Below are 242,115 nucleotides of genomic sequence, written 5' to 3' on the forward strand. Positions count from 1 at the left end.
TTTCCCTTCTAAGTAGGAGGTTGCCCTGGAGGACCCAGAAGCCTGCCCTGCCGGCCTGGGAGGGCGTCCACCTCTTGGGGAAGCCACGCACAGCCATTCGTGGTTAAACATTACCCATTCTGGGGCGCCTGGGTGGCTCAGTCGGTTAAGCGTCTGCCTTCGGCTCAGGTCATGATCCCAGGGTCCTGGGATCGAGCCCCGCATCGGGCTCCCTGCTCCGTGGGAAGCCTGCTTCTCCCTCTCCCACTCCCCCTATTTGTGTTCCCTCTCTCGCTGTGTCTCTCTCTGTCAAATAAATAAATAAAATCTTAAAAAAAAAACAAAAACATTACCCATTCTGTGTCCCTCATCCCTGACATGGCTCAGGGAGAGCCAGCCATAAGCGCTGCCTTCTTCAGACTTCCTCCAGGGCTGTGGCCTCCTGAGAGAGGCCACAGGCACACTTGCTGACTGTCTCCTTTCCACCCCAAGCTAGGGTCTGCAGAGGGAAAGACTGGGGGTCCAGGTCTGGGGCCTAGCCACTGCCCCCCTACCCCACAGATTTTTTTTTTTCTTGGTTACATCAAGAAACCAAGATTGGTTTGGATAGAGATCCTTCCCTGTGGAGCTCATGGACTGGCTTAATGAGCCCCTTAGGGGCCCGCCTCAGGCAAGATGACCTGGTCCTCTTGGTTTTTGAGGAACAAAAATCATCCAGAGACATTGAGGCAGCCTCCCTGCATGGGATGCCCCACTTCAGCCTCTGCTCCCCGACCCCTTTCAAGCAAGGAGGGCCAGACCCAGCTGTCATGCCCATCCCCCCCTCGCCTGGGCATTTACAATTAGGAGGCTTCATTAATCCCGGGTTCCCACAAATCTCACCAAGGGGAACGGATTCTAGCGGGATAGCACTTGACCATATGCAGAGAGCTTTCTTCTCAGCTCATTCTTTTCCATCTTCAAAGCAACTTTGTAAAATAGGTACGATCTCATTGTCATCTACAGCGTACGTATGACAATGTTGAGGCCGCATCGACCTTTGAGTGCCAAGTATCAGAGTCGCGTCTGACTCTAAAGCCCAGACTGGTTTCATGCCCAATTCTAGGCAGAGCAGGGGTGGCCACTCCCCCAGCCCCGCTCAAGGCAGACATCACTAATCAATCACAGCACGGCAGATGCTGCGACTCATCTGCCCTGCTCTTTTCTAAGAAGCTCCGAGGCAGCTGTGAACCCCTCAACACCGCCCTGCAGGACACCATTACCTATCAGAAGATCCCATCTACACTATTTGCCATTCCTGTGATCCCACACCATCAGCCTTGAGCCCTCAGGACTCAGATACAATCCGAGGTGCTCTAGTCACCAGACCACGGGACCCTGGGCACCGCACATCAGTTGCTATGCTGTTCTCGGACCGGGGTTCCTGGCTCCTCTGTCCCCAGACAGATGTCCCTTCCCTGCACGGTCTCCTTTAGAGATACAACAACCGTGCAGGTTCGCCTGAGGCTTCTGGGTTTGCTAAGTCTTTAATAGAAGTATTTATTAGGAAACACTTCAGGAACGCCTGGGTGGCTCAGTCGGTTAAGCGTCTGCCTTCGGCTCGGGTCATGATGCCAAGGTTCGGGGGTCGAATCCTGCATCGGGATCCTTGCTCAGTGGGACACCTGCTACTCCCTCTGTCTGCCTCTCTCTCTCTCTCTGACAAAAAAAAAAAAAAAAAAATCTTAAAAAAAAAAGGAAACAGGTATACGCCAACGTGTAGGTAATAATATTATCAGAGTGTTTAAGCCACAGGATACCACAGACACTGAAATCCCTGTATATCGGTGCACCCCCGTCACCACATTCTGAATTTCGTGTTTCTCATTCCCATGCACATTTTTATAGTTTGATTACATATTTGCGTACCCATATGATTCAACCTTACAGAAATGGTGTTGTTTGGATCTTGTTGCAGCTTGTGATGTTCAAACAACTGGACGTGACGGACTCTCAAGCATGATGCTCAGTGCAGCTCTGAATCGCCCAGCAGATCAGAGTTGCAAGTATTTGTCGAACTCTTCCTCTGTACCAGGCATGGTTGCGGGTGCCTGGCCCGCCTCACCGCATTTCACGTTCCTGACAGAATTATTTTTATCCCCCCTTTATAGATTTGAAAACAAAGGCACAGAAAGGTGAAATTAATTTTTTTTAAGATTGTATTTTTTTATTTGAGAGAGCGAGTGAGAGAGCACAAGCAGGGGGAGCAGCAGGCAGAGGGAGAGGGAGAAGCAGGCTCCCCGCTGAGCAAGGAGCCCGACGTGGGGCTCGATCCCAGGACCCCGAGATCATGACCTGAGGCAGACGCTTAATCAGCTGAGCCCCCCAGGCTCCCCAGAAAGGTGAAATTATGTCCCCAAGTCACATAGCTTGGAGGCTGTTCTCCTAACCGCTAGACACCGCTCCCTCTACTTCTGCGTGGTCTGTTGAATGAAAACACAGTAATTTATCCATCTGTTCTCCTATTTAAGGGCCATTGCTTATTTTTGCACACTTGCCTCAACACTGGTCTCCGAGGGTTTGGGGGTGGTTGTATTATCTTGCTTGGTTCCTCCGTGAAGCTCTGAGTAGCTACTTGTCCCATCCCCCTACACCCATTAGAGATGAGGAAACTAAGACTCAGAGAGGATGAATCACATTCTCAAAGCTGCGCGGCTCCCACGGGCCAGAGGTGGGCGGCAAACCTGGACGCCAGCAGTTCCAGCTCCCAGAGGCTCTCCCGTGTCCCACATGAGCCCTTGGCTCCCCATTGGCTTCGCCTCTTGTCTCTGTGCCTGGCTGCCTGCCCTCCCTCCCCCAGAACCCTCCCCCAATAACAGACTTTTGGTGTCCCCTCCGTTGTCATCGCTCTCCTTCCAGAAAAGGGACCCAACCGGAAGGCCAGTTCGTGTTAGGAAATTCCAGCCACGTGAGCCAACCCGAGCCAGGGATTCTGAGCAGCCAGTGGCTTTAGAAGAAACTGAAACTTGGTTTGCTGGGGGCGGAGTGGTCACCGGGGATTTAAAGAGCTGCCACTTCCTTGAGCCCCCAGAGGGCACTGGGAGGTCACAGTGGCAGAGGGACACCCGAACTGAGCCTCTGCCCGCCCCTTGCCTAAGCCATGCACCTCTGTGGGGGCAGTGGGCTGCTGACCAGGACGGTGAGTACAGGGAACCAGGGACAGGGGATGAGAAGGGGAATAGGGCCAAGCGTCCCCAGTTCCCAGGCAGGGAGGGGCATGGTCAGAGCTTCTAGTCCCAGCTCTGTACTCACAAGCGGTGTGACCATGGGATCCACATACCCCTCTCTGGGCTTCAGTTTCCCCAGGTGATTGAAGTGAGGGCTTTCCTGCTCTCATAGTGCAGAGCCAGGCTCCCGTTTCAGAATGTGGCTTCTGAATAGTGCTGTCTCCTCACCCACCTTCCCCTCATTGCCCTTATGGGAGCATTCTCTTCCCTCCCCAGATTCTCTGGTGTGGCTCCCCTTGGAGTTCCTGCTCCTGTCCCAGGACCCAAGTACCAGAAGCCTACCTCCTTCTGTCAAGTGCAGGTCTTTCCCCCAGGCTCCAGTCTCTTCGCCCTCCCAGAACCTGCGATGGACCTCTTAATGACCATCAACTGAGCAACATGGAGTTCTCAGCCAGGAAGGGCAGGGTCTTGGGTCCCGTCTGAGCTCCCTACAGTCAGAACACACTCCCAGAGTGACCTAGGGGAAGGGGGATTTGGGCTGTGGGGTCTCCAACATTCTCTCTTGCCCAACCTTCCAAAACGTGGGGCATTGGGGTTAAATATTTTGTCTAAGTTTCACGGACCCCCTAATGTGGGGTCCCGGGGAGGAGGAGGGGCACTGCTGGGAAGCTTTGGGTCCACTCATGCATTCCTTCCAGGTTGCTGCCACACAGAATGTCAGCAACTTGAGGGCTGGGATTTTTGCCTGCTTGATTTGCTCTTTTGTCCCCCTCACTCGGTGCCTGGCACACAGTAGGTGCTCAATAAAAATCTGTTGTGTCACTGAATATCAGCTTCGGGCCTGGGCTGGGCCTGGGCTCACGGAGCCGAATCGGACCCTGGCCCTGCCCTTGCTGATGAAGCTCATGCCTGCTTTGTGGCCCTTGTGCGGATGAGGCAGCTGGGCTCCAGAAGGGAGCGATTTGCCCGGAGCCGGATGGCTGCTAAGCAGAGTGTAGGCGTGAAGTCCGTTCTGTCTGCATTCGAACTGAGGCTTGGGGCTTCTCCGTTCGTCCTCCCCCACTGTTAGCTGTAAGCAGGCCGTGTGGGTGAGGCAGGTGTTCCAACAAGGTGTACCTGCGAGCGATGCCGTGTGTGGGGCCTCTAGGAGACAGGAGACCCTTGGGGAATTGGATCGGGGAGAGTGTGGCTTTACAGATGGCCTGGACAGAGGGTGCAAGCCCCTGCCGGGACCCCTGAGCCCTCTGCCTCACACCCTGCAGGACCCCGAGGAGCATCAGAGGCTGAAGAAGAAGCAGAAGAACCGCGCAGCCGCCCAGCGCAGCCGGCAGAAGCACACGGACAAGGCGGACGCCCTGCACCAGGTGGGGGATGCCTTCTCTTCCCTACCCTGACTCCACTTTCCTGGCCTGGCCACCTCTCCTCCATCCCTATCTCCACGCCTGTGAGCGGCTCTCCCTCCACTGCTGTATGTTTCCAGGTCTCCTGAGCTTGAGAGAGGTGCTGAGTACAAACTGTGCCAGACCTGCGCTGGGCTCTGGGGACACAAAGGTGTGTCCGCGGCCCAGCCCTGCCCTTGAGGCACTCGGGATCTAGGGAGAGGAGACAAGCACTCACCCTATGAGAAACTCGTTCAGGGTTAAGATGCGCTGCTTTAGAGTCCCAGCCATGGCACTCATAGCTACAAGTCACTTCCTTCGCTGAGCTTCACTGTCCTCATCCAAAAACGGGGACCATAATCCCTGCCCACTGGCAGGACCCTTGTGGCGACTAAAGGAGGCAAAGGAGCCCAGTGGGGTTGGGGAGGGCTCCACTGTACTTGCCTCTTAACCTTGGATGGTAACTTGACCTTGGATGGTAAGCTGACCCTTGGAGCTTTTCTTCTTCCTCTGTGGCAGAGAGAAAGGACATCACCGGTTCCATCCCAGGGAAAGGATTCAGAGCTGGGCTCAGGACCTGGCCCTTGGGAAAAATGCTTACACCTTAGTTCTTACAGTGCAGAGTGAAATTCTGCAGCCCTGCCTGCCGAAGGCCCTATGCTGTCTCCTCCCCTAACACCCCACACCCTGTTCTCCCTGTTCCTTCAATGGCCCCGCACATCCAGCCCAGGGGCTCTGCAGAGACTGTTCCCTCTAGCCTCAGGCCACAGTCCCGCTAGATCCTCACTTCTTTCCAGTTGTTTGGTTTAAATGTCACCTCCTCCGAAGGGCCTTTCTAAACCACATGATCTAAAGAGCCGGCTACCTGTACTCTGCTCTATTCTTCTTGTTAGCCCTGAACTTACATATTTGAGGTCTATTGCTCGTCTCCCTCACCGGACTAGAAGGAGCATGAAGGCAGGGAACTATTTTGTCCTCTGCTGTTTCCCCATCACCTGGAGCAGTGCCCGACAAATAGAAGGAACTCAGTCGTGCCCTGTGGAGCGGATGATGGAATCGGAATAAAGTGCTCTAGGAGCACAAAGTGGGGGCAACACACAGTGGCATCAGGGTGATAATGGAGATGGAGTCTGAGCTGGTGTTGAAGGATGCATAGGAGTTTTCCAAACGGATGAAGGTAGGAAAAGGCCTGCTGGCAGATGAAATAGTGCTGGCGCGGGCGTGTGTGAGTGAGGACCAGGATGGTGCCCGCCTGGCAGGGTGGAGACTTCGTGCATTCATGTGTTCACGCCTCCTAAAAAGGCCTATTGAGTGTCTCCCATGTGACAGGTACAGTTCTCAGCATCGGCAATACAGCTTCGAACACAGCAGACAAAAACCTGCCCCGCACTCTCCAGGGCTCATATTTTCATGGGGGAGCCAGACAGACAAATAAATTATCCGTGGGGGATTGGGGATGTCAGCTGGTGATAAGCGCTGTGGGGCCAAATACAGCAGGGCAGAGGCAAGGGAGCGGGGAGGGTGGGGTGACGGAAACCTAACTGGGGAAGCCTCCCCTGAGGAGGTAACACGTGAGCGGCCTAGAGATAGCGAGGGAAGGAAGGACTGAACCAACAAATGACTCAGTTTCTGGAGGAGAATTGAAGCCTGCGGAGAATTTAGGTGAGAGGTGACCTAATGCCATGTTTTAAAAATATCATTCCACATGCAGAGACCAGCCTGGAAGTAGGGCTGCTAGGGGTTTTGAGGCCTGTTAGCATTTTGAGTTCATGCTCTCAGCAACATTTTTATGTAAAACATCCTTATGGCTTCCCCTTTGAAAAACTGTCCACAAAAGGGGCCTGGGTGGCTCAGTGGGTTAAGCGTCCGGTTCTTGGTTTCAGCTCAGGTCATGATCTCATGGGTCATGAGATGGAGCCCCAAGTGGAGCCCGTGTGGGGCCAGTAGGGCCCTGTGCTCAGCAAGGAGTCAGCTTGAGCTTCTGTCTCTGCCCCTCCCCTGCTCACGCAGTCTCTCTCTCTCTTTCAAATCAATGAAAAAAAGAAAATAAAGAAAAGATAAATAAAAATTGTCCACAAAAGGGGTATGGTAGGGGAGGGAACAAGAGGAAGTCACTCAGCCTTAGGAGCTGTGGAAAGAAAGGTCTTTCATTGCTGTCACTATAAAGGGTCGTTTAAAACTGCACACTATCAGTGGGTTCTCAGAACCCAGAGTCCAGCAGAACAGAACTTACCCAGATGCTGATTCGGGGGTGCCGAATAGAACATTCCGGTGCTGCCACCCTCTGAAACACTACCCGGGGCTCCTCCCACAGTGCCTCCGTGAGTCAGTTCTGGGCACTAGGGAGATCTGACAGGGGCATGGAGCAGCCTAGAAGTGTGCGAGACAGAATGACCTCCAAGCTGTCATGAGAAGGCCACGTCAGGATTAGCCCAGGGGAGGAGGGACTGGAAGAGCGTGCAGGCAGAGGAGACAGGAAATGTGGTGAGGAAGCAGAGTCCACTGGAGGGACAGGAAATTAAGGGGAGCAGGAGAAGATAGATATCCCAGAGAGATAAAGCTGGAGGTGTGAGCTGGGGCCACGGTGTACAGGGAGGTGTGGGAGCCTTTAAAGGACTTGAACTTGAATGTACAGTTGATCCCGTAATTGCCAAACTGTCCCTCTGGGCCAAGAGAACAGGGTGGTTTCAGGGGCGCCCCAGTCAGGACGCTGGTGGAGTTCTCAAGTGAGTGGAGGTGGCCGGCTGGTGGAGACCAGCTGGCCCAGGGGACCGGTGGTGAGGATGGAGAGCAGGCCAATCTGAGCCCCAGGAGGAGTGGAATGGGCAAGAGGGGCTGGGTGGTTGTGGAGAGCCGGCCAGAGAGGAGCCAAGGGGCCCTCGCTGAGACATTTGGATGGCAATATACCTTTCCCTCTAAGTTAAGGACGCTAGGGACGGGGTACAGGACTCATGCTGGCTGACATCCCCTCCCCCACCCATCTGCTTCTGCCCCCAGCAGCACGAGACCCTGGAGAAACACAACCACGTGCTGCGGAAGGAGATCCAGGCCCTGCAGGCCGAGCTGGTGTGGTGGAGCCGGACCCTGCATGCGCATGAGCGCCTGTGCCTCATGGACTCTGCCACCTGGTTGGCTCCAGCGACCCCTGGCTGCTGGGGCCAGACCGAGCGGCCCCCGGACCCCATGCTCCATGGACAACATGGCTGCCGGGAGCAGCGGGGCCTGTTTCAGACCTCAGTCTCTTCTCCGTCGGCTCACCGGCTCTCTCCAGATCCACAGCCTCATAGTTCGCCTGGCCTCCCCCTGTCCCCTCTGCCTTCTCTGTCCCTTGACTCCACCCAGGTCACTGCACCTCCTGCCCAACTGTCCCCCAGCCCTGTCCAGTCAGCCTCGCCCACTGGCTCCAGCCTGCCAAGGCCTTCCTCCAAGCTCGACACCCTCCTGCCCGGTCCCCCGGCCCAACCCACCCCTCTACAGCCCCTTGTGATGGAGCACCCCACCAGAGGGAAGCTGGGGTCCTCACCTGACAGCCTCTCAACTGCTCTGGGGCTGGCCTGCCTGCAGGGTGGGGAGCACAAGCCTGCGGCGTTATCCGCAGCAGATCAGCAAGGGCTGGGTGTGGATTCCAGCCCTCTCCCACTCTTGGCTTTCCCCCTGCTCTCCTCTGCTCAAGTCCACTTCTAACCCATCCCTGGGAGCCGAGCTAGCCCCTTCCTTGGGCTGAAGTAGCAGCCTCAGCACATAGGCATCTCCTCCTTTACCACTGGAGTTGCCTTTCTTGGCTGACCAGCTGGCCCAGCATTTCACCAGGAAGAGAACGTTATCACTGCTGCCCAGCACTTCCAGGCCCTGTCACCGCCATTATCTTATTTCCACTTCATGGTCATTCTGCAAAATCCAGATGATCACACCACTTTTTTAGATAAGGAGACGGAGGCCAGAGAAGCCATGTGACATGCCCAAGGTCACACAGCCTTTTGGGGGACCTGAAACACCACCATCTATTCCTCCTTCTCCTGGTGGGATCCTGGCCCGGGCACCCTAGGAGTTGAAGTCCTAGAAACTGGGGGCTGGTGTGAGGTTTATGTGCTGGGAACGGGAAGGAGCTCTTTCTTCTGGTTTGTGACAGAGCCCTGCAGTTCCTGAAACCTCACCCTAGCTGGGGCTAGTCCAGAGTCCAAGCCTGGATAGGGAGAGGCCAAGCAGGAGCCCGGAAGTGGACTCTTTCTTCCCTAGCAGTGTTTTCAGTGCCAAGGAGCTGAACCTGTGGGTTGGAGTTGGGGAGAAGCCTGGAACCGTCCCCCCAGGGATTTCTGCAGGAGGGGCACCCATAGCCATACCAAGACCTCTGGGAGATTCTCCAGGGTCAGCTCCCCAGGCTATTCCCAAATGGCTCCCTGCCTCTCCCAGGCAGGAGCTCAGCTGCAGTATCTACTGGGGTAGGGGTTGGTGGGGGGCTGTGTGTGGGTTCTCACTCAGACTCAGGACAAGCTCTGTAAGGGGCCCGAGATGAGAAACCCCAATTCTTCACCCAGATTTTCACACACATGTAAACAGACACTATGCTAGTATTTAACACACTCCAGGATGCTGAGCACAAGTCTCAGCACACATGTTATGGTAAATAAATTAAAATGTTTTCCAATTCTTTTTGCATTGGCCCGTTCTTTAAAGCTCTGATTGTGCTCGGCATGGTTGAAACTGAAGGGCCTTTGAAAAAAGAGGTAATAGTCTAGAGTTTAGAGGTGGGCAATCCATCATGGACCTCCCAATCTAACCCCCTCCTCAAATCACAAATGAGGAAGCTGAGACCCAGAGACAGGCTGAACTTGCCCAGGACCACACAGCTAGACCTGGTGTGATGGTTGCAGGATTGTGGGTGGTGCCAGAGGTGGGGTCACCACAGACTCATGGAGAGCAGACAAGGTGCTTTTGATTGGAGGCCAGCTGGAGTCTGGAACAAGAGGTGATACAATGCACCATGGACCAGGACTCAACGAGGAGCAGGGTGTGTGTTTGTGAGGATATTGTGGTCTGACTTGTGTCCATATACCCTAAATATAGTCAGATACTGTGCTGTGTTTTACTTGGGTTAACTCCAGGTTATGCCTCTAATATCCCTCAATAACTCTGTGAGGTAGGTATGGATATTATTCCCACTGTCCAGAAGGGGAAACTGAGGCCTGGGAGTGTTAAGTAACCAGCCCAAGGACACATAACCAGGAAGTGGCACAGACTTAATGCAACATTAGGAGCACTTAAACACAGACGATCCTGCCTTCCCCCTACCCCATACTCGTCCCATAAGCCCTGCTTGAAGGGGCCGGCATGTACTCATAGATGTGACCCAAGGAGTTAAAACCCTACCTTGAGCTCAAAACATAAGAGAGGGGAGTGATTAAATTAACATTGGCGCACTCCTATAATGGGCTGCTGAAGAGGTGCGAGGAATAAAGAATGCTTTGAAGAATAGTTAATGAGATGGGGAAATGCTCACAACACATGGGGCAGAAAAAAATAGAATGTGTAACTGTCACTATAGTTTGATATGTTTATTTAAAAATAGAAAAAGAAAAGGAGTAGGAGGAGATGTTGTAGGATTCTTGAGAAGGGATATGAGCTAATATCTGTGAATCCTCAAATTTGTAAACACAGCTACTGTTATAGCATGAGGCTTCCACATAGTTGAATATATCCTAGGAATTTAGATCTGAGTGTATCTATCACTGCACAACTAATTACTCCAAAACGTAGTGGCTTAATTGACAAATGTTTTATCATCTCACAGTTTTTGTGGGGCAAGAATCTGGGCACAGCTTAGTGGGGAGGCATCTGGCTCAGGGTCTTCCACAGGCTCCAATCAAAGTGTTGGCCAGGGCTGCATCATAAGAGAGGTCATCTGGGGCGGGGAGATCAGCTTCCAAGCTCACACATAGGCTGTCTGCGGGCCTCGGAAGGTCCACTTCCGAGCTTACTCACAAGGCTGTTGGCAGGCTTCAGTTCCTTGAGGGCCCCTGGACCAAGGACCTCAGGTTCTTGTAGGCTGTTGGCTGGAGAGATTAGTTCCTTGCCACACGGGCCTCCCCACAGGGCTGCTTGACATGGGAGCTGGCTTCCTGCAGAGCAAGAAAGCTAGAGAGTGAGAAAAGGTGAGCAATACAGAAGCCATGGAAATTTTAGAAATAACATCCTGACAATTTTACTATATTGTATCCCCAGCCCATGCTTGAGGGGAGGGGATTACATAAGGGCGTAAAAACTGGGGGGGGGGGGGCGCCTGGGTGGCTCAGTCGTTAAGCGTCTGCCTTTGGCTCAGGTCATGATCCCAGGGTCCTGGGATCGAGCCCCACATCAGGCTCCCTGCTTGGCGGGAGGCCTGCTCATCCCTCTCCCACTCCCCCACTTGTGTTCCCTCTCTCACTGTGTATCTGTCAAATAAATAAATAAAATCTTAAAAAAAAAAAACAAAACTAGGTGGGGAGGGCGCCTGGGTGGCTCAGTTGGTTAAGTGACTGCCTTCGGCTCAGGTCATGATCCTGGAGTCCCTAGATCGAGTCCCGCATCAGGCTCCCTCTGACTCTCCCCCCTCTCATGTGCTCTCTCTCTCTCATTCTCTCTGTCTCAAATAAATAAATAAATAAAATCTTAAAAAAACAAAAAACAAAACTAGGTGGGGAGATTATTGGGGATCATCCATCAGAGAGGCAGCCTACCATCCTTGATCAGAACCAGAACTTTCTTGGATCCCTTCTTTTTCCTTTTGTCACCAGCATAGCAGGTAGCTAGCTCTCTTTGGGGAGGTCATTTTTCAGAAGGAAACTATTTTGGCCCCTTAGTAGCAATGACAATACCCCCAGCAATGATCTGGTGGGTTTGGGGTTGCAGCAAGGTCCCTGGCTAGACTCATAGCCCCAAGTTAGCCTTGCAGCAAACACAATGCAGACACTCCCTCCTCAGAATGACCTTTGAAGTGATGCATGGACAGTCAGTGCTGAGATCGCAAGTATGTGCAGGCCAAGAGTCTTCTATGCTTTGAAAAATAATCACTCACTGGAGGACTAAAGTTTAAACTCAATTTAAACTCTTTTAGCTTCTGAGATTCACCTCTGTACTCAGTTGAATGATGGCTCCTTAAAAGATATGTCCACCCAGAACCTATGAATGTGACCTTATTTGGAAAAAGGATCTTTGCAGATGTAATTAAGTTAAGGATCTTAAGATGAGATTGAGATCATTGCGGATTATCCAAGTGGACCCAAAACTTAATGACCCATAAGAGGAGATCACCAACAATAGGAAGATAAGGTGCAGAGGAGAAGGCCATGTGGAGACAGAGGTAGAGATTGAAGTTAGGAAGCCCCAAGCCAAGGAACATCTGGAACCACCAGAAGCTGGAAGAGGCAAAGAAGGCTTCTCCCTGTGGCCTTCCAAAGGAGCATGGAAGCAGGGAAAACAGGGAGGAGGCTGTTATAGTCATGCAGGTGAGTGATGATGGTAATCATAACCAGGGTGGTAGTGGGGAGGTCGTAAGGAGAGATCACATTCAGAGTAGGCTTTGTAGATATAGCTGATGGGACATGCTCATGGATTGGATGTAGGGAAAGGGAGGAAGGAAGGATGATGCTGTGTTTGGGCGCCTGAGTAGTTGGTTGCTGGTAGTTCCAAAGAACAAGAAAGATTGGAAGAGGAGCAGTTTGGATTGTGTGGGGACAAGATCGGGAGCCCTATCTTGGCAATGTTAATCTGAGATGCCTATTTGTCATCCAACTAAATAAAAAAGAGTTTAGAGATCAGGGTAATGTTCAAGACTGGGTATATAAACTTGGAAGCCAGCAATGTAAAAATGGATGAGTAGACAATGGGGACTGGACAAGGTGACCTCTGAGGGCCCTTGTAGCCATGACTCTATGAGGACTTCCTTTTCTTCTGCCCCCACTCTCTCAGCCTGGCACTCCTTTCCTCATCACCCTGGCATGCCCAGAATCTGCCCCTGTCTTTTCTCTTTAGATGTTTTGTTTTTTTCCTCTAGGAAGTCTCCTATGATCTTCCAAGATAAAAATGACCCCCTTTTCCTCAGACTCCGTATCCACCAATCTATCATTTTCTTCCTTGCGTGACTGTGCGTTCCTATCTTTTTGTCTCCCTCAATGGCAGCAACCAGGCCGGCACGTCATGAGTACTTTTTTCTTTTTTAAAGATTTTTTTTTAAAGATTTTATTTTTATTTATTTGACAGAGAGAGACACAGCGAGAGAGGGAACACAAACGGGGAGTGGGAGAGGGAGAAGCAGACTCCCTGCCGAGCAGGGAGCCCGATGCAGGACTCGATCCCGGGACTCCAGGATCATGACCTGAGCCGAAGGCAGTCGCTTAACCAACTGAGCCACCCAGGCGCCCTAAAGATTTTATTTTTAAGTAATCTCTACACCTTATGTGGGGCTCAAACCCACAGCCCCAAGGTCAAGGGTCACATGTTCTACAGTCAGGTGCCCCAACGTCATGAATACTGTTAAATGGCCCATGCATTGGGAGGCAGTAAAGCATGATGGTTAGAGAACTTGAGCTCCAATGCCAGACAGGATAGGATTCATGTCCCAGCTCCACTACTTCCTGGCTCAACATCTTCAAGCCTCCATTTGTCATCTGAAAAATGGGAATTGAAAAATGTATCACCTTTACCACCCACTGTATATGTGTGTATGTGTATACATATTCATATATATATGTATATATAATATCTTATATATTATGGAAAAGCATATGTTCACCTAAAGATAGGAGCAAGAATGTTTCCATCAGCGATATTCCAGAAAACTGGAAACAATTCAAATGCCCCATCAGCAGTAGAATGAATAAATTGCGGAATGTTTTACACAAGGTAAGGCTACATGGCAACAAGGGTGAATAAACTACAACTGTCTAGAACAATACGAATAAACTTCACAAACATAATGTTGGGCTATAGAAGCCAGACCCCAAAGAGAAGACAATCTGTATGATCCATTTATATAAAGTTCAAAAGTAGGAAAAAAGTAATCTATGCTGTTAAGAGTCAAGGCAGTGGTTACATTTGGAGGATAGCACCTGGAAGGGGAGATGAAAGGCCTTCTTGGGTGCTGATAATGTTCTATGTCTTGATCTTTGTTTTGGTTCACTGTATGAAATGAATTCACTGTATGAAACTTGACTAAGCTGTATGTGTATGATCTGTGCTCTTCTTCATTATTCTGGTAGACTTCAATAAAAAGAGGCTAAATGTAAGGAGCATATCACAGTCTCTGGCACATAGTAAGTACTCAATAAATGTTAGTTATCATGAAGGAACCAATGAAAGAACCCTCACCTTGCCTTCCAGTGAAATACACTAGCAATCAGAACCATGGACAGGTCAGAGTCTGCTCTCAAGGAAAGCTGAAGGAAAAGCAAGTGATCTTAGTTAGGTCAGCTACCAAGGATTGGAAGCAGGTGAGAATCTGAGACCTTTGCTCTTGGACTAGTGGTTCAGTGCCTTTTGGGGGCATCCTACAATGCAGGAAGGAGACTATTCCTAGGGGACTGTGGGTATCTGTGTGTGTGCTCATGCAGAATTTCATTCTATTTTAAAAGGTCTGTAGCCTCTTGTTTTTCTAAGTGAGTGAATACTGAAATCTCCCTGGAGAGTCCATTCCTGGATCTAGCATATCCAATGGCTTGCTCAGGCTCTGCAGGCTTTGCTCACTGTCTTGGGCTTATGTTTACCTGGTTAGGGGAGACAGGGCAGAGACCTAGGTAGGGCAAAGATAACCTGTGACAGAGATCTCTCAGTCATGCCCAGGCTCTAGGAAGAAAGGCATATTTTGTTATCGATTTAATGCTTTATTTGATAGTTCCCTGTTACTAGGAATATCCACATAGAGGCTGTACAACTACCTCTCAGGATACTGCAAGGAGGGCTCCTGCAAAATAAAAAACTTACCTAGGTGACTGCCAAGGGCATCCCAAGCCTAAAATTCTCTTATTTAATTCAACACAACATTTCCTTGAAGTCATGAACTGCTTCTCTATGCATTGCCCCCTCCCATCAGTACTTTTCTTTTTACCTAAAAATTAAAACATTTCATGCTCAGTAGGAACTTTGAAAAGTGGGGGGGTGGGGGGGAGGGGCATTATCCATACCATTGAATATTACTCAGCAATAAAAAGGAATGAACTACAGATAACACTTAACAACTTTGATGGGTCTCAAGGGCATTATGCTGAATGAAAAAAGCCAATCTCACAAGGCCACATACTGCATGATTCCACTTATGGAACATTCTCAAAATAATGAAATTATAGAGATGGAGCACAGATTAGTCGTTGCAAAGGGTTAGGGATGGTCGGGGAGGAGATGGGTGTGGCTATAAAGGGTTGCATCTTAAGAGGTGATGGAACAATTCTGTATCTTGCATGTGGTGATTACATAAATTTACACACCTCATAAAATGATTCTGAACTATACACACACTTTATAGCAATGACATTTTTCTGGTTTTAATATTGTACTAGGTCATGTAAGATGTAACCATTGAGGACAATGGATGAAGTGTATAGGACTTCTTTGTACTGCCTTTGCAACTTCTTGTGAATCTATAATTATTTATAAAAATAAGTAAAATAAAATTAGTTAATAAAAAAGTTTTTAGAGCATAGCAAAGCTCACTGTTAACATTTTAGCATATTTCCTATGAATTATTTTCTTCACACAGTTAGGGTCATATTGTATATAAATTTCGTATCCTGAAATTTTTTTCTTAATAGGACAGCATAGGCATTAAAAAAAAAGAATAGCATAGGCATTTCCTATGTCATTAACTACTCTACAACACAATCGCTGTAGTAGTTATGCTCATCAATTGGAAAAATGGATAAATAAACTGCAGTACATTCACACAATAGAATATTATTCAGTGATCACAAGGAACAAACTGCACCAATATGGATAAATCTCAAAAACATTACACTGAGTTGAAGAAGCTTTACACAAAATAGTATACACTATATGCTTTCATTTATATAAAGTTTTAAAACAAGCAAATAATCTATGATGGATAAAAATTAAGATAGTGGTAACCTCTGGGGGTGGTGGTGGTGGTGGTGGGAGCGAGGGCAGGGATTGACTGGGAAGGGGTTTGAGGGAAGTTTCTGGTGTGTTGGCAATGTTCCGTATCTTGATAGGGATTTGAGTTACACAGGTATACATATTTGTTAAAACGTAGCAAATGTACACTTGAGATTTAGGCATTTCATTTCATGTAAATTTTATCTCAAAGGAAAAAGTTCATAAATCAGTATGATTCCTATTTAATGAAGTACATGCTGCAGTATTTACAGGAAGCATACTGATGTCTGCAACTTCTTTGAAATTCTCAAAAAATAATGGATTGATGGATGGCAAGAAGGATGGGTAGATGAATGGGTATGTGATGAAGCAAGTAGAGTTGAATCAGAATGATAGTCTAGGGAGGTAGGTGTATAACTTTTATATATATTTGAAGATTTTCATGATATATATTTTTGAATTTAGACAAAAACCACTTGGAATCCTTGGTACAAACGCAGAGTGCCCCTGGCCTCCTGGCAATGTGACTCCCGGGGCTAGGCCTGGGACCTAGTGTCTAGATCATGTTCTTTGGAGGATCCTTGACACACTTGAGCCTCTAAAGGCTCCCAGTTATGTCCAAACACAAAACCTTTCCAAGGATCAGTCTTCTAAAGGGGTCTCTCCAGAGTTTCTCTCACCTCCTTGCTGGGGTTCTCTGCTTCTGTCCTATGGCAGACACCACCAGCAGAAATCAACTCTCTTTACTAAATTCACAAAGGCCTCCAAGGTCTAAGCTGAGCTCAGAAGGATTCTTTTTTTGGGGGGGGGGGCAGTGGGAGGAATGAAACATTTTAATCTGATGGTAGCACATAATACTGAACAGAGAGCGCTCCCAGTTACCCTCCAGATTATAAGGAAGTCCTCAAAAATAACTGAATTTGCTAGAGCCTCGCCCCCTGCCCACGAGAGGGAGGGAATGGAGTGGGCAAAGCACTGAGGTCTGCTCTCTTGTCGCTCATAGATCCAGTTCTGAGCACAGCTCTTCTTCTTCTTCTTTTTTTTTTTTTTTAAAGATTTTATTTATTCATGAGAGATAGAGAGAGAGAGAGAGAGAGGCAGAGGCAGAGGGAGAAGCAGGCTCCCCGCGGAGCAGGGAGCCCGATGCGGGACTCGATCCCAGGACCCTGGGATCATGACCTGAGCTGAAGGCAGACGCTTAACCGACTGAGCCACCCAGGCGTCCCGAGCACAGCTCTTCTAATCCACCAGCTCTTCAGGCCAAAATCACAAGCCAATCTCTTTCTCTGCACTCTATATGGAATCGCTGCCATGGGTAATATTCCTGACAACTTGGATGCAAAAGTCCCCATGGATGGTCCCAGGCTTGGAGTACGAAGGGTTGGTCTCCCAGAGCATCACTTGGCCTGTCTTCACCGCATTCAGCCCCTCCCAGGCCATGGCAACCACAGGCCCTGATTGCAAGTACTTCACCACGCCAGCAAAGAAAGGTCGGTCCTTCAGGTCAATGTAGTGTTCCTTGAGAAGGTCTTCTGAAGCCTGGATTAATTTCATAGCAATGAGGAGGAATCCCTTTTGCTCAAAACGCTTGATGATCTCTCCCAAGAGGCTGCACTGGATCCCATCAGGCTTGAGGCAATGAAGGTGTGTTCACTGTTGGCCATGGACCTGGGGATAGACAGCCCACCAGCGGCTCGGTTGCAACTCCATCTGGGGCGGCCGGCAGTGCTGCCTGGCACTGGAGGAGCCCAGAAGGATTCTAAGGCCTCTTTGAGCAGACCTAGCCCAACACATTGCATCCCTGAGCTCTACAAGGCTCCCGCTTGGGTAGTCACAGGGTTTCACAGCCTTGCAGAGAACCCAGACACCCAACACTCAAAGAAGGAGAGAAAACCGGCCAATCAAATGATAGTTTCCCTTGGGAAATCCCCCTGCTCCTACCCCCAGGGCTGCCCCTCTGTACCAGTCAGTTTTCCCTGTGGCCCCACTAGGCCAGTCTCTGGCCTTCAGCCTCCCCCAGCTGAGGGCTGAGGACTATCACCTGGCTCTGGTAATTGACCTGGGAAGCCCAAAGGGAGGTGGTAGGGGCTCAGGGGAGGAGGAGCCCCAGGTGCTGCAGGAAGTGGAGCTGTTAATTAAGCAGTTCCTTCCCACCCTGGGAGAGGGAGATGGGGAGCTGCAGAGGCCCAGGAAGCAGCGGCCCTTAAAGGGGACAAGACACCTTTCTGAACTTATTAGGAAGAGCTGTGCTATATCCCAGGCTTCTTCACAGGTCACACCCAGGATTTGTCCTGTCCTCTGGGGCTCACTGGTGAAACTATTCAGTGGGAGAGAAGCCTGTTAAGGAACCCATGTGACCAGGGTTCCTCTGAGAAGCCTTGGGGAGTCCCTGGGAAAAAAGAACCAGGAGAGGGCACTCTAATGCCCAGCTCCAGCTCCAAGGGGTGGGACAGAGGCAAGACTACGGAAATCCCAGGAAGAGATCCTCTGAAGGGTCAGGTGGTCAGATGGTTGTGATAAGCAGCAGCAATGAGGGCCCCTTGATAATGCCTGGCCCACTGCTTGGCTGTGAGGAGCACCTGAATTGTAACCACAGCCACATCAAAGGTTCCCTGAGTGTGGTCCTCACCAGCAGCATCACGATCGCCTGGGAACTTACTTTGCATGTTCAACATGCGCATTTTCAGGCCCCCTCTCCTTCCCAGACGAACGAATCAGAAACTTGGAGGCTAAGCCCAGAATCCACAAACCCTCTAGGTCATTCTGACACATGCTTAGATTTGAGAACTAGTATAATCAGATTCGAGAGCTGGGCTGCTCAAAAAACTTTCTCCATTCACAAATTCATTCATATTCGTCAAACATTTATTAGCACCTTCTGTGTGTTGACCCCGCATCAAGTGTCATGAAGAGCCCAAAGTGGGACAAATTATAGTTCCCATCCTCCAGGCAGACTGATCAGTAAGTACAACACAGGGCAAAGAGTCCCAGGACGGAGCCAATCTTTCTGGTTAGGGGGATTGGAGAGGACTTCCAAGAAGAGGTGGACTTTGAAGGATGAGTTAGAATCAACACAGCAGAAAAGGAAGGCACTTCTAAAACCAACACCTAACTTTTATTTTAATTATTTATTTTTTTAAGAGAGAGAGAGAGCGGGGCGCCTGGGTGGCTCAGTCGTTAAGCGTCTGCCTTCGGCTCAGGTCATGATCCCAGGGTCCTGGGATCGAGCCCCACATCGGGCTCCCTGCTCCGCGGGAAGCCTGTTTCTCCCTCTCCCCCTCCCCGTGCTTGTGTTCCTGCTCTCTCTGTGTCTCTCTCTGTCAAATAAATAAATAAAATCTTTAAAAAAAAAAAAAGAGAGAGCACATAAGCGGGTGGGGTGGGGCCAGAGGGAGAGGGAGAAAGAGAATCTCAAACAGGCTCCACACGTAGAGCCCCATACGGGCTTCATCTCAAGACACTGAGATTATGACCTGAGCGGAAATCAAGAGTTGGACGCATAACCACCTGAGCCACCCAGGTGCCCCACCAAAACCTAGCTTTTATTTATTGATTTATTTTAAAGATTTTATTTATTCATTTGAGAGAGAGAGAGAGAGAGAGCAGGAGCGGAGGGGACAGGAGGGGAGGAGAGGGGCAGAGGAAGAGGGAAAAGCAGGCTCCCCACTGAGCAGGACCCTGAGACTATGACCTGAGCCTAAGGCAGATGCTTAACCATCTGAGCCACCCAGGTGCCCCCAAAACCTAGCTTTTAAAAGCACCTTATAGCTTTGGGGATGAATTCAAGTGCCTCAGCGCAAGCTTCTCCATGATCCACCTCCTATCTCCTTCATTAACTCCATCTCCTGCCACTCCACACCTCCATCCCTAGATCTGAGTAAAACTGAGCTTCTCACAGAAGTGCACACACAGCATGCTATCTCTTATTGCCAGGCCTTTGTTCAGGCTGTCCCTTCTGCCTGGAATGCCCTCTTTGTGTCTCTTAGCCCAGTAGCCACCCATCCTTCAGGACTCCTTTTAGGTGTTTCCTTTTCCAGGAAGCCCTCCTGACTCCTGGCTGGTTAAGAGTCACCCTTTAGGGGGATGCCTGGGTGGCTCAGTCAGTTAAGTGTCTGTCTGCCTTTGGCTCAGGTCATGATCCCAGGGTCCTCAGATCAAGGCCCACATAGGGCTCCTTGCTCAGCAGGGAGCCTGCTTCTTACCCTGCTTGTGTGCGCTCTCTCTCACAAATAAATAAATAAAATCTTAAAAAAAAATTAAAAGCTGCTTTATGCTAATCCCCCCGTTAGAATGAGAACCTACTGTGAGTAGGCATCTTCTTCAACTTTATGACGCTAGAGCCTAGCGCAGTGTCTGGCATGCAGTGTGCTTTCAATAAACAGTTATTTAGCAACGGAAAGAAGAAAGGGAGAATGTTAAAAAGGAGGTCCGGGGGGAAAACCATGGCAGGAACGATGTAGAGTCTGACAAGGAGGACGTCCAAAGGCAAAGGCAGAAAATGTTTTTCTCTCCCTAAAGCCTGGAACAGAGGAGACAGTGCTCAGTAGCCAGGAGCCTCTTGCCTCCTGCTTGCTGGCTTGACAGATCTAGCATATGTGCTTTGAATCCAATTGTCATCTGCTGAGCATTGCCGCTAAAATGTTCCAGTCTGTCAGGCCAAACGTGAATCCACAGAAGTCTCTTCAGCACTGTGGGTTGGTTTCTGAGTTGGGGTACAGGTTTATTAATTCTCAAGAATCTCAAGAGCACATGAAAGGACGCTCAACATCATTAGTCATGAGGGAAAGGCTAATTAGATCTACAACTAGATATCGTTAACATCTATTGGAATGCCCCCCCCCCAATTAAAACTGAAAATACCAATTGCCGACAAGGATGTACAGCAACCCAAACTCTCATACTCTATGGCTAAGAACGCAAACCGATACAGCCACTCTGGAAAACAGTTGATAGTTTCTTATAAAGTCAAACAGACACTTGCCATACAAACCAGCGATCCCCATTCTAGGTATCTGCTTGAGAAATATGAAGACTTAAGTTCATACAACAACTGGGATGTCGATCCTTATAGAAGCTCTATTCAAAATTGTCAAAAATGGGGGCACCTGCGTGGCTCAGTCGGTTGGGCATCTGCCTTCGGCTCAGGTCACGATCCCAGGGTCCTGGGATGGAGTCCTGCATCAGGCTCCCTGCTCAGCGGGGAGCCTGCTTCTCCCTCTGCCTGCTGCTCCCGCTGCTTGTGCTCTCTTTCTCTCTCTGACAAATAAAGAAATAAAATCTTTTTTTTTTTTAAGATTTTATTTATTTGACACAGAGAGAGACAGCGAGAGAGGGAACACAAGCAGGAGGAGTGGGAGAGGGAGAAGCAGGCCTCCCACCGAGCAGGGAGTCCAATGCGGGGCTCGATCCCAGGGCCCCGGGATCATGACCTGAGCCGAAGGCAGACGCTTAACGACTGAGCCACCCAGGCGCCCCAAGAAATAAAATATAAAAAAAAAAAAAAAAATCACCAAAAATGGAAAACAACGCAAATGTCCATCCATAGGCAAATAATAAAAAAGTGGTGGAATATCCATACAATAGGATAGTTCTCGGCAATAAAAAGGAATGAGCTATGGATATATACAACAACATGGATAAATCTAAATGTATCACTCAGAGAAATAATCCAATTCCAAAAGGGTACATACTGTGTGAATCCACTGACACGACACACTGGAAAAGGCCAAACTAGGAGTGGAGAACAGGTTGCCAGTGCTTGAGGTGGGGAGGAGGGTTTGACTACAAAAGGGTAACCTGAAGTAATTTTTTGGAGTGACAAAACTGTTCTCTATTCTGATCTATCCTTGAATCTATGCATATGTTAAAAAATCATAGACTTATACACCAAAAACAGTGAATTGTACTACATGTAATTAAAAAAAATGTAATACCAGTTTTGGGGTGCCTGGGTGGCTCAGATGGTTGTATCTGCCTTCGGCTCAGGTCATGATCTCCGGGTCTTGGGATTGAGCCCTGGGGCTCCCCGGCTCAGCAGGGAGTCTGCTTCTCCCTCTACCTCTGTCTCTCCCCCCTGCTCATGCTCACTGTCTCTTTCTCTCTGTCGCAAATGAATGAATAAAATCTTTTTTAAAAATTAAATAATAATAAAAAAATGTAATACCAGTTTCAAGTAAAAAAGAATCCCAAGGGACAAGGTAGTCCTCAGGCCCACAAGTGGTGCCCCTCCCACTGTCTTGTCTGCAGTGGCCAGGGTCTCTGTCACCTCTATCTCTTTAGACAAGGTCAGTGGGTCATACAGACTCCCTGGTTGGCTCATAGATAGCAAGCTACAGCCCTCCCATCTAGTTTGATCAGGGTCATCTCCATAATGACAGTTAATTTTGTCTTCTTCACCTAAGCATCACCAAAGGGCTAGAATAGTGCTTATAGTTATGCAAATAAGTATCTGTTGATTGAGTAAATATTTGTTATCCCTTTATCTGACTGGGTCCAAATTCCTGAATCCACCCTCTTCCTTGAAATGTTCACCTCAGCCTCCCTCCTCCAATAATGTCACTTGCTCTAAGTTCCTTCCTGGAATTTTGGCACTTAACATTCCTGCTCAGGTGTTGGCTCTGCCCCTTTTCTGGCCCAAGGGTCTCCTGTTATCTCAGGTAAGAATTCCTCCCTTTAGCTGCATCCCATTATGGACCCTCAGTCAGAGTCCCAGTGGAAGCAGCCTGGCCTCATCACAAAAGATAGCGCCCAACATGCGTTTGGTGCCCTCCTCAAACAGGAAGGAAATAACAGTGGACCATGTGGGCTGGGAAGCCACATCCGGTTCGCCAGGTGCTGCTCTCATGCCTCATCAGCAGTGTGTGTGTTTGTGTCTGCTAGGATGCTTCAGTTCCATCTTACTCAAAGTGTTTGTGTGTTCCTTTTATTTCACTTGACACCCCGTAATTGTAGATGACAGGAAGTGGGATGTTTGGTCATTTGGGGTTGTAATAAGACTTTGGGTTAGAATCCCCTGGGTTTCTGCCTGTTTCCCTGCGGGCTGGTTGAAACTAAAGAGTATTTGTGTCCAGTGATCATTTCCCCTGCTCTTCACACCCGACCAGCGGCCATCCTCCACAGGAAATCATGTACATCACACAGGTGGCCATTTAAGACTCATGACCTTGTCTATTACTACCTACAACGCACAGGTACTGTTTCTGCAGCCTCACCAGAATCTTGATTCCTTTACCTTGCATGGACCCCATCCCTGCCCCTGCCCAAAGAAGGGTCTTTCTTTCGGTTCCCAAGCATGGATTGTGCAAAGGATATGCCCATAACAGCTGCCAGAAGGCCGCCCTACGCTGGGATTCAAGTCTGACTAGCTTGGTCAACTTTTACTCTGTGCCAAGCAAGGTCAGAGTCACAAATGGGTGGCTAGAGAGCTGTGCCCACACAAATGTGTTAGTTTCAGTCCACAGTATATTCAAGTTTTTCAATCGGTTGCCCAAACATTTTTAAATTGGGAGATTTCCCATGAAAATCGGACCTGGCATTACCAGGTCACACTTCCCACAGGCCTTCCTTTAGTGGGACACTGGATAGCAGATGCCTTCTTTAGATGGGGCAGGTGACCTCCTGAGATCTGTTTTCCTCTTTCAGCCACCCTCTGTCCACCTCTTTCTTTCTTTTCCGGCCTCGCTTTTCCAGGTCTTTGTGTGTGCTACCCAAGAGTAAGCGCTTAGTTTCCTGTGTATAAAAAGATATACAAGACAGCCTTCGAAGAGCTTACTATCCGGGCATGTGGAGTAGAGTTTTTAGGTGGGGTGGAGGAGGCATTCCAAGCAGAGGGAACAGCAAGAGCTGTGAAGAGGAAGGCAGGAGAATGCAGGAGGACTATAGGGATACGCATTGGGACGCGAGGTATCTCGGCGGGTCCATGATTAGGAACGCAGCACACCCTGTCCCCCTACCTCTCCAGTGATGTGGGGCCAAATCGCTTAATAATTCACAACATGGTCAGCATTTGATCAACAGGAAGTGGAAGGGAAGGTGCTGGACTTTTAAATCAGAGACCCCTGTTCGCGTCCTTGCACCTCCACAAGTCGCTCCCATTCCCAGGCCTCTTTAAAATTAGGATATTTATAAGCGCTTTACAACACGGCGGTCAGGATCAAAGGAGAGCGAGTACGGGAAGTGCCTGCATGATGTTCAACACGTAGTAGGATTTCCGCAGTAGACAGCTACCGACCGGACCACGGCAGGGACGGAATGTTCGCTAAATGAACAATCGGTGGACAGGCCGCGTAGTGACAAAAAGTCGCCGGGATCCTGTGTTCCGACGGGTGGGGCCATCGGCCACTCCCAGCCTCGGCTTCGCCCAACCGGTGGGCGGTGTAGCCGCGCCGCGCACGCGCACATCGTGGCCAAGCCTCGGAGCGCGCGCCAACTGGGCGAGGCCAGGAAGCGCGTTTGCGCATATGCAGAACGCCCGGCAGGCCGTGGGGGAGTGGGGTGGGGTGCGAGGAGGGCAGCTGCGCGCGCGCAGAACGCCTGGCGGGCGCGAGGCGGAGTGAGTTCGCGGGCCGCGCTTCGTGCGCCGTCGACGCCAGCCCCTTTCGGGGCGCACTCTAGTGGCAGCTTCGGCCGAGGCCACTTTTGTGAGGCGCGAAGAGCCCTGTGTAAGAGCCCGGCCGGCCCCCGCGAAGTTCTTGGGCCTGAGGTAACGGCCCACTGCGGCCTGGTGTTCCCCTGAGGTCGGCGCTTCGTTGCCTTGGTTTTCCGAGGGAGAGTTAAGCCCCGGCGCCACCGCTCCGCAGCTGCCCCCGACGGCCAGGCTGTGGCCGCTTGCGGGCCGCGAGGGTGCGAGGAGGGCCGGGATGGGCGGCGAGCGGTGCCAGATGCAGACCCGCCTCCCCGGCTGAGCGGCGCGGAGCCAGGAGCCGCTTCTCTGGCCGCCCCGCCCCCCCCTTGGGGACCCCCCCCCCCCGGAAGGAAAGCGTGCGCTCTGGTCTGCAGCCTCCCTCTGACCCCGGCTTCGCGGTTGCCATAAAAGCAAGACTTGTCCCATTGAGACATTTCTTGTCACATCATGTCTTAGTGATCTCAGTGAGTTTCTGCCTTCGAATGCCTGAGTGAACCTCGGAGGTAGAGATTTGAGTCATGGCCCTCAGTGAGACTTCTGTGTTCAGCGCCTCCGGGTTTTGAATCTTGGCATCTGAGAAGTGGAAAGATTCAAGCGGGCACACCTTGCTGTACATCCTTGGCTTTTCTGAACTTTAGTTCCTTCGTTTGCACATCCGCAGGTCGCAAACCTATCACAGTACCCCAGCAGGCTACCTAAAATCTCTCTCTCCCTGGCTATCTCCCGGGCACCTGGAAATTGAGCATGTCCCAGGAAGGACTTCGCCTCCTCCCCTCAAAAATTTACTTTCTAAGGCTGCCTTTTCCAGGAAGTGGCACTTTTTTTCTCTTCAGTAAGTTGCTCAAGCAACTGGGAATCATCTTTGTTCTCTCTGCCTCCCCCCACCAATTCACCCAGTCATAACTAGACTACTTCCTAGGCATCGTCCAAACCAGTGACTGTAGACCAGGCTACTTACCAGCTTCTACCTTGAACCACAGGCTGGTCCTGGTCCTTTTTTATCTGCTCTTGTCCGGGGCTATTTCCCACATTACAGCCAGATACATAAATATGTCTACTTTAACTCACATCTATGTGGTCATTTCTTTATTATACCCTTCAGTGCCTTCCTATTGCTCTTAGGGTAGACTCCATAAGTCATAACCTGGACTATAAGTAAGGCCTTCACCCCTTCTCTAGCTATACCTTCTTAGATGATCTTGTCTGTTCAGTAGCTTTAAATACCATCTAAACGCTGATGTGTTAAATTTATATTTCCATCCTGATTTCCATCCTTTGCACACTCTTGGCATATCCACCGAGATGTCTGATAGGCCTCTCAGACTTAACCAAAACAGAACAATGGAGTTTTCTCCCCAAATCTCTTTCCCTAGAATCCTTCCTCATCTCAGTAAAGGGTATATACCATTATCCACCTAATAAAATAGCAAAGGCTAAAAACATAGAGCCATCTTTGATTCCCACACCTAGGCCATCAGTCTAAAATATACCCCAAATTCGGGGCGCCTGAGTGGTTCAGTCGGTTAAGCGTCTGCCTTCGGCTCAGGTCATGATCCCAGGGTCCTGGGATCGAGCCCCGCATCGGGCTCCCTGCTCTGTGGGAAGCCTGCTTCTCCCTCTCCCGCTTCCCCACTTGTGTTCCCTCTCTCGCTGTGTCTCTCTGTCGAATGAATAAATAAAAAATCTTAAAAAATATATATATACCCCAAATTCAACTAGTCACTAACCACTGAGACTCCCCAGTCAAAATCAGCAGCATCTTTTCCCAGGATTACTACAAAATCTTCCTGAATGGTTCCCTGTTTCTACTCTTATCCTTGTACAGTTCATCTTTCTTTTCTCTTTTCTTTTTTTTTTTTTTAAGATTTATTTATTTATTTTAGAGTGCATGGGCGGGGGGTGGGGGAGGGCAGAGGGAGAGGAAGAGAGAGTCTCCAGCAGACTCCCCACTGAGCTTGGAGCCCAACGCAGGGCTCTATCTCATGACCCTGAGATCATGACCTGAGCCAAAATCAAGAGTTGGACGCTTAACCAACTGATCCACCAAAGCGCCCCATGTATAGTTCATCTTTTTTTTTTTTTTAAAGATTTTATTTATTATTTGACAGAGAGAATGAGAGAGAGAGAGCACATGAGAGGGGGGAGGGTCAGACGGAGAAGCAGACTCCCCGCCGAGCAGGGAGCCCGATGCGGGACTCGATCCCGGGACTCCGGGATCATGACCTGAGCCGAAGGCAGTCGCTCAACTGACTGAGCCACCCAGGCACCCTAGTTCATCTTTTTAAAGCATAAATCATTTCACTTTTCGTTATAAAACCCTTAGCATAAAATTTGAACTCTTTACAATGCCCTACAGGCCTTAAATGATCTGGATTCTGCCTATCTCTGACTTCATCTCCCTCTAATCTGTCTTCATTCTCTGTGCTCCAGTCACACTGAACTTTTTGTCCATTAAACCACCCATTACAGGGCATTTGTGCTTGCTTGGTTTTTTTTCCTGCTTGGAATGCTTTTCTCCTTGATTTTGCATGGTTGTTCCACTTTCCATTAAAGCCTCAACTCAATTTTGATCTTGTCCGAAAGGCCTTCCCTGGCCACAGTAGTTAAACCAGCCTCCCGGTCACTCTTTACTATAAAGCCCTATTTTATTTTTTTTATAGTACTTGGAGTACTTCAAATTACATTTATGTATTTATATGTTTATTGTTGCTCTCCACACTTCCTAAAATGTAAGCCCTTAAAGACAAGTTATCATGTCTCTCTTGTTACCTACTCTAAACAGGCTCAGAACAGTGCCTAGTGCATAGTAGACTCTCAAATATATGTTGACTAACTCACTGCTTATCTGTATAGAATAATCTCATAGCACTGTCCTTTTTGCCCGTTATGTTCTGGGTTACTATACTTCTCTCTTTTGAAAGTGCCATGCTCTTTCCCAGTTGAGGACTCTTACATCTGCTGTTTCCTGTACCCACCCCAGACCCATTCTCTATTTGTGCCTCCCTAACTCATACTCATCCCTCAGATGTGAGTCTGTTACTTAGAGTGGGCTTCCATGATTTCCATCCTAGGGTTAGATTCTCTATCATGTTGGCACATCACCCCGTTCTTTTTTGTAGCAGTCATCACACTTTAAAATTATTTGTAAGCTCTTTGCAGGTGAGGACCAAGTTCTTATTCTTCTCCACTGTATCTCCAACACTTCATTTCTGAAACATAGTAGGTATTCGAATATTTGTGAGCTGAATGAATGTTGAATGAACATGAGATTGAGAGAACCAAATCAGGTAAAAATGAGGAGAACAGTTAGAGTATAAGGTAGCCGAATCTGCCCTTCCTAGTTAAATAGAAGTTTTAAGATCTTGTCAGATAAGGATAGGAAAGCATTATATACACTGAAAGTGCTTTATAAATATGAGGTTGTTCGTTAAGATCTGTTCACCATCAGATCCATATGGTTTGATGGTTTTTCAAACTACAAAGCTTTATGTTTCTTAGCAGTAATAACTGATTTTGTTATTTTGGAGCTAGGCTTAGGTGGTGAAATATAAAGAATTGAGGCTAATACAGAGTCTAGGCCAGTTCATAATTAGCTACACTGTCTTGCTTTGGCAATACGTCTGTTTTAGTCTTGCTCTTGTTGTCTGATCTTGGCCAAATTAGATGATGATTTTAAGTCAGATATATCTTTTTGTAAATAAAATTCTTATCTCCCCAGTATCTCACCAGTATTGGATTAAAGTTAGTAAAATATTTCAAATTTCCTGTGTGAAATTTGCTCTCTCTAAATAAAAAGTAATTTAATTTTCTTATGAACTTAATTTCTTCAGAATATGCCATTGTTTCGTGGCAAGAACAAAGCTGTATATTTTAGAAGCTTTCTTTTTACACTTTCCTATATCATTCTTCTGTCACTAAGACCCTTGAGATATGTACATCAAAGACTCAAAGAGTTTTTAGCTCAAAATTATAAAAGATGTTCCTTTCTCTCTACCTATTCTCTCTACCATTTGCCCTTCAGAAACTACTGATGCTTTTTCCCCCCATTTAAAAATTTCATCCCTACACGTACTGCTTCAGGGCAACTCACCCAATGGTGTAACCAAAAAATAAAATGTCTTTCATTGCCTGCAGTTTTACATCTAAATGCTTTTTGGGTTCCTGGGGCTGGTAAGATGTTTAGAGTGCTGCAGTATGATGTGAATGTAATGGGTTGTCATTAACAAGCCACAACTACTAGGCAGGATGGTGAGATGAGATACCATTCTATTGCTTTTCCAGAATAAGGAGCACAGTTCTGGACCTACTGACCAAAGGTAGTTTTTCCAGTAGCTTTTAGGATGGTTAAGATGTAAGTGGAAGTGGCACTTAGGTGCAAAAGGTAGCGTGAGAGATTAACTTAGACTCCTTTCTGGTCTATTGAGTTGTCCCAGTAAGCCTTTTGGTTTCATTTTGGGGCATCTTCCTACCTCTCTGTTAGAAGGTTTAGTTAGTCGTCCCCTCTCAAACAAAACAAAACAAAATCTGGTAGTTCCAAGAGCAAATCTATTCCTGAACAAATGCCAAGAGCATTTTAAAGATTGTGTCTAAAGAGTAGAAAGAAACCTAATGAGAAAGAGTGACATCGATAAGCATGAAAGTATCCTGGGTAGTCTTATTTAGTCTCTTCTTGTCCCATATCTTAACACATTGTTTGTTTTTAAATAAAGAGTAATCTATGTGTAGAGCATTACAGTAAGCAATTATACCTGCGTTATTTCATCAGCTGTCCTAGTCACCCTGCAAGGTGAAGAAACTGAGCATAGTTCCTTTTGAAAATAGAGCTTGAAGACAAACAAATGTGAATGTGACCCTTTAACACCTCCAAGAAATAATTCTAAAACATTTAATCAGAAAAGCTAACATTTTGGTTTGATGCCTTTGTACCCAGATTGAGTTTGTCTTGAGTCATCCACAATTATGAGAGTGACCAGGGTTTACAGTTTAATAAAGTGACTGACAGAGTGATGTGTTGTAATGGAAAATGTGTGGGCCAAAGGAATCAGCAGTCTTGGGGAGTGCTAATCTTGGTTCCATACTGAGTTATGTGACCTTGTGGAATTTATTTCCTTCTTTGGTGAAATCAGTTCCTTCCCTAAAATGAAGGGCACTTCAGGCTATAGGCAACCATGAGTCTGGAAATATTCTCTACTATAGAATCTCTAGTCTGAATACACTTCAGCAGAGCCAGGCAGACCTCTGAGACCAGCCACGGATTTGTGAAGGCGGAAGGAGAAGCTGGTCATCTGTCTTCAATCTCAGTTCTAAAACTTCAGTAGTAAATTCATAGTCTCAGTGGGATTTCCCTATGTTGTTGCCCACACTCCCTGGTCACAGAGCCTGTCATATTAGATCTGCCCAGTAAATGTATTTTGAATAAATGCTTATGAAAGCTCTTTATTCTTTAACCCTGTGGAGGATTTCTCCATCAAATGTCACCAGATATATTTAGTGACAGTACTTCCTTATCATCTCCTTCTACCTCAATAGTCAATATCATTATCCTCATATAGCATTCAGCCCTGCTTTAGATTCTATGCATTGACCTAGATGTTTCTTTATGTGAAACAAATTACTAAAACCCCTTAAAAATCTAACATCATTGCCAATGTGTCATTTAAATCTAATTATTGGGGATTTTCAAAGAAAGGTTCTTGATTGGGATGTGTCACATTTTTGCACTGAGATTAAAGATGGTTTTCCTCTCTTAAATTTGCTTTGCTAGTGAAGCATTAAGAGAGAAACTTCAAATACATCAAAACAGCTAATGTTTATATAATACTCTACAGTTTCTGAAGTGCTGTTTACAATATAATCTTATTTAATCCTTCAACAATTCCAGGGGTAGATAGGATTCCCATTTGCAGGTGTAGAAACTGAGAAATGATGAGGCTAAGTGACTTGCTCAGGGTCTAATGACTAATAAGAGGCAGAGCTAGGACTCAAGCTTTGATCCTCCAATTCCAAATCTTATGTCTTTCCAACTAATGCATATTAACTCTAAACTTTTTTTTTCTTTTAAACCCATCATGTTTTTTGATCACCTAAAAATGGGTTGAGAGTCTGACTCTTCATCTGTTAAGATCCCACAGTGTCATCATGACTGCAATACTCATGTTGGAAAATAACCTTGTGAAATCTTTGAACCACTACTACTATGTGGTTCTTTTGGATTATGCTGTCTAATCTTTATTTTCAAATGAGGTAATTAGTGTGTGGTGTTTGTTTCTGAAGCAGGCAGCCAGCAATTAACAGACAGGCCCCAGCCAGAGAGGGCTGTTTTTACCTCTTTCAGACAGTCAGCTGTGGTGCAGTACATGAAGTTTCCTCTCTGGATTGTCATTTCCAGCAAATGTCCTTCATTTCCTTTGCTCTGATCCCCCCAGCCCTCAGTCTGTGGTGAGAGGTGACTGCATTGTAGGAGAACCCTCTGAATAACTAAAAGCTAAATTTTTGTGGCCGCAGCCTAAGTCTCACCAGGTGCACTCCTTTCCTACTTAGAAAAGTCACCTTAGCACCAAAAACACAATCAAATCTAGCTGGGTTCCTGCCATGCCTTGGACATGAGTATCAGCAAGCTTTTTTTTTTTTTTTTCAGGATATGAACAATATTTCCCCTCTGGTAACTTTGCAGTTGGCACCAACTATTTCTTTTCACTTTTGACTGCAATTCTAGTCTAAATAGTCTCATGGGCTCTGGCTCCAGCCTCCTGTCATTCTAATCCGAAGCAGCCGAGATCAGACACTGGGATATCTCTTTACTGGCAGTCCGAGACTTGAACTTTGGAAATTGTGGGAAATTCCATGCTTTGGGCACATAGATCTCCTGACTCCACCATACAAGAGTTTTCTTTGCTGAGTAGAAATGGTATTGGGGTAATATGGAGGAAAGAATAATGAAAATAGTCCTTTACGTGTACATAATATTTTAGTACTTACAAAATGATTTTATATTATCTTTTTTTGGGGGGGGTACTAAAACCCTCAGAAAGCAGAGTGGAAAAGTGGATAAGAGTATCAAGTCTGGCCTTATATTACCTCACTTTGAATCCTGATTCCAACATTCATACAGCTATGGGGAGGTTACTTCATCTCTCAGTGCCTCGGTTTCCTTATCTATCAAATTTAGACTATTGATTTCAGGCTTTTTGTGAGGATTAAGTGAGATATGTAAGGCACTTACAATAGGGCATAACAAAAAGCTGTTGTTAGTTGTTGTTATTATTGTATAAGTAAGAAAACTAAGGCCTAGAGAAACTAAGGAGGGATGTTGGAGCTGAGGTTCAAACCTAAATTATTCTTTCTTTGTGCCTGTCTGTCTACCCCATCTTAGCTGCCTCTGAAATCAATACTTTGTGTTGTGTGTAGGTAGCTTTTATCCTGGGGATAAAAGCTTCCCTATGAAGACACAGAAAAGGCAGGGTTTATTATCTCTACAAGTAATAAGAGACACAGAAAAGTCCTGATGACTTAGAAAATCACTAATTACTGTGCTTGATTCTTACTTCTGAGTGTGTACCAAATGCCCTCTTGGAGGAGAAGAGACATGCCATTCTTCTTTTTCCATCTTCCCCCTTTCCCTAGTTTCCCTCAGGGAGGACCTTAAGTGGGCAGAGATTCTGGAATAGGAAAAGTGAAACTAGTAAGTGCTAGGAGGATAGTAGGCACTCTTGTGGCACAGGCAATCTCACAAGCGGTGAAGAGGAAGGGCGGTTGAGAGCTAGGAAAGATAAGGCGTTTCTCGGCAGCACTGGAAAACATTAGTGTACATCCTTATTTGCTGTATTAGCTGTGGCTGGAACGTGTGCTCATCCCTTAACTTCATCTAAAATTAACAGCAGATTATGTCACCTATTGGTGCATTTGGATTGCTTAATTATTTGACTTGAGCCCTCTTCACACTGCCATAGGTTCCAGGGAAAGTGGGGACAAGGGAGGAGAATAGATTCAAGAGATATTTGGGAGATGGATTTAATCGTAACAAAAACCTTGTGAGTCATCAGATGTTGCTATTATTAGTCTCATGGAGAGAAGTGATCTGCCTGAGGTGTAAGGTAAACTACAAACCTTGAACTCACGTCTTTTGATTTCAAGTATAGAGATTATCCCCAATCACCATATCTTCCCCATGCAGGTAGGAGAATGGTCCAGTGATTAATATAGAAAATTAGTATAAAAACTGAGCCTGGGACAGTGGTGCTGAGTGTCGGATGTTTTACTCATGAAGAGATGCTATATATTGGGCAGGCTGTCTTTCCTATACCATAATGTTGATAAGAAACCATCTTTAGCTTTTTAATAATTCTCTAATATTTCTGTTTTATTAGGCTATCATTTGGAAGCAATGAGTTTAAAACCCTTCACCTACCCGTTTCCAGAAACGAGGTTTCTTCATGCAGGACCCAATGTGTATAAATTCAAAATTAGATATGGCAACAGCATCAGGTAATTTTAAAGCTAGGAGAGTAGCTTTTGCAAATACAGGTTAGTACATTCCGACAGGTCATCCCTTCTCTGCCTTCACTCAGTCCAGGGGACTGACTGAAGTAGCATCTTGTAGGACTCTCCCAGATATTTTATATTCCACATATTATTATTCAGGTAAGTTTCTAAGTTATTGATGGCATACCTTTGGAGCAGTGGTTCTCATGATTTTTTATCTCAGGATCTCTTTGCACTCTTAAGATTATTGAGGATCCCAAAGAGGTTTTGATTATGTGGGTTATACCTGTCAATATGTATCATATAAAGATTAAAACAGAAAAATTAAAATAACATACTTATTAATTTAAAAATAATGTATCATTAAATGTTAACAGATAATATATTTTATTAAAAGTATATTTCTAGCACCTGGGTGGCTCAGTCACTTAAGCATCTGACTCTTGATTTTGGCTCAGGTCATGATCTCAGGGTCATGAGATCGAACCCCACATCAGGCACCACACTCAGCAGGAAGTCTGCTGGAGATTCTCTCTTTTCCTCTTCCTCTCCCTCTCCCTCTTCCCCTCCCCCTGCTCTTGCTCTCCCTCTCTCTAAAATAAATAGTAAATCTTAAAAAAAAAAAAAACTATATTTCTAAAAAATTAATGAGGAGATTGGCATCGTTCACATACCTGGGATTTACCCCAGGAATTCAAGGATGGTTCAGCATACAGACATCGACCAATATAGGGGCACTTGGGTGGCTCAGTCAGTTAAGCCTTTGGCTCAGGTCATGATCCCAGGGTCCTGGGATCAAGTCCTGCATTGAGTTCCCTGCTCAGTGGGGAGTCTGCTTCTCCCTCTGCCCCTCCCCCTGCTTGTGTACTCTCTCTCAAATAAATAAATACAATCTTTAAAAAAAAAAAGAAATCAACCAATATAGTACACTGCATTAATAGAATGAAGGGGGAAAAAACACATAATCATCCCAATTGATAAAAAAAAGCATTTGAGGCAGACAGCCTTTCCTCTGCTGTCCTGCCTGCTGCCCCTTTGAGGTGTATTCAATAAACTTTCACCTCCTTTAAGAAAAAAGAAAAAGCATTTGACCAAATCCAGCACCCTTTCATGATAAAAACACTCAATAAACTAGGAATAGAGGGGAACTTCCTCAGTATGATAAGGCCATATATGGAAATGCCACAGCTAACATCATACTCATTTTTAAAAAAAGCTTTTTCCTTAAGATCAAAAACAATGGGGCGCCTGGGTGGCTCAGTTGTTAAGCTACTGCCTTCAGCTCGGGTCATGGTCTCAGGATCTTGGGATCGAGCCCCACACTGGCCTCCCTGCTCTGCGGGAGGCCTGCTTCTCCCTCTCCCACTCCCCCTGCTTATGTTCCCTCTCTTGCTATGTCTCTCTCTGTCAAATAAATAAAATTTTAAGAAAGAGACAAGGATGCCCACTTTCATCACTTCTATTCATCATAGTACTGGTTTCTAGCCAGAGCAATTAGGAAAAGGAAATTAAATGCATACAAATTGGAAAGGAAGAAGTGAAACTATATCTGTGGAAGACATGATCTTACATGTTGAAAATCCTAAAGAATCCACACGTACACAGAAAAACTATTAGACCTGATCAATGAATTAAGAAAAGTTTCAGGATACAAAATCAACATACAAAATCGGTTGTATTTGTGTGCACTGGCAAAAACCAATCTGAACACAAAATGAAGAAAACAATTCCATTTACAATAACATCAATATGAAAAAAATACTTAGCAATAAATTTAACCAAAGAAATGGAAGACTTACACACTGAAAACTACAAAAAGTTGCTGAAAGAAATCAAAGCCTTAAATTAATAGATATCTGTGTTTGTAGATTGGAGGACTTAATATTATTAAGATGACAAAGCAATCTACAGATTCAGTGAAATCCCTGTCAAAATCCCAATGGCATATTTTTCAAAAATGGACAAGCCCATCTTAAAATTCATATGGAATTTCAAGGGACCCTGAATAGCTGAAATAATCTTAAAAAAGAGTAAGTTGGAAGACTCATACTTCCCAATTTAAAAACTTACTACAAAGCTACAGGTAATCAAAAAGTATGGTATGGCCTTAGGAAAACTTTATAGACCATAGGATAGAATTGAGAGCCCAGAAATAAACCCTCACATCTATGGTCAACTGGTTTTTAAAAAAAAAAAATTTTTTTTTTAATTTTTTTTTAAAGATTTTATTTATTTATTTGAGAGAGAGAAAATGAGAGAGAGGGAGCAGGAGGAGGGGAGGGTCAGAGGGAGAAGCAGACTCCCCGCCGAGCAGGGAGCCCAATGTGGGACTCGATCCCGGGACTCCAGGATCATGACCTGAGCCGAAGGCAGTCGCTTAACCAACTGAGCCACCCAGGCGCCCCCCCAAAAAATTTTTAAGATTTTATTTATTGATTAGAGAGAGAGTGAGAGAACAGGAGAGGGGGAGGAGCAGAGGGAGAAGCAGACTCCCCACTGAGCAGGGAGTCTGATGCGGGACTCGATCTTGGGACTCCAGGATCATGACCTGAGCCAAAGGCAGTCGCTTAACCCACTGAGCCACCCAGGTGCCCTGGCCAATTGGTTTTTGACTAGAATGCCAAGACCATTCAATAGGGGAGGAATAGTCTCTTCTCTTTAATAAATGGTTCTGAGAAGAGTAGATATCCACATGCAGAAGAATGAAGTTAGACCCTTACCTTATACCATATACAAAACTTAACTCAAAATAGATCAAAGATCTAGGGGCACCTAGGTGGCACAGTCGGTTGAGCTACCAACTCTTGGTTTTGACTCAGGTCATGATCTTGGGGTCATGAGACTGAGACCCATGTTGGGCTCCACACTCAGTGTGGAATCTGCTTAAGACTCTTTCTCCCTCTCCCTCTGCCCCTCCCCCACTAAAAATAAATAAATCTTTTTAAAAATCAATGATCTAAATTTAAGAGCTAAAACTGTAAAGCTCTTAGAAGAAAATATAGGGACAAATTTTCATGACTTTGAATTTGGCAGTGGTTTTTTAAATACAATACCAAAGGCATAGGCAACAAAAGAAATTAGGATAAATTTGGACTTGACTAAATTAAAAAAAAATTTTTTTAATGATTTTATGTATTTATTTGAGAGAGAGAGCATGGGGGGGAGGGGCAGAGGGAGAGGCAGACTCCCTGCTGAGCAGGGAGCCCAATCCAGGACTCATCCCAGGACTCTGAGCTCATGACCTGAGCCGAAGGCAGACGCTTAACCAACTGAGCCATCCAGGTGCCCCAACTAAATTTATTTTATTTTTTTATTTTTTTAAAGATTTTATTTATTTATTTGACAGAGACAGAGACAGCGAGAGCAGGAACACAAGCAGGGGGAGTGGGAGAGGGAGAAGCAGGCTTCCCGCTGAGCAGGGAGCCCGATGCGGGGCTCGATCCCAGGACCCTGGGATCATGACCTGAGCCGAAGGCAGTCGCTTAAGGACTGAGCCACCCAGGCGCCCTAAATTTTTTTTAAACTGTGCATCAAAGGACACTATCAACAGAGTTAAAGGGCAACCCACAGATGGGAGAAAAATATTTGTAAATCATATATCTGGTAAGAGTTTAATGTCTAGAATATAGAAAAAAGTACAATTCAACAGCAAAATAATAAACCAGTTTTAAAATGGACAAAAGACTTGAATAGACATTCTTCAAAGGAGATATATGAATGGCCAATAAGCACATGAAAAGATGTTCAATATCATTAGTCACTAGGGAAATGCAAATCCAAACCACAATGAGATACCACTTTACACCTACCCGGATAGCTATATAAAAAAACAAAAAACAACAAAAAAGACCACCCAGAAAATTAACAGTTAGCAAGGATGTAGAGAAATTGGAAACCTTGTATAGTGCTTATGGGAATATAAAGTAGTGCACCTGCCGTGGAAAACAATTTGGCAGTTCCTCAAAAAGTTAAACATAGAATTACGATATGACCCAGCAATTTCATTTGTAGGTATATGCCCCAAAGAATTGAAAACAGGGATTCAAGCAGGTGGTTGTACAACACTGTTCATAGCTGTATTATTCACAATAGCCAGAAGACGGAAACAACCCAAGTGTCCATCAAATTAGTGAATGGATAAACAAAATGCAGTTATATGTGTGGTATATACATATATACAATGGAATATTATTCAGCCATAAAAAGAAATTGCAAAAGAAATGAAGTTCTGATACAGGTACAACATGGATAAACCTTGAAAACATTATGCTAAGTGAAATAATCCACTAACAAAAGGAAAAATATTGTATGATTCCACTTCCATGAAATATTAAATAGAAAAATTTATAGAGATAGAGAGTAGACTGGGGGGCGCCTGGGTGGCTCAGTCGTTAAGCATCTGCCTTCGGCTCAGGTCATGGTCCCAGGGTCCTGGGATCGAGCCCCACATTGGGCTCCCTGCTCGGCGTGAAGCCTGCTTCTCCTTCTCCCACTCTCCCTGCTTCTGTTCCCTCTCTTGCTGTGTCTCTCTCTGTCAAATAAATAAAATCTTAAAAAAAAAATAAGTAAGTAGACTAGGGGTCACCAGGGTGGGTGGAGGGCAGAATGGGGAATTATTGCTTAATGAGTACACTGTTTCTGTTTGGGAAGATAAACTTTGGAAATAGTGGTGATGGTTGCACACCATGGTTATGAGTGTAATTAATACCACTGAATTGTATACTTAAAAATGTTTAAAATGGTGGGGCGCCTGGGTGCTCAGTTGTTAAGCGTCTGCCTTCGGCTCAGGTCATGATCCCACCGTCCTGGGATCGAGCCCCGCATCGGGCTCCTTGCTCCGCGGGAAGCCTGCTTCTCCCTCTCCCACTCGCCCTGCTTGTGTTCCCTCTCTGGCTGTCTTTCTCTCTGTCAAATAAATAAAACCTTTAAAAAAAAATGTTTAAAATGGCAAATTTTAGGTTGTATATATTTTACCACAATTTTAAAGTGTATTAATTTAAAATAATAATATATCCATTAAATGTTAACACATTTTTATTAAAAATAACCATATTTTCCAAGACAAAACATTAATGAGAAGATTGGCATTGTTTTAAATTTTTGCAAATCTCATTAGTGTCTGGTTTAATAGAAGCCTGCTAGATTATATCTGCTTCTGCATTCAATCTGTTGTGATAGGGTAGGAATTTGATAATAGCCTTCACAGATCATTGTGGATATTCTTCTTTGACCCTGCATTAAAAATGAACAAGTGGTAGTTGTTTTGTTTTGTTTTGTTTTAATGTAGTTTTTAAAAAAGATTTGTTTATTTATTTGAGAGCAGGTGGAGAGGCAGAGGGAGTGTCTTTTTCTTTTTAAAGATTTTATTTATTTGAGAGAGAGAGAATGTGTGCCCGTGCGTGAGCAGGGGGAGGGGCAGAAGGAGAGAGAGAGACAAAGAATCCCAAGCAGACACAGCACAGAGCCAGGCTCGGGGCTCTATCTCACGTCCCATGAGATCATGACCTGAGCCGAAACCAAGAGTTGGACACTTAACTGCCTGAGCCACCCAGGCTTCCCTAATGTGGTAGTTTTTTTTGTTCTGTTCTTTTTTTTTTTTTTTTTTTTAAAGACTTTATTTGTCTAGATAGAGAGAGAGTGGGTAGGCAGGTTTGGGAAGCAGAGGGAGAGAGAGAGAGAGAATCTCAAGCCGACTCTGCACTGAACACAGAGCAGAGAGCCCAGAGGCCTACACAGAGATCGATCCCAAGACCTGAGATCAGTCATGACCCGAGATTGATCATGACCTGAGCTGAAATCAAGAGTTGGTTGCTAAGCCAACTGAGCCACCCAGGCTCTCCGTTAATATGGTAGTTTTTTAAAGGTTAGTTGCAGTATGGAATCTGAATTGTATCAGTGAACTTTCTGACCTCTGCTACATTAAAAGCTATTGGTCTGTTTTGTTCTGTAAGTGAATCTTTTACCTAGAATGATTTTGTAACATGATGCGTTTCATTGGTCATTTGGAAAATACTGGTTCACTGACTTATATAGATCATCCAAATGTCGACTCATTTCATTATACAATATCATAAAATCATATTTGCTAATATCCCTATCAATCTTAGAAAAGTATTTAAATATTTGAAAGTTGTCAACCTCAGTGTGGTGGATAGAAGTTTTCCAAAGTTCAAATTTTTACTTGAAATCCCAAAATTTATCATTGACACAAACTGTCCGTTGCTTTCCTTGAATTGATAAGCTCATTTTTGAGAAAATGTCACATTCCTAAATCTGAAAACAACTATAGTTTGTCTGTTAACTGATCACTGAAGTAAAACAACATCCCATGAAAAGACCAGCTAGTTCAGTTTGCAATTTAAACAATTGTACAAGTGCTTTTCCTCAAGACAACTGTTGTATTTCGGTGTGCAGCAGAAGTGCTGTATGAGTACTTTCCATTTTATCACATAATGTATTAAAAAGACGTGTATTTAAGGGTTGAGATTTTATAAAATTATTAATTTTTTCCTTCTTCCTCAAATATATTAAATGAAGCTGGATTTTTTTTTTCCTGTGTGGCAGTTAAAATGACCACAATTTAAACTTACAGTTTAGTGCAACTGGCTAGATTTGTGTAAAGGCACCAGCAATTTTGCCCTCCACTGCTTTTGCACTAATGATTAAAATATTAACACAGCAAAAAAGGGCAAATAACATCTTATTATTACTATAAAAATAGTTTTGCCCTTCGAGATCCCTTGAAAGGGTCTTGAGGACACCTGGTGGTCCACAGACTACACTTGAGTACACCTCGTCTAACAAATTATTAACTTTCACAGTGGAAATGTCGGGTCTTGGCAGGTTAATGAAGAAGATATTTTAGTACAGCCTTCTACCGATTCTCAGATCACACCACCTAAGTGATCACTTTTTCCCATGAGCCCTGGGTCAACACACACAACTGTTACTTAGTTATGTTTCTGTAGCTCATTGGAAGTGTCATTTTTGCTCTACTGTCTTCTCTCTACTGACCGTAGAGTCTACTGTCTTCAGAGTTTTCCTTCTTGGTGTACTTATGTCTTATCTGTTTACCTTCTAGAGGGGAAGAGATAGAGAATAAGGAAGTCATCGTCCAGGAGCTGGAGGTAGGGAAAGAAGCAGACAACTTCTGGGAAAGTTATTCTTTAAGACAAGGATGTGTCCATATCCAGATCTTAATTATTTCCTGTGAACTGAGTCATAGCCTCCACTTGATCACTTGGCTTCTCCCTGCCATATTTCCTCTGCAAAGAAACTTCACTGTTTTTCCAGGGAAATTAAAACCTGTATCCTTTTTCAGTTCTCCTAGTTGGTGTCAGCACCTTTGAGGCTGAGTTCTATTGTTTCCACCAGAGTTCCCAGCCCTCTGCAGCTCTCTTTTATGGCAGCCAGCATAGAGAAAGCTTCTGGAGGACTGCCGCCTTCCAGGGCTCTGGGAAACCTCACCCTCCCAACCACTGCCTGGTACTTGACGTTCAGGAAACTCAACTGTAAATACACAGACAACACTGCTGTGTCTTCACTTTAATTGGAAACATTTGCAATTTGCTTTATTCCTACTTCATTTTCATTCCTTTTCTACCCAGCATTAGGTTCTCCCACAGGAAGAAGATTGAGCAAGTGAAAAGCTTTGTAAATTGGTGAAAGCATTGTCCAAGGAGTTAGAAGAGCTCTGGGTGCTGGCCCTGGATTCCAGCCCTGGCTGAGCTACTGATTAGCTGCGCAGCCCCCCAGTAAATCATTCTCTTGGTCTTAATTGCCTCATACATAAAATGAGAGTGCTAAACTAGGTTATTTCTCTTCTAACTTCACAACTCAGTGATTTATGGCTGTTCTAATTTATGAAGACATCTGCTGCCAGATTTCAAAGAATTTGAATACAATGAAATATACAAACAAAACTCTTTCAACCAAAAATTTAAGTCATAGCCTTAAAGGTATCTATCTATAGCTCTTTGGCTAAGTGTTGAAAGATACGTTAGGATCTTGCAGGAGCTCATAGACATCATTATAAATAACAATTATTTTAATATAGGACCATGACAGTTTTCTGCTTATTTTAATTGTGAGTAGAGCAAAGTTTATTTCACTTTGCTTCAGTTAATTCTGGCAGAGAACAGCTCAAGGCAGCATAGTAAAGTGGAGAGAGCATAGACCTTAGAGCCAGTCACATCTGGATAGGAGTTAAGTTCTGCCTTCACACTGGGGTTTGGGGGAAGTTACCTATTTTCTCTGAACCTGTTTTCCTATCTGTCAATGAAGTTAATAAATAATACCTGTTTCCAAGATTGTGGTGAAGATTAGAAATAGATGTGTGCAATGCTTGCCACATCATAGCTAGAAAGCATCTATCTACATTTATAATCCTACCAAATTTTTCAAAGTGCTTTTTATATGTTCTTACTCTCAGTTTTGAGTCAGATGTTACCATCCTCTTTTATTTATTCAGAAAATGTTTATTGATAGGCAGTGAGCCTAATGGTTAGGAGGGTAAACTCTGGAACCCCACTGCCTGGGTTCATATCTTGGCTCCACCATTACTATCTATGTAAACCGGAATAAGTTATTTCACCTCTCTTTGTCTCAGTTTCCTTGTCTATAAAATGGGGATAATAGAAGTGCCTATCTCATAAGGTCTCTATGACTGTTAATATGTATAAAAATAATAACACTTGACATCATGATTATTCAATAAATATTAGTTATTAAAATTATAAGCCAGAGGCTCCTGGCTGGCTCAGTTGGTGGAGCGTACGACTCTTGATCTCGGGATCATGAATTCAAGTCCCGTGTTGGGCGTAGAGATTATAAATAAACTTTAAAATTGTAAACCAGGTACTATGGTAGTACAGAGAATACAAAGATAAATAAGGCACCATTTCTACCTACTGTGAGCCCTAATACGAGGAAATCGAGGCTTAGAGAGATGAAATGACAAAGCTAAGACTGAAGTTAAGATGTTTCCCCCATAGAAATCCAGTAGTCTTTTTATGATACCAAATTGTTTAATTGGTGTATACTAATAAGCATAGGTTAATTAGAGACTAATCAATTAAGATTTTAAAAGAGTAGAAGAAAAGGTTGAACTTAAGCTAACGTAAAATAACTACATATCAATAAATACCAGTATTATTCATTCAGTCAGTCAGTATACATTTACTGAGGTAGACACCAAAGAAGGGATGCTAAAATAAATCAGGTATATATTCTAGCTCAAGGAGATTTCTCAGTAAGAAAAATAAAACGTGGTTGGAATGTAGTAAAGACCCAAGGCTAACTACTGTGAAGTTTGAGACTAATAGTTAATTTACAACTTGGGAAATCAGGGAAAAGTTTCTGGAGGAGATAGCTTTTGAACTGGACCTTAAAGGATAGGTGGGATTTGGACATAGGCTGATGGGTAGAAAGGGCATTTCAGGCAGAGGGAACAGACTATGCAAGAACACAGAAATGGAGAAGCAGAAGGCATGTTCAGGGAACAGCAAATAGTTCAGCTTTAATAGAATATAGAGTATGGAAAAAACAGTGACAGGTATAAATGGAAAGATTGGCTGGGATCAGACGGTATTAAAGTCATTTCAACTTTTTTTTTTTCCTCAGGATTCTATTCGTGTAGTCTTGGGAAACTTGGACAATCTGCAGCCATTTGCTACAGACCACTTCATTATATTTCCCTGTATCCTTTCATTTCTGGATAGAAATGAGCTGCAGGTCGCATTGTAGATTCAAATGGAAGCAGCAAACCCACCGGGCAAACCAGGGAAAGGAGAGGGTCTTATCCCTAAAATAGTACTCAAGGACTCATACTGACTGACTTCTTTCCTCACTCCTTAGCACCATTTCCCAGATAAAAGCAAATGGGAGAGAGTGTCCCACCTGAAATTCAAACATGGGGAAATTGTCTTGGTCCCTTATCCATTTGTTTTCACTCTATATGTGGAGATGAAATGGTTTCATGAAACCCCGTCACCTGGTAAGTAGAATGATGGAAGTGAGTGGTAGAGAAGAAATAGGGAAGGTTGAATGTCCATGGTTAGCGGTGCAAGCTCAATGTGGCAAAATGGTCAGCCAGACTGGGCCCCAACACTGCACAGTGCAGAGGTTAGGAACAAAGTGCTCCAAGCCAGACTGCCTGGTTCAAATCCTGGTGGATTAGCCACTTAATAGTTGTATGACCTTAGGTGAATTAGTTATCTTTCTGTGCCCCCTTTGTGAAATGGTGAAGAATAATAATAGCACCTATCTCGTTGGGTTGTTAAAAGGATTACATATATATAAATACTGGTAGATGGAAAGGAGTACAAAGTCTGACTGACAGTAATCACTCAGTGAAAGCGATCTATTATATAAAAATACTTCCTTCCATTTTAGAGTATGCAGTGACTTTCACCTTAGGGGTATCTTAAAGGCATCTCCCAGTTTTGTTTTGTTTTTTTAAGACTTTATTTATTTATTTGACAGACAGAGACACAGCGAGAGAGGGAACACAAGCAGGGGGAGTGGGAGAGGGAGAAGCAGGCTTCCCGCCAAGCAGGGAGCCTGATGCGGGGCTCGATCCCAGGACCCTGGGATCATGACCTGAGCCAAAGGCAGACGCTTAACAACTGAGCCACCCAGGCGCCCCGACATCTCCCAGTTTTTAATCTCTGAAGGCCATTACTATTTTTACTCATAGAGGGACAAATAGATACCTGCCAGTTTGATTTGGGAAAGAGTGTAAAGACCTTGCCTCAAAATATCTACCCAATTCATTTATCACTGATGTCTGAAGTTCCACCTTGTTTCTTTTAGTAAGGATCATTCCCTTTTAAGTGGCATATCATTAGAATACAGTATGAATGTAATACTTTTGAGCTTGTAGATGACAAAGAGTTCTAAAACAGGAGGAGGAGAATTTGAAGACACTGTATTTCTTTTTTTTTTTAAGATTTTATTTATTTATTTGACAGAGAGAGACACAGCGAGAGAGGGAACACAGCAGGGGGAGTGGGAGAGGGAGAAGCAGGCTCCCCGCCGAGCAGGGAGCCCGATGCAGGGCTCCATCCCAGGACCCTGGGATCATGACCTGAGCCGAAGGCAGACGCTTAACGACTGAGCCACCCAGGTGCCCCGAAGACACTGTATTTCTAGCAAAAGTGGTACCAGGCAGAAAGGAGAAGGGCAGACACAGAGGTTTTTGTCTAGGACCAGTTCTGAGAAATAAATGATAGATAGAAATCCAAGTGAACAGCATCTTGATCCATTATGACATTCAAATTTCCTATTGTAGGGGAGTCAATAAACGACAGTCCTCTTGGATTGGTAAGTTTGTCTTTTCTGTACAAGATGACAATTGCCTTTATTGCCTTCTGTTGTCCAAAAGTTCTGCTCTTATCTCTTCCTCTGCCCCTTGGTTGCTGCTCAGATGCAGTCAGAATTGTATACATGAGACCATCTTTTTCCTCGTGGCTAGATTTCTGAGACGGTCTCTAATAGAATGTCTGTCCTTACTTGAAAAGCTGGTGTTAAAAGTCACTTTTGGCAGTTTAAAGATGGGGAGTTCTCTTCACTGTGCCCTGATGAACTGTGAACAGCTCTGGAAAAGGAGTCACAGGAGTCGGGTTCCTCTCTCAAGGTCCTAGCAGAGAGGAAAACAGCAGGAGCCATGATGAGGAAACGAAAACGAGCGGAAGTGCCCAGCTCCCCCAGCAGGCCAGCGCTGGACAGGTCAGTGGTGTTGAGAGAGAGTCTAAATCCTGTATCCTGGTTAGGCTTTGCCAGCTACTGCTGCCAGGCATCTTGTCCTTCAATGAGTCACTTTTTGTCTTGGGTTCTTTGGTACTTGCCTATTTCCATGGGTGGACTAAGGGAAGGAGGCAAGTTGATATTTGCAATGCAATTTGAACACAATTCCTTCCTCAGCAAAGTAGGATTCTTCTGTTCCTCAGACAATGGCTGGGAGGAAATGCAATCAGATCTATACAATTGAATCCAAGTCCTATTCAGTGAGCTTTTAGTATGGTCATACTACCAGAAGGCATAAGACTGGGCGCCTGGGTGGCTCAATCGGTTAAGCGTCTGCCTTCAGCTCAGGTCATGATCCCAGGGTCCTGGGATCGAGCCCCGCATCAGGCTCCCTGCTCCGCGGGAAGCCTGCTTCTCCCTCTCCCACTCCCCCTACTTCTGTTCCCTCTCTCGCTGTGTCTCTCTCTGTCAAATAAATAAATAAAATCTTTAAAAAAAAAAAAGAAGGCATAAGACTTAAGAAGTCCCAAAATATTATACAAGAATGTAGAGAAACCCTCAAGAGTGTGAGAAAAAAATAAAATATAATTCTATTTTACCTAGTAAGCAGTAAACTTTTGGAACTCTACCTTAAGAGATGGAGTAGGCTAAAATGGAAATGTCTGCAAGAGGTTATGTATCAATTACTGCGTGAGATGCTGCAACATTAGGGGCAATGTTGAACACATCCCTAACATGTCAAAGTTGGTATTGTAGAGGGTACTTATTTTCTTCTCCCGAATCTCTGTCAGGGACAGAGTGAGTCAGTAAGGTAATACAGTCATTCTTATTTGCACCCAGAGAGGGCAGCTAGAATAATCCAAGATGTGGTTTGCTCCCCAGCTCAATGTGCTTTCAGCCCATGTTCACAGAGAGCAGCTGCTCCCTTCTTGGGATCATGGGGGCACACAGGAGCAGTGAGGGTGGACCATGAGGGAGCTGAGCCCTTTACCCTCCAAATGCACATGTCAGGGAAGAGTTAGGAAATTTCTTTCCCAGCCAGGTGGAATGTGAAGGTACTTAGGGGTGTGAAGCTTTGCTCGGTTCTATTTGACTGAATTTTCCATGGGGATGAGGGCTCACATCTTGCCTTTCTCTGGGTTTTGATGCAGACAAGTATTTCAAAATCTGATTACCTGCTGTCAACCGCATTTTTCCTTTCTCAATCCCTAGATCACTAAATGTCTCAAATTGGGATTCTGCTGTGAATTAAAGCAGCACCCAAAGAGAATTTGGCCACACAATTTACTCTGCAGGCCAGGAGTGGTATAAAAATAGCCAACCTGCTGAAATATTCATTTGGGCCACATTTGCTTAAATGTGGTGATGTTGCTGCTGCCAGTAACATTTCCTGGGCTTTTCCCTCACCTCAGGGCCAAGATGGGGATTTCCAGCCAAGGCCCCAGCAAAAAGAAGCCCCTTATGGAAACCAGGAGGGTAAGCACCAAAATGGAGGCTTTAAGGCTTCTGGCTGTTCCTGCTCTGTTACAGGTCAGGATTCCTGTTACCAGCACTTCCTGGTCCTAAGTACAGACTGAGCTGACTGAACTCATTCTCAGGTTTCACCATCCGCAGAGCAGCATCCAACCATTCCACCCTTGCCACAACCTGTCCCCAAAGTGGCCACGTAATACAAACATCGATGAATCCTTTTGTTAAAAGGTCTTTTCTTCTCAGCTTAAAAAGCTGCTGCTTGTACTCTGCAGTGAGATAAGAAAACAAGTCTGCTGAATTGTGTGGTGGGATCCAGTAGAGAATTTTTTTCATTTTAGAAACCTTTTTGCCATCATCTACACTGGGATCTGAGCCTGGGAACATCTAGTTTTTATAGAGGAGCTAGGCATGTATCGCATGGGATACTGGTAAGAGAAAACTTCATTTAGGGCAGTGATGGGCTGGCCCCAATAGTATTCGATTTCATTTGTGAGGTTTATTCCCCATTTAGATATTTCTATATCTGCTGCTACTCCATTTCAGAGCTGTTTTCCATAGTAGTCTCTAAAAGAGCACTCTTTCTTTTCTTCCCCTCTTGAAATAGCTGTTATTTGTGCTCTTTTCTTACTTTTCACTTATCGCTCTAAAGTAGCTCTGACCTTCAGTGTTTAAACACTACCAGTTCACCTCCCTCACCTTCCTAAGTTCCATAGCATGATCAGTATATCTATATATGCATTTATTCAACAGACTTACTGTGTGTCTACTGTGTGCCAAGTATTAGAGATACCATGCTCTCCTCTAAAAATGTCAATGGTATAAAGCTAGGCAGACAATTATTATTTTTTTTTTAAAGATTGTATTTATTTATCTGAGAGAGAGAATGAGAGACAGAGAGCATGAGAGGGAGGAGGGTCAGAGGGAGAAGCAGACCCCCTGCCGAGCAGGGAGCCCGATGCGGGACTCGATCCCGGGACTCCAGGATCATGACCTGAGCCGAAGGCAGTCGCTTAACCAACTGAGCCACCCAGGCGCCCCTAGGCAGACAATTATTGATAGATGTGCTACATACAGGAATAAAGGAAATACAGGGAACAAAGGAACCACAAAGGAGAACCTCACCCAAATTAGGTGGATGTGAGGGAGGGTTCCCAGAGTAGCTCAAAGAACTAAGGCCAAGAGGAGAGAGTACAGTGCATTTGGTGACTGCAAGCCAGTGTACCTGGAGCTTAGTTAAAGTACAGTGCTAAGAAACGTTACTGAAGAGGTCAGCACAGGCTAGATCATGAAGGGCTTAATGCCACTTTCAAGATCATAGGATTTCCCTAAAACATTTTTAAAGTAGAAAAGTAAAGTGATTTACATTTCTAAATGATTATTTTGCCTCCTGTTTGCAAGGTATTGTGTTAGTTGCTGGGGTGCATGCAAACATGTAAAACCTGGTTTCTTTCCAGTAACTTATTGTTTAGTTGGGGGAAGAAGGAACCCTTAGGGACTGGGACCTCTGCCTCTGTGGGTAGGGGCAGGGCACAGGACCCGTTGTGCAAAGCCATCTGGCCCACTGAGTGATTATAGGCAGATGATTGCCCTCTTCTATACTCCCATCCTTTCAAGAAGGAAGAAAAAGAAATGAGAAAGTACAGGAGGAGTACATGAAGATCTGAAGAACAAAGACGCTTTATACAACCAAGATAATTACTATTAAAAGAACATTTCTCTCACTCTCTATCCTTCATACCTTCCTATTCTTAGTTTGACACATCATCTCCCTCAAGAACAGTACCCACAGTTTCTTACTCAACATAATTACCTTTTCAGCCTGATACTGGGTTTAGAAAAAAATGAGAAGGAAAAAAAACCAAAAGGAACATGTTTATTGATTTTGACTCAAAGCCCAATGACGGTCTCCACTGTAGACCCTGTTCCCAGAGAGAGGATTTCTCCTAAATTAGACTGATCACAGTGACTCTCAGTGTAGGTCACTTGAGCTGGAAAAATTGAATTTGCTCCTATGGTCCAATGCTTAATATTTTCTCTCCCCTTTGGGGAACTCAGCGTGTTGGGTCACATCAGTGTGGACTGTCATGTCTGAACATGACACCACTGGGATCTGGTACGGGGAAAGCTTAGAAGAACATGACACATATCTGAATAAGGTCTCTGTTTCATAAGAGGTGTTTTGGGGAGAATGGGAAGGAAAGGCCGACCCATTCCCTTTATTACTTCAGGTCCCAGACTAGAGATCCAAACTTTGTAAGGATAAAAAGTGGGGGAGAGCCAATGAATGGTTCAGAAGTAAAACAGATTATCATGTAGGTAGTTTTTTTGTTTTTGTTTTTTTGCCACCTCTGCTTGAACTGTACTTCTAAGCAGATCTGGCCCTGAACATACAGAGAACAACCTTGTGTTGGGTTGTAAGTGCATTATGTCTTGTTGGATGTCCCAGATGGTACTCTCAGTCTTATTTCAGGCTGTGTTTTTCCTTTCTTATGACATTTGCCTAAAAAGACATCTGTCAAGTTTTCAGGAGAGCACAAATGCTAGACTGTCTCATCAGGGGAATCTCCCCTGGTTGGGAGATCTTTACCTTTGCCCCAGGGCCTCTGCCCTTCTGTTCCCCACTGCCAACCTATGTAGGTGCTTTCATTAGGGCCAATGCAGCAGAATTTAAGCTCCAAACCATAGTTTCATTACATTTGTAAGAATCATTTCCTCAAGCTACAAATCAGAGCTGTACCCCTGTAAGCTAATGTACTTGGAGACTTAGAAGAGGTAAGAGATGGTTTCCTTCCTCCCCAGAGTTCCCTTTCATGTTTACAGGAATATTACTTAGGTAGCAGCCTATGTGTTCTAGAATTTGCAGTTTTGTGGAAAAGTTTCTCTTAAAAATACAGCTTAGGGTGCCTGGGTGGCCCAGTCAGTTAAGTGTCTGCCTTTGGCTCAGGTCATGATCTCAGGGTCTGGAGATCAAGCCCCACATTGGGCTCCCTGCTCAGCGGGGAGTCTGCTTCTCCCTCTGCCTCTCCTCCTGGCTTGTGCTCTCTCTCACTCACTCACTATCTCTCTCAAAAAAAATAAATAAAATCTTAAAAAAAAAAGAAATAGAGCTTATGCTTCGGATGGGGGCTACATCCTAACTTTCCCAGAGGCTTATCATGTCTCTGCCTCCTGACCCACCTTGACAGTCTGTAGTCCCTTGCTGTAGAATTCTTCACCAGCACAACGGCTCAAGGAACTTCTCAGCACCGCTAGGTAGTCAGGCCCCCAGGTTCTTTCCAGGTGAGGGGAGTGGCCAGTTGGCAGAGAATTCCAAAGAAAACATATGAACCATGATTCTGAATATCAGGGTGTCAACTGGAAATGTTGTGGGCTTGGAACCAGGTTATAGGATGTCCCCTTCAAAGTATGAAAGAATATAAAGGAGTAGCCCAGGGAGAAAATCGATTGAGTTGTAGTGTGCTGGTTGCTTAGGCCATAGTTATGTTTACACTGCCCCAGCTCTAGCCACGCTCATTACATTTACTTGTTAATGTACTGTGCCTTTGTACATCATGTCCCTATCTAAATGCCCTACTCTCTCTGACCATCTCCTCACCCTCATTATGACAAAATCCCACTCGTCCATCAAGTTCCCATTCAAATAGCACTTCCCCTATGAAGTCTTCATTGACTGACCACCAATCCACAAATAGCATTCAGACCACCAAGCTCTATAGGAGTAAAGTTTAAAACTTTTCTTGGTCCTCTTTTTATCAGAACAGAGAAAGAAAAACCCACCAGGAATGGCAGGAGACCCCAACATTTAATATCACTGATACCCAGGAACAGGGTAGGTTCTGGGAAATTTATTCTCTTTTAATAATAATCCTGTCCTCTTTAGTTCTCTGATGAGCAGAGCAGCATAGAGTTCTGAGTGTGGGCACACTGGCTGGGTGATGTGTCTTGCTCCCATGGAGATGCCTGTTGGCCATCCTTCGGTCTGGGGACCTGCCCTTGAATAATAAAAGCTCCCCAACCCGCAAGAGAAGTGAAGGGAAACAATGCATGTACTTCCTGTGCTTCTGATGGTGAAAATGATGCTCCCACTATTTGAAAACATTTCCATGTGGGGTGATAAGTTTTGCAGAAAAGTTGGGAGGGATGTGTTTCACTTTTTTGTCTTGTTGGAGAATAATCTTTAGGAAGCTGTCTTTCCTCCTCTTCCCTTCGGGGCATTAGTATTAATATTGAAGGTGCAGTGGATGCTCAGCAAGGGCTGGGAATGCATGTGAAGGTGTTGTCTAGCAGAAGGATTCTGTAAGGACTGTAGTTGTCGCAGATGCTAGGATGTAAGCATATGAGTTCTTCAACAAGTCATCATTCCGTGAGAAGACAACAATCTGTGGTGGGTGGCTAGGACTTGAGCAGTGTAAAAATCTCAGGGACCCAACGAAAAATACTCCAAGGTCAGAATAACATCTCCTAAGATGAAATTAGGAGGGTCAGAACAAACAAGTCACCTGGCTTCAAACGAATCTTTGTGTGAGGCTGCCCTTGGTCCACACTGGATGTCACATGAAAGTAGCCCACGGACTAACATTTTTTCCCTGACTGTTTTCCTTGCAGATTCTAAGTGGGAGGACAGCCTAGCAGGGCAGATTATCCCCCCACTGCAGCAAAACAACCCATCTCCACCTAAAGGACCCCCAGAGCTGGGAACCAGTGGCTTCTTTGGGTTTCTAAGGTAGGACAGGTGTCTCTCTTACCATCACACTGAGACTCAGGGCAGTCTAGCACCAGAGTCTGCCTCAGTGAGTCTCTCAGGGAAATTAGAAAAGAAATCAGATTACCTGCATAATCTCTATTTTCCCCAGGATACATGATGGAAATGAGACTCAGCACAAGGGCCCTAACTGGATTTAATAAAGACTGTGTCTTGTTCATTTTTACACAACCCACCCCAATGTGCCTAGCATTGGACCTCATTCCATAAATGCTCCTTGGACAGAGACTATTCTTATTGTTGGGCCATTCAGATTCTTCGGTTACCAAAATATTTCCATTCTCCCCTCTGAATCTTGAGTCCTTTTTGCAGAAGACTGTTAGCAAATCCCTTTCTCTCTCTAGAGCTCAGCTGCCCCATTCTCCTTCTTCATGCCCCACTCCTGAGTATAAAGCCAAATTAGCTTTTGGGTACCTTTTCAAATGCTGCTCCAGAGTTGAATCCATACAGTGGTTCCCCAAAGCAAAAATGCCCTCGTTAATGCCCCTAATGGGACTGGGAGAAGGGAGGGACCTCTAGAATCTCAACCCATTCTGCTCTCTTTCCCACAGCTCTCTCTTCCCCTTTCGCTATTTCTTCAGAAAGAGCAGCCAGTGAGCTTCCAGATGCAGCAGTGGGAAGAGTGTCTTCTCGCAGTGACTCTTCGCATTCCGTCCTCTGTGTATGACATTTCAGTCATGGGGAATGCGGGCCCTAAACTCCCTGAGTCCTCTTGTGGGTTTGTCCTATCCTTTGCCCCTTTACAATGGATTTTTTTTTTTTTTTTTTCAATTTAAAACACTAAGAAAAGAACTTCCTAAAATGTTCTAGTCTAAGAACTGTGCTGCTCTGAGGGCCAGTTTAGGTCTTTCATCTCCAGCACTTAGGATCCTAATGAAAATAAATTATTTATGAAGAGTTATTGACTGAATTTCATGAAATAGAGAGACAGCAAACTCTTCCCTGAAGATACAGGGAAGCGATGGCTGAAACCTCTCCCCTGGGTCTACCTAGTTATTGTTGGTGGGATGCTTTGGGTGGGTGGGGTCTGTAGCTGACTGCAAACCTTAGCCTTAGCCTCCCTGGCAGGGCTTAGAGAATGGGGTCTTATAAGACTCACTTTCCTGAGCCCAGCTGACCCTCAAGATATCATCTATCCCAAATTCACCCAGTTTGGCCCCAAAGTGCACCCTCAGTAGATAAATGCTTTCCACTCACCTATCCCTCTGGCTTTTGACAGCAATGCAATTTAGCTTCTCAGATTAACTGCAAGTCAGCCCAGGTTAGGGCCCCTGGAGAAGGCCAGGGCACCCAAGCTCTGACTTCATGTAACCCAAGGGCTGATCTGGGACAGACAGGTTAGACTTGCGTTGTGTGGCCACAGATCAAATAGATGGGAATATAGGGAAACTCAGTTTAGCTCAGAACAAAGGAATCTAACTGTTATATTAGAATGGGCCACCTTGTGAGATGAGTCCTTGTCACTTCTAGTCTTTAAACAGAGCTGATGGTCTGTCAGATGCTGGAAGGTTTCTGTGATGAATGGCAGAAATGGGGTTGGAATGCTGAGGTCCCTTGGGGTCCCCTTGTTTGGCTGACTTACCCTGGATGGGGAGAAGACATGGCTGCTGTAGACAGGCCCAGGTCCTGAGGGGAGAAGGGCTGAAGGGGAACTGGAAGATTAAGGACAAGTTGTGTTTATAGCCTTTGTCCTACTGTCCCAAATATGGCCTGTTTTACAAAGCTGCTGAAAGGCACAACTCCAGAATTTAGAGATCTGAGTGCCATTCTGACTCTGACTAGCTTACAGTGAGGCCTTGGCAAAGTCACTTTCCTCTCTGGTTCGGATTTTCTCATCTGAACAATGAAGGGTGGGTGGTGTGTGTGGCTGGCTCTGCCTTTCTGAACAAATCAGTGAGGCAGTGGCCCTGGGATGTGGGGGGCCAAATCACCATAGGCTTCTTTCTGATCTCTGGCCTGCCCTAGCCCATGCAGCTACTGCTAACTAGGGATCTTCCCCAATTTGCCACATTCTTGCCCCAAGTGTAATTTAGCACCACGTATGGAGAGCAGATTTGGCCTGACGTTAACTGTGTGACCTTTAGTAGCTTTCCTTTTCTAAGCCTTAGCTGCTTTACCTGTAAAACCTGAGCCAGAGCTGGACTAAAAGATGGGTTTTGCTGGTGTTGACAGCTTCAGACTGTTCCAGGAGGCAGGTCCCTGTTATTCCAGGGACTAAGGGGAGCCGCACTCTGTGGCTGACCCCCAGGATGATGAGTGAAAATGAAGCTCTGAAATGGACTTAGAACCCCCCATTCTCCCCAACTCTGCCACCCAGCGTATCTCAGGAGGCCCTTACTGGTGTCAGTTCCTTTGTCCATAAAAATATCCTCCCAACCCTTTTCCTGTGCAGTGGATAGGGACAAGCAAGAATGAGTTTAGTAGCTTTAGGGTTGGGGTGGCAAGGCCCTGAACAGGGGAGTGTCTTGCCCAAGGTCACACAGCAGAGAAGAGAACCCTGGCGGCCACAACTCAGCCCAGCCTTGATCCCTCTCTCCCCAACTGCACACAAGCCGCCCACTCCAGCAGCTCCTGGGCTTTTTTCCATATCTCACTGCCCCCAGCCCGGGACCTCAGGCAGCCGAAAGCAGCAGAAGCCACTCTCTGAGGACTACACCTCAGAGAAGAGTTGGATCTCCCAGGTGGGATTGCTCTGAGGCCTCTGCCCGGGAGGCAGGCCTGTAAGCTGATCCCCAAGAGGGCGTGGCTCCAGAACGTTGGCAAATAAAAATCCGGAGAGCCGGCACTGTCTGGAGACGAGCGGGAGACCTGAGGAACCCATTCCGCAAGCCACTCAGTTCCTGGGCCTTGGAAGTGGTAAGCGCTTGAGGCAGGAGGAGCCTGGGGAGGGCCTGGGGCCTGTAGATGGGGCAGATGGAGGGGGGCAGATGTTTGTGCTCCAGGTGGCAGGAGATTCCAGGGGAGAATCACTGCCGTGGGCTGACAGCTACTCACACTCACACCCATCATGAGACACACAAGCAGACACACCATGCACCCAAAGGCAGCTCCGGGGAAAAGACAGCACGGCTCACAGGCTTGCCTCACCCCAGTCAGAAAGAGCAGCCTCACCCTGGCTCCTCACCAGGAGGCACACAGTAAAGAACTGCCCCTCCCACCTGCACACTTATCTAGAGACAGCGAGCTACCCACTGTGTTTCAGATCCCCATGGCATCCCCCCAAATGCTGCTCCTCTGCCTGCTGGTCCTGGCGGTCACGGAAGGCTGGGGTCGCCAGGCGGCCATCCCAGGCTGCCACTTGCACCGTGAGTAACCCTGGGAGCAGACAGCTGGGTGGGAGCCGAGCGCTAATGGACGGGACCGAAGGGCAGGCAGCACCCTCAATGGACCCACACTGAGGTTCTGGCGACAGGAGCTAGGTGAGGCTTTGCAGAGGCGCTGTCTCCCACTCGCCTGTCTCCTTCTAGCCTTCAATGTGACAGTGCGAAGTGACCGCCAAGGCACCTGCCAGGGCTCCCATGTGGCACAGGCCTGTGTGGGCCACTGTGAGTCTAGCGCCTTCCCTTCCCGGTACTCCGTGCTGGTGGCCAGTGGCTATCGACATAATGTGACCTCCGTCTCTCAGTGCTGTACCATCAGTGGCCTGAAGAAGGTGAGACCGCCCAGCCCAGCAGTGGCTCTTTGGGGGTGGGGAGAGACAGGGGAGATGGAGATCTAAGATGGCCCAAGGAAGGTGAATGGAACACGGGTCCCCCTCTCCTGCAGGTGAAGGTGCCGCTGCAGTGTGGGGGGGACCGGAGGGAGGAGCTGGAGATCTTCACGGCCAGGGCCTGCCAGTGTGACATGTGTCGCCTGTCGCGCTACTAGCCCGTCCTCTCCCCTCCTCCTCCACCTTGGTCAGAGGGTTTGAGGCAGAGTATAGCCCATGTATCCGGCTCTCTTAAGATTCTGTGATTGTCACTCCTGAGAAGAGGCCAGTTTCTGCCTCTCCCCTGCCTCAGCCTGGCCTCCCAACCAGTCTGTCATCATTTCACTCCCTCTTTGTCCCTACCCCTAAATAAAGCAAGCAGTTCTCAAGTTTCTCTCTTTATTTAAAGTCTACCCCCAGCCAGGGGAAGGGGGACAGACCATGGTAACTGTGACACCCCCCCACCCTAGGACACGGGGAATCTCTTCTGCCTGTGCCCTCACCCCTCCCCCTGCCCAATAAATAAAAAGGGGACAAGGAAGTACAGGGTGAGGGAGGGGAGGGAAAGAAGATGCCCCAGGGGCATGTGTTGGGGTGAGCTGGGGAGAATAAATAGACCATGGATCCCATGGTAGGGTGAGGAAGGACCCCGTGCTGGCACGAGGCGGGGCAGGCGAGGGGCGGAGTCCCCTTGCTCTAGGCGGGAGCAGGGGGGGAACCGGCCTGCAGTCTGGAGCCCAGCTTTGCGGGGCAGGTGCAGTCCCCAGTGGCAGCTTCCTGGTCAAGCCTGCCCTGGTCAAGTCCTGCCACAAAGGCCTGAGAGTTCTGTTGCCAGGACCACCATCTCCTCTCCTCCTCTCCCCACAGTGAAAGCTGCCCATGCTGGGCCAGGCAGGGAGCCCTCCAAGCCTGCTCTGGCAAGGCCAGGTGTAGGTGTGTCTCTCTGGGCCCCTGGGTAGGAGAGGGGATGGAGGGACTGATAGCTCTGGATTTAGCTCCTCCCCTTCTAGGGGATCTCTAGCTCTGACCCCCACTAGTGGCCACCTGGGGTGTAAGCCGTTGGAGGGGTGCCTCTTTGGCCCCTTGGGTCCCCTGTAACCGACGTAGCCGCAGCTCCTCCAGGCCTTGCCATAGCTCCTGACGCTCCTGGGCTTTCTGCTGCTCCCTGGGGAGAGAGGGTGAGGCAGCTCCCCTATCCGGGCCCACCTACCGTTCAGCTTCGCTCACCACCACCCAACTGTAAAGGGACTTTATGGGACCTTCCACTTAAGGAAAAGAGCACTGGGAAACCAGCCCTGGCCTGTGGTCATGGAGCTGAAGGGGAGGAAGCTCCATACCTGGAAGAAGACTTGGGAACATGACTGGAGGATGCAGTGGGGAGCTGGGCATGGATGGTCCAGCAGGAACACAAGGAGAGACTAAACATCTGATCACATAGGATGTGGGGCTGTCCTCCTAGGCTCCTTCCAACCCCAAGGAGCCAGCTCCATCCTGCTTTTTCCCCTCTCCCCCTATGCCCAGGCCAACACTCACTGCTGCTTTTCTAGCTTGTAGGAGGCTGTGAGCTCATCAAACAGCTTTCCATTCATCTCCATGAACGTCTTGAGCACGTTGTAGATCAGAGATACAATGGTTCTTGACAGGGTCCGGGGAGGGGTGAGGAAATGGGAACAGCTTTGTTTGGTGCCATCTCCCTCCCTAGCACTCTGCCTACCCCTGTTCCCCAAACACACATGTAGCTCTGAACACCACAAGCACTGCTCTCAACCTGCCCCTTTTCCCATCCCTGACCCTCTCAAGTCTGGACTGGCCGGCCCTGGACCCAGCCTCTGTGGGTTAGGTCAAGGCCTAGGCACTCACTGATTCCAGTGTTCCTTAGAGACTTGGTAGAGGGTCCCAAACACAGCAGGCAGCACAGTGTGGCAGTTGTCCTCGATGAGGCTCAGGATATACTCATTGTTCCAGAAATACAGAGCCCGCTCTGCAACCTGGGGCAGCAAGGTGGCAGAGTGAGTGCCTGGTGGTGGCTTCCCTTGCAGGTGCAAGGCCTGGTATCCACCCCCACCCCCAAAACCCAGGGAGCCCTGTCCTCCACATGTGTACCCAATCCTCAGGGCTCATCTGACCCACAGAGGAGGCAATGTAGTGAAGAGAAAAAGAGCACTGATTTGGAGTCCAACGCTCAGGGTTGAATCCTAGTTCCACTACACACTAGACAGATGTCCTAGGGTGAGGCATTTAACCTCTCAGCCTCAGTCTTCTCAACTGTAAAATGGAGCTAATAACAGCTATCTCCCCAGGGCTGCTGTAAGAATCAAATGAGGTATTTAATAAACTTAAATGCCAGAGTCCCCGTGAGGAAGACTTGACTTCCACCAGGTTAAGGCACATATGAATGGGTGAAAGTCTGCGCACATGTGCAGGAAAATAGCAACTACAGCCAGCCTGAGGAAGTGGAAACGCCTGGCTGGGCACTGGAGTGGGACTAATGGAATCAAAAGCCACAAAGAAGAGGGGAGCGGGGATAAGAACCCATTCTGAGCATACTCCAGTTTACCCAACAGATTGGCACTACATTCTCTTTAGTCCTCATCACCACCTTGTGAAGAGATCACTGTGGTCCACTTCACAGATGCGGAAGGTGCATCAGATTCGAGTGGCAAAGTGATTGCGCAGGGCCCTTTAGTCCGTGGGGAGCATATCTGAGGCCTGACCCTAGGTCTCCTGACCTTAAGTCCAGCATCTCCCCATTATCGGACCCTGGTGGGTCCAGAGGTGAAACTGAGGGTGGAGGGAGCTGTGTTAGGTCAACTGGTCAGCCCTCCTAGTCCATACCCTGGCTCCCACCCCTACCTGTTCCCACCCCATACCTGGAAATGGGGGCTGGACACACAGCGGGCCACCTGCTTGAAGAGCGGCTCCTGGATCTTCACAAACTGGGAGGGCTCAATGACATCAAGAATCTCTTCCATCTCCCCCAGAAACATCACCTGGGGGTAGGGACACGGGAGACAGCAGTTCCCATCTCCCTCCCCCCCCAACACATTTGGCTGCCCTCCGGAACCAGAGCCCTCCTGACCCCCCTCTGGGGGACACCAGAGCCCTTCCTCATACCTCCTTCTGTGTACAGGTCTTTGGCCAGTATTTCAGCAGCCCCCGGATCACCTGTGGGAGTTGAGGCAGAAAGGAGTCAGACCTGCAGGGGTGAGGCCTGCCTTTCCCCCACCAAGGTACTCACGTGCTCTGTCAAGGTGGCGTCCTTCTCCAGGAACTGCACCACACAGTATGCCAGCTGAGGGGGGTGGGGATTGGGCGAGAGAAAGAAGACTGGGGTCAGGAGGGGACCATGACAGGACACCAGATGTTTGCTCCCTCACTGTGTCTCCTCTCTCATTCACCAAACATTTACTGACTGACTACCTAGGATGTGCCAGGCACCATGCTCTGTGTGCAGGGACACAACCACATTCCCCCAGGGGGAACATGCAGCAAACTAGCCCTTATAAATTTCACAAAAGTTTCCATAATTGAAATCTACATCACAATGTATGGGAATATGGAAAGAGAAGAGTTTAATCCTGCCTAGGGCAGGTAGGGAGGGAAAAGGCTGGGAAGGCTTCACAAAGCTGATGTCTGAGATCAGCCTTAAAGTATCGCGGAAATTCTCTAAGGTGGATGGAACAGAATTAGCAAAGAAAAAGAAGGTGAGGGAGGATCCCATGAGTTCATGACTTAGTGTGGCTGTAGCAGAGTGTCGGGCTGACCCCACGGCTGCCCTGACTCTGTCGGCATCTCTCTGCTGCGGCAGGGCCAGGCCTGGGCCTTACCTGGGCATGAAAAACAGACAGTGACTTGACAGAGTGTAGGGGAATCAGGACCCGGACCAGGAACTGCTTGTGCTCGGTCTTCAGGGGCAGTGCAAAGCCATTGATGATGCTGAGGAGGGGGCAGAAGAGAGGAGGAGGGCTCAGATGACCGGGCCTCAGTCTTTGCTCCCAGAATCCTGATGCTCCAGCCAAGGCCCAGAGAGTCACCTTCCTAAGATCTCCAGCAGCTCAGCCACACCATTGAAGTGCTCAAGTTCGTAGATGAACCTGCGAGAAGAAGAGCAGGATGCAGAAGGGCTTAGAGCAATTACAGCAGGCCCAGTCCCCCTCAGCCATCCTACCTGCCACCCCACCCTGCACACTAATCCAACTCTCTCCCAACCCAGAGGCTGAGCTCCCTTCCCAAACCAGGCCCCACTGAGATCCACGCCCACTTCTGAATCACCCTCCTCAGCCCAGGCACTGGTGCTCAAACCTCTCTTCTATGAGGCATTCTAACTTGTCTCTTCTCCCCAGACCCTAACTCTCATTTTCTGGCCCCCATCCAGTCAGCAGGCACCTAGCCTTCATCCTTCGCTCTTCATGCCTTTCAACCAAAAGAATGACAAACACTTAGAGCGTCTACTCTGTGCTATGTACTTCTCAAAATTACAATGAGAGACAGGGCTTATTAGATCCATTATACAGATGAAGAAATCGAGGTTCAGCAGTCCAATGACACCTCTGAGGCTGGCACACCTCTGCACACCAATGACACCCAAAGTTAATAAGCAGGGGATCTAAGGGACTTGGAGCTCCTGGAGGACAGGGATCTCTCTCAGCTATTTTGTAAACCAATACCATAAGAGCTAATGTTTCAGGGGCGCCTGGGTGGCTCAGTCGTTGAGCGTCTGCCTTTGGCTCAGGTCATGATCCCAGGATCCTGGGATCGAGCCCCACGTCGGGCTCCCTGCTCAGCGGGAAGACTGCTTCTCCCTCTCCCACTCCCCCTGCTTGTGTTCCCTCTCTCTGTCAAATAAATAAATAAAATATTAAAAAAAAACAAAAAAAAGAGCTAATGTTTCAGAGTCCCAGCCTTGGTCAAAGAGCTACATACTGTGTGCTTTGGAGACATTGTCTCATTTCACCCTGATGACTGTCCCTGGGTGAGTAGAGCTATCATTCCCATTTTAGAGATGAGAGAACTGAAATAATTTGCTCACGTTCACCGAAACATTTGAACCAAACTCAAAAAGGCCACGGAGCTCCAAAGCCAATCTCAACTACAAGGCCATGTGGGCCCCTATGCCCAGTGGGCACTGTTGCTCAATACACATTTGCAGAAAGAATCTTATTTGGATCTTTATGGCTCAGCACAATAAGGGTCAGAAGATTTGATCCTAGGCCCCCAGGACTGGTCTAGTCCCTGCACACCAGTCCATCTCTCTCAGTCTGTATTTCCTCATCTGTAAAATGGAAATAAATACCCTTTCCCTGCTGACCTCACGGGAGCCTTTGCCTCCATCTTCTCCCTTACAGCTCTCCCTTCCCTCCCCAGGTCTCAGCTGGGCAGGCAGGAGGCACCCACCGGAGGAAGATGTGGCTGCACTGTTTGCGGATGTAGGCCCGGAGCCCCAGGAACTTGCCATAGACCCGGTGCAGGATGGTCTTGAGGTACTCACGCTCCCGGGGGTCCTCACTATCAAATAGCTCCAGGAGCTAGGGGACCCAGGGTCAGGGGTCAGGGGGGAGGCCAAGCCCAGGTCATTTCCATCCTATCCCCACACCCTTCAGAGAGCCTGCCCCTGTCCCATGGCACCACCCGGCCTGGGCTCCCCACTTCACCATCAGCACAAACTTTTGATCCACATATCTCTTGGCCACGGAGGGTTGAAAATCTGGGCTCTCCAAGAAACGCAGGAAAAACTCATATACCAGCTGGGAGAGGGGACAGACAAAAACGGTGAGTTCAGGAACAGCCTCCCTCTTCCCCCTGCCGTATGGCCCCCTTCCGCCAGTCTACTTGACCCTCTCCCCTCTACTGAAACTCAGCGTCCTGCCTTCCCCAGCCCCCATACCTGCAGATGTGGCCAGGAAGGCTCCAGGTTGGGTTCATCCTCTTCAGGATCAAATTCAGGGTTCTCACTGGGTGGTAGGGTCCTGAAGATATTCACTGAGATCTGAAGGGCAGGATCAGGGTTCTTTTAGGAAGAGCCCTCAAAGGCAGAAGTCAGGAGGTCTCTTATCCAAAGTTCTAATGAGCCTCAGCACCTGCCTCAGCAAGCAATTCACTCCTCATCAATCATTACCTGAACACACGGAAGCCCTGGGCCGGGGGCTGGGGACCCAGAAATAAACAAGACACATCCCCGCCCTCTACTGGGCACAGTCCAGTGGGGAAGACAAGATGTTAAGTGGTAAGGTCTACAGACATGCTAGTCAGCACAAAGGAGATTTCTAGCTTGAACACTGAGAAGCCTCATGGAAGAAGCAGCACCTGAGCCAGGCCATGGCAATAAGGGACATGGTGGGAGTGCACACCAGGCTACAGGAGAGCATAAGCCAAAGTGCAGGGTGGGTCAGGCCCAGGAGGCACTGAGGGACCTACTCAGGCCAGATGCAGTGGGGCTGGGGGCTGGGGGGGGGGGGGGAGAAAGATGGGGGCCTTGAGGCTAAGCCAAAGAGAGGCAGGTATTCTTTGCAGAAGGAGGGGACCACAAGCAGGTCAGTAGGGTTCCATATCCCCCAAGGCCTCCCCCAGAGGTCAGGGGCCAGGTGCTTACCATGCGGATGATGTCTGGGTAGACAGGCTCAATGAGGACCCCCCGGGTGCTCCCCACACACTCCACCAGCTCATTGAGTGCTGCCCGCTTCACCTCCTTCCCCTTCAGGTCAGCCACACAGTCCAAAAAGTCAAACATCACCCCACACTGGGCCAGCTTCCGGCTCAAGAGCTCGTGCAGTTCCGAGGCTGGCACATCTGGGGAGAAGGGAGGGGGCTGAGCCTGTGCCCCACTTACCACAGCTCTGGGCATCGGCGTGCCCTCCGAATCCACAGAGCAGCTTCCCCTGCCCCCAGACCCCCTGCTCTTGTGACATCCCCCACTCTTTGCAAGGAGCAAACGACTCCTGTCCCATCCTCCATTCCTGCAGGTTAAAGGAGCTGCATCTCTTCCTCCCAACCCAGGCTCAGACAGCATGATGGCCTGACTTAAAGCAAGGTAAGAAACCCTGGATGCCCGGCTTTCCACAGGTGCCCAAAACCACCATGCCTCCCTCTCATAGCTGGCACTCTGTTCTAAGAGCCAGAAATGAGAAGGAGGGTGGGGGCTGAGGATTTCTTGGGTGCTCTCTGGCTCAGCCAGTCGAGGGCCCTGTGACCCAGAGGTGGGGAGACTACATGGTGATCACGGGGAGCCATGCTGAGCACTTGCTCAGGACCCTAGCAGTGGCCTCCGGGAACCCAGGCTATGGGCCCCACCCTTGGCCCTGGTCTGCCCCCCACGGTGGCGCCACTTCCAGATGCCCCACCTCCAAGGATGACAGGCCAGTCAGGCCATGCGTCAGCAGAGAGGGCTGGAGGCCTGGGGGGTGGGGGTCATCTCCAGTGGTGGAGTCCCTTGCCTGGAATGGGCCATCTAACCCTCTAATCACAGCTGCCAGTGCTTGTCGCTACCTGCTGCAGCCCTGCTTGCCCGCTGTGGGACTCAGGTACCCTGGCAGCCAGCAGCAGGGCTCACCTTTGAGCAGGGGCAGTGGAGTGAGCTCTTGCTGGTTGCTCTGATAGCGGAACTGGGAGGAGCTATGGGAGCGCCGGGGCCGGGCCCTGCGGAGGGAACGGCGGGAGAAGCCATCCACCTTGTCGGGTGGGGGCACAGGCGATAGCCCTGGGGAAGAAGGGCTGGTGGGGGTACTTGCAGGGGGCAGCTTTGTCTCCATGGTGGCCAGGTGGTGGGTCAAGCCTTCAGAGCCCCTGGGGTTCCCTCTGGGCCTGGAGGATGCCGAATGGGGTGAGGCTGACTAACTTGGGCCCATGCTGGGGGGGGGGGGGCACACAACCACAGTCTGGGCCCCCCCCCAGGGCCTTCGGCAACTGCCCAGTCCTGGGGGGCAGGCAGAGTAGAGAGGAGGATGGCTCAGGCCTCAGGTCCTTCCTGGGGGTCCCGAAGAGTCCAGTCAGGGTTCTCACCCTGGCTCTTTTGAAAATGTAGTCAGGGCAGAGAGACCAGCAAAAGAAACAGAGAGAGCCTGTCAGTTCTTCCAGGAAAGACAGTGTGTGGGGCTGCCCAAGTCCGAGTGCTCAAGTCTTCTTTTCCCTCCCAGATCCTAAATACAGGTGCAGTCCCTTCTCACAGGAGCATGTCCCACCCTTCTCCCAGACCTTAAGATCCCAGGCTCCAAAACAACCCCTCTTGGGATAGGGCCTATCCCCGAACCAGCCCCTACCTAGAATGGGGAACCCCATCCCAAGCCCTGGCCCCTAAAAGAATGGGGCCCCCTTCTGCTCCACTAATCCAGGCCACCAGCGACTTCCCCAAGAATGGGGGCCCTATCCCCACACCACCCCTCCCTCCTAAAATCTGGCAACCTTCTCCACCTCAGCTCCTCCTTCCTCGCCCCCCAAATCTCATCTGCCTCGTGGCGGGGGGGAACACTCACTTCTCAGAAGCCCAGACTTCCGTCCCCAACCACCCGGGGCTGCGGGTGGGGAAGGGGCCGCTGTTCAGGTCTCCTTCGCAGCGGTTCCGCTCCGGGCGCTGGCTCTGGGTGGCGGCGCTCCTGGGTTCTCTCTCGGGCTCCGGGAGAGCCGGAGCATGCCCCCAGCTCAGCCCCAGGTCGGGTGCGGGCGTCCGGTGCGCTCTGGGCTACCCCGGCAGCGTGCAGACCTCTCCTCAAGTCTTGGGACCCGACCCAGCGCGGCGTTGCGCTGCGGGAGCCCCGGCTCTGTGCGCACCGGCACCCGCCGCCCAGCTGCTCAGGATGACATCAAGTCACCTCCCCCCGCCCGGCCCGCACCTCCCCGAGGGCTGGGGGGGTGGAGGGGGGTGCTGCGTCAGAAAGTTCCCAGGGCCACTGGGAGATGTAGTCCCCGCACTGCTTAAAGGGGGATGCCAGACCGAAGGGGTAACCCCTGCAGGGGCCTGGGGTCAAAGCTTAAGCAGAGTGGGATGGGGTCCACCTGGGGCTAGGCTCCCACGTTCTAGAAAGGAGACTGCATCGGAAGAGAGGACTCGGGAGTCTGCACCAGGAAGCTGGGGGTGAGGCCAGGACCGTGACAGGAAAGAGGCCCAATCCTATACTAGGCCCAAAGATTTGGCCTGCTTCATCCGTGCCCCAGGCATTCCACCCGCGGGGGAATCCCACCCTCACCCCAGAATGGCCGCACACTTCAAACCCACTTGGAAACGGGCACTGAACTGGTTAATAGTCTGCAGTGAACCAGTGCCTGCTGGGAGAGGTGTGGTGCACCCAAGACTGCTGGGAAATGCAGTCCGCCCTCAGGCCTGCAGTCCCCCTCCCATCCCTTGCTGTCTATGGTGACATCATGGTGTAGGGCTTAAAGGGCCAGCTTGGAATGGCAAAGCATCCGAGCAGTGGGTGTTCCCTGGGGTGCCATCCCGCCCCAGGCAAGCTGGCCTCCCTGGACAGACCTCCCTTAGCCCCTCTAGGCCCTAAGATGTGATAGTGGGGTCTCTTGTTCAAAATTCTACTGCAGGGCATCCAAGGTACAGGTGGGATTCCAGGAGTTTGGCATTCTGGACAAAAGTTCCTGGCCTACAGTCTTGGGCCTCCTTCTTAGGACCCTGGACCCCAACACCCTTTATATCTCTTAACTCCATCCCCTACACTTCACTGTGAAATCTCCACCCAGAAGTTTTGCCTGGATGAACAACTAACTGGTTCATGTAAGCAGCGGGAACGGGCAATGAGACTTGGACACTGAGGTCAGGAAGGGGACTGGGGCCATTTTCAGAGTCTTCTTAACCCTGCCTTAAGCCTTGGTGACCACCCAGCCATCTTCCCTGAGAGGTGCCCACCTGCTGGAGCAACAGAAAGCAAAGGCCATAGTTTAGCCAGGTGGGCGTAAGGGCTCTACGACTGAGGAGCTGGCCAGAAGCCCCCCTGCTTGGTAATCTTCAGCCGGCCTTGTCCACCTTGCCCTTGGTGTCCTTATCTGTCAAATGAAAACCCACAATTTTCTCCTTGCCTACCTCCCAGGCTCAGAAAGTGAAGCCCGTCCCATATCCCTGCAGAAAAAGCTGGGAGACAGCAGGCCCACAGAGCCTTCTCCAGCCAGGTGAGAACCCCCAGGCCCAGAGAAGAGAAGTGCTTTGCCCAAGGTCGCAAAGCTAGGACCACAGATCTCCCAGCCTGAGTCAGGAGGGCACCAGCTCCAGCCTCCCACGCTAGGCTCCCTGGAGGCTAGTGCCCTGAACTCTGAGGGTCTCCAGGCCAGAATGAGGGTGTGAAGGGTTCATGTTTTATAGAAAGGGTGTGCTCCATTTGAGGATTTGGGGGCCTGAATGGTGGAAGACGTAAGACTTCCTATAAGCAGTGGCATTTGAACTGGGTCTCAAAATAGATACAGTGTCACCTGGGGGCTATTGGGTAAAAATTCTTTTTAAAAATCATCATTATTGAGATACCATTCATATACTATACAGTTCACCCATTTTGGCATTGTCATTTAATGAGTACAGAGTTTCGGTTTTCCAAGATGAAAAAGTTCTGGATATTGGTTGCACAAAAATGTGAGTATCTCTAACACTACTGAATTGTACATGTAGAAATGGTTAAGATGGTAAAATTTGTTATGTGTAATTTACCACAATTTAGACAAAATGCAAAATCCAGGCCCTCCACCATGGATCAAGTCAAAAGCCACAGCCCCTAGGCTACCTTCCATGATCCCTTCCACACCTATCCAAAGGCCACTGAGGGAATTCCCTGAGGGGCTTCTTCTGGGTGGACCATCCCCGGGAAAGGGAGAGCCTCCCCCCAAGGCCCTTGAGGCCTACAGCGCCTGGGTTGCCTATTGAGTTTCTACCTAATCTAATATGGAGAGGCCCCCCAAGGGGCCCCACAAAGCCTGACCCTCCCCCCTTTTATCTCTATAGAGAGGAACCATGGCCTGGGTCTTCATCCCAGAAATATATGAGGGGCCCCCACACCACCTTCCCTCCCGAGAACATACCATTCTCTTTACTCCGTATTTTTTATTCTCCCATTCAGCTCCTGCTCCAAGGCCCGGGCCAGGTTGTGGAAGGACTAGGTCTTTGGAGTTGGTCTTCTGTGGATCTCATGGTACACTGGGGGAGGCAGCAGGAAAGACTTTTGTGCCCCTCTGAGTCCTGTTTATTCCTGTTGTGGTGCAGACACTGCTCTATGTCACAGATGTGAGTACAGCCTCACTGGAGGGAAGCTGGCCCAAGAAGCAGCCACCCAGATTGGGGGCCTGGACACTGGGAATGGCTCTGTGTTCCCAAGCTTTGTACATGATGCACCCCATTCTCACAGCAGGGGAATGACCCCCTCTCTTAGTCTGGACATCAGGACAACTTTCCCTAGACTCCAGAATACACCCTTCCAGTCCCCACTGCCTTTGGGAGAAGTGATGTTTGTTCATTCACTTGCTCCATAGGCTCTTAGACACAGAGCCTCAGTTTTCCTCTCCTGTAAAATGGGGATATTAATAGTACCTCCCTCCAAGGGTGTGGTGAAGAGCAGATGAAGTAATGCCTATAAAGTGACAAGCCCATGGCCCAGGACATCACAAGGCTCAATTCATGGTGTCTATCACTTTAATTATTATTAATTTAATAAACATGTGATGAACACAACACTGCCCCTAGCCTGTCATGGGGAAAGACTGATCTTTTGATTCGTTCCACAAGCATTTCCCAGTTAGCCTGCCTCCTTGAATGGAAACTTCCCAGGGCTTCCCCAAATTCTCTTTGAGGCTGTTCCTTAGTCCCTTCCAAGTAAATGAGCTATACCACCTACTAACCCAACCCCAGGTTACAGGGGATAGAACAGGCTCCTGGAGGACAGTGACTTGCCTTAGGCCACACAGGACTGGACTCCAGGTCCCTGCCCCTCAGGCCAGGGTGTTTGCCCTTGCTTCAGGCTTACTTTTAGCATTAGATTGCAGTAGAGTCCCCCTCCCTTGTAAGGCTAAAATAGGATTATAATTACCTTTGAGTATCCTTTAAGTCACCCATGATGTAAGAGGGCTTGGGTGACCAACCCTGTTGAGCAGGAGTTGGCAAACTTTCTGTAAATGGCCAGAAAACAATTATTTGAGGCTTTGCAGTTACCCCCCCACCTTGCGCCAAGTGCTCAACTCTACTGCTGTAGCAAGAAAGCAGCCCCAGACAGTACTTAATCAAGTGAGTGTGCCTGTGTTCCACTAAAACTTTATGGATACTCACATGTGAATTTTATGACATTTTCATGTGTCATGAAATCTTATTTTTTGGATTTTTTCCAACTACTTAAAAATGTAAAAAAAAAAAAAAAAACAAATAAAAATTGTACCAAAACAATAGACCCCTGCTCAAGGGATTTAAAATCCTTTCGTTATTAATTTTAGGTTAGAGATAAGAAAAACCATCGTTTTTTTCAGAGGAGCTGGAGGCCTGACCAAATGCAGAGAGAAGGGAGGGTGGGTAAATCTCCTGATCAGCATTCCAGGTGAGGAGTGGTGAAAAAAGATTTCCTTGGTGATGGACTTACAGCAACCTTTACAAATTTGCTTTCTTATTTGTAAGATGGTTTTCTTATCTGTAAAATCGACACCTTGGAGGATTATAAGAGTTGAATGAGATAAAAGACGGTAAAGCGTTTTGTAAAATGCAAATGCTTACTCACTTAATTGTTTCTACGACGCGTGCTGGAGCTCTCACACAGACTCTTACGCCTCTGGGAAGCTTCCTATTAAGTTTGATGGGACTTTGTCCCTTTAAATTCTCCCCAACTACCTCAAGGAGGTGGACCAGTCGGCGCATGCGCATTCCTCCGCGGGGCTGGCACCTCAAGCCCCAGCCTTCCCAGAGCCCGTAGAAGGAAGGCTAAAGGTCCTCCCACACAGAATTTTTACGCAGGCGTAAATCGAGATTGGGAGCACTATATCATGCAGAGAGCCCCGTCCCTTTTTCGTGCTCGAAGACTCCGCCCCCCGCGGCCAATCAGTAGGCCTCGCCCTTTACAATGGCGAATGGCAGTGAGCGTGGGGGGCGTGGCTGAGGGCCCGGGGGCGCGGCCTGGCGCTGAGAGAAGCGGCGGGGACAGCCGGGGGCTCTAGTGAACGGCGAAGCCGGACAGGGATCGCCGGCGGGCGGCGAGCGGCGGCGGCCTGGGCCCGGCGGTCTCCGAGATGTCACGATGGCTGTGGCCATGGTCGAACTGTGTGAAAGAGCGGGTATGCCGCTACTTGCTGCACCACTACTTGGGTCACTTCTTCCAGGAGCACCTCAGCCTGGATCAGCTCAGCCTCGACTTGTACAAGGGCAGTGTTGCCCTGCGGGATATCCACCTGGAGATCTGGGTGAGGAACGAGGCCCGAGATCGGGAAGCGGGGGAGCGGTGCGCAGAGACCCGAGGATCCTGGCTGGGGGACCGGGCAGAGGGCGTGAAGAGGCTGTGGAGTGAGGCCCTTTCCAGGCGACTGATCGGCTTCGGAGCCAGAAGCTGGGTGGGAAGGGGGTTCCTGCCTCCACTTCCCAGGAGGAGAAACTGAGGCTGAGGAAGGGGGTGTCACTTGTCTGGAGAATGCCAGAGTAAGCACATCGAGTTTGGGGCCCGAGTTGAGAAGCGTGGTCCTGAGGAGCTGAGGAGAAGGTGACGAGGGAGCGAAGGAACTAGGGGCCTCTGACAGAACCCGTCCGGGGCAGTGACAGAGTTGGAGCCTTGCAGCTAGCTGGTGAGGCAAGGCTGGTGTAGGGGTCCCGAGTCCTGCTGAGAGCACCTGTGGGAAAGGTGCTCTGACCTCCTGACCCTCGGATCCGGGGCCAAGTGGGTGGGGTTCGCCTCAGGACCGGGATGTCAACAACCGCGTCAGCACCCGTGTTGATCAACACCTCGTGTGACTGCCTCGGCTGCCTACTTCCTGCTTTGGGGAGAGTGGGATGGACCCAGTGGTGTTTGGGGAGGGGCTTGGGAATGGGCCTCCCTACCTGCCGGCAAGCCCCTGAGGAAAGGTGGAGAGGTTTGGCTTCAGACAGGGAGGAGGCCAGGGGAGATGCTGGGGAGGCAGGAAGGAATAGGTCTGGGTCAGAAGCCTGAGGCTGGGGGTGGTGAGGGGCAGTGACTCAACTCATCTGAACTGGGAAGCTGCAAAGGAGCCATCAGTTAGAGGCATCAGGCCAGGACTGGCACGGGGGTCAACCCCCCACTTCAGAGCAGCAGGGGTGGGCATGGGGTCAGGGGCTTCTCAATTTTCTGGCTGAGCAGACGAAATCTGGGGCAGGAAGAGCTGAGCTTTAGGGGTAGGCCAGGACGTCCTGAGCAAATGTAGAGGCAGAGGGAGACATCCAAGCCCAGAGGTGGGGACACCTCCCGATAACCTCTTGTTTATGAATCCTAGTGGAGGCCTTTTGTGACCTCTGACTTTTAGACTGGCCTGAAAGAAATGGCCAAGACCTCTAGGCTGCTGCTTTCTATTTCCAGTCCCAGAAAACACTCCCACCCTGCCCTGCCTTGCCCTGCCTTGCCCTGCCCTGCCCTGCCCTGCCCTGCCCTCTTGGTGGGGATTGAAATGGCTCCTAGCTATGCTGCTTTCTGGGCTGGCCTCCAGGGAGAAGTTATCCCCTGGTGAAAAGCAGGTGCTTTCATAGCCAGCCCCTCCTCCCACCCACTCAGCCTGCAGCCCCCGCCTTGAAGACCCCAGAAGAAGCTGAGTGCCTGGGATGGGGTGAGGAGAGAGGCCTGTCTCCCAGTTGTAGTCCTCACACTACACTGAGTGATTAAACTAGTTCCTTCTCTCTAGGCCTCAGTTTCCTATCTGTGGATGTCTGGGTAAGGAGTTTCAACTTGACCTCCATAAGCCTTCTAGTTTTGCCATGTGTTTGTTTATTCTTGGATCCAACAAGTGTTTACTGGGAACTTCTCTGGGTGGTACCACACAGCACCTGGGATCACACGGAGCAGGCAGGTGGGTTCCTGCCTAGCTCCCAGATGGTGGTGGTGCTCTTTCCCCAGTCGTAACCAGGGGCTCTCAGCCTTGTACCTCAAAGAGGTACAGCTACACCAAATGTTTGGAGTTGGGGGGGTCCCCCTCTGGCTCAGTTCGGTCCTCTGATAGCCTCTCCAGCATACTCCCCTTGAACTCCATACTTGCCCAGAGAGAACCATGGGTGCACTCTGCTGGGCCTTTCCACATGCTGTTCCCATGCCTTGATCATGCCACCTTCCGTCCTCTCTGCCTGGCTTCCTCCTTTTTTTTTTTTTTTTTAAGATTTTATTTATTTGACAGAGAGGGAGACAGTGAGAGGGAACACAAGCAGGGGGAGTGGGAGAGGGAGAAGCAGGCTTCCCACTGAGCAGGGAGCCCGATGCGGGGCTCCATCCCAGGACCCTGGGATCATGACCTGAGCCGAAGGCAGACGCTTAACAACTGAGCCACCCTGGTGCCCCTTTTTTTTTTTTTTTAAAGATTTTATTTATTTGACAGAGAGATAGAGACCACAAGTAGACAGAGCGGCAGGCAGAGGGAGAGAGGGAAGCAGGCTCTCCGCTGAGCAGGGAGCCCAATGTGGGGCTCGATCCCAGGACCCCCAGATAATGACCTGAGCCGAAGGCAGACGCTTAACGACTGAGCCACCCAGGCGCCCCTGGCTTCCTCCTTTTCATGCTTCAGCACCCCCTCCTCTGGCTTAAAGGATGAAAGATGTTTGGATGGGCCAAGAGTAGAAATCAGCTAAAGCAAGGGTAGAACTCTGTAGTAGCACACGGTTGGGGGCGGGGAGAACAAGGGAGCTCTCCAAGGTCAGAGCAGACTAACAAGGAGTGTGGCAGCCAAGGAGACAGCCACATTTGGGGTTTCCTTGAGCCAGCTTTGTCCCTTCCCTGCTCCCAGTCTGTGAACGAAGTGCTGGAGTCCATAGAATCACCCTTAGAGCTGGTGGAAGGCTTCGTGGGCTCTATCAAGGTGGCCGTGCCCTGGGCTGCGCTGCTCACTGACCACTGCACCGTGCACGTGTCAGGCCTCCAGCTCACCCTGCAGCCTCGTCGGGGCCCAGGTGAGGGCAGGGCAAGACTGGGGTTGGGGGGTGGTGGGGAGCAAGTGGTAAGGAATAGGCCTGGGCACCCAGGAGCTGACTAGGCCTGCCTCTCCTGAGACCCTCTTCCTACTCACAGGGCCAGGGGCTGCCGACTCTCAGAGTTGGGCCTCATGCATGACCACGAGCCTGCAGCTGGCTCAGGAGTGCCTTCGGGACGGGCTGCCCGAGCCCTCGGAGGCACCACAGCCCCTGGAGGGACTGGAAATGTTTGCCCAGACCATTGAGACTGGTAAGTAGGCCTCTCATTGCTACCCTGCTGCCCGCCCCTCCATAGCCCACAAGACAGGGGCCCCAGACAGCAGGATGGCCACACTGCTGCCCCAGCAGGGAAATTCTGCCTGCCCCTTTGCTGTTCCACCTGGCCTGAGACCCCTTTCCACCCCTCAGTGCTGCGAAGGATCAAGGTGACCTTCCTGGACACTGTCGTGAGGGTGGAGCACTCGCCAGGTGATGGGGAGCATGGCGTGGCAGTGGAAGTCCATGTACAGAGGTAGGGGTATGCCTAGCGGGGTGGGCTGAGGTGCAGATGAGGGGGAGTGAGGGGCCGCTGAATGGTGTTGGCCCTGCCCCTAACCCCAGCTTGGGCTCCAGGAAAGTAGCAGGGCAAGTCTTGGGTGGGCCTGGGTGGTGGCTGTGGTGGGAGGGAGACCATATTGTGAGCCTGGAGTGGTGTCCAGGGGCCAAGCGGTACAGGCCCAAGGTGGCTGGGACCCCAAGGATCAAGTTACACACTGAGGGTTTGAAGGGCAAGGGCTGGCCATGGAGGTCCAGGATGGCCTGGCTATGAGGGGGCAGCTCTGCTGGCCAAACTCTCTGGCCCCAGGCCCCTAGAACAGAGTACTGTGTGGGGAGAAGGGCTCCAGCCTGGGGTGGCTGGGGCGAGGGCTGATCCTGCACTCGGCAGACTGGAGTACTGTGATGAGGCAGTGCGGGACCCAAGCCAGGCGCCTCCAGTGGACGTGCACCAGCCTCCTGCCTTTCTGCACAAGCTGCTGCAGCTAGCAGGAGTCCGCCTGCACTTCGAGGAGCTCCCCCCACAGGTGGGCTGGCTCTGATCCCCACAGTTTCTTCCCTTCTAATCCCCGTCTTCTATCTGCCCCGCTGCGCCCCATCCCTTCTGACCATCTCTGACCTCATCTTCTCGACCCCTTCCCTCCTATCGCCTTTTGCCTCCAGGAAGATCCCCCACAACCCCCCTTGCAGATCGGCAGCTGCTCAGGGTATATGGAATTGACAGTGAAATTGAAGCAGAATGAGGCCTTCCCAGGCCCCAAGGTGGGTCCCCAGCCCCTGTGGAGGAGGGAGTGTGGCCCATTTCAGAATACTCCTCAGCAGTGCTGATCTTGCCCTGTACAAAGCAGGGTCATTGAGTGGGAGAAATTACTGCCTTCTTGGATAGAGAAGCAGGCTTGGTGGTCAAGTTGTGGCCAGCGTCACACGGCTCCCTAGTGGTGACGGAGCTTAGCCTGGCAACTGGCATCCTCCCTCCTCTGGGTGAGGGCAGGTGGGCGGTGGCTCTCAGAGGGCCGAGGTGGCAAGTGTAGGCTCCATGGTTGGCCCCTCTGGCCCCTTCTGTCCCCAGCTGGAGGTGGCTGGACAGCTGGGCTCCTTGCACCTGCTCCTGACGCCTCAGCAGCTCCAGCAGCTTCAAGAACTGCTCAGTGCCATGAGCCTCGCAGGTGAGGCCCCTGGGCCCTCCAGGGGATGGGATGGCTGGGGAGGGGCCAGCTAGGCTGGACCAACACAAAGAAGTGTCCTCCTCCATAGACCCTGACGGCCTGGTTGACAAGCTGAATAAGAGCCGCCCGCTCGGTGCTGAAGACCTGTGGCTGATTGAGCAGGACCTGAACCAGCAGCTGCAGGCAGGGGCTGTGGCCGAGCCCCTCAGCCCAGAACCCCTTACCAACCCTCTTGTCAACCTGGACAACACTGGTGGGTGTGGGGCCAGACCTGGCAGTTGTCCAGGCAGCTAGCCAGGGTGTAGGAGTCACGGGCGCCAAGTGTGGCTTTCCCTGACCTCTCCTGCCCTGGCCCACAGACCTCTTCTTCTCCATGGCGGGCCTCACGAGCAGTGTGGCCTCAGCCCTCTCTGAGCTCTCCCTCTCGGATGTAGACCTGGGATCCTCTGTGCACAGCGACATGGCCCCCCGCCGGCTGTCTGCCCATGCCCACCCAACTGGTGAGTGCTCCTGGGGCAAGAGGAGCTGGAAAGGGCCTCAGTGCCCATGTGATGTCATGTACGTGTAGGAGGCCCCCATCCACGCTTAGCGGTCCACTGTGGGTTACTTGGTTCCCTGGGGATGCTCAGGGGAGGCTGGTAACACAATGGATAGAGGCCAGGTTTCAAAGTCCGTGATCTTGGGCCAAGCACTTAAGTTCTTGGAGACTTAGTTTCCCCTTCCGTAAAAAGAGTGTACTAAGATCTGACCTTGGCAGGCTATATGTTTTGGCCGATGTTTATTGAGAGATTACGTATGTCAGGTGCTGGCCTGAGTGCTTTATCACCCACTTCTTCCAGCTCCTTGAGAGGCTTGGATTGAGCCTAGACTCAGTATCTGGCATAACGAGGCTCTGGGTTAGCCCTGCCCGGCCAAGCCCCATGCCAGAGTCACAGTCCATTTGGGTCAGGGCTTCTCCCAGCCCGCAGCCCAGTGTCTGACCATCCCTCTACCTGGGGTACCCATGAGCTCTGGGAAGTCCCTGGTGAAACCTCTATCCTCTCAGGCAAGACGGCCCCCACGCCCCTCCCGGACACCCTGCGCCCTGACTCACTGGTGAAGATGACCTTGGGGGGCATGACCCTGACCTTGCTGCAGACGTCTGCCCCATCTTCTGGACCACCTGACCTCACCACCCACTTTTTTGCGGAGTTTGATGCCACCAAGGATGGGCCCTTCGGCTCCCGTGACTTCCACCATCTCCGACCGCGCTTCCAGAGGGCCTGTCCCTGTAGCCATGTCCGGTACAAGCCCAAGGCAGGGGCCCAAGGAGAGACTCCCTCCGCCCCCCAAGCCCAACCTCTGATGCCCAGCTTCTTCCCCGCAGGCTAACGGGGACAGCTGTGCAGCTGTCCTGGGAGCTGCGGACAGGCAGGGGCCGAAGGACTACGAGCACACACGTGCACTTCGGGCAGCTCGAGGTGCTGGAGTGCCTGTGGCCCAGGGACACGTCAGAGCCCGAGTACACAGAGGTGAGGGCCGAGAGCGAGTATGTGGCAAGGCCTGCAGCTTCCAGTGGGTGTGGAGGCTCTGCCTGACTTGCCGCCTGTGTCCCATCCCAGATCCTGAGCTTCCCCAGCACCCTAGGTTCCCAGGCCTCAGCTCGGCCCTGTGCCCACCTGCGTCACACACAGACTCTCCGCCGGATGTCCAAGGTAACCCACTTCACCCCATGCCTAAGGGCCCTTGGCTGTTCCTCACCTGTCAGCCTCCGCAGTGACTTCCCTGCTCCCACCCTCCACCCCCTTTGCCCGTGCTCAATTAGAGCACACCTCCCCATCTGGGAGCCCTTGAAGACAGCTGGGCCCTACATAAGGCATCCTCTTGGCCTGGTTGCCCCTTCCCTGGCCCATCTTGGCAAACCCCTGCGGGTCTCCAGATACCGGTGGCTTTTATTAAACAAACATGGTCATCTTTCTCAGGCAATGTGGTGAGGATCTCCAGGTCCCCTGCTCAAGCTTTCCTTCCCACCACCCAGGAGGGCTCTGTGTTTTGTTTTTGCTCAAGGGGGTCCCTTCCCATCCTGCCCTCACCTACCCCACAGTCCTCGCTGACCTGAACACCCTTGCCCTCAGAGCCGACCCCGGCGCCCCGCTGCCTGCCATTGCCACTCAGAACTGGCCCTGGACCTGGCTGACTTCCAGGCAGATGTGGAGCTGGGGGCCCTGGACCGGCTTGCTGCCCTGCTGCGCCTGGCTACCATACCCCCTCCTGAGCCACCTGCCAGCCTCCTGGTGAGATACCCAGCTGAGGCAGGGAGCTGGCACGGACCCTCTGGCTCAGAGCCACAGTGGCGGGGCCCCTGGCAGCAGCTCTGATGCCCCCCATCCTCCTGCAGACAGAACCCGCACCAGCTGCCGAGCAGCAGACGGTGGTGCGGCTCTCAGCACCCCGGGCCACGCTGCAGCTGCGCTTCCCCATTGCCGACCTGAGGCCCGAGCGGGACCCCTGGGCAGGCCGGGCTGTGCGGGCCGAGCAGCTGCGGCTGGAGCTGAGTGAGCCCCAGTTCCGGTCAGAGTTGAACAGCGGTCCTGGTCCCCCAGTGCCCACCCGCCTGGAACTTACCTGCTCCGATCTGCATGGTGAGATCCCCCCAGGGGACAGTACCCAGGGCAGGGCCTCAGACCTCTGGGAGAGGTGGGCCCGGGGCTATGGAAGGGACTGAGTCACAGTCCGGGCAGACTCTGGCTCGAGCCTCACCAGCTCCATGACGCACCAGCATGGCCTGTCTCCAGGCTTGTCTGAGAGTGGGCAGAGTCGACCCTTTATCCCTGGCCTGCTGCAGATTGTGGGTGTGAGGGAGGGCGCAGGCCTGTAAACAGTAAAGGACAGTCACCATGATGGAGGTTCCAGGCCCCCACTAACCCCACCTCCCACTGGGGAAGAAATGGGGAAGGGCAGCAATGACAGCCCCCCACTCCTCCTCATCCTTCCAGGCACTTACGAAGATGGAGAGAAGCCACCCATCCCCTGCCTGCGGGTCTCCAAAGCCCTGGATCCCAAGAGCCCTGGGCGCAAATACTTCCTGCCCCAGTAAGTGGGGGCTCCGGAAGGGATGGACAGGAGAGTGCTTGGCTGCTGAGGGTGGCTCCCGAGGTGGGGTCCGGGGCTGAGGGGGCCTTGCAGGTCAGTGACAGGCCTGTGCCCTGGCAGGGTAGTGGTGACACTGCGCCCCCAGCTCAGCAGCGCACAGTGGGAAGTGGCCCCTGAGAAGGGAGAGCTGCTGGAGCTGTCAGCTGAGAGTCCGTGTGAGCTGCGGGAGCCTGAGCCCTCGCCCTTCTCCTCTAAAAGGACCATGTACGAGACGGAGGAGGTGAGGCCCCTGGGACCCAGGGGAGCCACTTGGTGGCTGTGGGATAGGAGGACAAGACCACCTGGGGCACCAGTTGACGTGACCTGGCACCAGCTAGAGTTTCATCTCTTCCATCATCTTAGACCAGTGGGGAGTCAAAAGCACCCCAGCTCATGGGGCCTGGGCATGAGGACACTGGGGAGGGCAGGCCCTGGAAGGCACAGGTCCCTGATGGGGAAGATCACAACCCCGTCTGTTGACAGTGTGTGTTTGGACCTCAGGATCCTCTTCTCTGAAGGTGCTGAGATTTGAGTGAGAGAGAGTTAAGGGCCTGGCCTCTGGGCCAAAAGATCTGGGTTTGAATCCAGACTCTTCCATTCAGTGGCTTCGTCCTCTTGGAACTCGTCTAATCTCAGAGCTCTACGCAGATGAGTTTCCTCATCTTGAAAGTGGATACAATGACCTGTGTTACAGGCTTATCACGAGGAGAAAGGAGTTGACACACCTGAGGTCCTCCCTCATAATAGGGTTGGCACGTGGTCAGCGCTTCGCACGAGCTGGCTGTCACACATCCCAGCAGAGGGGCTCCTATGAATGAATGAGAATGAATGAATGAATGATAGGAAGTCAGGGTGCAGACTAGGGTCTGATTGCCGAGCCAGAAGCAGTCCCTGACGTCTCAGATGCCTTTCCCGCTCGCCTGTCTAGATGGTGATTCCTGGAGACCCTGAGGAGATGAGGACCTTCCAGAGCCGGGCCCTGGTGCTGTCGCGCTGCAGCCTGGAAGTGCTCCTGCCCAGCGCCCACATCTTCCTGCCCAGCAAGGAGGTCTATGAGAGCCTCTATAACAGGTGGTGACTCAAGTGGGTAGGGGGCGCGTGGGGAGGGGCTGGGCTGGGCCACCCTCACTGCTGCTCTCATCCACCTGCCCCAGGATCAACAACGACCTGCTCATGTGGGAGCCTGCGGACCTGCTTCCCACCCCTGACCCCGCCGCTCACCCCGCTGGTTTCCCAGGCCCCTCAGGCTTTTGGCACGACAACTTCAAGATGTGCAAGTCAGCCTTCAAGCTGGGTAGGAGGGATGCCCCAGCAGGGGTCCTGAGGCCCCCAGAGCTGGGCAGGGCTGGGGCAGCCCTCCCAGGTCTCCTTCCCACTTGGCTCCTTGATCTCACCCCAGACTCAGACTCGGATGATGAGGATGCCCACTTCTCAGTAGGGGCATCAGGCGCTCCCCAGCCCCCTGCCCCTGAGTCCCCAAGTCCTCGCTCCCAGAGTACCTTCTCTACGCTGGTGACAGTGCTGAAGGGTCGGATCACAGCCCTCTGTGAGACTAAGGTGAGGGCAGCCCTGGGGAGGTGAGCCCCGCTGACTCCAACGCCCCCCCAACCCACCGTTGGCAGGAGAGCAAGACCAGTGTGAGCAGCTCCAAATTGGGAATCTAGGAAAAGAAACCCCAGTGTGGCTGAGAGTGGTCTGTCTGGCCAGCAGCACCCACCCACCACCCACTGACCACCCATGCCTCCCCAACCATCCATCACACCCCGTTAGCACCTGTTGTACGTAAGGCACCAGGCTAGGGGTCCACATGGGCACTAGCTCATGCTGGATGGCAGATAGGGCAGGGATGACTCGCCTTCTGGCAAAAGAGACAAGTGATGGAGTGCCTGCGTGGCTCAGTCTGTTAAGGGTCCAACTCTTGATTTTGGCTCAGGTCATCTCGGGGTCCTGAGATGGAGCCCCGTATCGGGCTCCACACTGGGCATGGAGCCTGCTTAAGATTCTCTCTCTCTCCCCCTCCCCCCCCAAAAAAGATCTCTCTCTACCTCTCCCTCCGCCCCTTCCCCACTCCCTCTCTAAAAAGAAAAAAAAAAAAAAGATAAGTGCTGCTCTAGGTCTTCAGCGGAGTCTGGGTAGAGCGAGAGCTGGTCCTACGCAGGCCAGGGCTCCTGGAGGCCACCCCCCTGAGGGCACGAGGGCTGCCGAGGGCCCTGTTGAGGCCACGCCACATGCTCTGCTTGCAGGATGAGGTTGGGAGGCGGCTAGAGACCTCACACGGGGAACTGGTGTTGGATGTGGAGCAAGGCACCATCTTCAGCGTCTCCCAGTACCGAGGCCAGCCGGGACTCGGCTATTTCTGCCTAGAAGCCGAGAAGGCCAAGCTCTACCACCGAGGTGTGAAAGGAGGGGACTTGCTGGAGGGACGTGGGCTCTGGGTGGAGGGGACGGACAGCCAGCTTGGCAAGGGGCTCACCAGCTGCCTCCCCAGCGGTTGTGGAAGACCACCTGCTGCCCAGTCGCCTGGAGCTGCCCAGCTTTGTTCCTCCGGCCCAGCTGGCCCCAACCATCTACCCATCGGAGGAAGGGGTGACCGAACGGGGAGCCTCGGGCCCCAAGGGCCAGGGCCGGGGTCCCCACATGCTGTCCACGGCTGTGCGCATCCATCTGGACCCCCACAAAAATGTCAAGGTACAACAGTGCCTGAGTCTGGTCTACCCACTTGGCTGGGGCAACTGCCTCCCTGGTGCCTGGTGGGCTAGTCCCCCTCCCCCCGTGCTGACTGTGCCCCACCTCCAGGAGTTCCTGGTGACACTGAGGCTCCACAAGGCCACCCTGCGCCACTTCATGGCTTTACCAGAACAGAGTTGGCACTCCCAGGTGAGCGAAAGTGGTGTGGGCAGGCAGGTCTCTGCGCTTGGGGGGAGGCCAGTGTGAGGGGCCTGGGCTGGGCCAGAGCTGACTTCCAAGCAAAGCCCCTGGGCAAGGGGTATGGTAGCAGCTGATGGGCAGCAGGTGGGGAGCCATGCTGGGGCGCGGGGAGGGGATTAGAGGAAGGAAGAGGCCCCTGATCCTCGGTACCCCTCCTGTCCCGGCCCCCAAAGCTGTTGGAGTTCTTAGATGTGCTTGATGACCCAGTGCTGGGCTACCTGCCCCCAACCGTCATTACTGTCCTACACACTCACCTGTTCTCCTGCGCTGTGGACTACAGGTACCCAGCCTGGGTGGGCCAAGAGCCAGGGGCCGGGGGCAGGCTCTCTGTGTGTAAGGAGCCCGCCCTAGTGCATGTGTGACACCCCCCCCCCAGGCCCCTCTACCTCCCTGTGCGTGTCCTTATCACCGCTGAGACCTTCACCCTCTCCAGCAACATCATCATGGACACCTCCACCTTCCTGCTCAGGTATGCGCCACCCCCACCCAGCTCACTTTCCATCCCCCCGCCGCCCCCAAACTAGGCTGCAACTGCCACTCCCCAGGGTCCTGCCTATCTGATTTGTGTCCTCAGTCTCTGAGCCTTTCTGTACATTTGGGCGATGATCCCTCCCTCAGGAATGAGAATTGGTTCCACCTCCCCGGACAGCAGTTGGCACCTCCTCAGCAGAGCCTTAAAAACATTTGTGCTCTCTAACCTGATAGGCTCACTGACGTGCTTGTTCTAAGGATGTAAGGATAACAGAGGTGGAATGTGATGCCTTTGTAGAATTTAAAACTTACAAACAATCTAAATGCCCCCAGATGACAACTTGAGTCAGTAAACATGGCTGACCCGACCATTAAGGTCAAGTTGAAGAATAACATTGAAAAACACGAGAGATGCCGTAATGCAATATGTGCTGAAAACCCAAGATAGAAAGCTCTACATGGTGGTGGTGTTTTTTAAGATTTATGAAGGTTTTTTGTATACATGTCTGTGGCTTCACAGAAAAGATGAAGAGAATACATAGGGCGCTTTTCTCAGAATTTGGGATTAAGGGAATATGGTTAGAGATTATTTCTTATTCCTGTGTTTTAAAATATCTTAAAGGAGCTTGTGTTATGTTGCCATTAAAATAAGGACTGACTTTGAAAGAACAGTGAATGCTGTGGGTGGGTGGGGGGAACAGGACACTTCCCTCCTGCGGCCGCTGCGAGGCCTGGATGAGGAGGAGCAGGAAATACTTGGGAGAGCGCTACCTGCCCTGTGACCTAAGCAGGCATGCGCTATTTTGGGCCTGCGGCGCAGGAGACCGGCCCAGTCTCCCCAGTGTACAGACAAGAACACCGAGGCCAGCGAGGACCCAGCGCTAGTTTCTTGTGGGTTTGGGACCCCCTGCGGCTGCCCCTCTGCCTGTCTCTAGGGGCCCCACCCCCGTGGCTCCCATGGAGCTGCAGCCTGCAGAGGCTCCTGGGCCCTTCTCAGCCCTGTTCCCCACCAGGTTCATCCTGGACGACTCAGCCTTATACCTGTCCGACAAGTGTGAGGTGGAGACGCCGGATCTGCAGCGAGGTGGGCAGGGCCTGGACTGGGCTCCCTCCCCTCTGAGAGCCCACAACCCCCGGCCACACCCAGAGCAGCCAGAAGTCCTCACCCAGCTGCTGGCTGGGCTCTTAGCACCCACACACGCATGCACGCGCACAAGGGCTGCACTTAGAGAAACGCCAGGTTCTCTGCTCTGGTGATGGGCCAGGGGCTGGGCGTGAAGAAGCAACTGGAACTTCTCTTGTTCTCTGCTTCAGATTATGTCTGTGTCTTGGATGTTGACCTTCTAGAGCTTGTGATTAAAACCTGGAAGGGGAGCACCGAGGGCAAACTGGTGAGTGTTGTGCAGAGTCCCCCGGAGCCAGAGCAGGTGCAAGGGCCGAGGGAGCCTTCGGGGGATCACCCTTTGCCGTTGCGCTCTCTCCTCCCTCTGCTCCCTGGGTCTGGGCTCAGGTTCCGGTCACTGCCTGCCCTTCCATGCCGGGCTCTGGTTCGTGGCCCCCCTGGCAAGGGCCAGGCCTAGCCTGGGCATCCCATAATATGAACCCCACCACCAGGGGGCAGCTGCAGCCAGGGCAAAAGCAGGGCCTTGGGAGTCAGCCGGCCTTTGTGGGGCCTGCTTCCTCCTCAGTAAAATGGAGGTAACAGGCCCCACGTGGCCAGGCTGAGGTGAGCGATAAAGGACTGGGCACTGGAACACTTTCATGCGAGGAATGCACTCTTCCTTCCTTGGGTGATTCCACTCCCGGGGCTCCGTTTGCTCCTTCATTCAGTGGGGCTGTTGGGCAGCAGACTGACCCGCCCCGCCCCGGAAGACCTGGCCGGGTCCTATCCGTGTGTGGCGGGGATGAAGCCTGGGCTGATGGTGCCCCATTCCCCATCCCTCGCGGCCCCCCCAGAGCCAGCCGCTGTTCGAACTGCGTTGCTCCAACAACGTGGTGCACGTGCACAGCTGTGCAGACTCCTGCGCCCTGCTGGTCAACCTGCTCCAGTACGTAATGAGTGCGGGCGACCTCCACCCCCCTCCCCGGGCCCCCAGCCCCACGGAGATCGCCGGCCAGAAGGTACAGGTGAGGCCTGGCCCTACAGGCCACTGGGACCCCTGCCGCAGCCCCCGGGGGCCTGGCTTCGGAGGAGGGGCGCCCCTCCTTCCCGTCACTCATTCATGACTCCTCCCCTGCCCGGCCCAGCTGTCTGAGAGCCCTGCCTCCCTGCCCTCCTGCCCTCCGGTGGAGACGGCCCTCATCAACCAGCGGGACCTGGCCGACGCCCTCTTGGACACTGAGCGCAGCTTGCGGGAGCTGACCCAGCCTTCAGGTGGGGGGCAGAGGTGCTTGGGGGCCAGGGGACACAATCAGGCACCCAAATCAGGCATCGCCCCCAAAACTGGTGTCTGTCTCCACAGGTGGCCCCCTCCCTCAGACCTCGCCTGTGTCAGTCTACCTATTCCCAGGTGAACGGAGTGGGGGCCAGCCCCACTCGCCCCCTGTTGTGGCCCCCGCTGGCAGCCTAGGGTCCTGCTCAGAGGCCCAGGAAGATGAAAAGGAAGAGGGAGATGGAGACACTCTGGACAGTGACGAGTTCTGCATCCTTGATGCTCCTGGCCTGGGCATCCCGGTGTGTGGGGGGCAGGCTGGGCAGGGCCAGAAAGTGGTAGGAGAGGCTGGCTCCCTTCTGCACCTTTCTAGAGCTCCTGCTGGTAGAGGGGTAGGAGGTGGTCTCTGTCACTGAGGAGGTGGGTCTGGGTCCACGGCAGTCTCCCTGACTCTGGGCCTTGAAGGAGCAAGTGGATTTCCAGAGGAAGAAAGAATGGCATCCAGGACAGAGGGACAGGACATCAAGGGGAGGGAAAGAGAGGAGCAGGGTGGTTAGCAGGAGAGGGAGGAGAACCATTTGATTGCCGGGGTGCTGACCGGCTGGCCCCCAGGAGCCAATGGGAATGTCACATGCAAGTGAGACCCAGGCCCAGGGAGACAGGGTTGGCAAGAGCACGGGGCACTTAGATCCCCCCTGGACAGAGCACCCTGACACAGCTTCTGGGGATGGTGGCCCAGGACGGTCCTCCTTTGTCCAAAATGGGGGGGAGGTATGAGGATGGGGAGGAAGTTGGGAGAGGGTGGCCTGGACTGGGGAAGGTATCGGCACCTGTGTTCACTCGGGCCCCTCCTTGCAGCCCCGAGATGGGGAGCCCGTGGTGACACAGCTGCATCCAGGCCCCATCGTCGTGCAGGACGGGTACTTCTCACGGCCCTTGGGCAGCACGGACCTGCTGCGGGCGCCTGCCCACTTCCCCGTGCCTAGCAGCCGTGTGGTGCTCCGTGAAGTCTCGCTCGTCTGGCACCTCTATGGGGGCCGGGACTTTGGCCCCCAGCCTGGCCACAGGTGAGAAGGACAAGTGCAGGTGGCAGCAATGGCGTGGGGCCCGCCCAGCTGGGGAGATGGGGCCCGAGCTGGGGGCCAGCTCTGACCTTCAGCCGCCGATAACCTTGAGCAGTGTCCTTGCCTCAGTGGCCTCCGTTCTTCCTCCTTCCTTACCCACCCCTCCCCAGGGCTGAGGCTGCCCCAGGCTGAAGGGCCTGCTCTGACGGGAAGGGGGTTCCCCCAAGTCAGCTTGTCCCCTGTCCCTCTTTCCAGGGCAAGAGGCAGCTTCATGGGCCCCAGGGGCTCTCCTTCCCGCTGCTCCGGCCCCAACCGGCCCCAGAACTCTTGGCGTACACAGGGGGGCACTGGGAGGCAGCACCACGTCCTCATGGAGATCCAGCTCAGCAAGGTGAGCTGGGGGCTCAGAGTCCGGAAAGCCACCTGGGAGGGGGACAGGGCAGGCCCTCCCATCGCTGGCACCCAGCCAGCATGCCACCGCGGCCACTTGGCTCCGGGTCCCTGGTCAGGCACCAGGTCCCTGAGCGCTTGCAGAGCGGCGGCCACACCGCACCCCCGGTGCTGTTCTAGACGATGGAGGGAGCAGCGAGCACAGCAGACAGAGCCCTGCTTGCCCGGAACGTGTGTGGTAGGGGAGGGAGCCCCAGATCTGTGTGGTGTGGACTGGGGTCAGTGTTTGGGGAAGGTGAACCAGGGAGGGGGCACAGGGAGCACCGGGGAGGATCAGCACAGTCTTCTTGAGAGCCGTGGAAGGGGGCGGGAAGAGGGTTCGGGCAGAGGGCACAGCACGAAGGCCGGGCCGGGAGCATCCCTGCCGTGCTGGAGCCACGTGGCCAGCAGGACCGCAGCCGGGCGGGGAGGGGCGCCGTGGGGGCCGTGGGGGCCGTGGGTCTGACTGGGAACCAGGTTGCCGACCGCCCCGCAGACCACAGGACGGTTCTGGCTTTTAATAGAGTGAGATGCGGTCAGTGGGAGACGGTGGCCGCACAGGGTGGTGGCAGCCGCAGAGCCGGTGACAGCGGTCCGATCCTGGAGAAATTTGGATGGGGAGGAACCCCAGGTTGGGAGGCCGGGCAACACGAGGCGGTGCGGGCAGAGGTGCTGCTTCCTGAGGGCAAGGCCGTGCGGGCCCTCTGCCCCGGTGCACGGGGCTGTCGTGCCCAGCAAACTCGGGCTCTCTGCAGCCAGTGGGGCTGGGGAGCCAGCCCTGGGGCAGGGAGAGGGAAGACCAGGGCAAAGTTCCGAAGAAGAGAAGGGCCTCGAGCTGTTCGAGGGGCAGGAGAGAGGCCATTGGGGCTGGCGGTCAGGAGCAAGGTGGAGGGAGAGGCCGGGCCCCTCCAGGCCCCGAGGGGGTGTTTGCAGGGCGCAAGGTGGGTGGGCGTGTGCTCTGTGAAGGTCCCTCTGGGTGTGTGGAGAAGGGCGGTGCTGGCGCTGGGTGACAGGCACACGGGGGCCTCTAAGGTGACAGGAAGGGAACGGAGCAAGGAGATTCAGGGCAGACATTCAGGTTAAGAGTTCAGCATGCCAAGTGGAGTTTGAACTGACTATGGGACAACTGTGGGGAGGCAGCCAGGTGGGGGCCTGGGGAGGGGCTGGGGCAGAAGGGGGGCTGGGAGAGGCGGGGTCCTGCCTCCCCGGCTCAGGCGTCTGTCCGCCCCGCAGGTAAGCTTCCAGCACGAGGTGTACCCGGTGGAGCCAGCCACAGGCCCTGCGGCCCCCGGCCAGGAGCTCGAGGAGCGGCCCCTGTCCCGCCAGGTGTTCATTGTGCAGGAGCTGGAGGTCCGGGACCGGCTGGCCTCCTCCCAGATCAACAAGTTCCTGTACCTGCACACGAGCGAGCGGATGCCACGTCGAGCCCACTCCAACATGGTACGGGCCGCCCCCGCTTGCCGCCGCGGGCAGGGCCTTGTGTGCCCACACAGCAGGGGGTTGGGAGCCTGGGAGAATGCTGGGGCTCAGGCAGGCCCAGCTGAGGGACCAGCATGTGCAGATGTGGCACCGGGGGGGGCGGGGTACGGGGTGGGGGCAGGGGCCTGAGGCCCGGCGGGTTCCCAGAGCTTGCCCTCTGCCCCCAGCTCACCATCAAAGCACTGCACGTGGCCCCCACAACCAACCTGGGGGGGCCCGAGTGCTGTCTCCGGGTCTCGCTGATGCCCCTGCGGCTCAACGTGGACCAGGTGAGTAGGCCAGACGGGGGCAGAGCGCGCGGTGAGCCCCACTGCCCCTGGGCCTCTCTGACCTGCACCTTCCCCGGCAGGACGCCCTGCTCTTCCTCAAGGACTTCTTCACCAGCTTGGTGGCTAGCATCAATCCTATGGTCTCGGCAGAGACGTCCGCTGAGGGTGAGAGGCTGAGCTGGGAGGGGAGGGCCCGGGCCTCCCGCCTCCCGCCTCCCAGCCATCCCTGGGCCCATCCCCCATCGGTGTCCCCCACCCTAGCTCGCCCTGAGACCCGAGTCCAGCCCAGCAGCCTCCAGGAGGGCCGGCCTGAGGACGCAGAGATGACCGGCTCCCAGGAGGCCACGGGCGGTGGACACAGCTCCTCTGCTGAGCAGCAGCCTATCTACTTCAGGTAGGGCTGAAGGCTGGGAGTCCTCGCCCAGGCTGCAGGGGGCGGGGTCAGGCACCAAAGGCCCCCTCTCCCTGTTTCCCATCCAGGGAGTTCCGCTTCACGTCCGAGGTGCCTATCTGGTTGGATTACCACGGCAAGCACGTCACCATGGACCAGGTGGTGAGTGGGGCTGTCCCGCGGAGTGGCTGCGTGGGCCATCCTTCTCGGGGCTCCCCATTCTGCCCGGGCGTGGCTTCGTCTTCTGGGGGCCGGGGCTTGATCCAGCAGCAGTGGCTGCTGAGCCGGCCTCCAGGGGCTCCGAGGAGCTGAATCGTGTGAACCCAAATCCCTCCTTCCACAGGGTACTTTCGCTGGCCTCCTCATCGGCCTAGCCCAGCTCAACTGCTCCGAGCTGAAGCTGAAGCGGCTTTGTTGCCGACATGGGTGAGCTCCCCATCCCCTCCAGCACCCCCAGTCTCCTGTCTTCCCTTGGCTATATCCTGACTGGTTGTGTGGCCTTGGCCAAGTCCTCCTCTGGTGCCTCAGTTTCCACTCTGTGAAGTGGGCACAGTCATCCTTTGCACTGGGCTGGAGAGCATAGGGGTACCTCACTCGGGTCCTGGCCCCAGGACCCCTCAGTGTGTGGCTCTGCCCCTGTACCCTCCTCTCCTCTCCCCTTCCCAGACTCCTGGGTGTGGACAAGGTGCTGGGCTACGCTCTCAACGAGTGGCTACAGGATATCCGCAAGAACCAGCTGCCTGGCCTGCTGGGGGGTGTAGGCCCCATGCACTCTGTTGTCCAGCTCTGTGAGTGGCTGGCTGTGGGGGCTCTAGAAACGGCTCTGACTCTTGGGCAGCCTAGAAGCTGCCCCCAGGAGTAGGGGGAGGAGGTCCTAAGTCAGGGTCGGTGCGGGCCGCACAGCCTCGGGCATCTCTGACAGCCCGGTCCCTGCAGTTCAAGGGTTCCGGGACCTGCTTTGGCTGCCCATCGAGCAGTACAGAAAGGACGGGCGCCTCATGCGGGGGCTGCAGCGGGGGGCCGCCTCCTTTGGCTCATCCACGGCCTCGGCCGCCCTGGAACTCAGCAACCGGCTGGTGCAGGCTATCCAGGTGAGTGGGCACCTGCTTCCAGGCCAAGTAGGGCAGGGAGAGTCTGCTCCATGGTGCCTGATCTGTCCCCAAAGCGCTACTAAGGATGGACAGTCTGGATGAGCGGTCTCATTTTATGAGACACAATCATGGACAGGAGAGGCTCACTGACCGGCCTGGGGCCCACAGCAACTCCTCGGGGGGTGGGTGCCCTGCATGCTTTTAGCCCACTGGGTGTCTGCTCCTGGCCAGCTCTTGACGAGGAGGGAAGGGGGTGTGGCTCTGTTTACAGACAGGAAAACCGCGGCGCAGACTGGCCCTCACTCATTCAGGCCCCGCACTCGGCTAGGCCCAGACAGATCCCCAGGGAGGCCCGGGAGTTGTCCTGCGAGCAGCTCTAGTTCAGTGCCGTGAATGCTAGTGGAAGGGCGAGGATGGGCAGGCCTCTGTGGGGCGGTGAGCATGCAGATGCAAGGGGGAGCTCAGGGCTTTCTGGGATCTACACGCCCAGCCCCTTGCAGGCCGCAGGCAAGATCTCTAGCAAGGAGGCTGGAAGGATAAGCAGGCCCCAGAGAGCCCCCCAAAGGCACAGCTAGGTGAGGAGGCAGGGTGAGAAGTGAGGGGCAAAAGGAACAGAGCAGCCAGCGTAAGAAGGCAGATGAGAGTTGGTGGGGTGAGCTAAGGGACCCCAGCACTCCGCCCGGGCTTCCCCCAGAGCTGGCAGGGCCAGACGAGGGGCAGGGGAGGGGAGACGGTGCACTCGGTCTCGAAAGCTGCACGGGCGGCACCTCACAAATGGGGCAAGGGTCCACATGTGGTGGTCCACCCGAGGAGGGTTTGGGGTCCAGTGGACATGAGGAGAATGCCCTCCACCTGAAGCCCCCCGACCTGGGCGCTGGAAGCATCGGCAGGATGCAGGAGCAGCCCCGTAAAGCACGGCTGTGGGGGAGGCAGAGGCGTGATGCCCCCCCAGCCCCCGGGCTGGCCAGGGCTTCCAGCACGGTCCTCTGGGGCTGGCTTGGGGTCCTAGGGGCTGGGTGTGTGTGCCCGCGCTGGCTCTCCTCATCTGGTGCCCTCCATGTCCCCTCAGGCCACAGCTGAGACCGTGTACGACATCCTGTCCCCAGCAGCGCCCATCCCCCGCTCCCTGCAGGACAAGCGCTCCATGCGAAGGCTGCGAAAGGGCCACCAGCCCGCTGACCTCCGGGAAGGTGTGGCGAAGGCCTATGACACAGTTCGAGAGGTGATGAGACCCTGCCCTCTTCCCAGTCCCACGCCCACGTCCCCCCCGCCCCCAAACCCCTGCGCTGACCTCCGACTTCCACAGGGCATCCTGGACACGGCTCAGACCATCTGTGATGTGGCATCTCGGGGCCACGAGCAGAAGGGGCTGACGGGTGCCGTGGGGGGCGTGATCCGCCAGCTGCCCCCAACCGTGGTGAAGCCCCTCATTCTAGCCACCGAGGCCACGTCCAGTCTGCTCGGGGGGATGCGAAACCAGATCCTCCCCGACGCACACAAGGACCACGCTCTCAAGTGGCGTTCAGACGAAGGCCAGGACTGAGCACCGGGCGCCGGGACCCATGGGCGCTGCTCCCCACCTCGCCCGGCCAGCCCCGGTGGCGTCTTGGCTCCTGCGCCTCCCCAGAGCTTTCAGCCCACAGCCGGGCGGGCCCTTGGGAAGGACCCTGAAGGACCCTGCCTGGCACCCCCTGCCAGTCGCTGTGAGAACGAGGCCTCCCTGCCTGGGGCCTCAGCCCCGTCTCTGCACTTTTCCTCTGGGGAGAAAGGACACCGCCTCCACCACCACCTGGGCCCACACTGCCGCCTCATCCCAGGACGGAGGCTCTTGGACCCTCAGACCCCGACCCCACTCAGCCAAGTGTCTCTCTGTGTCTGGGGGGAGGTGGGGGACAGACACTGTGGGGGTCAATGTATTTTTAAGCTCCTTGGAGCGTGTGGGTCAGTATCTGCATGAAGTGCAATAAACTGTGCCCACCGCCGGCCCCCTCATCCTGTGTACCTGCGCTGCCCCAGCCTCAGCCTTGACCTTGGCTCTCACCCAGATCCCCACCTCCCTACCCAGCATCCCCCATGTTCCTACCAGGGGTCACCACACCTGCCCAGCAGGTTAAAACTGGCCCCCAGCTAGCTGTCCGGCCCTGCAGCTCCCCCAGCTGCCCTACGTCCGCACTCTGCCCCTCGCCGCTGCCAGCCCCACTTCTGTGCGGCAGGGGCTGAGCGAAGAGGCCCAAGGGGCCTGGAGCCCACCTCACCCCGACCATGTTTCTCGGCTCTAGCCCTGCAAGAGCCCAGGATCCAGCCTTACCTAGGGCCAGGGGTGAGGGGACAGCTAGGAGGACACGGAGACGGAGCAAAGGGTCAGGCTGCGGGGTGCCCCAAGAAGGTTCAGACCCTGACCGTGTGGTCTGAGGCTGCACCCTTGGTCTCTGAGCTTCGGGCCCCTCCTGGTGATCCCTACCCAGGGACCATTCCTGGAGGGCTGCGCCCCCTGGAGGCTGCTCCTGCCATCCCTGGCAGAAGGCTTGTCGGGTGATCGGAGCCTCTGCTCTGGGGTCCCAGCTCCAGGGCACTAGACGGGGAGGGGTGCTGGGGGCAGCACTGGCTAGCAGGGCTCCTGACATGGGGTAGGGAAAATGCCCATTACAACCCCCCCAACACACACACCTTGTTTCTTCAGAGCGAGAGGGGCTAATCTGATCATGCCCCACCCGCCTTGCTCTCCAGTAGCATTGCGCTGAGGCAGGTGGGCAGTGGGCCTCTGGGGAAACTGAGGCTCAGGTTAAGAGGCACAGACTTAGAGAACCCTCACTTGCTAGGGTCATCTACAGACCTTTCGGGTGAGCAAAGATCCCCCCCAGTCCCTTCTGTGTCCTTGCTGTTCCCTTTGTGTCTGGGCACCAAATGAACAGAGCAGTTTTGTCCAGGTGGATCCCAGGGGTCCTGGCTGCCCATGGTCACCTGGGGCAGTCAGCCAAGCGGAGGGGGAGGGGAAGAAGACAGGGTGTGGGTGGCTGGGGTCTGATGCCACCGGAGGGGACGGACAGGGGCCCAGCCTGATGCTTCCTAGAAGTGCCCCACCCTGCCTGGGCACAGTCCAGGGTTCCATGCCCTTCGAACCACACTTGTGATCCCTATTGACAGGCAGCAGGATAATCATTAACCACCGCCAGGGGCTGGGCCAACGGCTCAAAAGGCACTGGGCCCAGGGCGCCCCTACTTCCTCCTTGTGCCCCGAGGGCCAGCCAGGCACCCAGGTAAGAGCCTGCCCGGGCAGTCAGACCCCCACAGCCCTTGGGCCCCAGGGCTGTCCTGAGCCCAGCCACCTGCTGCAGGGGCCCCAGCCCTTCTGAGGAAGAAAGGAAAGGGCCTAGGCAGCCGCTGGGTGAGCCACGCAAGTCCCTTCCAATCTTGGGCCCCCATTTCCACCTGTGAGATGAGAGGGCCGGGACTCCTGCTTGGGCGGCCACCACCACTGCCTCCGCCAAGCCTTGCGCTCGGCCTTGCCTGGGCATCTTCGGGAGGGCCTTCTGGGCTTTGGTGGGTGGGAGGTGTCACCTGCTATGGTGTCTTCATTCACAGGCCTGTCCTCCCAGGGAAAGGACTCCTGCCCAGGGACCTCCCATACCACCTTGACTGCATCCCAAGAGGAAGGAGGCCACTTCAGAGAAGTTGCCAGACAGGACAGACCTCAAGGCCCTGCTTTGTGACCTTGGGCAGCCTCCTTTGCCTCTCCGGGCATTTCCACTGCCCAAGTCCACTCTCAAGGCTCAGAGTCCCAGGTCCCCTCTCCCCTCCAGAAGTTTTGGGTTCTCCAAAATGTCCCCTAGGTGGGTAGGATTGGTATTGGAACCTGTCACTGAAACCTCTTGGTCCAGATCCTGTCTGGAGAATGGGAGGGTGGGTGCAAACACACTTTGCAGGAGAAAAGTCTGCTACTCTGGGGGTCCTGGGCCCCCTCAGGGACCACAGCCAGCAGCCCCTTCCACTCCCCACAGCGGGGATGGAACCAAAGCTTGAAGGGAGGGTGGCTTCCCACCAGTCAAGGCCAGAGGGCAGGACAGGCCTCACAGGCCCTGATTTGCACGTGAGGAACCAGTCACCGCTCAGAGGGGTTAAGCCACATGCTCAAGGTCACCCAGCTCCCAGACCCCTGCTGGCTCTCAGGCCACTGAGGTGCTAAGTGTTCTTCCAGATGGTGGTTGCTGACAGCCCTGTTCTTAGCATGAGGCCAGCAGGTTTGTGTATCAGCATCTTCTCAAGTTCCCTGTTCTCCCCCCTGCCTCCCCCCTTGCCTTTCTCTGTCCGTATTTGCTCTGTTCCTTTCCAGTTCCCTCCTGTTCCACATCTGTTTCTCTCTTGGCCTCTCTGCCTCACTCTCCTACTTTCTGTCTCCCCCCTGCACCCCCGCCCCTCTCAGTCTTGCCTCCTGCTTCTCATCTGGGGCCATCCCCAGGAATCTGGGCCCTGGAGACTGACAGATGCCCAGCTGTCCCTCACTGTCCCTCTGCCCTGTGGCTGTGGCAGGAAGGGTGGGCAAAGGGCAGAGGGTGGAGGCCACCATGGCCCAACCTGGAACTGAGGCCCAGTTCTGGTTGGGAAAGAAAGGAGGAAACAAGGAACTTGGGGACAGAGGGCATGGGGATGGCAGAGTGGGCAAAGGCTGCCCAGGAGCTGTAAATCGGAGCCACTCCCGGCTTTATGAGCAGAGCTGGGGCTGAGCCTGGACTTCGCCCAGAGAAGGGGGGCTGCCACGGGGACTCTAGGTGTGGGCCCCGGATGATAAGGAGCCTCGATAAAAAGACCATGGACCCGATGGGTGGGCATGAGGTCCTCCCCAGACTTCTGCCCAAGGGCAGCTACCAGGCAGGCAGGGCCCAGGCCTCCAGCCGGTTTTCACCCCCTGTAACAGCAACTCCATGTGGAAGTGTCCACTGGTTCCAGTGGGGCTGCTGTTATCGGGGATGGGGGCCAGTACCCACGGAGGAGCAGACCAGCAGGGACCTCCATGGCCACGCTCCCAGGCCCAGCATGGCCAAGGCCGGTGGGCCGTCAGCAGGCTGCTGAGACCGAGTGCACAGGGCTCTGACCTATGAATTGACAGCCAGTGCTCTCTTCTCCCCTCTGGCTGCCAATTCCATAGGTCACAGGTATGTTCGCCTCAATGCCGGCCGCCAGGACCTGCGGGGGAAGGGATGGGGCTTCAGGGACCCAGAGGGCGATGAAGACTTGCTACCCCAGTGCAGCACTCAGGCCCAACTCCCTCCTGTCTCATTCCTACCTTTCCATTTCCCCTCCTGTGAGCCCACGCTGCTTTTAGGGCCCCACCTACATATGGACTGTTTGTGGCAAGCCTCTGTGCCTTATCCATGCTGTTCCCTCTGCCTGGAACACACTTCCAGCTTTTGTTTTTTTTTTGACCAGGTTCACCCTCATTAACTGTTCCCAGCTCTGCCCAAGCATTTGCTGCCTCCAGGAAGCCTTCCTGAAGCCCACTTGATCCCAACTGCCCACCTGGGCGCCCCCAGCACCCTGTGCTTCCCCAGAGGACTGAACTCCCTCAGTGTTTCCATCTTCCCCACCACCTGGGAGCTCAGCTTCCAGCCCAGGCCAGGCCCAGGTGCGTGCTCGATAAATGTCTGAACAGATCCTAAGCCTTTGTCTTGCACCCCAAGGAAGCACCACCAATGTCCCATGTGGTCAAGAGGGGCCAAGGGCCCTGGGCCCCAGTCTGTGTCAGAACTCTCCCCAGGACAAGGACCCAGAGCGGCCTCCCTCCACTCGCCCCCTCCCTCCTCTCTCTCTCTCTCTCTCTCTCTCTCTCTCTGGGGTTCCCCACCCCCAGGCTCCCCCGGCCCCGCCACCAGCTGGGCACCCTAGTGGGCAGGACTGCAGACCCAGCCCCTGAGCCAGCTTTCCACACGGCCTCACTCCTGCCCGGCTTTGGCTTCGATACGATGCAGTTCTGGAGACATTCTCATTTGAATAAAAAGGCTTCTGCTGCTAAAAGATAAACTTTCCAAAACGAGAAACATAGACCTAAGAATAAAGTTCAAATTGCATAATAATAGGAGCTGGTTCTTGTGCCCTCTCTGTGTGCTGAGCACTTGCTCGCGTCAGTCCCCTGGGGTCAGCTCGACGACCTTGCAAAGCCACCGTCATGAGCCTGTTCCGGAGATGAAGACACGGACTCATAGAGGGTGCACATCTTGCTAAAGTCACAGAGTAGGGGCGCCTGGGTGGCTCAGTTGGTTAAGTATCCGCCTTGGGCTCGTGTCATGGTCCCAGGGTCCTGGGATGGAGCCCCACATCGGGCTCCCCGCTCAGCGGGAAGCCTGCTTCTCCCTCTCCCGCTCCCCCTGCTTGTGTTCCTTCTCTCGCTGTCTCTCTCTCTGTGAAACAAATAGAATCTTTAAAATAATAGTAATAACAATAAAGTCAGAGTAGTCAAACCTTCTCTCTCCACGGACTATGCCGCTGACAAGCATCCAGCCACCCTCTCTGGCCCTTATGACACTTTCACTTTTCCCAGTGTGGCTTTGCTCACACTGCCCTATCTGCTCCAGCTCGCTGGGCCCCCATCTCTACTGAGGCCCTGCTCAGAGGTCCCTCCCATGACTGCAGGAGCTGCCCCCCCCCACCGCACCTTGGGCTCTGTGGGCCTCTCCCACCACCCCCTCATCTTATTCCTGCAGGGTTGACAGCTCTGTGTACTTTTTTTTCAAGATTTTATTTATTTATTTGAGAGAGAGAGAGAAACAGCATGAGAGGGGAGAGGGTCAGAGGGAGAAGCAGGCTCCCCGTGGAGCAGGGAGCCCGATGCGGGACTCGATCCCAGGACTCCGGGATCATGACCAGAGCCGAAGGCAGATGCTTAACCAACTGAGCCACCCAGGCGCCCATCTTTTTTTTTTTTTTTTAAGATTTTATTTATTTGAGAGAGATTGAGAGAATGAGTGGGGGGAGGGGCAGAGGGAGAAGCAGACTCACAGAGCAGGGAGCCCAACGTGGGACTCGATTCCAGGACCCCGGGATCATGACCTGAGCCGAAGGCAGACGCTTAACTGACTGAGCTACCCAGGCGCCCCTCCGTGCACTTATCTTATCCTGGTGCTGGTCTGAGACTCCTTGAGGGCAAAGTCCATGATTCAGTCCTCCTGCCTGCCCCGTCTCCCCCAACCACCCCAGCATAGTAGGTGTTCAAGATACACTGGCCTGGGCGCCTGGGTGGCTCAGTTGGTTAAGTGACTGCCTTCGGCTCAGGTCATGATCCTGGAGTCCCTGGATCGAGTCCCGCATCGGGCTCCCTGCTCGGCGGGGAGTCTGCTTCTCCCTCTGACCCTCCCCCCTCTCATGTGCTCTCTCTCTCATTCTCTGTCAAATAAATAAATAAAATCTTAAAAAAAGTAAATTATAATCTGTTCCATTTAAAAAAAAAAAAAAAAAAAAGATACACTGGCCAAATGGCAAGGAGCTGAATTCTGACCCTCTTGGGGCTGTCAGGCCGCAGGCCCAGAGTACTGACTTAGGGTGGAAGGTGGTGGCAGGCAGCCGCCCCTGCCTTGGGTGTCCACCTCCATCAGCCTCCACGGAGCCTCCGCGAGCTCCAGCAGGTCCTGTCCCAACTCCTGAGCAAGGCAGATCCGGCTGCCTCGGACTGGCTCCTCTCTCTTCACTGACCTGTGGCCGTTTCCCGACAGGCCCTGTGCCCATTTCCCGACAGGCCCTGTGCCCATCTTGCCTCACCTGGATCCTGCTCCCACTTCCTCCTGAGCCCTCCAGGACGCCTGCTGCTCGCTGTCCCATTCGCTGGCTCCCAGGATGTTCTGTGAGCTCTCTTAGAGTCCCCATGACAGCCACCACCAATGCCTAGCTATTTCCCGCCCAGCTTGTGAACCCCGGGCAGCACCAGCCACTGACTTTTGGTTTCCTGTAGCCTCAGACTGGCACAGAGTAGCATCTTCATAACTGCAAGCTGCAGGACTGCCCGATGCGTGGATGCAGGTGCCTGGGGGGAGGCGGGCGTCCGAAGCTGGACGGTCAGCCAGCGCTGGCAGGTGGGAGGCCCTCAGTGAATGGCGGCCATCAGCTTCACCGCACATTTGTGAAACGACAGGATGCTGACCAGGTGTCCAGAGAGGATATGCAAAGTCACTGTTCCGACCGCAAAGAAAGGCCGATGGGGGAAGGAAAGGTCAGAGTACAGCGGCTTTGGCTGGGGAAGTCTCCCTGAGAGGTGAGTCCGAGTCCAGCTTTTGCTGAGGTGACTCCCAGGAATAGGTGGTGAGCACTGGAGGAGGAGGGAATAACAGGGGAAAAGGCGCTGAAAGAAGGAGGCATGGGGTTGGGGGCGGTGGGGAACTTGCTGTTCTACGAGCCTCACTCCCTGAAGCCACCACCAGGGGGTGCACTGGGCCGCGTCCCTCCCAAGCTGGGTGGGGCTCGTCCTCCCCGCCCTCCTCGCCAGCCCTTTCCAGGGGTGAGGCGGGCGCCAGGCCCCCGCCAGGCCCTCACAAGGGTCGGTCAGTGTCCTTAACACAGTGGTGGGTCCCAGGCAGTCAGGGCGCACCTGGCACAAAGTGGGGGGTTCCTTGCTGGGACTTTTACAGCTGCTATTTGTGTATAAAACATAAATGTATAGTGTACGTTTGTATAATTATAAAGTAAGTCCCTGTATAAATACCACTCAAAAAAGAAAATCTCTGGGGGCGCCTGGGTGGCGCAGTCGGTTAAGCTTCAGACTCTTGATTTCGGCTCAGGTCAGAATCTCAGGGTCGGGGCGCCTGGGTGGCTCAGTTGGTTAAGCGACTGCCTTCGGCTCAGGTCGTGATCCTGGAGTCCCGGGATCGAGTCCTGCATCGGGCTCCCTGCTCGGCGGGGAGTCTGCTTCTCCCTCTGACCCTCCCCCCTCTCATGCTCTATCTCATTCTCTCTCTCAAATAAATAAATAAATAAAATCTTTAAAAAAAAAAAAAAAAGAATCTCAGGGTCCAGGGATCAAGGCGTGGGGGCGGGGGGATCCTCGCTCACCAGGGAGTCTGCTTAAAATTCTCTCTGCCTCTCCCCCCACGCTCGCTCTCTCTCTCTCAAATAAATAAATAAATCTTAAAAGAAAAAGAAAAGAAAATCTGTGCTTCAGACCCCTCCCCCCCAAGTGTCCTTCTAGGTGACCCCCTCCCCAGGTAAGCACAATGCTGCCCTTTATGATCATCACTTCATTGCCCTTCCCTGCGGTTCCCCACCCGAGTACACAGCCTAAAACAATATATGTTCATTTTGCCTGTCTGTTGGTGGTGGTGTGTATGTGTTATCCAAGTGGAACCCTGCCGCTGGGTCCGGCTGTCCCCAGGAGGTCGCTGGGGCCATAGTTTGCTCACTTCATTCACGGCTGTGCGGCATTCCACTGTATGAATAGAAAACAGTTGGTTTCTCCATTTTACTATAAATGGACTTTGGCACTGCTGGGTCGGGCATGGGGCAGCAAATGTAACACTGGCCCAGGGCCCATAGGGCCACCTAGTTACAGGCCTGTTTTTGTTTTTGACAAAACAAAAAAGTTGCAAGAAAAGTATAATGAACACCCATCTACCCTTCACCTGGATTCACCAATAGTAGTAACATTTTGCAACATTTGCTTTCTCTTTCTCTCTCACACTTCCCAAATTTCCTCTGAACCATTTGAGAGAAGGTTACATGGGTTATGACTCCTCACCCTTAAATATTTCAACATGTATCCCCCCCCCAAAAAAATATGACATCTCTTACACAACCACGATACAGTTACCAAATTTAGGTCTGACCACAGTGAAGCAATACTGTGATGTGATCGAACATGCCATCCACTTTCTTTTTTTTGTTTTTTAAAGATTTTATTTATTTATTTGAGAGAGAGAGAATGAGAGAGAGAGCACATGAGAGGGGGAAGGGTCAGAGGGAGAAGCAGACTCCCTGCCGAGCAGGGAGCCCGATGCGGGACTCGATCCAGGGACTCCAGGATCATGACCTGAGCCGAAGGCAGTTGCTTAACCAACTGAGCCACCCAGGCACCCTGTTTTGTTTTGTTCTTAAAGATTTTATTTACTTGAGAGAGAGAATGAGAGAGAGAGAGCATGAGAGGGAGGAGGGTCAGAGGGAGAAGCCGACTCCCCGCTGAGCAGGGAGCCTGATGCGGGACTCGATCCCGGGACTCCAGGATCATGACCTGAGCCGAAGGCAGTTGCTTAACCAACTGAGCCACCCAGGTGCCCTTTTTGTTGTTTTTTTTTAAGATTTTATTTTTTTATTTGAGAGAGAGCAAAGCAGGGGGAGGGGCAGAGAGAGAGGGAGAGAGAGAATCCTAAGCCGACTCTGTGGCGAGTGTAGAGCCCGACCTGGGGCTCCATCCCATGACCCTGAGATCATGACCTGAGCTGAAGAAATCAAGAGTTGGACGCTTAACCCACTGGGCTACCCAGGTGCCCCTGCCATCCCCTTTCAAATGTCACCACCTGTCCCAATAAACGGAGATCAGACCTCACATGTGGTCGCCAGGTCTCTTCAGCCTTTTTTAGTCTGGAACTGTCCTCAGTTTTGCTTTGTTTTTCAAGATCTCAACATTTTTTTTTTTTAAGATTTTTATTTATTTATTTGACAGAGACACAGCGAGAGAGGAAACACAAGCAGGGGGAGTAGGAGAGGGAGAAGCAGGCTTCCCGCCGAGCAGGGAGCCCGATGCGGGGCTCGATCCCAGGACCCTGGGATCACGACCTGAGCCGAAGGCAGACGCTTAACGACTGAGCCACCCAGGCGCCCCAAGATCTCAACATTTTTGAAGAGTACAGGCCAGTTGTTTCGTCCCTCAGCTTCCTCCCTCCCCCTCAGTTAAGGAAGTCAAATATGTCCATGATATCAAATTTGGGCAATATAGAAAAGTCAACAAGAATTGCCCCAGCTCCTATGAAGCAAGCATAGCCCTGTAGACATTTCCTGTAATCACTCAAGTTAGCTGACGTTGTTCTATACACTCTGTACATTAACTCATTTACCCCTAGAGGTAGGTGCTTTCCTTCCAGCTGGTCCCAGAGACCTCAGCTTCCTTGCTGGTTGTCAGCTCTGGGCTCCTAGAGGCCACTACATTCCTTCCACGTGGCCACCCTCCATCTTCAAGCCAACACTGGTACATTGAATCCTTCTTGAGCTTTGAATCTCTGACTTCCTTCCTCTGCCACCAGCTGGAGAAAACTCTGCTTTCCAAGAGCTCCTGTGATTAGGTCAGGCCACTGGGAGTATCTTGTATCTAAAGTCAACTGTGGGGGCACCTGGGTGGCTCAGTCAGTTGAGCGTCTGCCTTCCGCTTGGGTCATGATCTCAGGGTCCTGGGATGGAGCTGGCGTTGGGCTCCCACTCAGTGGGGAGCCTACTTCTCCCTCTCCCCCTCCCCCCTTCTTGTGCACACACGCATGCTCTCTCTCTCTCGAATAAATAAAATCTTTTAAGTGAATAAATAAATAAACAAAGTAAAGTCAACTGTGCCACTGAACATGACCTATCACAGAGTAAACCCATCCTAGTCACAATCCCAGGTCCTACACCAGCTGTGTAGACCAGAGTGGGAAACCCCGGGTACAGCTTGGAATTCTGCCTACCATGATTAGCAAAGGGTGATGGGGTGTTTCAGGGCGAGGTCTTGGAACCAAGGGGCCAGAGGCCAGGCTAGCTGAGCAGGAAATGGAGGTTCGACGCCAGCTCTGGGAAGGGTCTTGCTGCATCCCTGCCCTTGGACAAGTCCCAACACGTTATTTCTGAGAGCAAGCATGGAGCTTGGGCAGGACTGGGTCCTCTCATCTCCCCAGCTCCCAGTCCCTTTTCAGATGACCCATTTTCATTGCCTGTACTTAGGGCAGGATGAAGAAGACGCAGGTCAGAGAAATGTTCCAGCTGGGCCAAAAAGGAAGTGAGAGACTGACTCTTGGCAGAGCAGGGTCACCTGGGGCAGCTTCATGGACCACCCAGCTCAGTGGGACTTTCATGGAGACCGATGTGGGGGAAGGAGGAGGGAGATCTAGGTCAGCAGATGTGCCTGAAGGGTGGCCTTGGGCACAATTTTTGACCCCCACGAAGGTGTGGGTGTGAGGGGCTGGGCCAGAGGCCAAGGGAGCTGGGCTTGTGCCCTGGTAGACACGTGTGACACCCTGTTGGGCACAGAATTGCTCCCCGGCCCCCAGCCTGTGAGGTCCATGCAGAGGCTCAGGGTAGCCCCCCCCTCCACCCCCGCCATGGGGAAACAGGGGCTCGAGGCTATGGTGAGGAAGGGTGAGCTGGAGCAGAAAAGCATGCGTGAAGGGGACGCAAGGAGGGCAGTGGCCTGCACTCACACAGGTAGGGCTACACCTGTGGTCGCTCAGGCAGCAACATCTGAGCCCCTCAGGTGCACCTTCAGACTGCTGAGACCAAACCTCCCAAATCTCGTCTTGTCTCTGACTTTGCCATGAGCCCTGGCAGCCTCTTAACCGGCCCACGGCCTCCTCGCATCCTCCGTGGCCCCTGCTGACCTCAGCATCTTCCTGCCATTTCTCCTCCGGTACCCTCCATTTCTATCAGCATAGAGTAAGGAGACCCCAAGACCCTGCCAAAGGACCCCTGATAGTATCACTGTAGAAGGCAGAATTCTCATGTGCCAAATAATAAACAACCTCCCATGGAGTCCCCCAACCGGATGTGTCCACAGCAAAGACCTGGAGGGCAGCCCGGGGTGGTGCCTGAGCTCTCCTGGGGAGTTTAGCATAAACACTGCATCCTGTGCTCAGCTGCAGTTCCTGCCTCGGCGGCCCCTGCAAGGTGGGGTGCTGGGAAGCCCAGCAGTGGGTGGAGTGTCTACCACAGGTGCTCAGAGGCTTCTGTGGCTCAGCTCTGCAAAGCACTACCGGGTTCTGTATACACAGAGCCCTGTCCATATGCAGGCTGGGCCCCCAGGCTGCAGAGCTTACCGGCAGAGTTCACCCCAGCCTGCACCTGGAAAGGAGGTTCTGGAAACCCTCTCCCTCTGCGTGGCCACCGGCTTGACCTTGACCTTGCCAATTCAAGACTTGAGCGTGGAGAGGGCAATGTTAAGATTCCAAAGGCCCAGCTTCTTCTTCAGCCTGAGTGACTCCAGGCAAGGCACTCACCATCCCTGGGCCTTGGGCTCTTCTCATTTGTGATTTGAAAGCAGAGATCCCGAGCAGCCCTGACACCCTGTCACCTCCAAGCTGGGCCTATCCCTGCCGCGGGACACCTTCAGAGGCCCCTAGAACGCAGCAACTGTCACCAGGACCCTAGCCCCATGGCCACATGCACTGCCGTACCCCTTAGGGAGAGAGGCTTCACGGGGTGCGGAGGATGCCCTTGCAGCCGGCGCTGGAGACCCCAGACTGCACAGGAACAGACCTCCCCCTTTCTTTACCTTGGTTTGACAAAACTCGCCTGTTGGCCAAATCTATTCCTTCTGACTGGAAGAAAAGCTGGGTCTACAGACTTTCTCAGTAGGAAGAATGAACCACTCCTCATCCCAGGGACAAACCCATGTGGTTTTGGTTTTTTCCAGCCTGACTCTTCTGCCATATTTGGACAAGAGTCTGTTTTTCTTTTCTCTCTCTCTTTTTGTTTTTAGGGGCCTTGTACATAGACCTTTTTGTAGGCCAGGCCATTATGGGACTGAGCAGATCCCCTCGAGGAAAAGCAGGTAGGTCTTTTCTGCTGAGAGCAGTCTCCGTGGAGACCTAGAGAACAAGGCCCGGTTGCGCAGGTGTGTTTCTGAATTTGAAAGAAGGAAACCCTGGGAGTGGGGGAGGGGCCTCATTTCCACAAGAAAGGAAAATATTTGAACTCTTCTTAGTCTTTTGTCAGGGCCCTGGGCAAAGACAGACAGAAAGTGAAATAGAGAAACCAAAAGTGAAATGCTTCACTCATGGTTTACAAAACTCCCATTGAATAGAATCTCGCCAGCTCCAACAACAAAAAGAGAATTAGGACATTTTCACAGTCTGGGAATTACTAGCTCAGGAAGCTTCCCAAGACCCGAGTGTCAACTCTGTGAAATGGGGAAACTAATTTCTGCCCTCTTGAGCCTCATTGAGGGGGAGAGATGCCTTCTTTCAGTCCTTTGCGCTCCTTGGAGAAAGTCAAGCGGCCATATAGAACAAACAGGGGCTGGAGTTTCATGTATAAATAACCCAGAACATTTTGTTGTTTTCAGTTTTATTGGGCTAGCTATTCCCAGCACAGAGGACTCTGGGGAGATGTGAAGACCACGGCGGGTCAATGTGAACTCTGCCGAGAGGGGGCTTCCTGAAGCCTCATTCAGGCCATTGAACAACCACCTCTTTCAGGAGCCTCAGCCCCAAGCCCTTCCCTGGAACAGCCCAGAAACTGCATCTCCGGGGTGGACCCCTCAAAGCACCACGGAGGAGGCAAGTCCTTTGGCTTCTAAGGCTGGCCCAGGAAGTCTGGACTGGGCCCACCCAAGGCTCCCGTCACCAGCCTCTGGCGACAGCCCTGCCCAGGAGTTCTCAATATGGCCTTTTGAGGAGTCCACCAAGAAAAGAGGCTTGTGGCTTCTGGTTTACTGGTATTGATGAAAAGAATGCTAATGAAATCCCAAATAAAAGCAGTAAGCCAGAGGCTTAAGAGTGCAGACAGGGCTCTCCAATGGTTAGGGAGGCAAAGGGGGGAGGGGAAGGCAATTGATTGAACATTTTCTTTCTTCAGAAGGCCCTGAGGCCTGATCCTACAAGGGGCGGGCAAGCAAAACCTCCCCTTTTGCCCTCTCTGGCTCCCACTTGACCCAGCTCCCCTAAGAACTTGGCTCATTCTCAGGTTTGAGAGTTCCTGCCTCCATCCCACATCTCCCAGAAGCCAGAAAGTTGGACATGGTGCATTTTAGATCTACCTAGGAGTCTCCCCCCACCCCACCACTGCGCCACCACACCCCCACCCCCTCCTCCTACACTTTGGTGTCCTGACACTGGTTACCTAACAATCACAGTCCCCCAAAGCTCTGACATCACCCACTGAAGATTCTCACCAACCTGGACAGCCAAGGGGGCCGATGTGTGGCCAGGAATGATGGCGGGGGAATGAGTGTAATGGAACAGCCAGGAACTGGTAAGGGGGGGCCCATAGGTCAGAGTAAAAGAGGGTAACTTGTGGTGACCCTGAGAGGAAAGCAGAAGTATTTGGGTATTTTAATTTCCCCTAAGTTCCCACAAGATTTCATTGTTGCCCCACATTTCCCCTCCCCCAGACATAGGGAATTTCCGATTTCACTTCCTCAAAACTCAAGCGTCCAGGCCTTCCTGTGTACCCCTACCCCCTCCCACCCACAGATGCAGCCTTCTTCAGAGGCCCTCTCTTCTCCCCCACATGTCCTATGTCCTATGTGTCCTCCACTGCTGTGTCCCCCTTCCAATCCCCAGCCCCACCGGCCTGCGGGGAGCTCAGGCCTCTTGCTGCTGGTCAGATTTTCCCCAAGGACCTCTCACTCCCTCCCCATTCTTCTTTCCCCAGTCACCAGCCGGCCTCGGATGTTCTACTCCCTCAGCCTCCTCTACTCTGTCTCGCCCTCTCCCAAAGCAGATAACGAAGAGGGGTAGGAAGTAGTATCAGGAAAGCAGGGGCGAGGAGGCGGCAAGGAAGGGCAGCTCGGACGGGAGGCGCGAGGCCCCCCCCCGCCGCCCCGGGGGTCCGCCGATACTTCCGGGGAATCCCGAGCCAGCGGGGGAGGGAGGACCGTTCGTGGGGGAGCTGCGGGTGGGGCGCGCGGCCGGGGAGCCGGGTGTCTAACTGGGCGTCTCGCGGATGTTGGAAGGCACGTAGGCTCCGGGACCTCTCCGCGCCCGACCCTCGCTTTTCGCCTTCCCAACCGCAGCACTTGCGCTAGCTGCCGCGCCAAGGGAGGGGCGAAAACAGGTGCGGTTGCCACGGCACCCGGGCCGGGGGCGGGGAGCAGGGCGAGCGGCGCTCGCGATATTTGGAATCGGCCAATGGGAGGCAGGGGAGGGGAGGACGTGGCGCGGAGTTCGCGGGTGGGGCTCCTTCCTCCCCTGCCCTTCTCCCCGCGGCCCGGCGCGGCGGCGGCGGCGGCACGCGCACGCGCGCGACCGAACGCGGGGCCCGGCCCTATAAAGGCCGCACGGCTAGGCGCGCGCTCCACTCCGCGGAGGGCGCCCCGCGGGCCGTGCCGTGCGCCTGCGCAGTGCGGGCCGCTCCCCGCCCCCTTGCCCCGCTGCCCCTCCGCCGGCCGGCCGGGCCCCGCCTCGGCTCCGCGCCCTCGCCCTGCTCTTAGCCGCCGCTCTGCCCCGCAGCAGCCAGCCCCGTCCGCGGCAGCATGTTCAGCTGGGTCAGCAAAGATGCCCGCCGCAAGAAGGAGCCGGAGCTCTTCCAGACGGTGGCCGAGGGGCTGCGGCAGCTGTACGCGCAGAAGCTGCTGCCCCTGGAGGAGCACTACCGCTTCCACGAGTTCCACTCGCCCGCGCTGGAGGACGCTGACTTCGACAACAAGCCCATGGTGCTCCTCGTGGGCCAGTACAGCACGGGCAAGACCACCTTCATCCGGCACCTGATCGAGCAGGACTTCCCAGGAATGCGCATCGGGCCCGAGCCCACCACCGACTCTTTCATCGCGGTCATGCACGGCCCCACCGAGGGCGTGGTGCCGGGCAACGCGCTTGTAGTCGACCCGCGGCGCCCCTTCCGCAAGCTCAACGCCTTCGGCAACGCCTTCCTCAACAGGTACCCGCCCCTTGCCCGGAGGAGGGGGGCGGAGGGGGACCCCCGGGGCCGCACTCGGGTCCCGACCCTACCGTGGCGGCGGCCCGGCCCCGCCTCCCTCATCGTCCTTTGTCTCCGAGGCCCCAGCGAGCCCCTCGGCGACCGCTCCCTGGGACAAGGGCCCCTGCCGCTTCGGCCCACCCGGAGGTCTGGGGGGTGGGTATCGCCGCCCCCTCCCCCGCCCCGTCACCCCCAGAATTTTCCAGGTTATCAGTTTAACTCCCAAACCTTCCAGCAGATCCCAGCCCCACTTCCCTCAGAACCGGGGTCAGCGTTGGGAAGGTGAGAGATTCCTGTCTCCACCTCATCCCAGTGTAGTCCCAGACTGGATGCACCGAATTCATTCAAACCAGCCCCTTCCCCCCTCCCTTCAAGTGGCTGCTGCCTAAGTGTCATGGAAAAATATGTGAAACTTTTCGTCATTCCCTTTGCTGCTGTGCTGTGCTTCCCCCGGGACCGCTGGGTTTGTGTGGGAGGGACAAGGAGGATCTGCTGTGGCCTGCTGAGTTTGGGGGCAGCCGTCGGGGTAGCAGACGGAGTGTGAACATTTCTCCCCGGGGGTCAGCTCGAAAGGGTCTGTACTCCTTAGGGATTTCGGGAAATAGCCTCAGTCTGTAGCACTGGGAGGCCTGGAAGATCTGGGCCCTGACTCCCTCACGAAGAGGTTCCTTAACCTGCTTGGGCCTCAGTTTCCCCAGTTACATGGGTGAAATCTGCCTCCTCGTGATCGGGGTCATGCTCCAAGACTCTAACCCTCATGATGCTGGGAATGAAAAACATTGGTCTTTCTATGGCGTCAAGTTCACTCTTCTCTAAAGGAGCTCAAAGGTGCTTTTCAGTGGTTCTAAAATCCCTGTCCCCACCCCTACCCCCAGGGACATACCAAAGGACTTCACAGATCTGCCTTTCCAGCCAGCCCCCATGCAAGGAGTGACTCCACATGCCTTTTTTTTTTTTTTTTAAGATTTTTTATTTATTTATTTGACAGAGAGAGACACAGCGAGAGAGGGAACACAAGCAGGGGGAGTGGGAGAGGGAGGAGCAGGCTTCTCGCTGAGCAGGGAGTATGATGCGGGGCTGGGGCTCGATGCGGGGCTGGGGCTCGATCCCAGGACCCTGGGATCATGACCTGAGCCAAAGACAGACGCTTAATGCCTGAGCCGCCCAGGCGCCCCTTCACATGCCTTTCAAAGTCTGTGTCAAGGATGACCTAGGAAAGAATCCTTGACTCTTGCCTTCCAGGTCTCCGCCCTGTATGATCACATTCCTTTCCCGACACTGTCCAGCCACACAGGGTGAACCAGCTTGCTCCTGATCCAGGCCAGTGGCCAGCCTACCTCTGTGCACAGAGCTGACTTTTAACAGAGAAGACAGGCAGACTCCTGTTATGGTTTTTTGCCCCTTTTGGGCATTTAAGCCCGGCCTCCTGTTTTACGGTTGATGGCGTTGGTGTGTCATGGCTGGAGCTGAATAAAGCCCTTCGTGTGCGAGGCATGACCCTCTTCGCCTTGAGCCCTCCTCCAGAGAATACCTGTGTCTCGGAATTATCGTGCCCATACACGGGCGATTGGCCCAGACTCTTAGCTGGTGGGCCCCAGAGGATCCTGTGTGCAGTTTGGCTGCTGTGCTGGGAATTCCAACCATTATTAGGTCTTGCCTTTCACACAGAACTTTGGGAAGCTAGAAGGAGGGATAGGTACACCTTCTGTCCTCGGGCCTCTGCTTCTAACTGTGAGAGCAGACTGCTTTTGAAAGGAGAAACAGGGTACTCAACGTGTTTCTGAATTTGGAGACCTAAAGTTTCAGAGTCGGAGGGGATCATAGACGTCATCTTGGTGGTTCAGGAAGCCCGAGCTTGGAGGGCTGTGCTCTTTGTTGAGCTCACCAGGGCAGCTTAATGCAGTGCTCGCTGGCTGACTGCCTTGATGCCTCCATTTACCACCTACTGTGGGTTCTGCCCGGAAAAAAGCGCAGGTCAGGGATGCTGGGTCCAAGACAGACACTCTGATGATGTTGGTGCCACAGGATTCAAGACCCACACTTCTATTTATTATTTTTTCTTTTTTTTTAAGTAGGCTCCACACCCAACATGGGGCTTGAACCCATGACCCTGAGATCAAGAGTCTCACGCTCTACTGACTGAGCCAGCCAGGCAGCCCTTATTTCCCTCTTGCCACTTCATCTCCAGAGGGTTCTCGATCACTAATAGCCAAAAAGGGTCTTATCAGCCGAGGGTCAGGGAGGGCACGGCTTTGCCCTGGAGCAGGGCCCCGAGCTGTGTCAGCCTGTGGAGTGCGCAGAGTGCCGGCCGGCTAGCCAGGGCGTACAAAGGGGGCTCTTCTCTGGCTGACACAGCCTCTCCGGGCAGCTTAAAGAGACCCATTGAGCCATGAACTTGACTTTCTGCCCTTTTTACTCTTAAGTGGCTGCTCTAAGACTAAAATCCAATGGAGCAGACCAAGACAGACTACAGTCAGGTTGTCCTAAGAGCAGCCTGTGAAAACTGCTTGCGGGGCGAGAGGCAGTCAGTGCGCCCTTGGTGGTGGGAAATGAAGCGGCTTGCCCCCTTCCTTGTCTCCCCCGCCAAGCTCCCAGGACTCCGCGGGGCATCTCATTTCTGGGTCTTACCGATGTTGTCTTACTCGCAGGTCTCCTTTACAGGGCGGTTTTATGTACTGTTATTTTTCAGAGCCAGCTGTACTTCAGGTTCTTTTGAGTTGGTCTTCCCTCTGTGACCCTTCCCTAGCAGGAGCCCCAGGTCTGGCGCACGACGGTCAGGGCAACAGTGAGGACCGGGTCCAAGGTCTGCGGGTCAGCCGGTTTTGCCCCGTTGTGCTTGCAGGCAACACCCCTCACCCGGGCCAGCTGCCCCGGGCCTGGCCACTGGTCACTTGGGGGGAAGCTGCGGGGGTGGGTAGGGCCAAAAGGAGAACCTTACAGCTCAGATCCCTCCCCACAGTTGGAAAGGCAGCTTTAAGCCTGCATCCTACAGACAGAGGGTCAGTATTTTCTTTGCTCACAGTGTCTTTTTCAGAGAAGTTTTTAAAGGAGCCTTTTCTGTGTCCAGTAAAGAATTTCTGCTATCAGTTGGGACAGCCCCTTGCTGTTCTGGGCTGTTCCACGCTCAGTGGGAACTCAGGCACACATGGCTAAGCCCTCGCTCGGGAGTTGCCGGCCCCTCTGTGGCTTCATTTGTTCTTCCTCGGCCTGCTCCGGCTTTCGGAGAATGATGTCTGTACTCCCAGCCCCGCCAACCAACCCACGTGTCCCCCAGCTTGTACTGGCCGCCCCCTGCTGTCCCTTCATCCAGGCAGCTGGGTGGGAGGGATGGGCTGGTCCCAGCAGCAGCAGGAAAGCCTCTCCCCACCTTCAGTGTGTGGAAATTTAGCTAAGTCCCAGTGTCATCTTTCTGTTTCCCTTCTGGAGTTGATCGGTGGCCTATCTCGTGCAGTTTTCACTAGCATATCAGCAACTTGAAAGTTGAACTCTTGAACTCTGGGGGAAAAGCTAATGTGAGGGAAATGCTGATGCAAGCCAGTTTGAGCCCATGGTTGGATTCCCAGTTAAGACAGTACGGAGTTCAGGGGGGCGCCTGGGTGGCTCAGTCAGTTAAGCGTCTGCCTTTGGCTCAGGTCATGATCCCAGGGTCCTGGGATCAGGCCCTGCCTCGGGCTCCCAGCTCAGCAGGGAGTCTGCTTCTCCCTCTTCCTCTGCTCCTCCCCCCTGCTCGTGCTCCTCTCTCTCTCAAATAAATAAAATAAAATAATATTAAAAAAAAAAAGACACTACAGAGTTCAGGGGCCACCCCTGGAAACACTAGAAAACCTCCTGTAAATGCCTTGCTTTGGGAAAGGAAGGCAGAGGTGGAGAGGAGAGTACACAGAAAGCCCCCTGTCGCTTCTAGAGCTGCGAGGGCTGAGTCTTGACGTCTCCCCTCCGGCTTTTGCTCCTGTGCAGGTTCATGTGTGCCCAGCTGCCCAACCCGGTCCTGGACAGCATAAGCATCATCGACACTCCTGGGATCCTGTCTGGAGAGAAACAGCGCATCAGCAGAGGTAAACAGGCTCTGACACAGCCCAGGGCGCCTTCCCTCTGCGGTCTGTGACGCGGACCACATGCTGTCCCTGAGGTCCCTCCCAGCCCAAGTGAGAACCCATCTTACATTGGCCCGTGTCTGCCCAGCGCGCTGAGCCCCAGGGGGGCAGGAGTTGCTCTCTCCCTTGGCTCCCTGTGCCGAGGGTACTAAGAGCTGTCCGGGGGGGAGCACAGCCTATTTTGCGTGGCTCTCGTGCTTTCCACCCCCCGGGGCAAGCGGGCGAGATGGCACCTGGGGCTGGCTGTGAGGTCACGGGAAGTCACTCCGTGTCTGGGCTCCGGGTACCTCGGCCAGCATTGCTGTTCCCCTGGGGCGCCCTCACCCTACTTGGTGTGTAAAAGCTTTGCCTCCCGACGCCATCTAAATTCCTGGCAAGCCCAGCAGGTCTGTGAGGGAACACTGGACCCGAACAAGCCAGCTGGAAGGAGAAGCTGCAGAAATTTGTTAAGTGTTTAGGGGCTCCTGGAAAGGTGTTTCAGCTTGCTTCGGGTTGGTAATCGGCAGCCTTCCCGGGGCCTGGAAGGTTTTCGCGCCAAGTGTTGGTGCACCAGGCCCCCGGTTGTGTCAACTGCTGTCTGGACTCCGAAGATCTCGTTCAGGACGAGCCTGAACTGGGTTATATTTCTGCTGCTGTTCCATTTTGTGGAGGGGCGGGGAGCCTTGGGGCCTGAATGCTTCCTGGCAGGAGCGGGAGGGCAGGCCAGGAGGGGAGCCTGCAGCTGCAGATGTGAAAATGAAGTAGGACCACACTCAGACAGGGGTTGAGAAGGGGCCGGGTTTGTGTATCATTAACTTGCAAGTCTTTCCCGTGCCCCTTTCCCTCTGGGCTGCCCAGCATTGGCCAGCTTTGCATTTGAAGCTAACGACCTGGTATTTGGGAGATGTTTATGTCTGCTGTGGCTTAAAGGGGTGGGAACCCCGTTCTTGGTGCCGAGAAACCTTGCTTCTCTTTTTTCTCAGGCTCTGGGCCCCTGCCAGGAAGGGCTTGCATCAGAGCACCCTGAAACTGCTCTCTCTCTGTCTCGTTTAAGCTCTTAGGCTCCGCACCCCAGTGATAAAGACAGTCCTAGGAGTTCAAGGGAGCAGCTTTGGGACCCCTTCTAAAAAGGCAAGGGCTAGGGGCGCCTGGCTGGCTCAGTTGGAGGGGCATGCAACTCTTGCTCTCAGGGTTGTGGGTTCGAGTCCCACGTTGGGTACAGAGATTACTTAAATAAATAAAAAAAGAGGGGCACCTGCGGTTAAGCGTCTACCTTTAGCTCAGGTCATGATCCCGGGGTCCCAGGATTGAGTCCCGCCTTGGGTTCCCTGCTCAGCGGGGAGTCTGCTTCTCCCTCCGTTACCCACCGCCCCCCGCTCGTGCTCTCGCTCTCTCTCTCTCGCTCACTCTCTCAAATAAATAAATAAAATCTTTAAAAAAAAAACAACTTTAAAAATAAAAAGGCGAGGTTGTTTTTCCTTACTGCTCTTGTTGTTCCAAGCTGGTTTTAAGAAAATGTCTGGTTAGCATTTAAAAGACCCACAAGGGGGGATTTATTCTCTGTTTACTTCCAGGCCTGAGTTATCCTAGAGGGACTTTCTTCGAGGCTCTGCGGTGTTATCTTCGTAATGATCTGGAAGAGTAGGCAGGGGGGCTGCTTCTGACTGGGGCCGTGGGCTAGAGAACTAAGCCATCTCTGGGGTGTGCACAATGCTCCCAGCCTTGGGGTCAGTTGATGTGTACACATCTTCGAATAGGGACAAGAGCTCACCAGGAGAGGCTTACCATCTCAGCAGGCTGTGCTCACTGTGGCCTTCAGAGCTGGGAGTTAAGGCATTTGAGGGAAAGGGCGTAGGGCCCTTGTGACCCCCGTAACCACTGTTTTCTACCAGTGCTGTGGGGTCCCCTGCTGGGAGGCATGTCTTTGACACGTCAGCCTGGGTCTGGAGAGCCTAGTGGGCTGACGGGTTGGGAGTATAGGTCTTGCTGCTTTGGGTAGCCTGGCCCTGTCTGCTGGGATGTCCCCCGCTCCACCCCGCCGCCGCCTCCTTTCCTGGTTGGCAAAAAGGTGGGCAGTGATGTCCAGACCTGCTCTCTCTGGGACGGGCACCCCCGCGGCACCTCCCTGGGCTGTCCAGGCGGTGGATTGGCACCCGGGGTGCACTTCGGCTGTGCCAGTGGGGGATGTGGTCTGCGAGGCAGTCCTGGCCTTCAGGTTGTCCACGCAGGTGGCAGATACTCAGAGGAGGAGGCCCGCAAGAGACACCAGGCTCACCCCTGGTTGCCTCTGCCCCCCTCCAGGTGTGAGACTGGCCCCTCTCTGTCCTGGGGCGACACAAGGCCTCCCCCACCCTATCGTGGGCAGGAAGGAGGAGTGGGGCTTAAAGATAAGGGCATTGCTCTGATTGGGGGAGGGCTTCCTTCTGTGAAATAGCGAGATCAAACTGATTTTAGTAGACAGTTTCTTTCCCCCTGGGACCCTAGGTCTCTCAGTTTAAAGTATTTTACTAAAAGTTACCAAGTTGGGATTTGCTCTGCAGTATGTTTGGTGTCAGCGTTTATCAGGAGAGAGACCATCGCGCAGTACCTCTCCGCTCTGTTGGCTGTGGTCTTCAAGGGAGGTGGGGAAGGAGTGGCCGTCTGCTTGGAGGCCCCGCCCACCAGTCCTCGCAAAGGTCCCGTGTTGCCCTGTCCAGCAGAGGAAGTCAGAGGAGGGCCGTGCGTTCCAGCCTCCCCGGCCAGCTCTCCCGTCTGCTCCCTTTGCTGACAGCATGGAGAGCAGGTGTTTCCCTCTCAGCGAGATAGGGCCAGCAGAAAACACGGGTCCTGGGCACGCAGCGTGCGCTTCTGCGGCCTGCCGATCTCGTTCCCTGGGAACAGAGGGTTCTTCTGGAGGTTGCCTGTGCATTAGAGTTGTTAATTAGGTTTACATCCATTTCCCAGCCTATCTGCCAGGCCCCTCCTGGCTTCTTCCCCTTTTCCCCATGGTCCCTTACGTGTGCAGGAAATATTGTCTGGAAAGATAACGTAGGGGCCGTGCAGGCCCAGAGCAGTCAGGATATAGGGCAGGCTCTGCGAGAGACCCCTGAGAATTACTCCGGGAAAGAGAAGGGGCCTCCGTGGGGGTCTCAGGGTGCACTTCCCCGTTGTGCTAATCTGAGTGACTTTAAAGATAAACGTTCTCCTGTATCAGCAGAGAAGGGTGATCTGTGGGGACAGCATTCGTTCTTGAGTGCCATGTGACTGATAAAGAGCGTTCCAAAGGGCATCCGGGGCCTGGTGGGGCGGGCGCCTTTGGCTCCCAGGCTGCCGCCTGCGCAGTCACGAGCCGGAGCAGAGATTTCCCACAGCGGGTCCCCGGGGGGCAGGCACGCTCAGGTGGAGGTCCCAGCGTGGGGCTCAGGGCCCTGGCCGGGGCTCTCCCTGCCATCGTCACCACGCGGCTGCGAGCTGGCCGTACCTCTGCGCCTTGGTTTCCCCCACGCGAGTCGCGTCAGCAGGGAAGCGTTCCTTAAACTTGGGTTTGGAGACCGACGCCCCGCCGGCCTTGTGCCCGGCTTTCTGCAGACCATCTGCGTCCTCGCCTCGGGAGCCGGCGCCCCTCAGCTGCCCCGCAGCTGCCCCTGGGAGGACACTGCTGCTCTGCAGACGAAGAGGCCGAGGCTTGCCGCCCGGGCTAGTGTGCGTCTGCGGGCCCAGCAGGAGCTGTGCTCCTGCCACCCGGTTGCTGAGAGCGGACGCTCGGCTTGGCTGCCGGGAGCGCTGACAGCGCATACCGGGCGAGTCTTTGACCCTCGGGTGGTGACCGTGCTGGGCTTCTGCGCTCTCCTGACAGGCCTTCGCCTTCTCTCCCGCCCTGAAATCAGACTCAGTTCACAGATGGACCTGAGGTCCAGGGCTTGGAACAACCCTGCTGGCATCTTCTTCCTTTTCCCTGTTCTCTGCCTCTAGCCAGAAATCGCTCCCTCCACTCCAGACCCTCCGTGGATGGGTGTAGGACCCCTGGTCGAGGCTGGCTGGTCCCCTAGCTTCTCATTTGCCCTCCTGCTGACTGTCCCTGGTTCCCAGGCTCCCTCCAAGCTTGGAAGTCATCCCATTAGGCAGGTAGGGCCTTCCAGGTGCAGAACGGAGTCCTCTGACTCCGAGGTGGGGCCGCGCTGTGGGCAGCCCTCCCTTCCTGCTGAGCCCTGTGCTGACGACCTCCAGAGCTGCCCCACCCCTAAGAGCCCTCCATCCAGGTCAGGGTTTTCTGCAGCCCATAGAAGGCTCCATGAGGTTGCCTGCAGGCCTTGGGCTAGGCCACGTGCTGCGTCCCTCTTGGATTCCCAGCGCCCACAGTACAGATGATGACAGAAGGTTCAGGCCCCAGCGCAGTACTTTAGGAGCCGGGGACCCTAGGGAGTTACTGCAGCCCATGTGCTAACCCCTTGCCCTAGCACCTAGTGCTCAGTGACATGTTCAGCCAATGCCAGCTAATCACAAATAGACACCCAAAAATCCAGGGATTCCCAGACTGATTAGAAAGACCTTTTTCTGACTAACATCCCGAGGAGGCCAGAGGCTAGGGGAACACTGAGTCAGCCGGAGTCTCCCTTCCCGGGGCACCCAGCCTCCTCCAAGCCTCCCTCTCACCCCCGCCATGCCCCCCCCGCCCCGCCCCCGGTCCCCTGGACAGCTTTTGGCCCGAGCGTTTGGTGGGAACGCGGCGCTCTGCCGAGGGGCGTGGGCCGCTGCCCGCGGAGGACTGGTACCAGCCCGCGCCCGGCCCCTGTGCGTTCCCGGCTCGAGCAGCTGTGTGAGCGCCTGCGAACGTTCCATTTATATTTGGTGGTACGAGGCATTCTTTGAGCGTGAGATGTGGTCGTCGCCTACACACCACTCAGAATCTGCGCTCCTTGAGCCCGAAATACAATTCCTGTGTGTAAATAAGAGCAAACATTTACCAAGTGCTTACGGTGTGCCAGGCACTCCCTTGCTGCCCACAGCAGCCCGGCGCATCAGGGACTTAACACCCTGCCGTCACAGACGAAGAGACAGGCTTGGACAGGGGCCGTGGCTGCTGGGGTCGCGCAGCTGGTTGACGAGGAGAGGGCTCCGATTCAAGTGCTGGCCTCATTCCGGAGTCCATCTGTCCCTCCCTGCCCTTTGTCCATTTCCCGGTCACATTTGCAGAGATCTTCGCCCTTGTTAGGCGCACGGCTCAAGGAAGCAGCTGCGTAACCACCACCGCCAGGATCAAATCTAGTCTTTCCATCAGCCTGGAAAGTTCTCTGTTCCCCTTCGTAGTCCCCTCCAGTCCCTGGCAACTCAGACCTGATACTTAGCCCTGAGGTTTTGCCTTCTCCAGAATGTCCATACGAGTCTTCCGTGCCTGCCCTCCTCCACTTAGTGTGTGCTTGGGGGCGTTCATCATGTATTCGAGAGCATGACCATCGACCCATCATTCCTCCCATCCCGTGTGTGTACCCTCATGTCTTACCCATTCACCTGCTGAAGAGCCTTTGGGTTTCCAAATTGGGGCAATTTTGAATAAAGCTCCTACAAACATTTGTGTACAGTGTGGACTTCAGTTTCTTAATTTCCCTTGGGTAAATACCTAGGAGTGGGGAGGCCCCTTTCTCCTCGCCACTGAGCCACCCCAAGGAAGTCCTTCCCTGAAGAGTGTGCCCGCCCGAGGAAGCTCGGCACCCATGTCGGTCCTCTCTCGGCTCCTTAATCTTCGTCCTGCCATCCTGTGCCCCCCTCTCCCGGGCGCGGCACCGGTTGGAAACGTGTATGGTGGGAGCCACGGCAAGAAATACCAAGGCCCACACAGCTTGAATGGCAGGAAACAAAAGTCGATTGCAGACAAGCCCTCTATTGTTGATGTTCTAGAAACTTGGAACGTATGAAGCAGCTTTTCCACCAGCTGCTGGAACTACCTGTGTTTGGAGGGTGTCAGGAGAGGGTGAGGACCTGTGACAACTTCCTCTCTTCCGCCTCTCTGCCTGTGGTGGGGAGCGGGACTCTTGTCAGGACTGACGACGGGTGAGGAGCCTGAGCAGCCCAGACGAGGCTGGGTGGGAACAGAGCAGAGACCTCCTGTCCACGTGGCCCCGTGTGCTTACTTCCCGAGGCCAAGCCCAGCCCTCAGCTGGGTGGCCCTGAGCATACAAGCGACTCTTCTTTGTCCCCCCTTTCCCAGTCCCCACGACTGTGCATGCGTGTGCGCTGAGATTTACCACGGTAACCCTTCTACGTGCACGGTTTGGTGGCATCAGGTACATTTCGTGTTGTTGTGTGACTGTCCCCACCGTCCACCTTTCAGACTTTTCCATCTTCCATCCAAGTACTAACCAGGCCCGACCCTGCTTAGCTTCCGAGATCAGACGAGATCGGGCGCGTTCAGGGTGGTATGGCCGTAGACCTTTTCCATCTTCCAAATGGAAACTGTAACCCCATTAACCACTCGTTCTCCTATCCCCCCCCCCCCCCGCAGCCCCTGGTTCCCACCGCTCTCCTTTCTGTCTCTGTGGACTTGGGATGCGTGGCATCGTGCCGCATCGGTCCTTTTGTGCCTGGCTTATTTTATAATCTCCCCAAAGTCCCAGAATTCAGTGGCCAGACACATCCTGGCACCGAGGCAGACCCCTCGTGTGTCCCGAAAGCTGGAGGCTCACCGCCTTGGGCAGTGCTGAGGGTTGGGGGCGCTGGCACACTTGTCCCCTGCCGCCCCACTCCGGGCTGAGTGGTGGCCGCGGCCGCCCTGCCAGGTGCACGGACTCGATTGAGGCTTCGCTGCTGCTGCTGCAGGTCCAGCCCTCGGTGTCTTTCGAGACCTCATCTCTCGGGCCAGAGTGAGGGTTTGGTGGACAGATGGGGGCCGGGTGGGCCTGCGCGGTCATACGCCTGTGATGACATCATAGCGCCCGTGCCGTGACCCTTTTAGTGACCCGTGGACGTACTTGGCCAGCACCACGTCTCCCTCCCCAAAAGTGAGAGCGTTTTTCATAATAAACAGGAAATTTCATTTACCTGCAAAAAAAATGGACTTAGAGCTCTGTTGGCTCCAACTTGAGGGGTTGGCGGGTAACTGGGTTTGCGGGCGGGGCAGGAGGGGGCACTTGGGGTTCTCGGCTCTGCTGCGGTGGCTCCTCCCCCTCCTCCCCTCTGTCTTTCCGGGAGTCGTCCTGGGTCCCCACCAGCGCGGGAGGGGGCACGAGGCCACTTTGGGTGGAGCCTGGGGGGTGAGCTCAGCTCCCTGTGCGCTGTCCTGACTGCGGGGCCAAAGCGAACTTGGGCTGGAGCCCAGCCCATCCGGGAGCCCCCATTCCCATTCCAGGCACCTCGCATCCGGCATCACTGCCTCCCCAGCTCTGCGAATCTGTGCTCCGTCAGCGTGCGGCGGTCTGAGGACAGGCAGTGTGACGAGGGACGAGTTGGGCCTCATTCTTGCTGAGAGGGAGCCGTCATTCAGTCCTGAGGCCTTGCTTTTCCAGGGCTGACCTGCCGCTCCCAGGGGCAGCCATAAAAGGCTCCCTGCCCGCTTCCCTCGCCTGCTCCTCGGCCCTCCCGTCCTGGGTTTCTGCTGGGGGCGTCTCTCTGGGCACGCCATCCCGTGGCTCTCAGGGCTGGGGGTGGGGGTGGCCATGTCCTCTGCACCCAGTGGCCTTTGGTGCTGGCTCCAGGCTGTCTCCCACTCTCTGAGCACCGATAGTCGGGTGGTGGGTGGTCTGGCTGTTTCCAACCCTCTGCCTGGGCCTAGGGAGGGCCGATGGCTGCCCTGCCCAGGCTCAAGTTCAGATTCACCGGGACCTTACTGCCCCCGCCCCCCCTGCTCCATCTCCCCGCCCCCATTAGAGACTCCGGCCGGTTGAGGGGCTGCCTCTGATCGGAGCGCCCTGTCTCCCGGGCGTGCTGTGGGGGGAACAGACTGCCCGTTGCTGCGTCGCGAGGCTGCTGTGCTAAGTCAACAGAAACCGTGAATCTGGGGTTTTCCTGAGGTTCCGGTGTCTCACCCCAAGGACGAGAGCTGGCCGCTGGTCTCAGAACCAGGCTGAACTTCGGCGGCTCTCAGTTCCTGACCGGTTCTGCTGTCCCCAGCCCCTCGGCCCCTCCTGCCTGTGGGGCCTGTTCTGGGAGCCCTGTGTGTTACCTGATCTAATCCCCGCTACGGTCAGAGGAGGAGTTGTTTTTGGAATTTTACAGATGAAGAAATGGTAACTCAGGAGTTCGGAACTTCAGGTCAGGTCGCCGTCAGTGGCCGGCGCCGGGAGTCGGATCCAGGGCTGTCTTATTTAAGAGCCTGTGTTCTTTCTGAGTGCTTAAGTTCGGGGAGAGGCTTGGAATGCTGTGGCTTCGGGCGCACACACAGCTCTGAAGCGCACTTGAACCTGGGGGGCCTGGCGGCCAGAATGTTTATCCCGCCAAGCAGACCTTCACCCCTCGGCACACCCCCAGTGTTAACTGTTTATCTTAGAGCCTTGCGATGGGGGCCTGGCTCTGGCCTGAGTGGAGGTAGCCTCTTGGGGAGCCCAGCTGCTGACTTGCCTTCAGTCCGGGAGGCTTGGCAGGAGCAGGAGCAGCCGAATTCCACTCTGATGACCCACTCAGCAGGCTCCTTACCGGAGGGGCGGGGAGGGCTGCCCCCCCCCCCCCCACGGCGCGGTAGTTCACTCTGTTTTCTTTGTTCTCTCCCTCTACCTGCTACTTTTCTGTAACCTGGCAGTCTGGATAATGCGTGGCCAAATCCCAGTTTGGTCAGAGGGTCGCGAGCATGTTTTACAAGGGATGCTAGCCAGGAGCAGGCTGTCAGGACGAGGAGATTGGTGGGCCCGTTTCTGGGCAGGGTCTCGGGCTCTTCTCTATGAGAGCAGCTTCTCCGGCTTACTTTCAGAGCCTGACTGCACTCTGGGGTGTATTTGGTACTTCTTAGGAGGCCCGGCCTGTATTTGAGGTGGCCTGTGGGGAGCAGGTGAAGAACAAGGAGGAGCCCAGGGACAAGGAGGCTTGCCCAGAATCAGCCGGAGAGGAAATGGTAGCTCGGGGGCTTCGACCCAAGCTTCCCAAAGACTTTTAGGCCACTGTTGTCACCTGGTCTTCCTACATCTCCTCATCTTTGCTCCTAAAAGATGAGAAATAGGGGCGCCTGGGTGGCTCAGTAGGTCGAGCGTCTGCCTTCAACTCGGATCATGATCCCAGGGTCCTGGGATGGAGCCCGGTATCGGGCTCCCTGCTCAGCGGGGAGTCTGCTTCTCCCTCTGGCTTGTGCTCTCTGTCTTGCTCACTCTCTATCTCAAGTAAATGAAATCTTAAAAATAAATAAAAGATGAGAAATAGAACCTTCACTTCTTCTGGGGGCAGTGGAAGAAGTGGAAACATTTTAAAGAGGCGTGACTGAAATAGGATTTAGGTTAAACTGCTGTCGGAGAGACCCCAAAATCCACTGGCTTAAACCAGATATCAGCTAGTTCATGTGGAAAATAACAATCCAGGCCATCCTGAACGTTCGGCTTTCATCTCTGAATTCAAGGTGGTTGCTCCAGCCCCTGCTATCACATCTGCATTCCATTCCTCAGGAAGGGAGAAAAGGACAAAGGTCTCATAGACCTTGTTCATTTCTGCCGCAGGAGAGGCTAGAAAATGCGGTCTTAAACTGGGGGGCCCAGAGTTCAGCCAGAACTAGACCGTTGTTGTCAAGGGAAGAGCTACGGTGAGCGGTCTCTGCTGCCGACGGCCCTGCCCCGCAAGGGGCCTCCACTGGACACTGGGAGACCGCGTAGCCTAGACTTGAGAGCTGGACGTGATCTAGTCCAGCCACCTCGTTTTAGAGACGCATTTAAGGCCTAGAGAGGGGATGCGGTGTGTAGCATTTCATAGGCCTGTCGTAGAGCAGTGGTCAGCGAAATTTTTCGGAAGGGTCAGAGTTAGTGTTTTTGGCCTGCAGGCCTGTGGTCTCTGCCATGGCTGAACTCTGCTGCTGTGGACAAGAGTGGCCACAGACGGTGCGGAGGAGCATGGCCGTGTCCCGCTAAAACTCTTACTTACGGTGGGGGGGGGGTGCCTGGGTGGCTCAGTCCTTAAGCGTCTGCCTTGGGCTCAGGTCATGATCCCAGGGTCCTGGGATCGAGCCCCGCATTGGGCTCCCTGCTCAGTGGGAAGCCTGCTTCCCCCTCTCCCACTCCCCCTGCTTGTGTTCCCTCTCTCGCTGTGTCTCTCTCTGTCAAATAAATAAATAAAATCTTTAAAAAAAAAAAACAAACAATTCTTATTTACGGAACAGGTGATGGGCCAGCTGCAGTTTGCCAACCCCTATTGTGGAGAATAAGTGAGGTTCCTGGAGAAGGGGGTCCCAGCACGAGCACCCCACGAGTAGCAGCTGCAGGTGTCCCAGCTGTTCCTTACTGTCCTTGTCGTGTAAGGGCATCCAGCCGGCATCGGCAGCCCCCGAGTCTCTGTTCTTCTCACCACACTGCTGGGCTCCCCCTCCTCACTTTTGCCCCGGTCTGAGCCACTTTAGAGCCCAGATTTTGTGACTTCTTTTTTTTTTAAGATTTTATTTATTTATTTGAGAGAGCGAGGATGAGGGGGGCCGGGGGCGGTAGAGGAGGAGGGAGAAGCGGACTCCCCGCTGAGCCGGGAGCCCAACACGGGGCTCAATCCCAGGACCCCAGGATCATAACCTGAGCCTCAGGCAGACGCTTAATGGACTAAGCCATCCAGGCACCCCTGGATTTTGTGACTTCTCTTGCATTATTTATCTGTGGCTCACCTCTCTGTGCCAGGTGCTGCTGGGCGAGGGTATCGGGTGGGTACAGAAATAGGGGGGACCTGACGCCCCTGTCCTCGGGGTGCTGTGCTGGCCCTGTGAGGACATGGTGGAAATTTAAATGACACCAGGCTGAGAAGTCCGAGGTCGGGTCAGGGAGGAGAGCTCTCAGAGCAGCCTGGCTCCGGTGCCCCCGAGCTCACCCCGCTCTTCCTGCAGGTTATGACTTTGCTGCCGTCCTGGAGTGGTTCGCCGAGCGGGTCGACCGCATCATCCTGCTCTTCGACGCCCACAAGCTGGACATCTCTGACGAGTTCTCCGAGGTCATCAAGGCCCTCAAGAACCATGAGGACAAGATCCGCGTGGTGCTGAACAAAGCTGACCAGATCGAGACCCAGCAGCTGATGCGGGTCTACGGGGCTCTCATGTGGTCCCTGGGGAAGATCATCAACACCCCCGAGGTGGTCAGGGTATACATCGGCTCCTTCTGGTCCCACCCGCTCCTCATCCCTGACAATCGCAAGCTTTTTGAGGCAGAGGAGCAGGACCTCTTCAAAGACATCCAGTCTCTGCCCCGAAACGCTGCCCTCAGGAAGCTCAATGACCTGATCAAGCGGGCACGGCTGGCCAAGGTAGACTGGGGGTGGGGGCAGGGCCCCCTGCTGGGGGTGGCCCATGGGGGCTGGGACTGGCACTTGGGGCCCCAGGATTGGTCTGCCATGGCTTTTGGGGTGCCCGAGACCCATCCCCGCAGACCTACAGCCACACCTACGTTGCCCTGTGTCTAGACGGGTCCTCTGTGCGCCCATGGGTGTGGCCCTTTCTCAACTGAGTCTTCTTTTTTTTTTTTAAAGATTTTATTTATTTATTTGAGAGAGAGAGAATGAGAGACAGAGACCATGAGAGGGAGGAAGGTCAGAGGGAGAAGCAGACTCCCCGCTGAGCAGGGAGCCCGATGCGGGACTCGATCCCGGGACCCCAGGACCATGACCTGAGCCGAAGGCAGTCGCTTAACCAACTGAGCCACCCAGGCGCCCTCAACTGAGTCTTCTTGATGCATGTAGATGTTAAGCGGGAAGGGAACACTGGGCCAAGGGGCGGCCTGGGAAGTGGGGAGCCAGTGGGGGTGCAGCTCCAGTCCTCATCGGCTTCCCCTCCCAGGCCTGTTGATTGAGCACTCCGCGTGTGCGGGGTGCTGGGGACACAAGGGGACTGACACGCACAGTCCCTGCCCTTCCAGCGCGCACCAGTCGTACCGGGAAAGTGGAACATGTAAAGGGAAGTCAGGCACGGTTTTTTGTCCTCTCGTGGGATGCCGCAGAAGCAGGCGACTGGGAGGCCTCGGGTGGGTGCTGACGCATAAGCCAGGACAGGAAGGAGCTAGCAGAGAGATGGGGCGCAAGCCTGTGGGCCGAGGGAGAACCCTGGGCGGCCTCAGCCCCCAGAGGTCTCGTAAAGCATCCGGCCCCTCCCTCTGGCACCTGTTGGCGGCGTCTGGATCGCTCAAGAGCTTGGAATCTCAGCTCCAGGCCACGTACTTCAGGGAGACCCTGGCATGGCTGGGGCTGAGAGAGAAGGCTGATGCCCCCAGCGGGCCCCTCAGACACAGAGGGCCAGAACACCCCCCGATTGAGCACAGCTGCATATCCTGAGCCTGCCTGGAAAAGTCCACGGGCCGCCACCATGCACACGCATGGATCATGGATCCGTGGGGCTCAGAGGTCGGCTTCAGCGGGGACCCCATGCATCGCCGCTCCTCTGACGAAGTGGCCGCGGAGGGTAGGGGTGTCGGGGGGGCTAGGGCTTCGGCGAAGGCATGCTCCCGAGTAAAGGCCTGAGGAGTGGCGCCTCCTCTGCAGGTGGCAGGCCCCCCGCCGGGGAGAGCCAGGAGGAGCCCCGCGGCCCGCGCTCCTGCCTCCGGGAGCCAGCCGCGTAGCTCCGGCTTTTGAGAGTCCGCTGTGGGCCACGCACAGCAGCTCAGGCCGCCCCACACCGTCTCGAGGTCTGGAGTCAGGTAGCCTTTTGGTGCTCACCGTCTTGAGTAAAAAGAACTGACCCCTCCTCTTCTACCACCAATCTGCGTCTCCACACTGGTTACCAGAGCGCTCGTGGACCATACTGGAGTGTGCTAGAAGCACGAGCCCTCGGGCCCCACCCGGCACACCTGAACCGCCTGGGGATCTGTATGCACAGTGAGGTTGCAGAATCTGCTCTGGGGTCTTGCTCCTCTCTCACTTCTGGAAGCTTCCCAGTGCAGGGAGCTGGTTCTGAGAAGGGACCCCGTGAGAAAACCCGCATCACTGGCTCCTGGCCTCCCGGTTCTAGGCTGCAGGGAAGGGCAGCGCTGTTCCCTCCTTGGCCAGCACCCCCCCTCCCCCGGCAGGGCCGCCTGTGCCCTCTCGAAGCCTCCTTCCGGGACAGCACCAAGGGAGGGCTCCCCGTTCATCTGCAGAAATGGTGTGTCACCGCCTCCGGGCACCCTGAGTCACCACGCCTGGAAAACCCCGGGGCCTCCGATCTCGTGTTGCACCTGCAGCTCCAGGCTGTTTCCTTTTCCTGGAGCGAACGGCCTTCTGTGCCAACCTGCAAAGGCCAACCTACACGGGCCGTGACGGGCGGAGGGGCGGCTGCCTCGCTCTGTGACAGGCCTGCTGCCCTCGGGCCGTTCGCACACAGGGTCAGGCCGGGGGCGGGGCTTCGATGGCGCAGAGCTGGCAGTGGGGGGGGGGGGGGCGGCTGGCCGGCTGCGGCCCTTCCCGCCCGGACGTTACTTGGCGAGGCGGAGGGCTCTGAGGGCCTTGGAGGGTGCCCAGCGTTACCAGCCCGCCGTGGGGAAGTGAAGGGTGTGCCGCCCTTCGCTGGCAAACACCGAAGTAATACTGAGCTCAGATAAACTTCAGAACATCTGGGTGAAGCCTCATGTGGTTTTCCTAATCCTTACTCACGCCGAGCTCTCTGGGTGATACACTGAGCAGAACTCGGGCCGTGTTGGGGTTTTGAGAACTCGACGTCCGCAGCCACCGTGTGCGCATGTGGGATGGCGGGCTCCGCATCTCCGCCGCGGGACAGGAAGCTGGGGGTGCACCCGGGCCCCCAGAGAGCACGGGCCCCGGACTGCTTTGGGCGGTCCCCAGTGACGGTCCCGGTCCCGGCCTTTTGGGGCAGCCCGGCGCAGGCCCCCTGCCTACACGGTGCCCCTTCCTGTTCTCCAGGTGCACGCTTACATCATCAGCTCCCTCAAGAAGGAGATGCCCAACGTGTTCGGGAAAGAGAGCAAAAAGAAGGAGCTGGTGAACAACTTGGGAGAGATCTATCAGAAGATCGAGCGGGAGCATCAGATCTCCCCCGGGGACTTCCCGAACCTCCGCAAGATGCAGGTATGGCTGTCCCCCGCTCGCCGCCGTCCCTGGGACGGGGCCTCCCAGCTGGGAGTCCCTGAGTTTAGTGGCCGTGACACCGCAGAGGGGAATGCGGTGACTCACCCCCAGGGGTGGGGAAAGGGCGGGGCGCCAGGCCCTCCAGGACCATCCTGGCTCATCCCCTCCCCAGCCCTTCAGGGAAGGAACTGTTCCCACCTCCACTAAACAGACTGGGGAGCCAAGGCCAAGGGGCAAGCCTCGGTGGGGGCATGACCTGGGGCCGGCTCTGTGGCTCGGGACCCCTGCTCCGGGCACTCTACCTGGAGTCCATGGACACCTGACCCAGCCCTTCCCCCTCCCTTGCCCACCACAGGAGCTCCTGCAGACTCAGGACTTCAGCAAGTTCCAGGCCTTGAAGCCTAAGCTGCTGGACACAGTGGACGACATGCTGGCCAACGACATCGCCCGGCTGATGGTGATGGTGCGCCAGGAGGAGTCCCTGATGCCCTCCCAGGCCGTGAAGGGCGGTGCCTTCGACGGCACCATGAACGGGCCCTTTGGGCACGGCTACGGCGAGGGGGCCGGCGAGGGCATCGACGATGTGGAGTGGGTGGTGGGCAAGGACAAGCCCACCTACGATGAGATCTTCTACACACTGTCGCCCGTCAACGGCAAGATCACGGGCGCCAACGCCAAGAAGGAGATGGTGAAGTCCAAGCTGCCCAACACAGTGCTGGGGAAGATCTGGAAGCTGGCCGATGTGGACAAGGATGGGCTGCTGGATGACGAGGAGTTTGCCCTGGCCAACCACCTCATCAAAGTCAAGCTGGAGGGCCACGAGCTGCCCGCCGACCTGCCCCCGCACCTGATCCCACCCTCCAAGCGGAGGCACGAGTGACCGCCCGGCCGGGCCCACCGGGGGGAGGCGAGGGGCTGGAAAGACTGAGCAGAGTTTCCTCAGCTCTCAGAAAGGAAAACCACCATCTTTCTTTTCAGGCTGTTCGCAGGCCCAGCAGGGAGGCGGGTGATACTTGTATGTGAATGATGGAATTTTGTGCACAAGAACTATGGATATTTTTAATATATAACGTTAGAGGCAGCGTTCTTTCTTGCCTCCTCCATTTGACAGCCCCACGCACATGAGCCCCTGTCCTCCCCCCCCCGCCCAGCTCTGCTCTACAGCACGTGCCCACCCTGGCTCAGCCCCGACCCGCTGGCAGGTGCCGTGTGTAGACAGGAACCCCAGGATTCCAGTTTGTTTCTAAGCTGAGTACTGCTTCACTGACCCAGTGGCTCCTTCCCTGTCCAGCTCTGCCCCCTCCCCACGCTCCTGGATTAAGCTGGTTCTGGTGCCTTCTGCCTTGCCCTCCCCGGTGGCCCCCATGCACGGCCCTGCTCTTTGCTTTCACATCGCACCCCCTCCCCCAGCTTGACAGTCACAGAAGCAAGCCCAACTCCCTTTTTTATGAGGTCCAAGGGATGAGGAGGGATGCGAGAACGTCTCCCAGAAAAACATACAAGCTAGTTTTATTCTGTAAAGTGACACCTTTCATACTTGACCGAATTTTCCAGTAACTTCCCAACCTCTTGTTCAGAAGCTGTGATTTTTGTCTCCTTTCTCACACTCCAGCTAGGGGGCAGTTCCACCCAGGACCTGTTGGATGTGCAGAGCACACCCTGTCGAGGACCCCAGGGTTTGTGTTTCCTGCTTCTCCCTTTCACTCTCCTGGAACATTCTGGTGTACCTCCTCCCCCACCTTGGATGGGTGGTGGGCCCTCATGAGTCTGGCCTGGCTTGGTGCTCCAGCCTGGGCCTAGTGTCCAGACAGCAGAGATCAGGGACAACCCCGACCCTTCTCCTCGTACCTCCGTTCATTCTCCATGGAAGCTCTCTCCTCCCATCGAGCAGAGTGGGGCAGCAGATGTCTTGGATGTCCTTCGAATAACCTCCCTCCAGGCTGAGGAACGAGGGACTGGAGGCAGCGAGCAGCCAGGGCAGGCCGCCTCATCAGCTTTGCCTCGGCCGGGCTCTCCCAGCACAACCTCCAGGGGCCGGGACGCACTCCACTCACCGGCCCTTGCTGGAACCTCGGCGCGGGGAGCACGTTTGCCACCAGGCACTCCCAGGGTAGGTCTCAGGGACTCTGGTGGACCTCTTCTGGCACCACCGCCCCCCGCCCTCCAGGGCTGCTCCCCGGGCCCCCGTGGGGTCTGCGGGGTCTGTGTTACCTGCGTGTTACCTGCAGCTGGCTTCGGCCCACCATTGTGTGCAGTATTAGGTGAGGGCGGAGGCAGCCTCCTGGTGGGGAAGTCACTGTGAGGTGTCCTGGCTCCTCCCCACTTGCGTGTGGGAGGAAAAAGCAACCAAACACCACTTTTTTTTCTTGCATTAAAAAAAAAAAGTTTAATTGCGCTGAAGCTCTCGGTGCTTAGTTGTCTCTTCCAGGGGCCTGTCCCGCCCGGCGCCTGCTGGGATGCTGGCAGAGCATCTGGAGGGCCGAGGTGCCCGCAGAGACCGATGGGCAAGCCTGCCGGGGGGCGGTGGTGGTCCCCGCCCCGCGATGCTCAGCTCGGCGGCAGCTGCTGCCTTCTGCGGGGGTGGGAAGGGGTGAAGTCAGGAGAACTTCTGGTGACAGGCTAGGCTGGCCCCCCAGGGGCTGGGGGAGAAGGTACCCGCATTCTGCCACCTTCACAGCTTCTCCAACCTGGGCCCATCCCTCGCCGTGGGCAGATGGGGGCACCGGGAGGGGTCAAGTAGACAAGGGTGCACCGTGCTCCACGCTAGCCGCAGGGTGACCTGGAGCCTGGCCCGGCAGCGCACCAGCACTGACGAAAACACAATCGGGAAGGATGGGGCCAGCGAGGGTCAGGGGGACTGTTGGTTCCAGCGGAGTGAAGGGGAGGGGAGGGTGGCAAATCGGAAGCTGATGCGCCCTCGAGGTGCAGTCTGGGTGGAGACCGGCCAGGCCGGCCCGTGTGTGGCAAATGGCAGAGCACAAAGAGGTGCCCGTGGCTTTGGAGGGCCGGGTTGTGGGCTGCAGCTCGTGTGGCAGGCGTCCGGCCTGATGGCCAGTGGCCCAGCTAGTGGGGGGCCCACCGGCTCAGCTCTCCCGTTACCACTCAGAAGGTTTGCCTTGACCTCCAAAACCTAGAAGGTCACTTTTTCCCATTTTGCAGCCGGGAAGCGGAGACTCGGGAGAGCTGGGAGACTCAAACCCAGTCTGCCCGACTCCAGAACTCTCGAAAGCAGCCTTTAAAAAGGAAAAGCTCGAGGGGCGCCTGGGTGGCTCAGTCGTTAAGGGTCAGCCTTCGGCTCAGGTCATGATCCCAGGGCCCTGGGATGGAGCCCCATGTCCGGCTCCCTGCTTGGCAGGGAGCCTGCTTCTCCCTCTCCCTCTGCCTGCTGCTCCCTCTGCTTGTGCTCGCTCTCTCTGACAAAATCTTAAAGGGGCGGGGGGAGGAAAAGCTCGCTGTGTCCCCAAAGTCTGTGCCAAAGACTCAGGTTTGAGAACCCCACACTGAAGGTCCAACGAGGTCACTCCAGCCCAGGGCCTTGAAGGCTTGGGACAGCTAATTTCCAGGGGTCACCCAAGAGGTAGAGCGTGCTTGTTCAAGCTGTTAGAGAAAGAAAACACAACTTCTGAGTTCTTACGGAATGTGGCTGAGAGGCGCTGCTGGCCTGCTCTGCCCTTTTCAGCCAAGGCCCGCACTCTCAGCATGGGGGTGCTGCCCCAGGAAACCTCAGCATGGGGGTGCTGCCCCAGGAAATGGCTGCCCATCTGAGGCTTGAAGGAGGGGCCCTCAGCAGGTGTCTGCCCCCCTGCTGCTTCAGAGCTCCTGTCCTTGGTCTGTGTTTTATAGTTGGGGGGGGGTCTTCTAGGTTCAGATGTGGCCACCCTCCTGAGGGCCGGCCCCCTCATCCCTTCCTCCTCCCCGCCTCCCTAGCTGGCCAGAATCCTGGGCAAAAGGCCCCTCTTCAGAGACTAGTCTGGGGCACAGGGGGCTGTTTGCACCCAGCCCCCAGAGCTCCTGGAATGAGGTGTAGCACCTCAGAGCTCAGCACCCAGGGGGCACTGGGGCCCACCCCCTGTGTAGGCCCCAATCGACAGCTCTGTTTTAAGATTTTATTTTTTTGAGAGAGAGAGAGTGCGCATGAGCAGGGGGAGGGGCAGAGGGAGAGGGAGAAGCAGACTCTCCGCTGACCAAGGAGCCCAACGAGGGGCTCGATCCCAGGACCTCAGGATCATGACTCGAGCCGAGGGCAGACCCTTAACCAACTGAGTCACCCAGGTGCCCTGGCAGCTCTGTTTTACACATTGACATCCCACGTGAGAACACATCGGAATGAACATTCCTTCTACTTCCTAGTAAACAAAAAAGTAAACCATTGAATCCAACCCAGTGTCCTGTTCTTATCTCAGACGGGCTGGTTACAGGACTTGCCCAAAGCCACCACTCCTGCCCCTCTGCATTCAGAACACCCCAGCCGAGAAAGTACACAGAAGGCAGGCCTCAGGCCAGGCAGGGGCAGTTAGAATCCCAGCTCGGCCTCTTGTTAGGACTTAGCCTCTCCCTTCCCGAGGCTGTTTCTTCATGTGCCAAATGCAGGGACTCCAGCTTCACAGAGGGAAGGCCCCTGGGGTGCCCAGCTCCGGAGGCGCACCGTGGTTGGTCAGGGGGGTGGTAAGGATTGGTGCAGGGAGCCCAGCACCGCACCCAACTCCCAGAACAAAGCAGGCAGGACCCACCCTTCCCTGAAGCAGCTCGCAGACCGGGTGGCGCCCATGGGCCAGAGGGGTGGTGGCCAAGGGGGCTCAGGGCCTGGCTTCCTGTGCACCCAGAGGGATTGGTAATTATAAAACCACGTGGGGCTGCAGCCGCTGTGTGGAGCGTGGGAGCCCCTATAGTGTGCTGGAGCAACACAGAGAAGGGTTTTGGAAGAAAAACCAGGATGATGAAATCACCATATGTCCACCCATTTGGCGCTTTGGACTTTTCAGAGGACACACCCCTGGTGTGTTGGGGAGGGCGGGGGAGCGGGCATGCGGGGCTGCCAAGACTAGCTTGGGGAGTGGGGGCCCTCAACCCCACCATCTCTATCAGTCCTTCCCCGAAAAGCCACCCCAGTAGACAGGGCGATAAAACCCGAGTGCCTGAGTAGCAGGACACAGGGAACCCCCCCGACTTACCACCCCCCCTCAACCCCACACTCTAACTAGACAAACAAGCTCCAGCAGCCGTTGGTGGCCATCCTGCGGACCATTTGCCTCTCACGCCTGAGCTGGGCAGTTCTCCCTTGTGCACAGAGACAAGCGGCCCAGAGACAGAGGAAGTGACTTGCCCAAAGCCAATGCCTGGTCAACAGTAGGCAGGGCCGGATGAGGCCGCAGCCAGCCTCTCGGTTTTCCCTGGCTCTCTGGGGCAGGAGTGGGTCACTGCTTCTGCTGTGGCCAAGGGCAAGGGCAGCCTGGCACCCTAGTTAGCCCTGCAGGACCATCTGCTGAGAGTGGCTTCCGGAGCAGGGCTGGGAGGGGCTCAGCCTCAGCCACTGGGCCTGCATCTTGCTCGACCTTGGGGGAAAGGGGAGCCACAGACCAGGCTGGGGAGGCTTAAGATGTGGCCGTGGATGCAAGAGACCCTGGAGCCTGGCTTGTTTCTGGTCCCCTCATAGACCCAGAGGTCTATGGTCTGGGGGCGGGAGAAGCTGAGTGCCCTGTCACTCACTTGGGGCCCCCCTATCTGGGCTGGCCTCTCTCCCCTGCTAGGCCTGGGTCTCGCCATCTAAGGACCTTGGCAGAAGTCTATGTCAAGTCCACTGTGGACTATGTCCTCGAGGACCATGTCCTCGCCCCTGTCCCCAGCATCTGGGCACGACACGCTGCCCTCCTGCTGCCAGGTACTGGTGGACACCTGCAGCCTGGGTCAGGAGGCAAGCTGGCACTGCCCACCTCCCACCTCCCCAGCCTCAAGGTATATTCTATTAAGAGAAGGAAATAATAACCCCCTCCTCCCGAAGATAACAGATCTGCAGTCACGTTGAAATGCTCAGAAGCACAGTAGGAATGGAATGTAAGGTGTTATCCAGGTGATCTGCTCCCCACAGGGCTGGATGAGAGATGGTGCTGGCACCTCAATACCAAAGGGACTCAGAGCGGGGAAGAGGTTATGAGGGGAGCAGGTGTCCCTGCAGCTGGGTGGGCCTCCCACAAGCAGTCACCAAGAGGGCAGTGGGAAAGAGGGAGGTGGTGGGGGTCTCCTGCTCAGACCCACCCGCTGAACACCCACCGGCCTGGGCCAGGAGCCTCGTCCCACACAGGGCGCCCTGGGGCAAGGACCTGTGGCCCTACAGGTCTGGCTCACACACGCTCAGAGAACAGATCTGCTGAGGCAAAGCAGCGCTGCGTGCAAGAACTTTCTGCCCTCAGGGCTGGAGGACCGGCGGCTTGTGGAGGCTGGAGCAGGAGTTCAGGCACCTACTGAGTCCTGAGGGGCTTTCTGACCTTGAGGCCGCACAGGAGTGGGCAGGGCGCCCAACCCCCTTTACAGACAAGGAAACTGAGGCTTGGAACAAGGATGTGACAAAAACGAATACAGGGGGCACCTGGGTGGCTCAGTCATTAAGCGTCTGCCTTCGGCTCAGGTCATGATCCCAGGGTCCTGGGATCGAGCCCCGCATCGGGCTCCCTGCTCCGCGGGAAGCCTGCTTCTCCCTCTCCCACTCCCCCTGCTTGTGTTCCCTCTCCTACTGTCTCTCTCTCTCTCTGTGTCAAATAAATAAACAAAAAATCTTTAATTAAAAAAAAAAACCCAAACAAATACAGGACCAAATAGAATCAAGTACCGGATGGGTGGGGAGTGCCAAGCGCCAGTCCCTTCTCAGCCCAAGCAGACCTCAGCAGTACTCAGCTTTTGCTGCCTGTGACTCAGTTTCCTTTCTGCCGTCCTATGTGGAGATGGCATCTTTTTTTTTTTTTTAAGATTTTATTTATTTTTGCGAGAGAGAGAGAGAGAGAGAGAGGGTGAGAACACAAGAGGGGGAGGGAGGGGCAGAGGGAGAAGCAGACTCTCCATTGAGCAGGGAGCCCGACGCGGGACCCGATCCCAGGACCCTGAGATCACGACCTGAGCCGAAGGCAGACGCTTAACCAACTGAGCCACCCAAGCGCCCGGAATCTTTTTTTCTTTTTAAGATTTTTAATTTTCTTTTTTTTTTTTTTTAAGATTTTATTTATTTATTTGACAGAGACACAGCGAGAGAGGGAACACAAGCAGGGGGAGTGGGAGAGGGAGAAGCAGGCTTCCCGCGGAGCAGGGAGCCCGATGTGGGACTCGATCCCAGGACCCTGGGATCATGACCTGAGCCGAAGGCAGACGCTTAACGACTGAGCCACCCAGGCGCCCCAAGATTTTTAATTTTCTTAAGTAACCTCTATACCCTGGGGCTTGAACTTAAAACCCCAAGATCAAGAGACCCCGGCTCTATGGACTGATTCAGCCAGGGGCTTGTGTTGTGATGGTTTTTAGAGGGAGCCCCCAGTAAAAGGCAGGAATTTCAGGCATTCAGGTCACCATAAGGTGGGCTGAGTCAGCCAGGTCCCCCTGTGGGGATGGAGTCTTCTCAGCAAGAGGATAGCCTTGTCTGAGAATGGCATTCAGAGAGGCTAGGGACTTGCCAGAGGTCGCACTTGGAGTGATCCAGGACCCAGAGGCCTCACTGGTTGGCCCGTGACTGCTGACCCCTGCGGGCTGTGGCGGGCTGGGGGGCAGGGAATCAGGGTGGCCAAGAGGGGCAGTGAGGAATGGCCCATCTTCCCACCCAGGACACCTTCCCTACCCTAGAGTTCCTTAGGAGATGGGCACTTGAACTTGGCCTGAGCACCTGGCCCTCCTCTGGTCTCTGGCGCCCCCCTGTGGCCTGTAGTGGGGGGAATCTTCCTGTGGGCCCCACCCCAGCCCTGCCCATTAGGAGGACCCAGAATGCTTCAGGTGAGAGCGCACCAGAACTCCTGCCCCCACTCCCTGCCAGGAGTGAGTGAGACAGCCTGACTCCATTTCCCCACTTGGCTGAGGGTGGGCACAGGGAAGCCAGAGGGCAGGGCTCAGAGGACAGCAAATTGGAGGCCTGACAGAAAGTCCCCTGAGTACTGCCAGGGAGGCTCAGCTCAGCTCCGCAGACATTCACAGAGCGCCTCCTCCGCCAACGCTGGCAATGACTCTGTCCGGACTCAGGGAGGTCCCCGTCTGAGGGGGCAGGCAAAACCCCAAAGAGATCTTTTAATGGAAGAATTTGTTGTCTAAAGCCACTAAAATGCCCCACCCTTTGTTCCCTCCTCTTGGACAGACCCACAGTCCCATGGCGTCCGGTCCAGCCCAGCTGTCTCCAGCTGGGCAGAAATCAGAAATGCCACTGGATAGAATCAGTACCTCCACTCGCCCACCTCCTCCAGCCCAGCTTCCACCTCTCCTTGGTTCTCATGTTCCAGGCCGGCCGCAGGCCTTGCTCCCGCCTAGGCTTGAAAAGCCTGTGGTGGAGTTGCCAGCCCAGCCCCACTCCAGGGTCTAGCTGCGGGGCCTCCTCACCCTCAGCCTCTCCATTCACCTTCGTCCTTCTCAAGCCTCAGTGTGTCCATCTGCCAAATGGGTGTAACCATCCCCGCCTCACCTACCTCTCTCCCAAGTCGGCTGTAACGATACAAATAAAATGAAATCTGAAACTACCGAGGTTCTCCCCGCCAGCCCTTGGGAGTGGGGGGGGGGGGGTGCCAAGCGCGGCGGGCATCCCGGGGAGAGAGGGGACTACAACTCCCATCCGGCTCCGGGGCCGCGGGCGTCTCCAGCCCCCTCTCCCTGACCTGAGGGAGAGGCAGTCGCTGTCCCAGGGCGGGCGAGGGAAGCCGAACTGCCCCGGGCATCCCCTACCTAGGTTAGGGGTCGGCGAAGGGCCGGGTACGGCTGGGTCTGGGGCCGCGCGGAAATCCAGGCAACCTTCCCGGGCCCCTACGGGAAGACCCCCTTGTCCAGCCCAGCCAGGAGTTTACTGTTCGGGGCCCGCCCCCCCACTTCCTGGCCCAGGGTTGTCTCCGCCCCCGCGCGCCTCCGCCCTCCCACCTTCACCTCCAGTCGCGTCTCCCATTGGCCGGCGCTCACCTGCCCGTCCGTCGAGGGGCGGGGCAGAGGGCGGGGCGCGGCGCCCAGGTGTGGGCGCGCAGGCGGCAGCCGAGGAAGGTGACAGCGGGGAGGGCGGGAGGGGTGGGGGGAGGACTCGCGGACGACCCGCGGACCGACAGACGGACGGGCCGACGGGCGGGCATGCGGGAGGCCCGGCTCTAGCCCGGGCGCGGGGCTCCGGCCGCAGCCATGGAGCGGCGGCTGCGCGCGCTGGAGCGGCTGGCGCGGGGCGAGGCCGGCGGTGGCCCCGGGCTCGACGGCCTCCTGGATCTGCTGCTGGGGCTGCACCACGAGCTCAGCAGCGCCCCCCTCCGGCGGGAGCGCAACGTGGCGCAGTTCCTGAGCTGGGGTGAGTGACCCGGGCGGGACCGAGGTGGGGCCGAGGTGGGGCGGCCCGAGGGACACCGCGCCGGGACCCTCTCCCCCCCGCGCCCTGCGCCCACAGACCCTCCCGCAGGGAGCGGCACCCCCACGGGCTCCCCGCGCGGAGCCCGCACCGGCCCTGATTCGTGCCGCCCGACCCCTTGGGCCCTCTCAATTAGCTGCACACCTTATCCTGCCTCAGACTCACACGCACACACTCCTTCCCGCGCACAGAAGCTGGCGCGCGTACACAACACACAACTTACACAGACACACAAGCTTGGTCCCAAGTATAGACTTCAGACTCAGGTACACAATACACGGGCTACAGAGTCACGTCAGGGGTTCCTCACTCACACATCATACTTCATGACCCTGGAGAACAAACAGGCACACATGCAGACCCCTGTGTGTCTCCCACACTGACACACGCGCTTTCTGTCTCGCCCATACCACATGGACACGCTGAGATAATCACAGCTCAAGGAGAGATCCGGGGAGCCCCACACTTCACCCTGAATACCACCCCAACCGCACTGGCTGTTACACACTTGCCTACTTCCACTCACAGATCCACAGGGATCGCACACTTGCAGACATTCACACACAGACACTTCCATCTCTCGGCACACAAGGCCACCCCAAACTGGACACAGGAACCAACCTCAGCCCCTTGCCCTGTGCAGGTCGCTGGCCAGGCTTCCTGAGGTCTATTCCCCAGGGCCGCGGAGGGGGGCTTGGCTGGAGGTGGGTCTGCACCCCTTCTGGTTGACTCCTCTGAGTCACCGGAAGTGGCTGACCTGGGGCAACCCTCGACCCAGTGCGGACACCGGCCCGGCACCAGCCGCAGGCCTCCTGCTTATGTCTGGCCAGGCCGTGGGGGGAGGGCACAGGGGCCCGGCCTGGAGGGTGGGGCGAGGCCGGTGTTTGCCCAGTGGGTGACTAGCGTTCCTGGCACTCCTTAGCTCTGGGCCGGCACGAGGCCTGGCCTGGCCTGGTTGGGGGCCTGCAAGACCTTCCAGTGAGCTAGCCCCCAGCCCAGCCCTGTCCTCCAGGGTGAGGGCAGCCAGGAAGCCCCTGCCTCCAGTGCCTGCCACGCTCCCTGGCACTTCTGCACCTTATTCATGTGTATCTGACCGTGTTGTCATCACCCGCTGTGACGCCCACGCACACGTGTGTGTGTGTGTGTGTGTGTGTGTGTTTGCACACACATGTGCTCCTCCCTGCCAGCCTCTGGCATCTCCGCCTGGGACCCCAGCATGGGGGCCTGCCTGTCTGTTGACATCTCCCGAGGTAACCGGCAGGGCAGTGACTCACTCAGCTCCTGCTCCAACTCGTCCCCGCTCCTGCCCAGAGCCCCCGTCCCCTGCGGCAAGGCCAGAGGACTGGGCAGCCTGTCCTGGGGACCGTGATCCTCCTGACTATGGCCCCTGGCTTTGGCTCCTGTCCGGCTGATGGGTAGCCACCTGGCCTCAGTTCCCCCTTGGAGGCCTTGGGCTGCTCCTCCCAGCCGCACGCACAGGCCTGGGAAGGAGACAATTAATTTCTGTAATGAAGTTTCCACACCACCCTTGCTGCGGGGGTTCTGCCCGATAAACCTGTGGAGCAGCTCTCTGTCCCACCCACAGACCCGCCCAGCTGGCAGGGAGTTTACCTGCTGGCAGGGGGAAACTGAGGCAGGGAGCCAGACTGCAGCTGCCCCCAACCTCCCACCCGTCATTCTTGCCTCCCTGAGTTTCCAGGCTCCAATTCCCTCCCCAGGCCTGTGGCTTCTCCGGGCCTGGAAAAGGCCTGGGAGTGGCTGGAGATGCCCCTCAAGGGAGTGTCAGGGACTGGGAGATGTGGAGGCTCTTGCTCAGATAAAAGCCAAGTCCAGAGAGGGAGGCAGGGCCTAGAGCTGTAGGGCTGGTCAGGCCTGGAGAAGATTTTGAGTGTTCGCTCCCTCAGGTGCCAGCATCAGGCACCAGGGAAAGGTTTTTTGGCTCCGTTTTTAAGTCTTGTGAGAATGTGGGCAGACCTATTTATGCCTGCAGACAGAAAAGGCCCCACATGGGGAGCACAAAGCCTGTCCTCCCGGAGCCCTGCGGGACCACTGTGTGACTTGTCCTCCGGGGCTGCCTCAGGCCTTGCTCCCAGCCAGGTACCTCTGTGCCTGTAGGGTCCCAAGACCAGGGCTCACAGCTCCCAGTGGCAGGGAAGCCTCTCTGGGGACAAGGAATGTTGTCCGTCCAGTTTCCCAAGACAGGCCCAGGCCTGGTCCTGCTAGGCGCCAAGAACTGTGAGCTGAGGGTGGGAACGGTATCCCCTTCCTCCTCAGGGTGACCTGGTCAGCCAGGGTCAACCCCAGACTGGGAAGGACTACAAGTTCCATCAGCCCCTGGGACTGAGACCGCCTCGAGTCTGGGGACGCGGGTCCAGGGAACCATGGATTTCAGGAGGTCTGGGGGTCAGGTGGTCAGCAAAGCCCAGACCCCACCTTCCGTGCTTCCTACTCTTAGCAACTTGACCAGAGGCCACCCCTGGGGAGGCCATCCCTGCTCTGGCCTCCTGGGGGTTGCAGCTTCTACTTTCCTCAGGCAAGAGAGGGAGCCAGGGCCCTCCCTGTGGGTTCCCTGAGCCCTACTCTGTGCCCCTCAGCCAGCCCCTTCGTAGCGAAGGTGAAAGAGCTGAGGCTGCAGAGAGATGACTTCGAGATCTTGAAGGTGATCGGCCGAGGGGCCTTCGGGGAGGTGAGCAAAAGGCATGGGGTAGGTGGGAAGATGGGGTTCGCACCTGGGCAGAGCTGACCCCGGTGCTCCTATGGCCTCAGGTCGCCGTGGTGAGGCAGAGGGACAGTGGGCAGATTTTTGCCATGAAAATGCTGCACAAGTGGGAGATGCTCAAGAGGGCCGAGGTCAGTTTGGGGTCCGATGGGACTTGGGCACCCTACCAAGGGACAGGGGGCGGGTTGTGCTGCCACTGGGGCATACAGGGCATTCTGGGGAAGGGGCAGGAGAGGCTGCTGAGCCTGCAGAGGACCCACCCCAACAACTGCCAACCTCCCCCATTGCTTCCCCACGATAAGCCTTTCTTAGAAGCTAGCGTAGTTCCCATTTTCCTTATGATAACACTGAGGCCCAGAGCCAGAGAGCACAGGCTCTGGCTTACACAGGCAACCTCAGTCCCAGCTCCTAGATTTACTTATTCTTCATCCCGTGAGCTGGGGAGGAGGGTTTCCTGGGCCCTGATCCCATCCTTCCCCCTCCTCCCCAAACCTGCTGCAGACTGCCTGTTTCCAGGAGGAGCGGGATGTTCTGGTGAAGGGGGACAGCCGCTGGGTGACTGCTCTGCATTATGCCTTCCAAGATGACGAGTACCTGGTGAGGAGACTCGGCAAGGTTGGAGGGTGTTGCCTGAGGACAAAGGAGATGCTGGGTCTGAGGAGAGAGAGACCCCTCCTATGGGAACCACGAGGCTTCCACTCCCCACCAGCTGCTGGGCCTGGAGCCCTTGCCTGAGCTCTGGCTGGAAGCTGGCGACCCTAGAGCTGCTGGGAGACACTCTCGCCTTCCCAGAACCCCTCAGAACCATGGGGAGGTGGGCAGGAGGCAGGGCCCTGGGACAGGTACCCCCCTACCCTCCCCGTCTGATTCTTGCCCACCCCCCCCTTCCACCACCATCCAGTACCTGGTGATGGACTACTATGCTGGTGGGGACCTCCTCACTCTGCTGAGCCGCTTTGAGGACCGCCTCCCACCCGAGCTGGCTCAGTTCTACCTGGCTGAGATGGTGCTGGCCATCCACTCTTTGCACCAGCTGGGCTACGTCCACAGGTAGGGCCCGCAACCCACCTGCTGACTGCCCTGGGGACAGCTGACAGTTGCTGAGCACCCACCACATGCCACGCCCTATGCTGGGTGCTTCGTATACACGATGCCTTTGAATCCTCATGCTAAAAACCTTATGTGATCGGGATTGCCCTTGTCCCCACTTTACAGGTGAGAAAGTCAGGGCTTAGCCTAGGTAAGCACCTGGCTTGAGGTGACTCAGCTAGCAGTTTGCACCTGGGAAGTCTGACTCCTGTGTAACCCCCGGCGTGCCCTGCTGCCTCCAAAGATCATCCTTACGGGTCGCTTTTCCCAATCTAACCACCTTCTTCCTTCTTGAGAGCCAGGAGGCCTTGCCACCAGCCTCCACCCCCCGCCACCGGCCCCCCGCCATATGCATGCACACACATTGTTCTTGTGTGCTCACGGGAATACGTGTGAGCAGATACATGCTAGTGTTTGCGTGTGCCCATGTACTCACATCCAGGCAGGTGCCTGAACACACACCTACACCCGTGGGTCAAGCCCCTCTTCCCCTGCGCTCTTCCAGGGATGTCAAGCCAGACAATGTCCTGCTGGACATGAACGGTCACATCCGCTTGGCTGACTTCGGCTCATGCCTCCGTCTCAACAACAGTGGTATGGTAAGGCCCCAGGGTGAGGGCAGGGGCACCCGGCCCGGAGAGCTCCCAGGGGAAGGAGGGACTGAGTCGAGGCCCCAGGTGGGGTCAGCAGGCTGGCTAAGCCTGAGGGAGGGGGGGTGTCAGGGCCAGACCGGGGGCTCTGGTGAGGGGCCATCAGGCCTAGCCAAGCCCAAGGCTGTCCTCATGGCGTCCTCACCGCCCCCCCCACCAACCAGGTGGATTCGTCAGTGGCAGTAGGGACACCGGACTACATCTCCCCCGAGATCCTGCAGGCCATGGAGGAAGGCAAAGGCCACTACGGCCCACAGTGTGACTGGTGGTCCCTGGGCGTCTGTGCCTACGAGCTGCTCTTCGGGGAGACGCCCTTCTATGCTGAATCCCTGGTGGAAACCTACGGCAAGATCATGAACCATGAGGTCTGGCTGCCAGGCTCTGGGGCTCTGGGAGGGCAGCAGGAGTCCTGAGCCCCCACGGCCGGACAGCCGCAGATGGGGGTGGGGTCCTGGGTGCCCACCTGCACCCCTCCCTCCCCCTGGCCTGCAGGACCATCTGCAGTTTCCCTCAGACGTGCCTGACGTGCCGGCCACTGCCCGGGACCTGATCCGCCAGCTGCTGTGCCGCCAGGAGGGGCGGCTGGGTCGTGGGGGGCTGGACGACTTCCGGAACCACCCCTTCTTTGAAGGCGTGGACTGGGAGCGACTGGCAACCAGCACCGCCCCCTACATCCCTGAGCTTCGTGGGCCCATGGACACCTCCAACTTCGATGTGGACGACGACACCCTCAACCATCCGGTGAGTAGTGGGTCCCACTGCCTTGACCCTTGCTGGCTGTGGGAACCCCCCAGAAGTTCTCCAGAGCAGCTGCTGGGTGGAGGATGAGGCCCTCGCACTCCAGAGGCTCACGGGCATTATGGTTCACCTGAGCGGGTTTACCTGTACCGCGGTGGGTTTTAACGGATGGAGGTCCTCGGACCTCAAGTATCATCCTGTTAACCAGAGGTCTTGTAAGGAAGAAGACCCTAGCAGCGCCTGGGAGGCCGTGGCCATAAGGACTTGTGGGAGTCGTGGTCTGTTTAGGTGGGGGCCACGTCACCCTCCTCAGTTCCCTCTGAGCAGGAGGAGGTCGGCACTCCCAGTCCCAGGGGAGTCTCCTGGGTCTTGAGCCTCAGCCTGGAGCCAGGCCTGCCTGTTGAGAGTGACACTCCTTCCCCTCCTTCTGCAGGGGACCCTCCCACCACCCTCCCACGGAGCCTTCTCCGGCCACCACCTGCCATTCGTGGGCTTCACCTACACCTCGGGCAGGTGAGTCTCGTCCTCACATACCTAGAGGGAGGCCTGGCCTGGAGTACACTGGGCACGTGGCCTGCTGGGACCCCGGGAAAGAGGCTGAATGGCCTACCTGGTGCCTGCCTGTGACAGGTGGTCCGGGAGTGTGCTCGGAGCCCTCGGGAAGACACCTCCCCCGTCCTCAGATTCTGGTGGAGCCCTGCCTATGCCCCCATGGGTCCTATCCCAGCATCTGCCCCTTAGAGGACCCTCCATGCAGGCTGAGAATGTCCTGGACTTAGAACTAGAGGCCTAGAGTTAGACGGGCCCCTCCAAGTCCCTGAGCTGCGCTTTATGCCTCTTTATGCCGATTTTACACTGGGTCGGGTGATCTAGTTCTTTCGAGGGGCTGGCCTGAGACTGCGCTGAGAAGGCACTCTGATGTGCAAGCAAAGGCGTCTGACCCGCACTCCGAGCGCCACTGTGTGCTGGGCATGGGGCCAGCTGGCCCAAATCTCCCCGTCCTCGTGCCAGTCCCTGGAAGAGGGCCTGTGAGGAAACTGAGGTGTTCCTCAGATATGTTAGGTGACTGTTCAAAAGGGCCAGGGCTGGGGCTTGAACCTGGGTCTGGGGGACCTTGGGGCGCAGCCCTGGGCTGGGGTCTCGTCCAGGCTGGTCTTTTTCTGCCGGCACGGAGCCCAGGGCTGGGTACAGAGCTGGCGGACAGAGGCTGTTTCTTGGGTGAACGGACGACTGGATGCGGGAGGATGGTGGGCTCTGCGGGGGAGGGTTTTCTGCCAGCATGGGTCGCCCTGCTGTCCCCAGCCCGAGCCCTGAGAGCAGCTCTGAGCAGCTGGCTGGCCTCGAGCAGCAGCTCCATTGTCTGGAGCAGGAGAAGATGGAGCTGAGCCGGAAGCTCCAAGGTACGGGCTCCCCAGCCGGGCCAGGGTGGGTCTGACCCGGGAGCTACTGCTGGACTAGCTACTCACCGACGGGTGCCCCCGCTCCGCAGAGGCCCTGCAGGTCTCCTCAGACCACCGGGAGCTGGAGCGCCTACGGAAGGAAGTGCAGACCCTACGGGGCAGGCTGTCAGGTATCCCGCCCCCCCGATGCCACCCCATGTCTCTCCCCCATGCTCACCCCAGAGGCTGAGCAGCTTTCCCCAGCACACCTGAGTCCAACCTGGATTCCAGTCCCGCCCCGACTCTGTACATGAGGTGTGATCTCAGGGAAGTATTTTAAACTTTCTGAACCTACGTGTAGAAAAATGGGCCAAGGAGACCCACTTCTGGGGCTGTGGTGGGGGTTCTGTGAGCCGCTGCATGCAGCATGTCTGGCTGAGGCCATCAGTACGTGTGGGCCTCAGTGACGATTCCTGGCAGAGACACCGAGGGACAGCAAGGCTCAGACGGAGGGTGGTAGCCTGGGCCAGGACTGCGACCTACGGCAGGAGCGAGACCGGCTCGTCCGGGTGAGGGTCTGGTGAGGTGCGGGGTGCGGCCCAGGGCTCCATGCTAAGGGGGTCCATGCCCTGACTCCAGGCCTTGCCCTTCCCCCCCTTCTTGGGCTGCCCAGGAGCTGGCCGAGGCTCAGGCAGGGCTGCGGGGGCAGGCACAGGAGCTCCGCAGAGCCCAGGAGTGGCAGGAGGACCTGCTCCAGAGGCTGCAAGAGGCCCAGGAGAGAGAGGCGGCCACAGCCAGCCAGACCCAGGCCCTGAGCTCCCAGCTGGAGGAAGCCCAGAACAGCAGCAGAAGGGTGAGTGATGGGGGCGGGTGGGGACAGCGGCAGAGCCCTGCCCCTGTGGCCCCCCAGGGTGGTTGGAGGAAGCCTAGGGAGCTCAGGCCTCGGGGCTGGCAACGCCATGTGCCTGTGCGGCCCCACTGTGGCTGACCGAGGCCCGAGCCAGGGGATGTGTTTTGGCGGGGGGTGGGGGGTGGGGGCGCGGCTGGAGGTTCACTGCCTGCATTCCTGCTGTGGCCGGCAGGCCCCAGAGTCTGTGGCAAGGCGGGGGAGTGGCTCAGGGTGGACATGGTCAGCAGTGGCTGCCCCCACGCCTCGTCCCAGTTGCAGGCCCAGGTGGCCACCCTCTGCCGGGAGGTGACCCAGCTCCAGAGACAGAGGGAGCGAAGTCTCGAGAAGGAATCTTTCCGGGTCAAGGTAGTGAGGTCTTACCCTCTTCCAAGGGGCACTTCCCTTGGCCCAACCTACTCAGGGCCCTGAGGGCCCCACCTGGGTCCCTGGGAGGGGTGGGCCATAGCTCCTTAGGCCCCTGCCCTGACCCCTCTCTGTGTCCTCAAGACCATCCACACAGCCTCTGAAACCAATGGCACGGGGCTGCCTGAGGGCGGGCCTCAGGAAGCGCAGCTGAGGAAGGAGGTGGCTGCCCTGCGCGTGCAGCTGGAGCAGGCCTGGGGCCGCGGGTGAGTTGGGCTGCCGGGGTGGGGGACTGGAGGGGGGCCTGTGCTGGGAATCATCGAGTCATCCTCTCTTCCCCAGGCTGAGTGGGAAGGAGGAGGCTCTGTGCCAGCTACAGGAAGAGAACCGGCGGCTGAGCCTGGAGCAGGAGCGGGTGAGCACGGCGGATGGAGGGCGGACAGACTGACAGGCAGTGGGGCAGGGGTGGGGAGCTGGCCGGGTGGGTGGTCCGAGCTGCCAGGGTCCCAGAGCAGGCGGTCTCCCCAGCCCGGTAGCACCCACAGCTGGCAGGTGAGCTACGGTGGGTAAACTAGGGTGGACACAGATGGGGCTCCGGGGCGTGCAGGGGCCCCTGGGGACTGACCCTTCTTCCCGCCTGTCCCCCAGCTGGTGGAAGAGCTGGAGCGGGAGCAACAGAGCAAGCAGCAGCTGGAGGGCGAACGGCGGGAGACGGAGAGCAACTGGGAGGCCCAGATCGCGGATATCCTCAGCTGGTGGGGGCCAAGGGGCTAGTGGGGGAGGGGCTGGGCCCAGGCGGGGCCAAGGGTCCAGGCCAGGTACCTGAGCCCCCTTCCCAATCAGGGTGAATGATGAGAAGAGCTCAAGAGGCTACCTGCAGGCCCTGGCCACCAAGATGGCCGAGGAGCTGGAGTCCTTGCGGAACGTGGGCACCCAGACGCTCCCTCCCCGGCCGCTGGTGAGCCCCTACAAACACCCTGGGGGGTGGGCGTGCTAGGAGCCTCACTCGGCAGGCGGGGACACCGAGCTCATGGAAGATCAGTGACTTGCCTGAGCTCACAGCAGGTCAGTGGCCAGTCTAGGGCTTTGAGTCTGGCCAGGTGGCATGGACGGCAGTGCGCTAGGGTGGAAGGGGCCTCTGAGGCAGCCCCTTATCTGGGTGCCCCCTGGCCACCAGGACCACCAGTGGAAGGCCCGGCGGCTGCAGAAGATGGAGGCCTCTGCCAGGCTGGAGCTGCAGTCGGCCCTGGAGGCCGAGATCCGGGTGAAGCAGAGCCTGCAGGAGCGGCTGACACAGATGCAGGAGGCCCAGCTGCAGGCCGAGAGGTGAGAGCACGGGCAGGCCCTGCAAAGGGGGCTCCGGACCTCTGCGGGGGGCTCTGACGAGCTCTCCCTCCCTCAGCCGCCTGCAGGAGGCCGAGAAGCAGAACCAGGGCCTGCAGCAGGAACTGGCTGCGCTGCGGGAGGGACTGGTGGCCCGCGGCGCAGGGGGTAAGTGCTCGTCTGCCTGCCTGTCTGGGAGCGAGGCCCCCGCTCAAGCTTCATGGGGACCAAGGGGGGCCCACGACGGCCTTACAGAGCTGTGGAGACAAGAGCTTGTTCCAGACTCTGCTGCTTACCCCACTGTTACCCGGCACTTACGGAGGCCACCACAGCCTGCAGTCATTGCTCCGTTTCACCAAGGTGGAAACTGAGGCTCCTGCTGGCCCCCAGTTCCTCAGGAACGAGTGTTAGGGCTGGGCCAGGGACCCACCTCCAGTGACCTGTGCTCTCTGTTTGCAGACACTAAGCCCTCGAACTCCCTGATTCCCTTCCTGTCCCTCCGGAGCTCAGAGGTAAGAACTGTGCGCGCAGGCTGGTTGGGAGGAGTCCTGAGGAGAAGCACAGGGGCCTTGACTCCCCCCACCCCGCCCCATCTCACTCCCCAGAAGGATTCCGCCAAGGACCCTGGCCTCTCAGGGGAGGCCCTGAGGCCTGGTGTGGAGCCAGAGTTGAGGCCAGAGGGCCGCCGCAGCCTGCGCCTGGGGGTGAGGACAGGCGGGAGTCCCGCGTCTGGGGGGCTGGGCCCCACCGGCTGCCTGTGCCCTCCTCACCTGTTTGCTTGCCTACCCCCAGGCCGTGCTCCCCAAAGCACCTGCTGCTCCCACCGCCCCTGCAGAAGGTCCTCCTGTAAAGGTCAGCACCTGGAGGGGTGGAGCAGGGTGGGGGCACCAAGCCATTCTGCCAGGCCTCCAAGGACCTGCTTGGGTCCCTCCATGGGCATGATGGCTGGCAGAGCCCACGGGGGACGGTGGCAGTGAGTTGGAGTGCTGTGACAGACTCGCTGGGGCTGGGTTCACAACGCCACGGGCCCATTCCCCCATCGCACCTGACCCCTCAGGCTGGCCTCGGGGGTGGGATGCAGGCCGCTGGGAGGCCACGGTCAGGCGAAGGTAACGGGCGTGTCCCACCTCCCCAGCCTGGCTCACACGCGCTGCGGCCCCGGAGCTTCCCATCCCCTACCAAGTGTCTCCGCTGCACCTCGCTGATGCTGGGCCTGGGCCGCCAGGGCCTAGGCTGTGACGGTGAGGCCCCCACCCCACCTTCATGCCCCCCTCCCGTCCCTGGGTGGAAGGAATGAGACGGCCCTGATCTTGACACACCTCGACTTTCTGCGGCTCGTTTCCCGCTGCTCCATTTTGCTCTCTTGTTTTGTTTCTTCTCACGTGATGGGGGAATTGGTGAGAGTTCAGAGTCCTGGTTCCGGGCTGTCCCCACCCAGCCTCACACCACCGGCTTCTCCTGCTTTCCCCACAGCCTGTGGCTACTTCTGTCACTCAGCGTGTGCCCCCCAGGCCCCGCCCTGCCCTGTGCCCCCTGACCTCCTCCATGCAGCCCTGGGAGTGCACCCCGAAACGGGCACGGGCACAGCCTACGAGGGCTTCCTGTCGGTGAGCGGTGGCTGGCCGGGGAGGAGGCGGGGGTGGCCAGCGCGGGCGGAGCCCAGAGCCCGGCGGGCCCTCCCATGCTTGCCTTACCCCCTGCCCCCCCGCAGGTGCCACGGCCCTCGGGTGTCCGGCGCGGCTGGCAGCGCGTGTTCGCGGCCCTCAGTGACTCCCGCCTGCTCCTGTTTGACGCCCCTGACCCACGGCTCAGCCCGGCCAGCGGGGCCCTGCTGCAGGCCCTGGATCTGAGGTGGGTGCCCAGCAGGGGCGAAGGGCTGCAGCGGTGGGGGGCGGCGGCCAGGGGCCCTGTGACCTCTGACCAACTCCATGGGCCTCTCCAGGGACCCCCAGTTCTCAGCCACCCCGGTCCTGGCCTCTGATGTTATCCACGCCCAGTCCAGGGACCTGCCCCGCATCTTCAGGGTGAGTGCCAGGCAGGCTGGGCCGGGCCACCTTCTGCCTCCACGCAGCCCTGCTCCAACCACCCTCCTCTATGTCCTTCTCCGTGGCTGCCCCACCTCCGCGCCACCTCCACAAGGACAGCTATGGTAGCCTCCATCCCACAGTGCGGTTTGCTTTCTGTTTGTGAAGCTGGCCGTGTTCTGCTCATTTAGAACCCTTCTGTGGCTTCCCATCACCCTCGGTGCTCCTGACCGTGGCCTTGAGGCTTCACATTTCTGATCCTGTGGGTCTCCCCCGCCTCCCTCTGGAGCCTCTCTCTGCTCGGAACACGGCTCGCTTTCTCCAGTTCCAAAAGTGCCCTGTAACCACGGACCCTTCCCATCCTGTTTGCTCTGCTTGGCTCAGGCCGCCCCCGAGCCTCTCTCCAGCCTGGACCATTCCTGGTTACTCCACGCACCCCCTGGGCTCCAGCAGAAATGTCTCTTCCCCGGGGAGGTCATCTTTCACTGTCGGCCTGGGGCTGTGTGTTTCCACGATGCCCCGTCCCTCCCCGACCACGGCACTGGCTCTGGGCTCTGGCCTTGTTGGTGGGACAGTCTGACCGTCCTGTCTGGCGAATCACCTGCTGTAAGACAGCTTCTGGCCCTGCACCTGGCCGCTCACCGGGTGCCAAGAGGCATCGACCAGGGCGGAGGGAGGGGATGGCCGGCTGTCGGCCCACAGCCTGCAGCCTGGGTACCTGCCCACAGGTGACAGCCTCCCAGCTGACCGTGCCCCCCGCCGTGTGCACCGTGCTGCTGCTGGCCGAGAGTGAGGCCGAGCGGGAGCGCTGGCTGCAGGTGCTGGGCGAGCTGCAGCGGCTGCTGCTGGACACGCGGCCAAGGCCAAGGCCGGTGTACACACTGAAGGAAGCCTATGACAATGGGCTGCCACTGCTGCCCCACGCGCTCTGCGCCGCCGTCATCGGTGAGCCGCATGCTGAGGGGCATTGCCCTGGGCGGGCTCCGGGGAGGAGTCTGGGCCTGTTGGGAGGGTCCCTGCCCAGTCCCTACAGCCATGAGCTGCGGACGCTCCGCATTACGGACGTCAGCCTCCCCTGGGCGTGGCTATGTGGGCAGCCTGAGCCGGGGGGCCGGGGGCTTGGCTCCTGCCACTCCATTTCTCTGTGCCTCAGTTTCTGCTCTTTCTCAAAGAATCTTAAGTGAGTGAAAAGAGCAAAGGCTTTTAGCAAGAGACGAATGAGGGCTCCCGTGCTGGCTTTCTTACTGGCAGCAGGGAGACCACAGGGGAGCCTCACCCCACCTCCTGTGGGGCTGCTGTGGTCGTCCAGGAGCCTGGCGCTCAGCGGGACCTCCATGAGGAAGTGAGGGAGCAGTGCCTCCTGGCTTCCCCGGGCAGCTGGCCGCGGCCCTGAGCCAGCCCCTGCCCTGGAGAGCTGGGATCGCCATCCCCATGTCCTCAGGAGAAACTGAGGCTCAGCAAGGACAGGCAAGCTGCCTCGTCTCCGGCTTCCAGATGGGCTCCCTGACCCCTGATTCTCTTCCTCCCTCTACTAGACCAGGACCGGCTTGCCCTGGGCACCGAGGACGGGCTGTTTGTGATCCACCTGCATAGGAATGGTACATGCCAGGGTGGAGCTGGGTGGGGGCCAGCCCCAGGGGCCAGAGGAGGATGGGCATGGGGCTGTTCTTCACCCACCTGCTGGTGACCCTCCCCTTTGCCAACCCCGAAGACATCTTCCAGGTGGGCGAGTGCCGGCGGGTGCAGCGGCTGGCTGTGAGCCCCGCGGCGGGCCTTCTGGTCGTGCTGTGTGGCCGTGGCCCCAGCGTGCGCCTCTTCGCCCTGGCCAAGCTGGAGAGCACGGAGGTGGTGGGTGCCAAGATCCCCGAGTCTCGAGGCTGCCAGGTGCTGGCAGCCGGGTGCATCCTGCAGGCCCGCACCCCCGTTCTCTGTGTAGCCGTCAAGCGCCAGGTGCTCTGCTACCAGCTGGGCCCAGGCCCGGGGCCCTGGCAGCGCCGCATCCGAGAGCTGCAGGCACCCGCACCTGTGCAGAGCCTGGGGCTGCTGGGCGACCGGCTGTGCGTGGGAGCCGCTGGTGCCTTCGCCCTCTACCCGCTGCTCAACGAGGCTGCGCCCTTAGCGCTAGGGGCCGGTCTGGTGCCCGAGGAGCTGCCACCGTCCCGCGGGGGCCTGGGCGAGGCGCTGGGCGCCGTGGAGCTCAGCCTTAGTGAGTTCCTGCTGCTCTTCACCACTGCGGGGGTCTATGTGGACAGCGCCGGCCGCAAGTCTCGCATCCACGAGTTGCTGTGGCCAGCAGTGCCCACAGGCTGGGGTAAGGCCTGCAGAGGGCCGGGCTGTGGAGGGTCCTCCTGCCTGACCAGCCCCTGCTCTGCCCTCAGTGGACTGCACCGGATCTTCCTCTCCCAGGCCTTTGCTCATGCTCTTCCCCCCACCTAAACTGTTCTTCCTGTACCAGGCAAACTCTTTTTTTTCTTTTTTTTTAAGATTTTATTTATTTATTTGAGATAGAGAGAATGAGAGAGAGAGAGCACATGAGAGGGGGGAGGGTCAGAGGGAGAAGCAGACTCCCTGGCGAGCAGGGAGCCCGATGCGGGACTCGATCCCGGGACTCCAGGATCATGACCTGAGCCGAAGGCAGTCGCTTAACCAACTGAGCCACCCAGTCGCCCCCAGGCAAACTCTTAACCAAGTCCAGCTGCAGTGCCAGCTCAGAGCCTGGAGCTGGTAGGCTCTCCGCAAATGACCACCATGATTTCTGCCATTGTCATTACTGCTTTCATGCTCCCTGCCCTGCCTTCCCCCATTGCTGGTCCTTTGTTCCTTTTTGCTCCCCCACCTCTGTGTGCAGACCTCTGCCCTACTGCTCTTCGCACCTTCTTTTAATGACTGGTTTGGTACAGTGGGGGCCTACGGAATGGGCTGGGGCTGGTTTCTTCATCCCATCCTGCACCCAGCCCAGGGAAGCACACCTTAGGGGCTATGAATGTTTGGAGGAATGAATGATTGAATGAATGAATGAACAGGGCAGTGGGGGAGGTAACTGTGAGATGGCGTCCAAGCTAGAAGACAGGGACAGAGCTCCCTTCATAAGCAGTGGCTCTTCTGAGGTTGGGCCTGTGGGTTGGGTGTAGCAGAGACTTCGTCTGTAGGAGTTGGAATCAGACTGCCCAGGGCTAATTCCCAGCTCTCACTCACCACTGGGTGACCTTGGCCATTACTTAGCTCTGGGGTTCCATTCTGTCAAGTTAGGGGTGATAAATACGACCTGCCCAGAGTTGTTTAAGAAGTGAAGGAGAAAACATCTGCCAAGTGGTTGGAACTTTGCCTGGCATGCCAGATAGCGAGCGAGTGCTCCATGCCTGTCATCTCTGATTCCTTATGGACCTTGGGTGGGGCAACCTGGAGTCTTCAGAAGGACCTTCGGTTGGGCGTGGAAGTTACTGTAGGGAGGAGGACACGCGGCGGGGGGGGGGTTCCCAGCAAGCCCACAGAGGTGCCTGACATGCGGGTCTCCTGCCCCGCAGGTTATGCGGCCCCCTACCTGACAGTGTTCAGCGAGAACTCCATCGATGTGTTTGATGTAAGGAAAGCAGAATGGGTCCAGACGGTGCCACTCAAGAAGGTGAGGGCCTGCCCAGACCCCGGGCCCTGCACCGGGGTGCAGCCGGGGAGCACGGCTGACCTCTGTGCCTGCTGCCTCAGGTGCGACCCCTAAACCCGGAGGGCTCCCTGTTCCTCTTTGGCACGGAGAAGGTCCGCCTGACCTACCTCAGGAACCGGCTGGCAGGTGAGGACGTGCGTGTGCAAGCGAGTACGGGGTGTGTGCGTTCCCGTGTGCGTGTGTGACCCTGAGCTCCAGCGGACGGGCCCTGGGGACTTCGGAGCACCGTCCGGCTCTCTGCTGCTCCCACAGAGAAGGACGAGTTCGACATCCCCGACCTCACTGACAACAGCCGACGCCAGCTGTTCCGCACCAAGAGCAAGCGCCACTTCTTCTTCCGCGTGTCTGAGGAGCAGCGGCAGCAGCGGCGCAGGTGCGCGTGCGCGATGCGGCCGCTGGGCGGGGCCTCCCAGGCTTGGGGGCGGGGCGTTTCGGGAGGGGGCCGGGGAGGTCTCTTGCGCCGCCCCTCCCCCCATATTCCCTCCCCCCGCAGGGAGATGCTGAAGGACCCCTTTGTGCGCTCCAAGCTCATCTCACCGCCCACCAACTTCAACCACCTGGTGCACGTGGGCCCCACGGACGGGAAGCCCAGCGCCAGGGACCTGCCCCGGGTGAGTTCTCCGGGGCCAATCACAAGCCTCCCTAGTGAGGCTCAGCCAATCACCGGTCGTCCTGACGCGCTTGAGCCGATCGCAGCCGTCTGCTTACCTCGGACCCGGGACCCCAGCACGTCCAGGCTGGGGGCCCCACTGCGGTTCTTTTGCCCTGGGATGGTGCGCCGCCCGGTCCCAGCCCTTCTGCATTGTCCCCCAGCAGGCTCCAGAAGGGAAGGGCCGAGGTACCCGCGGCTCCGGCCCCCAGCGTCCGCATAGCTTCTCGGAGGCTTCGCGCCGCCCAGCCTCTGTGGGCAGCGACGGGCTCGCTGGAGACGCGGACGCCAGTAAGGACAACCCCGCTGCTTCCACTGCCTCCAAGTCCCTCCCCAAAGTTTCCACCCCCTTTGGGCCCCTCATATTTAACCTTGGATTTTTGTGTCTCCCCCCCTCCCCCCCATCCTGCTCCTGGAGCAGTGAAGAGGAAGCCTTGGACATCTCTGTCCAGCGAGTCCGTGTCCTGCCCCCAGGGATCTCTGAGCCCCGCAGACTCCCTGATACAGGTGAGCTGATGGGGGTTTTCCCCTCCCGTGTAAAAGCACAGGTAGTTCTGTTCTGTGCTAGACCCTGTGCTGGGACCTGAAGCCAGAGAACAAGCTGAGCCCATCCCTGCCCTGGATCCTAAGAGAAGCAGACTTGTCCCCACAGTGGGCCCCAACAGGCCTGGAGGCAGGTCGGCCTAGGTGGGAATCTTGGCCCTGACTGTCCCAGGAGTGTGGCCCTGGGCGAGATGTCCAGCTTCTTTCACTTATAAATGAGGTTATTATTTGAGATTATTCTAGAAGGGGTAACCGTATGAGGTGGTGATGACTTCAGCGGGGTACCTGACACATGGGGAGAGTGCCACAGAAGAGCAACTCTTTAGAGGCCCAACCTGAGGTGGAAGGATCAGAGGAGAGTCCACTCTGGCTGGGGACGGGGAAGACATAAGAGGAGCTGGGAAGGCTCCCATTCACCCTCAGGCCACTTCTCCATTGCCACCCCCAGTGGAGCCGCACCAGGCCACTCACAGAGCCCTGGGACTTGCCATATTCTTTCACACCTTCAGGCTCTTGCCCCTGACGTCCCCCCTGCTTTGAATGCCCTTTCATTAACATCCAGGCCACCTTCAAAGCTCTGCACTAATATCACCTTTTCCAAAGATCACCTGGTTGCCTGGCAGCCACCAGCCTCCCTAGGGCCCATGTCCTTCCCTCCACCCCTCCTTGTCAGTCCTTCTGTGCTATGGTCTTCCTCCGATGCCAGTCCTCCTCCCTCAACTGTGGGCTCCCTGATAGCGAGGGTCAAGTTTGTCTTCTGCCTGCCTAGAGTAAAGCGTGTCTGTTGATCGAGGAAGAATAGAGTAAATGAACAAAGGGACTTTGATTTGGGCTCCAGGGTTGAGTAGGAGTTCCCAGGGTTTTTCTCCTATAGGCCCACCCCCACCTCACATCTGCCCTCCTCGAAGGGCCTGGATGCAGGAGGTGATGGGTCCTGGGAAGGCCTCTGGGGGACACTGGTCTGGTAAGGAAAGAGTCCTTCCTTCTGTTTCCCCTCCAGGTGTCAGAACGGCCCCGGAGCCTCCCCCCAGCCCCTGAGTCAGAGGGGTCCCCTTGACACCCTCTGGCAGGGCCCACCCCGATCCCAGGACCGAGAGACAGAAACGAGCAAAGAGCTTGAGGAATGCCATGCTCCGGCTGGCCCGGGATGTGTGGAAATTCGGACTCAGGGAGGGCCTGGGTTGGAGAGCGCCTCGGAGGCTGGTCTGGGTACCCAGGACCTGGGGGCCCTGACTCCCAGCCCTTATCCTGCCTTTCCCCTCTGCTCCCAGCCCCTATCTGTGCTAGCTACTGGGAATAGAATGGGCCCCTTTCTGCGCTGGGGGCCCATCTGCCCTGGAGTCCAAGGGCGATTGTGCCAAAGCTCTCCTTTCCAGTGCCAAGCCTCAGAAGGCCTGCAAGCAAGAGTTGGGATGAGGGATGGAGAAGGACTGGGTCCCTGGGAACAATGTGGGGTCTCTTGGCTGTGGACTGTGTAGCCTCTAGGTGAGGCCAAGTTGGGGCATATCGCGGTCTCTGCTCAGGGTCAAGGTAGGAAAGACAGAGTCTGATCCAAAGGGAAGGAGAATGGGGCGCCTGGCTGGCTCAGTCAGTAGAGCATGTGACTCTTGATCTCAGGGTTGTGAGTTCAAGCCCCACGTTGGGTGTAGAGATTACTTAAAAAATAAAAAATATGTATATTTTTTTTTCAAAGGAAAGGAGGATAGACAAGGAGCAGGGAGGCTGTAAGTGAAGGAGGATGTGGGTGAAGGAAGTAGGAGAGGGAAGGGGAAGGAAAAGGAGTGGAAGAGGCAGGAGGGAAGAGGCATCCAGAGGAGGAGAGGGATAAAGGAGGAGCAGTGAAGAGGAGCAGAGAGCCGAGGGGGGCCGGGAGGAGAGCACTACTGATAGGGGCCTTTCTCTCTGGGGAGGAGCTTGGCAGGGTTGGGAACAGAGGGGCCCTGAGAACCAACTGACCTTGCATCTAATCCGCCCAGGGGGGAGATCATTCCTAGACAGGGACGGGATGGGGAGGGTATTTATAAAGGCTACTTGGTGGGAGATGGCACCTGATGGGGGCCGCTGGAGGGTCTCCAGGCACACTCTGGCCCCTCCCAGAAAGGGGTTGGTCCTTTTTCTCAAAGCTTCAACCACCTGTGTATTAGGGGATCATAGGGGGCGTTTTATTATTGGTCATAGTCATTATTATTGTTATTATATTACTATTTTTATTAAACTTTCCTCTACTGACAAGTTGGGGGCAAAATAAGTATTTATCTCTTCAAATGCCATATTCCCAGGAGGGACTGACCCTGATGCTCTGTGAGGCAGTAAGAAACCAATAAAGATGACTTTTTAAGCTGCTGGCCTCCCTGCCTGGATCTGTCCTCCTGGGGCTCAGAAAATGGGGGGGCGGAGACCAGAGATGGAGGGAGGAACAGGGATGTCAGGGACAGTTACAGACTGAGTTGTCTCCCCCGTACTTTCAGGAATCATATGACACATGCAAATGGGGGTGAGGACAGTTCAACAGCAAAGGGACGGTTTACAAAAGTGTGGGCAGTGGTCCTAGAGCCCACCAAGGAGAGACGGTGCTCCTGAGCCCTAGCGGGTGGGAAGCTGTTAGCCCCCACAGGCAGGAAGAGGCAGTGGTGGCCCCTGACAGTCGCTGTGGCTCTCAGTAGGATTTGGCTGTGGTTGAGCAGAAAGGCAGCCAGCCCAGGAATAAATTCCTCATACCTCCCTCAACTCCCTCCCTCCACCTCCTGCCTCCCTTCGTCCAAACACAAGCAGCAGCCAAAGGACACTAGAGCCTGGTCACTGCAGCTCTGGGAACAGCGGGAACAGCGCAGCCTTGGGGGCACCGAGCTGGGTGGAGCAAGGTAGAACGGGATCTGTAGGGCACACCCAGGGTGCCAGCACCCTGTTGCCCCACCCAGGCTGGTAGGCGTGGGAGGACCCTCACTGGTTCTTAGCTCAAGCGTCCCTGACTGAGCAGGACCCAAGAGGTGCATGAGGAAGGAGGGTACAGCCTGTGACTCTGGGATCAGGGCAGGCCTGGGGAGCTGAGGGCTATGCCCTGAGACTCATGGCCAGCCCTAAACTGGGGAAAGTACCAAGAAGGGGCCCCAGTGTCACATCTGCTTGGGGATGGGAGTTGGAGGGTGCCCAGGGAATTCCAGCCTTGAGAGTCACACAACCTGAATTCTAGTCTAGCTGTGCAGTCATGAACAAGTTATCTGACCTCTCTAAGCCTCCATTTTCTCATCTGTAAATGCGGGATCCTAAAACCCACTTCATGGGAGGTTCTGGCGAGACTTTGGTGCACTGAGTGTAAAATGCCTTCAGCCCACTCTGGAAATGTTTGCTTCTGCCCACTGAGATGCAGAACCCCAGAGAGGGGGCAGGGACGCCAAGACCTCTTGCAAGCTAAGGCCCGCAGCCATCCTCTCCAAATTGGGGAAATGCTGCTTCCCAGATACCCAGCAATGATTTATCCAAAAGATTTCCACATTTTTAAAAAATTAATTTTCTCCCAGGCACCTCCTCAGGCTCCTTGCTCAGCAGGGAGCCTGCTTCTCCCACTGCCTGCCACTCCCCCTCCTTGTGCTCTCTCACTCTCTCTCTCTGGCAAAAAAAAAGAATAAGGAGCCACCAGAAGTTACTGTTACTGTCTCAAGAGATTTAACACTGATACAACAATATTATCTAGGGGCGCCTGGGTGGCTCAGTCGGTTAAGCGTCTGCCTTCGGCTCAGGTCATGATCCCAGGGTCCTGGGATGGAGCCCCGCATTGGGCTCCCTGTTCGGCGGGAAGCCTGCTTCTCCTTCTCCCTCTCCCACTCCCCCTGCTTGTGTTCCCTCTCTCGCTGTGTCTCTCTCTGTCAAATAAATCAATAAAAATCTTTAAAAAAAAAAAACAATATTATCTAATGACAATCTTTTATGGGATATACTGTGATCCCCCCAAATTTGTTTGTTGAAGTCCTAACCCCAAATAGCTCAGTACATAACCTTACTAAGAAAGAGAACCATTGCAGAAATAGTTAAAATGAGTTCATTAAGGTAGGCCCTGATCCAATATGACCGGTTCCTTTTACAAAGGGGAAACTTGGGGGCGCCTGGCTAGCTCAGTCAATAGAACATGTGATGGGGCGCCTGGGTGGCTCAGTCGTTAAGCGTCTGCCTTCGGCTCAGGTCATGATCCCAGAGTCCTGGGATCGAGCCCCACATCGGGCTCCCTGCTCTGCAGGAAGCCTGCTTCTCCCTCTCCCTCTCCCTCTGCTTGTGTTCCTTCTCTCTCTGTCTCTCTGTCAAATAAATAAAAAAAAAATTAAAAAAAAAATCTTTAAAAAAAAATAAATAAAAAATAAAAAATAGAATGTGTGATTCTTGATCTTGGGGTCGTGAGTTCATGCCTCACATTGAGGTTAGAGTTTACTTTAAAAACTTTTTTTTTTTAAGATTTTGTTTATTTGAGAGACAGAGTACAAACAGGGAGGGGCAGAGGGACAAGCAGACTCTGTGCTGAGTTCGGAGCCTGACGCGGGGCTCGATCCCAGGACCCTGAGATCAGGGCCCGAGCCGGAGTCAGACGCTTAACCAACTGAGCCACCCAGGCACCCCCCCCCCAATTTTTTTTAATTAAAGAAGGGGGAAACTTGGACGCAGAGACACACACACGGGGAGAAGACCATGTGAAGCTTTAGGCAGAGATCGGGGTGATGCTTCTACAAGCCATGGACCGCCAAAGATTGTCAGCAAACCCCCAGCAGCTGGGGAGAGGTCTGGACCAGATTCTTCCTCATGGCCTCAGAGGGAATCAGTCCCACTGACACCCTGACCTCAGCCTTCCAAATGCCAGATGGGGAGACAAGACATTTCAATTTTTTTCTGTTGTTTAAGCTGCCCAGTTCATGGTACAACTGTGTCCAAAATGTTCTTTATACCATTTTTTAAAAATCGGGTATCTAATTATGGATCAAACGTTGCATTTGGTCTAGGCTCTCTAGTCTCCATTAACCTGGAGCAATTCTATTGGCCTCCGGTTTTTGTTGCCTCCATGATATTAACATTTTTTAAGGGTCCAGGCCTGTTATTTTGTTGAATGGACTGCAATTTACATTTTTCTGATGGTTTCCCCAATAACTTTTTTGTCAAGAATATTATGTAGCTGGGGCACCTGGGTGGCTCAGTTGGTAATCATCTGCCTTGGGCTCAGGTCATGATCTCAGGGTCCTGGGATGGGGCCCCACAGTGGGCTCCCTGCTCAGTAGGGAGTCTACTTCTCCTCTCTCTCTGCACCCTACTACCTCTGCTCATGTGTGCATGCTCAGTCTCTCTCTCAAATAAATAAATAAAATCTTTTCTTTTGGTCTTTTTTCCCTATTGTTTATTTATTTGAGAGGGAGAAAGAGAGAGCAGAGTGAACGAGAATTTGAGTAGGGGGGAGAGGCAATTAGAGGAGAGGTAAATTAGAGGGTGAATTCCCCTGTGACTCTCTTCCCTCCCCCCATAAGATGAGTTTATGTCTATGTGTTGCCATATAAGCCAGACATCGAGGGACCACCCTCCCGCAGCCTCCTTGCTTCCATCAGCGGAAATCAAGTCAGAGCCTTCAAGGCTTTCCCTACTCTTGGCAGGTTCCCTCACCCTCAGCTTCACGGCAAGGGACTCAGGCCTCCAAGGTTCTCCACACTCTGGCCGTCCCCTTTTCTGACCTCATCTCTATGCTCGGCTCCTAATAGCTATCCACGGTGCCCTCCGGGCTCCTGGTCCGTCTTCAGCAAAATCACCCATGTCCTTATCCCCTTCTGTAGATGGTCCCTAACCTCCTGCTCTAGCAGGAACCCTGAGGTCACTACTGCCCCCCACCTTCTGTCACTGGCCTGGAGGTGGGGTAGGTGCTCTCCATGATTCTCACTGATGCTTACAGACATCCTCCTCCCTCCTTTCAAAAACTCAAGTTGGCGTGCACTCAAGTTTGTTGCTAACATCTCCCAACCCACGGATTGCTCCTTTTTTGACCATTTCTAGCTCCTGGCTTCCTGTCACTCTCTCCCTCCCACTCCGGTTTTAATTCTTAGAGACTGTGCTATAACACACAGATGATCCAGCGCTGGGTCCCGTGACCGTGTCTTCCACTCTGCCCAAGCCACACACTCCTGTAGCCATCCTGGAAAGCTGCTCCAGCCTGCATGAGAGCCACCAATTACATGGGCTGTGGAGCCGCTGACAAGTGACTAGCCTGAAATGAGATGTGCTCTGCGTATAAAATACATAGCAGATTTCAAAAACTTAGTGTGGAAATATATATAAATTATCACTAATTTTTATACCGATTACAAGTTGAAATAACATTTCGGACGTTATTTTTTTTTTTAAGATTTTATTTATTTATTTGCCAGAGATAGAGCAAGAGAGAGAGAGAGCTCACAAGCAGGAAGAGTAGCAGGCAGAGGGAGAAGCAGGCTTCCTGCTGAGCAAGGAGCCCGATGCGGGACTCGATCCCAGGACCCTGGGATCATGACCTGAGCCGAAGGCAGACGCCCAACTGACTGAGCCATCCAGGCGTCCCAACATTTCAGATGTTATTAAAATTAATCTTACTTAAGTCTTTTACTTTTTTAAATGTAGCTACTAGGAATTTTAAAGTTATATATATAGCTCATGTTACATTTCTACTGGAAGCACTGGGCTAGGTCTTTTCATTGCCAATAACAACAGCTCTCTCCCAGTAATCTCAGTCCCAAGCATCCCTATCTCAAACATCTCTAACCAACACCCCTATCTTTCCAGCTCTCTCTATCATCCCAGCTCCAGTAAACTTTTGACCCTACCGGAACCTACAATCCACGGATTTTGCCACACTTTTGCTGTCCCTCATCCCTCATGTGTCCTTACGTCTCTCCTCACACAGCATAAATTCCAGGTCAATCACTATAGTTACTGTTTTGCATAATGCATCTATTTATTCAGCAAATCTGTGCTGAAGACCAATTATATGCCAGACTCTATTCTGGGCATATGGGACACATCAATAAACAAAACAGACAATATCTTGTCCTTGTGGAGCTTATATTTTGGTGGGAGGAGACAAACAATAAACAAATAAGTAAGTTATATAATATGCTGGAATGCTTATATAATATGCTCAATTGGGGGTAATTTTGTCCCCTCTCCCCCTCAGGGGACATTTGGCAATGTCTGGAGACATTACTAGTTGTCACAACGGGGGAAGAAGTGCTACTGGCCTCTAGTTGGTAGAAGCCAAGTGCTGCTGAACATCCTACAGCCCAGAGGGCGGTCCCCAACTACAAAGAATTATCCAGCCCCAGATGTCAATAGTAACGTGATTGAGAAACTCTTTTCTAGAAGGTGTTAGTAATTTAGGGGGGAGAAAAGTAGAGCAGGGTGGAGGGATTGAAAGAGAAATTTGTGTTGGAGAGTATGATCTTTTTTTTTTTAAGATTTATTTGAGAGGGAAAGAGCATGGGGGGAGGGGCAGAGGACAAGCAGACTCCCTCCTGAGTGCAGAGCCCAAGGGAGGAGGGCGGGGCTCCATCTCAGGACCCTGAGATCATGACCTGAGCCAAAATCAAAAGTCAGATGCTTGGGGCGCCTGGGTGTCTCAGTCGTTAAGCGTCTGCCTTTGGCTCGGGTCATGATCCTAGGGTCCTGGGATGGAGCCCCGCATCAGGCTCCCTGCTCGGCAGGAAGCCTGCTTCTTCCTCACCCACTCCCCCTGCTTGTGTTCCCTCTCTTGCTGTGTCTCTCTCTGTCAAATAAATAAAAAATCTTTTAAAAAAAGAAAGAGATGCTTAACTGACTGAGCCACCCAGGTGCCCCAGAGAGTGTGATCTCAAGTAAGCTGGTCAGGTCTGGGTCAGCCTCATTGAGAAGGTGACATTTGAGCAAAGGTGTGGAGGAAAAGAGACAACCAACTGGGTTTCCTGTTTTCATTGAAAAAATTAAAGTACCAGGACATGTTCCCATGTATTCTGCCTTCTCTCCAATTATTGCAGAGAAACTGTTCATGCTCCTAGCAAAGGCCAAACCTGCCACTCAGGAACTCCCATTCCCTCCACCCATTCAAGGCCATCAGTCCTGCAATTCTCCCCTATTAAACACCACCACCACAACCTCCTTTGACCTTCTTTCCCCCTCCCCGCCCCACCCACCAGCTGCCATCTTATTTTTCTCCTGTCTTTGCTGCAAAGCTCCCTGAAAGAGTTGAGTATTAGCACTGTCTCCAGTTTCTTTCCTCTCATTTTTCTTGAGCCAAGGAACAGGCTTTTGCTCCGAAACTGCTCTTAATGTGATCACCAGGCATTCCCTCTGAACCAAATCCAGTCAGTCTTCCATGCTCAGTTTGCTGAGCTATGAACAGCGTCTGACAAGGTCATTAACACCCCTGTCTCGGTGGTCCATCTTCTTCTGCACAAATGCTCGTCTGGTTCTCTTACTGTCTCTCTGGCCAGTCTCATTTGCTCGTTCCTCCTGGTCTCCTAATCTCTATGCGAAGAAGTACCCCACAACTTGGTCATTGGTGATCTCATCCCCATATACTCTTCGCCCAGGTTCCCCTTAATGTTAACATTTGACAAAATAGTGATACATTTATCAAACCTAACAGATGAAAACTATGAACGAAGCTACAGACTTTATTTGAATTTCACAAGGAGGGTTCCCAGGTGCCCTGACTAGTTTGGTTTTAAGACTAAAATCCCATACTCCCGAAGTCCCCTCAGTCCTGGGCAAACTACGACGGTCAGCCACCCTATTGACCATTTTTTCCCCACTAATGTCCTTTTTCTGTCCCAGAACTCAACCCAGAACACCACGTTGCATTTAGTTGTCCCGTCTTCTTACTCTGTTCTAACCTGCAAAAGTTTCTGTCTTTCCTCATCTTTTATGACCTTGACACTTTTGAAGAGTACTGGTCAAGTGTTTGGTAGAATGTTCCTCAGTTTGGGCTTGCCAGATGTTTTCTCATGATTAGACTAGGCTTATGGATTTGGGGGAAAATACCCACAGACGTGAAGAAGGGCAGAAATTTGATGTTTTACTCACTGCTATATATCTAGTGCCTAGGACTGAGTGCCTGGCCCACAGGCATCAAAAATCTGTTTGTTGAATGAATAAGGAAGGTGAATGGATGATTCTGTAGAAATTATTGTATTATTTTGAAGTTTTGAAATGTTCTTAATAGGGGTGCCTGGGTGGCTCAGTCAGTTAAGCATCTGCCTTCAGCTCAGGTCATGATCCCAGGGTCCTGGGATAGAGCCCCACATCAGGCTCCCCACTGAGTGGGGAGCCTGCTTCTCCCTCTGCCTGCGACTCCCCTGCTTGTATTCTCTCTGGCAAATAAATAAATAAAATCTTTTTTTTTAAAAGCCTCTTTAAAAAAAATAAATAAAATGTTCTTAATATAGATAGTATCTTACCATACATACCGTTCTGAAGCTTTTTTCCCTCAACAATATGCTCTCACCCTATTACAAATAACTATGATTCTTCAGATGTTCATCTTTTTTTTTTTTTTAAAGATTTTATTTATTTATTTGACAGAGAGACACAGCGAGAAAGGGAACACAAGCAGGGGGGAGTGGGAGAGGGGAAGCAGGCTTCCTGCCGAGCAGGGAGCCTGATGTGGGGCTCGATCCCAGGACCCTGGGTCATGACCTGAGCCGAAGGCAGACGCTTAACGACTGAGCCACCCCAGGCGCCCCAGTTTTCCTCACATCTTGACGTCACGTGACAGCCTAAGCTTAGTGACCGCCTGAGGAATGCCTGGGTCACTCCCTGGACTACATCTCCCAGAATGCACCGCGGTTCACGGCCTACCTGGAGGGCGAGAAATGGAGTGACCAATCCCCGAGGACCTCAGGAAGGTGGCGCAGCCTCCACTCCTCACCTACCCCTGGGGAGCCCAGAGCAGCGGACTACCACTCCCATCAGCCACCGCGGACTGTCGGCCCGGCCACCATTTCAAGACACGGCAAGGGCAGGAGAGGGCCCGGGACTGCACTTCCCGGCAGGCAGTGCGGCCCAAGGGGCGGAACTCCATTTCCCAGCAGGCTGCAGGCGGCGGGCGCCGTGGTGCCTTGTGTGGGATGTAAGCGCGGAGGTGGGCGCGGGGGACCCAGGCCAGGACTCCTCTTGGGATTTGGGGGGCATGGCTTAGGGGCGCCTTCCGGACGGACTCTAGGTGTCCGGGTTACGGTCGTAGAGAGGGGTAGGAGCGACCATGGAGGGTTCCCCAGCGGGATCCTAGAGGCGCACCCCCATCGGGGCCGCGGCTGCTGGGGTTGTGGGGGACGAGGAGGCCCTTCCAGCCTCGGCTAAGGGGTCTCCGACGGAAGAGGGGGAACAGATGAGCGGAGGGCCAGGGGGGCGGGGAAGCAAGAGAATGTAGGGAATAGGCGTGTAGAACCTTAGCTGAGCCTGGGAGGGGGCTCCCTGGTCGTGCCCGCCCGACCCTCCCTCCTCCGGCTCGCCCGCAGGCCGAGGCCCGCCGCCATGGGGCTGAAGGCCGCCCAGAAGACGCTGTTCCCGCTGCGCTCCATCGACGACGTGGTGCGCCTGTTCGCTGCCGAGCTGGGCCGAGAGGAACCGGACTTGGTGCTCCTATCCTTGGTACTGGGCTTCGTGGAGCATTTCCTAGCTGTCAACCGCGTCATCCCCACCAATGTGCCCGAGCTCACCTTCCAGCCCAGCCCCGCGCCCGACCCACCCGGCGGGCTTACCTACTTCCCTGTGGCCGACCTATCCATCATCGCCGCGCTGTATGCCCGCTTCACCGCCCAGATCCGTGGCGCCGTCGACCTGTCTCTCTACCCGCGAGAGGGGGGTGTCTCCAGCCGAGAACTGGTGAAGAAGGTCTCCGATGTCATCTGGAACAGCCTCAGCCGCTCCTACTTCAAGGATCGGGCCCACATCCAATCCCTCTTCAGCTTCATCACAGGTTGGAGCCTGACAGGTGGCAAAGGGGGAGAATCCTGTCTCACCTGGGAACCTTGGCCGACCTCTTCACAACACTGTATGGTTTGCAGAGCCCTTTAAGACCTGTAAGCCTTGTGAAGTGGGGCAAGTGTTACTACCCTCTTTGCAGCTAGGGAAACTGAAGCACAGAGAAGGGAAGTGATATGCCAAAGGCACGGAATGGCAGGGCTGGGCCTGCACCTCAATCACTTGACACTGCCTCCTCAGCACCCCCATCCCTGCCATTGAGCAGCTACAGGAGACCCTCAGCCCAGTATGAGGCACTAAAGGCAGGAGCGAATCTGGGGAGTGAGGTGCCAAAATCTGGCTACATTTGAGACACTTAAATGAAAGTGAACAGATGAGGGAGGGGCTTCGTGTCAAGGAGCTTAAGACTCAGGGCTTGCAAAGAACTTTCTACTTTGCTCCAAGCCCAGTTGACTGGCAGTCAGGTCCTGGAGAGCCACGTTGAGAAGGAATTGGGCTGCTTCTGCGCCTAGCAGGAAAAGTACGGAGATAAATTAGGAGTATCTACCAGTGGGTGTGTGAAGAAAGAGTGTTGGCCAGAGGGTCCCATTTTTGCTGTCCCTGTTATAATCTAATAGGCACAATAAAACATAATATGGTTGCAGAGAAAGAGAAGGGACAGGGTCAAAGGGTGGGTGGAGCTGTGGAAGAGCCAAGAAGGTCTTTTGCTGCAGCACGTCAAGGGGGAGGGAGAGGCTTGGAACACATAGGAGGAGAGGGATTGAGAGTTGATGGGCAGGAGCATCTAAGGTTTGGGCACAGGCTTGGAGGTGAGGGTGGGAGGGAGCATGGCCCATCACCACCTGGCCCCTTTCCCCAGGTCAGAGCTCAGAGGACCCTCTTCCATGCCCTTCCCTTCCACAGGCACTAAACTGGACAGCTCTGGTGTGGCCTTTGCCGTGGTGGGGGCCTGCCAGGCTCTGGGTCTCCGGGATGTCCACCTGGCCCTGTCTGAGGACCACGCCTGGGTAGTGTTTGGGCCCAACGGAGAACAGACAGCTGAGGTCACTTGGCATGGCAAGGGCAACGAAGATCGCAGGGGCCAGACAGTCAATGCGGGTGTGGCTGAGCGGGTATGCCCCCTCCCCCCACCTTGTCCATTTCACACTCTCCTCTCCTAGCCCAAGCCACCTCCCCTCTTCCTGGCACCACCTTCATATGCTGAGAAGGGGGAGTGCCCCTTTTCTGGCTGTCATTCCCTGGAGCAGGCACAGGTGGGGCCATCCTGAGACATCTGGTCTTGTCCTCTCCCAAGAGCTGGCTGTACCTGAAAGGATCATACATGCGCTGTGACCGAAAGATGGAGGTGGCATTTATGGTGTGTGCCATCAACCCTTCCATTGACCTGCACACCGACTCCCTGGAGCTGCTGCAGCTGCAGCAGGTGAGAGGTGCCTGTGGGACCATGGGCGGGGGCACTTTCCCTTCCCGAGCTTCAGCTTCCCCTTTGGTAACAGGGGTTTACTCATTCTTGGCCTGGCCTTTCCCAGGGTTCTTGGGAAAGTAGAATTGAGATGTGAAAGGGCTTTGACTCCTGTAAGGGGCTGGTTCCTGAATTTTGGCCCCACCCACCTGGTGGGAGGTCCCTGCTGGTATGCCACTCCTATCTGCCTGGTAGACTGAGACCCTCCTCACCTTCCCTCAGCTCATACCTCTCTCCTTCGGCCCCCCCCTAGAAGCTGCTCTGGCTGCTCTACGACCTGGGACATCTGGAAAGGTCAGTAGGGGGAAGTGGCCAGGCTGGGCCTCAGGGGGCTGGGAGGCAGCCTGGACTCATGACCCTTTCCCAGGTACCCCATGGCACTGGGGAACCTGGCAGATCTGGAGGAACTGGAGCCCACCCCTGGCCGGCCAGACCCACTCACCCTCTACCACAAGGTGGGGACATCTCAGGAGGGTACAGAAGGGAGGCCCAACAGTGGCTGGGGTCCCCTTCTACCTGGGGACTGGGAGGGGGCAGGTGAGGAGAGAGGAACTTTATGTGTATTGGGGGGGTATCGCCCTTCCATTTCCCATTTTGTATTTACCATGCGCGTATTCAGTGTAGTCAGGGCTGTCTGAGGGATGTTCTGGGTTCCCCAGCCTGGGAGGGGTGGGGCCTGAATTTGTTCTCTCAGCCCTGCTTTTTCTGCTGCCTCTTATTGTCCTAGGGTGTAACAGAGGTCACATGTGGCGGGAGCACTGAGGAGGGGTTGTTAACTTTGTGGGGGTGGGGGGTAGGATGGACATTGCGCTAGGCTTAGAAGGCTTTGGTGTTTGTGTAGGAGTGTGTCAGAAAGCCAGGGAAATGGATATGTCCCGAGCTTGGAGGATGGGTCCTTTCCCTTTCCTAGCCCTTGTTCTCTGGGGGTCCCTGCCCCCTGCAGCATGGCCCAGGCCTCAGCAGGTAGTCCTGCAGACCCTGGGGAGGAGCACCTGGCAGAGAGGATAGAAGGGGGTGGAGGTGAGACTGGAGGCGGGACCCTCTGGGATCTGCCTACTGTGCCTCATGGGTGTGACCCAATTGGATTTGTGCCATCCAGGGCCACTGGGGCTGCTCCCTGAGGTCCCTCCGCTCTATCCCCAGGGCATTGCCTCAGCCAAGACCTACTACCGGGATGAGCACATCTACCCCTACATGTACCTGGCTGGCTACCACTGTCGCAACCGCAATGTGCGCGAAGCCCTCCAGGCCTGGGCTGACACGGCCACTGTCATCCAGGAGTGAGGATCCCCCGACTAGGGCCTCAGGCCAGCCTTTCTTCCCCTTCTACCTAATTTCCAACCACCCTCATCCAGGCTTGAGGCCTGGGTCCCCAGCCCTATCCCCTCTCCATCCAGTCCCTAGGCAGCCAAGGCCACCATCACGCAGGAGGTTGGGACCCCTTGATGAGGGCCTCACACCTTTCCCTGGCTCCCCTGGCCTCCCAGTTTCCAACCACTGACATCCAGCAGTAGAATCCACATGCCCTGCCCCACGCCCCCCACCCCTGGCCCCTTGCTCAGACCCATCATTTCCAAGTGAAGACCCCAACCGCTCACCAGGTCCCCTGGGGTCCCTGCCATGGCCCAGACCTCACAGTGCCCTACTGCTCTCACAGCTACAACTACTGCCGTGAAGACGAGGAGATCTACAAGGAGTTCTTTGAAGTAGCCAATGATGTCATCCCCAACTTGCTGAAGGAGGCAGCTAGCCTGCTGGAGGCTGGCGAGGAGCGGCCAGGGGAGCAGACCCAGGTGAAGAGCTGGAGCTGCAGCCCGTGTTCACCTTCCCCCTCTCCCCCAGCAGGGCTCCCCATCCCAGGACACAGGGACTGCTGTGCAGGACTGGGGCCTGCCGGGGGAAGGGGGTCCTGCGCAGAGAGCTACATTCTCTGCTGCAGTAGGGGGTCCCCGGCCTGGCTCTGAGGGAGCTGAGGGTATTTTAGGGGTTTCTACCCTGTGCCTTCAGGTAAAGGGGGTGGAAGCCCATCTCTCTCATGGTCTGTACCCCTCATTCAGTTGAGGGTGTGGGGTGTAGGTAAGAGATGGCTTCTGCTTTCCCCCCCAAGTCCTGGCTAAGGACTGGTTTTATAAAAGGAAAGAGGTTCTAAGCGATCTTTTCCCCTGTGCTCACCTCTTTTGAAGCCAGGGCTCTCTGCCTAGGCGAGGGGCTTGGACTGTGCCCTGTGATAGGGGGTGCCTAAGGCGGGGGTCTAACCTGCGCCCTCATTTCCCCTTGCCCAGGGGACCCAGAGCCAGGGTTCTGCCCTCCAGGACCCAGAGTGCTTCGCCCACCTGCTGCGGTTCTATGACGGCATCTGCAAGTGGGAAGAGGGCAGCCCCACGCCCGTGCTGCACGTGGGCTGGGCCACCTTCCTCGTGCAGTCCCTAGGCCGCTTCGAGGGACAGGTGAGGGGCAGCTGGGCAGGGTGGCTTGGGGGGGCAGCTGCCGAAGCAGAACCTTTGTGGTTCTGAAGAGGGTTGGCTTGTCCCCTTTGGGTGCAGATAAGACAGGCCCTGGCACGCAGCGGCCGAGGCTGGTCTTGGGGTTCCAGCCGCTGGCCTGCAGCCTCTCCTCCACTTTTCCTCCCTGTCCAGGTGCGGCAGAAGGTGCGCATCGTGAGCCGCGAGGCCGAGGCGGCTGAGGCCGAGGAGCTGTGGGGCGAGGAAGCCCGGGAGGGACGGCGGCGAGGCCCGCGGCGGGAGTCCAAGCCTGAGGAGCCGCCGCCGCCTAAGAAGCCGGCGCTGGACAAGGGCCCGGGCGGAGGCCAGGGGGCGATGGCGGGACCCCCTCGGAAGCCCCCAGGGACAGTCCCCGGCACTGCGCGCGGCCCTGAAGGAGGCAGCACGGCTCCGGCGCCTGCACCCGCAGCGTCGCCGCCACCGGAGGGTCCGGTGCTCACTTTCCAGAGCGAGAAGATGAAGGGCATGAAGGAGCTGCTGGTGGCCACCAAGATCAACTCAAGCGCCATCAAGTTGCAGCTCACGGCGCAGTCCCAAGTGCAGATGAAGAAGCAGAAGGTGTCCACACCTAGCGACTACACTCTTTCCTTTCTCAAGCGCCAGCGCAAGGGCCTCTGAAGGACCTGTCAGCCCTTGCGGTGCGGGGAGGAGGGCGCCACCCCAGTCACCCCCACTCCCCCGCCCGCCCCTTGAGCCTAAGCCCCACCCCGGGCCAAGGGGGCCTAAGCCCCTCCTCCAGGCCCCACCCCCACCCGGAATCCGGGCTGCAAGTTGCTGGAGTACGGGCTACTCCGGGGCTCTGCAGATCCCATCCCCCAGAATCCCAGCCGGCCAGTGGAAACCTCACTTTGAGCTCCATCATTAATCTTTAAAGGTCCAAGCACTGGAAACAGGGCCCCACCTCAGAACCGAAGCTCTAACCTTGGGCCAGACCAGGGCTGCTCACGGTTGCTCCCGGGCCCGTGGGGCTGAGGTTTCGCCCTACACCCCAGAAGCACAGGTCCCGTCTCCAACCACTCAGCCCCTAGGAGTACATTTCCGCACTTCAGAATTCCATCCCTTGGGAATCCAACCCCCCTACCCCAAAGAACTTAAACTTTCAGGGTTTGGAAATCCTAGCTTCTTCCCTTCTCTGTCCTGCGAGTCTGGGACACGAAACGCAGTGTCCGGCCTGTGAATCCTGAGCCCCGCCCCCTTCCTGACCAAACTGGCCCCAGATCAGAGCAGACCTTTCCGACCCTCTGGGAACCTCCCCGAGGTCCTGCCCGTCTCAGGGGACTCCGGAGGAAATCTGCAGGGGTTTGCGAGTGGGTGAGGGGAGCCTGATCTCTTCCTGTTTTGTACATAGATTTATTTTTCAGTTCCAAGGAAGATGAATACATTTTGTAAAAAAAAAAACAAAAACAACCCGTCCGTGTTTCATCGAGGAAATTGCGGGAGGGGCGGGCGGGACGAGGGAGAGGGGGTTCCCTCTTCCCCCTGCCTTCTGGCCTTCGGGCTCCCCACCTTAGGGCGCAGGCAACGGGTGGCTGGCCGAAGGGCCTCTGCGGGTCGGCTCCGCCCGGCCTCGGGGCTTCCCCTCCCCGCCGAGGGCCTGTCCCGCGGGCGCCTCCTCCCGGCCGGGCGGCAGGGCATCCCCCTCCTGGCCCCGCCCCGGGCCCCGGCCCCGCCTCCGCGGCCTCGGAGCCACCCGCGCCCGCCCCGGCGATCCTGCCCCGCCCCACCCCGCCCCGCGCCGCCCCGCGCCGGCTCCGCGGCTCCGCAGCTCACGACCGCCCGCCCGCCGGCCCGCCCGGCGCCGGGCAATGGCGCTGCTGCGGGACGTGTCGCTGCAGGATCCGCGCGACCGCTTCGAGCTGCTGCAGCGTGTGGGGGCCGGGACCTATGGCGACGTCTACAAGGTGCGCCAGGCGGCCGGACGCGCGGGAGAGCGGCGGGGAGGGTGCCGGCTCTGCGCCCTACCGCGCATCCAGCCCCCAGCCCCGCCCCCTCCTCATTCCGCTTCACCTCCTCCGCCCCTGCAGGCCCGCGACACGGTCACGTCCGAACTGGCCGCGGTCAAGATAGTCAAGCTAGACCCAGGTGAGGGCCCGGGACCAGGGCCTCTGCGCTGGAGGGAGGGCAGAGCGCCGGGCGGGCGCTGAGAGTTGGCCCCCTGAGAGGCAGGCCCTAGGGTACTGTCACTTGGGATCTTTCTGGCCTGGATGTGCCCATTTTGCAGATGGGGGCACTGAGTTAGAGCAGTCCGTATGCGGCCCCCCCCCCCATGATTCCCTGTGCTTCCCAGGGGACGACACCAGCTCCCTCCAGCAGGAAATCACCATCCTGCGTGAGTGCCGTCACCCCAATGTGGTGGCCTACATTGGCAGCTACCTCAGGTGAGGCTGCTTCATCCCCTTGCCTATCCCCAGGCAGCCCCCATGTGGCCCTGCCATGTGCCCACCCCAGTTCTGTGCCCCCCCCCCCCACCAGGAATGACCGATTGTGGATCTGCATGGAGTTCTGCGGAGGGGGGTCCCTGCAGGAGATTTACCACGGTGAGGGCCAGGACTCCAGGCCCCAGAGGGCCACAGCCTTTTCCCAACCCACTCTTCCCCAGCATGGGGCAGGAGAGGAGAGCTGAGGTCCTGGGCTTGGGCCCTTCTCCACTCCTCACTGGCTGTGTGACCTTGAGACATTGGTGTCCTTCTCTGGGCTCTGTATCCCAGGCTGTGCAGGGAGGGGATGTGGCCAACACCTCTTTCACCTAGCAGTGCCTGCTGCTTCCCCCCACACAGGGTGGCCTGGGAAGGTCAGCATATCCTCCCGACCTCCATGCCAGTCTTCACCCCTTCCATTTCAGCCACTGGGCCCCTGGAGGAACGGCAGATTGCCTATGTCTGCCGAGAGGCACTGAAGGTAGCTGGGCCCTTACGACTGTTCACACCCCCAGTCCCCAGGAGCTGTGGTCAGGGAGCCCAGCTGGCCTGGCCAGTGCGTGCCTCTGTGTGTGTGTGTGTGTGTGTGTGTGTTGGGGGGGTGGAGTGCCTCGGGCAGAGCTGGCCTGAGGGGCTGTGGGTCCTGGGGGGGAAGGGGCCCCAGCCCTGTTGCCGGAAGCAGCACATTTCCCTCTTGGCTCAGTCACTTCCTGTTTGGGGAGAGGGGAGGAGGAAGCTGCTTGGGTGGGGGGCCCCAGTTGCGAGAGGGGGCTCAGGAAAGGGGAGATAGTCCTGGGTGGCTGTTCTCAGGAGCTCCTCTTTGTCCCCAGGGGCTGCACCACTTACATTCTCAGGGGAAGATCCACAGAGACATCAAGGTAGGGGTCTGGCCAAGGACATCCTGGGAGGGAGAAGGAGGCTCTTGGGGGCACCAGATGGGATTCTCTCTCCTCCATTCCCACAGGGAGCCAATCTTCTCCTCACCCTCCAGGGAGATGTCAAGCTGGGTCAGTACCTCGGGGACACAATCAGGGTGAGGGTTCTGTGGGAGCTTATGGAGTCTTAGGGTCTGCATTTAAGTGCTGGGTGTCCTTGAGCAAGTCACTTTACCACTTAACCCTCAGTTTCCCCATTGAGAAAGTGTTACCGTCCTCCTTCCCTGCTAGAAGTTGGGTGTGGTTGGGTCTGTATGGAGTCTAACCTGGGACTACGCACTTGGTGAGGGAGAGAAGGTAGTGGACCCCTCCCGGAGGGGGCCCTGGCCTTGCCTTCAACGTGTGGCAGTTGTGGCTGAACGTGGGCCGCCTGCTCTCTGAACCCTTCAGGTGCATTCCGAGCCTCAGCCCTGGAGGTGGGTGGGGGGTGGTAGATAGAGGGCGGGTGGGAGCAGCTCTTTCTCCCTGCAGCTGACTTTGGGGTGTCAGGTGAGCTGACGGCATCTGTGGCTAAGAGGAGGTCTTTCATTGGGACTCCATACTGGTGAGGCTGTGCCTTGGGCTGAGGGGGTGGGGGGGGCACAGGTCGGGCACCTGGCCATCCCACTTGTGACCCCCTCTCTAGGATGGCCCCAGAGGTGGCCGCTGTGGAACGCAAAGGAGGCTACAACGAGCTCTGTGACGTCTGGGCCCTGGGCATCACCGCCATCGAGCTGGGCGAGCTGCAGCCCCCTCTATTCCACCTGCACCCCATGAGGTCCGCTGAACACTTACTTGCCCCTTGCCTGACCTCCAGGGCACTGCTGACCTTGTCCCCTGACCTCGTGCTCTGTTCCACAGGGCCTTGATGCTCATGTCGAAGAGTAGCTTCCAGCCGCCCAGGCTGAGAGATAAGACTCGCTGGTGAGGGCCTACATCCCCCACTGGGGCCTCCTTTCCAGCAGTCTCCACGGGGGCAGAGAACCTGCCAACTCCCAGGGTGCAACCTGAGGAGCCCCGCACTCTCAGCCTTTGTGGACCGTCTGTGGGAGGGGCCTGAGCCCTGCCCCCGGGCCGAGGGACTGGTGTGGGCAGGGAGGAAGGACAGATGGTTATGATAGAGGAGCTGCTGTGCCCCAACGGCAGGATTGCTTAGGCCAGCTGCCCTGGGCTTCGGTCTGGCTCCTTCCTGAAGCAGACTCCCTCCTCTGGAGCTCGCAGGATGCCCCACATGAGGGCTAACCTGGGTCTGGGGGCGGGGGCTCTTGTGCCCACTAGGACCCAGAATTTCCACCACTTCCTCAAGCTGGCCTTGACCAAGAATCCCAAGAAGAGGCCGACAGCAGAGAAGCTTCTGCAGGTGGGAGATGGGGGCAGGGCAGGAGCCTAGGTGTTTGCAAGCAGGGGCCTAGAGGCCAGGAACCAACCTGTGCTCCTCCCCCCCCAATCCTCCAGCATCCATTCACAACCCAGCACCTCCCTCGGGCTCTCCTCACACAGCTGTTGGACAAAGCCAATGACCCCCACCTGGGAACCCCCTCCCCAGAGGACTGTGACCTGGAGGTAAGTGAGGGGAGCTGAGGAATGGATCTTGGCCTGGCCAGGTGGTAAGGAATGCAGACGTGATATGGATCAGGTCCCTTTAACTTGCGAATTTCCAGCACTGGGAGCTTTCCTCCAGGCGAGCCCACCCATTAGAAATTTTCCCTGGGCCCATCTCGCCCCCGGTACCCCTCACTTGATAAATTCCTGTGCTTGGCTTAAGCTGACCTGACCCTAGCTTAGCTCTCTTCTGGTTTTTATGTGTTCTTTGGCCAGTTATTTGTTTCTCTGTGGTGGTTTTCTCATCTTTAATCTTACAATAATCTCATAAAGATGTTGTAAAAACAAAGTGTGGGTAAAGCACTTCCAGTGATACCTGGCGGAAGGCAAGTGCCTGGTGTGTGTCAACCGTTGGTGTTTGTGTTCTTTCCTAGACTTACGACATGTTTCCAGACACCATTCACTCCCGGGGGCAGCACGGCCCGGCCGAGAGGACCCCCTCGGAGATCCAGTGTGAGTTTGCTTGAGGTTATGTGGGTGTGTGTGGGGGGGGCTATGTGTGGATTTGGTGGGGGGCTGTGTGAGTGGATCTGGTGGGGGACGGTGCATGTGGATCTGGTGGGGGGCTGTGTATATGGACTTGGCTGGGGGGGCTGTGTGTGTGGATCCGGTGGGGGGGCTGTGTGTATGGATTTGGTGGAGGGGGCTGTGTGTGTGGATTTGGGGGGAGCTGCGTGTGTGGATTTGATGGGGGGCTGTGTGCGTGGATTTGGATTTGGTGGGGGCTTGTGTGTTTGGTTATGGTTGGGGGCTGTGTATATGAATTTGGTGGGGGGGTGTGGACTTGATGGGGGTGCTCAGTGTGGATTTGGGGAGAGGCTGTATGTAGAGCGGGGAGCTGGTATTTGGATTTGGTGGGGGGTTGTGTGTGGATTTGGTAGGGTAGCTGTGTGGACTTGGGGGGCTATGTGTGGATTCGGGGGGCTGTGTATGTGGATTTGGTGGGGGGTGCTGTGGTGGGGGGATCTGGGGGGTGGCTATGGCGGAGGCTGTGTGTGTCTGAATCTGGTGGAGGGGGCTAGGTGTGGGGATCTGGTGTGAGTATGGGGGTCAGTCGGAAGGCCGCCTTGCTAACTCGTGTACCCTGGGCCCCCCAGTTCACCAGGTGAAATTTGGCGCCCCACGCAGGAAGGAAACAGACCCACTAAATGAGCTGGTGAGGGGGCTGGTGGGTGGTGCAGGAGGGGCGGTGCGCAAGGGCGGCCTAGGGAGCTGGGCTAGAGGTGGAGTGCCTCAGATCCCTGAGGCCCGTGACACTGAAAGGGGGGGCTCCTTCTTGGGCATGGTGACCTCACCTTTCTAAAAAATGGGCCTATCGCGGATTTGAGCCCCCATCCCACCCGCTCAGCGTGGTTCTCTCTGCCGGTTCTATGTCTTCGCCCAGTTGTCCGACCCACCAGCTCTGGCTCTTGCTGCCCATCTGTCCCCTCTCACCGTTTGTTTGTCCTCCTCTTTCATAGTTTCTTTGTCTCTCCTTGCCTCTCTCACAATTTTCTCGCCTGTTACCATGTCATTTTTCATCTGTTTGTCTGTTCTTTCTTTCCCACAGTCTCTCGATCATCCTCTAATGTGGCTTCTCTTCTCTTTGCTTCTCTTTTGGTTTTTCTGATTTGGTTTCCCTGCAGTGGGAGGAGGAGTGGACACTGCTGGGAAAGGAGGAGCTGAGTGGGTGAGTGAGGCAGAGGGAAGCTACAGGGGAGGGGTGAGTGAGGCAGAGAGAAGCTATAGGGGAGGGGTGAGGGAGGGAGAGGAAAGCTACAGGGGAGGGGTGAGGGAGGGAGAGGGAAGCTACAGGGGAAGGTGGGGGTGGCAGAAAAGGCTGACTTCTGACCTCATGCCCTCCTGCCCAGGAGCCTGCTACAGTCTGTTGAGGAGGCCCTAGAGGAAAGGTAAGGGGCTGGGCCTGAAGGTGGGGGGCGGGCAGCTGGACCTGGGGCCCGGTCACATCTCACACCTCATGTTCCTCTGGTTTGTCCCCCACAGGAGCCTGACCATCCGGCCAGCCTCAGAACTCCAGGTATGGAGTGCAGGGAAGTTGGAGCAGGGGATGGGAGAGGGCTGTAGAGGCCGCAGTTGGGGTAGGGCCAGGTTATGGGGTCTTGCTGACTGCCAGGCTCGGTCCCCTGACTCTCCTGCCAGGAGCTGGACTCCCCAGACGATACCATAGGAACCATCAAGCGGGTCCCATTCTTGGGGCCATCCCCCGCTGAGCCTCCAGCTGAAGACCCTCTATCCAGCCCCCTAGGTGAGTCCAGGCTTGGGGGACCAGGAGGCAGGAGCGGGTGGGGCTAGAGCTGGAATTCACAGCCAGTCTGTGCCTGCAGGAACCCCACCTCCACCTCCCCCAGGCCCTAACAGCCCCCCACTGCTCCCCACTGCCTGGGCCACCATGAAGCACAGGGAGGATCCTGAGGTGAGGGGGTGCTCCAGAGGGGCTGGGAAGATGGGAGACTGGGGGTGCCACCTCGGCCCTGACTCTTTCCCACCCTTCCAGAGATCGTCCTGCCATGGGCTTCCCCCAACCCCCAAGGTGCATGTAAGTGTTTGTCCCTCAGCCCTGTCCCCCTGCTGCCCCCACCACCTACTGCCTCCCCCCACTTCTGTCTTCCTCACCAGCCTCTTGCCTTCTCCCCAGATGGGTGCCTGCTTCTCCAAGGTCTTCAATGGCTGCCCCCTGCGGATCCACGCTGCTGTCACCTGGATTCACCCTGTCACCCGGGGTAGGCGGGGCAGGGAGGAAGCAGGAGCGCGGGAATCCCCAGCTTGGGCCAGGGGCTGTGACTGACCTCTGACCCCCTAACCGCCCCCCCTCCCCGCAGACCAGTTCCTGGTGGTGGGGGCCGAGGAAGGCATCTACACCCTCAACCTGCATGAACTGCATGAAGATACACTGGAGAAGGTGAGGCCCGGCTGGCTTTGGAGCGGGGAGGGTCCTGGGGGGCTTGGAGTGCTGACTCCCTGTCCCTCAACCACTCTGTGGCCTCCAGCTGATTTCACACCGCTGCACCTGGCTCTACTGCGTGAATAATGTGTTGCTGTCGCTCTCAGGTACAGGTTGGGGCAGGCGGGGGGCCGGGGCCTGCACCCCGCCGGCCCACACTCTCTGAGCCCCTCTCTCCCTCCCTGGCAGGGAAATCCACGCACATCTGGGCCCATGACCTCCCAGGCCTGTTTGAGCAGCGAAGACTCCAGCAACAGGTTCCCCTCTCTCTCCCCACCAACCGCCTCACGCAGCGCATCATCCCCAGGTCAGGGACCCTAGAGGAGCCTGGACGTGCAGCGGGGTGGGAAGGGGGAGGCAGAGGGGCCGAGCCGGGGTTGGAATATGGCCTTGCCTGTGACTGGGCTTGTGATCTCAGACGTGGCTTTGCCTCTCTGAGCCTACTTTCCTCATCTGTCAGAGCCTTTGTAGCCCCCATCCCGGGCCGCTGGGCCCATAGGGAAGCAAGGAGACCACAGTGAGGCCGTTGTGGTTGTGAGGGTACGGGACCAGCCTTTACCGAGCACTAGCTGTAGGCCTGGTCCTAAGCTGGGCTGGGAGACAGCAGATCAAATGCATCTTTGACAGTAAGGACCTGGCCCTGAAGTGAGCCTGGGGGAGAGCAGGGGGTGGGGGGGCGGGGCGCAGAGGCCTCTGAGAAGCTGGCCGCCTGAGGGCGTGGGGTTGGCAAGTGCACAGTGGGCTTCCGGGCAGATGAATTTGGGAATGGCATTCCAGGCAGGGGAAGAGCACCAGCGAATTCTTGTGGGTGATCTGGGGAGATATAAGGCGTTTGGCCTGGGGGAGGAGGGCGGAGCAGCCTGAGGGGAAGACGCACGGGTGGCAGAGCCCTTCCTTTGATGCCAGGCCCGGGATCTGGGTTTTGTTCAACTGGCAGCAGTGCTGGGTTATTTGACAGAGAAAGACGCAGCGAAAGAGGGAACACAAGCAGGGGGAGTGGGAGAGGGAGAAGCAGGCTTCCCGCGGAGCAGGGAGCCCGATGTGGGGCTCGATCCCAGGACGCTGGGATCATGACCTGAGCCGAAGGCAGACGCTTAACGAATGAGCCACCCAGGCGCCCCAGTGCTGGGAGCATTTTAGAAGGATCCCTCAGTATGTCAATCGGGACTCTTCCTACTGCAGGCGATGCAAGTGATTGACTAGCAGAAAAGGGAATTTAGTGGTTCATGTAACTGCAAGTTCAGGAGTAGGGTTAGCTTTAGGCCCAGCTGGATCCAGGCTTAAATGGCTTCATCAGGAATCTCTTGGCTCTGCTTTCCCCTATCACCTTCGTTCTCAGGTAGGCTTTCCTGTCCAGGGAGGGAGGGCCGTGGTTCCAGGCCAGCGTTCCATTAGCTAACAGGCTTGTGGTACTAGAACCTCTGCTTCCAAGTAATTCCCACAAAGTCCGGGGGCCAATTCTCACGGGTCTAGCTTAAGTCCCTGCGCACTCTGAGCCTGTCACTGTGGCCACGGCATGAGGAGCTTGGTGGGGGCGGGGGGGGCAGGCCTGGGTCACGTGCCCTCTCCTAGAGCTGGGGGGTCAAGAGAGACACATGAAGACTAGAGGCATCTGCTGGCTGACTGTGCTGAGAGTGGTCACAATGACTTGGAGGGGGAGGCTGGTGAGAGGGCACCTGGGAAGGAGGCCAGTGTAGTGACCTGAGGCGGTGGGTGTTAGGCTACAGGGTGGTGAGAGATGAACGGACTTGAGCCATATTCAGGAATTGGGGTTGAGAGGATCTGGGGCCTGACCCGAGTGAGCAGGAGGGAGAAGGGAGGGACTGGGAGACCTTGGGGGAGCAGATCGTGTCGTGTGTTTTATGAGGCTTCGGTGGGGTGGGGGGAGTTGTCCAGATAGAGTCCCTTGTTCAGTCATTCAGAGAGTATCTCCTCAGTACCTAGTACGTGCCTGGGGGCCTCTGTGAACTAAAGAGTCCCTCATAGTCTCCAGACTTTCTTGTCACAAGAGACAGACAACAAACAACTAACATAAAAAGGGTATTCTGTGGTGATGTGCAGAGGGGAAAGTGGTGCGTAAATTAAAGCGTGGGGAGGAGGAGGACCAGGAGGGGTGGGGCCTGGATGGTGGTCTTAAACAAGGTGGTCAGGAAGGACATTTCCTTTTTTTTTTTTTTTAAGATTTTATTTATTTATTTGAGATAGAGAATGAGAAAGAGAGAGCACATGAGAGGGGGGAGGGTCAAAAGGAGAAGCAGACTCCCTGCTGAGCAGGGAGCCCAATGCAGGACTCGATCGTGAGACTCCAGGATCATGACCTGAGCCGCTTAACCAACTAAGCCACCCAGGCGCCCTAGGAAGGACATTTCTGAGACAGTGCTGTTTGAATAAAGACTTAGAGCAAGGCTTGTTGATATCCAGGGGGAAAGTGACATGGACTGAGGTTTTGAGGGGATCGTCCCTGTAGCCGCTATGTTGAAAATAGACTGAAAGGGTGAAGGGAAAGCAGGGAAACCTGTCAGGAGGTTCTTGTACCCATCAGGTGGGAGGTGATGGTGGCGTGGGCCAGGGTAGTAGTGAAGGAGATGAAAAGCGGCTGAATTCTGGTTTTCTTTTGAAAGTTGAATCAGCAGGATTTCCTGACAGTTGGTAGATGGAAGAGAAAGAGAAGTCGATGACTCCAGGATTTTTGGCCTGGGCAGCAGGAAGGATAGAGCTGTCATCAGGTGTGGGTGGAGCAGAATTCAGTGTTGTCACATTGAGTCTGAGATGTGCAAGTGGGACCTCCATCGACCGTGGGCTAGGTGTGGCTGAATTCCAGGAGGGGTCCAGGCAGTAGGCTTAGATGTTGCCCTGCCCAGGGGGGTGGTGGGAGCTGGTAGGGGCGGTGGGAGAGGTCAGGCCAGTGGCTACCCCAGCTGGGGAGCTGTGGGCCCAGGCCCTTCCTGCGGCAGGCTCGCTCATGTACCACATCTGGAGCCCTGTAGCCCTGGGGCTTCCTGAGCTCAGTGCCCGAGCAAGCCTCTGCTTTGTCCCAGGACCTGCAGGAAACAGGCCCGTCAGAGCCCCAGCTTGGGTGTGTGTTTGGAAAGTCACGGAGTCAACGCTGTCCACCTTGCACATAAAAAGCAGAGAGCCAGAATTGTTTGGAGAAAAAACGGATACAAAAATATCTGCCTCTGTCCCGTCCAGAAGCCAGTTGGGGGAGAGAGGAGACAGAGCAAAGGGAGAGAGGAGACAGAAGGGCAGACGACCCGGGTTGCTGGGAGGAGGTGGCAGGCCTCCAGACATGTAACCCTGTTCCCCAGAGGAGGAAACGGGCTCAGGAGGTCCCCTGAGGGCTTGGGGGACAGCCAGTAACTGAAGCAAGGATGCTACCTACTTTCCCCCTGCCACCAAAGCCAGCCACCAGCCGGCTCCCTGTGGTGTCACTTCAGAGAGGGCAGGCCAGGCCGATTGTTTGTGGTTTTTTTGCACGTGTTAATCTTCTTGGGCCCCGCCTGCCTTTCTCTGACATGTGCCATGTGGCAGGCGGAGGGGGGAACCGCCGTGAGTGCTCGCAGGGCTGGAGCCGTGCCTGCCCCCTCCGTGCCCTTGTTTCTTCATTCACGTCTGCTTTTAGACCTTGCCTTCGCCTCAGAAGGGTTTCCAGTGATGGGCAGTAGGCGGGCAAGTCATCATTCGGAATGGGCAAAGCTAGCCCTGTGTGAGTGCATGCAGCGTGCCGGGCTCTGCTGGAAGCCCTTCTCCTCACTACGGGGTCAGGGCCACGGTTACCCCCATTCCCCGGATGAGCAAACTGAGGCAGGGGCAGCTTAAGTGAGCTGCCCAAAGGGGCACAGGTAAAGGTGCTTCTGTGCCTGCACCCCTGGGCCGCAGGCTGTGGAGGTGGGTGTTGGAGCCTCAGGTTCTCCCCCGTCGGGCAGGGAAGGGGACAGCGCCCATCTCAGGGCTCTGTGGGGCCTTGGCCATGGACGGCACCCATGACACATGCCCCGGTCGTCATCCCTGCAGGCGCTTTGCCCTGTCCGCCAAGATTCCAGACACCAAAGGCTGCCTGCAGTGTCGTGTGGGTAAGAGCCGGGCGTGGGGGGGCTGGGGGCACGGGCGCGGCCAGGTCCCCACCGCCTGCCTCTGTTGCAGTGCGGAACCCCTACACGGGCAGCACCTTCCTGCTGGCTGCCCTGCCCACCAGCCTGCTCCTGCTGCAGTGGTATGAGCCGCTGCAGAAGTTCCTGCTGCTGAAGGTGCGGGGCGGCCGGCTGGGGCGGGGGGGGGCGGTGGCCTGGATGGTGGCAGTGGGCCTGGGGGGAGAAGTGGAGGCCTGAGCACCCCTGCTGCCCCCAGAACTTCTCCAGCCCCTTGCCCAGCCCCGCGGGGATGCTGGAGCCCCTGGTGCTGGATGGGAAGGAGCTGCCGCAGGTGTGTGTGGGGGCGGAGGGCCCCGAGGGGCCCGGCTGCCGAGTCCTGTTCCACATCCTGCCCCTGGAGGCTGGTCTGATGCCTGATGTCCTCATACCGCCTGGTGAGCCAGAGGGCTGTGTGTGTGTGTGTGTCAGAGAGAGGGGGCGGGCAGGGAACTGGGTTCACCACAGCTATCGGCTCCCAGCCCCCCTTCAGCGGGGCTTCTCTAAGAGATTTCATTAGGGGGCCGCAGGGACAGAACCAAACCAGGCAGGGCGGGCCTGGGGGCCTTCATTCTGAGCAGGGAAGCAGGACCCTGGGTCGGGACGGCTCAGGGGAACAGAGGGAGTGGCCGTCGGTCAAGAAGGACGGGCGCACTGGACTAAGGCCCAGCTGTGCCCCAGGCCCCGAGCCAGGGGCCTCCCACACAAGCCTTCATTCTTACTCCTCACGGCAGCCCCGCAAGGTCGGCATCGTCCTGCCTGGGTTACACGTGAGGGAACTGAGGCTCAGAGACTCACACAGTGGTGGAGTCGCACACGGTGCTTCTCCCGGCTCCAGAAACCCTGCCCTCCCACGGCTCCCTGGGACTCACCTCTGCCTCTCTACGGCGCCTGCAGGCGGCTCACTCAGCCGCCCTGAGCCTCAGTTGCCCCAGCTGCGCTGTGCGGGAATCAGTCGGACTGCTGTGGGGCTGAAAGGCGCTTGTGGGGGCAGCTGGCTGTAGCCGTACCCCAGGGTCTTCCTCGCGGGGCTCAGCCAGGCCGTGTCTCCCTTGTCTGCCTGCAGAGGGGCTCCCGGGCACCGCCCAGCAGGTGATCCAGGTGGACAGGGACACAGTCCTAGTCTGCTTTGACCGTGAGTGCCCCTGAGGTCAGGGCTCGGGGCAGTGGAGGGGCTGAGGGGAGGCTGAGGGAAGCCATGTGCATGTGGGTCTGCCTCCCCAGAAGGGAACCACCCCGTTCGCACCCACCAGCCCTCTCCCTACTGTACAGGCTGCGTGAGGATGGTCAACCTGCTGGGTGAGCCCACGGCCACACTGGCGCCCGTGCTGACCTTTGACTTCCCCATTGAGACTGTGGGTGAGTGAGCTGGATGGGGGTGGGGGCGGGAAGGTCCCCAGCCTAGAGCATGTGATGTGGCCCGGGGCGGGGCGGGCAGTGGGACAAGGAGGCAGGTGCCCCAGCCCCTCTCAAGAGCCACACCTGTCACCTGCGGTCTGTGAGGACCTCGGTGGCCCAGACCTGGGGCCAGGGTGTGGCGGGGGGCGCCAGCGTCCTCGGGGCAGGTGCAGGGCTGAGGCAGCCTGCTGCCTCCTAGTGTGTCTGCAAGACAGTGTGCTGGCCTTCTGGAGCCATGGGATGCAAGGCCGTAGCTTGGACACCAACGAGGTGAGTGGAACTCTGGACCCTCGCTGCCCCTGGCCTGGTGGGCACCGCCTCTTAGGAGAGGAGCCACTGGGGTGGCCTCAGTGCCCCTTTTCTTCCCAGGTGACCCAGGAGATCACAGACGAGACAAGGATCTTCCGAGTGCTTGGGGCCCACAGGTAGGACGCGGTGCCCCGACCTCCCCTTCAGAAGCCCCTGAGGCCATATGGATGTGCCACAGGTCTTCCCTGCCCTGCTCACCTCCGGTTCTCTCTCCCCTCCAGGGATATCATCCTCGAGAGCATTCCCACTGACAACCCAGGGGCTCACAGCAACCTCTACATCCTCACGGGCCACCAGAGCAGTTACTGAGAGGGCCGGGCATGGCCGGGGGCATCCCCTCTACCCTGCCCCCAGGCCTTAGCTGCATTCCCTTTTAGGCAAAAGGGGCCCCTCCCAGGTCAGAGGAGCCCAGGCTCTGCTGGTCTGAAGGGCAGAAATAATCCTGAGAAGAGTTTTGCGGGCTGGGGGTGGGGGGAAGCCCACCCCAGGCCCCCCACAAAACTGGACCAGAGGAAGCTGCTGTTACCTCCCCCTTCCCTGTGGGCAGCTCAGGCCCTGCGGCAAGGGTCCCCGGGCAGGGTGGGGGCAGGCCCAGGTGACCCATTCCATTTTGTCTCCACATCCTTTCCATTCTTCCTGCCAAGAGCCTGCCCCTGCACCCTGTCCTGGGGAATATGGTATTTAAAAGAGAGACTATATTGGTATTAAAGCTGGTTTGATTTTACTCCACTGATCCCTCTTTGTCCGGGGGAGCTGAGCCCACTGTCTCATCTCCCTCCTTCTTCCCTCCCTCCCTCCAGCACATCTCTCTGTGGCACCAGGGAAGGGGGCCCCCCAGTGTTCTGGTGACTCCCTAATGGGGGAGCCCGGCAGAGCTGATGGAGAGGCCAGTGGCCCCCAAAAGGCATCTCAGGGGCACTGTCTTCCCGGGCTCTCCTGCTCAGGATGAGCCCTCAGCTTTGAAGTGTGAGGCCTCTTTTGTGGCCGAGAAACCATGCAAATGGGGGGGGGAGGCCAAGCTGAACAAAGGGACTCTCATCCAGGGCACCCCTGCCCCGTTCAGGGTCTCACCAGGCAGCCAGGGCCCAGGAAGGGCCAGCCACTGGCTGCGCCACCCAGTGCCAGCGAGGCTTTGGTCTGTGGACACAGCCTGCTATGACCTGTGTCCCCTGCCCAAGCCTGGGGCTGCATCCCTGCCTCCCAGCTGCTGCCTAGGTATCAGCGTGCTCCATCAGGCCAAGACTGCAGAGTATGGGCTCCGTCATCAGGCTAGACTCTGGGAAGATTAGCCCGTGTCCATTTAACAAGTATTCCCAGACAGCCTCCTCAGTGCCAGACCCTGGGCTCACAGAGAGGTCAGTACCAAGATGTGGACCAGCCCCCAGTGAAGGCAGCGATCCTTGCTGGAGCCTGCATCTCGAGGGTACGTCTGTCTGCCCGTGGCTGACCTTTTGCTTTGCATTGTCATTCTTGCACTTTTCCCTCTTAGAGGGCTCCATATCCTCAGGCCAGGAAGCCCCCCCCTCCATTGCCCCAGGCACTGACCAGGCTGCTCTGGACCGGAGCCTTTGGGCAGGTGAGGCCAAAGAGGTAGGATGACCGCTAGCCTTGAAGGAGAGGTCAGGTGCACACACACGGCTGCATAGGGTGGGAAGGCCCTGGGTCTGGGGGAAGAGCTTGAGCAAAGGCCCAGGGGTCAGGTCTCGAATGTGGCCCAGTTATCTTTCTTCTGATATTCAAGGCAACTGTTTGAATTAAGAATTTCTCTCCACCTGGTGGGTTGCTGGTATTTGATAAATGGATGCAAGTGGGTGGGTGGGTGGTGGAGAGATGGCAGCTTAGGTGAAGAGCCTGCAGCGGCCCAGTCCCCACTGCCCCTGCCAGGGGCCCCGGCCATCCCAGGTTCTTCTGTTGTCCTCTTGTCCACCCCCCCACCCCACCCCCACAGAGCCCTGACTGCTCTGACTCCTAGGGTTTTTTGGCTGAAATAGATTGTCAGACGGGGAGGGAGACAGAGCTGTACATTGGCACTCACACCTGCCCTCTCCCTGAGACCCAAAGGAGGGTGGCAGGCACCTCCCAAGTTCTCAAAGTCTGCACCTGCCTGGAGGACGTTGGATGGACCAAATGGTGGAGTGACATGATATGATTCCTAACTTCCCATTTTCCAGATTTCCTGGTGGAGGTGTAGGACTAAGTTGAGGTGTGCCGGGGGCGCCCCTGACCCTCACCCCAGGTGCCCGGGAGAGGACGACCTTCCCGCCTACAAAGCAGCGGCCCGCAAAGAGCGCCACCTTGTGGCAGGTTGCTCTAGCCCGTGGCTGCCACCCGGGTCGGCAAAGGGGCTTTGGGGGAGTTGAGACCGTAACATGCCAAAAAGTGGGAGGTCGGGGGGGAAAAGCAAGGGCTTCTGATAAAATACTCACTGGCAGCACAGGCTGGCCACAAGCCAAAGAAAGACCAGGAAGCTGGGAATTTGCACTGAAAAGACTGAAAGTGTTATTTTATTTATGTATTTTTAAATAGGTAGCCCTTGTCCGTGGCCTGCTATTTTTTTAAAAGAATACAAAATGGATACAATGAAAAGTCTGAACCCTTTGGTTCAATGAAAACTTCTGAACCCTTCTGCAAGTATTTAAGCAGTTCCGTATGATTTATTCTTCTCCCCTTTTTAAATGTGCGGTGACACATTCCACACACTGTTCTGCTCTTACCCTTTTAAAATCTGTTCTGGGGAGCTTTCCATCATCAGTGCTCCCCTCCCCTTGTTGTTTTCACAGCTAGTGGTGTTCCATTGTATAGCTTTCCCACAACTCCTGTTCACTCACTGCGATTAGATCCCTTACTGATGTAACTGTGTTTCTACGACTTTGATATTACGAGGGACACTGCAGTAAATATCCTTGTGCAATAAATACCACGCCCATGCCACTCTGGCCATTCAGGTGTCCTGTAGGGTGACTTTCTGGAAGCGACATTGCTGCGTCAGAGTGGCCGTGTTTGTTCTTGTGAGAGCTCCTGTCAAATGCTGAGCTGTGTTTTCCCCATAGAGCAAATCCTAAATCGGCCTGCAGGGCCATGGGGAGGATTGAAAATCCTGTAATATACAAAATGCAACAACACGGAGGAGCCTCAGAGATCGAATACTGAACTCAAACAGCAAATCGCATGAAACTACGCACAGTACGGTTGCATTTTCAAAAGCTCAAAAAAACCAGCAAAAGGAAAGCATTTACTGTCTGGTGGGACAGGCACATGTGATAAAACCCTATTCGATCAGGGGAAGAAAAAGTACAAAATTCAAGACGATGGTCTCGGAGAGGAGAGTAGAGGAGTGATGAGGAAGGACCCCAGGAGTGTGCAAGGGTTTTGGTCAAATCTTGGTTCTCAGGTTGGGTTGTGGGTTCGTGGGCATTCGATGTATGTCAGTCCCTAACTCAGACAAGATGCCACACATCCTTTTGTATGTATCAAACACTATGTAATAAAATGTAAGTTTAAATATAATCCCTCAAAAAATAAAACCTTGTATTGGGTTAAAAAAAACAAAACAAAAAAAAGCCAAGATCATCTTTTCCTAGATTATGAAATCAGCATTGTGAGTAGAACTACAGGCAGATCTCTCTCTCTCTCTAGTTTCTTCTATTGTTTTTTTTTTTTTTAAGATTTTATTTATCTATTTGAGAGAGAGAGAGTGAGAGACAGAGAGCACGAGAGGGAAGAGGGTCAGAGGGAGAAGCAGACCCCCCGCCGAGCAGGGAGCCCGATGCGGGACTCGATCCCGGGACTCCAGGACCATGACCTGAGCCGAAGGCAGTCGCCCAACCAACTGAGCCACCCAGGCGCCCTCTTCTATTGTTTTTTAAGACAGCTTTATTGAGGGGGGACTGGCTGGCTCAGTCAGAGGAGTATGCAACTCTTGATTTCAGCGGTGTGAGTTTGAGCCCCATGTTGGGTGTAGAGATTACTTAAAAATAAAAACTGAGGGGCATCTGGGTGGCTCGGTTGGACGGTTGCCTTCGACTTAGGTCATGGTCCCAGGATCCTGGGATCGAGCCCCCCATCAGGCTCCCTGCTCAGCGGAGAGCCTGCTTCTCCCTCTCCCTCTGCCTGCTTGTGCTCTCTGTCAAATAAATAAAAATCTTTTTTTAAAAAATGAAAATAAAAAATAAAAACTGAGGGGCGCCTGGGTGGCTTAGTCAGTTAAGCATCTGCCTTCAGTTCAGGTCATGATCCCGGGGTCCTTGCTCAGGGGGGAGCCTGCTTCTCCCTCTGCCTGCCGCTCCCCCTGCTTGTGTGCTCTCTCTCTCTCTGGCAAATAAATACATCTTTAAAAAAAGATGATATTAGAAAAAAACATATCTTAAAGGGGCACCTGGGCGGCATAGTTGGTTAAGCGTCGACTCTTGGTTTTGGCTCAAGTTGTGATCTCAGGGTCGTGAGACTGAGCCCTGGGTCAGGTCAGGCTCTGTGCTCAGCAGGGAATCCGCTTGAGTTTCTCTCTCTTCCTCTCTGCTCCTCCCCCCGCATGCGCGTGCACACGCTCTCTTTCTCTCTCAGAGAAATTTTTAATAAAAGTGAAATCTTAAAAAAACAGCTTTATTGAAGGAAAATTGGCATCCAATACACTGCATGTATTGAAAATGTACTATCTGATGACGACACATGTATACACCCGGGAAGCCACACCCACGCCGTTTCCCCTGCCCCTTTGTAATCATCCCTCCTGCTCCTCATAGTATCCCCTGAACTGCTTTCCATCACTATAGAAGAATTCGCATTTTTCAGAACTTACATAAATAGAATCGTACAGTGTGCACTTTTTCCTCTGCCTCTTTCACTGAGCAGATTATCTGAGATTCACCCATGTTGTTGCATGTGTTCATAGCCGTTCTTTTTCATTTCCAAGTACTATTCCATTTCATAGATGTACCACAGTTTGGCTAGTCACCTGTTGGACATTTGGGCTATTTCCAGTTTTGGACTATTACAAATAAAACTGCTATGAACATTCACGTATGTGTGTCTTGTGTGTGGACATATACTTTCATTTCTCTTGGATAAATACCTCGGAGTATAAGGCCTGGATCATGTGGTGAGTGTTGTTGAACTTTTTAAGAACCTGTGAAACTGGGGCGCCTGGGTGGCTCAGTTGTTAAGCGTCTGCCTTCGGCTCAGGTCATGATCCCGGGGTCCTGGGATCGAGCCCTGCATCGGGCTTCCTGCTCAGCGGGAAGCCTGCTTCTCCCTCTCCCACTTCCCCTGCTTGTGTTCCCTCTCCCCGTGTCTCGTCTCTCTCTGTGAAATAAGTAAAATCTTTAAAAAAGAAAAAAAGAAACTGCGAAACTGTTCCAGAGTGGTTGTACCATTTTTTTTCTTTTTTTAAGATTTTATTTATTTATTTGAGAGAGAGAATGAAAGAGAGAGAGAGCGAGAGAGAGCACATGAGAGGGGGGAGGGTCAGAGGGAGAAGCAGACCCCCCGCTGAGCAGGGAGCCTGACGCGGGACTCGATCCCGGGACTCCAGGATCACGACCTGAGCCGAAGGCAGTCGCTTAACCAACTGAGCCACCCAGGCGCCCATCTTTTTTTTTTTTTTTTAAAGATTTTATTTATTTATCTGACAGAGAGAGAGATAGCCAGAGAGGGAACACAAGCAGGGGGAGTGGGAGAGGGAGAAGCAGGGAGCCCGATGCGGGGCTCGATCCCAGGACCCTGGGATCATGACCTGAGCCGAAGGCAGACGCTTAAGGACTGAGCCACCCAGGTGTCCCAATCTTTTTTTTTTTTTAAGATTTTATTTATTTGAGAGAGATTGAGAGAATGAGTGGGGGGAGGGGCAGAGGGAGAAGCAGACCCCCTGCTGAGCAGGGAGCCCGATGTGGGACTCAATCCCGGGACTCCAGGATCATGACCTGAGCCGAAGGCAGTCGCTTAACCAACCGAGCCACCCAGGCGCCTCATTTTTTTTTTTTCAAAGATTTTATTTATTTATTTGACAGAGAGAGAGAGAGAGCAGGAACCACTGAGGCGCCCGTACCATTTTCATTTTGCATTCCCAGCAGCAAGATAGGCGAGTTCGACCCTCTCCACTTCCGCGGCAACACTCAGTATGGTCGGTCTTGGTTCGTTTCAGCCCCTCAAACAGATGTGTAGTAGAATCTCATGGTGGTTTTCATTTGCATTTCATTCATGACTGATGTCGAGCATCTCTTCCTGTGCTTATTTACCATCTATACGACTTCTTTGGAAGGGAGTCTGTTCAGGGGCGCCTGGCTGGCTCAGTTGGCAGGGCATGTGACTCTTGATCTCAGGATTGTGAGTCTGAGCCCCACGTTGGGTGTAGAGATTACTTTCACTCTCTCTGAGTCAAATAAATAAAATCTTAAAAAAAAAAATAGTACATTTTCATTTGTGCATTTGTTTTTCTCCTTTATTAGACTGTGATTTTCTGGAAGGCAGGAACTGTGTTTTATTTACTCTGGTATCCACCAACCTGTCTTGCACTCAACAGCTGCTCACACATTTAATGACTCTTTTCTCTCTTCCTCCAGAGAATTTGTATTTACTGAATAAATTAACTTTCCCTCATTTTCAAACAGATGATTTAAACAGCTTATATTTTGGGGCGCCTGGGTGGCTCAGTCGTTAAGCGTCTGCCTTCAGCTCAGGTCACGATCCCGGGGTCCTGGGATCGAGCCCTGCATCGGGCTCCTGCTCCACGGGAGGCCTGCTTCTCCCTCTCCCACTCCCCCTGCTTGTGTTCCCTCTCTCGCTGTGTCTCTCTGTCAAATAAATAAAATCTTTATAAAAAAATAAACAGCTTATATTTTTCCTTTTTTGTCCATATTAGCTTTTTTTATTATACAAATAATACTTTCTCAGTATAAGAAAATTAAAGTAGAATATAGAACATACAGAAATACAAGAAAAAAAGTAAAAAATTAGCTGAGATCCCACCACCATTAGAAATTTGGTGATTTTTCTGGGGCACCGGGGTGGTGCAGTCGGTTAAGCATCCGACTCTTGATTTCGGCTCAGGTCATGATCCCAGGGTCCTGGGATCGCTATGTCGGGCTCCATACTATGCGGAGAGTCTGCTTCAGGATTCTGTCTCTCCCTCTGCTCCTCCCCCTGCTCACTTTTTTTTTTTAAGATTTTATTTATTTATTTGAGAGAGAGAATGAGAGAGAGCATGAGAGGGGGGAGGATCAGAGGGAGAAGCAGACTCCCTGCTGAGCAGGGAGCCCAATGTGGGACTCGATCCCAGGACTCCAGAATCATGACCTGAGCCGAAGGCAGTCTTTTAACCAACTGAGCCACCCAGGCTCCTGCCCCTGCTCACTCTTTCTCAAATAAATAAATCTTTAAAAAAAAAAAGAAATTTGGTGTTTTCCTATAATGCATTTCTTTATGTTTATAGTTATGTTAAAAAAATGGGATTGTCATAAATTTTTTTTTTAAGATTTTTATTTATTTGACAGAGAGACACAGTGAGAGAGGGAACAGAAGCAGGGGGAGTGGGAGAGGGAGAAGCAGGCTTCCTGCGGAGCACGGAGCCCGATGTGGGGCTCGATCCCCGGACCCTGGGATCATGACCTGAGCCGAAGGCAGACGCCCAAGAACTGAGCCACCCAGGCGCCCCGGATTGTCATAAATGTTTAAAAAGAATGAAGCACATTTTTTTTGAAATGTTTTTTCCAATTTTTAATTTAAATTCTAGTTAGTTAACATATAGTGTATTAGTTAGATTTTTATTTATTTATTTGTTTATTGATCATGAAAAACTTGTAAAGCAGGGGGAGGAGCAGAGGGAGAGAGAATCCTCAAGCAGACTCCCTGCTGAGAGCAGAGCCCCGGGGGGGGGGGGGGGGGAGGTGTGATCGCATGACCCTGAGATCATGACCTGAGCTGAAATCAAGAATTGGACACTTAACCCACTGAGCCACACAGGTGCACCAAGATTTTGTAAACTTTTTTTTAAAAGTAAGTCTTTTTTTTTTAAAGATTTTATTTATTTGACAGCGAGAGAGGGAACACAAGCAGGGGGAGTAGGAGAGGGAGAAGCAGGCTTCCCGCTGAGCAGGGAGCCTGATGTGGGACTCGATCCCAGGACCCTGGGACCATGACCTAAGCCGAAGGCAGACGCTTAACGACTGAGCCACCCAGGTGTCCCATGAAGCATATTTTAAAAATACGTTGAGTTCTTGAAATGTATGGAACAATTTCCAGGTAACCTGTTTTCCTCTCCAATGTCTTCACTAATAACATGCTGTGTATACCCTTCTATAGCTTTCTCTATCCTCGCGTAATCAAATGCAGACAGGCACGTGCACACATATATAGGGTTTTACAAAAACAAGATAATGTAATATATCTCTGCTTTTTTTATTTAGTAACAGCACAGACGTCCCTCTAAATTAGTTGGTATGGATTAACTGATTTTCAAGTCTGCCTATTAAAATAGGTTAGGGATTCCAGTTTATTGAACCCTTCACTTATTAAAGGAAACTCACTTTGTTTCCAGATTTTCACTATTACAGACAGTGCTGCAGTAAATGCAGTAGAAAACCATGAACACATTACATTATATAATCACACGCCTTGCTTTGGGGCAGATTCCCAGGAGTGGGACTGATACATGGAAAGGGCTTATTTTTAATTTTTCTTGAAAGGGATACAATTTTAATAGATAATAAAATGCTTTCCAGAAAAGAAATTCTCAGTAGTGTTAGCACATTGGTTGTTTGCTATTTTGATGGTTATATAAAGAGATTCCTCCTTATCATCTTAATTTGCATTTTCCTGCGGAGGGTGGGTACTGCTGTCTTTTCATGTTTTTTTTTTGCTATTTGGATTTGCTCTTCTGAGACTTGCCTATTACAATCTTTGCTCATTTTCTATTGTTTTTGTCTTATAATTAGTTTTTAAGACTTCTTTGCATATTAGCTATCATGTACGGCAAGTATATCTTCCTAATGTGTTACTGTCTGTTGACTTTCATCAATTTTAATTTCTTTGGTGATCAAGTGTATCTTTCATTGGTCTGAGTTTTTGTTTCCCTAAAAGTCTCTACCTTTAGATGACCGTGACACTCGCCTATATTGTATTCTAGGTCTGTTTTATTGTTTAATTTAGGACCCTACACCATCTGTTAGCTAAATTTTTTCTTTACTGAATCTACTTACTTATGGGGAATCTATTTCCAGTCTCTATTCTGTAGCACTAATCTGTCTTTCCTACAACAAAATCACTTTCATTATCCTGTCTTGTGTGCTCTTCCTATTGTCTGAAAAGCAAGTTCCTCTTCAACCTCGTTTACAAGTTTCCCCACTATTTTCAAAATTATATTTTAAGATGATGTAATCAACCCCCAACCCAGTTGAGATTCTAATGGAAATGCAATGTACTTGTAAATTAATTTTGGAATTGACTTTATATTGTTTTCCGCCTAAAATTAGGTGTTCTTCCATAGGCCCAAATATTGCTTTGATCCTTCAAAAAGACTATTTTATAACTTTTTTTTTAAGAAAAACAGGAAGTCCCTTTTCACCTGCGGCGAGTCAACGGATCCGGCTTACGGGCGCGCGCCGGCCCCTCCCCCGTCCCTCGGTTCCGGGTTACCATGGGAATCGAGAATTTACGTCACTTAGGGCTTCCGCGCCGGACCCCGGGGTCGACCATGAAGCGAAGGGCGGAGAGGTAGCTTTGCCTCGTCTACGCATGCGCGCTCCTGCTCCACTCCTCCCCCGGCGGTAAATCTCGTTCAACCGGGGTACAGCCGCGACCTCTCGCTTAATCCCAGCGAAACTGCTCCCCGTGGGAGGGGAGTAGAAAGAGAATCGAACAAGAGACAGCCAATCCCATGACACTACGACGCAACAGAGAATGATTGACTCAACCAACCTCAACCAATGAGAAAGCCCTTTGCCCCTACGTCACAGAGTTTGCCCCACCCTCTCCCCTCCTTTCTGGACTCCGAGCTCAGTTCGCGCAGTAACAAATAAAGTGCGCGCTGCGACACCTCCCAGCTCGCTAGGCTCGGCCGCCATTTCTTCGCCGGGCCTAACGGTCCGGCCAATCCCAGCGTGCGTCGAGGAGGGCTAAGGCTCCACCAATTGGAGGCCGCCGATTCCAACCCCTTGCCTCGGCTCGGCCCAATCCAGGCCTCGGACCCGTCGCCCCCGGCCCGCCCCCGCGGCGCCCTCTCTCCTCCCTCTTTGTGCGTCTCGCGCCGCCGCCGCCCGCCGCGTGAGAGGACGCGCTCCGGGGCAGCGCAGTCGGGTCCCCTCCCCCCGGAAGGTTCGCGAAGAAGAAGCCGCCACCGCCGCCTAAAAGGAGCCGCCGGTGCCGGTCCCCGGGGGCGCCATGGCGACCGGAGCGAACGCCACGCCGCTGGGTAAGCTGGGCCCCCCCGGCCTCCCCCCCCTTTCCGGGCCCAAAGGGGGCTTCGAGCCGGGGCCACCGCCTGCTCCCGGGCCTGGGGCGGGGCTGCTGGTGCCCGGGCCGCCGCCGCCCCCGCCCGTGGGCTCGGTGGGGGCCCTGACCGCGGCCTTCCCCTTCGCGGCGCTGCCGCCGCCGCCCCCGCCGCCGCCCCCGCCTCCCCAGCAGCCGCCGCCGCCGCCGCCCTCCCCGGGCTCCTCGTACCCGCCGCCGCAGCCTCCCCCTCCGCCGCCGCTCTACCAGCGCGTGTCGCCGCCGCAGCCGCCGCCACCCCAGCCGCCCCGTCAGGACCAGCAGCCGGGCCCGGCCGGCGGCGGAGGAGGTGAGTCGGGCCGAGAGAGCGCGAGAGGCGTCGCGCGGACGGGCCCGGCCGCCTGAGGGGCGCGCGGCGGCGGCGACGGCGGCTGCACGCGGCAGGGGCGCGCGCGCGCACGGGGAGGCCCCGGGCGGAGGCGCCACGGGGCGCGCGGCCCGGTTCTCGGGCCCCGAGTGCGCACGCGCGCTGGAAGGGGTGGGGGGGTGGAGAGCGGAGGGTTGCTGTGCGCAGGCGCAGTGTGGCGGCCGGGCTTTGTGGCCCGACTATAATCTGGTGGGGGGGCGGTCTGTGTTGTATTCTAGACTCTGGTATAGGAGAGCGGTGTCGAGTAGGTTGATTTGGTGGACGGAGTGGTGGGTGTGCATGTCAGGGGGGCGTGAAATGGTCAACTGGTAATGTGGAGCACCTCCTTCCTGGTTCTAGAGAAGTCCAAAAGGCAGAAAAGTAGCAAGAGTAGCTTTTATTTCTATAGTAGGGCAAGGTTTTCACTCCAGTGAAAGAAAGAGGTCGAAAATCCTTAGAGTGTGATTGGGTCTGATGCACTTTTCGGGGGAAGGAGTTTTTTCCTAATTTCCATTTATCTTAGGGAAGTCAGATATGCCTCCCCTTAGTTGTTGGGGTTTCCCCCTGGGAAGTAGAACTGACTTGTGTGTACCAATGTGTATGGAGTTTATGCCTCTCTATCAGAGGAGGAGGATTTGGCTGCTGTTGTATAGCTTTTTTTTTTTTTTTTTTTTGGTCGGACTTTGATACGTCCTCTAGGAGTTCAGATGTTAAGTGTCTAGTTGGCCGGGAAAATGGAATGCTTATCTTGGCTAAATTTTTGAAGAAAAAACGTGATCTTGTTGAAGAACTGGGCTTTTTCACTTAGTAAATCATAGGTTTGGTTGTGTTCGGCCCATTTAGAAAGGTGATTGGTGGGGAGTGGAGGTGAGAAGAATCAGCAGTTTCCCCAATCTTGCTTTACCAAGGTATGATTATTCAGTATACCTTGTCTCCCCTGGGGCCTTTAAAACATTCATGGTTGTTGTTGCATATCTGAAAGATGTGTTTGCTTGTTTACATACTTCACAGTTTTTCTGGATACGTATTATAAATGTGAAATGTTACTTTTTCGGATCCAGAGCTAGGTACCCTTGTGGTGGCCATGTGTCTCTGAATTCTCGGGTTTGTGTTCATTTTTTTGCTCTATATATCTTAGGTCAAGTTCTCAGTTTCCCAGTTTGCCGAGGTTGTGTCTAATATCATAAGTATCCTGAACTGCCTGTTGGTAATTAGCTTGCTGGTTTATATTTGCATTTGATGGACTTTATCTGCCTTCAGACTTTCCAAGTAAGAAGCGGAAGAGGAGCCGCTGGAACCAAGATACGATGGAACAGAAGACGGTGATTCCGGGAATGCCTACAGTCATCCCCCCTGGACTTACTCGGGAACAAGAAAGAGCTTATATAGGTAAATACACGTTCTGCATCCAAATACGTTGTCAGATTGATATGATTTATTCTGAGCAACATTTTATGTGTCATAAGTTTGAGACCTTAAAGTCTTGTTCTTTTGAGATGAGGTACGGTCAGGTGTACTTTCATGACTTTGACATAACCCATCAGTTTTTACTCTGCAAGTCCTGCATTTGAAGCTCCTTGTTTTGGTCTGTTCGTAACAGCAGTGTTCTCCATGAGTGCCAGGAAGGTAGAGGGACCCACTTAGGAGTGAGGGTAGTCCCCAGTCCAGCACCCCACCCCACCCTTTTCAGCTGCTGTTCATTGCCAGTTGGTGAGGTGAGTGTCTTCTGCCTCTCTGGACACGGCCCCAGTGGAGAACACTGCAAGTATTATAAACTAAGTACCTTTTTCACAGCATGGCCTTTCACCATTTCATATTCCTCCCTCCCCTTCAAATGTCTTTTATTTTTATAGGTACTTTCTGAAAAGAAAAACTCAGTTTAATCAAAGAGTGGTCCTGAAAGTGTTGAACAGTGTGCACCCCTTTTTACCATTTTGTTGAATTTAACCTTTCCTTCAGCATCTTTTCTGGTTTGGTCTTTGGAGAGCTGTCTTAAAACGAGGGCTCTTTTACTATTTACTATCAAAGAACTCTGCTGGGAAAGGGGTACTACTTGGATATGGAATGAGGTGGTAGGATAAAAGATCTTATCTGTTGGGAAATTTCAAGAATTAACAATAATTGTCCACAGTGTAAATGAAGTTAACCTCAAAATTACCTTTTTTTAAATATAAGGTTTTGAATGCGAGTTTTACCTTTATTCATGTATCTGCAGCTGTCTCCAAAAAGTTCACTTGATGAACATTTCCTACTAACCAAATAAACATCCCCTTTGGAGTAAATTAGGGCAGAGGCCGTCTAGGCCTATGAGGCTGTATCCTTCACAGATCAAAAGCTTCAGGGCTGGCATGTGTTATTCTTGAGGATCATTATATCTTATGTTTTTTAACTGCTGAGAGTTTTGAGGTGTTAGAATTGTTACCTTGTTTTCACGGTACTAATATTTCTTCTTTCCCCACTGTTCCAATTTACTTCCACCCACCTGCTTGTCTCATTAGATTGGCCTGGGTCTTTACAACCTTGTGGAAATGTCCTTAGTGGAATGACATTCCAAGGACACAAGCAGACTTAGAAAGGGGGGGAAAACAGACTTATTCTCTACATCTCCAGTTCTCTTCCTGTGCAGGGAGTTAATGCACTGAGCCCTGAGGGTATTTATAGCTCTAATCAAAAGTGGATAGAGCCAAAGCAGAGGCCAGTGTAGATCTCAGCTCTAAGAAAGATCACAGACTTTTGATTTAAGTGCCAGTTTTCCTCAGGTCAGACCCCACACCCCTACAGTTCAGTTAGGAGGGCTGCCTGCCTCCATGAAGCTGACTTTCACCTTGAGTTCTTGAGCTAGATACTTGACTGTCAAGTCCGAAATTTTCTGGCGTAGAAGAGCTTAGGGATCTATGTATCTTAATTCATCTTCTGTCTCTCAGGGTACACACTGCTTTGTACAATGCCCGCAGTATCTTCTCTTGATAGGAATGTGGGTTTTCAGTTCTTTGGAGTTGGAATGGGTATGTGGTATAGCCCTGTGGGGTGTATTTAAAAGTAGAAGGGTATCTTGGGTTAGACATGCATTAATCCTGTTTTGGAACCAGCTCGACTTTAACCCAACCCACTAAGACTTGCCCTTATTAGAGATGCCTGCTCACAACTTTCAGATGCTGCAAAGGTAAGAAACAGGTGGTTCTTCAGCACGCTGAAGACCGTGATTTGGCTCTACAGTTGCCATTATCTTGAGAAGTCACCCGGGTAACATTTCCCTGGAGTCCTTGAACTTCTGTGAAACCTTCCTCTCTTTTTTATGTACAGCCTCATTTTGTCAAGGTCTGAGGGCCACACATTCTCCTTGACCCACACTTTCTATTTTCTACATCCCCTACTTTTACTCCCCTCCTGAGGAGCAAGTCTGAGAACAGACTTCTTAACGTCTCACGGTTACTGGTTTATTAAGGTATATGGATTGTTACCTAAGACTCGAATAAAAGCAACAGGTATTGGGAGGTCCTTATTAGTACGGATCTGGTTGTACAGAAAGAGTATGTATAATAGGCTTTTTATGAGGTGTTGAATTGGTTATTAAATGTCTTACATGTTCAAGGAATTTTGAACCTGGTATCAATGAAAATGATCTTTGCTCAACTGGTATTTTTCCTTGTCCCATGTTAATTGGATTTCATTTTGGGCTATGCTTAATATTTAATGAAGAAAAATAAACTCTCAAGAGTCTTGCCCTCGAAGTAATTTGTTTGGGAACAGGGTATTGGTGATAACATAACATGGTTTGTTCTGGGTGCCAATTGTATAGCAAGCCTTGGAGGGGAGGGAGAGGTGAAGCACCTGATAATTGCTTTGATGTTAGCCTTAGTGAACAGTGTATACTGCTAACCCCTCTTCCAACAAACTGTTTGCTTCCTTAAGTGTTAACCATTTTGAAGTGAAAAATACCTGTAGATGTAAATGGACTTCTGCCGATAGGTGGTTGGGGGTTTTTGCCTCAATGTGTTCACTGATCAGTCGTCCCTTTCAAAGTCTCCGAGTTCTTCATGCTTGTTGTTGAGATTTGAGATGTTTTTTGGTAACATTGTCTTTTTTCCATCCTTTTTTTTTCTTTCCTAACCTGGTTTCTTCCAGTGCAACTGCAGATAGAAGACCTGACTCGTAAACTGCGCACAGGAGACCTGGGCATCCCCCCTAACCCTGAGGACAGGTTGGGAAACAGTTTTAACCAGCTGACAGTAACGCTTTTACCTTTTTCTCAATACGTTTTACTGGTGGCAACATATTGTGTCAGTTCAATGAAATCCTAGTAAGACGACTGTGATAATACTTTAACCATTCTGGGGCCTAGAGTTTAATTAGCAATCTATATGGTCAGTCGTCAGTTAGAAAATTGGAATGAAATTTAATTACTAGCAGAATAAAAAGTTACAGGAAAATGGACATCTGGTTTCCAGTTGGTAAGCACCTAGATTTTAACCTGATTTACCCACCCGTAGGGACAGTGAGGTGGCCCGTTAACCAGCCTTTTCAGTAACTGCTTTGGTTGAAAGCCGAGGGTGTAGAGCTTTTCTCACAGGTACATGGTGCAGGGATTAAGAATATTTTTGAGCATCACTGAATTTGAGCAGACCAGAAGCTCAGTCTGGTTAGCTCATTGCTGCAGTCTTCCTGCTCATGGTTTTGAGATGGTTTTAAAATAGATGAGATTTCTAACCAGCTTCCTTCACTGCCAGTGAATTTTCCGCCTTGGCCATTGCCTGGGGGTATTGGGAGGGTCCAGAATATTCTCGCCTGTTTTGGGAAGGCTAGCAACCAACCCTAAATCACCTTTATTTTTTAAGAGTGTGGTCTTCAAACATCTGTAGTCACGTTCTTTCAGTTTACAATTTCTCTCACCTTTGAAAAGTAAAAAGTCTGAGGGAAATTAACTTTTTAACCAGGAATTTTATTGGCTGGTTGAACTTCAAACAGCTAAATCTGGTCCATTTAATAGAAGGGCAATATGCCTCCCTCTCTGTGAAATTGCTCTTAGTGCATGCGGCATAGTTGAAAACACTTCACTTTAAAAAGTAGTGTTTTTAGCTTTTATTACCCGATTAATGGCTTGTTAAATCAGGAAGATGATGTAGTGATTTTAGAAGCCACTCACTTATGCATCTTTCTGCTGCCCTTTGCCAGGGAACAAATTAACTTAATCTCTCCATTTGGGCTCTTTAATTTTACTTAATGAAATTTATTATTTTTTTACCTGTAGATTTTGGTTGGAGGGTTGTGTTATGTTTTATATATATATATATATATATATATATATATATATATTTTTTTTTTTTTTTTTTTTAAGATTTGCATTGTAGGTTGTAGACCACAACTGTTGAGTGCTTTTTTGGCCTTTTTCCCTTTAATAATACGTCTAACAGGTTACCAGGCAATTCCTCAAAAGGTTGAATTTTTAACAAACCTTTGCTTCCTGGAGAAATGGGATTAGAGTTTAGTTGATCTATATGATGCCTCTTTGAAGTGAAGAAATTGGGCCAATATAACCTCTAGAATATTAGCTTTTGCCTTTTTACATCCACAATTTGGGAAGAGATTAAACTGTTGAGGCTTTTAAATGACCAATTTGGTACTGGTAAACCTTGTTCTGTTGATTAGCCAGAAATGCCTAATTCTAGACAGCTACGGGGTGGGAATTAGAAACGTCAAGCACATTAGAAATAAAACCAGAGCAGTTTTTTTCTCCCTTGTATTCAGTTTGAAAGAGGGCCTAATGCCTGACTGGTTTTGCTTTTGAGCCCAGGTTGGAGGGAACTGCATGAGTTTCTTACCTTACTGAGGTTATTTCCTAAGAAGGTGTATTTTCAATATTAAGCCACTATGCTATTTTGATGTTGCTTAAGTTGCACAGTTAAAAATGTTTTAAAAATCTCTTGTAGACTTAAATGTATAAGATGATAGTCTAATGAGCTGGGGTATATTTGCTTTTGTTCATTATTATTGGATTGTGTTAACAGTTTATATAAATGCTAGAAACGGAGGTGTCATTTAGCCGTCATTAGCCATGAACAAACCTGACCTTTTATTCCATCGTGTGTGTAACGTGGTATGACATGGTTCCCTTTAGGCTGAAGACAGTGGGAGCAGCCGAGTTCAGTCCTTGCTCTCCAACTAGGCAAGGTTCTCTCAACTAAACCAAGGGTATAGGAGTCTTGACTACTTTCAGGATGTTTTTTTTAATAACCTGATACACATGGTCTCTTCCCTTCTTGCAGCTGCTACTAAATTTTCATTCAGAATATCAAGCTATGGTCCTTTTTGTAATCTCAACTCAGAATTCTAGGAGTGTAACTTCTCTTTTTTATTACCGCAAAATCCAGCTGTGGTAAACTGACCATTTTATCATTACTATTTTTTACTTGTAGCAACAGCATTTTACTCCTTAAAAAAATGAGAGAGAGAAAATCTGCTTTCTGGACTTGTAAACTCTGGTGGAGAATCCTAGGTTTTCCCCTTGCCGTTTGCAGGTCCAGACCCTAGACAAGTACTTGACCAAATCTGCATTTGCAGCCTCTAGCAGAAGCTGCTTTAGCACGTTAACGTTTTTCTCTACCCAGACTCCCCAACCTCGAACAGCCAGAAAACAGGTTGACTCCTGGGCCTTGGACACAGCCAGCCAGGCCATTGAAGGAAAAGCAGAGACGAAGCCTTGAACCATCTCTCTCCATTGTGGGGCCAAGTAGCTGCAGCAGCCTTGAGTCCCAGTTGCATTGGGTTAAAGAGCTCATACTTCCTATGTGGCAGGGGTGCAGACACTCTTCCTGATAGGGCACGAGCTCTGCAAGAGTTCACAATTTACCTAAACTTTTGGGTTTCCGTGGTTCATCAAGTTGTAATAATGTACAATTTTTTAAAATGGAAAATCCATATTTGGCAAGAAGACTCCAGAGGATGATACTGTCCTTGCCATTTACAGTCCAAAGATTTTCCCCCAGAAGGACAGACTTTTTTCTTCTCACCATTTAGAAGCAAGACCTTTTTTTTCTTTCTCACACACACCCCAGTCCCCCTAATGCTAAGCCAGCTTTCATCTCCCCATTCCACACGATCTTGAGTAGCACACGTTACGGTCGGTTCCTCCGAAGAGTGTTGTGTTAGGGTCTGAGAGGCAGAGGGGCTGGGGAAGACTAATTTTAGCCCATGTGGGATGAGAAAGAGTGAAGGCAGAGCAGTAACAGTGATCTGTTTCCCACAGGTCCCCTTCCCCTGAGCCCATCTACAATAGCGAGGGGAAGCGGCTTAACACCCGCGAGTTCCGCACCCGCAAAAAGCTTGAAGAGGAGCGGCATAACCTCATCACGGAGATGGTTGCCCTCAACCCTGATTTCAAGCCACCTGCAGATTACAAGTAAGCAGAGGGGCTAGGTTGTCCAGGCCAAGGACATGTACAGATCACGTGTGATCTGGTGGAACTATTTTGGTACTAACGTCACACCACTTGTCCTCAAATCATGTATAGTTAATACATGGTAGCAAGGTTAGTTTTAAAAGCTGTGGGTTGTGTTCTCTCTCAGAAACATGCAGAGTCTATGGGTCTTTTCTTTTTTAGACCTCCAGCAACACGGGTGAGCGATAAAGTAATGATTCCACAAGACGAGTATCCAGAAATCAACTTTGTGGGGCTGCTGATTGGGCCCAGGTGAGTAACTGCTACCCTGTGGGATACATGATTGTTAAGAAACTGTAGGCTGTATCGGTCTTAGGCCCAGCTGGGTGCCATTGATGGCTTCCCTTCCTGTTTTTGGTGGAGTTCACACTTTGCTGTGAGAAAATCTCTTCAACCCCGTTTTACTGCAGAGAACTCAAATCTTACAGATTTGGTGTGGCTGCCTTTAACTTAAAAGAGATCATGGAGCTCTTGGTGGGAAAATCCAACTCTGCACTCATGGTTTCCTGCCGGTGTGATCCGCCCACTCTGTCCCCTCTGGCATGGGAACTTGCCTGTCAAATCTAACAATTCAACTTTTTCTGCCCCTGATAGAGGGAACACCTTGAAGAACATAGAGAAGGAGTGTAATGCCAAGATTATGATCCGGGGGAAAGGGTCTGTTAAAGAAGGGAAAGTTGGCCGCAAAGATGGCCAGATGCTCCCTGGAGAAGATGAGCCACTTCATGCCCTAGTTACCGCCAACACCATGGAGAATGTGAAGAAAGCTGTGGAACAGGTGAGGCAGCCAGAAAGGAAGCCTCTTGCTAGAAATCTAGTGGTGGCCCCAGCGCTTTATGTAATTGTGCCCCTTGCATCTCCACTAGATAAGAAACATCCTGAAGCAGGGTATTGAGACCCCTGAGGACCAGAATGATCTACGGAAGATGCAGCTTCGGGAGTTGGCTCGCTTGAATGGGACCCTTCGGGAAGATGATAACAGGTGTGTGATCCGTTTAGAGTGGAGAGAGTGTACAAACCTGAAGAACCTGTGGAAGTAGGAAGCTTGGCCGTAGCCCTTGACATGACTCTTTTTTTTCCCCCTTCTTCCTCAACAGGATCTTAAGACCCTGGCAGAGCTCAGAGACACGCAGCATTACCAATACCACAGTGTGTACCAAGTGTGGTGGGGCTGGACACATCGCTTCCGATTGCAAATTCCAAAGGTGAGGGCCTGGGATCATGGCTTCTTTGTAGCCGTGGCATTCAAGACATTTCTTGAGCGTGTTGGTTGGTTGCTGTTAACCTTTGGGCTCTAGAGGAGCTTCCTTTCTGTGAATGTGGTCTGTAATGGTGTGATGGTAAAGCCCAGGATGATGAGAGGCAGCTTGTGCGAACACCTGTGTTTTGTGGCTCATCTTGAATTCAGGAAAACTAGAAATTTCCATCCTGAGTGTAAATGTTTCCACTGTGGCCCAGTATTAACTACCTTTTGCTGCTTAGGATCGGTTTCAGAAGCCATCTGGATTTTTGGCCAGTTTTGAACCGCACTTGATAGCAACGTTTTTCTACTTTGTTCTCCTTTGGAAAACCTGGCAGGTGCTCTAGTCCTGCATAGACCTTCCTTCCCTCAAACTGGGAATGTAGGATTTGATGAAGGTTTGCTCTCCGGAAGAGCCTGTGCTTTCCTAGCTCGTGTGGCTGGCTGGGTGCTCTCGATCTTTTCTGTTGTGGCAGAAATCTGCGTGGTCTCCCAGATGCAGAGCTGGGCGCAGAACTGAGGACTTGATGAGACTATTTTGAGGAACGGTTAGAAAGGATGATTGAATTCTTCAAAGAATTCTCTGTCAGTTCTTCTACAGGATAGAACTTTCCTTGTTAATGAGTTTTTTTCCTCTTCTTTTTTTCTTTCTCTGTGTTTCTTATCCTGCCTTCAGGCCTGGTGACCCCCAGTCAGCTCAGGATAAAGCACGGATGGATAAGGAATATTTGTCTCTCATGGCTGAACTGGGCGAAGCGCCAGTGCCGGCATCTGTGGGCTCCACCTCGGGGCCCGCCACCACGCCCCTGGCCAGTGCACCTCGGCCTGCTGCTCCTGCCAACAACCCACCTCCACCGGTGAGTTTCAGGGGCTGCTGCTTGTGGTCTGGCCGCCCCCATTCTCTTCCTCAGAGACTGAGGGCTGTGGCCAGGTGCTTTGGGTAGAGCGCGGTGACAGACATGGCTGGCAACATTGTTCTTCCGGGTGTCAGGATGTTCGGGGATCTTTCACTTTAGGAAGATCCTGTCCTTGTGTGTTTTCTGGTCCTCTTGGCATAGCCGAAAGAACAGTGTTGCCACCAGGGGGAGCAGGCAGGGACGTTGGCGGGAAATGCTCTCACGTAGTCTCTCATGTCCACCACCCAGAGCCGCCCACCCTGGATGAATTCTGGCCCTTCAGAGAGTCGGCCCTACCATGGCATGCACGGAGGTGGTCCTGGTGGGCCTGGAGGTGGCCCCCACAGCTTCCCACACCCATTACCCAGCCTGACAGGTGGGCATGGTGGACATCCCATGCAGCACAACCCTAACGGACCCCCACCCCCTTGGATGCAGCCGCCACCACCACCGATGAACCAGGGCCCCCACCCACCTGGGCATCATGGCCCTCCTCCAATGGGTAAGTAAGTGTCAGACCAGAAACCTTGGGGCTTTGGGATAAGCAAGGGTGACGTCAGGTTGCTGCGAACCGGAAGCAGCTCTCAAAGTGGCTGGGTATTGCATCGGGTCTCCTGCCAAGGCTGGGGCTCCAGAAGGAGCAAGACTTTATCCTGGTTTAGGAAGTGGTTTGTGTGTGGGGTAGACACAGACTTGCGTCTTCAAGGCAAGGTTCCCGAACGGTTCTTACAGGGGTAGTGGTTGCAAGCTGTGTGAACCAAATAAGCTGTGGGTGGGGGCATCTTCCCTGGCCAGTTCAAATGTCCTGCTAAGTCCCTGCTCTTTCCTTCCATCAAGATCAGTACCTGGGAAGTACGCCTGTGGGCTCTGGGGTCTATCGCCTGCATCAAGGAAAAGGTAATGCGGCCCGTCATCTGCTCGCTCTGGGGTATGCCCTGGGCCTGGGAGTGGGGTCTCCGTCCCGAGGCCCTCTCCTCCCCCGAGGCCTCACCCTCGCCTCCGCCTCCCTGCAGGTATGATGCCGCCGCCGCCTATGGGCATGATGCCGCCGCCGCCGCCGCCGCCCAGTGGGCAGCCCCCGCCCCCTCCCTCTGGCCCTCTTCCCCCATGGCAGCAGCAGCAGCAGCAGCCTCCGCCACCCCCTCCGCCCAGCAGCAGTATGGCTTCCAGTACCCCCTTGCCATGGCAGCAAAGTGAGTGGACTCTTTGGGGCTTGTGGGGGTGGGTGGGATGGGGAGGTGGGGCTGAGAGCAGGAGAAGCTCACGGCTCACAGAGGCGGGCAGACACCCAGGGAGGAGACGCTGCTCTCTGCTGGGGGTGCAGGCAGAAAGGGCCTCATGGCCCCTGGGGGTCTTGGGGAAGAGAGCTGATGTTTGGCGTGGTTGTGTCTGGGGAGCGGTTTTGGGGGACCTGGAGGGAACCTGCCATCGTAGGTAGGGTGCCAGAAATCCAGGCTCTCACTGGCTGGGCTGTGAGCTGCCGGCTGCTGGCTGGCCCGAGTCTGTGTGTAAGGCCCGGGTGGGGAGGGTGCTTGCATGCTGCGCAAGGGACGTGATTGGGGCCTGAGAGACGGCAGGGATGGGACCGGGCTGTGGGGAGAGTAGCTGTGGCCTTGAGGTTGAATGTGCCGTTCGGTGGTGGCGGCGGATGGGCGGAGGGATGTCAGAGCCGGTTCCTGTGTCTGGTACCTTCTCCTCAGCCCTTCCAGGGGCACTGGTGACAAAGGGCTTGCTCTGCTAAGCCCAGAGACCTCGAGGCTGACCCCAGGGTAGTCCTGCCCACCCCTCCACTCCCCATCACCAGGACAGCCCCGCCCGCCCGCCCCCCACCACCGTACCGCATGCCAAGCAAGGAGCAGGCGCCCCTCGCCCCCCCATCCCAAGGCAGCAGCCGCAGAGAGCCGCGGTGTGCCCCCGCGCGTGTGACCTTGGGCTTCTTTACCACCCCAGATACGACGACTACCACCACGAGCGCTGGCACAGGGTCCATCCCGCCATGGCAACAGCAGCAGGCGGCTGCCGCAGCTTCTCCAGGAGCCCCTCAGATGCAAGGCAACCCCACTATGGTGCCCCTGCCCCCCGGGGTCCAGCCGCCTCTGCCGCCCGGGGCCCCTCCCCCTCCGCCGCCTCCGCCGCCTGGTTCCGCCGGCATGATGTATGCCCCGCCCCCTCCTCCTCCGCCTCCCATGGACCCTTCTAACTTTGTCACCATGATGGGCATGGGGGTGGCGGGCATGCCGCCCTTCGGGATGCCTCCAGCTCCCCCACCGCCTCCACCACAGAACTAGACTCGGTTTTTTTAAGAAAATATATATTATATAGAGAGAGAATTGGTCTCGTTTAAACACACGCCGAACCTCACCATATGGAGCCAGACATTGGGATGCACGCATGTGATTTGTGTGCACGCATGTGTGTGTGTGCACGCACCGGGCTGGGCCAAGCGACTGAGGACTCGCTTGGGAACGGGCAGGTGGTAGTAGGGGCGCCAGCTTGGGCTCTCCTGGCGCCCCGTAGCATCGAGTGTCTTCTTTGTCTTCTTTCTCTCCTCACCCAACTCCCTTTGCCTCTCCCCAAACCGGGCCGCCAGGATCCCTCCCCGCGGCGGCGATGGCCCGAGCCATGAGAGTGAGGACTTTCCGCGCCCATTGGTGACCCTTCCAGGCAGACAGCCTCAGCAGCGCCCCTGGTGGACAGGATGGTTCGGCAAAGCAGCCTGAGTTATTTTTGTGGACGGAATCGGAACACGCTGGCTCCATATCGTGAAATTTTTATTAATTTTTTCTTTTTCCTTTGTTATTTCCGTATCTCTTCCTTTCTTCAGACTCCGTCCAAGGAGATGCTCTTCCCCGATCTTCTGCTGCAATTAGACTCCTTTCCTTTTTCTCCATTCCTTGTTCTTCTCTTCCCAAGGAGAGGAGGGAGCAAATGGTTTTAGGTGCAAGCTTTGGCCATTAATGTCAGGCTATTTGGAAGGGGGGGTTCCTTTTGGTTCTAAGATTTTCAAGGTTGCCATGACCACCCCAGTTTTTTTGTTTGTTTTTTGTAGTGTGACATTTTGTTTTTGTCACCTTAGTAGAGTAGTGGGTTAATTTCCAGGTTCTGGGCCAACACCCATCCTGGCACCCCTGCCAGTGGTAGGTGGGGCCACCCAAGCTACCTTGGTCTTGTCTGCCACCCTGGAGAGTCCTTTCCTTGCTCCCTGAGCACCTGAGCTGCCTCAGATTCCATTTGTTCCTCTCCTTCCTGGAAGGTTTCCTTTCAAATTTTATTTTAATCCCAAACGTCTGAATGTTTTGCAGTGTCTAGGGGTTTAAGCTCCTTGTTTTTCGTTCTACTTTTTTCTCCCTTTCCCTCTTCATGGAGTGATTATGTTGACAATAATGTATAATGCGCGTTCTCTTCACTGGTTTATCTGCAGAAATTTCTCTGGGCTTTTTTTTCGGTGTATGATTCAACACTGCGTTAAAAGGGGGATGTTCCATTGAATAAAAAAGCAGTGTGGTTTTCTGGGTCTGTTTCTTCGTTTTTCTTTTCTCATCGAACCCCCTGTACTTAGCAGCAGCTCCAAAGTTACCTCACCTGCCCACATTCAGCACCTGGCCCCAGCCATCCCGTTCTCTCTGGGGAACCCCTGGGACCTTCATTAGGGAGCCTCCCGCCTGCGTCCCTGTGTGTGGCTTTGCTGGTGGAAGCGGAGTATGTGGGTGGTCCCACCATCTCCCCTTTGTTTACTGGTTCACAGCTGAGAACCGGGTTCTTCACCACCACCACCCACCCCCGTCACCCCTCAGTCCCCTGGTCCCTGTTGTTCTGAAGGCCTTTCCCTGGGGCTTGGACCCCGACATTTGCTGAGCTCTGGTTGCGATCTCTGCCTGGAAGCTGCCACCTGATGGAAGGCCCTGGGCTTAGGGAGGCGGCGGCACTAAAGGTCAAGCCAAGTAATCCTGCCTGCGAGGCACAGAGCAGCTAAAATTAAAACCGCCAAGTGGCTTTTTCTTTCTCCGCTGGTGACTTGAAGCCTGCCAGCACTGCAGGCTTTGGGGATGGCTGGGGGCAAAAAAACAAGTGCCCTGTCTTGTGCTTTGTAAGCACTTCTTCGCGGCGGGTCTCAGGTGGTTTTCTTCTTCCACGGCTGGGGCAGCGGGCCGTGCTGGTTGTGGCATCCGAAAGATCCACATCCGGGCTCCACGAGGTCTGAGGTCCTTGCCCGGCTGTTGCCGTGCCACCCCGTGCCTGCGTGCCTGCCCTTCCCCGCTGCCTTTCCTTCCTTCGGGGAGGTTAAGGGACAGCACACCCCTGCCGCCCCCAGCACCTGCCAGTGGGGATGCCTCTCCCTTCAAGTTGGGTCTGACCACTGCTCTTGGGAGCAGAAGTGGGTTTGTGTGGGCCCCTGTCTGGGTTGGGATGTCTGTACTACTTGGCTATAGGCCGGTAGGGTTAACAGAGCCTCGGAAGCAAGGCAAGTGCAGTGGGTTTCCCTAACCAAGACGGAAACTTCACTTGACTAAAAGGATGATCTTTTCTCTGTCCTTAACTGACAGAACGGGGGCAGGGCCTGGGGCCTAGCAACCCTCTTTGACCTTGGCTTCACCTCATTGCTTCCCCCACAAGCTCGGTTTCCCTGGTGGGCTCATTGGGCGGTTAATTAGCTCTTTGAAGCTCTGGAAGAGGCAAAGTGGCGCTATGTGGGTTTTAGAAATAAAATCAATAAATGACTTAACCGCAGCCCAGCTATCTCCTCCGTCTCCCTCCCCCGGGGCCAGCTCCGTTCCTGTGCTAGCTCCCTCCCGCTCCCTGCCGTCAGCTATTGTTAAGGTTTTGGATTGTAACAAAGTGGCTAGCTAAGGCATGGGGCTCAGGCCTTTCTCCAAGGAGCTCCAGGCCCTGAGATGGAAGAGAGAGCAGGAAGGCTTGGCCCTCAGAAGCGCAGGGGGCACCTGCCTTTGTGGCAGGGTGGACAGAGAGGAGAAATGCTTTCCCACCCGCCTTGAGACCACCTCGGGTGGAGGAAAAAACCTTAGCTCCACCAGGTCTGTTCCTGCCTGTCCTGGCAGCACTGGCTCCCCGCCCTCACCCCCCGCCCCCGCCCCCGCCCCAGCTTGGGTGGTGAAAGGAATACCAGTTGGGAAAGGTCAGCGTTAGGGCTCTGGAGAAACCCAAGATTGATCTGAGGAAGGAGTCAGGATTTCTGGTTAGAAACCTAGTCAGACATAAACAACCTTGGGTTATTCAAGTTAGTCAAGTGCCTCCAGGGTTCCAGATTGATCTGCACCCGCAGCACGCGGGAGTGAGGGATTGGAGAGGACATGGGGACACAAGAAGTGGGTCAGTTTGAGCCTTCAAGGTCTCATCATGCTGGGCTGGGGCTTGCAAAATAAACGGAGGGGCCTCAGGGTGGAGTCACCCCTGGAAAAAGCCTGGAAACAGTTTGAGCGGGGGGCACAGACAACAAAGATGGAAGGGACGCACAAAGAAGGTAGTTGGAGAAATCAAAGTAATTTCTGGGTGCCTGGCTGGCTCGGTAGAGCGTGGGACTCTCGATCTCAGGGTTGTGAGTTCAAGCCCCATGTTGGGCACGGAGCCTACTTTAAAAAAGGAATTTCTGTTTCCTAGTAGAAACAGGCCAAGTCCCAGTTGAGCAAGTGCCTTGAGCCCCGAAGTAGGGCGAGCACAGCGCTGATGCCCAGAAGAGGGGCATCAGAACCAGCTGGCTGGAAGAGCATTGGATTCATCTGGGGAGTCGGATGAGAATTTGGGAATGGTTTGGGAGCAGGTCCTTAGTGGCAGGAAAATTAACTGGTAGGCAACTAGGGGTCAGTAGAAGGGCTGTGTGGCCAGGACGCCACCACAACAGGGCTGTGAGGTGACAGCACAGATAACAGGTGGCTTTCTCCAGGGAGCACTAAGCGCCAAGGAGCCTTCTGAGCTTGACTCAGAGCAGCCTCTTGGGAGCAAGTCCAGGCCCAGCAGCCCCAGATGCAAGCCAAGTCCGGAGACCAGGTTCTTGGAGGGTGGGTGACCCCAGCAGAGGCACAGCCCTGGCGGGGAGCCTTGTGGATGGGGGCTCAGAAGAGACCAGGGAGCCACCAAGCACCCTATTGAACTAGAGCATACAAAAAGACCAAAAGGAGAAACTGGAAAATACCGCGAAATGTAAGACACCTTGAGACCACCTCGGTCTATATTTCTATATTTCTATATTCCCACTACATCTGTGTAGGCACATTTGGGTGTTTCCTGATCTTCTTTCTCACTTTGAAGCATGGCAGCTATGGGAGATGAACACCGTAATGCTGTTTGGGGGCAGGGGAGAGCAGGGCTCGGGAATTGGAAGACTCGCAGTTTAGACCTCACGCTAAGCTTGTACCTCCAGGGCTGGGTCTGCTGTGGCTCAGAATGTCCTTGAAGACAGCTCGGCCTTCCCCCAAACCAGGCTCTCAGTAGCACCCTGCAGCTGTCCAGGCCTCTGACCTGCTTCCTTGGCCCTCAGACCAGAACACCCAGCCCCTCTCCACCAGCCCACTGCCCTGGGAGGCCCAGGCATCCTTTGAAATAGCACAAAGCCCTGGGCTCCTTTTGCTCAAAGAACAAAGCAGGATCCAAAGCTGCCTCCACAGGAGTAGGAGGCAGCAGCTGGAGGAGGCAGGAATTTATATTCTCATTTGAGACTAAATTGGATGAAGGAATTCAACGGCTCAGAAAAGTAAAGCAACCAGCTAAAGGTCGCACAGCAAATCAGTGCTGGGGCCAGGGCATGAGCAGTGGGCTGGGGACAGTCCCGTAGCTGCCCGGCCGTGAAGACGAGTGAGTGGTGTCAAGTTCTGGGCGCAGAGGCTCCCAGTTTACGGGTGAGGTCACATGTGATCCCTGGCCCACTGAATTCCAGTCCCGTATGTGGCCCCAGGTGGGAGGAACGAGGGGGAGGAGGTCTCCGGTCACCTGGAAGCTGCAGCACAGGGAGACCTAATACCACTGGCCAGTACTATGAGTCGGTGGGGGATGCTTGTCTATTCCTCCACTGTGGGCCCAGGACTACAGTTCCCAGAGGCCCCTGCTCTAGGCTGGCAGCCCCTAGCCAAAGCTGGCCTATAATCTGACCACCGTCCCTCTCAAAAGGTCACTTCAGAGCTCCTTGAAAGACAGCAACAGGGGGAACTCAGGATGGCTCAGCTTTGGGGGGTGGGCAGTAGCCCTGCCTCAGGCGACCTTCCTCCATACCACCCCCTGGAACCCAGAGTCCTGGTCCCCCTTTTCTCAGGCACCCAGTGTCCTTTGCTGGCTACACCTCTTCTGTTCAGCTGACCCTCGGCTCCTGGTCCTTAAGCTTGCATGCGGGTGTCCTGGCCCCTGTTGCCACAGCATATGACCTCCCCACCTGGGCCCAGGTCCCCCCTGTCCCCGGGGAGGGCCACCATGGAAGCTTGACCAGAGGTCTTCCAGCTGGTGGTTGGTGGTCTTTGGGCAAATGTCTAAAACAGAAGCCCAGCTGCTCTGATGAAGGCTGAGCCTCCCGACACCTGCCCCCTGACAGCCCTCCTTGGCTTCTCCAGGAGCCCTGAATGAGGCCAAAATCTGGCCCCACGCTTCATCCACAACCCAGGGAAAGGGCCCGGATCAGGGCAAACTCTTCGCCAAAGGCACAGCCCCTGAGCTCCAGTGAAGCCTCAGCCCTCTCAGGCAGCACTCGGCCTGCGGCATCTTGTCTCGGAGGTGGGCACCGAAGACCCCAGTGCGCGAGGCCTGGAGGAAGTGGGTCAGCCCCGGGCTGTGAATGAGCCAGGCTGGGCCTGCTCTCCCTGCCCCTCTCCCCTCTCCCCCTCCCCCTTTGCCCCCAAAATAGCTCCCTGAGCTGCCAGGCCAAGACCCTCCCATTGCAGGGGGAGGCGGGGCAAGCCGCCCAGATCCAGGCTTTAAAACCCCAGGCGGCAGGGGGGGATCTCCACTCCCTGGCTGGAGGCACTGCTGAGGCCGCCTGTCCACCCATCAGTCCGGCCCGCCCTCCCGCAGCCATGTCCCGGCCCCTGTCAGACCAGGAGAAGAGAAAGCAAATCAGCGTGCGTGGCCTGGCCGGCGTGGAGAATGTGGCCGAACTCAAGAAGAACTTCAACCGGCACCTCCATTTCACGCTCGTGAAGGACCGCAATGTGGCCACCCCGAGGGACTACTACTTCGCGCTGGCCCACACCGTGCGCGACCACCTCGTGGGCCGCTGGATCCGCACGCAGCAGCACTACTACGAGAAGGACCCCAAGGTGCTGCTTGGGGCGCCCCGGGTGGGAAATGGGCTGGGGCCCCACCCGGGAGATCCTGACGAAGCGGCGGCCCTTCGTGGGGGGTCCGGGGTTTCTGCGGCAGAATAAAGGGTCCTTCCGGGTTGCTGAGGTTGGAGGAGCGGGAGTGCGAAGTGCAGCGGGGGCAGGGACAACCTGGGCAGAGAAACCCGGGGGAGGGGGCGGGCAGGTCGGGGGCCTCAGATCAGGCGGGCTGGTTGCAAAGGCAAGTGCCCATTCAGAGAGCAGAGGGGCTTCTGGTGGTCGGGAAGACCCCTGCGGCCTGGGTCGGACCTGAAGCGGAAGGCCGGGTCATTCAATATGAGCGTGGTGTCCCTGCGCCACGGGCAGTGTGCTGGTGTGCGGCCCGGACAGCTGGGATAGTGGGATCAAGTGTCTGCTGGGGTCATGGTAAATGTCAGCAACCTGACACTCCTGGGCAGGGGAGGGGGAGGGGCAGGCGAGTGGGCCAGGGAGGGGAACCTAGGGAACCAGGAGGCCAGGTACCCTCAGCATCCTCTGTCCTCTTCTTGGGGCTTAGGCTTGAGGACCAAGGGGAACTGGGCACTGCAAGGACAGGAGGTGGCCAACTCTGGCCATGAGTCATGGTGACCTTGAGCAAATGACGGGCTTCTCTGCTACCTTGGCCTTCCCCTCTGGGGGAGTACTTGGGGGGGCTTCTCCGCGTCCTGACTCCCCGGTGGGCCGTCGGGAGGCTCGTGTGCGATGGCAGGGGTTCTCACCTCTCCTAAGCACCTCAAGCCCCGAGGTAGATAGGGCAGCCCCATTTTCCAGATGAGGAGACTGAGGCTCAGGGAAGAAAAGCCGTGTGTCCAAAGTCAGAGGAAATGTTGGACCGGAACCTTCCCCATGGGTCCGGAAGCCTGAGATGGGGAGAAAATAAATGGAGACAGGGCTGGCACGTGCCGGGCCTGAGGAGTGGGACAGGAGGTGTGAGAGGCCTGGCCAAATGCTGCTGGGCAGCCTTGACCCCTCCCCTGCACCTGTCTCTCCGGCCAGAGGATCTACTACCTGTCTCTGGAGTTCTACATGGGACGGACACTACAAAACACCATGGTGAACCTGGCCTTGGAGAATGCTTGTGATGAGGCTACCTACCAGGTGTGGAGGGGGCTGGGAGCGGGGCCGGGAGTGGGGCAAGCTGAGGAATTGGGGGATTCACCTGCTGGCCCTTGGCCTTGACCACTGACACACCCTCCCCCCTCCAGCTGGGCCTGGACATGGAGGAGCTGGAGGAGATCGAGGAGGATGCGGGGCTGGGCAACGGGGGCCTGGGTCGGCTGGCCGGTAAGTGGGCAGGGTGGCAGGGGTGGGGTGGGCAGAAGGGTTCCTTTCTGCCGGGTCCCTGACACCCACCTCCCTGCAAACCCCTAGCCTGCTTTCTGGACTCCATGGCAACACTGGGCCTGGCTGCCTATGGCTATGGGATCCGCTATGAATTTGGGATTTTTAACCAGAAGATCTGCGGGGGCTGGCAGGTGAGCAGCCTTGGGCCCTGGCCTTGTGGGGACCCAGGCATGATGGAGAGGACCCCCATTGGGTCATCCACCTCTGGATAGATGCAGAACCAGCCTCGGCTTTGACAGAAAGCATCCTTGTCCCTTCCCCCTGGCCCCCAAACGTGCTGGTCACTCTTGGAACAGGTGGTCCACACCTATGGAACCTCTCAGACTCCCATACACACGCCATGTCCCATTGGATACCCCACCAGACCAGGGGCCCACCCTAGGGCCCTTAATTTACACTCTAGAGAGGGCATACCAAGGCTCCAGCTCCCGCCCTACCCACTGCCCCCTGTGGTGTGCGTCTGGGTCTGAGCCTGGGTCTGACGCTGCCTTCCTTTCTCCCCGCCCTGCCCTGGGCTCAGATGGAGGAGGCTGATGACTGGCTTCGCTATGGAAACCCCTGGGAGAAGGCCCGCCCCGAGTTCATGCTGCCGGTGCACTTCTATGGCCGAGTGGAGCACACCAGCCAGGGGGCCAAGTGGGTGGACACACAGGTGAGGGAGCTGGGGGAGCTCCCGGTGGGAGGGAAGTGGGGAGGCTCTGGAAGAAAACAAGGAGATATAGGGCAAGAGCTTGGAGGTTACTGGACCCAGTGCTATTTATAATGGAGGCCACCGAGGCTCAGAGAGGTTAAGTGACTTACTTGAGGTCACACAGTTGGAGCCAGGAGAGGCTGGAGACAGGATCACAGAGGAGGCAGGCCAAGCACAGAGCCCAGGAGGAGGAGAGAGGCCACCCTGCTCCACCAGTGCCCTTCCCCTGACCGGGCTCCTTTCTACCCAACAAGACTCATCCAAGAATAATCACAGTGACTTGACTCCCCAGCATGTCGAAACTGGCAGCTTGATGGGGAGCAAAGCAACAGCCCAGAAAGGGGGACAGGGAGAAAGTGAAAACCTTGAGAGAGGAACTGACTTGTTCAAGGTCACACAACAAGTTAGAGGGAGCCAAAAGCCAAACCAGGTGTCTGAATCCCAGCCCCATCAATTCTCTTGCTGTGGCTGCAGGTCATGGGCCTCCAGAGGGCTGCACAGAAACCTCTTGGCTTCCAGACTCGGGCATTGGTTCAGCTGCCATCGTGATACGATTCAGCAGGGGCTCTGGCTGCCCACCTAGCTCTATGCTCCTGGGCCAGTCCCTTCCCTCTCTGAGCTGCAGCTTCCACTCTGTTCCAGTCAGCAGCTCAGTGACTTAGTGTTGGGGAGAAAGGGTGCTGCCCCCTGGCGGGCGTGGATGTGCCCCCAGGTCCGTGGTAGCAGGAACTGTTGGCGGCGACTTTTGACATCTGCTCATCGCGGGAGGTTGGGGCCTGCATTAGATACTGCTGATTAGCCCTGTGGTCAGCCAGGCATAAGCCCTTGGGATGGCCTTGACATCTGTGTTCCCTTCAGCCGGGCCCCAGGCTCCCCCCAGCCCTCTCATGCGCCCAGAGAGTCCTCTAGGTTGCGCTCAGACCAGGCAGGCCAGCTCATCCCCATCCCTGCAGGGTGGCCACCAACAGAGCCCAGCTCTGGGCTCCGGGCTCATCACTGCCCCCTGTAATCCTCACAAGCATCCAGGCAAGGTGGGGTGGGGGTTGTGGGGAGGTCCTGGGGGGGTCCTCTCTTTATGGACGAGGTCCAGAGAGGCTGAGAGGCTTGCTCATGGTCACCCAGAGTTGGCGCGGGAACCCAGGGCTGGGAATTGGTGGAGCACAGGGACAAAGGCTGGAATTCCAGCTCTCAGGGCCCCACAACTCATGTGGCAGATACCTAGCTCCTGACACCAAGCCCGACGCCCCTGCAGGTGGTGCTGGCCATGCCCTACGACACTCCAGTACCTGGCTATCGCAACAACATTGTCAACACCATGCGCCTGTGGTCGGCCAAGGCCCCCAGTGACTTCAACCTCAAGGACTGTGAGTCCAGCCCTGGCCACCAGCAGCCCCGCCCACCCCTGCCTGCACTCAGTCCCAGCCTGACGCTGTCCCCACTTTCACCCCTCAGTCAACGTTGGTGGCTACATCCAAGCTGTGCTGGATCGAAACCTTGCTGAGAACATCTCACGTGTCCTGTACCCCAATGACAACGTATGTCACCTCCTGGGCTGGGGACAGGAAGCCTGAGGGCCTGGGAGAGGGCAAAGACCAGGAGGCACTTCCCTGGGTGCCCTAGTCAAACCCAGGACATAGTTTTTGTTTTTTAAGTTTATTTTTTGGTAATCTCTACACCCAGTGTGGGGCTTGAACTCACAACCTGGAGATTAAGAGTCAACGTGCTTTTCTGACTGAGCCAGCCATGTGCCCTGCACCCAGGGACATATTGTTTGCTCCTGTGTGTCCTTGTTTCCCCCCTGAGTTCTTTAAAAGGACACCTAAGTCCTGGGGACAGCAAGTTAGGGCAGGCCACTTGGGAGCTGTTGTTCCCTGGTGATGCTGACAATACTCCTGGTCCTTGTGTGCCCCCCTCCTAGCACCATCCCCCGCCACTACTTCTTGGTGGGCGAAAGACCCCTGGGCCCTGGAGGTGGGGGTTGTTCAGGGCTCAAGGGCCTCAGTGTGGGCAGGAGTCTCCTGGCCCCACCCGCAGCAGCGTTAGGCCACCCCCCCCACCCCTGCCAACCTTGACTTGCTTAGCCTTGCCTTGGACTGTTCCCAGTTCTTTGAGGGGAAGGAGCTGCGTCTGAAGCAGGAGTACTTTGTAGTGGCCGCCACCCTCCAGGACATCATCCGCCGCTTCAAGTTCTCCAAGTTCGGTAGCAGCGACCCTGTGCGCACGAGTTTCGATGCCTTTCCGGATAAGGTGCCAGGGCCCAGGGAGGGCCCCTCTCCACACCTCCCATGACGTGTGCCGCCACCTCTGCCCTCCAGCCTCCGCCTGCCCCACTCATTTTATAGAGGACGAAGTAGAGGCTGAGGGTGCCCTGCTCAGGATCCTCAATCGATGGGCACATCACCTGGGGACTGCCCCCCTCCTCCTGCCCACAGCTGCCCCTCTGAGGACTTCTACCCCCAGCTCTGCCCTGGGGCCATGTGGACCCTTGGAGGGGGCTCTGAAGGGGCAAAGGACAGTGATCACAGCCATGGTTTGGATCCCAGACTGACTCCCAGCCCCCCTCTCCACAGGTGGCCATCCAGCTAAATGATACCCACCCCTCCTTGGCCATCCCTGAGCTGATGAGGATCCTGGTGGACCTGGAGCGGCTGGACTGGGACAAGGTGAGCTTCAGGACCCCTCCACCCCCTGCCTGACCCTCTTTCTGTCTCAGGGTTCCCTTCCCGGTGGGGGAAGCGGAAATATGTGAGTGCACCCCCCAGTGGAACAGAGAGCAGTGTGAGGCCCAGAGGGCGAGTGTCCTCGAACCTGCTCCTCAGTGGCAGGGCCCAGGCTCCTGGCTGCATACTGTGTGTATAGAGAGCCCTGGTGGTTAGGCCTCGGGGTTCCTGACTCCCCATCCTGCCCATCAGGCCTGGGACGTGACGGTCAGGACCTGCGCCTACACCAACCACACTGTGCTGCCCGAGGCCCTGGAGCGCTGGCCCGTGCATCTTATTGAGGCGCTGCTGCCCCGCCACCTCCAGATCATCTATGAGATCAACCAGCGCTTCCTGAATGTGAGCCGAGGAGGCCAGGGCTGGGGGCGTGGGCTGGGGAAGGCTGCTCGCAGTAGGCATCCTGACACTAGTCGCGGGGTGGGGGGGGAGGGGCGGGGCGGGGGGGGGCGCTATGCCCGGAGCTCTGGGGGTATGGGGCTGGGGACCTGGGTTCCAGGTCCGTGCCTGAGCTCTGGGCTGTCCCCGCACAGCGGGTGGCAGCTGCGTTCCCAGGGGATATAGACCGGCTGCGGCGCATGTCCCTGGTGGAGGAGGGCACAGTGAAGCGCATCAACATGGCCCACCTGTGCATCGCCGGGTCGCACGCGGTCAACGGCGTGGCTCGCATCCACTCAGAGATCCTCAAGAAAACCATGTGAGACACCTCCCTTTCCTCCCGCTGGCCCCGCCCCCGCTGGCCCCGCCCCTCCGCTGGCCCCGCCCCCAGCCCACGTCCTAGACATACAGGCCAGGCCCCCTCACTACCTGACCCCAGCTGGCCCTTTCCACAGGTAGCACGGCTTTTATAACCATCGTGGCCCTGATGTCCGGAACAGTTCTGTCCCCAGATGACCCCCTCTCACACACAACCACCCCCTCACCTCCAGGCCCCTCTCAGCAAGAAACCAGGGTAAGGCCTCAGGGAGGAGGCCTTCATCCCACGGGGACGAGTACTGACCCTCCAACCCCATCCTGCAGCTTCAAGGACTTCTACGAGCTGGAGCCTCATAAGTTCCAGAATAAGACCAACGGCATCACCCCTCGTCGCTGGCTAGTTCTGTGTAACCCTGGGCTGGCAGAGGTCATTGCTGAGGTGAGAGGTCACTGTATGGCCAGTAGGAGTCAACACGGGTCACTACAGAGATCAGCTGTGTATGGATGTGGAGGTGGGTCACTGTAGGGGGCTCCTGGGTTCACAGTCTAATGGAGCGGGTCATCAGCAGGTCACATCTGAAGTGAGACCGGCAGGGGGTAAGAGATTGGGAGCAGGGCTTCGGGGTCATTGCCTGTTTGAGGAAAAGGCCAGGAGGAAGGCCTGCTGGGGTCAGGTGGGGTCAGCCATCAGAGCTCAAGGTCCGGAGGGAAGATGGCTGTGCACACACAACGCCCCTGCTGGAGGCTGGAGAAGGAGAGGCTGTCTGCCGGGGACAGGGCTTGGCTGACCTGGAAAGGGACCCCTCTGTGAGGGAGGACAGAGGAGGGACATAGGCCTGACTGCCATCTCCCGCAGCGCATTGGGGAGGACTACATCTCAGACCTGGACCAGCTGCACAAACTGCTCTCCTTTGTGGATGATGAAGCCTTTATCCGGGATGTGGCTCAAGTGAAGCAGGTAGGCAGTGCGACAACCCGGGACCCTCGTGCCAGGGGTGGGAGGGAGCGTGCCGGAGGTGCCGGGTGCCTGGGTCCGGGAATGGCCAGGGGAGCCCGTCTTTCCTGCAACCTCAGGCCCCTGGTAGAAGTTACCTGGAGTCCATGGCGAGAAGGCATCTGCTGATGGCGCTGGAAGAGTGCTGATATTGATTAGCAATGTCTGCTCTGGGGCAGGCATGGAGGGGGCGGCAAGCGAGACTCCCATCCTCCATCTTTCTGGGAAAGAAATGACACTGTAGGATTTCCTGAGGCTGAGGCCTGTTGGTGAGCTCTTCTCTCTCCCTCCCTTCAGGAAAACAAGTTAAAGTTCGCTGCATACCTGGAGAAGGAATACAAAGTCCATATCAACCCCAACTCGCTCTTCGACATCCAGGTGAAGCGAATTCACGAATATAAACGCCAGCTCCTCAACTGCCTCCACATCATCACCCTGTACAACCGTGAGTGGCAGGGTTTCACTCTGTCTCTTGGGGCTCCCCTCTGTGTACTCCATACTTCCTAATCAATGTCTCTCCTTCGGCCTTGGGACAACTCTTGGGACATAGGATTATCCCCATTTCGTAGACGGGCAAACTGAGGCTCAGAGAGGGGGAAAATGGCAGATGTGAGGTCACATAGCAAGCAGTTGCCCAAATCAGGTCTACTGTCTCCTAGCCAAGGCCCTGACTGGATGGGTGCTGTCAGGAGGTGTTACCCAGAGGGAAGACCTGGCCCACTGATCTCTGCTCTGTTTCTCAACAGGCATCAAGCAGGAACCCAATCGGTTTGTTGTGCCCCGAACTGTGATGATTGGAGGGAAGGTGAGAAGCCAGGACACAGACTGTGGCTCTGGTCCTTCGACACTCAGGTTGAGGTTGGCCTGGCTGGGTTGCAGGATAGGGGGTAGGGGGCTGGGCTCTGGGGTTGACCCCAGACTCTGCCCCCACAGGCTGCCCCTGGATACCACATGGCCAAGATGATCATCAAACTCATCACGGCCATTGGGGATGTGGTTAACCACGACCCGGTGGTAGGAGACCGCCTCCGTGTGATCTTCCTGGAGAACTACCGAGTCTCGCTGGCAGAGAAAGGTGGGGTGCCACCAGAGGGAGGCTCTGATGAGTTCAGTGCCAGGAAGAGCTATTGGTCACCTGTTCCTAGCATACTGGCACTTGGAAGAAGAATCTGGAGAGGACAATGCTCCAATCACGAGGATGTCCCCCTCTCATGGTGGAATTTCAGGCAGAAATGATAGGGAAGATTTGCCCTTCAAATCACACACACAGTGGAGCAAGGATGGGGAGAGAGTCCAGGTTAGATCTCGGATGTTCAAGGATCACCAAGCAGTGACAGGGGGCTGGTGATGAGAGGGAGACCCAGTTGGTGACTTCTGGGGGGTTGGGATGGAGGGGGCTCTGAATCTGTTTAACTCCACAGTCCCCGGCTGGGTTGGGACTATTCCTGGAGCTGAGCTTGTCCCCTGCTGCTTCCCCACAGTGATCCCAGCCGCTGACCTCTCCGAGCAGATCTCCACAGCAGGCACTGAGGCCTCAGGCACGGGCAACATGAAGTTCATGCTCAATGGGGCTCTGACCATCGGCACCATGGACGGGGCCAATGTGGAGATGGCGGAAGAGGCGGGAGAAGAGAACTTCTTCATCTTCGGCATGCGGGTGGAGGATGTGGAAAAGCTTGACCAGAGAGGGTATGGGGGGCAAGGGCTCCAAAGTTCACAGTCCGTGGGCAGGAGGCACCGAGGTGTGGCTACTGGAGGGTAGGGCTTGGGGGGCCAGAGGGCATGCCTGGAAAGGCTGGTCCAGCCTGCGTAAGTAAGGTCTTAGTTTCGGCCCTCAGGATTCTGGAGAACTTTTGGGGTCACTTATAACACATGAGGTTAATGGCATAGGAAAAGAAAGAAGCCACACAGAACTCAAGGCAAAGGCAAAGGAAATGATATCATTCCTAGGACATGATATTATTTCTGGAATTTCTGGAAGTAAAATTAAATTCTGAGCTCCCTGGCAGCTGTGGCAAAAAGGGAAATATAAGTAGAGTACGTACAGCTGTGCTTGTGGTCGGAAATGCCATTCTTCAAAGTAGATATTTTCCTGGCTTTACATTTCTTAAAATTCATTTTAAAACATATTTTTTCCTTATCATAAAAGCAATACCTGCTCTTGAATTGGAAACATACAAAACCACAAAGAAGAAAATAACTGTCATTCATAATCTCATCATCCGTTTTTAAAGTCACAGCTCTTTTTCTACGTACTTACGTATGCGTGTGTATCTGTAAAAGTTGGGACCAACGCCTGTACAATTTTGATGTCTTCACACAATTTTGACTCCTGATGTCATTAAACAGTCTTTAAAATATTTTAACTGTCTGCATAGGGTTCCATCAAAACGGAGGTGCCATAACTTATTGAACTAGTTCCATAGTGTTGGACATTAGGTTGATTTCTGCTGTTCGGCAGTGTAAATATCCCTGTGATGATCATCCTTTTACACTCATGTCCACATCTTTATTTCCTTAAGATAATTAGTAGAGGGGATATTTCTGAGTCAAATAAAGTATGAGTTCTTTTTTTCTTTTTAAAGATTTTATTTATTTATTTGAGAGAGAGAGAATGAGAGAGAGCACATGAGAGGGGGGAGGGTCAGAGGGAGAAGCAGACTCCCTGCCGAGCAGGGAGCCTGATGAGGGACTCGATCCAGGGACTCCAGGATCATGACCTGAGCCGAAGGCAGTCGCTTAACCAACTGAGCCACCCAGGTGCCCTCTTTTCTTTTTTTTAAAGTATGAGTTCTTAAGGCTCCTGATGCATGTTGCCAAATGGCCTTCCAGAAAGTTGGTACCAGTTTACGCTCCCCCCAACTGCTTCTGAGAGCTGGCATTAAATATTGAAAGGAAATTCTCCTGTTGGGCTTGACTAGGAAGTTCAGATTCTGTCCTTTGGACAGGAGGGAGATAGGACATGTTTTGAGCAAGATCCAACATGTTCAGAAGCAGGCTCCAGAAGGACGGTTTTGGCTGCGAGGTGGAGACTGGACTGCAGGGGAGGAGGGGGCAAAGTGTAGGTGGGGGCCCCAGTGTGGGGGCTGACACCGGAGTGCGAGGAGAGTGGCCTGCAGCGTCCATGCTGGGGATCGGGGTGAGGGATGTCCTCTGGCTCCCTGCCGCCTCATATTTGTGGATCCTGACCAACTGCACCCACTCCTCGGCCTGAATGGCTGGATGGAGGTGGGGAGGGAAGGAAAGAGATGAGACTGGCCTTGGGGAGGGTTTTGAGCCCAGGCATTCGGGAAGGAAACATACTGGTTAGCAGAGGTAGCAGTGTGTGGGAGGAAGAGCACTTGGTTTGGGGCCTTGGCTCTGGCGCTTACCTTTCTCCCTCTCCAGACCTCAAGCACAGAAGGGGGATGAAAAGCTGGGCAGAGAAGGGAGGGGGCCTCCAGGGAAGGACCGCCAGAGGTGGTGCAGCTGCTCCGGGGAGGACAGCAGCAGGCTGGGCCTGGGTTTTGACCCTGGGGCTTAGGACTTCTCGGGTTTTCTTGGGAGGAGGAGCCAGGAACTCCTTTCCACGGTGCTGACCACTCTTCCCCCACAGGTACAACGCCCAGGAGTACTATGACCGAATTCCCGAGCTTCGGCAGATCATTGAGCAGCTGAGCAGTGGCTTCTTCTCCCCCAAACAGCCAGACCTGTTCAAGGACATTGTCAACATGCTCATGCACTATGACCGGTGAGCTGACTGGCCAGGGAACCATGCAGGTGGGCCTGCTGGGCTGAACGGGGCTCAGGTAGTGTGTGGGGAGGCTGGACAGGGGTCCTGGGCAGTTGGGGCCAGGCTCCTTTGCTCCTTTGGAAGCAGCTTTACTCTCCTGGACCCCGGAAGACCACCAGGACAGGACGGGCTTGGGCCTTGACTTCATGGAACTTCCTGCCTCTGTATTCCTTTCCAGGTTTAAAGTCTTTGCAGATTACGAAGACTACATTAAATGCCAGGAGAAAGTCAGTGACTTGTACAAGGTGAGGCGTCCTGGGCCAGGGGTCAGCAAGGCTTTGGTGGCCCTGGCTGGGCTGTGGTGGATGTTGGGGATCCCACTGGCAGAATGAATCCAGAGCTGTCTTTTGGCCTGTAGAACCCAAGAGAGTGGACGCGGATGGTGATCCGGAACATAGCCACATCAGGCAAGTTCTCCAGCGACAGAACCATTGCCCAGTACGCCCGGGAGATCTGGGGCATAGAGCCTTGGCGTAAGCGCCTACCAGCCCCCGACGAGACCATCTGAGCCTCCAGACTGGACCCCAGACTGGCCCCTGAGTTTGTTTGCAATCCCTTGGGCCAACCCCAGCTCTTCATCTGGAGGGGGATACTAGAGTTAGATCTCTCACCTTCTCCTGGAACCCCCCATTTCCCCCCCCGCATCAAGATCCTAGTGTCCGGCGTGACTGAGGACGCTGCTCCCATCCTGTCCTCTGGCTCCCTGCCCCCTCCTATTTATGGGTCTGACCGACTGCACCCACTCCCCAATAAATTGATTCTCCTTGGGAGCCTCCTTCTGCCTCTGTCTGTTGGGAAATATTTTTAGCTCTGGGCAGGCGTAACAGCCGCAGCGCAGTCACCGTGCCCCACCCCTCCACCCGCAGGTGCGTCCCCTCGGAAGGAGGGGGCAGCCCATGGGGGCGGGGCCCGAGACTCTCCAGCCTCCTTCAGGCGTCACCCTCCACGCCTCTCTTCCCAGAGCTGTGTCCATACTAGGTCAGCGGCCTGCCAGGCTGGCCGAGGGCGGGGCGTCTCCTGGGTGGAGCCCACCGGGGCCGGGAGCTGGGACTTGGGCAGACGCCTCCGGGACTACCGAGGATCCACGCCGTCCCGGGCAGGACTTGGGAGGGGGAGGAGCCTGTGGGTGGGTGGTGCCCTTTGACTCCGCCCTTAGCCCCGCCCCACTGCGGCGTTTAAGGGTCTCTAAGCAGGTGGCTACGCTTGGTCTGAAGTCGGGGAGTTAGGGCGGGGGACACTCACAGACCGTCTAGGCTAGGTCAGTGTTGCCCCCTCCCACTTTGGGGAAACTGAGGACCAGAAACGGCCTGTTTCTGGGCCTCATATTACCAAGACTGAGGTGTAGGGGAGGTTTTGCTTCCCTAGCCCTGAAGCAGGAAGGGGCAAGCCTCGAAAGGCAGGTTTGGGGCCCGTGGTTTCACAGTGAGTGTGTTTGAACCCAAACCGCCGGAAATGGTTACCGGCTCCCCTGGGCCTGGCTTGTGGGGACCCCAACTGCCTGTGGCTGCCCCTCCCAAGTTCCTCCCTGCCGGGGGTGGGGGGACCCGCACACCGGTTTCCAGTCTCCAAGCTGCGCAGAACCTACCCGCGGCTTGCAGCTGCCCCTTCCCATCTGGCCCCGTGGGGAGCCAGGCTTCCGGGGCCCGTCCCCCCTGTGTGAACTGGAGCCCCCCGCCCCCAACCCCAGACACCGAGGCCACGTTTTCAGGTAGCCGCGTTTTCATTCCTCCCTCCCACAGGCCCCTGTCCCCAAAATGTTCCTAGCCCTTGCTCCAGGCTATCACAAGGACCCGCTGTCCCCACGCCCCCGATCTCTACCAGGTCTGTGCCCCCTTCTGCCCGCAGGAAGACGCCCGGCCCCGGGTCCGGTTAGCCCCGTGGGAACTGTTTGTCTCGAAAACAGGAACCCGGGCCGGGGGCTGGGCGGGGCGCCCCTTCCCCACCGCAGTCCGCTTCCTGCCCCTCCCGGCTTCCTCTGCCCAACACCAGGCAGGGCGGGGGGCATAGGGGCGTCTGGGTTGGGGGAGAGGGCTCTCGGTTTAGTTCCCCCCTCCACGTCCCGCGAGGCCTGACCTCCACTCGCCCACCCTCCGCGCGGCGGGTGGCGCAGCCCCAGCCCGCGGCCCTGGCCTCCCGGGCGCCGCGGCAGGGGAGGGGTTAAGCTGCCGCAGGGCCCGCCGCGTGCGGGGCGAGAGGGAGCCCCCGGTAGGGGGAGGGGCAGCCGGCGGTGCGGAGCCCCGCGCAGGGGCGGGAGGGGCGGGGAGGGGAGGGGGCGGCCGCGGCGCGGGGGCGGGGGCGGGGCGGCGGGAAGCGGGGCCGCGGCGCGGAGAGCGGGCGGGAGCCGCAGCCGCAGCGAGGCCGGCGGGCGGGAGCGCACCGAGGTGGCGCCGGCCCGGCCGGGTGCGGGCTCCGTGCCGCGGGTCCCAAGAGTGAGTGAGCGAGAGCGGGCGGGGCGCTGGGCAGAAGAGGGCGGCCGGGCCCCTAGGGCTCCCCCTCCCCGCCGGGCGACGCCGGCGGGCTGGGGGCAGCGGGTGGATTGGTGGGTGCAGAGTCTGCGGCCGGGTCCGGGGTGGGAGGGAGAGAGCTGAAGCGCCCTGGACAACCCGCGGGAGGGGGCGGCATCCGCGGCACATCCGGCTCTTCCCAGCCACGTCCCAGCGGGACCTTCTCTCCCGCGGGCCCCCCCCACTTGACAGATGAGAAAATTGAGGCTCCGAGAGGCCAAGTGACTCTCAAGGTCACGCAGCGAGGCAGCAGCAGGGCTAGACGGGGTTGGCTATGGGTGGCTCCTAGGAAAGTCTGCCGGAGAACTCAGGAGAGGAGCCCCCCTCCAGCCCCGGGGGAGTTTGTGTAGGGGCGGGGTACCCTTTCGTGGGGCCAGGCCCTGCCAGCGTCCGGGGATGAGGGCTGGCAGGGCGTTGCGGCCGCAGAGCTTGTGCTGGACTGCGGATGAAGGAGGGGGGGCGGCGGAATGGGCGTGTGTGCGCACCCATGGGGGTGTGTGCGTGTGTGGGAGTGTGCATGCGTGTAGGTGCCCTGTCTCGTGTGTGTGCACACGTGTGCGGTCCAGCGCCTCTGTGGCCGCGGAACTCCAGGCTGGCCTGGCTCGAGTGAGCTGCAGGTCCGGGAACTGGCCCCATCAACGGGTTTGCGTTCTGGGCTGGAAGGCTGGGTATGTGTGCCAGAGGGTTCCTTCCTGCAGGTGTGTGCGGGGTGTGAGTGCCATTGTGTGTCTGAGACAGAGGATGGGAGGCAAGTGGCTGAGGCTCGGGTGTGTGTGTCGGGGGAGGGGCGGGTGTCTTACACCCCAATATTAGCCCCTGGCCTCGGGTATAGAATGGGTGTGTGTCCCTGCCAGTGACTGGAGTTGCTGGTGGATTCAGCCCGGCATTCTCCACCCCTCACGGCGCTAGCGCCCCCTTCTGGGCACCCTTCTCTGTGTGCTCGAATGTGGCCGGCCTCTGTGTGCGCTCCCAGTTCGACTGTGCAGTGTGGGGGCCTGGGTCAGGAACTCCGGCTGGGGAGGAAGACGGTCGGCTGAAGGGGCTGAGGCCGGACCCCTGGGGCCTTCACTGAGGAGGTGGCTTGGGAGCGCGCGGTTCCCAGGCTCAGGCTTCCCGCTGACGCCTCCCGGCCGCCGCGGGCTCCCCCCCCCACCCCGCCCCAGGAATGTTCTTCTCCACTCCAGCTCGCCTCCCCAGGGGAAGGCCCCTGGGGGCTGCCACAGCCCCGCCTCCCCTCCTCGGGAGCCCAGGAGGGGGCGATGCGGGCAGGACGCCTGGGTTCCTCCCTCCCTCCCATCCCAGGGAGAAATTCCTCCGAGGTCCCCTCAGGCTCTGGGTTCCCAAAATAACCCTGCGGGGGAAGGGAGGCTGTGGCAGGAGGGAAGCGGGAGGGGCGCGGAGCCGAGCCGCGGGGTGCTGCAGGTGCCTCTGGGGAGAGGACGCGAGGGAAGAGGGCCCACCACGGGCTGGGGCACAAACCAGTCCCCGGAGTCCTGGCTCGTCCCCATCCCCGGGGAGCCCCCCTCGGCCTTCCCGTGACTCCGAGGGTGAGCCGGAAGCCTCTCGGCCGGTCGGTTTCCCAACTGGTGGGTTGCACCATCCCCGGGCCAGACCGTTTAACCCCGGGAGTGGCCGCAGGGGACGACTCCGCCCCTGCCCAGCAGGGGGCGTGCCCGCCCCGCCCCGCCCCGCCCCGCCCGGCGACTCGAACCCACCCCCGCCACCCGCCGCGCCTCCGCAGACTCCCTCTCTGCCTCTCCCGGGACAGGGGTCCGGTCCGAGCCCCGTGGGAGGCTCCGGAGTGCAGCTTGGTCCAGCCTACCCGCTCCGGCAGCCATGGCGGGCACCCTAGACCTGGACAAGGGCTGCACAGTGGAGGAGCTGCTCCGCGGCTGCATCGAAGCCTTCGGTGAGTGGCACGGGAGGGCACACCCAGCCTGAGCCCAGCCCCGAGCCTGAAGCGGGGTCCCTGCCTCCCAGGACAGACCCCTGGCCTAGACCACCCAGTTCCGCATCCTGCAACCTTTTTAACGAAAGCCTGCTCTTCGTCACAGGGTAGAGAGATCCCTACGCTTCAGAAAGATTGTTTCCCTTCCCTAGTATGCCGGCTTTGAAGGGAGAGGGGTGGGATCCCCAGACTCTGGCCCATGAGGAGCATTATCTGTCTCCCCGGAGGATCCGGAGGAACTCTCTATCTCCGGCCTGGGAGCTGTTTCCGGCTGATGGGGGGCAGCTTATCTGGTGAAGGGGTGCCCCTTCCCCCAAGCACTCAGGAAATGACCTCTGGATTCCTGACCCTGGGGAACCCAGGCTTCTTCCGCCCCAGCTGGTTCCCCTCGGGACGATGGGCCGGGTCAGATGCTCCCCTCCTCCAGTTCTTCGGATCCTGCCTTATCCCTCTCCCACCCTACCTTTTCTCTCTCTCGTCTGCCTACTGGTTTCAGAGTCCTGGGAAAGCAGGTGATGGGCGGGGGGCCAGATATCCGGTGGGGCTGTGAGGTAGGCTTGAGGGATCACAGCTACGGGACCAAGGGTCAACCCGCTTCTCTCTGACCCCTCGGAGTTAGATGACTCCGGGAAGGTACGGGATCCTCAGCTGGTGCGCATGTTCCTCATGATGCACCCTTGGTACATCCCTTCTTCTCAGCTGGCGGCAAAACTGCTCCACATATATCCTTCGCAGGCCTCGCCATGGGCCCCGCAGTCCCAGTCCATGAGGGAGCCCGGTTGCCCAGCCCACGCCAAGATTGGGCTTCGCGAGCCCCTCCTAGGTCCTAGAATTCAGGCTTGGCCCAGCCTTTCTCCAAGGCCTAGGCTCCACCCCTTTCCTCCTCTCGACTCAGGCCCCGCCCCCTCCCCAACCTGGGCTTTGCTCTCCTGCTCCCTACAGTCTAGGACCTGTCCCTACTCCCAGCCCAGGTCCGTCCTCTGGCCTCTCTCCCGGGACCCAGGCCATGCTTTGAGCCACCCCCAGAACCTGGCCCCCTTCTCAGCTGTGCACCCTCCCAAAGCTCACCCCTCACCCCCCCAGCCTTCAGCCCCTTTCCGACAGGCCCCACCCCAGATCCCGCCCCCAGTATTTCTCCTAGGACCTTCAGCCTCCTTTTTCTGGTTCACTGCAAAGGGTTCACTGCCCCTGCCCCACCTCCCAGCCCCACCTACAAGTGGAAGAGGGAGGTGACCCAGCGGAACCCCGTAGGACAGAAAAAGCGACAGAAAAAGACCGGGCCTTCAGCCTCCCTCCGGAACTCGGAACCTTCCCCTGCCTCCCTTTCTAGAATTAGTCTCCATTCTCGATTTCCTTAACTCTCCTTCACCTACCAACAATCCCGGAAGGACAACTCCAATTCGCTGCAGGTGAAAACATGCCACCTGGTCAGGTGAGGCTTCCTTTGGGGGCTCTGTCCCCTCCTCTTGCTTCCTTCTCTCAGGCCTCAGACTGGCCTGAAGGAGTGGAAAGGGCACGTTCTGGGAGTTGGTCGTGTGGGTTTGAGTCCCCGCTCTGTCCATGGTGGGTGTGCGCTGCAGGCTTGCCCCTTGCTGGTGTGGGCCTGGGTTTTTGGATCTGCACAGCGGGGGTGGAGAAGGAATGAGCCCTGCGGTGGAGGGGAACCACAGTTTGGGGCTCTTTCCCCCTCTCTGGGGAGCTCCGGTCTCCGGGTACGGTTGGGGAAGGACTGCCTTGGGTGACTCGAAGCTTCTAGCAGGTACTGGATCTCAGCCTTCCCAGCAGAGTTTGACTTGAACCCTGAGCTCGCTGAGCAGATCAAGGAGCTGAAGGCTCTGCTCGACCAAGAAGGGAACCGGCGGCACAGCAGCCTCATTGACATCGAGAGTGTGTGCGTGGGGCGAGCTAGAGGGCTGGGGAGGGCACTCAGCATCCCACACCATCTGTGCTTAATAAATGTTTGTTGACCTGAATGAGTGAGGGTCATGTCACTCTCTTGCTTGAAAACCTATGGCTCCTTGTCACCTTCACAATGTCTCGGCCGGGGATTAAGGCCTTTGGTAGTCTCCGGCCAGCTTGGCATTCCTGCCTCATTTTCCACAGCCCACTCCCATCCCACGCCCTCCATACCACAGCTGCACGGTCCGCTCACCATTCTCCAGCCTTGCCTCCCTTCCCACCATGGTGCTCTGCTCATCTGGGTCCCCTTGCCTGCCTCTCTCTGTTGTGAAGACTCCGCTCAAGTGTGGAGTGTCTCTGGGCTCGGAGGGCTCGGAGGCCTCCCAGGGCAGAATTTGTCATTCCCTCCTGTGTTCCCCCCCACAGCCCTGTGTGCAGACCCCCCGCCCACCCCTGCCGCCCCATGCAAAGACCTGTATATGTGCCATGCTGTTTTGTGATTGTTTGTTTTTGTGTCTGTCTCCCTCAGTCGACTGTGAGCTCCTCAAGGGCAGGAACTGTGTCTTGCTCATCTCTGTCCCCCCAGCGCCTAGCACAGTACCTGAGTGCATGACGAGGGGGAGATTGCAGGAGTTGCTGGGACGGGGGACCTCAGTGTCCTGCACAGTGCCTCAGATGGCGTAGGTCCTCTGTCAGCCTGAGTGGTGTGTCTGCATGAGTGTGGGGCCGCACGGGATGGGGCGTCTCCAGCAAAGGGTTCACTGCCCCTGCCCCACCTCCCAGCCCCACCTACAAGTGGAAGAGGCAGGTGACCCAGCGGAACCCCGTAGGACAGAAAAAGCGAAAGATGTCTCTATTGTTCGACCACCTGGAGCCCATGGAGCTGGCAGAACATCTCACCTACTTGGAGTATCGCTCCTTCTGCAAGATCCTGGTGCGGCCCAAGGGCCTTCAGTCAGGGGGTGGAGTGTGGGCTGGGGTGAGGGTCCCAGGGGGAATGGGGTCAGTCCACTGGGGTAGGCAGGGTCCTGGGGTGGGTCAGGGGTTTCAGTGTAACCGATCACGGGCAGCTGGAGGGTGAGGAGTGGCCATCTGTGAGGGGAAGGGCCCGGCGGGGCTGAGGCCACTCCTGCCCCCAGTTTCAGGACTATCACAGTTTCGTGACCCACGGCTGCACCGTGGACAACCCGGTCCTGGAGCGATTCATCTCCCTCTTCAACAGTGTCTCGCAGTGGGTGCAGCTCATGATCCTCAGCAAGCCCACGGCCCCTCAGCGGGCCCTGGTCATCACGCACTTCGTCCATGTGGCAGAGGTGCTTGCTTCTCCCCCTCTCCTAAGCTCCCTGGGGGCCAGGAGGGCGACTCCCCCTTTCCACTCACCTGCTGCCTCCTTTCCAGAAAAGCTGGGCCAAATCCTGGGTCTTGTCCAGTGACTCACTGCCTTGCCCCTCCTCGTTCTCCCCCCCACCCCCAGAAGCTGTTGCAGTTGCAGAATTTCAACACGCTGATGGCGGTGGTCGGAGGCCTGAGCCATAGCTCCATATCCCGCCTCAAGGAGACCCACAGTCATGTTAGCCCTGAGACCATCAAGGTGCCTGGGACCCCAAGGGGGGGGGTGTCAGGGGAAGAGCCTCATCAAGCCTGCAGGGCCAGCCTTCCCAGGTCTGGCCTCATTGAGAACTCCCAGTAGTGTTGGGGGCTGGCCACTCCTGTCCCCATTTGACAGATACAGAAACTGAGGCTCGGAGGGGTTCAATGCTCTACCTAGGTTACACAGTGAGAGTGGCAGAGTGAGGGCTCACAGGTCTGCCTGACCCCAAAGTTTGCGCTTTTCTCCTCTTCTTATATTTACCTTTTCACATATTGGGTGACGTACGTACAGAGACGTATAGAAAGCATATGTACAGATTAAAGAAACATTGTAAAGAAAACGCCTCTGTAACTACCACCCAGGTCAAGAAATAGAACATTGCCAGCCCCCGAAGCTCCCAGCACCTTAGAGCATAACTCCCTCCCCATCAGAGGTAACCGATGTCATGACTTTCGTAATGATGATGGGCTTGCTTTTCTTTATAGCTGTACCACTTACGTATGACTCTCCAAACAATGCGGGGTTTTTGTCGCCTGTTTTTGGATTTTCTATGAATGGAATCCTGTTGTATGTTATTTTATGTCTTGCTTCTTTCATTCTTACATTCTGTTACTTGGAGCAGTTGTTCATTCGGTTCTGTTGCCATATGATATTTTATTGTAAGTCTACCACAATGTATAGATCCATTCTCCTGTTGAACATTTGGGGGTCTTTCCAGTGTGGGCTGTCACAAACAACACAGCTAGGAACACTCTTCTGGATCTTTCTCCTGTGCTGTTGCCTCCCTGAGCCTCAGTTTCTTCTCTTGTGAGATATTGATGATAGTCCATGCCCAGGCCTGGTGCAGAGGTGTGGTATTGGGCTGTGGGTGTTCCCTTGAGCTCATGACCTATGAACTCTGACCCTCTGGGGAGACACTGTCGGGGGACAGTGAGGGAGGATTTTTCACCTTTCACCCACCCCTGCCTCTGACTCCTCATCCCCTCCCACATTTCCTGGGCTGGGGGGTGGGAGGGTAGTTGAGCCAATGGGGTGTGTGGGTGTGGGGGTGGGGGTGACCCTCTGCCTTCTGCACCCCCCCGCCCCCCCCCCCCCAGCTCTGGGAAGGTCTGACAGAACTAGTGACGGCCACGGGCAACTACGGCAACTATCGGCGCCGGCTGGCCGCCTGTGTGGGCTTCCGCTTTCCCATCCTGGGTGTACACCTCAAGGACTTGGTGGCCCTGCAGCTGGCACTGCCTGACTGGCTGGACCCTGCCCGGACCCGACTTAATGGCGCCAAGATGAAGCAGCTCTTCAGCATCCTGGAGGAGCTGGCCATGGTGACCAGCCTTCGGCCACCGGTGCAGGCCAACCCCGACCTGCTGAGCCTACTCACGGTGAGGCGTTGGGGGCAGGGATGCTGGGGGGCTGGGCACCAGGGTGACAACCACACCTGGTCTTGCTGTGGGCTTGACCTTGAGTTCGAGGTTCTGAGAGAGGGACTGAGATCCAGCCTGGGCTCCAGGGTTTGGAGTGGACTCGGAGATGAGTTCCAGGCTCTGAACGGGGCTATGGACGGAGGTCTGAGTTCAAGGCTGCCATGTGGGCTTTTTGTGCTGGGCCTTGAAGCGGGTCCTGGGTCCTGGGCTGAGTTCCTGGAAATGGGCTGTGTTCAAAGCTTGGGGCCCAGCTCTGGGTTCTGGGTGCAGGGGTGGCTTCTAAACATGGCCTTGAGCTCAAGCCCAGACTTGGACTTGGTTTTGGGGTCTAGGATGAGAGTGAAGTTCTAGTCTAGATCTGGATTAGGTTCTAGACATGGAGCTGGGGCTTGGGTTTTGGGTTTAGAGTGACTTCTTCGCTCTTTCTAGGCTCTGGACTGGGATCAGGATTGAAATCTGAGCTGGATTCTGGATGTTGGGTTGGGTTCTAGGTTGGGGCTTTATCTCAGAGCTCTTGGCTGTGTTCTGACCTGGATTCTGGGCTGGATTCTTGGCAGTGCATTGTGCTCCGGGTTTGGGCCAAGATGTGGCTTCTGGTCTGTGGGAGAGCCTGGCGTGTGGTTGCTGGCTCAGTCTCATGACACTGAGATCACGGCCTGAGGCAAAATCAAGCCTGAGCCACCCAGGCGCCCTGCTGGGGTATGTTCTAAGCTGGCCTTTGTCGTGAGTCTAGCTTCTGGACTGGGTTCTAGGCTGAGCTGTGGCCTCTAGGTGGACCTGTGACCCTGGGCTCTGGACAGTGGGCTCCTGAGGGCAGCAGGGGCAGTGGGTGTGATCAGACCTGTGTGTGTCCCAGGTATCCCTGGATCAGTATCAGACGGAGGATGAACTCTACCAGCTGTCGCTGCAGCGGGAGCCACGCTCCAAGTCCTCGGTGAGACAGGGAATCGCTGCTTCTCCACTCTGCCCACCTCTTTCTCTCCTACCTCTGCCCTTCCTGAAAATCCCGGGACATGAGGGCAAGCAGAGCTCTTAGAGGATACCTCACCTCTCCAGCTTGTTGGGTGGGCTCTCTTCTCCCCAGGGCTTCCCTCCCTCTGCTCTCCTGGGCCCTGGGCTCCCTCCCTCTGGCCCTCGCTCAGTCCTGACCATTCCCATAGCCAACCAGCCCCACAAGCTGCACCCCGCCTCCCCGACCCCCAGTGCTGGATGAGTGGACCTCAGCTGCCAAACCCAAGCTGGATCAGGCACTCGTGGTGGAGCACATCGAGAAGATGGTGGAGGTGAGACTCTGTGGCCGCCTGCTCTGGCTCCTGTGGGGCTGGGGGACAAGCCCATAGCACAGGCCAATCAAGAGCGATCGTGCCAGGCCACTGCCCTTGGAGTCACACCAGTGCCATGTTCAAGGGCCAGTGCTCAGTCTCCAGAAGGCACGGGGCACAGCCAGTGGGTGGGGTTGGTGTGGGGGTATGGAAGAGGGAGATGAAAGGGGAGAGGGGGAGCCACCCACATCTGAGACACCCTTCCTAATGTGGACTGGGAATATGGGCAGGACGGGGCTGATGCTTGTTTTATGCTCCTGCCCTTGTGTGTCCCTCCGTGTGCTCCAGTCTGTGTTCCGGAACTTTGACGTCGATGGGGATGGCCACATCTCCCAGGAAGAGTTCCAGATCATCCGTGGGAACTTCCCTTACCTCAGCGCCTTTGGGGACCTCGACCAGAACCAGTGAGGAGGGCAGGGGGCTGGGGGAGAGGGAAGGCAGGCTCACTTCCCCTCCGGTTTCAGCTTCCTCCTGTGCAAGAGGAGGCCATTGAACCAGACGATCTCGGCAGAGGAAGCTACCAATGTGGGGAGGGGCTCTTATTGGGGAGGGGGGAGGCTTCCAGCTATAGCAGCACAGGGTTCCCTCACTCATCAGACAGATGGGGGGCTCCACCTGAATCTCGCAAAGACTGTGGCCTGGGGACATAAATGCCACTTTATTTGTGGAACTCACAGCTGGCAAAAAGTGTGGGCAAGTTCAACTCCTGGGTAGCCTGTTTTAATGAATAGAAAAGAAAGGCCTGTAATTAGCAGCACCCACTTGCTTATCAACAATTCACATCCTGACAATTTGGACAAACAGCTGGTTCTCTGAAGTAGGTTAAACATGCCCCCTCCCCCCCCGCAACCATGTTCATATCCCTGTTTTGCTGAGCGGACAAAACTCCAGTCAAAATTTACAGGCCATCTCGGGTCGAGTTATATTTTAATGTTATTCATGTTTCAAAAAATCTGGTGGGTTTTTTTTGTTTTTTTGTTTTTGTTTTTTTTTCATACTGCAGCACTCCATGGTGAAAAAGAAATCAGGTAGTAAAATAGACTTATAGTGAACAAAGCCTATGAAGTAAGAAGTGAAAATCCCCTTCTTCTTTTCCCCCCTCTTTCCCATCAGAAGAGGTTATATTATCCCTAATAACTTGTTAGCAATGTTACTGGCTTGGCAACAGAGTATCCTTCCAGTCTTTTTTTTTTCCATGTATGTGCAAATTGACACAGATTCTGTTTGTCTGGGTCTGTTCCGTGGGCAAACAGGATTATCGTACGAATCTGGCTCTGCCCATCGTGCTGGTTGTAGTTGCTTAGTTTCTGCTACCAGAACTGAGCCCGAGTTCTAGGTTAGGTCCCTGCGTTGGTGGGTGGATTTTTTTCCAGGTCACACTTTCAGTGAGGCTGCAGCCCTTGGAGACCTTGGATATAGCTTCACGCGGGGTCTCAGCCTTAACTCCCCACCTTCTGCACGCCCCAAGCCTTGTGCCCAGAGCATCTGGGTATCAAAGCCCAGCATCTGGGTATCAAGACCCAGCACCGGGCTTACTGGGGAGACCAGCAACCCCCTCCTGGGGCAGCCTCAACATCTGGTCCCTACTCCCTGCGTCAGCTTGAAGCTCGCTCTTTGTTTCTGCAACTTGGGGATTTCCATTTCTTTCTCGAAAACTCACCTATGCCCTTAAAGCAAATGTGGATGTATTTTAACTAGGATTTTCTATGTATTTGTAGCAGTAGGATTTTCAGGTTTTTGTGTTGTTGTTGTTGTTGTTGTTCAATCGCTGTCTTGATGGAAGTGTACATCTTGGTTTTTTGCTTTTGTTTTTGTTTTCCACCTAACCCTTTATCACGGACAGCTTTCCATGCTGCTTTATGCAGAATGACCTCATTCTTTAGAATAACTGCAGCATAGCCCCACGGTGTAGTGGGGCCGTCATTGGCCTCACCATTCTCCTACTGACGGACATGTAGACTGTTCCCAGTTTTTCGCTATTAATATATGCCATGCTGCTGTGAACCTCTTTGTACCCTTGCACTCAGGTCACTATTTTGGTAGGAGAAATTCCTAGAAGTGGGATAATTGGATCAAAAGATATGCACATTCTAAATTAGGAGAGAGACTGCCAAAGTGACCTCAGGCAAGGTTGTGTCAGTTTGCACCCCCATCAGCAGTGAGCAAGTGCCCATTTCCCAACTTCCCTGCCAGCAGTGGACGCTATAATAAGCTTTACAATTTTGTCAATCTAATTGGCAAATGGTGTCTTGGTTAAATTTGAATCTCTCCAATACCAGTGGGGGTAGGATATCTTTTCATATGTTTATTGGCCTCTTATATTTATTCTGTGGATTGCCTGTTCATATTCTTTCTCCATTATTCCACCGGGTTCATTGGTCTTTTTCTCATCAATTTTCAGAATCTCTGTTAATGAATATTAACCCTTTGCTGTTGAATGTGTTTGCAAATATTTTCTCCCAGTCTGTCATTTATGTTGTCTTTTGCCATATAAAATTTAAAAAAAATGTCGTGTGCTCAATATGTCAGTCTTTTCCTTTATGGCTTCTCGGATTTGTGTTATGTGTAGAAAGACCCTCATCTCCTGGAAATTACAAAGTTGTTCTCTTACACCTTTTCAGATACTTTAATAATTTTATTTTTTTACATTAGTGTTCTCAGTTCGATGAAGATTTAATGTTCATGCACAGTGTGGAGGTAGGAATCTAGGGTGATATTGTTTTCTAGATGGCCAGGGGCCCCCATGCCCCATTGAACTGAAGGGTCAGTCGCCTGGGTCAGGTCATGGAGCCCCAGATATAATGGGCAGGAGCTTCCAACAAGGACCAACCCTGCCGGAAAGAGCTCCTGGTGGCCCAGGACCCGCTAACTACACAGACACTGTTGTAAATGCTTCCTATGCACCTGCCTCACTGAATCCTCACACAAACCCTCTGAGGTGCAGGGATTATCACAGTCCCCATTTGTAGAAGCAGAAACTGAGGCACAGGGAGATTAACTAGCCCAAAGATCACACAGCCAGGAAGTAGCCGACCAGAATTTGAACTGAGGTCTGTCTCCCAAGCACATGCTCACTCTTGCCCTACTATACGTTGATGGGCGAGAAAAGGGTTCTGTGGGCAGCCCTGGATTATGTGGGGAACCCTGACTGCAGGTGTCCTTCTGACACTCACATGAGAGTGAGGCGCAGGCGGCTTTTGCCAGTCTTGCCCGGTCCCGCAGCTCCTCACAAATCTCTTTTAATTCTCAGGGCTCCCCACTGGTGTTCCAAAGAGCTCACTTTGGAAAACAAAAGCTGATGATCTCGTGGGCAAGCGCACAGCCCTTTTAGTTAGTGTCCACCCCAAGTCTGTGAAGCGGCCAGGGCAGGAATTATGATCCCCATTTTTCGGGGGGGAGGAAACCTGGGGGGTGACTGGTAGTGGGGCAAGTGACTTGCCCAAGACCACACAAGTAGTTAGTAGCAGCCCGCGCATCTGCCTGACTCCAAGGCGAGCGTAGTCTTTCCTGCACCAGGACTCCAAATCCAAAATCAGGAGTTGGGTGAGGATCTTTTACTTGGTAGGGAGCTTCCCAGTGGGATGGGTTAGGCCGGTTGGTGGGTGGTCCAGGGGCGGGCCCGACCTGAGGCGCTCCCCCTCCCCCGACAGGGATGGCTGCATCAGCAGGGAGGAGATGGTCTCCTACTTCCTGCGCTCCAGCTCCGTGCTGGGCGGCCGCATGGGCTTCGTGCACAACTTCCAGGAGAGCAACTCCTTGCGCCCGGTTGCCTGCCGCCACTGCAAGGCCCTGGTGAGCCCCCGCCCAAGCCACGCCCCTCTGGCCCTGGCCCCTCCCCCCGCCCCGCGCGCCCTCCGGCCCCGCCCCTGCTGGACGCTTCTCAGCCGGGGCAAACCGTATTGATACCGACTGTCTTTCCTCTCGCTGTTCTGCGCCTAACTAGCCCTGAGAGGGGCCCAGAGAGGGTCAGTCCCAGTCCCTGCCCTTGGGAAGGAAGACGTAGAGTCATTAGCTCTAAAGACCTCTTCCCCAGCACGGCCCCCTCCTCTATTTCAGATCCTGGGCATCTACAAGCAGGGCCTCAAATGCCGAGGTGAGCAGGGCTGGTGGGCGGAATTTGAGGGGCGGGGGAAGAGTTACTCTCTGCGTAGGGATTCTTATTTCGGTGGGGCAGCTGCTCAAGAGCAAAAGAAGCTGGGGAGAGGTGGAGGCCTGGAGAACGGGATGAGGGTTGTTCTGACAAATGGCCCTGGCTGGGCTCCCCCTCTGCCTCCCCCAGCCTGTGGTGTGAACTGCCACAAGCAGTGCAGAGACCGTCTGTCAGTTGAGTGCCGGCGCCGGGCCCAGAGTGTGAGTCTGGAGGGTTCTGCACCCTCACCCTCACCCACACACACCCATCATCGGGCCTTCAGCTTCTCCCTGCCCCGCCCCAGTAGGCGAGGCTCCCGGCCTCCAGGTAAGAGGGGATCTCATTCTGTTTTGGTCTCTGAAGGGAGGAAGGCAGGGCCATTCTGGCAAAGTATTAACTTATCCAGGATGGAAACCATTCCAGAGTTTGTAATTCTATTATTTTGGTGGGGCGATAAAGAAGGGTTGAACAGGTAAGGGGGCCAGAAGGGGGCCTGGGAACCCTTTATTTTCTGAAGCTAAGAGAGGCTAATACATAAAGAAGAGTAAAAGTGAAAGAGGTTTCAAGATTTCAGTCACAGGAGCACCTGGCTGGCTTAGTCGTAGAGCATGTGACTCTTGACCTCAGGGTAGTGAGTTCAAACCCTATGTTGGGCATAAAAAAAAAAGAAAAAATTCCAGTCACACTCTTACTTTGTTAGGGGGATTGACAATGGATTGTAGAGGGAGTTGTGTGAGCCATTTGCCTGTATTTCCCTTTTTGGCTGCTCTGGACACCATTCTGAGAAAAGTCCCTTGCCCCGAACATCTTTGGCGGCTCTCTTGGAGTCTCTGGTGGCTTTAGGGTCAGTTTGCTGAATGACAATTCCCCCAATGATTATTTTGCCAAGAAAAGTCTGAGCAACCACGTTAAACGGGGGTCTAAGGCAGTTGACCACAACCATTTGGATTGGCGTAAGTCCTCAAAAATAGAGGCAGGCATCAGGCATAAGTCCTCAAAAATAGAAAAGACGAAACCATTTGCATTGAGCCTTCCAGAAGTGCTGGGGGTCTAAAATGTGAAACACACACAAAATTGACATTTTAAGCAAACTGCACTACAAATCTGTGGCTGTGAAAAAGCTGCGGCGGAATGAAAACTTAGAGAAAGAGCCTCAAAAATGGGGCCAATTGGTCATTTGGTGAATTGATTTTTGGTGGATGGGCCTGCTTCCGCGATGGGGTGGGGTGCCTCATGTGAGTGGGGGAAGGACTGCCAAAGGCATGATGACCCAGGTGTTGTTCCTGTGACCCCCCCCCCCTTCCCTGCAGAGATCCGAGAAGAGGAGGTGCAGGGAGTGGAGGACGGCGTATTCGACATCCACTTGTAATGGATGGTGAGTCGTCCCTCCACAGCCTGTGCCACTGAGGGCTGGGGCATGGGGGCAGGGGGGGAGGGATTGGTAAACAGGTGCTCTGTCCAAATGGCCCAGGCCAGGTGGACTCCTACTTTTTTGGGGAGGGTCTTCCTTACAACCTCTATTTTGTTGTTGTTTTTTTTTCTCCTTCCCAGCTGTGACTGGATCAAGCACTCATATCTGCCTTGGAGAAAAGACTTGGACCAGAGCAGAAAGCCTGGGATGCTGGGGCAGCAGGCTGGGGCTGGGGGGCGGGTGTGAGGGTAGCATGCAACTGAGGGTTGGGCCAGGGCTGGCGTCCCTAAGGTTGTACAGACTCTTGTGAATATTTGTATTTTCCAGATGGAATAAAAAGGCCCATGTAATTAACCTAGACCATCCCAGTCTAGAATCTTCACGGGGGGGGGGGGCAGTGGTGGGATGGGGTGCGGGGGCCGAGAACTGTAATCATAGGGACTAGAGTCTTGGAGTCTAGGACTCTGTAGTCAGAGAATCTTGGGAGGTCTGGAATCTCATGTGTTGGGAATTGTAGGGGGACTAGAATTGGGAGCTAGAACTGTAGAACCAAAAAACCTTGTAATATAACAATTTGGGGAAGGGTCTAGAATCTCCAGGAGTCCAGAATCTTGGGTGTCTAAAACTTGAAGCTTGTGCTTCTTTGCTCCCAGAATTGCTGGGCCCAGTGGTCATGTATAACCATAGCCTTCAGCCCATAGCCAAAATTCCCTTGCTTGACAGGTGGCTTTTCAGCCCCAGCTTGAATCCTTCCAGCAATGGGGACCTCACTGCAGAGAATCATGGGGGAGAGAGGGCAACCCAGAGTGCTGGCCGAGGGGGGGGAGGGGAAGGGGTGGGGCCCAGGGCAGCCGAGGCCCCAGTAGCCCCTGCTGGGCTTGCATGCTTCAGGGTGGGGGGTGTACTCCTTGAACTTGCACCTCCTGGCCTGGTGCTGCTGCCAGCCGGAAGGACCGTGACTTCCAGAGGAAATGCATATTGATCCTGTTCTCAGCCTCCTGTGGCCTCTCCCAGCCCAGCTCTTCCCTCCTGAGCTTGCAGCACGGAGGTTTTGGGGGTCACCGCTACCTGAGGAAGGCTAAGACCACTTCTAGGCTGGTCTGGGTGAAGAGGGTGGACTGGGGGTCTTCTAAAGATTCTGAAGCTGGGCCAGGCTCCAAGCAGCCCCCGGGAGAGTGGGGGAGTTACCTCCTCAGCCCCCAACCTGGGGTGTATCCTCCAGCAGCTGTGGGTTGTCCTGGGGTTGGAGGCTTGAGTACCCCAATTCCTACCTGCAAAGCAATGGCCTCAGCCCCTCCCTCAGGGTCCCCTGACCCCATGCCCACCTCTCCCCTTGACACCCCACTCCTGGCCCACTCCTCATTGAGGTCACCTCCTCCCCCCATCCTGTTACTTCTCAGCTGCAGCACCGCCCTCTGCCAGGCCCCCAGTCCTGTCCCCCATCGGGTCCCTTGCACTAGTGTCCTCAGCCCCCTCCTGCCCTTCCCCCTCTGAAGGCTGTAATATCCGTTTCACGATTTGGGGGCTGAGTTGCTATAACAACAGACGGCGATTGTGTTGTGAAGAGCAGCTCGCTCCCTGTGCCGCCCGCCTCCCGCACTGCCTCCATCCCTGCAGCCTGGTCGGCTCCCCTCCCTGCAGCCCTCAGCCCCAGCCTGGCCTCTTCCCAGTGTGTGTGTGTGAATGCAGACGTGGGCTCAGGTCTGCCCTGTCCCGGGAGCGTAACGTGGGACTGTCATTTCATGGTTGCCTGTGTGAATGTGGTGTATGAGCCTTTACATTGTGTGTGTGTGTGTGCATGTGTTTGTGTGCACAGATGCACACGCTCTATTTGCTGCATTTCCCCCTACCGTGTGTCCCTGCTGGACTGTGCCTGGGAGAAGGGCCACACTGAGTGGGTGCCTTTTTGCGGGGGGGGGGGGGGGTTGTCTGGAGGTGGTGGGTCCCAACTACGATGGATAGTCTGAACCTTGGACCTTGGGGGGAGACATTCCTGTAGTTGGGAGGAGGGGCAGGAGGTGCAGCAGCTGCCAGGTGACCTTTCCTGCCCTTGATGGGCAAAGGTGGCCCAGGGAGCTGGGGGTAGGGACAGGAGACAGATGCTCGCTCTTACATCTCTCCCTGCCCCTGTCCTCCTCCTATCCCTTTTTACACCCATCTAAAAGGGTCTGAGAGAGTCTCTGAGTCCCTGCACCTGTCTGCCTGTCTCTCCATGCCCTGGTGTCTGGCTGGGCAAGTCTGTGTCTGTGTATGTGTGTGTATGTTTGCGTGTGTGTGTGAGCAGTGGGGGATGGGTGGGGCAGTGGGCTGTGGGGTCAGAGAGGCTATTTCACATCTACAGTCCCTGACTCAGCAGTTCCCATTCTCTGGCTCCTCTAGTGGCCTTGGCGGGGCCAGGCTGAGGGTCTTTCCAAGGTCAGAGTGGGCCTCTGAGTCTGGGACCTGGCTTAGGGACCGCTCTTCCAGACCTCTAGGAAACGCCCCTTGCAGTCTGGGTCCCCTCCTCCCCCACACAGTCTGGAGAGGAAGACCACTTTGTGGGTGGGGATCCCCGCCCATCTACTCGGTAATTGGCCACTCCTGTGCGAAGTGCTTCACGGGGACAGAATGACCCTGTGAGCAAGTCCTCTGTGTGCACCTATTCCCCTGGGCGTGCATTTACCTCTAAGTGTGCGGGCACTTGTGTGCTCAAGTTTGTATGTGTAGGTGTATGTTCTTGGGCAAGCATGTGCTTCCTGTGGGTATCTTGCCCCGGTGGGGCATTTCTGCAACTGTCCCTGGGTGTCTCTTTGGGAATGCCTGTGTGCACATGGATAGGTGGGCATGGCTGTGAGAGTGTGCCCCTGGGTGCCCGTGCATGCATTAGTAGTGGAAGGTGAGTGTTCTTGCATGTTGCCTCTGGCTAAAGAAGCGCCACCTACCACAGGCTATGCAAATCACGGGCCCTGCGACAGAGATCAGGGTTCTGGGTGAGGTGGCCGAATGGTCTGGTACACACACACACACAGCCTCATTCAGAAGCCCAGGGTCCAACTTTGTGGTACACACACTAGGTGCCAGGTCCATCTTTGATTGGCTGAGGGAGGGAAGGGGTGTCCCCTTCCTCCCACACTCATACACGCGCACAGTTAGGGTGTCCTCACGGGGAAGGCCTCCACCCAGCGCCAGGCTCACTCTGAAACTCCTGTTGGGGGCGGGGAGACAGAAGACCGGATTCCTTAAGAGATCCAGGCAAAGTGCAGCCTCACCTGTGCCCCCAGTCCTGCCCGGAACTCTGGACGGGGAGGGTAGGAGCAGGACTGGGAACCAGGCTTCAAACTCGGATTCCCATCAGGCAGGGCTGGGAAACCCGAAGCCCTTAGGTGTACCTCGCCATCATCGCTGCCTTTCCCTCCCCCACTGCCTCCTTCCTTATCCCAGCTGAGACCCTCACGCCTCAGTTCTAAGGGAAGTCAGGGCGCCCTCGGGCGGTGGGAGGCGGAGGCCAGGCTAGGGGCTGGAAAAATCCCCCCGCGGCCTCGGGCAGGTCCTCCTTCCCTAGGCTCCCGGCAGCCCGGGCCCGCCCCTGGGCGTAACCAGTAGAGGGTGCTGCGGCCCGAGCCCCCTCACTGGTCCTGCTCCCTCGGGGCCCCAAGTCGGGGCCCAGACCCTCTCCTTGGGCACGTCTCAGTCCTGGGCGCTGCCACACGGGGCCGTCGGCCGAGGGACGCGGGACCCGAGAACCCGACCCAATACAGGAGAGGTTAGGATGTCTGGGTTGCCGGAGAAGACACTGGGGCTGAGTTGGGGGTCTGCCTGGTTGGGAGCCTGGGCGCCAGGGCCAAGGACCGCGACAGGCGGGGAAGAGCTCGGATGCCCTGGGGCCGGGACGCCTGGGTCCCCGGCAGGGGAGGGAGGTGGGCCCGTGGAGCAGCGGGACTGGCGGCTTCTGCGCCTTCGCATTGGCTGCGCCGCTCGTCCGTTAGCGCAGCGTGGCCCAATGCTCGTGTCTGGGGGGCGGGCACTGGTGCTGATGCTGCCGTCAGTCGGTGTTGCAGGGATGCGGCGGCGGGAGCAGCCGCCCTGACTCGCAGAGCATCCTCCTCCGAGCGGCACCGCGGCGGGGCGGGCGGGCGGACGAGCCGGCGGGCGGGGACGCGGCGGGGAGCGAGAGAGGCGCGAGGCGGCCGACACCGCTGGCCCCGGCTCTGCCACCCGCTGGAGACGGGGCGGCCCTGGGGCTCTGATCCCCACCCTCCAGCTCCTGGCGCCCCCAGAACCAGGTACGGGGGGGGGGCTGCGGCGGAGACGGGCGGGGGGCGGGAGCGGATCGGGGGAGGGGAGCGATCGGAGGGGCGGGGGAGGCAGGAAGGATGGATTGGGGGGCGGGGGCGCTGCCGGGCTGAGAGGGCTGGCTGGGTGACAGCGAGGAGGCTAAGTGGCTGGGGAGGGGGTTGGGGGTCGGAGGCTCCCTGTGGAAGGGGCACAGGTCCTGAGCAGGGGTGAGTGGGGAGGGGTGGGAGGGAGGGTCGTTGGGGGAGGGGATGGGCCGAGAAGGAGGGGCATCCGGAGGGCTGGGAGGGAGGCTCTGGAGGGGGGTCCCCAGTCTGTGCTAGCCCCAAGGGCTGGAAGCAGTGTTCATCCAGAGGGGCTGGGAAGCTGTTGTGCTCTGAAGGGTCTGCAGGGGAGAAACCAGCGAGGAACTGGGCTTGGTGGGAGAAGGAGAGGGCGCTGGAGAGGGGAAAGAGAGAAGTGGAGAGGCAAGGAAGGAGCAGGGGCCAGGCCAAGGGCTTCATACTGGGGGGCACCACTGAGGACCAGGCTTTACTGGGGGATGGGAGCCAAGGGGAGAGGAGGTTATCGGGCGGGAGCGGAGGGGAAGGTGTCAAGGTGCTTGAGGCAGAGATGGGTCTGTGCTGGTGGAGAGCCGGGAAAGATGGGGGGCCTGAGGGAGAGGAGCGGAAGCTTGCGGGGGAAGGTTGGGGGCGATGGAGAGGGAGACTGGGAAATCAGTAGGAGGGGGCTGTGCTGGGATGGGAATGCGCTGGGGGCGGCGACAGGGTTATGGTCAGAGAGTGCTGCAGGGAGAGGCAGCTGCAGGGCCCTGGGCTTGCTCCCCCACCCCCACAGAGGAGGGGACAATTTCTCATGTCCCAGCCTCTCCCCCAGCTGAAGGAGCCATCTGCCCCGGGTTCTTTGGGCTGGGTGTGAGCCCTTGAACCCTCGATGGGCCCTTGGAGGCAAAATTGGCTTTTCGGGGGGCGGCTGTCTTCTTTACTCTCAACCCCTACCTGAGTCCTGGGTGAAGGCATTTGGTGCCTTATTGAAAGAGCGAGGGCTGGGAAAGGATTGTTTCTTGGTGCCTGGAGGTGAAGGGGGTAGTCGTCCAGACCCGGAGGGATGGAATAAACCTTAGGGGCTGGGTTTGGGCATCCAGTCCTCTCCACTGCTCTGGGGGTTTCCATACACCTCTGGTTTTGTGTGTGTTGGGGGTGGGGTGGGGGAGGACCTTCCACTCGCTCCCCCCCTCCCTCTGTCCACCTGCCTTGTGTCTGGGTATTCCTTCTGGGGGACTTTAGGGCTTTGCATTCTCTATCTTCTGCCAGAGAAGTAGAAAGAGAAAGGAGACCGAGGGAAGAAAGAGTGGAGGGAGGTCGACTGGTCTGTTAATCGTGAGGCCTTCTGTTTTGTGGGTGCTTCAGCCACTCCACGTCCCTAAGTCCTCCTGCTTCCAGGGATGCCTCGGGGATGCTGGCATCTGAGGCTGGGTCGGATCTTCCTGAGGGCAGGGGAGAAGGGTCTAGCTGGGGGTTCCTTCATCCCCGCTGGAGGAAGTGTTCTCAGACCCATCCTGTCCTCAGATCCACAGGGGTGGGTGGGACTGACCGATAGGCAGGGGCCGGTGGTCACCGGGTGGCCGGGAAGCTCTCTCCAGGGGTCGGGGTTCTGTCCTAGCTTCTTGGCCTGGGCTGAATCCACACTGCAGGCTCCTGAGAGGCTGGCGCTGGGCTCTGGAGGGGCTGTTAGGGACCTCTCTGGGAAGCTCGCAGTCTCTGCCCCGGTCCAGCTACTCCCTCCTGCCCGCCCTTGACAGTGACACAGACAACCTGACACTGATACATACACTCGGTGGCGCCCACCCAGACACACACCTACACAGGCACACACACCTGCATACACAATACACCTCCCGGCAGCACACGCCTACATCCCCACCCGGAGACTGCCACCTCGCTGCCTGCCTCAGAGACCTCCCCCAGGTGCCCTGCGCTCATGTACACGACACACGCAGGGCCCCTACCTGCCCCCGGAGCCCCAGCCCCAGCTCCGCACTGTCAGCCCTCACCCTCACACACACACACACACACACAGCTCCCCACCCACCCATTCACGTCCCCAGGAACCAGGGTCAGGTCAGCACACTTGCGCTCCTCCATACACACCCTCGCCTCCGGAACACACCCTCCCGGACACCCCCAGCCCCAGTCGGCATCACGATGTGTCCTGGTACCACGCTGCCTCAGGCCTTTTGCGTGTGTGCACCCTGGCACGCACTCGTGCTTGCTAACACCCTTTATGCCCTGGCTCACCCCCTAAGCTTCTCCCCCACTTTCATTCACTCTCGTTCACTCTCATATCTTTGTGCCCTGCGAGAGCCCCCCCAAGCCCCCCGCCCTCCTACCCTCCTGACCACGACCACAGTCCCTCCCCGTCACTAGCTGCACCTGGCCTTCCCCAGAAACTCCCATTTCTAGGCCCCCCGCCTCGGCCCTAATCCTTAGGGGCCCTCCCCTGCCGGACGCTGGAGCCACGCTGCCCATTCATCCCAGCTCCGAGCTCAGCTCCCAGGGGGACGCCGGCCACGTGTCTCACACGCCACCTACCCTGCTGCTCCATCTGTTGGGGCGGCTCCCCGCCTGGCTCCATCCCCACCGGCAGGCCCATGGGGCTCAGAGACTCACTCAACAGATAATCCAGCATCTGCATGGCACCTGATCACCTACAAAGCCTTCTTGCCACCACCATGGGGGCGCCGTGTGGGCTCAGCTCTGCCCCTCAGTGAGCCTCCGTTCCTCATCTGTAAAATGGGGGTCCTCGTACCTACCTCCTGGGGTTCCTGCAAGGACTAGATGAGCTGCCAGTGATAGTAACAATTGTACGCATCGCGTTCCTACTGTGGGCCCGGCTCTGGGCTAAATGCTCTCAACTCTACCTCGCGTATTTGTCAGGAGTGGAGCGAGCCTCCGGCAAGTGGCAGCTCTTTTCCTCATGATCACAACCTTCCACACACACGTGTGCACACACCTGTCATGGGAACAGTCCCAGGTACCTCATGCTTACTCACAAGGCTGCCCCTGGAAACCATCTGTCCCCCTGCATCAGTGGGGTGTGCCCACCCAGGTCGGCATACCCCAGTTGTGCACAGCTCAGCGATGGGCGTAGGGGTGAGCTCACCGCTCCCACTGTCTGCCCCCAAGCTCCTAGGCACCTGTGCCCCAGCCCCCACTTTGCCGAGTCATTCAACTGCACCTCCGTCCCCAGCCCACCCAACTCCTCAGCCCCACACCTGACAACAGCCTCGTCATGCACGCCTCGAGGTGCCGCCTCTTGTGCCCAGCCCCCTGCATGCTTCTCTCCAGGTACACAGAGACCTGCTCAGGGGGCCGCCATGTACACACTCAGGTTGCCCTCACTTCCAGTGGTGCTGCTATGGGACTCCCTCTGGTCTTTAGACCTTCTCCCACCTTCCTAGGCAGGAGGAGGTGTCCAGCAGGATCGGGGAGGGCCCAGGGGGCAAAATTTGAGTCCCAGCTCTGCAACCTCCAAGCTCTGTGACCTTGGGGGGCCCCTTTTCCTCTCTGAGTGTGTTTCCCCATCTGCAAAAGGGGGCAGTGATAAGACCTGCCTTGATTGCTTCTCTCACCGGGCCCTGGTGGAATCAAAGGAAACATGGGACACGTGGAGTTTTGCAAATTGCAAGATTCGGAGATGAGGAGTTTTAAATGTAATCATTAACACAACACATACTTTAGGCTATGGCAGGCACTGTTATAAAGTGCTTTACATATATTAACTCTTAATTTTGACAACACCTGTATTACCTCTATTTTACACGTAAGGAAACTGAGGCCCAGAGGGGCTAAGTGATTTGCCCAAAGTCACACAGCCAGAAAGGGGTAGCTTTGGTATTTGAACCCAGGCTCCAGAGTTAGTGCCTCCGATCACTGCTTTGTTTTTGCGCACTCCTGAGGGGTGGCCAGATGCGGACACGCTCTAGGTCTCCCCAAAAAAGTCATCAGGGCTGGAAAGAGGGAGCAGAGGAGGGAGGTCAGAACTGTTCGCAGCCCACCAAGCCTGCCTGTGGTTTCACGGAGGAGAGGGGACCCTCCAAAAAAACACATAGGGACTGAAAGGGACCTTAGGGCTCAAGTAGTGTGATGTCCCCTCCCATGGGATTCAAGGGCCCCCTCCTGAGCTACTCTGAGCAGTAGTCATCCTGCTCAGCTCACACACCTCCACAGAAGGGGAACTCACCCCCCCCCCCCGGAGGCAGCCTACTCCACTGTTGGAGGCTTTAAATTGCCAGCAAGCCTCTCTTTAGCTCGAGCCAAAATCTCCCTCCCCCTAACACGCACTTCTCCCACCTGTCCATGGGCTGCCTTCTGGGGCCACCAGAATGTGTGTAAACCCAGCTCTTCCTCGCCGGCGCCTGGGGGAGGCCCCTGCTGTCACACTCCCAGCTGGCGTGAGGCGAAGAAAGCCAGAGGGAGGCTGGCGTTCCCATGGCTGGAGGTGTGTGTGCGTGCATGGGTGCGTGTGGTATCGAGGTGGCCCGAGATGGGGGTGGGTGGATGTGGGGAGAAGGCCCCTGGCCAGGGGCTCTGCCAGAGTAGGCATGGACTAGCTCTCCTCCCGGAATTTGCATCATTTGCTCAGGTTGCCCCGGGGGCGTGGGGGTGCTGAGGCTTTTGGTCAGACAGAAGGCCCAGGTCTGGAATGGTGGGTACAGGGGGAAGCATCTAGAATAGAAGGCCAGTGACCTTTGTTTTAGTCTTGCTCTGCCGTGTGGCCCTGGGTCAGTCACTGCCCCTCTCTGGGACTCAGTTTCCACCTCAGAAAAAGCAAGAGGGTTGAACTCCATGAGCTCTGAGTTCTGTGGTTTTCAGTTCCAGGGGCCGACTAAGTCTGGGTTGCCTGTAGGGGGCAGTGACCCCCTGTGAAGGCCAGATCAGAGAAAGGTGGGCTCTGAGCTGACACCTCCCTGTGGCCTGTGGCCCCGGGCAAGGTGGCAGGAAGGCCACAGGCGCTGGAGCCAGCAGACCCCTTACCTTCACTCGCACTTGGGCAAATGGGTTTATCATGCTAAGCTCAGGTTGCTTGTCTGTAAGCCTGGGGTGATGAGTGGGCTCATCAAACTCCTGACTGAGACGGTGCGTGTGGTGGTCCAGCCAGGCGCCGGGCGTGCACTGGGGAGCCCAGAAGTTGCAGTCCACGTGCCGCCGTGGCACTGGCCTGGCCTGGCCGTGGGAGACGAGAAGGCGGCTGTCAGCCTAGGAAGACCTAGAAAGAGTCTGTGGGAGAGGGCTCAGTGGGCGAGAGAGTAAGCCAGGTCCTCAGAGTAGCCGAGTCACCCCACACCCCCTCCCCACGCAGCTCCCCTCCCCATTGGCTCAAGGTTGCAGAGGCCATCTGTGGGTAGGAGGCGCCAGGAGGCTGACTGGGTGCAGAGTCCTGGGGAACATGGGAGAGGTCAGGTCCCCCAGGAACAGTGGTCGGGGGGCCAGCAGTGGCTGGCTGTGTGCACTACGCTGACGTCAGTCAGCAGACAGGATATCCCGAGGCTGCTCTGGCCAGTGTCCCTTCACTGACAGTGGGCACTGGAGAAGAAGAGTGGGTCTTGGGGAGCACCGCCTGGACGGTGGGGGCAGGGGGCTTCCAGTGGGGGAGGGGCCATTGCCTTGTACAACTCCAGGGGAACCATTTACTTGATGTAGTTGTGCAAGGCAATGGGCCCGGCCCATGGCAGGGAGATTGAGCCCAGAGAGCTGTGTGCCAGGAGTAGAGGAAGGTTAGTGGGTCCTAGGTTTGCAGGAACGCCCTGCGTCCTGGCAGGAAGGGTGGGCTGGAGGCTGGGTCAGCAGAAGCTTAGTCCCGGGGAGGGGAAGAGCAGCAGGTTTCCCGGGGAACTGTGGGGTAAGGTGGGGTGGGGTGGAAGGGACCCAGGTGTCCACTTAGCACACAGTCTTCTTGGGGCCATCTCTGTCTCACAAGCCTGCAGCTGCCCCAAGGGTCTCCAGGTCCCTGGAGAGGGGACCCGGGGAGGGTTAGGGCTTCCTCCTGGCCAGGCCGGCAGCCCCTGTGCCCGGCACCGAGCCAGGCTGGCCTGGGCTGCGGAGCTGTGGGCTGTGGGGAGAATGAGTAATGAGTCTTGAGGGGCCCTGGTTCCCAGACCCTGCCCTTGCCCCTCCCAGGAGACACCGCACAAGCCCAGTCTCTGCCCCCACAGCTGCCTCCCAGCACAGTACCCGCTCCCTTCCCACACTCTCCCTCCACAGCTTGGCACACACGGCCCTGTGGAGTCACCCCCTCCTGGACTCTCACGCACTTTGCCTCCCCCCACCCCCACTGGCCTCCAGGTAAATTCCTTCTGGCTCCTAGGACCCAGGCATCTACCTCCCCAGCCCCTGGAGGCCTCCTCACCAACCTTCACTCGATCTGTGCTCTGCCAGCCTCCTGAACAAGGGAGACCCAGCCCCGAGGCTTTTTCAGTAAGAAGCCCTCTGCCAGCTCCCTCGAGGGTGGGGGATGTGAGTATGACAGAGGGATTGGGTTCAGGGTGGGGCAGGAGAACTGATCCCCTCCCTTTCCTGAGCTGAGGGGTGAGTGGACAGCAGCATGAAATCCTATTCCCTCTGCTAGTGGAAATCGATAGCTAATTAATTCCCTCCCCAAAATGTGTCCAGAGGTGGGGGTGGGGTTTGGGAGAGAGGCAGAGAGAGGCTGGGCCAGTCGGAGACTGAGACCCCAGCGGGGGGAGGGAGGAAGGACGTCACTTTTCTGGTCTTCCGCCCTGTGCCTCCGCTGGGGGTCTCCCTGCCCCTTCTGGAGAAGAGGGGGCTTGGCCTTTCCCTCCCCCAAGCCTGAGGGTCCCCCTCCCTTGCCCTGGGCTGGGGTGGGGGTGCATGTGTGTGGGGGTAAGGGCGTCAATCAGCTTGGGAGCAGGTGCTGCATTTAATTTGATTGGCTAATTAGCCCGCACATGTTAATTATCTCCATTACCCAATGAGGAGAGGCAGTGGTAAAGCTATATATAACCCGGACAGTGTTCGGAGGGAGAGGGGGCTGTCTGCCTGCTCTGTCCCCTGCTCAGGAAGGGGCAGCCCTTGGAGGGGCAGTGACGCAGGACACTTGAGTCCCCATTGATGCCTGTGGGCCTGGGGTGGGGGGTTGGTGGTGGTGGGGGCAACAGTCAGAAGAAGCCAGATGGAAGGACCTGAGAACTGGGCTTTGAGGGTCTCTTGGAGATGGCTCCCCAAACTCTCCCGCTGTTCTCCTGGGACCTTCTCTGGCCCTTCTTCCTTCGGCACACATGTCACTCTAACCATCCCTGCCTTCCCTCGACTCTTCTCACTCCCCTGTGTTTTTTTTAGGGGGCCCCTAGCTTTCTCTCTCTCCCTTCATACCCCAGCTTTCTCCCATGTAGAAAGGAACTACACCCATCCGACCTTCTCTCTCACCCCTCTTCTCTCTTTTTGGTTCCCACTGCCCTGAGCTACACCCGTGTCTGCCCTACCCTTTGTATCCTTTGTGGAGAGACTGGAGTCTGACACCTGTGGATCTAAGTCCCAGTTCCCTGCTGACGGGCTGTGTGACCTTGGGCAAGACCCTAGAATTTCTATGAGGGCTTCCCCAGTGGTTAATGGGAAGAGCGGGACTTCTCAGAGTGATTAAGTAAAATGCCATTTGTAAAAATGCCCAGCATCCAGGGCTTTGACAAATGCTGTTTGGATTAATTTTCTCTATCGTCTCTTTTC

General features: G+C 55.1%; 12 protein-coding genes, 1 long non-coding RNA gene, 1 other non-coding gene and 1 pseudogene across 56 annotated transcripts; 12 read left to right on the top strand and 3 right to left on the bottom strand.

Annotated features, from left to right (window-relative positions):
* The first annotated feature begins 2,394 nt into the window (after positions 1–2,394).
* Positions 2,395–9,212, top strand: BATF2 (basic leucine zipper ATF-like transcription factor 2). 2 transcript variants are annotated; one of them, XM_045893343.3, is made up of 3 exons: positions 2,395–3,157; positions 4,448–4,549; positions 7,565–9,212. In XM_045893343.3, the coding sequence occupies exons 1-3, from the start codon at positions 3,119–3,121 to the stop codon at positions 8,246–8,248; spliced, it is 825 nt and encodes a 274-aa protein (XP_045749299.1). In that variant the 5' UTR covers positions 2,395–3,118; the 3' UTR covers positions 8,249–9,212. The 2 variants fall into 2 exon arrangements, with proteins under 2 accessions (XP_045749299.1, XP_045749298.1); XM_045893342.3 differs by having other exon boundaries at positions 2,427–3,157; positions 7,562–9,212.
* A 7,524-nt stretch (positions 9,213–16,736) lies between these two features.
* On the bottom strand, positions 16,737–17,307 carry LOC123857942 (nucleoside diphosphate kinase A-like; annotated as a pseudogene).
* A 6,802-nt stretch (positions 17,308–24,109) lies between these two features.
* MAJIN (membrane anchored junction protein) lies at positions 24,110–53,468 on the top strand. Of its 4 annotated transcripts, XR_006793779.2 has the most exons (12): positions 24,117–24,344; positions 32,633–32,750; positions 39,829–39,874; positions 42,369–42,444; positions 42,616–42,741; positions 44,038–44,069; positions 44,383–44,474; positions 45,905–45,968; positions 49,722–49,794; positions 50,571–50,688; positions 51,279–51,388; positions 53,331–53,468. XR_006793779.2 is itself a non-coding variant. In XM_045893350.2 (11 exons), exons 2-11 carry the CDS (start codon positions 32,650–32,652, stop codon positions 51,322–51,324), a joined length of 774 nt encoding a protein of 257 aa, XP_045749306.1. In that variant the 5' UTR covers positions 24,118–24,344; positions 32,633–32,649; the 3' UTR covers positions 51,325–51,628. The 4 variants fall into 4 exon arrangements, 1 of the variants encoding a protein (XP_045749306.1); XM_045893350.2 differs by lacking the exon at positions 53,331–53,468 and having other exon boundaries at positions 24,118–24,344; positions 51,279–51,628; XR_008507434.2 differs by lacking the exons at positions 45,905–45,968; positions 51,279–51,388 and having other exon boundaries at positions 24,110–24,344; positions 53,331–53,466.
* Positions 52,877–54,731, top strand: GPHA2 (glycoprotein hormone subunit alpha 2). Its single transcript, XM_064576588.1, has 5 exons — positions 52,877–52,922; positions 53,453–53,583; positions 53,930–54,032; positions 54,195–54,379; positions 54,493–54,731. The coding sequence occupies exons 1-5, from the start codon at positions 52,877–52,879 to the stop codon at positions 54,592–54,594; spliced, it is 567 nt and encodes a 188-aa protein (XP_064432658.1). The 3' UTR covers positions 54,595–54,731.
* A 66-nt stretch (positions 54,732–54,797) lies between these two features.
* On the bottom strand, positions 54,798–67,195 carry PPP2R5B (protein phosphatase 2 regulatory subunit B'beta). 5 transcript variants are annotated; one of them, XM_064576210.1, is made up of 18 exons: positions 67,093–67,195; positions 66,418–66,496; positions 65,417–65,531; positions 64,260–64,396; positions 62,881–63,192; positions 61,962–62,417; positions 61,005–61,201; positions 60,300–60,401; positions 60,067–60,159; positions 59,810–59,940; positions 58,450–58,509; positions 58,243–58,351; positions 57,654–57,707; positions 57,530–57,580; positions 57,286–57,405; positions 56,276–56,403; positions 55,949–56,050; positions 54,798–55,580 (listed from the first exon to the last, which is right to left on the bottom strand). In XM_064576210.1, exons 6-18 carry the CDS (start codon positions 62,158–62,160, stop codon positions 55,433–55,435), a joined length of 1,494 nt encoding a protein of 497 aa, XP_064432280.1. In that variant the 5' UTR covers positions 62,161–62,417; positions 62,881–63,192; positions 64,260–64,396; positions 65,417–65,531; positions 66,418–66,496; positions 67,093–67,195; the 3' UTR covers positions 54,798–55,432. The 5 variants fall into 5 exon arrangements, with proteins under 5 accessions (XP_064432280.1, XP_045749303.1, XP_064432283.1 ...); XM_045893347.3 differs by lacking the exon at positions 64,260–64,396; XM_064576213.1 differs by lacking the exon at positions 61,962–62,417 and having other exon boundaries at positions 67,093–67,194.
* A 175-nt stretch (positions 67,196–67,370) lies between these two features.
* ATG2A (autophagy related 2A) lies at positions 67,371–87,778 on the top strand. 3 transcript variants are annotated; one of them, XM_064576209.1, is made up of 41 exons: positions 67,371–67,768; positions 70,298–70,460; positions 70,579–70,731; positions 70,890–70,992; positions 71,407–71,542; positions 71,679–71,777; positions 72,085–72,181; positions 72,270–72,434; positions 72,541–72,681; positions 73,227–73,464; positions 73,548–73,692; positions 73,783–73,875; positions 74,296–74,454; positions 74,559–74,802; positions 75,157–75,253; positions 75,374–75,533; positions 76,221–76,363; positions 76,447–76,586; positions 76,692–76,849; positions 77,536–77,686; positions 77,781–77,980; positions 78,089–78,169; positions 78,394–78,500; positions 78,597–78,689; positions 79,705–79,775; positions 80,006–80,082; positions 80,648–80,812; positions 80,939–81,065; positions 81,154–81,365; positions 81,922–82,130; positions 82,383–82,518; positions 83,790–83,996; positions 84,203–84,304; positions 84,385–84,469; positions 84,566–84,698; positions 84,785–84,857; positions 85,039–85,121; positions 85,362–85,483; positions 85,632–85,786; positions 86,856–87,008; positions 87,093–87,778. In XM_064576209.1, the coding sequence occupies exons 1-41, from the start codon at positions 67,598–67,600 to the stop codon at positions 87,327–87,329; spliced, it is 5,784 nt and encodes a 1,927-aa protein (XP_064432279.1). In that variant the 5' UTR covers positions 67,371–67,597; the 3' UTR covers positions 87,330–87,778. The 3 variants fall into 3 exon arrangements, with proteins under 3 accessions (XP_064432279.1, XP_045749309.1, XP_045749311.2); XM_045893353.3 differs by having other exon boundaries at positions 67,376–67,768; positions 80,648–80,818; XM_045893355.3 differs by lacking the exons at positions 67,371–67,768; positions 70,298–70,460; positions 70,579–70,731; positions 70,890–70,992 and having other exon boundaries at positions 71,058–71,542; positions 71,683–71,777; positions 80,648–80,818.
* Positions 87,779–93,324: 5,546 nt separating this feature from the next.
* Positions 93,325–100,416, top strand: LOC135362287 (uncharacterized). Its single transcript, XR_010406807.1, has 3 exons — positions 93,325–94,022; positions 99,414–99,485; positions 99,999–100,416. It is a non-coding gene; the product is annotated as an uncharacterized LOC135362287 (long non-coding RNA).
* A 1,495-nt stretch (positions 100,417–101,911) lies between these two features.
* EHD1 (EH domain containing 1) lies at positions 101,912–121,854 on the top strand. Its single transcript, XM_045893356.3, has 5 exons — positions 101,912–102,532; positions 106,529–106,626; positions 117,611–118,023; positions 120,604–120,768; positions 121,124–121,854. The coding sequence occupies exons 1-5, from the start codon at positions 102,129–102,131 to the stop codon at positions 121,646–121,648; spliced, it is 1,605 nt and encodes a 534-aa protein (XP_045749312.1). The 5' UTR covers positions 101,912–102,128; the 3' UTR covers positions 121,649–121,854.
* TRNAK-CUU (transfer RNA lysine (anticodon CUU)) lies at positions 104,653–104,725 on the bottom strand. Its single transcript has one exon. It is a non-coding gene; the product is annotated as a tRNA-Lys (tRNA).
* Positions 121,855–128,080: 6,226 nt separating the features above from the next.
* CDC42BPG (CDC42 binding protein kinase gamma) lies at positions 128,081–150,646 on the top strand. 6 transcript variants are annotated; one of them, XM_064576214.1, is made up of 37 exons: positions 128,081–130,267; positions 132,919–133,010; positions 133,091–133,174; positions 133,545–133,640; positions 133,945–134,093; positions 134,638–134,731; positions 134,947–135,147; positions 135,275–135,523; positions 135,954–136,033; positions 136,823–136,920; positions 137,010–137,090; positions 137,380–137,468; positions 137,573–137,752; positions 138,062–138,154; positions 138,296–138,417; positions 138,494–138,566; positions 138,800–138,906; positions 138,995–139,109; positions 139,329–139,477; positions 139,554–139,834; positions 139,934–139,986; positions 140,080–140,178; positions 140,267–140,326; positions 140,610–140,715; positions 140,948–141,081; positions 141,186–141,325; positions 141,417–141,498; positions 142,227–142,443; positions 143,034–143,096; positions 143,210–143,809; positions 145,023–145,120; positions 145,201–145,285; positions 145,412–145,532; positions 145,653–145,770; positions 145,973–146,099; positions 146,227–146,315; positions 147,352–150,646. In XM_064576214.1, the coding sequence occupies exons 1-37, from the start codon at positions 130,108–130,110 to the stop codon at positions 147,406–147,408; spliced, it is 4,842 nt and encodes a 1,613-aa protein (XP_064432284.1). In that variant the 5' UTR covers positions 128,081–130,107; the 3' UTR covers positions 147,409–150,646. The 6 variants fall into 6 exon arrangements, 5 of the variants coding, with proteins under 5 accessions (XP_064432284.1, XP_064432285.1, XP_064432286.1 ...); XM_064576215.1 differs by having other exon boundaries at positions 128,082–130,267; positions 146,230–146,315; XM_064576216.1 differs by having other exon boundaries at positions 128,082–130,267; positions 145,976–146,099; positions 146,230–146,315.
* Positions 150,647–156,316: 5,670 nt separating this feature from the next.
* Positions 156,317–162,634, top strand: MEN1 (menin 1). Of its 2 annotated transcripts, none has more exons than XM_045893362.3 (10): positions 156,317–156,447; positions 156,836–157,296; positions 158,205–158,413; positions 158,596–158,724; positions 159,017–159,057; positions 159,131–159,218; positions 159,907–160,043; positions 160,421–160,556; positions 161,046–161,210; positions 161,400–162,634. In XM_045893362.3, coding segments are annotated over exons 1-10 (1,851 nt in total). In that variant the 5' UTR covers positions 156,317–156,445; the 3' UTR covers positions 161,883–162,634. The 2 variants fall into 2 exon arrangements, with proteins under 2 accessions (XP_045749318.1, XP_045749319.1); XM_045893363.3 differs by having other exon boundaries at positions 156,323–156,459.
* A 212-nt stretch (positions 162,635–162,846) lies between these two features.
* Positions 162,847–179,985, top strand: MAP4K2 (mitogen-activated protein kinase kinase kinase kinase 2). Of its 14 annotated transcripts, XR_010406806.1 has the most exons (33): positions 162,847–163,165; positions 163,289–163,346; positions 163,552–163,642; positions 163,737–163,801; positions 164,107–164,237; positions 164,512–164,559; positions 164,646–164,688; positions 165,088–165,160; positions 165,242–165,373; positions 165,457–165,519; positions 165,874–165,955; positions 166,051–166,158; positions 166,572–166,650; positions 167,295–167,353; positions 167,823–167,866; positions 168,048–168,086; positions 168,181–168,214; positions 168,337–168,442; positions 168,522–168,610; positions 168,692–168,733; positions 168,833–168,917; positions 169,017–169,096; positions 169,185–169,245; positions 169,328–169,445; positions 173,153–173,211; positions 173,282–173,385; positions 173,486–173,663; positions 174,332–174,400; positions 174,538–174,624; positions 174,863–174,933; positions 175,015–175,088; positions 175,194–176,548; positions 177,144–179,985. XR_010406806.1 is itself a non-coding variant. In XM_064576217.1 (32 exons), exons 1-32 carry the CDS (start codon positions 163,070–163,072, stop codon positions 175,279–175,281), a joined length of 2,556 nt encoding a protein of 851 aa, XP_064432287.1. In that variant the 5' UTR covers positions 162,847–163,069; the 3' UTR covers positions 175,282–179,985. The 14 variants fall into 14 exon arrangements, 13 of the variants coding, with proteins under 13 accessions (XP_064432287.1, XP_064432288.1, XP_054367829.1 ...); XM_064576217.1 differs by having other exon boundaries at positions 175,194–179,985; XM_064576218.1 differs by having other exon boundaries at positions 175,033–175,088; positions 175,194–179,985.
* Positions 179,986–184,957: 4,972 nt separating this feature from the next.
* SF1 (splicing factor 1) lies at positions 184,958–198,879 on the top strand. Of its 11 annotated transcripts, none has more exons than XM_064576228.1 (14): positions 184,958–185,737; positions 187,055–187,183; positions 189,920–189,995; positions 193,038–193,190; positions 193,392–193,481; positions 193,824–194,007; positions 194,096–194,211; positions 194,327–194,434; positions 195,146–195,326; positions 195,594–195,867; positions 196,203–196,262; positions 196,379–196,558; positions 197,316–197,520; positions 197,956–198,879. In XM_064576228.1, the coding sequence occupies exons 1-14, from the start codon at positions 185,341–185,343 to the stop codon at positions 198,083–198,085; spliced, it is 2,283 nt and encodes a 760-aa protein (XP_064432298.1). In that variant the 5' UTR covers positions 184,958–185,340; the 3' UTR covers positions 198,086–198,879. The 11 variants fall into 11 exon arrangements, with proteins under 11 accessions (XP_064432298.1, XP_045749323.1, XP_045749324.1 ...); XM_064576229.1 differs by having other exon boundaries at positions 184,964–185,371; XM_045893367.3 differs by having other exon boundaries at positions 197,316–198,879.
* A 4,413-nt stretch (positions 198,880–203,292) lies between these two features.
* PYGM (glycogen phosphorylase, muscle associated) lies at positions 203,293–214,642 on the top strand. The gene is made up of 20 exons (XM_045893377.3): positions 203,293–203,620; positions 204,659–204,760; positions 204,868–204,946; positions 205,034–205,137; positions 205,527–205,658; positions 206,950–207,061; positions 207,150–207,232; positions 207,801–207,944; positions 208,268–208,360; positions 208,610–208,756; positions 208,948–209,111; positions 209,435–209,549; positions 209,967–210,068; positions 210,402–210,549; positions 210,851–210,909; positions 211,038–211,179; positions 211,586–211,793; positions 213,700–213,834; positions 214,055–214,121; positions 214,235–214,642. The coding sequence occupies exons 1-20, from the start codon at positions 203,378–203,380 to the stop codon at positions 214,382–214,384; spliced, it is 2,529 nt and encodes an 842-aa protein (XP_045749333.1). The 5' UTR covers positions 203,293–203,377; the 3' UTR covers positions 214,385–214,642.
* Positions 214,643–216,176: 1,534 nt separating this feature from the next.
* Positions 216,177–230,459, top strand: RASGRP2 (RAS guanyl releasing protein 2). Of its 4 annotated transcripts, none has more exons than XM_045893378.3 (17): positions 216,177–216,305; positions 218,149–218,289; positions 218,948–219,050; positions 219,698–219,760; positions 220,085–220,219; positions 221,011–221,161; positions 221,367–221,540; positions 221,702–221,818; positions 222,916–223,197; positions 224,096–224,173; positions 224,400–224,522; positions 224,850–224,965; positions 228,212–228,353; positions 228,618–228,654; positions 228,841–229,017; positions 230,001–230,065; positions 230,242–230,459. In XM_045893378.3, the coding sequence occupies exons 2-16, from the start codon at positions 218,217–218,219 to the stop codon at positions 230,057–230,059; spliced, it is 1,830 nt and encodes a 609-aa protein (XP_045749334.1). In that variant the 5' UTR covers positions 216,177–216,305; positions 218,149–218,216; the 3' UTR covers positions 230,060–230,065; positions 230,242–230,459. The 4 variants fall into 4 exon arrangements, with proteins under 4 accessions (XP_045749334.1, XP_045749336.1, XP_054367832.1 ...); XM_045893380.3 differs by having other exon boundaries at positions 216,178–216,305; positions 220,088–220,219; XM_054511857.1 differs by lacking the exon at positions 216,177–216,305 and adding an exon at positions 217,909–217,927.
* The last annotated feature ends 11,656 nt before the right edge of the window (positions 230,460–242,115 follow it).

This window comes from Mirounga angustirostris, unplaced genomic scaffold (assembly GCF_029215605.1).
Source record: "Mirounga angustirostris isolate CCGP_5_RB_7025 unplaced genomic scaffold, mMirAng1.0.hap1 SCAF_13, whole genome shotgun sequence".
NCBI classification, from domain to species: Eukaryota; Metazoa; Chordata; class Mammalia; order Carnivora; family Phocidae; genus Mirounga; species Mirounga angustirostris.

What these genes read in the sequence shown, in the direction of transcription:
- MAP4K2 (XM_064576217.1), top strand. Translation starts at nt 163,070, where the DNA reads ATGGCGCTGCTGCGGGACGTGTCGCTGCAGGATCCGCGCGACCGCTTC. An exon ending in CAGACCCACTAAATGAGCTG is followed by an intron (nt 167,354 to 167,822) that starts GTGAGGGGGCTG and finishes GTTTCCCTGCAG; the next exon opens with TGGGAGGAGGAGTGGACACT. An exon ending in CTGCCTGCAGTGTCGTGTGG is followed by an intron (nt 173,212 to 173,281) that starts GTAAGAGCCGGG and finishes CCTCTGTTGCAG; the next exon opens with TGCGGAACCCCTACACGGGC.
- SF1 (XM_045893367.3), top strand. Translation starts at nt 185,341, where the DNA reads ATGGCGACCGGAGCGAACGCCACGCCGCTGGGTAAGCTGGGCCCCCCC. An exon ending in CCCCCTAACCCTGAGGACAG is followed by an intron (nt 189,996 to 193,037) that starts GTTGGGAAACAG and finishes TGTTTCCCACAG; the next exon opens with GTCCCCTTCCCCTGAGCCCA. An exon ending in CTTCGGGAAGATGATAACAG is followed by an intron (nt 194,212 to 194,326) that starts GTGTGTGATCCG and finishes CTTCCTCAACAG; the next exon opens with GATCTTAAGACCCTGGCAGA.
- GPHA2 (XM_064576588.1), top strand. Translation starts at nt 52,877, where the DNA reads ATGGGTTTTGCTGGTGTTGACAGCTTCAGACTGTTCCAGGAGGCAG. An exon ending in CAGACTGTTCCAGGAGGCAG is followed by an intron (nt 52,923 to 53,452) that starts GTCCCTGTTATT and finishes CAGGCCTGTAAG; the next exon opens with CTGATCCCCAAGAGGGCGTG. An exon ending in CCCAGGCTGCCACTTGCACC is followed by an intron (nt 54,033 to 54,194) that starts GTGAGTAACCCT and finishes GTCTCCTTCTAG; the next exon opens with CCTTCAATGTGACAGTGCGA.
- MEN1 (XM_045893362.3), top strand. An exon ending in CCTCTTCAGCTTCATCACAG is followed by an intron (nt 157,297 to 158,204) that starts GTTGGAGCCTGA and finishes TCCCTTCCACAG; the next exon opens with GCACTAAACTGGACAGCTCT. An exon ending in CACTCACCCTCTACCACAAG is followed by an intron (nt 159,219 to 159,906) that starts GTGGGGACATCT and finishes CTCTATCCCCAG; the next exon opens with GGCATTGCCTCAGCCAAGAC.
- MAJIN (XM_045893350.2), top strand. Translation starts at nt 32,650, where the DNA reads ATGAGTTTAAAACCCTTCACCTACCCGTTTCCAGAAACGAGGTTTCTT. An exon ending in ACGACAGTCCTCTTGGATTG is followed by an intron (nt 44,070 to 44,382) that starts GTAAGTTTGTCT and finishes TCCTCTCTCAAG; the next exon opens with GTCCTAGCAGAGAGGAAAAC. An exon ending in CCCTTATGGAAACCAGGAGG is followed by an intron (nt 45,969 to 49,721) that starts GTAAGCACCAAA and finishes TCTTTTTATCAG; the next exon opens with AACAGAGAAAGAAAAACCCA.
- ATG2A (XM_045893353.3), top strand. Translation starts at nt 67,598, where the DNA reads ATGTCACGATGGCTGTGGCCATGGTCGAACTGTGTGAAAGAGCGGGTA. An exon ending in GCAGCCTCGTCGGGGCCCAG is followed by an intron (nt 70,461 to 70,578) that starts GTGAGGGCAGGG and finishes TCCTACTCACAG; the next exon opens with GGCCAGGGGCTGCCGACTCT. An exon ending in GGCCCCCAGCCTGGCCACAG is followed by an intron (nt 82,131 to 82,382) that starts GTGAGAAGGACA and finishes CCCTCTTTCCAG; the next exon opens with GGCAAGAGGCAGCTTCATGG.
- PYGM (XM_045893377.3), top strand. Translation starts at nt 203,378, where the DNA reads ATGTCCCGGCCCCTGTCAGACCAGGAGAAGAGAAAGCAAATCAGCGTG. An exon ending in GAGATCCTCAAGAAAACCAT is followed by an intron (nt 209,112 to 209,434) that starts GTGAGACACCTC and finishes CCCATCCTGCAG; the next exon opens with CTTCAAGGACTTCTACGAGC. An exon ending in CATCATCACCCTGTACAACC is followed by an intron (nt 210,550 to 210,850) that starts GTGAGTGGCAGG and finishes GTTTCTCAACAG; the next exon opens with GCATCAAGCAGGAACCCAAT.
- BATF2 (XM_045893342.3), top strand. Translation starts at nt 3,119, where the DNA reads ATGCACCTCTGTGGGGGCAGTGGGCTGCTGACCAGGACG. An exon ending in GTGGGCTGCTGACCAGGACG is followed by an intron (nt 3,158 to 4,447) that starts GTGAGTACAGGG and finishes CACACCCTGCAG; the next exon opens with GACCCCGAGGAGCATCAGAG. An exon ending in AGGCGGACGCCCTGCACCAG is followed by an intron (nt 4,550 to 7,561) that starts GTGGGGGATGCC and finishes TTCTGCCCCCAG; the next exon opens with CAGCACGAGACCCTGGAGAA.
- CDC42BPG (XM_064576214.1), top strand. Translation starts at nt 130,108, where the DNA reads ATGGAGCGGCGGCTGCGCGCGCTGGAGCGGCTGGCGCGGGGCGAGGCC. An exon ending in CGCTCCCTCCCCGGCCGCTG is followed by an intron (nt 139,110 to 139,328) that starts GTGAGCCCCTAC and finishes CCTGGCCACCAG; the next exon opens with GACCACCAGTGGAAGGCCCG. An exon ending in GATCCACCTGCATAGGAATG is followed by an intron (nt 143,097 to 143,209) that starts GTACATGCCAGG and finishes CCAACCCCGAAG; the next exon opens with ACATCTTCCAGGTGGGCGAG.
- EHD1 (XM_045893356.3), top strand. Translation starts at nt 102,129, where the DNA reads ATGTTCAGCTGGGTCAGCAAAGATGCCCGCCGCAAGAAGGAGCCGGAG. An exon ending in GGCAACGCCTTCCTCAACAG is followed by an intron (nt 102,533 to 106,528) that starts GTACCCGCCCCT and finishes GCTCCTGTGCAG; the next exon opens with GTTCATGTGTGCCCAGCTGC. An exon ending in GAAACAGCGCATCAGCAGAG is followed by an intron (nt 106,627 to 117,610) that starts GTAAACAGGCTC and finishes CTCTTCCTGCAG; the next exon opens with GTTATGACTTTGCTGCCGTC.
- RASGRP2 (XM_045893378.3), top strand. Translation starts at nt 218,217, where the DNA reads ATGGCGGGCACCCTAGACCTGGACAAGGGCTGCACAGTGGAGGAGCTG. An exon ending in GCGGCAAAACTGCTCCACAT is followed by an intron (nt 219,051 to 219,697) that starts ATATCCTTCGCA and finishes ACTCTCCTTCAC; the next exon opens with CTACCAACAATCCCGGAAGG. An exon ending in CTCATTGACATCGAGAGTGT is followed by an intron (nt 220,220 to 221,010) that starts GTGCGTGGGGCG and finishes CCCACCTCCCAG; the next exon opens with CCCCACCTACAAGTGGAAGA.
- PPP2R5B (XM_045893347.3), bottom strand. Translation starts at nt 62,160, where the DNA reads ATGGAGACAAAGCTGCCCCCTGCAAGTACCCCCACCAGCCCTTCTTCC. An exon ending in TGCAGCCACATCTTCCTCCG is followed by an intron (nt 58,510 to 59,809) that starts GTGGGTGCCTCC and finishes TTCTTCTCGCAG; the next exon opens with GTTCATCTACGAACTTGAGC. An exon ending in TGTCCAGCCCCCATTTCCAG is followed by an intron (nt 56,404 to 57,285) that starts GTATGGGGTGGG and finishes TTGCTGCCCCAG; the next exon opens with GTTGCAGAGCGGGCTCTGTA.